This window comes from Rhinopithecus roxellana, chromosome 11 (assembly GCF_007565055.1).
Source record: "Rhinopithecus roxellana isolate Shanxi Qingling chromosome 11, ASM756505v1, whole genome shotgun sequence".
NCBI lineage: Eukaryota > Metazoa > Chordata > Mammalia > Primates > Cercopithecidae > Rhinopithecus > Rhinopithecus roxellana.
The window spans coordinates 1,592,729-1,847,945 of record NC_044559.1 but is presented as its reverse complement, the minus strand read 5'-3'; the positions used below and the strand labels follow the sequence as shown (position 1 = coordinate 1,847,945).

Here is a 255,217-nt window from a genome sequence, read left to right as displayed (position 1 = left end):
ACCCACTGGATCCTCTCTGCCCGCTTCCTCTTGGACTGTATCACCAGCATGCCTCGCTCTCTGGCCCTAGTGGAATTCAGACAAGGGGGGATGTCACAGGAGGTGGGAGAGAGAGAGGAGAGGTGGTTATTCGCTCAGATTCTTCCTTGCTGGTTTGGCAGTGGCCACATCTTTCTACTGATGACTGCAGCTCCTGATGATCCTCCTCTACACAGCTGTCTTTGGGGTCTGCGGACACTTTTCCTGTCCCTCTAGACCCAGGGAGAGAACAGCTCCCCCTCTTGCTGCTCCAGGGCATTCCTCATCTCTCACTGGTTCCCTTAACTCTGTCCACACTTCTCTGAACAGCCCCTTTCCTCAAGTACCCATTCGAATATGTCCTCTGGCTTCCCTCAGGAGCCTGACTGATACCCACAGGTGGGTGGATGCTGGCGTGCTGCCGGGCCCCTCTTCCTCTGGTGACTGGCCAGCCAAGTCTCCGGGAGTCCCATTGCGGGGGGCAGGCGGTGGGCACAGCACAAACCGTGAGCTCAAATCCACAGAACAAAAGTGGGAGAAGACACCGGCAGGATGGACTGAGTGACGTCTGTCCTTTAAATCACACAAGGCATCATCAGGCTTCAGACATGAGACAGCCTAAGTAAGTATTTCAAATAAATAGTTTCTCAGAATTGGTAATTGCTAAGTTGGCAAATTGCTATTTGAAACACTGGCTCTCCTTGACTCAGTGATTCAGCCAGCTAGTCCCTTTCCAAGCTAGTCTGTTGGGCAAATCCCACCTTAAGAATTTGTCTGCTCCTGTCAAAGCCAGATTCTCCCTGCCTGAGGCTGGACTTGACCTTCTGACTCAGGATATGCTGATGTGGGTCCCTGGGTCCAAGGGCAGCCCCCTTGGGCCCACTGTGGGCTGGACCTCTTTCACGATGGGGTAGGGGGACAGCCCCCACCTAATTCACCCTTGACCTCATCCAGGCAGGTGAAGTTCCCTGCAGGAGTCACCTGAGCCCAGCCCCTCAGACCAGGATCCATCATGGTTAGGAGGATTTGGGGCTATCTCAGGTTCTTTGGCTAGAAAGGGGTCCCGCTCTTAGAGGTCTGCCCCAGAAGTGGATCACAGAGGTCCTGCTGGGGCCCATGGGCTGGGCTGGGTGGACAGGGATCTGGTCACAGCAGCAGCAGCTGGAAGGCCAAGTGGGAGGGCACCAGGGCCTGGGGCCCATGTCTGGTCCTGGGCCTCCCCAGGCCTCTTGTCTTCTCCCCCGCAGGCATTCGGGATCTGTGTCTGGACCCAGCCTTGCCCAGGAGGTCTAGGGCCATGGTGTGTTGTCATTAGAATTGCAGTGCTCACACCAAAACAATGCATTAAATTAGCAGGGCAGAGTCTCATGGATAGGGGACCATGTGGAGGGGGTGGGGGGAAGGGCAGTTGTCCGCAGAGGCTGTGATGGGCCTGGCTCTGGGCTGGGCAGTGGGCCAGGGTCCTGCTGTGTGGCTGAGCTCTGACAACAGGCTGTCTGGGGCTGGTGAGCTCCTGAGAGAGGGTACTGCTGCAGAGTACCCTAGGGTGGGAGCTCGTGAGGAGGGGGTCTGTGGGGTGCGGAAGCCATTCTAGAGCAGGCAGATGACACTTGTCAAGGGAACAGGCATAGAAAGGACCCCTGTGGGGGTGGGGGACACACAGCCTCAGAAGGAACAGGGAAGGGGCTTTGACAGGTCCAGGGAGCATCCCTGAGTTTTCCTAGAACAATTCCCACCAGCCATGTCCCAGGGGTCCCCCTGCCCCCAACCCTCTGCAGTGCCAGCCCAATGCCCTGGGCAAAACATCCTGGACTCTGGCTGTTACAAAGGAGGACAGGGTCATCTGGACTTGCCTGAACTCCAGGCCCCCCACTTTCACAGCCCCATCTGGGTCCTAGAAGTTCATAAGTATATAAATGAAAAATGTGCAAGAATCATATGATTGAATTCCCTTTCATAAGGAGGGCCCCTCTAAATTGTTTAAGCCCCGATTCACCCCTGCCCAAAGGAGACAGCAATGGCATGTGTGGGGCCGTGGCCTTGAGACCCAGAGGTCCTGCTGCCCACGATACCCACTGCCCACCCTAGGGGGACTGGCCGTAGCCCTGGAGCCCCCAAACACCATGCGGGAATGCAAGAGGGTCTCAGCTTCCGAGTCCCAGGCTGGGAGGGCCCACAGTCCAGTAAACTAATCAGGCCCCAACACACCCAGGAGAGCAGCTCTGGGAGTCTGCACTTTGGAGAGAGCCTCAGACCCCTGCCCCAGGCCTGCACCCCAGAAGCAGGAGCATGGGAAGACCTCTCCTTGGCTCCTGGCAGGAGGAAGTCACATCCCCCAGCCCTCTGGCTCCAGGCAGCCTCATGTCCTAGTCACTCCTTGGCCCACCCCACCCGTTGGTCAGAGCTCACTACCGAAGGGCACCTCGTGACGAGTGGAGGGAAGAAGTGTTTACCAGGAGCTAGCATGTTTTGTCTCAGGGACAATTAGTGACACAGCCAGGAAGGCACGCTATCCCCATTTTACAGATGAGGAAACGGAGGCTCAGGTTGGGCTGGTGACTAAGGGAAGCAGCATGTGGCAGATGGCTTGAGGCATGTCTGTCCATCATGAGTAACAAGGGAGCAGCCCTGCCACTCCTCATGTGATGTGCCAGGAGCCAGGGAAGCTGCTTTCTAGGAGATTCTAGCTAGGGCCAGAAGCATCTCCCTGAGTGGTGGTGGAGGCCTCTGCCTACTCCTCCAGGACTGCCAGGGGATAGGAGGGCACCGCTGACGTCACAGAGCCTCTTGGGTGAGTGACCATCAGCTGAGTGGCGCCAGGTGACTACACTTCTGCTCAGTGCTGTGCCCCCCTCTGCCTTGGGCAAGGCACCACCCTGAACGCCCCACCTATCCCATGGAGGCTGCAAACTGCTTTTGCAGAGCCAGGGTCTCCAGGAATGGGGAGGGCAGTCACCCTCACTCCACTTGTGTTCATGACCCAAAGCACTGCCCAGGTCTCCAGGCCCATAGAACCCCCAAACCCTTTACTGGGCCACATTGGGGACCTTGAGCAGCAGGCTTGGAATCCTAGGCCTTGTCTCCATGTACATATTAGTGCCCAGGCTTGGGAAGCTTTGGTCTCAGTGGGGCTGGGACTCCGGCCCTCTGCCTAAAGAAAGAGGCATGTCCAGATCTCTCCTGTCCAGCCTCAGCCCTGCTCCCTGCCCCTATCCTTCACGGGGTCCCTAGGACAGGGTTACAGAAGTCTCATGCTGTCAGGGGATGCTGCTACCCCTGTGCCGGGGTGGCTCCGCCCAGCCCCTTCCTGCTGTCGCCCTCTCTGACTCACCTGTCCAGCCTCCTACTGGGCTGGGGCAAGGGCTTGTTGCCCCAGAGCCTAGAGAGGCACCAGAGGCAGCTATAAAAGCACGTTGGGCCAGTCCTCAGCATCCTAGTTGACCACCAGCTGCTGCCACATGATGCTGGGAGGCCTGGGGAAGCTGGCCGCCAAGGGCCTGGCCCACCGCACCGAGAAGGCCACCGAGGGAGTCAGTGAGGACCCGGGACTCCTTTCTACCCGGGCTAGGGGGATCTGGGGCAGACTGGGTCTGTTGGAGGCAGATCTTAGTGGGCAGGTGAGGACCTGGGGGGAGGCCTTGGCCCCTCAGGAACCCTGGTCTGCAGCCCAACCAGGACAGCACGGAGTTAAGGGGTGCAGATCCGGGGAGGTCTCCTGGGGGCAGGGCATGAGTCCGGGTGCTGGGTGAACACTGGCAGCTTGGAGCCTTCCCTCTGGAAATCTGGGGAACCTTTCTTGTCAAAACAGCCTATTCTGAATAACCTATGCAGGAAAAGGAAGATGGATTTTTATTTTTACCATAACTTTAAAGCTTCAAAGATTTCTTAAGTCACCGAGTCTGATCTATTCAAAGTCAAAAAGGACATTTTCAATTTCCTCCAAGTCCCCTAAAGCATGTTTATTTTTATTTGTATTTGTATTTGAAACAGAGTCTTGCTCTGTCACCCAGGCTGGAGTGTAGTGGTGGGATCTCGGCTCACTATAAACTCTGCCTCCTGGGTTCAAATGATTCTTGTGCCTCAGCCTCCTGAGTGGTTGGGATTACAGGTGCCCACAGCTGTGTGTGGGGAGACCCAGCCAGGCCCCACCCGTGGGTCATCGTGTGAGAAACAGTCTTGCCTGAGTTTGTGTCCTCTTTCTAAATGGCAGCAGACGCGTAATTTGTTTTTGACTCTGCAGCTGGTGTGGACCACCTGCTTTAACCTTTCACTAGCCTCTGAGTTTCTGTGATTCCTGCTGGGAGAAAAACTGAGTGTTGGGAGAGAAACTGAGGCAGGGCTTGCTAGATTTGCTGGCTACTTGCTTCTAGCACTCCCATTATCTCAAGTAGCCATATGTTTCTCATTCACTTGATACACTTTTTCCTTTCAACCCCCACATCCTCACCACCTGTTTCCTTGGTAGATCACCAATAAATAGCATGGGCTCCCACACTCGCGATGGCCCCCTGGTCCCATTTTCTCTCTCAAACTGTCTTTTTCTCATTCCTTTGACGCCCCCAGACTTTGTCGCCCCCGTGGCCTGGTGTTGGGTCTCATCACCCCAACAGATTCCCATTCTAAAGATGAGGGAACCCAGAGGTGGAAGGTAGAGTTAGAGTAAGAACCATGTCTTCTGACTCTGAAATCTTTCAGTTCTAGCACGCTACCACCCACACTTTAAAAAACTCTGAAGTAGGCAGAGAATTCCCTCTTGTTGGAGGAATTGCTTTGAGAGATGTGGTTTTACTGGATGAGGCTTTGGAAACTGACCTGAGGCAGGCATCAGCACATCCTGGGAGGGGTGTGACCTGGCACACAGGCCCAGCCTGGGCTTCATGTCTCAGATGGCCTGCTCATTGCCATTCCAGGCTGGGCAGGGCCAAGGGGCTTGGGGAACCTGTGCCCTCATGGGACTCACTGAGCTCGTCTCTAGGCAGCCAAGGCCCTGACATCTCCGAATGAAGCCAGCTGTGGGGGAAGTTCCTTCTCATGAGCCAGTCTGTCCTGGCTGGGGGTGGCATCCCAGAGCCCCACCTTGGATGTCCAGGGACGCATAGGTCCATTGTGAGGATAAGTGGGCCTTCTCTGAGCCCTCACCCTGGACTGGGAGGGCAGTGGGCCTGCTGTGAGCCCTCGCCCTGGACTTGTCTCCTCTGTTCAGTACATGCGGTAGAGGAAGTGGTGAAGGAGGTGGTGGGACATGCCAAGGAGACTGGCGAGAAAGGTACAGCCGGCTGAGGTCGGGCAGGGAAGGAGGGAGGGAGGGAGGGAAGTCAGGTGCTGGGCCAGTCTGTTCTTTGACTGACCAGGTCAAACTCTGCCCCTGATGTCTCAGCCTTTCAGAGCCTCTCGGCTGGGGCAGCCTCTATGCCTTTATGCTCATTGGAGGCCACAGAGCGTACTGCGTTAGGGCACTGTCTAGATGGTTCTCTCTGTGGAATGATAAGACAAAGTCACAAAAGACTATGTGACAGCACACTGGGACAAAATATTTAACATGTAAAATTCTATGTTAAATGTTAAATTGATGTGTGAGCTATGAGTAGAACTATGTACAAAGCAAGTGTATATCTCATTCCTTTTAAACAAAATAGATTCTGGGTAGATGAAGGACTTAAATTTACATAAATGAATGTATTAACTTACTAGGAGATAACCATCTTAGCTCAGGCTGCTATTATAAAATACCATAGGCCAAGCGCAATGACTCATGCCTGCAATCCCAGAATTTCAAGAGGCCGAGTCAGGTGGGCCAACTAAGGTCAGGAGTTCAAGACCAGCCTGATCAATATGGTGAAACCCTGTCTCTACTAAAAATACAAAAACCAGGGGGGCATGATGACACATGCCTGTAATCCCAGCTACTCAGGAGTCAGAGGCAGGCGACTCCCTTGAACCTGGGAGGGCAGAGGTTGCAGTGAGCTGAGATTGCGCCAGTGCACTCCAGCCTGGGTGACAGGGCAAGACTCTGTCTCAAAAACAAAAACAAAAACCATAAACTGGGTGACTTAGAAACAACAGAAATTCATTTCTCACACTCCTGGAGGACAGGAAGTGCAAGGTCAAGGCACTGGCAGATTCGGCATCTGGTGAGGGCATCTTCCTGGTTCATGGATGGGCCTAGCTGTGTCCTCACATGGTGGAAGGAGCAGCTCTCTGTGGTCTTTTTTATGTGGTTGCTAATTTCAACCTCCCAAAGACCCCACCTCTGAATACCATCACATTGGGGCTGAGGATTTCAACATATGCGTTTTGAGGGGGAAGACATCATAAACATTTAGACATTGTAATAACATAAGAGACTTTGACCTAATCTTGGAGAGGGGAGAATCTTTAGAAGTATGACCAAAAAAAAAAAAAAAAAAGCAGCCCTAAAGGAAATACTAAGTAAATTTGACAATCCAAAACTTCGAAATTTTCTGTAGCCAAAAACAAAAAAAAAAAAACAACAAAACAAAACTATAAACCAAGCCAAAAGAAAAATCACAAACTAATGAAAAATATGTGTAATAAAAATGATAATCCAATGTAACAACCCAATATAAAAATGGCCAAAAGACATGAGCAGGCATTTTCCAGAAAAAAGGACAAGCAGGCAATGTACCCATGAGATGCTCAGTCTCACTCACAGTTGAAGAAATACAAGTTGTTGGGGAAATTAAAACCAAATTCAAATTCATTCTGCCAGGAGTCCTGCTGCCCTTGGTCCCATTGGGCCACTCCAGGGACTAATCCATTAAGATGGCAACATCCCACAGGCCAATCAAGGGGACACAAGTTCAGCAGGGTGGATCACTAGGACATTCTTCCTCTTTCTTTCCAACAGCCATTGCCGAAGCTGTAAAGAAAGGCCAAGAGTCAGGGGACAAAAAGATGAAGGAAGTCACTGAGACAGTGACCAACACAGTCACAAATGCCATGACCCATGCAGCAGAGAGTCTGGGCAAACTTGGACAGTGAGTGCACCTGCTACCACGGCCCACCCTTCCAGAGTCTCAATAAAAAGCTGTGAAATGAGTACATCGAGCCCTGGATTTATTCCCATTTGAATGGAAACACTAGGCAAAGTATTTTCTTGTTGATATAAAATATTTTATATATGTATGGAGTACATTTTAGTATTTGTTACATGCACAGATTGTGTGCTGATCAATCAGTGTGCTTAGGGTGCCCATCACCTTGAATATTTGGTATTACTATGTGTTGGATACATTTCAAGTCCCCTCTTCTAGCTACTTTGTTTTTTGTGTTTGTTTTGAGACAGAGTCCTGCTCTGTCGCCCAGCCTGGAGGGCAATGGTGTGATCTTGGCTCACTGCAACCTTTGCCTGCCAGGTTCAAGCAATCTGCTGCCTCAGCCTCCTGAGTAGCTTGGAATACAAGCGCAGGCCACCATGCCTGGCTAATTTTTTATTTTTTGTATTTTTAGTAGAGATGGGGTTTCATCATGTTAGCCAGGCTCATCTCGAACTCCTGACCTCAAGTGATCTGCCTGCCTGGGCCTCCCAAAATGCTGGGACTATAGGCATGGGATACTGCACCTAGCCTTCTAGCTACTTTGAAACATACAATACATTCCTGCTAACTATAGTCACCCTAGGTGAAGTATTTTTCAACAGAAACCCTTTGCATGTCCCCCGTGTCTCCTCTGCTGAGGCGGACACTGGCACTGGGGCCCCTGCTGCTGGCTGGATAGGTCCCCATGATGAATCAGATGCTTCTCTGTCACGCTAAGACCTTTCATGTCAGGAAGGGGCTCTTCTGGAAGAATAGTTAGTGTCTGTGCTACTGTTTCCTAAAAAACTGTTTCCCCAGAAACTATACATAGCTTTCAGCCACCTCAGTGCTTCAAGAACACGCTAAAGGGGGACCCTCATTTGTCTCGCATGTTTTTGGATTTTTCTTGAGATGTTCTTGCAGGACTCAGGGCACATAACAGACCAGCTTGATGAAAAATTTAGCAAAGCAGGCCCCCACTGAGCTGCTTCCTGTTCTCCCAGAGCTCAGATAAGCATTTCTGCTGGACAGTTACAGAATCTGGTCAAGGAGAGACTGAGTCACTGCTCAGTCATCCTAGAAGCTGCTGTTGATTTTTTATTTTCTTTTTTTTTTTTTTAAGACTGAGTCTCACTCTGTTGCCCAGGCAGGAGTACAGTGGCATGGTCTCAACTCACTGCAACCTCCACCTCCTGGGTTCAATTATCCTGCCTCAGCCTCCTGAGTAGCTGGGACTACAGGCACCCGCCACCATGCCCAACTAAGTTTTTGTATTTTTGGTAGAGATTGGGTTTCACCATGTTAACCAGGATGGTCTCGGTCTCCTGACCTCATCATCCGCCTGCCTTGACCTCCCAAAGTGCTGGGATTACAGGCATGAGCCACCGCACCTGGCCCAGAATATTTATGCAGAGACTGATGTCAGGCCTAAGTGTTGATAGTGGGTAGTAGTGGGCAGATGCCTGGCCCTCTCTCTGTCTTCTCATGAGCAAGTCAGTATCATACAGGTTAAACATATCTTTAAGTAGCATTTAACCTAAAAAAAAAATTTAATATAAAAAGAGAAATAATTTATAAAAATATTGCATCCCCTATTTATCTTGCTGGAAGCTATTTGTTGTTAGCAGAAATAAGAAGAAAAGGTGTTTTGCTTAAAAAATAAAGGAGTTGCTCACCCTACTTCTGGATCTCGTCTAGAATTGACCTCACAGTTTGTGAACAGCCCAGGAATAGCCAGTGTTTTAGCTCTGGGACGTTTGCCACTTTCCAGCTACAGCTGGATCTTATATCTTGGTTTGGTTCCTGATGACTTTCAAATTCTCCTGATCCAAACGCAAGCGCAGAAGCACGAGCACATTGTTGGTGGCAGTATAGACTGAAACACCCTCTTTGAATAGAAGTTCCTCTCACAGGACTTTATTCTCCAAGTGTGCACAGGTACACACAGGTGCCCAAAGGATAAACACACAGATTTATTGTAGCATAATTGTTTTACCAAGCAATTAGAAACATCCTAGAATGTTAACCAAATCAAAAAGGTTTGCTCTGCTTATTAGGTTTGGTGTACAATATGGAGGTGACATCTATCACTTCCAGTGTATTATAGATACTTTAGCTCGAAAAATGACATCTGTACCTACATGGACACCAAAAGGGGCTGGTTAATGAATATTGCACATACAGGGGTTGTGGGGCGGCTCTGGGGCCAGGGATGACCGTGACCGCGGTTGTGGTAGCTCCAGGACAAGCACGTGGACCCCAGGAAGCGCTGTGAAATGGGCTGGCTCTGGAGCCAGCCAGGAGGACACTTGCAACAGATGCTCAGAAGCACCACTGGAAGCTCAGATGTGGGCGCCCCAGCCAGAAGCATAGATGGGTACAGAGAAGCTACAGAGAAGCCCTTCTAATGGGCCAGGGAGCAAGCTGACTCCTTCCAGGCTCCAGGAACACCAAGAAGCAATATGAAACCTGTTCATGAAAGGAGTCAGGAATCCCTTCGACCGAAGAAATGAGACCTCCCCGTGACTAGAGAGGATATGGGGAGAACTACCAGCTGCTCCACTAACGACACACCCTCCAGTGATGCCTCTGAATGCTCCCGAGGGGTTGTGGTGGCCGGGCCGAGCCAGGCAGGAGCCAGAGTCAGCCAGGGGGGTAATGGAGCTGAGGCCATCACTGGTCTGACAGTGAACCAGTATGGCATGGTGTATAAGTGACTGTGCCGCCTGCCACCTTCTCACCAACTGGCCTCCCATCTGTGTTGAATATGAGCCCCTTATCCCCCGGAAAAAATAAATTGCATATACAGTTGATTAAATGGAATGCTCCATGGCTATTAGGAATGATGAAAATGGGCTGGGTGCAGTGGCTCACGTCTGTAATCCCAGCATTTTGGTAAGCGGAGGTGGGCAGATCACCTGAGGTCGGGATTGTAAGAACAGCCTGACCAACATGGAGAAACCTCGTGTCCTCTAAAAATACAAAATTAGCTGGGCGTGGTGGCTCATGCCTGTAATCCCAGCACTTTGGCAACTGAGATGGGATGACTGCTTGAGTCCAGGAGTTCAAAACCAGCCTCTCTCCAAAAACAAGAAAAGAAATGTATTTATTTATTTTTGAGACAGGGTCTTGCTCTGTCACCTAGGCTGGAGTGCAGTGCCGTGATCTCCACTCAATGCACCCTCCACCTCCTGGGCTCAAGTGATTCTCCTGCCTCAGCCTCTCGAGTAACTGGGATTACAGGCACCTGCCACCACACTTAGCTAATTTTTGTATTTTTAGTAGAGACGGGGTTTCACCATGTTGGCCAGGATAGTCTTAAACTCCTGACCCCAAGGGATCTGCCTGCATTGGCCTTCCAAAGTGCTGAGATTACAGGCGTGAGTTGCCGCGTCAGGCCTCGTAACGGGTTTTTCTTTATGGCTGCTGCCTGCCTCTTTCCTGTCTCACTTCTTCATGTCCCACCCAGTGTTCCCTGTGCCTCCAGATGAAGAAACTCTCGCCAAATCCTTGTCTCAGGGCAGCTCCTAGGGGAACCCAAACTAGGACATTTCACGCCATTTTTATAAAGCACAAAAATAGGTGAAATTATTCTGTGTTATTAGAAGTCTGGGTGATGATTGCCCTCGGATGAGAGGAAGGTGGAGACTAGATGGAGACAGATGGGGGTTTCAGGGGTGCTGGTAATGTTCTATTTCCTGATCTGAGTACTGGTTAAATGATTGTGTTTTTTATTTGTGAAAATTCATTAAGACATACAGTTATAAAAGGTGCAATTTTTGGTTGGATTATTATAACTCTATAAAATACTTTAAAAATTATTCAGTTAGTTTTGGTGGAATGCAGGAGTTTCTTGTTTGGTGTTTTGTTGTTTGTTTTTAGAGTGAGGATCTTGCTCTGTCATGCAGGCTGGAGTGCAGTGGTGCAATCATAGCTCACTGCAGCCTCAACCCGTCCTGGGCTTAAGCAATTCTCCCGCTTTGGCTTCCAAAATAGCTGGGATTGCAGGCAGAAGCCACCACACCTGGCCTGAGTTTTATTTATTTATTATTTTTATTTTATTTTATTTTATTTTACATCTTTTGAGACGGAGTCTAGCTCTGTTGCCCAGTCTGGAGTGCAGTGGTGCGATCTCGGCTTACTGCAAGCTCCGCCTCCCAGGTTCAAGCCATTCTCCTGCCTCAGCCTCCCAAGTGGCTGGAACTACAGGCGCCCGCCACCATGCCCGGCTAATTTTTTTTTTGTATTTGTAGTAGAGACGGGGTTTCACCGTGTTAGCCAGGATGGTCTCAATCTCCTGACCTTGTGATCCGCCTGCCTCGGCCTCCCAAAGTACTGGGATTACAGGCATGAGCCACCGCCCCCGGCCCTCAGTTTTATTTTTTACGGTGAAGGAATGGTAAAAATTCTTACTCACTGGCTTTTGCAATGAAAACGGAGATCATACATTTGCGGTAAGTAAAACAACAGATCATTTTCATAATTATTTTTCTGATCCACATATGGCCAGAAAATAGGAAGAGACAAAGGCCAGAGGGATGAAAAGTTGGTTGCAGGTAGCAAAGGAGAGGACAAAAAAGAGAAGAGGTAGGCTGGGTGCGGTGACTTACGTCTGTAATCCCAGCACTTTGGGAGGCCGAGGCAGGCCGATCACGAGGTCAAGAGATCAAGACCATCCTGGCCAACGTGGTGAAACCCCATCTCTACAAAAAATACAGGAATTAGCCACGCGTACTGGTACACGCCTGTAGTCCCAACTACTTGGGAGGCTGAAGCAGGAGACTTGCTTGAACCCAGGAGGGGGAGGTTGCAATGAGCCAGGATCATGTCATTGTACTCCAGCCTGGTGACAGAGCAAGACTCCATCTCAAAAAAAAAAAAAAAAAAAAAAAACAAAAGGAAAGAGAAGACATAGAGAGGATATGGTAGACACAGACCAAGGAGAGAGAAAAGAAAGCAAGTGATAACAAAACATGAATACAGAAAGACAGACTTTTTATCTCCATGCTGTCAGAATGGATGTAAGGATTTCTCTCCAAAGTGGAAATGCATAGGCATTCATGTAATGCCCTCTTTATTCTGCATTCAACAAAGAAAAATTTCTAAAACCTTGTTTTACATTAAACAAAGACAATCTCTTTCGAGAAAGCAGTAGGGTCAATCCCCGTTTACAAAGGGTAATGCATCTCTTTCCACGGCATCACGTTTCCATCTTGTGGCCTTTTAGGATATCACGGACAAGGACTCAAGATTTACAGCTAAGGCAGGGCGGATATTTCCTGCTGGCATCTGTCTTGTCTGAGTGTTAAACCCAGGCCTCAGATGGGGGAGTCTGCACTCCTGTGGCAGACTGTGAAGAGAGGCGTGGAAGACGACATCTAAACCAACCCTGTGAATTTCATTTTAGGGTGGACTGAGCAACAACATTCACATCAAAAACAAGCATATTATCATGAGATTTATTAACCTTTGTCAGCCACTCCTACTAGGTCTTCCTATAGATATTAATGATTAAAAAAAAAAAGCACTAACACCCAAAGCAAATTTTTCTGGGAGATTACAGATTGGCCTATTATGAAGTTGAATTGTTCACTGTAGTGACACTGAAACATTTATTGCGATACATTACAGAACAGGTTTAAACTGCATAGGCATACGTGCACATACATCCGCCTACTCCAAACTCATGTTTGAGTTCTTTATTCTTCCTAAATAAAAAACAAAAGCTTTGCTGGTATTTTTTTAAGTGTAATTTAGGGATTTAAGATGGGGCAAGAAAAATATCTGAAAGGCCCTCCACTCCATGCTGTGCCCTTATAAATGATAGAACAGATAGAGAAATTAAATTACTGACTATACAAGTGGGCTTGAAGTCATAAAGGGGAGTGCTTGGGATCACAGAAATAAACAAGGAAGCTCTTAAGAAGCCATGGGAGAAGCCAAGGCCCAGGTAACCTGAGTCTGCACCCACCTGGGAGTGCTGATGAATCCTGAGACTCAGGTGGAGAATTGGAAACCAGAAAACTAGTGTGCATTGAAGAAATGCCAGATGTCTGAGGGAGCCCACTGCTATGAAAGAGACATGACAAATAGAGCAAATGAAAAATTTCTATACAATCAAAGGTCAATAAAGCAAGTACATTTAATACTTTCAGCAAAACAAGGAAAAATAAAACCAAGCAATGATGAAAAAGAACCAGTTAGAGATCTCAAAACTTAAAGCCCAAGTTATTGAAAGAAAAAACTCAAAAGATAGGCTGAGTAACAGCAGAGACACACTGAAGTGTCCATTAGCAAGATGGAACATTCAGTTGAGGGAGTCTTGCAGGTTAAAGCACAAAGAAAAAAAGGTGAAAAGGTTAACAGCCATAAAGCCTGGGTGATCGCATTCAAGCTTTCGTCCAGTAGGAATGCCAAAGACAGAGAGAGAATGGGAGAAAGTAGGATTTACTTAATAGCTAAAAATTCCCCAAAAGTGAAGAATGCTATGAAAATAGAGAGAAAAATGTTAAAAGCTACCAAAGCAAAAAAATAATTTAAATTCAAAGAAATAAGGATCAGATTTTCCTCATTAGTTTCATTAGCAACACTGGATACAGGCCAATGAGGCAATGTATTCAATGAGCTGTTGGAAAATAACTAATTTATGCTGAATTCTATAACCCAGCTACAGAATCACTTAAGGGCACACTGAAACAAAGCCATTATTTTCTTTTTTGAGACAGGGTATTGCTCTGTTGCCCAGGCTGGAGCGCAGCGGCATGATCATGGCTCACTACAGCCTTGACCTCCCTGGCTCAAGCGATCCTTCCACCTCAGCCCCCCAAGTAGCTGGGACTACAAGAACCTACCATCACGCCTGGCTAATGTATTTCATTTTTGTGTAGAGATGGGGCTTTCCCATGTTACCCAGGCTGGTCTCCAACTAATGGGCTCAAGTGATCTGACTACCTTGGCCTGCCAAACTGCTGGAATTATAGGCATGAGCCACCACACCCGGCCCAAAGGCATTTTTGAACATTCAAGATTTAAGAAAGTTTACCACCAACAGAATCTGTTGATAAGAACTACTTGAGAAGTCCTCCTGCAAGAAATGACATGAATCCAGAGGAAGAAGCAGTGTGACAAAAGTAACACTTCTCTAAGTAATCAGCCAATGCTATTATTTAACACTAAAGTATTGATTGCCAAGGATGCGTAAAATAACAATTTAGAATTCTCGATTATATCCACAGGAGAGTTGGGGAAAAGAAAAACACCGAGAGGAAGTGAACATTTCTTATCTTGTTCGGAAAGAATCTATATGTACTGTTTACCTTTAGGTTTTGTTAGGCAACATTATGTATGGATATAAAAAATTAAGAGTAACTATTAGACAAATAGCAATGAAGTGTGTAAATTTCAAACCAGTAGAGGAAATAAGATGGAACAAAGAAATTTCAATCAAACCAACAGAAAACAAGAATGGGAACAAAAAGAGAAACAGAGCATAATCAATAGAAAACAAAGATAGCCTGGACATGGTGGCTCACGCCTGTAATCCCAGCACTTTGGGAGGCCGAGGAGGGTGGATCACTTGAGGTCAGGCGTTCAAGACCAGCCTGGCCAATATGGTAAAGCCCCGTCTCTACTAAAAGTACAAAAATTAGCCAGGCTTGTTGGCGGGCACCTGTAATCCCAGCTACTTTGGAGGCTGAGGCAGGAGAATCACTTGAACTCGGAAGGTGGAGGTTGCCGTGAGCTGAGATCATGCCATTGTCCTCTAGCCTGGCTGACAGGTAAGACTCTGTCCCAAAAAAAAAAACCAAACAAAAAACAAAAAAAAACCCACAAAGATAATAAAGTCGAAACAAATGAGTGTTCATAATAAATGGGCAATAAGAAAAAAAATCAAATGAATAGCAAATAGGCAATTCATATGAAAACACTGTTCAAGGAAATTAAAATTGCTAAGAAAGAAAAAATGTTCGATCTCACCATTTATCAAGGAAATACAAATAAGAGGGCATTGAGATGCTATTTTTACTGATTAGATTGGCAAGTATTTTTAACTTTGATAACAAATGTTAGCCAGAGTTGGGCAAATGGGTAGCCTCATGTCCCACTGGAGGGAGTGCATATTAGTGCAGTCAATTTGGAGGGCATCTGACATATCTGTTAAAACTAAAACATTTGCATGTGTTTGCAAGAAAGTATAGTCAAGATTATCTTACCAGCATTGCTGGTAGCAGTGAGATATTGGCAATGATCTAAAGGTCCATCAATGGGAGAATAACTACATGAACTATAGTATGTTCCTACCACAGAATACTCTGCAGCAGTTCAAAACAGTAATTTAGAATATTTACTTCCCTTCCTTCCTCCCTCCCTCCCTCTCACTTTCTGTCTTCTCTCTTTTCTTTCTTTCTCTCTCTCTCCTCCCCCGCCCTTTTTTTTTTGATAGAGTCTTCCTCTGTCTCCCAGGCTGGAGTGCAGTGGTACAATCTCAGTTCACTGCGACCTCTGCCTGGTAGGTGCAAGCAATTCTCCTGCCTTAGCCTTCCAAGTAGCTGGGATTGCAGGTACCCACCAGCATGCCTGGCGACTTTTTGTATTTTCAGTAGAGACGGGATTTTACCATGTTGGCCAGGCTGATCTTGAACTTCTGACCTCAGGTGATCCACCTGCCTTGGCCTCCCAAAGTGCTGGGATTACAGGCGTGAGCCACCGCCCCCAGCCGAAAGAAATTTTAACCTAAGATAGTCAGAACTCAGGTATCGTCAGCACACTCTAATGGCCATCAGCCTATCCCATCTCCCCTGTAATATTATGCTGAAACAACATGCAGACAGTGTATGATTTCATCTGGAAATATTTTAATGTGTATCTCTACAAAAAGGGACTCTTTTCAAGAAACGTAACCAGAACATTGTTCTTGTGTTCTGTTTAATATGAAGCCTCAGCGTGGTTAACATCAGGCCTTGGAGTGATGAACAGTGTTCTCTAAGCTGGTCACTTCCTTTGCAGTGTTTACCCTCTGTGCCCAGTGCTGGTCAGTGGCTGGGACAGTTGGTCAAGGCTGAGTACAATAATTCAGCTCCAGTCAGGCTCTGCTGTTTATCTCAATCTCTCTCTGACTTTTGAGACAGGGTCTTGTCTGTCACCCAGACTGGGGTGCAGTGATGTGATTCCTGCCTCCCAGGCTCAAGCGATTCTCCCACCTCAGCCTCCCAAGGACCTGGGACCACAGGTGCACACCACCACACCCAGCTAATTTTTGTATGTTTTGTAGAGATAGAGTTTCACCATGTTACCTAGGCTGGTGTCTGTGTTTCTCTCTCTAACATTTTATTTTTATTTATTTTAAATTTTAATTTTTTATAGAGACAAGGTCTTGGCTTCTTGCCGAGGCTGGTCTTGTACTCCTGGCTTCCAGTGATCCTTCCACCTTGACCTCCTAGACTCCAGAGTTTCTAATCAGGAGACACTCATGGAAGAACAGGGTAGGCCTCCTAGGGATGCTCTGGGACTGGAGCCTTGCCTTAGCCTCTTTATTTTAAACCTTGATCTAAAGTCTTCTGTGACCTCCCAGCTGAGTTGAGATTACACAAGCCCCTAATCCCTTTGTAGCAATAGAAAACTAGTCACAGAATTCTGTGCCTAGCTGTGTACCTACCATCTTGTCCTTGAGAACTCAGTGCCTTGAAGGCAAGGGTCCTGTCTTGCTCAAATCTTATCCCCAGTATCTGTCACAGCTTGTAGCACATAGTAGGTGCTCAGATCAGCTTTGTGAAATGAAGTGAGAAGTCAGGGCACCTCGGTTCATTCACCAGATTTTTTGAGACTGAGTCTTGCTCTGTTGCCCAGGTTGGAGTGCAGTGATGCGATCTGGGTTCACTGCAAGCTCCGCCTCCTGGGTTCACGCCATTCTCCTGCCTCAGCCTCCTGAGTAGCTGGGACTACAGGCATCCGCCACCATGCCTGGTTAATTTTTTTTTTTTGGTATTTTTAGTAGAGATGGGTTTTCACGGTGTTAGCCAGGATGGTCTCGATCTCTTGACCTCATGATCGACCTGTCTTGGCCTCCCAAAGTGCTGGGATTACAGGCTTGATCCACCATGACTGGCCCATTTGCCAGATATTTACTGAGCACCCACCCTGTGCCAGCCACTGTGCTAGAATCAAGGAAGACAGCAGTTGTAGAAAAGGGGAGGAAAATCCTTATCTTCTCAGAGCTTACTTTCTGCTGGAAGATAAGGAATAGGCAAGGAGATGGATGAATATATGCTGTGGGACCAAGCCTTTGCTCCACCCTCACCTTACTGGATGACCTGGGGTATGTCACCCCATCTCAGTGAGCCACAGTTTTCCATTTCTGTCAAATAAGGAAGTAGGGCAAGACGGTCTCCTTAGAATTCAAGACATTCCCAGGGGGTCTGCAAGGCTTTGTCAAACATTGAATTGTCTTCCAATATCAATGCTTTAAGCATACTGAGGACCCTGTTTGCTGCTTGGACTTAATTAAGCCCAGGGTTGTGTGGGCAGGAAACTCAATGTGCATGTTTCAGGAAAAGCATTGGATCCAGTGATTGCCAAGCCCCACCTCAGCTCAGATCAGCTAATCGGGGACCCCATGCTTCTGCATTATCTTTTTTTGGTTTGTAAATGGTCACATCCTAGGTGCTTCAATATTGAGTTCCAGTTGAATCAGCCCTTCCAAGGTCACTGCCCAGGGTATGGGGCATCCCTAGCCCTGGGCTGTGAACCCCTGTCTATCCTTGTTACTCTCACCAGAACCTAAGGCTCAATGGAAGATAAATGGCAGGGGTCAGAAATGTGGGGGTTTGCGTGTGGGGAAACCCAGGGGCTCCAGCATCACTTGGAGGATGAGAAATCAATGGAGATACATGGGGGTCTTTGTCTGGGCTGGTGCAGGAGCACGTCTGTTTTTCACAGGCAGCCCTCATTCCTGCACAGCCGTGATCCTCATTCCTTAGCTGGGTATCCCAATGTTAGAAAGAAAAGATCACCAAAGAGCTGGGCATCAGGGTTCTGGGTCAGGCTGGACTTGCCTCCAATCTCAGCCCTACTGTGGGGAGCAGTGACACCCTCATATGCTGCTGGTGGGACAACCGATTTACAAAGACAAGTTTGGCAGTTTCTTGTGTAACTCACCCTTATCGTGTGACCCAGCAACTCCACTCCTAGGGATCTACCCAAGAGAAATGAAAACATATTCTCACACAAAAACTTACACACAAATTTTCATAACAATATTATTCATAATACTCAAGACTGGAAACAACCCAAATGTGCACCAACTGAAGAAAGGATATGTAGACGTTTGCGGTCCATCCAAGCAGCAGAACTTGATTTGTCAACAGACAGGGATGAAGCCACAATGGACATTACAACATGGATGAACCTCAGCATCATTACATTATGTGAAAGAAGCCAACCACAAAAGGCCGCACAGTATATGATTTCACTTAGAGGGAATGTGCAGAAAAAGGCACATCTGTAGAGTCAGAAAGCAGATTGGTGGTTGCCTAGTGCTGGGGATGGGAATGGAAGAGAAATGTTTTTAGAGTAATAGAAATGTTCTAAAACTGGCTTGTGATGATGGTTGCCCAAATCTGTAGATTTACTGATCTAACTGTACATTTATCGCAGTAAATTTTATGGTGTTTAAATTATACCTCAGTAAAGCTACTGAAATATGCAAAATAAAACCAAAACCTCACCCCTTGATTCTTCCTAGCTGTGCAGGCTGGGACAATCAACTCCAGTCCCCTGAGCCTCAGTTCATTCATGTGTAAGATGAGGATGTAGTAATCGAACCTCACAATGAGCATGCCAGGATTCATATAATAGAAAATACATGGAAAGACCTTTGCTGGGAACCCAGCACCTGCACCAGGCCCTCACTTATGTGGACTGCTGGTGTCATTTCCATGGAACTAAAGAGACTGTAGCCACAGATCTCCTCCTTGCTGAACGCTGGTGGGGGCTGGTGGGGGCTTTGTTCACTGAGCATTTCCAGTGCTCGGCATTCACTGTGCACTGTAAACATTCTCTGAGATCATGGATAAGTGAACAAAACAGAGCCCCTCTACAGGTGTCCAGCACCCTTTGGGGAATCAGAGGAGAAAACAGGTGTTTGCAACCCTGCATGATGGGCACATGGGGCTGTAGGAGCCCAGGGAGAAACAAACTGGCTAAAATGGGCATGTGAGGGGCTCCTCAGAGGTGGCTACACTTGTGTCCTTGCATGAACCCTGCTGAGCCCGATTCTAGAACAGATCAGGACAGGAAGGGCTTTCAAAGAGTTTCTGTTTCAATATTCTTTTCAGTGCTGAGGAAATAGGCTGAGAAAGGGGTAGGAACTGGCTCAAGTTCTGTGGTGGAAGTGGGATTGGAATGCTGTCTGGCCTTGAAACCTGTTAGTATGAATCCTCCCAGAAGCAGGCACCACGTTAGGATGACATCAGCAGAGATTTACTGGGGATGCACCTATGCAGGTTATGGGAGGAGGCAGGAGTGGTCAGGGAGAGCCTTCAGACTGCCATGTGAGAAGGGAGAGCGGTAAGGAAGGAAGGTAGGGCAGGAGGAGTCCGAGACACAGCGCAGCTCTAGGAAGATTTGACCAGATCAGTTGGGAGTCTCTGGTGGACTGTTGACTGTTAGAGGATTCCCTTGTCCTCCAGGAACAGGTGGCACTAGTACCCTGACATGCTCGATTCTGGCTGGGAGCAGCCTGTAGGAAGTGTGGCCTCGGTGCCCAGGCTGGAGTGCAGTGGTGCGATCACAGCTTACCGCAGCCTTGACCTCCTGGGCTCAATTGATCCTTCCACCTCAGCATCCCAGCTTTATTGAAATATAATTCTCATGCCATAAAAGTCACTCATTTAAAGCCTAAAATTCAACGATTTTTATTATGTACACAGAGTTGTGCAACCATCACTACATTAGATTTGGAAAATGTTCATCACCTCTAAAAAGGAACCCCATACCCTGTAACCATCACTCCCAAATTCCCCCAGTTCCCCACTCAACCCTACGCAACCACTAATCTACTTTCTATCTCCAAATTAGTCTATTCTGGACATTTCACATAAATAGAATCACACATGATTTTTTGTGACTGGCTTTTTTCACTTAGCATGTTTTCAAAGTTCATCATGTTCTAAGATATATCAGTACTTCACTCCTTTTTATTATTGAATAATAGTCCCCTGTAGCAATACGTCTCATGTTGTTTATCCATCCATCAGTTGATGAGCATTTGAGTTGTTTCCAATTTTGGGCTGTTACATATAATGCTAAGATGAACATTCAACTGCAAGTTTTTGTGTAAATGTTTTCCTTCCTCTTTGAAGCAGCTTTGCTGGGTGATGTGGTAACTCTTATGTTTAGCAATTTGTGGTACTACCAAACTGTTTTCTAAATGGTAAGGATCATTGTACAGTCCCATCAACAATGAATGAGCTTCCCTTCTATTCCTATGTTAGGTGGATTTTCTTTTTAATCATGAAGGGATGTGAATTTTGTCAAACGCTTTTTTCAGTGACTATTGAAATAATCATGTGGTTTTCTTTCCTCTTTTGTTCACGTATTACATTAATTTTTGTGCATCAAATCAATCTTGCATTACTGGGATAAATCCCACTTGTACATGGTATGTAATCCTTTACATATGTTGATGGATTTGGTCTGGAAGTATTTCCTCAGGATCTCTGTGTCTATAATCATAAGAGATGATCTGTAGTCTTCTTTATGTCTGTCTGGATTTGGTATCAGGGTAATACTGGACTTATAGGATGAGTTGGGAAGTGTTTCTGACAGGCGTAAATTTTTAAATGTATTTCAGGATAGGTAAAGCCTCAGAGTGGGGGAAGGGAATCAGAAAGTAAACCTAGGTGAACAGACAGTGAACACTATGAAAGCGCAAGAGTCAGAGAAATGCGCCATACATAAATTTTTTACATTTTTTTCTACCAAAGGATATGAGATATCACTGAACTCACTACAATATAAGCATGTTTAAAGAAGCAGTTATTTTTAAAGGTTGTGGTTTTGTTAGTAATCTCCATTCCATAAGCATGATACTCCAGATGCATCTGAAATCCAGCATACTCAAAACTTATCATTTTTCCCACAAACCTCCTGCTTTCCTGTAGTCCTCATCTTGGTGAAGAAATGCCTCATGCCATCACTCAAAATGATCTGTCAATCATTTTGGATTTTCCCCCAACCCCATGACACCTAGAAATGACCAATTCTAGACAATATGACTTTTTTTTTTGAGACAGAGTCTTGCTTTGTCGCCCAGACTGGAGTGCAGTGGCCAGATCTCAACTCACTGCAAGCTCCGCCTCCCGGGTTTACGCCATTCTCCTGCCTCAGCCTCCCGAGTAGCTGGGACTACAGGCGCCCGCCACCTCGCCCGGCTAGTTTTTTGTTGTATTTTTAGTAGAGACGGGGTTTCACCGTGTTAGCCAGGATGGTCTCGATCTCCTGACCTCGTGATCCGCCCGTCTTGGCCTACCAAAGTGCTGGGATTACAGGCTTGAGCCACCGCATTGTTTTTTGTTTGTTTTTGAGACGGAGTCTCGCTTTGTCACCCAGGCTGGAGTGCAGTAGCGCGATCTCGGCTCACTGCAACCTCTGTGTCCCAGGTTCAAGCGATTCTCCTGCCTCAGCCTCCTGAGTAGCTGGGACTACAGGCATGCACCACATGTCCAGCTAATTTTTGTATGTTTAGTACACACAGGGTTTCACCATATTGGCCAGACTGGTCTCTAACTCCTGACCTTGTGATCTGCCCGCCTTGGCCTCCCAAAGGGCTGGGATTACAGGCATGAGCCACTGTGCCACGCCTCTTAATATTGTTTAAATCTGTCACCCATGCCATCTACACTGATTAGGACTTAATTTATGGCTTCATTAGCTCTCAGCTGAGCAATTTTCATGGCCTAGTTTTGATCCTCTATTCTTGCCTTTCACTCAACCCATCTGTCCATGATGCCAATTTTTTTCTTTCAACTTTGAAAAAAGTTTATGAAAACTAGATTAGGGTATCATATTTTTACATTATTTAGCAATGATGTTTAAGCAACGGCAGAAGTCACACAAAGTTCTAGAATAATTTTATGTTTGATTTTAGAATGCATTGCCATGAAACCTCAACAATGAAGGAACTAAATGAGGGAAATGAACTAAGTTAGTCTAAACATGAAAATTTTCCTTTTTGGATAGATTTCATGTTTTAAGCAGTAGAACTGAGCAGAAATTAGAGAGTTCCTATATGCCCCCCACTCCCACAGCCGCCTTCTATCACAACCCGCACCAGAGTAGTACATTTGTTACACCTGATGAACCCCACAGTGACACATCATTTTCATACAAAAATTGAAGTTTGTAATTTACATTAGGGTTCACTCTTGATGGATTTGAACTAATGCGTAATGACGTGTATCCACCATTACAGTACCACACAGAATACATACGCTATGCTACGATCCCTCTGTGCTTTGCCTATTCATTCCTCTCTCCCCTCAGATCCTGGCAAACACTACACTTTTTACCATCTCCATAGTTTTACCTTTTCCAGAACATAATTCAGAATTTTATAGTATACAGCCTTTTCAGACTGGCTTCCTTCACATAGTAACACACATTTTTAAGGTTCCTCCATGTCTTTTCATGGGTTGATAGCTCTTTTCTTTTTGGTGCTGAATAACAGTCCATTGTCTGGGTATACTACAGAGTTTATTTACACATTCATCTACTGAAGGACATCTTAGCTGCTTCCAAGATTTGGAAATTATGAAAAAAGCTTCCATACACATCTGTATGCAGGTTTTTGTGTGAACATGTTTTCAACTCACTTGGGCAAATTCCAAGGAGCATAATTGCTGGATCATACAGTAAGAATATGTAAGAAGTTGCCAAACAATCTTCCAAAGTACCATGTTGTATTCCCACCAGCGGTGAATGAGAGTTCCTGTTGTTCCCCATCTTCACCAGCTTTGGTGTTGTCAGTGTTTTGGATTTCAGCCACTGTAACCGTCATGTAACAGTACGTCACTGTTGTTTTAATTTGCATTTCCCTAATGACACATAGTGTGGAGCACAGTTATCTTTTGAAAACGTAGAGCTGATCATGTTATTTCTTGCTTCAAGGTCGTATAATGACTTCTCCCTTTCTACAGAATAAAACTCAGACTCCTTAGAAATGCTCCCAAGATTATGCATCTCACATTCCTGCCCCATTTTACTTATCTACGTACCTCATCTCATCTTGCAACATCTCTGGTACTTCTATCCTCTAATCACCTGCACCTGCAGCTTCAGAACACATCAGCTTCTATGTTGTTGCTCCTGCTCTGCTCTACTTACCATCATGTGCACACGTGGTTACCTGACAAACACCTAATCATCTTTCAACATTCAGCTCCAATATCAACCATTCCACAAAGCTTTTATACCTATCCCCTTTACACTACTACCTACATCATATACTGCACCCATAACAATTTCTTTATTTTATTTATTTTATTATCATTTGTTTTGAGACGGAGTCTTCCTCTGTCTCCCAGGCTGGAGTGCAGTGGCACGATCTCGGCTCACTGCAAGCTCCGCCTCCCGGGTTCACGCCATTCTCCTGCCTCAGCCTCCCAAGTAGCTGGGACTACAGGCGCCTGCCACCACGCATGGCTAATTTTTTATATTTTTAGTAGAGACAGGGTTTCACCGTGTTAGCCAGGATAGTATCGATTTCCTGACCTCATGAGCCACCCTCCTCGGTCTCCCAAAGTGCTGGGATTATAGGCGTGAGCTACTGCGCCTGGCCCATAACAATTTCATTTTTTCCTAAACTGAAGGGAGCACATCTGATCTCTATCACCTAGCACAGTGTTTTGCACATGTTGGTACTCATTAAAGCTTTGTTCAAGGAAAGAACAGATATTTTACTCTTTCAATTGATCCTCAGAGCAAACCTGTGCTATAGGTAAGGTATTATCCAAGTTTTAGACATTAATAAATATTTGGTTATCCTCTGTGTTAGTCAGTTTGTGTTGCTATAAAGGAATACCTGAGACTGGGCAATTTATGAATAAAAGAGGTTTATTTTGGCTGATGGTTCTGTAGACTGTACAAGGAGTATAATGCTAGTATCTGCTTCCAGTGAGTGCCTCAGTAAGCTTACAATCATGGCAGGAGGAGAGGAGCCAGCATGTTACATGGTGAGAGAACAAGAGAGAGAGAGAAGGAGGTGCCAGGTTTTTTGTTTGTTTGTTTGTTTTTGAGACAGAGTCTTGCTCTGTTGCCCAGGCTGGAGTGCAATGGCGCAATCTCAGCTCACTGCAACCTCAGCCTCCTGGGTTCAAGTAATTCTCTTGCCTCCGCCTCCTGAGTAGTTGGGACTACAGATGCGTGCTACCACACCTGGCAAATTTTTGTATTTTCAGTAGAGACGGGGTTTCAAGATGTTGGCCAGGATGGTCTCCATCTCCTGACCTCGTAATCTGCCACTCTCGGGCTCTGAAAGTGCTGAGATTACAGGCATGAGCCACCATAGCCGGCCCCCAGGTTCTCAGAAACCAGATCTCACGTGAACTCAGAGTGAGAACTCATTCATTACCACAAGGACAGCACCAAGACATTCATAAGGATCCACACCCATGATCCAAACACTTCCCACTAGGCCCACCTCCAACACTGGGGGTCACATTTCAACATGAGATTTGGAGGGGAGAAAACACCCAAGCCATGTCATGCTCCAAAAGTTTGTTTAGAGGGGTGTTGGCTTCTCACAAGAATCCCATTCTGATTCACTCCAAATGAAGTCCACCAATGTTTATCCAACTCATAACATACAGGCACATACAGGAATCTGCTATGAGTTGTGATAACACTAATAGGAAAGACAATTAATTTGGGAATCTGAATTGCATTGTACAGACTCCTAGTGATCCTAAAAGGGAGGGCATTACAGAAAGGAAAGTTGTTTCTTGTAGCACAGCTCTTTTGAGTGTCGTTGCACCATATTTCAAAACGATGAGGAATAGAGTAATACAAGGTGCCAGGCTAGTAATACTGCCCGTGATAGTGGTAAAGGGTCATTGCTATTAAATAAAAGCTAAATTAAAAAACAGCATTGCTTATATATGACTTTGTATGGAACTAACCTTAACCCTCTTTCTTTCACTCAAAGAAATGCTTTTATAATTTTGGATAACATGAATTCTTAAAAACATACTTATGCTATATCAAATAAGTGTGTACTATAGAGTTGCCAGTGTGTGTATCCCCGAAGCCAAGAGTACTTCTGCCTACATAGTTGCAGCTCTAGCAACAGAAGTCAGGTGTCAGGACTGCAAAATGAACATGACAGAAATAAAGACATGAGTGACAATGCCTGCCCAAGGAATTCAGAGTGTTTCCTTCACCACAGTGTTCTTCCATAGTGTGACCCTGAAAATAACAGGCTGGGGGAGAGTAGAAGGTAACAAACAGATTTGGAAGTTCTTCATCTATAATGAGAATGAATAATGTAACTATAAGCCAGAAGAAAAAGGACAACTCTGAACAGCATTAATTGTGCTGGAACTTCCACTGTAAGTCTGGGTCATTCAATGGGGTAATTTCCAATATCCCAAAAGAACCAAGGTTGATAACCCAAAGCGAAAATGTTTCCCTCTAGAAGATAGTTATGCTTCTCCTCAGGAGTAGAAATCACTGTAGCAGAGGACAAAATGAGGCCATGAAATCTGGTTAAGCCAGACTGGATGCCTAGAGGGTAGCTGAGGAGCAAATGGAAGCTGCAGCAGGCCAAAGACCCAGCCAGTACTAAAAGCTGGGTCCATGAATGGCTTCTTGAAACGGTGTGTGGTCATGCTTAGCTGAGTATACTGTGGGACTCATGATGTTGGAAAATGAGGGGGCAATGAAGACTTCAAGATGGGATGGAAAATGATGCAACAACAGCTAAAAGAAAGAAAAAAAAGAAAGAAAATAGAAGGGGAAGATGAAATGAAAAAAACAGAAAGAAGCTGGCCAAGGTGGCTCATGCCCGTAATCCCAGCAATTCAGGAGGCCAAGGTGGGAGAATCACTTGAGGCAAGAAGGTTGAGACCAACCTGGGCAACACAGCGAGACCCTTGTCTCTACAAAAACCTCTTTAAAAAAATTAGCTGGGTATGATGGCACACACCTGTAGTCCCAGCTATTCAGAAGGCTAAGGTGGGAGGATCACTGGAGCCCTGGAGTTCGAAGGTGCAGCAAGCTATGATTGTGCCACCACACCCCAGCCTGGGCAGCACAACCAGACCCTGTCTCAAAAAAAAAAAAAGGGGGGGTGGGGAGCAGGTAGAGAAAAAAGTATTTCCAGAATTTTTTACAATTAAAAAATATATCTAGCTATTAAGAGTAATGACACCAAAAAGATTTCTGAATCAATTCCCAAAGCATTTCTCTCATCTCTTCTGAAAAAGTCCTAAAAACACAACTCCAAAGATGAAATGGAAGTTAACGGTAAACAAGGCAATAGTGCTGAATATGTAGTTTCAGTAACTCAGAATTTGCTCCATCCTCTGCTCTAAAAAAGCTTAGCTACAGAAGAGCAGTTACCTTTGAAACATTTTCCCAAACATGATGATATCTAGAATGTGAAGCTGCCATGAAAAATGTTGACATAGGCCGGGTGCAATGGCTCATGCCTGTAATCCCAGCACTTTGGGAGGCCGAGGTGGGCAGATCATGAGGTCAGGAGATCGAGACCATCCTGGCTAACACGGTGAAAACCCGTCTCTACTAAAAATACAAAAAATTAGCAGGGCGAGGTGGCAGGTGCCTGTAGTCCCAGCTACTTGGGAGGCTGAGGCAGGAGAATGGCGTGAACCCAGGAGGCGGAGGTTGTAGTGAGCCGAGATTACACCACTGCACTCTGGCCTGGGTGACAGAGCGAGACTCTATCTCCCAAAAAAAAAAAAAAAATGTTGACACAGATCTTAATTTACTGATATGTGAAAACATCCCTAAAGTTCTAAAGGCGAGCTACAGAATCACATCAACCATCTAATATGTCTGTAGCCTAAACGCTAGTCGGCAGTTGATCTGCAAGCAGGATTAGGAAGTATTTCATTCAGAGCCAGCATCTCCTCGCACCATGCAGGTACCTACACACTTGAGGCCACTGAGTTCACCTGCGCAGCCCTTGCTCCTCCAAGACCAACCAAGGCTCCCCACACCCACGGGCCTGAATCTGGAGGACAGCAGTCTGCCTGACAACAGTGACTCAAAGATCTCAACCTAAGGACAGAAGCAAGATTCATAAAATGAATAGGGGAAAGGAGTGGGTAACTAGCAAGTGCCCTCATCTGTCATCAAGTCACTCACAGCAGACTTGGTCAAATGGTTGACCTGTGGGAGCTGTAGAAAATCTTTGACTCTGGGTATGAGTAATTCCCCTTCCGATCTTATAGTGTCCAAGGAAGAAGTTAGTAGCTCCAGGATCACTGAGACCAACCTGAGTGGCCTACAAGATTGTGCTGTGGCGACAGGCTGCATACTCAGCAGCAAGAAGACAGAGCACCAAAAAACACAGACTAGAATGGGGTCAGCCATCCAGGTGGCTGGTGGCTACTGCCTTTGTTGATGCAGATAAAGAACATTTTCATTCCTGCAGAGTTCTATGGGGCAGTGCTGCTCTAGAGGCTGACCTTTCCATCCTCAGCACTTCCCCCTGCTATTACCTAGGTTCACTCTGCTGCTTCCACAAGGCAAGGATGGAAAAGGATGCCTTAGAGCAGCGGTCAGCAAACTGTTTACATAAAGGGACAGATAGAAAACATCTGAGGCTCTGTGAGCCATCCAGTCTGTTACAATTACTCAACTCTTACACTGGAGGTGGGGTGAGAGCAGCAATAGACAGTAAGTAAATAAATGAATGTGGTTGTGTTCCAATAAAATTTTATTAACAAAATATGACAGTGGGGGGCCACAGTTTGCCAAACCCTGCCTTGGAGGACATGCAGAGGCACCTTCAGAATTCAGTGAAAACCCGCTCCCATATTGCTAAGACTCATGAAGTATAATCTCTCACTTTCTTTCTCTTTCACCTGGCCAGGCCCTAAGTTAGGGTTCCCATCCACAAGACAAAGACTCCTGGTCACGTGGCATTTGCTATCTCTGAGATTCCCTGACTACCCATGAAAGCCACAAAGAGATTGCTTCTTTTACACATCCTTCTGAAGCATATTATGGCCCCAGCAAGGCTAACTAAATCAAACTATGCTTTAAAAACAAAACCAACCACTGTGAAATACTTATTTTTGTTCTGTAGTATTAAGCATGATTAAACCAGTGCAGAAAAATACTAAGTACATTGGGTAAAAGATGAGCTAGCTGTTCTAGTATCTGCTTTTTGTAACCCAGTTAAGACCATAAGCATATACATCATCAACACTAACTCAACAATGTAGCTGCAGGATAACATGTGGATACCCTGTATGCTCTACTGGCCTCCAAAGGCATTCAGGGGATCATCAAAGATGTTGGACACCTCGTGTTCCGATCTTGGTTCAGGTGTGGCCTGTGCAGATCGACTTTTTGGTTTGGTTGTCTTAGCCTGGATACCAGAGGAGAAGATGTCATCTTTAGAAAGAAAAAACAAAAACAGTTGCTGAAGAGGGGTGGGGAAAGGTACTTTTAAAACACATGCAAGCAAACCACCAAAGACCCAGCTGTGGTAACAGTATGGAGTACCCCAAAACACTGATCTAGAACTCAAGCCTCTTAGATTCTGGTCCTGTGTTTGTTACTCATTAAGTTTTATGATCACACACAGGTTTCTCTTGGAGCACAATTTCTTCAGCAACAAAAGTGTCTGTATGTGCATGTGCAGGACAGACAAAAGGGAAGGGTAACTTGATCTCCAAACCAGACCACGCCCCTACCATTGGGGACAATGGACTTATTTAGACATTCTTTTTACACAGGGTTTTAAAAGAGCAATAAAAATATGCAAAGGGAAATCCAACATAGGACCCACCTGTTTTCCTTCAGAATAAATGCACTGATTTGAGGCATCTCGATGTAAGACCGTAAGCCTCTGTCACTGCATTTGTTTAATGTTTCACTGACTCAAAAGCTTGTCTTACCTAATTATGGTACATACCCAGTAATGTTACTGCTAGGGTTTTATCCAACCATGATTTTAGCATGTATACATAAAGTTAGGTGTACACAAATGGTAAAGACCACAGCATTATTTGTAATAAAGAAAACAGAAACAATCAGGATCTCAGTCAACAGGCTAATGGCTAAATACAAAGAAATCGTGCACACCACTGAACACAAGGAAGGAGATCTCTATGTACTGACATGAAAAGACATTAAGTGGCTAAAAGAGCAGAAACACATTCTTACTTTTCAGAAATATATTCTTACTTTTAAAAATATATTCTTATATATATGTATAAATATATTCTTTTTTAAAAGGTGGTTATATATTGATGTGTACACAAACATGTATTAATATCACTGTGTCTGAACGGATACACACCAAACTGTTACTATTACCTCCAGGGGTTATTCACTTCGTACATTTTCTGAATTGCATGAATCTATTACAATAAACATGTATGACTTTTCTGTATTTAAAATAATGAATGAGTTATCTTCTGCCCTCCATGTGCTTGCTCGAGGCACAGAGCCAGTGTGACTCTCCAGCACCAGCTGTCTCCCAGTTAGCCTCAAGGCCTAGATTGATTGTGGGTGTAGGAAATGTGTATGTGGCCTCAGCCCACATGCTCTCTACCAACGCAGGATTGATCAGAAGTCCAATATTTAGGGTTCTCGCACATTTGCCTTGTCTACCAACAAAGCAGAAGTTGTGCCACATAAAGAAGACGATCTTGTTCCCAAACACCAAAGACCTCAGTGAGATGCAATGCCTGAGGTAGAGCCTACCCCTAGGTCTAGTCTTGCTCTCTTCTCGCACAGAACCATGGACACTCCCTCTCCATCTGGAGCTCTGACTCAACCAACCACATCACACCCAAGGCAGTCCCCTCAGCCTACTTTAGCACGTGAGGTCATTTCTGATCAAACCTCCTTTCATAACATCAGGTTGTGCCACAGACGATTGATGAGGTGCACTGAGATCAAAGTTAAATTATACTTAAATGTCAAACTCTGGGTGCCTTCAAATTCTTTGATGACTAACATAGGAAAGAGTTACTTCACTAAAATAATTAGTCCATCTCTTACCTATCTTCAGCCTAACTCAGGATTACACTGAAGTGAACCTGGTGGGGTGCATTTTCCAGAAAAGGGCCAAGAAAAGGTGGCAGGAAAAATACCAAGTGACGGAAAGTTAAGGATTCTCTAGGTCAGACATAGAAAACTAAACTTACCCATATCATCATCAAATATAGACTTGGTTTCCACTTTCTTTTTGGACTTTTCTTTTGGTTTTACAGTTAAGTCAGCAAAGATATCAATGTTATCATCAAATAAATTGGATTCCAATGTTTTCTCCTTCTCTCTGGTTTTCTGAGAGGGTTTAATTGCTTCCGTAGCAAATATATCATCCTTGTTAAGCCAAAAATACATACAATGTTAAATCAATTTTTCTTTTTAAACTCAAACATGTCAACAAGCTATGGAAATGCAAATGGCCAGGGTGTTGTGGAACAGCCTTGAGACTGCCCCCTCTGCCTGGGATGCACTAACCCAGATCTCTGCACAGCTTGGCCCACCCATCTCACCCCGGCTCAAACACCGGCATTGCAGTGACACCTTCTCTACCAGTCCTGCCTAAAGGAGCACCTCCTACCCCTACCAACCACTCTGCCCCAGGTTATTTTCTTCATGACACTTAGTACTATTTGAAAACATCTTAATTTTCCATTGCCCTGTTTGTATTTGATTATCTTCCCAGAGAGCTCTGAGGAGCCTAGCACTTCTCTGAGTTCACCTCATACCTGCAGGCCCCAGGTGCTCAATAAACATCTGCTGAGCAAATGCCACTGAAAGTCTTATTGCCTGCACTAAACTGTCAGTTCCAGCCAGGGCCAATGTCCCCAGAACCACAGGTTAAACTCTCAAGCTGGACCGGTGGAGCTATATGCATGTCACCAAGTGGCATGCCCAGGAAGCTGATTATAATATTCTATAAAAATTAAAAAACTGTAAAAACTAGAGAAACCAAGACCTGCATCAACGATTGTGGCCAGCCAAGAAATACATTCTACATGAAACAAAACAAAAAACCACTTCTGAAACAATGTTAGACTTATTAATAAGAGCTTAATTATAATTACTAAGCAGATGGCTATGGGGTATGCATGCAACAAGCTAAACATAATCTATGGCTCAAATAAGCCAATCAGATACCCTCCTTAACTTAGACACAAAAACGTTTTAAGTCCTATTACCTCAAAAATATCTTGTGTTGTTGATATGATATCCTGCTGACTACTGGATTTTGTCTCATTTTTCTTGACTTTCTGATCTGTAAAGAGGTCATCCTCATCTTCCAGCAGAGGAAAGGGATTTGTTTTCTTTGCTGGTTTTGGTTTCGCAGACTGAAAGAGATCATCATCACTGCTGGCCTCGCCTAGAGCAGGAAACATGGGGCTTTTTGCTTTACTACCCACTGGCAGGTTGGCAGAATTCTCAGCTATCTTTGCCTTGGGTTTTGTTCTCTCCATGGACTGAGATCCAGTGCCCGTGGAAAAGATGTCCCCAGAATCAAAAAGGTCAGTCTCCCCTCTGGAATGACCCAGAGACTTTGCAAAGGGGCTTCTGTCCACTCCAGGCACAGGAACACCTTCCCAAGGTGCAGCGGCAGCTGCCAGGGCCTCCTCAGTGCTGTTTTCTCCACTGGCTGCTCTGAGCTGTGGCCGATGGCCATTTGCGGAAATGGCACCATCAGCCCACTGTGCAATGGGTCCTCTGGGGACACTCATGTCCTCAGCCTCGCTGGACTCCTGGGCAGCCAGCCGCCTAGCTGCACGGGTCTGTGGTCTACGCTTCCCTCTCATCTTGACACGGCTCTGCAATGGCAAAAAAACACACATTGATCTAATGATAAAATAAAGTGTTCAAAGCTACCATGGCAAAGAATCAGTGACTCAAAATACTGTAAGGTTATCTGGTTTACTTCAATGAAGATATTATCGAAGAACACAGAAGAGGTTATTTCTTAATGATTTCCAAGGAAGGTGTTTAATAGCTCCTAGTACTCCAAGACTAAGTCATTCTTAATCCTTTAGAGTTCTCCATTTTTTAATATTTTCAGGGCAGTTTCAGTTCAGTTTCATACAAAAAGCTTCATCTGTTGCTGGAAACCTGGAAAGTAGGCATGTTGGCTCTCTGTGTCTCACAACCCCTCCCTTGGCCCCTACTCTGCCTTCAATAGAAACGTGGGTATCTTTCAAAACAAGAAAGAATTGGGGAATTCTGGTACTAACCTTTGTTAGGGGGCTAGTCTAAATTCTGGCTCCAGGAGCAGGGAGAAATACAAGACAATAAAGACAGGTAATCTAAGGTGCTGTTTTCTTCAAGTCAATAAACATTAAATTCAAATGTTAAGTATTCCACATAAGAAATACAGTTTAGAAATCAGAACTTTTAATATAATCTCAAAACACAAATCACTTAGTAGTAATGATGCAGTGTTTATGATATTTTCCAAAATATGCAATCAAGTAGAATTTTGAGAAGCTACAATCTACTTTGGGCAAAGTATGATTGTGTTGCCAACTTCAGGGGAATGTCACAATTTTAGTTGCCAATTTAAACCTAATAAAAAAAAAAGCCAATGAAAACTGTCATAAAAGGAAGGCTGCTTTGTTTTGCACAATGAAACAGGTTTGGAAACATTTGAAATAAATCTATTCGCCAGGGTTAGGTCATTCTGTGTCCTGTCGCTTACTTGGAGATCAATTAAGGCTTTCCAGAGAAGGGAGACTGGAGAGAAACAAGAAACCCAACTAAAATGAAAGGAAAACTTCAAAGGGTTCACAGTTCATTGAGGCGATCCCATGAAACAGTGTCGCTGCTGTGGGAACTTGTGCGGGGAGTGCAGGGCACAGTGACAGAAGTGGGGATGTGGAAGCACAGCTGTGGATGGAGAGGAGCATTCCTGGTGAGGAGGCAGCAGAAGCCTTGGGAAGCAGCAGAACAGACCATGTGTGTTCAGGGAGTGGCACCTGGTATGCCTGGAGTCAAGCTGGAAAGTGTGCAGTGATTGGTGAGGAAGCTGCACACATGGGCTGGCACTGATTGTAAAGGGGTTTCATACCAAACCTAGGAGCCTAAATGCTCTCCTCGGAGCAGTGAGGAAGTGCCAGCAGGAAGGGCATGATCTGCTCTGTGGTTAGAAGACTCCCAGGTGGCAGTGCTGGAAACCTGCAGGTGTCAGACACCAGCCAAAGTGGTGAGACACTACTGTGGCTACTGAGCAGAATGCAAATGTATCAAATACAGGCCATGGAAAAGCAGGTGTAGGATGAGAGGGGGAGGGGAGAATGGAGGGAGCAGCTGAAGGAAGGATGAGGCACCCCATTCAAAAGGAGAGTCAAAGACTGCTGTGTATGCAACTGATAAACTAGAAAGAAGTAGACGCAAATTCCGGTTAAAAGAAGAGAGCAAGGAAGCAAAGATGGTTTCATCACCTTGTTTGCACTGTGTAAGGTGTCTGCCTGAGCTGGAAGATCAAAACTCACACCGGCCTCCCCACTCCTGGGAAGAACAGGCACACTTTCCAGACCGTGGCTCCTTCTGTGTTCAGATGAAGGAAAAGCCAATTCTGGCAAAACAGGCTTTACTTCAGAGATCTGGGGAGCCGCTGTGGGCAGCAAGGCCGCTGGGTTGATCGCTAAATTTGCCTAAAGAAGAAAAATGAAACTCTGTATTTGTTCTTCAACACAGCAGTCTATTATCTTTACTCTGACACATGACGAGACTCCGTGCACATAATGTATAATACGAGAGGAGAAGAGAAACGTAGGAAAATCGCCTCATCTAGTCTCAGAATTAAAACAGAGGGTCTTACACCTATGCCCACCACTGGGCTCAAAGAATAGATGTTAAAGACGCAGCACACAAGAGACAACTAGGTGCGGGGGAGGGGAGGCGGGGGAAGAGATGAGAAGATGCTTGGCAGCAGCTGACAAAAGTAGGAAACCCAAAAAAGTTTATAGATGCCACAGGGCAGGCAATGAAGATTCCAGTGTTTTAATTACTTGTATTTTCCCGATCCGAGTGGATGGTTCTTTGGTTTTAAATGGAGCGAGACCTGATGATTCCTGTGTGAAATTACATCCAGTTAAAAATCCATTGGGGAAACAGAAAGACAAGTGTTTCTTATGCCTGTAGATAAATCTGTGATGGAGCAGAACTGTCACTTTCTGTAGCTCTTTAATGGGAAAGGCATTCAAATCTCTCCTGGGGTCTGTTGTTTCGCTAGTACTACTTCATGTATGCCTCCTCCTCTGTCACATAAGTGGAAAACTTTCAGATCAGATATGGAGTCAAGGAACACAAGATGAGTAAGATTCCCAAGAATCACAGCTTATCAGAGCACCTAAAACTGACCAGCAGGCAAAATTACCATGTTGGTTATCAAATAGAAATTTCAAGGAGCACACAGAAATTCACCCATAGCCTAATGCACTGGTTCTAAAAGCAAAAGAGCTGAGCCCCAGGAAGGGTCAATGGTGATGTGCTGGTCCGAGGGCCTCAGGTTTACAGCTCAGGACACTAAGGCTTCACTGAGACACCCTGGGACACCTGCACATGGAACTGGCACTTGCTCTCCAGTCCTGGTCTGTTCCCAGGAGGAGCTCCACAGCGTTCTGAGAAGACTGCTGCAGAGTAGGGCCCAACAGCAATGACCTCGGAAGAGGCAACACTGACAGCAGCCAAGAAATCAGATGTAATTTATATTTATTTCTATTTTAATTCCATTCCAAGGAAATCGGGGGGGTGGGGGGAATAAATGCTTTAGTGGGAAGAAGATTCTTCATCCTACCTGAACTCTACTTTAGAGTCAAATCTGGCATGGCATCAAAAAACACTAACTATTAAAATATAGATTTGTGACACTCTGAAGTGTGGAGCGAGGAGAGGGGAGATGACTCGTGGGGAGTGTAGTGAAGACAAAGCGGTAACCCTAGTTGCTATTTCCTCCTTAATGCAGACAAGTCTGAATAACTGTGGGTCTGCATGATGGAATTTCTCTGTACTGCGATGCAAACATTTTCTTTAAGAAAATCCTTAAAGAGCATTTCTAACCTGAGGTGTTTCCGGCTTCCATAGGCCTTTTTCTTTACTACCTTGAATGGATTCAGGATGTTTCTGGTTTTTGAAAGAGTCAACAGAGTGGTCTTTTTTCACTACTCTCTTTTTCTCTTGTACCTTCAAAAGAAAAAAAATACCAAAATCCATCAAATATCTTAGAAAATGTAAGGAAAAATCATAATGCAAAAAACAATCCTGGCTTCTGAGTCTTAAAAATACTTTCTCAAATGAGGGCTGAACCAACTCAAACGTAGCATTTCAGAAATAGCATTCTGAAGACTGCGGCTGTCACAGGAGTTCTCTCTATGATAAAAAGAAAACAGAGTACTTACAAAAACCTATTGGGGCTGGGGGAGAAAATTACATAGGAAGGCTAAAACTCAGACTGAAAGCTTTGCACCTGAAAGGCATGAATATTTAGTCACCCCAGTGTATGCAATGGTCTTTCAATCAACCATTTAAACATCACACAGATGTATAGTACAGTCAGAGAGCCTGGATTGTTAATGTTTTAATGTTAGTATAGGGAACCTAAGATGGGGAACAACAGAAACTGAGCATTGCATCCTCCACACACGTCCCCCTCCACATGTTATTTGCCATTCATTTAGTAGGAAGCACCACGACTATCCTAGGATTTTCCTTAATCACCTAACTGGACGTTAGTTTCCTTTCCTGGAATCTTTCCCATACAACCTGGTATTGAGAACAAAAGGCTGGTACCAAAGGCTGGGACTTGGCAGAGCTGAAAAGATCATCATCTTCATCATCCCCGAACAGGCTCCCAACACTTGGCTCTAACAGCTAGAAAAAACAAGACTCAAGTTCAATATCCAAAAGCAAAACAATTTACAAAGAGAACTAGGTGAGCTGCTGAGACGGTACCCGATACAATAACAAAGCCATAATGTGGGGAACCATTTGGAACTGACTTTGGGTTTTTTGGTGCCAGCGAAAAGGTCAACATCTGGGTCATTGTCCTTTTGGAGCTTGTGGCTGAAAAGGAGTTCTTCATCCTGGAAGACACCTGTGCTCTTGGGGCGAGTATCAGGATCGCGACCCTGGGAATAGGAAGGAAGGTCACATGTGATTAGAGCTGTAAGAACTTATCTCAAGGAAGTTACACATGTAAAGATGGACACAAGATGCAAAGATGTCCTCTGCAGCTGTATTATATTAGCAAAAGGCTGGCCACAGCCTAAAAGCCACTCAGTAGGGGCATGAAACATTAACAAAATGGAATACTATGGTGCTTCCAAAAATAGCAGAAAATATATTTATAAATACAAAATTATATATATATACACAAAGCAATCCGTTAGTTCCATAATGAGAAACATTTTGACGATAAGAAACACAACTGAATGAATTCTCTCCATCTCATTCCCAAAGGGAAGAAGAGACAGCAGCTGACTCATGCACAAACTACACAGAGTGGTCAAGTATGTATCCCTCACCTGTAAGCACTGCAGACCAAAGACCTGGTACAGGTGCAACCGCAAGCCTTCCCATGCCCATCCATCTCTTCTGCCCTACTTTCAGACTCCAAGTGAGTCCCTTTTTGTTTACTACATATCTAACATTTAAAAGTTACCATCAACATTATTAGTTTGATAATATAATGCTCTAGACCTGACATTCTTTATCCCTATTTCTTTAGTATCACAGCCACAGATTAAAACTTAACAAAAAGGCCAGGTGTGGTAGCTCATGCCTGTAATCCCAGTACTTTGGGAGGCCGAGGTGGGCGGATTACCAGAGGCCAGGAGTTCGAGACCAGCCTGGCCAGTGTGGTGAAACCCCACCTCTATTAAAAATACAAAGATTAGCCAGGCATGGTGGCGCGTGCCTGTAGTCCCAGCTACTCGGGAGGCTGAGACAGGAGAATCCTTGAACCTGGGAGGCGGAGGCTGCAGTGAGCCAAGATCACGCCATTGCACTACAGCCTGGGCAACACAGTAGGACTCCATCTCAAAAAAACAAACCAAAAAAACCCAACTAACCAAAAACTTACTTCTAACAAAATAAATCACATTAGCAATTATTATTGTCATATATAAAAATGAGTTTAACACAGCAAGTAAGGTTAAACGTTTCACAACCATGGACAAACATTACAAAACCATACACAGTAAGAGACTGAGAGAATATATATCGAATTAATCATATTCACTGTGTGCAGCTCTCATTTATAAATAGGCTTATAGTATTGGAATAACAAAAAAATTCACAAAACATTTTTTGTAGAAATAAACATAGACTATTTCTTCGGTTAGATCTATAAAAAGGATTGGCAATCTATGACCTGCCAACCTCGTTTGCATAACATCACCAATGAGATTAAATTCATCTAACATAAAATTTACCCATTTACAGTATACAATGTAATGATTTTTTGGTATATTCAGATTTGTGTAACCACTACCACAATCCAAGTTTAGAACATTCTCATCACCTCCAAAAGAAACCCCAAACCATTAGCAGTAATTATCCATTCCTGCTCACTGCCACTCCCAGCCCCCAGCACCTACTAATCTACTTTCTGTCTCCATCGATATGCCTATTCTGGACATTTCATATAAATGGAATCACATAATATGTGGTCCTTCATGACTGGTTTATTTTATTTAGAAAGTTTTCAAGGTTCATCCATGTGGCAGCATGTATCAGCACTTTGCCTTTTTTATTACCAAATAATATTCCATTGTATGGATATACTATATTATGTTTAGCCACTGTTTCCATCTTAAGGCTATTATGAATAACACTGCTGGGAACAATCACATTCAAGTTTTGTGTGAACATATGTTTTTATTTCTCTTGGGTATGTACCCAGGAATAAAATTCCTGGATTGTGTGGTAGCTCTATGTTAAAAGAATTTGAAGAACAGCAAACTGTTTTCCAAAGTGGTTGTACTGTTCCACATTTGCAGCAGTAAGGAGAATTTCCATTTCTCCATATTCTTACCAACACTCGTTACTTCCCTTTTTTGTTTATTACGGTCCTCTTCTCGGGTATGAAGTGGTATGTCATTGTGGTTTTGGCTTCCCTGACACTGAGCATCCTTCCATATGCTTTTTGGCCATTTGTCTATCTTCTTTAGTAAAATCTCTATTCAGGTGTCTGTCCTATCTATTTTTTTTCAGGCTAGAGTACAGTGGTGTGATCACAGCCCACTGCAGCCTTGAATTCCTGGGCTCCAAGGACTCTTCTGCCTCAACTTCCCAAGGAGATAGAACTATAGGAGCACACAAACAGGCCTGGCTAATTTTTAAAATTTTTTGTAGAGACAGGATCTCACTATGTTGCCCAGGCTGGTCTTGAACTCCCAGCCTAAAGCCATCCTCCCGCCCTGGTCTCCCAAAGTGCTGGGATTACAGACATGAGCCACAATGCCTGGCCTATCCCTTCTGCCCTATCCCTTCTTTCATCTGGGCTATTTGTCTTTTTATTTTTATTTTTTTTTTGAGACGGAGTCTCGCTCTTTCGCCCAGGCTGGAGTGCAGTGGCTGGATCTCAGCTCACTGCAAGCCCCGCCTCCCAGGTTTACGCCATTCTCCTGCCTCAGCCTCCCGTGTAGCTGGGACTATAGGCGCCTGCCACCTTGCCCAGCTAGTTTTTTTTTTTTTTGTATTTTTTAGTAGAGACAGGGTTTCACCATGTTAGCCAGGATGGTCTCGATCTCCTGACCTTGTGATCCACCCGTCTTGGCCTCCCAAAGTGCTGGGATTACAGGCTTGAGCCACCGTGCCCGGCCTATTTGTCTTTTTAATATTGACTTATAAGTCTTTTACATATTCTGGATCTAAGTCCTTTATCAAATACATGATTTGCAAATCTTTTCTCCCATTTTGTGGGTGGTCGTTTGACTTTCCGGATGGTGCCCTTTGAAGCACAATGTTTTTCATTTAAATAAAGTCCAAGGTAGCTATTTTTGTCACTTGTGCTTTTGGTGTCTTATCTAAGAAGGCTTTGCCTAATCCAAGGTCATGATAATTTGTTCCCATACTCTCTAGATTCTCAGAGTTGTACAGTTTTAGTTCTTACATTTGGATCTTACATTGGATCTGAGTTTATTTATTAATGGGTCCAACTTCATTCCTTTGCATGTAGATAATCAGCCTCCTGGCACATCTGCTGAAGACTATTCTCTCCCCACTGAAATATCTTGGCACCTTGAGCAACTGACTGCAAATGTGAGGGTTTATTTCTAGACTCTCAATTCTACTTCACGGATCTACACATTTTAACCTTATGCCAATACCACCCTGTCTTAAAGTAAGTTTCGAAATCAGGAAGTGTGAGTCTTCTAACTTTGTTCTCCCAAGACTGTTGGCTATTCTTGGTCTCTTACACTTCCATAAAAATTCTAGGATCAGCTTGTCCATTTCTGCAAAAAGCAAGCTGGAATTTTGATAGAGATTACAATAAATCAATCTGGGAAGGAAGTATTGCCATGTTACCAATATTAAGGTTTCTGGTCCATAAACATGAGATGTCTTTCCATCTATTTTAGGTTTTTAATTTCTTTCAATGTTTTGTAGATTTTAGTTTACAAGTCTTGTACTTCTTTTGTTAAATCTACTCCTAAGTATTTTACCCTTCTTGGTATTACTATAAAAGAAACTGATTTCTTAATTTCATTCATAAGCTAGTAATTGCTCATGAAAGTTACTACTAGTAAGCCAGGTGTGGTGGCTCATGCCTGTAATCCCAGCACTTCGGGAGGCTGAGGCAGGTGGATCACCTGAGGTCAGGAGTTCGAGATCGGCCTGGCCAACATGGTGAAACCTCATCTCTACTAAAAATACAAAAATTAGCTGGACATGGTGGTGGGTGCCTATAACCCCAGCTACTCGGGAGGCTGAGGCAGAAGAATCACTTGAACCCAGGAGGCAAAGGTTGCAGTGAGCCGAGATTGTGACATTGCAATCCAGCCTGGGGGACAAGAGTGAAACTCTGTCATAAAAAAAAAAAAAAAAAAAGAAAGTCACTAGTAGTAACTTTCATAAGCTAGTAACTGTTCATTACTAGTTTACAGAACAAATGATTTTCACATATTGATCTTACTACATCCTTCAATCTTTTTTTTTTTTTTTTTTTGAGGCAGGAGTCTCGCTCTGTTGCCCGGACTGGAGTGCAGTGGCCGGATCTCAGCTCACTGCAAGCTCCGCCTCCTGGGTTTACGCCATTCTCCTGCCTCAGCCTCCCTAGCAGCTGGGACTACAGGCGCCCGCCACCTCGCCCGGCTAGTTTTTGTATTTTTAGTAGAGACAGGGTTTCACCGTGTTAGCCAGGATGGTCTCGATCTCCTGACCTCATGATCCGCCCGTCTCGGCCTCCCAAAGTGCTGGGATTACAGGCTTGAGCCACCGCGCCCGGCCACATCCTTCAATCTTAATGAATATAATTATTTCCAATGGATGTTTTTGTAGATTCCTTAAGACTTTCTATATAAAAGATCATGCCATCTGCAAATAGTTTGCTTCACTTCACTTTTTCCTTTCCAATCTGAATGCCTTTTATTTCATTTTCTCACCTACATGCCCTGCTTAGAGTCCCCAGTACAAGGTTGATTAGAATTACCAAGGGTGGACATCACTGTGTTGTTCATGATCTTAGGGTTGAAACACATGCAGTCTTTCACCATTAAGTATGATGTCAGCTGTGGGATTTCGTAGATGTCCTTTATCAAGTCCATTAAGCTCCTTCCTATGCCTAACTAATTGAGTGCTTTATCATGAAAAGGTCTGGATTTTATTAAATGCTTTTTCTGCATCTGTTGAGATGATCATGTGCCTTTAATTCCGTATTTTATTGATACAGTGTATTATATCAATTGATTTTAGATGTTCAACCAACCTTGCATTCCAGGAATAAATCTCACTTCTCATATTGTGCAATCCTTTTTATATTTTGCTAAACTGGGTTTAGTAGTATTTTTTGTTGAAGATTTTGGCCTCTACATTCATAAAGGATATCTGTAGTTTTCTGGTGATGTCTCTGTCTAGTTTTAATATCACAGTCATACTTAACCTTACAGAATGACCATCACCTGTTTTTTTTTTTGAGATGGAGTCTCATTATGTCACTAGGCTGGAGTGCAGTGGCGCGATCTTGGCTCACTACAACCTCCAACTTCCTGGTTCAAGCAATTCTCCTGCCTCAGCTTCCCGAGTAGCTGGGATTACAGGCACGTGTCACCATGCCAAACTATTTTCTGTGTTTTTAGTAGAAACAGGATGGTCTCGATCTCTTGACCTTGTCATCCGCCCGCCTCAGCCTCCTAAAGTGCTGGGATTACAGATATGAGCCACCATGCCCGGCTGACCATCACCTATTTTTATTAATAAAACTTATTGGAACACAGGCATGCCCATCCATCTTCATGCTTCCTAGGGCCGTTTTCATGCTGCCAGTGGCAGAGCTAGGCAGTTATGAAAGAGCCTAAATAGCCTGCAAAAGCTAAAATAGTCATTATATGGTCCTTTATAGAAAAAGTTTGCTGATACCTAATCAGTATGAAAGGTTCATCTACAACACTTTTTCTTAAACTGAATGTTAGAAATACTTAACTGTACAGCTCCAGCCTAACTTCCCTTTCCTGTTGCTTACATCCCACAACTGGCCAAGGGGCAAAGCTTTGCTAGAAGGAACAAGGTCTGTAAATCCCAGAAGAGGTGGGTGAAATTCTAATCCCCTATCCTAACACTGCTACCTGAGGTAAGAGTTCCTGATTAAGATTCCCAAATATCTAAATTACTGCAGAGAATCATTAACACGCTACACTGAAGGTTAAGATTCCTTCAGAAACTCAAATGACAGAACGACAACCATGAGATGAGAGTCTTTTATCTCATCTAGAGACTTGAACTGCTATTGCTTTTTGCTTACCTTTCCTACTTCTTTCTGTGGAGCCTGGATAGTGTTTTGATCTTCCATTTTATCCTCTTCCTCATCAAACAAGCTAAGAACAGTTTTGGTTCTAGCCTTGGTTCCTTTGTCCAACGGGGATGATGAAGAAAATAAATCAGAATGCTTGACTACTTCCTGAGCAGATCTAGTCAAAAGTCCTTCCTGAAAAGGAAAATAATAGGGGGGAAAAATAAGTAACACCTGGAAATATAAATCCTATCATGGAGCATGACAAGCTCCTCATTAATTCAGTAATTGCCACATTTGTATGACTCAGGGCACAGTGAATCACATCTGCTCCCAACTCTTGATTGGCTGCTCCAAGAGACGGTCTTGTACAATCATCCATAGCCAAAGATAATTTTTCCAAGCAGTTTAAAACCATGGGTCCCTCCCTCCTACCCAGTGATAGGACAGCTATGATCCTGATGCACACTGGTTGATCATGAACTAGGAAGAACTTCTAAGTGACAAAGACAACACAGGTGCGAATCATTGGGAGTGGACCATGAATTCGCAGCATTTAACTAATACATAAGTCCCAAGGGGAAATCTAATTGGGAAAATCCGACCTTCAAATTGTAGAAGGCTTACACTGTACAGACAATTGAAGAAGAATCTCTCAAATAATTCTAAAATGCAGCATTTATTCATTCAACAAGTAGCACATTTCAGGTAAGATACCATTGATTATAAGGTATATCCTGATTTCAGAGTACTCAAACTATTAAAAAAATGCTTCTTTAAATAAATACATAATTTATAACATAGTGCCTACTGTGTGCAAGGTAATATGCCAAGTACTACAGATACAATGGTGAGCAAAACAAACCGGGCCTAGTCCGCAAGGGGCTTACACTCAGTGAGGGAGAGGGCAGTATAGCAACCAGTCAGAGTCAACTGTGGACTGGGACTGGAATAGGACAGGGGTCCACACACAGCCACTGGGAAGAGAATGTCACACAGGAATACAGGTACAAATGAAATGCTTGTATCACTGTAGCTCCAAGGAGCCTCAGCAGTAAATGCAAATGCAACGCTCTTCACACAGGCCCTGGGAGATTTTAGACCGAAGCAGCTGGACACAGCGTATAAGAAAAGTTAAGAGAAAGAAAAAAGGCATATAGAGGCTGAAGGCAACCACAAGGCTGAATGCCCAGGTGTGGTCAACAGCACTACCCACGGGCTTCCTGCAAGAGACGGCAGACAGTCCAGGACATGAAAGCTAGTGTTTTAGAAAGAGTAGACATTTCACTCTACTCTGTAATTCCTTGCCAATATCATCTAAAAGTAAAAGGATGCTAAACTAAGATCTCCTTAAAACTGACATTTAAATTCAAGTACAGCTGGGGACCAAAGGAGGACCAAGGGTAACAGGAACACTGCACAGAAGAGAACAAGTTAGAAAGCAAAGATGCCATGACATGACAGTAACCATAGAGACATGAGCAGGCACACTGCAGTGCGCACGTATCTTGGAGAATGGATGGGAGGAAAGGCCCTGCAGAGACTTCCTGCACTGTGGGGACAGACTGCTTGTCTGTGTTTTCAAATCTGTCTACAAATGGGCCATTTATTTTCTGTGGTCAAAAAACTTAAGGGGTTTTGTGTGTTTAAAACAACATAAGAGAGACAAATGCATTCAAGTATACAAGAGAAAAAAGTCCACCTTTTCTGACTCAGCCACATCAGTTCTCCCAAATTCTGACGACTCCTTGGCACTCTCAACCTTCTTATCCACAGGCTTTACTCCAAGTGGTGCCTCCTTCTCTTCTTCGTCGCTGAACAGCAAAGGTGGTGCCTCAGAGACAGTCTCTTTTTTCTACCAAAAGAAGAGTACATGACATCCACAACAATAAAAAAGTGTGTCTGACCAGCATGGCCATATACAGAACAAGCCCAAGCCATCCTCTTAGGGCTTCAGCTAAATGTGATGAAGGAAGAGAGGACAGCACAGGGAAGGTGGCACCAAAGTGGAGAAGCAACAAACATCATCACCTGGGACTTGGGGATAGGGCACTTCACACCATCGCATCACCTGTATCTGTCTACTCGTGTCTGTCAACCCCCATGCCTCCCTCACTCAGATCCTTACCTCTGCTACCAGACGATTATGAGTCTCTCTCTCTCTGCCTCACTCCTCTTATATTTCAACTAGAAGACATCACCCAGAGTTGTCTTGCTAAAACAAGACACCTGCTGGATCACGCCCTCTCCCAACCCAAACCTGCACTCCTTGCATGAAGCAAATGACACTCAGCAGACACCCCATTCTATCCCTCTACTCATGTGCATCTCCTCATTCTTTACTGTTCCTTAAAGTCACTGTAAACTTTCAAACTCCCATGTCACGCTGCCCTCGATGTCTGTACAAGCAAATCCTCCTCATCCTTCAAGCAAGGCCCCCACTCAGATGTCACCCATGGTCTCTGCTCTCTTCAGTTAAGTGTCAGTTGCTCTGTTGAATAAGCATAATATTTCTCTCTCTACGTGACTCTTCCTTGACTTTCTTCCTAATTATACAACAGCTAGCACACATCTGTTTGTCCGTTCATCTGAAAGGACTATACACTATAATTCCATGGCCTGTCCCAGCGTTTTATACCAACTCAGTGTTCAATACAAGCCTGCAAGCACTTTAGCCCATTTCTCATCTCTTCCTTATCAGAGAGGCAGGGATTTGGGGACTAGGAAACTGAGGTTTGTGACTTACCTGGAATTCATGGCATCTTTGGGGCAAGTGACTTATCAACAAGTTCTTGAGAAAAAACTAAAGCTCTATTATAGCATAGTACAGATACAAATCATACCATATGACACGAGGAAGTGTGCTTTGAGGCAATGCCTAAATCAAGTTAGGAAGGCAGATTTGGGAAACTAAGGAAGGACATTGCTAACCATGATTTTAAAATGTGATGAATGAAGAAAGAAGAGAGCAAGGGAATTTTTAGTTAGGAAGAGATAAGTAAAGTGCAAAACCATTGAACTTGACATAAAAGAACACTGGAAGCTCATGAAGAATTTCAGAAGAAATAAGGCAACAGTGAAGTGATTAAAGGAAAACGCTTTTGTGGAACATCCTGGACTCACTGAAAACTACATAAAAATTCAATGCAGGCCAGGCACAGTGGCTCACGCCTGTAATCCAAGCACTTTGGGAGGCCGAGGTGGGCAGATCATGAGGTCAGGAGATTGAGGCCATCTTGGCTAACATGGTGAAATCCCATCTCTACTAAAGAAATACAAAAAATTAGCCAGGCGTGGTGCTGGGCGTCTGCAGTCCCAGCTACTTGGGAGGCTGAGGCAGGAGAATGGCGTGAACCCGGGAGGCGGAGCTTGCAGTGAGCCGAGATCTCACCAGTGCACGCCAGCCTGGGTGACAGAGCAAGACTCCGTCTCAAAAAAAAAAAAAAAAAAAATTTCAATGCAACTAGTTGATAGGGGAGACAAAAAGAGACTTAAGTATGGCAAATCATATTCTTCCTTCATATACAACTAAGATCCTTAAACCACAGAAAATGCTACCCAAAGTACCAGTTTTCATCTTCTTGAAGACAAGCTAACTCCTCATCCTTGTCATGAAATTTACTTTCTGTTTTTCTTTTTTTTTTTTTTTTTGAGATGAAGTCTTGCTCTGTTGCCCAGGCTGGAGTGCACTGGCACAATCTCAGCTCACTGCAAAATCTGTCTCTCGGGTTCAAGTGATTCTCCTGCCTCAGCCTCCCTAGTAGCTGGGATTATAGGTATGCATCACCATGCCTGGCTAATTTTTGTATTTTTAGTAGAGATGGGGTTTCACCATGTTGGCCAGGCTGGTCCCAAACTCCTGACCTCAGGTGATCCACCCACCTCGGCCTCCCAAAGTGCTGGGATTACAGGCGTGAGCCACCACGCCTGGCCAAATTTACTTTCTTGATAGGTGTCAGAAAATAAGAAAAGTCTGATGGAAAAAAAAAAGCAATTGTCTAAAATGGCTGCATCTTGGCCATATGGGTAATAGAAACTGGGCCTATGAACGAAAGCTGAACCTCACCTGCAAGGCCAGAACCTGCCTATCAGATAAAGCACAAAGGCAGCACAAAATCAACCACCCCTCTCCTGACCCTGAGACCCCTATGTACTTATTAGGGCAAAAGGCTAATGAGTAAAACACGTTAACCACATATTTTATCTTATATACAATGTCACTGAGCACCAATCAGAACTGTTAAGAACATCACCTTTGCTTCACTGCCCCCTTCTCCCATTTTCTATGTAACAGAAACGTATAAAGGCTGTGACTCGTGTGGCATGCTCTGGGATGCGTTCTCAGTTTGTGCAGAGTCTCTTTACTGGGCTAGTAGTTCCCAAGCTTGGCTCAGAACAAAACTCACATTACATTTTTTAAGTTCTCCTGCCTGTTGTTTAACCTTTTGGTCAACATAGGCTTACAACCAAGTCACAATTAACTTACACGGAAATATCTTTTATTTACTATTGCCTAAGATGATTATCAAAAACGTGCAGGCTATTCAGCTACTTAAGCTGTGTGTCTTGACCTTTTGTTTTATTTAACAATCATAATTTCCATAGGTTGAAAGAAGTTTTATAGCTCCAGAGGCTGCAAAATTCATCAGTTTATTGCTCAGTTATCCTCCAGAGTAGGTTATTTATAATTTACAAGGAAAAACCAATCAGATCTCCTGACTCTTAACTGTACAGCCACTGGGTGTCCTCAAAGGGCGAGACCCAAGGAAAGGCTCAGGAGCCCCACAGAAGCAGCTGCAGGGAACCTGGGGCCCAGGGTGGGCAACATGCTGGTCCAGGGCTGAGAGTTTCTGGCATAAGCTGTGCAACTCCATTTAACAGGAAGGGTCTTCTTCCATATCACCTAGATATTTTTTGTTTGGAGTTTATTTCTAATTCCACAGTAATGCACAAATGCCTTCTTTAAAAAGGCTTTAAAAAGGCATTGAGAGTATAAAGTCCCCCATTCCATACCTTTCCCTGGGTATAATCACCGGTAACAATGTGCGGTCGATCCTTTCAAGCCAGTTTCCAGGCATTCACGTGTATTTCTTTTTTTTTTTTTTTAATTTAAATGACACCATGTTATACGTGTTTATGCATCTTCTTCTTTTTTTTTTTTTCTGGCCTGCAGTAGTTTTTCATCTCATAAGCTCTACCTTGGGCTTTTTCACCACTATATAGTATTCCACAGTCTAATTGTACTAAGACCTGTGTGACCATTTCTCCACTGACGGAGTACAATGGCCTCAAGGTTCATGCATTTTGTAGCACATGTGAGAATTTCCTTTCTTTTTACTGATTAGCTAATATAAACCTGTGTTAGTACTTGACACACACTCATAAAAGGAATGATTTTGCCTTAACTAGCCTAGTCTAATGTTAGCAGAATTCCATGCCACTGGGGACAAGACTCTTCTGAGATCCAGTTTCTTGTTCCTACACCTGACACTGAATGATGGCTTTGCACATGTGCTTCTTCTGTAGAATACTATTAATCAGAAGATCTCTTTCTGAAACTAGGCAAATAAGGTCTTCCATAAGACTCAGCCTCCAAGGTTAGGTATGAAGAGCTGATTCGGGCAAGTACCACTACTGATGCAGCATAAACTCAAGGACATTTCCTGGGACTAAGAGATGAAGAATACCATTGTCGCAGGAGGAACAGATGTGGGAGGAGAGCCAAACAGAGAGCCTCCGCTATCAGCATCGTCTTCAAAGAGGAGTGACACTCTCTGGGTCTTCTTTTGGCTACACAAACAAACAAAAGGTCAAATTAAGGAAAAGTATGATGAAAAAACCAAACATAACAATATTTCTTCTAGACTGCACCTACAGGAACCCACCTACCACCCAAACACCAAAGCCATTAGTTGACCTTACACAGTTGAAAGCAAACAAGAAAGACCTCTAAAATAGATGAAATCTGTCTCCAGAAAATCACCAGCCTCTGTCCCTCACGTCTCAGGTTGCCGCTCTCCTCTTACTATCCAGTGCAGGTGCACCAGCTGTTACCTCTGCAAGGCACATGATGCCTGAGCCTTCCCAAGCAGAGCATTCTCTGCCACTTCCTATAGCACAAAAAGAACCAGAGAGGACATGTCTATTTCCAGCACTGTCAGGAAGACGGTTGCCAAGAGAGATCACAGGGCCGGGATCAGCACTGGGAAATGACCCTGTGGCCTGGCTTCTATTTCTTTTTCTTAGTAGTGTTATTGAGACATAATTTACATACCATAAAATTCACCTTTTATTTATTTTTAATATTTATTTTACTTTTTAAGACAGGGTCTTACTCTATTGCTCAGGTTGGAGAGCAGTGGCATAATCATATCTCACTGCAGCCTCAAATTCCTGAACTCAAGTGATCCTCCTGCCTTAGCCTCTCAAGTAGCTACAACTACAGGCACACATCACCATACCTGGCTAATTGTTCTACTTTTTTGGAGAGGTGAGGTCGCTCTGTGTTGCCTAGGCTGGTATCAAACACCTGGCCTCAAGAGATCCTTCCATTTGGCCTCCCAATGAGTTAGGATTACAGGCATGAGCCATTGCACCTGGCTAAATTCACCCTTTAAAAGTGCATACTTCAGTGGTATTTTCAATATAGTCATTGAGTTGTGCAACTATCACTACAATCTAAGTGCACAACATTATCATGAGCCCAAAAAGAAACGCCATGCCTATGAGCAATCACTCTCCATTTCCCCAGCCCCACAGGCCTTGGCAACCACTGATCTACTTTCTGTCTCTATGGTTTATCTATTCTATACATTTCATATAAATGGAACAATACAATATGTGGTTTTCTGTGACCGGCTTCTTTCAAGTAACATAAAATTTTCTAGGTTCATTCATGTTCTAGGATGCATCACTACCTTATTCTTTTTTATTGCTGAAGAATAATCCATTGTACGGTTATACTTTTTTTTATCCAGTCATCAGCTGATGGACATTTGGGTTGTTTACACTTTTGGCTGTTATGACTAAGGTTGCAATAAACACTCATGTACAAGTTTTTACATGAACAACTGATTTCATTTCTCTTATGTATATACATAGGAATGAAACTATTGTGTCATATGGTGACCTATGTTTAACATTTTGAGGCAATGCTAAATCATTTTCCAAAGTGACTATACCATTTTACATTCCCACCAGCAGTGTATGAGGGTTCCAATTCCTCCACATCCTCAAGCAAATTTCTTCTTGTGTGTATAAAGCTTCTTTTGAGATCTGATGAAGGTATGAATTATTTTCCATACATAAAACTTGACAGAAAACTTCAGGAACAATAGGAGGTAGGATATATCTGGAGCAGAGAAAGCATTCTTGAAAGCCAGGTATGGTGTGTGGCTGGAACCAGGACCCACAAACAAGATGGGACTCAGACTGCCAGATTTATGACCTTGTGTGGGGTGGGGGTAGGGAGTGCTCACGGGAGCAAGCTAACCTAATACAGTGTAGAAAATGCTCAGCTGAGGGTGTGGGGGTATGAAGGTGGAGCCACGTCCGCCCTCGACTCCCTATTTCTTCTCTTTCTCATCTGTTTAAAGTTAGTGAAGGCAATCTTTTTTTTTTTTTTTTTTTTTTTTTTTTTTGAGATGGAGTCTCCCTCTGTTGCCCAGGCTGGAGTGCAATGGCGAGATCTTAGCTCGCTGCAACTTCTGCCTCCAGGTTCAAGCGATTCTCCTGCCTCAGTCTCCCAAGTAGCTGGGATTACAGGAGCGTGCCACCACACCCTGCAATCCTGTAAAAAATACACACATTTTTGTATTTTTAGTAGAGATGGGATTTCACCATGTTGGTCAGGCTGGTCTTCAACTCATGACCTTGTGATCCGCCCACCTCAGCCTCCTCAAGTGCTGGGATTACAGGCGTGAGCCACTGTGCCCGGCTGGGAAGACTTCTTAAGAAACAATACTTACACTAAGGTTTGGAGAAGGTGGCCAGGCAACATAGGAAGAAGAATGTCCCAGGAGACAGCAACAAAAATAAAGGAATGTACTATTTCCCTGCACTCATGGTGCTAACTGGTAACACCTGAATGCTCAGAATGTGCCAGCTATTGTGCTAACCATTTCACATTTAGATTCCATCTCATCATCCCAACAAACCCATGAGAGAAGTACTATTTTAATTTTTGCTTAACAAATGAGGAAACTGAGGCACAGGGAAGTTAGGTAACTTGCCCAAGGTTATTCAGACAGGAACCAGCAGAATCAGAATTTAATATCAAGTTTCCAGAGCCTATATTCTAAATCAGAAGCCAAAGATGCACCTGAGTGTCAAGTTACAGAGGCCTAATGCAGAAGTGGTAATGTTTGACAAGATCCTAGTATTTGGAGACAGAAACCTGAGGTACTTCTGAATCTATCAAATGACAACCACACCAAAGCACAGGATTTATATGTCCAATCAGTTACTTCTTTCTGCTAATAACATTCAGTTGACTTTCAAAGTAATCATGTAAGGCTCTCAAAAGGAAAAAAAGTATTTGCAGGAAGTAATTACTGTAAGCTAATCTGGCAGCATGTTACTCACAGCCCACACTCACTCTGAATGTTCTGCCAGCTTCAGTTCCAGCATTAACGTGGAGAGGCACCTAGGTGGCCAGCTATGGGTTATCAGCCCCTGGTGGGATACTGCACAGCTTTGCAGGGAACCTCCTCCTAACAGGGTGTGGTTAAATGCTGAGCAGATTTCTATTCAAATAACAAATTTTTTTTTTTTTTTTTGAGATGAAGTCTCGTTCTGTTGCCCAGGCTGGAGTGCAGTGGTGCAATCTTGGCTCACTGCAACCTCCGCCTCCCGAGTTCAAGCAATTCTTCTACCTCAGCCTCCTGAGCAGGTGGGACTACAAGCACGTGCCACCAAGCCCGGTTAATTTTTATATTTTTTCAGTAGAGACCAGGTTTCACCATATTGGCCAGGCTGGTCTTGAACTCCTGACCTCCTGATCTGCCTGCCTCGGCCTCCCAAAGTGCTGGGATTACAGGCGTGAGCCACCGCAATGGGCCTCAAATAACAAACTTTTAAGTAATCCTGACCAAACCTGACAGACTTTAGAGTAGCCCAGAGAAAAATCACAAACAAAAGATACCAAATTATACTCAAATCCCTGACAAACAAAGAAAAATAATACTTTAAGGTTAAAAAAAAAAAATGATGGGGGAAGAAATCAGATAAGGATCCACGAAGACAAACCTTTCTGGGTACTGAGGGAAAAGATGGGGCCAGTGAAAAGCAAAGACATTCTCATTGATGTAATGACTATGTGATCTGTGATTAGCAATTACCCAAGGAACTAGTTTGTGCATCAAATTCCTCTTCTTGTTACCACAGACACAGAATGAGGGATTCTTTACGATGACTATCTCACCTGTCCTTAGCAATGGCAAACAGATCATCTTCTTCGTCTTCCTCAAAGAGACTTGTCTTTTTCACAGCCTTGGCCTCCTGGCCCTGGAGGGTCCCAGAATCCCTGGGTTCTCCTTTAGACCTGCTGTCAGATGCTGAGTGGGTCTGTGAAGCAGGAATATTCCACTGGTCCTTAAAACATAAAATATATATTAAAACTCCAGGCCAGGTGTGGTGGCTCACGCTTGTAATCAATCCCAGCACTTTGGGAGACTGAGGTGGGCGGATCACGAGGTCAGGAGATCGAGACCATCCTGGCTAACATGGTGAAACCCTGTTTCTACTAAAAATACACAAAAATTAGCCGGGCGTGGTGGCAGGCGCCTGTAGTCGTAGCTACTCGGGAGGCTGAGGCAGGAGAATGGCATGAACCCGGGAGGCAGAGTTTGCAGTGAGCCAAGATCGTGCCACTGCACTCCAGCCTGAGCAACAGAGCAGGACTCCAACTCAAAAAAAACAAAAGTCCATTGGCAATTTAGATTATAAAACATGGGAAGTAAAATAAAACTTATATTTGTTAAACTAAGTTGTATTTAAACTAAGTATTAAACATAGTGCATCAATCTTGAAGAAAGCTCATGCCTAAAACTTTTCTTTGAACTCAAATCTAGACAGCTGGGTTCTCTGACCTCACAGAGCTTCTCATGATTTCCTCCTCCAACACCTGCCATGATGTCTCTTCTCACTGTAGTTCTGCACTGTGTTACGACAAATGACTTGTCTACTTCAGAGGATCAACATTAATTACAGAGGCTATAAGAAGGAAGCCGAATGTAAAAATACCAAGAACTCAAGAACTTCCAACTCCAGAGGAGAATGATATTTTAATTTTAAAAATCCTAAAGCTGATTACAAAAAAAAAAGTGTCATGCAACACACATGTGAAGACACAATGAAAAACTGCTAGTAATCCTTTTACCACAAGTCTGAATGTGGCCTTTAGAAAGCATTTAAGGAAATTCCACTAGGCTATGCTCACACCCCTTTAAATCAAAGAACTCCCAACCACTTGCATAAGTGCTCTGATCTCTGGAGTCTACAGTCTTGCAAATCCAAGTGGAGGCCACAAGGCAGCAGCAGATTATGCAGAATTTCAGGCCCCACCCCTACTTTCTGAATCAGAACTTGCATTTCACAGGGTGCCCAGATGATTTCTTAAACACTGAAGTTTGAGAAGTGCTCCTCAACGTTTAGCAGTGACTAAACACTGGAATCCACTGGAGAGCATCACAAAACTCCAATGACGAGGCTGTACCCCAGACTGATGAATTTAGAATCTCTGGAGCTGGGATCCGCTGTCAGCACTCCTTAGGTCTTTTTGTTTTGTTTTGTTTTGTTTTCCTTTTTTGAGATGGAGTCTCGCTCTGTGGCCCAGGCTGGCATGCAGTGGTGCAATCTTGGCTCACTGCAACCTCTGCCTCCTGGGTTCGAGTGATTCTCCTGCCTCAGCCTCCCGAGTTGCTAGGACTACAGGCATGTATCACCATGCCTGGATAATTTTTGTATTTTTTATAGAGACGGAGTTTTGCCACATTGGCCAGGCTGGTCTGAAACTCCTAATCTCAGGTGATTCGCCCACCTCAGCCTCCCAGAGTGCTGGGATTACAGGCGTGAGTCACTGTGCCCAGCCTGTCAAGTCAGCATTCTTTTAAGTTCCCCATGGATCACAGTGAGCAGCGAAAGTTGAGAGTCTTTGTTCTAGGAGAAACTTCTCCAACCCATGGCCCAAGGGCCACACACAGCCCAGTATGGCTTTGAATGCGGCCCACCACAAATCTGTAAACTTTCTTAAAATATTATGGGATTTATGCATGAACTTTTAATTTTTTTACTTCATCAGCTTTGTTAGTGCATTTTCTGTGTGACCCAAGACAGTTCTTCCAGTGTGGCCCAGGGAAGCCAAAAGACTGGACGCCCCTGTTCTAGAACCTTGGTTACCTTTCCTGTGCATGTCTTTTTGCTCCAAGCTTTAGCTAATGTTTTCATTTTCCCTGAACCACTTTAATACTCCAGCAGAGGCAACTACGCTGATGTTCGGCTGTTACTACAGAGGGAACAACCACTGACAATGTTTAAAAGAAAAAACTGGATAATCCATCATAAATTCATATATTTGAGTAGAAAACACAAATTATATATGCTTGGGAGTTCCTTGATGTGGAGGTGTGAGCATAGCTGGGTGGGATTTCCTTAAATGCTTTCTAAAGGCCAAACTCAGACTTTTGTGGTAAAAGGATTACTAGCAATTTTTCGTTGTGTCTTGTTCACATCTGTGTTGCATAAGCTTTTTTTTTTTTTTTTTTTTTGAGACAGTTTCGCTTGTTGCTCAGGCTGGAGTGCAATGGCGTGATCTCAGCTGACAACAACCTCCGTCTCCTGAGTTCAAGTGATTCTCCTGCCTCAGCCTCCCGAGTAGTTGGGATTACAGGCATACGCCACCATACCTCACTAATTTTTTTGTATTTTTAATAGAGACGGGGTTTTTCCATGTTGTTCAGGCTGGTCTTGAACTCCTGACCTCAGGGGATCTGCCCGCCTTGGACTCTCAAAGTGCTGAGATTATAGGCATATAAGCTTTCCATACATTTTTTTTTGCAATCTGCTTTGGAATTTTAAAATTGCTTTCAATAAGAACATGAACATATCTATGACTTATATATCTAATTCACCCCCTCCTAACTTGCCTAGAATGTTAAAATAAAGAGGAATTATCGTAACACAGGAAGATGTTTAATACTCAGGATTTTTAATATCATCATCTTTAAAGTCTTTTTCTGCACAGCTAAATCTGATTCCCTGGTACTACATCTGATTGAGTTAGTAACTAAACCATTTTCACTATTGTCTTTGGTAATATCTATCCAGATCACAAACAGAAATATTGGTAAGATTCCTTCAAAAAGGAGTTTAACTTCAGTAGGTAACTCCTACCATGTCTAGCTATAGTTCTAAATTAATGAAACACAGTAGTCATTTAATAAGATACTACTACATATGGCCATTGGGGTATACGGGACATGCTACCTCAAAATATGACACCTTGGCATCTGAGAAACAGAAAGGTCTCTTTGACCTTTCCCTGGCCCTTCTCCTCTGCAGCAGGACATAGAAGAATCCTCTAACCCTCTCTGGAGTAGGTCATAAGACCTTCATTCCATGGCGAAAACCCGGGAGGCGGAGTTTGCAGTGAGCTGAGATCTGGCCACTGCACTCCAGCCTGGGTGACAGAGTGAGACTCCTTCTCAAAAAAAAAAAAAAAAAAAAAAAAAAAAAAAAAAAAAAAAAAAAAAAAAAAAAGACCTTCATTCCAGTCCTCCCTATTCCCATAGGAAAGGAGCCTCCTTATTTGTAAAGATGCAGAGAATGATCTGACCACACAGGCCTTGCTGAGCTCCCCCAGCTTATTCCCATCAGGTCACACCCCTTTCATCTAACCGTGCTTCTCCAAAACTGTCCGCTTCTTCATCAGACAGCATACAATCGACACAGGATTTCCTGTTTCTCTGAGTCTTCCTTTCTGAAGGCTCCTGTGTCGGGTAAAACTTATCTTCAATAAACTTGCACACTTTTCTCTGGTTAATCTGTCATTTGTTATAGGGGACTCGACCATGAACCTAGCGATGGGTGAGAAATCATTTCTCCCGTAGCCGGCCTAACTCATTAGAAGGAGCATGTACTATCGTGCGGGAGTCATATTTATTCCGAACCATTCTGAAGAGATTCATCTTTAATTATATATTACATTAAATGTCTTCCTTCAGAAAAGACAATCTTGTGAACATCGCCTTTGGTGACTGAATGTCACTAGATATAAAACAGGTAGAAAAAGAAAATACTTGGGATGGTTTTAACTCTTAAATCCCATCAAATATTCCCCTCTTCTTTAGGAGAAACCTCAGCTCACCTCCTCATCACTGCTGAACAACAGGGCAGATGCTTTCTTTTTGGAGAGCTCAGAGGGTTTTGCTTTCTCTTCTCTCTGAGCTTGTAGAGACAATGTCTGCTTCTTAGCAGCTGTACCCCCAAAAAGATTATCCTAGAAAAGCAAATGGCAGAAAGGTAAGACAACTTTATAAACAGAAAACATAAGATGTCTTCCTACATCAAACTGTTAGGAAGTAAGTCTCCAGTCAGGTATACAAATAACACCTCTGGCGGGGAAAACCTACAAAATGCTAGTAAATCCCAAACTACAGCCTTTTCCCACTGCACCCATAGAAGGGAAAGAGATGACCATAGAACTCGAAGGCAGAACAGCTGGGAAGAAGCAAGAGGACAACATGCAAATGAGATCACGAAGTACAAGGAGAAACTGAGCCCCATCCAGTCGCCCTGTGGGCAAGTGCCTCTCTGCTCATTTCAGGGGGTTACAGCCTGCAATGGGCATGGGAGCCCCTGCAGCAGCCAGAAACTCACACTGTCCTCTCCACAAACGAGAAACCAGAACAATACCTCAAAGGAGAGAACTAGGGGTCTGTCTCCACTCCTTTATAGGTAAGAAAGACATACTCCTGGGATGGAGGGAAGGCATGACTTGTGTTTCTCATTAGTTTCAAAGAGCTTATACAAAGTGAAGAAATAGTTTACTAATAAAATTGCTGGTGTACTAGGTTTAATGGCATTTGTAAATTCTTCTGTGGTCAAGCACTCCCCAAAAGTTGTATTTATTAAGGTGTTTTTATTCAGGTAAGGGGAACAAAAGCATCAGAGGGCCTGAGACTGAGGATGGACAAACTCTTAACAGCAGGTGAACAGCCCTGGAATGTGAAGATGGATGAAGGGAGTGTCTTCCTGGATGAAGTCTCCTCTAAGGAGAGTACGGTAATATAGGACAGGCCAGGAAGTAATGAGCCGGTGTCCACTGGGGATACTAATGACAAAGCTCACATTCACTATGCACTTACTATGTGCCGGCACTCTGCAAGAGTGTCACACTAGTAGTTACAGCTGCCACAATGACCCTACTCACTGTTAAACCATGTGAGCTTAAGGAAGGTGAAGTTACTTGCTCCAGGTCCCTGGTTTGCCAGTAGTGGAGCTGGGATATGAACCCAGGGGTCTGATGGCAAAGCCTATGAGTTCATCACTGCCCAGTACTGCATCAGAGTTAAGGTTTGGGGTGTCTTCTCTCTTATTTCTCTTCCCCAATGTGCTCTCTCTATCCAGGATGGGAAAGAAAGGCCATGGTCAGGACATGGCTGCCTTCTCCTTTGTATCTCCACTTGATCCAAGGCATTCTTGTAGGTCACTGAGTATAACATTGATCCATCCTCGAGACTAAAGTACAGCTGACCCTGAATGACACAGGTTTGAGCTGCACACGTCCACTTCTACACAAATGTTTTTTTTTTTTTTTTTTTTTTTTATTATATTTTAAGTTCTAGGGTACATGTGCATACCGTGCAGGTTTGTTACATATGTAAACTTATGCCATGTTGGTGTGCTGCACCCATCAACTCGTCAGCACCCATCAATTCATCATTTATATCATGTATAACTCCCCAATGCACTCCCTCCCTCCTCCCCCCTCCCCATAATAGGCCCCAGTGCGTGATGTTCCCCTTCCCGAGTCCAAGTGATCTCATTGTTCAGTTCCCACCTATGAGTGAGAACATGCGGTGTTTGGTTTTCTCTTCTTGTGACAGTTTGCTAAGAATGATGGTTTCCAGCTGCATCCATGTCCCTACAAAGGACACAAACTCATCCTTTTTTATGGCTGCATAGTATTCCATGGTGTATATGTGCCACATTTTCTTAATCCAGTCTGTCACAGATGGACATTTGGGTTGATTCCAAGTCTTTGCTATTGTGAATAGTGCCGCAATAAACATACGTGTGCATGTGTCTTTGTAGTAGAATAATTTATAATCCTTTGGGTATATACCCAGTAGTGGGATGGCTGGGTCATATGGTACATCTAGTTCTAGATCCTTGAGGAATTGCCATACTGTTTTCCATAATGGTTGAACTAGTTTACAATCCCACCAACAGTGTAAAAGTGTTCCTATTTCTCCACAGCCTCTCCAACACCTGTTGCTTCCTGACTTCTTAATGATTGCCATTCTAACTGGTGTGAGATGGTATCTCATTGTGGTTTTGATTTGCATTTCTCTGATGGCGAGTGATGATGAGCATTTTTTCATGTGTCTGTTGGCTGTATGAATATCTTCTTTTGAGAAATGTCTGTTCATATCCTTTCCCCACTTTTTGATGGGGTTGTTTGTAGAAACTACCATCAGAGTGAACAGGCAACCTACAGAATGGGAGAAAATTTTTGCAACCTACTCATCTGACAAAGGGCTAATATCCAGAATCTACAAAGAACACTTCTACACAAATGTTTTATCAGTAATATGTTGAAATTTTTTTTGGACATTTGCAATAATTTGAAAAATCTTGCAGACAAACCACGTCCAGAAATATAAAAAAAAATAAAGAAATGCTAGATATGTCAGGAATACAAAAATATATAAATAGATACTATATTATTTATATGTTAATCAACTGTTTATGATACCCGTGAGGCTTCTGGTTAACAGTAAGTTATCAGTAGATAAGTTTTTGGGAAGTAAGAAGTTATATATGGATTTTTCACTGCAATATGGAAGTCAAAACAACGTCCACACTGTTAAAGGGTCAACTGTATTTCTCAAAGGCAGATTTAAAAAAACAAAACTTGTAGATTTCACTCCGTAAGAACTATGTCAAGAGGCCGGGCACGAGGGCTCATACCCATAATCCTAGCCCTGAGGGAGGCTGAGGCAGGGGGATCACCTGAGATCAGGAGTTCGACACTAGCCTGGCCAACATGGTGAAACCCTGTCTTACTAACAATACAAAAATTAGCTGGGTGTAGTGGTACGTGCCTGTAGTCCCAGTTACTCAGGAGGCTGAGGTAGGAGAATCACTTGAACCCAGCTGCAGTGAGCTGAGATTGCACCACTGCACTCATTCCAGCCTGGGTGGGTGACAGAGAAGGACTCCATCTCAAAAAAAAAAAAAAAAAAAAAAGAAAGAAAAAAAGAAAAAGAAAAAGACCTGCGTCAAGAATCTAATGTCTTCTCCATTGCACAGCTAGGAAAATATAAGGAAGAAGTCACTGAAATAAAAACAGAAATATTTTTATTATATAGACTTCAGGTAGCCTGACCACTTCCCTACCACCTTTTGCTAGTATATGAGCCTCTGGGTAGAAAGTTACATCAACAACCGTTTTCCCCTAATGTAAATTATCTAGTGTTGCAATAACAAAGTTTACCTCTTCGTCTTCATCATCGAACAGGGAAACCGACGTGGGGAGCTTGCGAGGGAGCTGAGACGCACCTTTTAACTTACTCGCACTTTGAGAAGAAAACAAATCCTGTTGGATTGAAATTAAAGTTGCTGTTAACAGGAATATCAGTTTTAAAAATATCAGGTGAGTATAAAACACAAGTGACTCAGACATGACGGCTGCCATGTATCTAGGCTTCTTTCCTTAGAGGGAAGGTGGCTCAGACAGGGTCCTTAAAGGGATAGGCCTCAGGGTCTGTGCCGGGTGTGTGCAATGGTGGTAAGGAGGAGGAAAGCCACAGGATCTGATGGCCTTGCACAGCCCAGAGGCTTCTGTATTCCCACCCGAGTGACAGAAGGCAGGAAGAAGTTTTCAAATCAATTTCCTACACCATGCTAAAAAAATAAATAAATAAGAATGGCTTCCTATTACTGTCTAAAGAATCAGAGATTAGACAGGGTCAATAAAGAAACAGGGGCTAGATTCCCAAATTAATGGAGCTACAACTATTTTATTTAGTAACACCCTTCTCTCCTCAGATTATGTCTTATTTCTTTTTCTTTTTTTTTTTTTTTGAGATGGAGACTCGCTCAGTCGCCCAGGCTGGAGTGCAATGGCGCGATCTCAGCTCACTGCAAGTTACACCTCCCAGGTTCACGTCATTCTCCTGCTTCAGCCTCCCCAGTAGCTGGGACTACAGGTGCCAACCACCAACACCCAGTTAATATTTTTGTATTTTTAGTAGAGACCAGGTTTCACCGTGTTAGCCAGGATGGTCTAGATCTCCTGACCTCGTGATCCACCCACCTCGGCCTCCCAAAGTGTTGGGATTACAGGCATGAGTGACCACACCCGGCCGACTTATTTCTTTTAAATAAATACAAATTAAATTTCTATTTTTAAATGTTTGGTAGTCTACTTAGCTTAACTACAGGTATATGATGTTGCAAACCAGGATAAGACCTGCTAGATTCTAAAGAAACTTTCAGACTGGCACTGTGGCTCATGCCTATAATCCCAGCATTTTGGGAGGCTGGGGCAGGTGGATCACTTCAGTTCAGGAGTTCAAGACCAGCCTGGGCAACATGACAAAATCCCGTCTATACTAAAAATACAAAATTAGCCAGGTGTGGTGGTGGCTGCCTGTAATCTCAGCTACTTGGGAGGCTAAGGCAGGAGAATTGTTTGAACCTGGAAGATGGAGGTTGCAGTGAGCCGAGATCGTACCACTGCACTCCAGACTGGGCAAAAAGATAAAATTTCATCTCAAAAAAAGTAAAAAATATAAAAATAAAGAAATTTTCAAAATGTTATAAAACATCAGCTTACCCTGCAAAGAAAGACCTGCAAATTGAGCTACATGAAGTAGAAACATAAAATGGGACATCTATTCCCTTGGGAAGAGACACTTCAATACACAAGAGCCGAACAATTAAATAGGCCAAGAACATATTTTCTAAGACTTCTTCAGACAGTTTTTTTTTTTTCTTTTTTAAATTACGGAGTCGATGTCTACTCCTCAAATATAGACCTAATGAGTTCACTAAGCGAGATCTCCTCCATACAGTGGTTTTCCCCTTCCCTGGAGTTCCATGGGTTTACTTAGATTGAAGAGCCCACAAGGGGAATTCCGGGCATCCCGTGCCCCTCCTGCATGTTACACAACGGCAAGAGAAAGGGTTCTGCTGATCTAAGAAAATGAAAGTAAACCAAAGCAAACAACAAAAACAAAGTCAACATCACAGTTTTGGACCCTTAACTAATACCTTTCTTGGTACTGCAAAAAACCACACTTCCATTACCTCAAATATGTTCTCCCCGAATGACTTCACAGGGAAAGTGTCAACCTCACACTTGAGATTTACAGAAAGGACTCAGGACACATTCCTTCGGGTCCAAAGCTTTAACTCTTAGACTGCCTTAGTTTTACTTCTCCTCGCCTCAGAATCCCAACAATAGCCAATAAAAACATTCACTCTATGATGACACACATGGGGCAAAGCCTTTGGGAGGGTTTTCACACAAGTCTGAGAGTTCATTTACACTCCCACCATCAAGAAGGGGAGCCTACGGCCCCTCCCCATGAACCTGGATGGGCCATTGTGACCATCTTGATCGACAAATGAAGCAAAAGGAACACCGTTGACTTCCAAGGCTGGAACACAGAAGGCGACACGGCCTCCATTTGGCTTTCTCTGAGAAATCTCTCCTACAGCCCTGAGCCAGCATGTATGAGGCCCGCTTTCCCTGACTACATGCTGGCAGCCGCAAAGAGCTAATGAGAGATGTCCCAGGGGCCCCAGTGCCCAGGTACCAGACATATGAGTGAGATGATCCTCAGTCCAGCCACCTTCAGACACAAGAGACCCTCAGTAACAATGGCCTAGCTAAGCCCAGTCAACCTCTGGAACTGTGAGACAAAAAAACTACTGGTGTTGTAAACCACTAAGTGTTGGAGTTAAGTTGTTTCACAGCAACAAATAACCAGAACACCTCGTAAGTCACTGCAATTGCTCACATTTGGTTTTCTTGTCTAGTCGACAATTACTGGATGGCTTACCACATGCCAAGCACTGGTATTAAGGACAGGCTGTTAAGGATACAAACAGGAAATAAAAAGTCCTGCCCTCATGGCACTTACTTTAGTGGAAAGCACAGACAATAAATAAGTAAATACACATTGTCCCTTGGAACACGTGCTGTGGTAAACTGTGAAACAGGAAAGGGGACCAGGAGTATAGGGTGGCATGTGCTAGCAGGCCTCCAGTTGTGTGTATTTCGTCAGGGAGGCCTCACACAGAAAGAGGGAAGAAGCAAGCTGGATTCTGGGAACAGCATTCCTCAGAGTGGCAGGGGCAGGTGCAAAGACCCCGAGGTGCAGGTGTGGGTGACACACGGGATCCATGAGCATAAGATGGTGGAGGCCCCATCATGCTGTTTCTCAGGGCTCAGGGTTGTAACTTAACTGGACTCTGGTTAATTCCCATGTTTTGTACACTAGCCTTCAGTGAAATAATAGCCTCAAAGGTATTCTTTACATCAAGGGCAATCACTCTACTTCCAAAGGGTTCCACGTTCATCCTTGCTGTGAGTGCAAAGTCCAACCGTGAGAGCCTAACCTAGAGCCCACAGTTTCTTGAAATACGTGTAAGTTTCTGCCATGTCCACATATTTTTCTGTAAAAGGGGCTTATCACTTCCCATTACATTCTCATACAGGTCTCTGATCTCCTAAAAGGCTAACTTAAAATTAGATCTAAGATGACCTAGGCCTGAGAGACTCAGAAAAAGCAGTGAAATTCTGAGAGGTGGTTCTAAGGTGCCTGGAGGGCCCGAAGCAACCTGTGAACCAGGGTCCCACAGCCTGTTAGCGGTCTCAGTCTCCACAAGACAGATGGCTATGCCAGAATCCTTCCGCTACAGCACTAAGCCATGGTCCAGTTAGTGAGAATGTGAATAAAGGAAGGAGCACGGTGACCTCTACTCTGGTGCAAGCTCCTCATCACATCATGAGCCCATTAACTGTCTAAAATCTGAGCATCCTAAAGAGAGAGTATTTTCATCCCAGGAAATGTAAATACAGTCCAACCCAAAAGTGAAAAGTATTGTAAACATATTGCTTTCCAAAGACCCTAAGCTCTCAAGAGATTATGTTTTATTCATTTATTTATTTTGAGACGAAGTCTCACTCTATCGCCCAGGCTAGAGTGCAATGGTGTGATGTTGGTTCATTGCAACTTCTGCCTCCCAGGTTCAAGTGAATCTCCTCTCTCAGCCTCCTGAGCAACTGGGATTACAGGCTCGCACCACCATATCCAGCAAATTTTTGTATTTTTAATAGAGACAGGGTTTCATCACGTTGGCCAGCCTGGTGTGAAATTCCTAACCTCAGGTGTCTTCCTGCCTTGGCCTCCCAAAGTGCTGGGATTACAGGCATGAACCACAGCTCCTAGCCTCTAGAGATAATTTTTAAAGAACTGGAGTACTTAACAAAAAGTCTTATAACTCCACTGAGAAAAACCTGATTCAGAAATAGTTTCTATGTCATATTCATAGACCAACACCAACAACTAAGGAAAAGAATACCATACCTCAGAGTCCTCCTCATCTGAAAATAAGCCTTTTGGAGTCTTTGTTTCTGACGAGGACTTGAGATTTTTGCTGGAAGGTAAGGTAACCTTTGTTGGGGGGGGGGAGAAAAAGAAAAATTAAGCATTAACAAATAAGATACCCAGAAAAGAGGGTTTACTCAATCAACCATTTAGAGAATGCATGGAGTCTCTGCTATGATAGGCACCAAGCCGAGGGGTCTGTTAAGAGAACAGTAAGACAAACAGAGGACACATCTGGTGTATTGGGGGGCAGGACACACTGCCTGGGTCAATGGGTGCACGGATGGGACATATGCAATGAGAGACAGCATGGAAAGGCAGGCTGCCTGACGGGCCTGCCAGATTCTGAATGCTGGGCCTTAGGTGGTGGGCAGGAGAAAGTCAGGGTTTCGCAGCCAGGACATGACATGATAAGACGAACTGTAGAAAGAGGAGGGATCAGCTGTGCGGGACAGCAGTGAAAGGTCAGTCAGAAGGGCTTAGAGATTGCCGGGGACACACACACTGCCCAAACGCAGGTCAATCTGAGCATCAAAAGAATGATGGTCTGGCCAACATGGTCAAACCCAGTATCTACAAAAAATACAAAAATTAGCTGGGCATGGTGTTGTGTGCATGCAGTCCCAGCTACTTGGTAGGCTGAGGCTGGAGAATCACTTGAACCCAAGAGGCTGAGGCTGCAGTGAGCTGTGATTGCACCACTACACTCCAGCCTGGACAACAGAGCAAGACCCTGTCTCAAAAAAGAAAAAAAAAAAAAAAAAAGAAGAAGAAGAATGATGGTAACGGATTATCATTTACACTGAAGAATGAATCCATGATCCCAAAGGGATAATAAAAATAGGGGAAGGAGAGGAAAAGAAAGATCTTCTTTCAGAAAAATGTCAACCAATAAGAAATACAGAATTAAAAAAGCAGTGGTTTATGCTCGCTAACATGTTAACTGATTCAGGAAAAGATCATCAATGGATTTTTAAAACACTGAGTAAGAGGCTGGGAGACAACAGATATTCACACTGTGTTCAACTATCACTTTAGAGATCAACTTATCAATGACAAAAGAAAACAGGGTCCTTTCCAGTTAAGCAGTGTGGTGGGCACCCTAACAACCAAGTGACAAACGTGTCTCAATGAGGCAGACAGTGGACCTGATGTGTCTTGGGAGATGATCCAATGGGAAGTGCACAACCCTGTCTGCTTGTATTTTTGCCAAAACTGCTGACCCTGAATCTACTCAGAGGAAAATGATCAAGCAAATTCACAATGTAACACATTCTACAAGACAAGTGGCTGGACATTAAAAAAAAAAAGATGTGGGAGGTGTTGCTCTAGATTAAGGAGACCAAAGAGACAGGACAACCAAATGCAATGCAGACACACTGCCTGAATCCTGGGTTTCTTTAAAAAAAATCAAAACACAAAAACAACTATAAACCAGGGGTCCCCAACCCTGGGCTGCAGACCAGTCCATGGCCTGTTAGGAGCCGGGTCACACAGCAGGAGGTGAGGTGAGCAGCAAGCATTACTGCCTGAGCTCCTCCTCCTGTCAGATCAGCGGCAGCAGCAGATTCTCACAGGAGGGCAAACCCTACTGTGAACTGTGCCTGCGAGGGATCTAGGTTGCAAGTTGCACTCTCCTTACGTCCCTAATGCCAAAAAGGTTGGGGACTGCTGCTATAAACGGCATTTTGGGAACAAGAGAGGAAATTACAATATAAACTATAGGCGAGATAATTGTAAATCTGTATTCTATTTGTTGGGGTGATTTTACAAAGACATTTTGGGGCAAACTGGAGCAATTCTAACACAGACTAGGTATTAGATTCTACTATAGAATTACTGTCAGTCTCACAGCTGTTGATCATGGCACTGTGGTTATATGGAAGTCTTTTCAAGAGAGGCTTAATGAAATATTTAGGGGTAGAATGTCACAATGACTACACACAAACAGTTCCATGCAGCAAACAGTTCAAACAACTTGCATGCAAATAGTTCAGGAAAAAAATAGATACGTAACAAGGTTTACATCCGTAAAATATTTGCCAAAACCCTAAGAAATGATCAGTTTGGGTGGTAGTTATTTGGGTGTTCACTGCAATATTCTTTCCACTTTCTGTTTGAAGTTCTTCAATATGAACGTGTAAGGGAACAATACTTCCCTTTAGGTTCCAGATGAATTATTAAAATGCCACGGATCAATGCTCCTGCGTTAACTCTTCCATCCCGCTCACCTTTTTTTCTGCTCTTGCTTTATTTTCATCTGTCTGACTCACAGTGGCTTCTGGCAATGCTTGGGCTTTTTCTTTGAACAGATCTCCTTCTTCGTCACCAAAGATATTGGCAGCGGATTGGACTTTGCCTTTAAAAATACCAAGGCATAAAATTACACTAAGGTCAAACATCCTATCACAAAATTCACAGATTAAAAAATTATTCTCTCCCGAAGAATAAATATAAAAAGTTATGTTGTTTCTTGATTAGTTATACAGAAATAGTAAGTGAAACTATACTCTTCCCTTGGAATTTTTCAAAGAGCATAGTAACAGCTCAGTTGAAAAACAGAACAGATAGTTTAACCACGTGGGTGACATGCTTATCCAAGCAGACATCACCTGTGCTTAGAGTAGCTTGGACTGGCCTACATGGTGAAGAGAGATCTAGAGGAAGAAAGATCATTTAAGAGGGCCACCAAGCTACTCATCTAAGGAATCTGAGAAATGAGGGCTTGGCTCCTGCTTTAAAAAAATCAAACAGTACAAAAGCAGATAAAAGCAAATACTGAAATCCCCTCATAATCCCACCGGTCTACTCAAACAAGACGGACATTGGCAACAGTTCAGCATACATGCTTCTAATTCCCCCAAAGAATGTACTGATGAATTACTTTAGTTATTTACAAATAAGACTACAAATAAGATACTTTGAACAATGTGTCTTACCATTTGTGTTTTCCATTTAATGTACCTATAAAATCTTCCCAAGTCAACAAGCATAGACCCTTTCAACAGTTGTACTATATTCCACTGAATAGAAGGGCCATAGCTTACCCTGCTGATGAATATTTTCACCACCATAAGCACTGCTGTACCGAATGGGGCATGTGTTGCTGAAATGAGGTCACTGACTCATGAATGTCCTGAAGAGAACAGCAGTTGTCAAAGAAAGCAGCATCAATTTACTAGTGATTCCAAATCAGTTCTCAAAGATATCCACTAAGTGAGAGTCCTGGGGAGCTACCAAAAGCACTACTACCTTCACTCACTGTCAACTTCACTGAGACCTGCGTGCATTCTGCATCCGTTTGCACTTTTTCTAGATTAACTAGGCTATCGTTTTCCCTCACACTTCGGCTTCCATCCTTACTTTCTACACCTAACGTTTGAAAAGGAGAGTCAGTCCAGACAGCCTACTTCTAAATATATTCAGTTCCATCTATTCCTATGCCATCCTTTTTTAGTTTTTCAACTTGCTGAAAATCTTGTGCACCTTAGGGAGCTACCTTTCTTTTCCAGAAAAGCAGTCAACGAATCTGTCCTGCTATTCCAAGTGTGATCTACAGACCATGAAGCTTGCCGGAAAATGTAAATTCTCAGGCCCCACCCTGGACCTACTGAATCCGAATCTTCATTTTGACAAAAGCCTCTGGGAGATTCATCTGCACATTTAAAAACAAATGATTTACAGGAATGACTTCAGGAACACAGGACTTACATTTAAGAGGAAAAGAAAGGAGAACGCCAAAGTGGCCAAGGGGATGAAAACCCCATCATCTGAGGAAAGACCAAGGCCGCCTGAGCTTTCTGGCAGAGAGAAGAGAAGCTGGGAACTAAACAGCCAGCATGCAACATGTGGCTCATGTAATTAACTAAGGTCGGCTGGAAGAAAGTATGATTAAAACTTTACAATACAAAAGGTCAGAACTAGAAATTGCAAGCGAAAGTTATAGGGAAAAGGATTTCTGCTCTCTATAAGGAAAATAATCATAGTAATCAGCTTACAGAGCAGAAAAGATTGGTTCACAAAAGAGACCTCCCAGGCATCACACCTATGTAAGTACAGACACAACAGCTCAATGACAGGAATGCTGGAGAAGGGATTCTGGTACTATAAGAGATATAAAACTAGGGGAGCTTAAGTTCTTTTTAGGCAACATTCTCTTTCTGGCTGAAGTCCCAGAAACAGAGGCAGGAACAGGTACCTGTTTTGGAAGGTTTGCTGCGGGGTGCCGAGAAAAAGTCGTCATCATCATCATCATCATCATCATCAAAGAGGCCAGTGGGAGGGGGAACGTAGGGGCTTTTCCTTGGAGTGGGCTGCTCAGGCTTCTCAGGCTCCTTCAGTGATGGAATGGAGGCAGCACCAAACACATCCGTGTCTCCTGTGGGCGGAGGGACAAGACAGCCATAGCTGTGAGCCAGTGTGCGCCTGTTGGATTTACAGAAAATAATTATCACCCACCAAGAACTTTGCATTTCAGTTAATCCACAAAGTGCATTAACAGGGCCAGATAGCCTCCATCCATTACTGCTATAGAAGATCTCACCATGGAGAATCACCAGGTCATTCACACACAAAAAAGTCCAAGGCCACTGAGCTCTAGGAGAATAAGAGCTAACATCAGTAAATGAGCTCTTTCTATAAGCTGCTCAAAGCCCTTTGAAGCTCCCAGGTGCTTTCTCGTCCCCAGCTAGGCTTTAGATGATAATTTTGAAAATGAGAAAACAGTATTTGTACAGTTTTTAGAAAACAAACCTTAAGCTATGTTACCTAAAAATACAGAAACAGCTCCTGCTGGGATTTTCTTTCCAGGTTTGGATGAGGAAGACTCTAGAATGAGAAAGCAAGTGATAACCATTTCACAAGGGAAACAACTTTCCTTGCTATTTTCTTCCTGAAATATGTGCAATGTAACACACAGCTACTATCAGACCTTTTGAAACGAATTTTTCCTGAACAAGCCACTTTAAAATTCTTTAGTATTTTCTTCTCTACTGATGTCAGGACTTTTTTCTTGGGATTAACAAAATCTGAGCTGTGACTTCAAAGGAAGAGCATGCTGACTGTGATCAAGTCACAGCAGTGGGTCAGCTGGGGGACACCAAGGGAGGTGGTGAGCACAGCTGGCAGAGGCAGGGACAGAACGACCAGGGGCTCCCCCAAACAGTTCCAGCTCTACCCATTCCAGTTGGATGAGAATGAACAAGTAAAAAAGAACCGCAAAAAGGTGAGTCGTCAGTAAAAAAATATAGACAGTAAGAGCAAAGGGGGAAATCAAGCAAGTCACTGATGCCAAAACGCAGACAGCAGAAAGCAGAGCAGAGCCAGGCTAGCAGCCCACACAGCAAGCACGAGGAGTGGCCTCCAAGGCCCAGCTCTGATGTGGGTGCCGGGAAGACTCGGCACTTAGAATCACTAATTCCCAAGTCCGGAGAACTACCACAAACCTATTGAGTAACATTTGTATGTTAAAAATATATTTGTATTTGTGTTTTTAAAAAACTGCACAAATGGGCCAGGTGCAGTGGCTCATGCCTGTATTCCCAGCATTTTGTGAGGCCAAGGTGGGTGATCACTTGAGGACAGGAGTTTAAGACCAGCCTGTCCAACTGTCCAACATGGTGAAACCCTGTCTCTACTAAAAATACAAAAACAAAAACAAAAAAAACTGCACAGAAGATTTTAATGCACACTGCGCTGGGGAATTACTGGTCTCCAACTTTTATAGAGAATGTTAAAAATGTTTCTTTAAATTAAACTTCATTCAATGAAAACCATCCTCAACACTGCTCTAGGGTACTTTTCTTGTCTGATTTTCATGAGTTCTCTCCTAACAAAGAGGCAAGACTGTGATACGGGGTTTACAGATGGTACTCTGTTTTTTCCAAGACATCAATTAGTGAAGATGAATTACTTTCAACTGGACCAAGGTAAAAACAACAGCTTCCTGCTTAACACAGAAACGAGGCTTGGGAACAACCCCGGGGTTCCATCTCCTAGTGAGAAGGAACTCTGCACACCGAGACACAGCTGACCAGCCCCAGCTTACCCTCCTTAACAGAGCCTCCAGCTGGCCGATCCTGGGGGGCTTCCATGAAGAGGTCACTCTGGTTGTAATAAGGTATATGACAAAGAATTAACAAAACCAGGAGAAAGCATAGCTGCATTTGAGGATTTCTAAGGAAAAGTAACCCATAAGATTTAAAGCTACATATTTACTACTCTGTTAGAAAATTAGTTGCAAAGTGATAATAACTACGGTAAAATCAGATCCTAAAATAATTTAGGCCTGTCCAGGAATTAAAAACAAACACGGAAGACAACAGATAAGGCAAGAAACAATCACCTAGTAAATTATTCACATTAACACGTGCACATCTTCTCCTCACCTAACAAAGGGTAGAAGGATATGGTATTTTTCACTCAGTGATTCTTAATTCAAAATGTCCCAAAATATGAAACTAGAAGCAACTTCCAACTGAGCTGTTTTTCCCGCAGTAAACAAATAAAGCCTATTTCTTCCCTGTGGACCCCCGACACAGCTAGCTGCAGGGAGTGTTGCTGGGTACCATGGACTCACCTCCTCGTCCTCATCATCAAAGAGCCCTTTTCCCCCACTGAACAGGCCGCCTCGAGAGCCAAATGGCGAGAAGTCCTCGTCGGTCAGCTTGGGGGGTGCGAATAAGTTATCCTCTTCATCTAGCAAACAGAAAGCAGTGTTTTGCAGGGAGCATTAAAGATGGGTCTGGAACTCAAATTCCCGTGTTGGCATCTGCAACATCTCCAAACTGGCATGGAGTTTATCTGACCCTATTTAACAAAGCGTGAGGCAGTCTGATGAATTTCACACTAAACCCCTGGCACAGTCCACTGACGCACTCAAAAGGTTCTCTGGGCCTCCACTCTCAAGTCTGTCAATGTCTGCAGCAGACAGCATTCATTCTCTAGGTCAGCACCCTGGATCTAGATTTACTCTGAAGCAAGCATTCAGGTCAGATGTCATATTCAAGACCCATTCCCCCACAAATCTGGGGGAAGGAAGGGCAGACTAAACAAAGGGATCTGCAGACTGACACAGTGACAAGTGAAATATAATGGACACGGCTGTTCAACAGGAAAAGGCCTGGTGTATCCTTTATTAAAAACAAAAGCTAAAGATCCCTAAGTTTCTACACTTCTAAAGAATTCCAGAAAGACAAGAAATGATTGCTGTAAAATCTAATAAATCAAATCTCTACAGGAATTTTTACTCCACACCCACATCTCCTCCCAGCACTCCAAAACATGACTTCCAAGGCTTTTGTTTGTTTTTGAGACCGAGTCTCGCACTGTCACCCGGGCTGGAGTGCAGTGGCGTGATCAGGGCTCACTGCAACCTCTGCCTCCCAGGTTCAAGCGATTCTCCTGCCTCAGACTCCCAAGTAGCTGGGACTACAGGTACCTGCCACCACGCCAAGCTAATTTTTTGTATTTTTAGTAGAAACAGGGTTTCACTATGTTGGCCACGCTGGTCTTAAACTCCTGACCTTATGATCCGGCCGCCTCGGCCTTCCAAAGCACTGGGATTACAGGCGTGAGCCACTGTGCCCAGCCCAGAGGCTTCAGCAAAGTAAATGGAGACAGACCCACTTGTCAGAGGGAAAACAGCATGTAAAGCAGTACTTTATGATTTATGTAAGCAACAATCTTGAGTCAAAGGGCTCCTAAAATAACAAAATTGAGGGAAAAGGCCCACCGTCTGAAGGAGTTCTCCTTTCCTTCTTCTCTTTGAGTGTCTTCCGAGGTTTTGCTTCTCCTGAGGATAAGGCTTGAAGAACAGTTCACAGTTTTAATAGTACTAAGTCCTCCCTCAGTATACATATCCTGGTTCTTTCCACATCTGTCATCCTCATAACTCACAGCTAAGAGCAAGATGTCTGCCATTCATCTCAGCTCCACCAGAGCACTGAACCCCCTGCCCTGCCCATAGTGGGCACTCAAGAGTCTCTTTGTATGGCAGAAGGCTTCTGCTCTCATACCAGGCTCATGTGCATAACAGGATTGTATTTGTTGAAAGAATTATTATGTTATCTTTCTACTCTGTTATATAACTAGAACATGCTATATAGCACATTCTTATTTGTTCAAAATATAGGAGTAAATATTCAGACAGGAATTCTTAAGCTGTTACCCATGGTTCTCTGGTTTCCATTAATCCCCTGAAATTATATGTAAAGTGTTATCTACATGTGTACATGTATGTTTTTCTTGTGGGTCCACAGTGTTTAGTTATCAAAAGGAGTCCATTAACCAAAAAAGGAATAAGCGTTACAATTTAAGCCTCTTCTGCCATAGTAATTACTAATCAAAAGGGAAATCCGCCTTTGATGAAGCCAGCAGAGGGCCCTGCACTACCCCTCCCCGACTCCCCGTCAGTGCATCTAGGGCTCACTTGTAGGCTCCTCGTCCACTCGGCCCATGGCATCCCCCTTGATGCGGGCAGCCAGCTCATCAGCAAACGATGTAGGTCTGCTTCTTTTCTACAGCAGGAGAAATCAAAAGAATTGCTTTTTTGTAACAAACTAGTACACTTCAAGTTTGGACACCTAACAACATTGTGTATACAAGAGCAAAGAAATTGAACTGAGGAGAAAACAGTTTAATTAAATTAATTTAAACATATGTACCCTACACAGCTCACCCAAGGAACAGGACTCATAAAATGCTCCTTCAAAGGGAGATGCTCTTTATTTCCTTACTTTTTTAATACTTCACTTTAATACTTAAAATCTAAACAAGAAAATAAGAAAAAGGTGCAGGGGCGGAGAGACAGGAGCACTACAGTCTTCAAACTCTGGAACCAGACATATTCTGAATGATCTGACTCATAAAATCATAACATCTGGACAAGAAAGTGGTACTTGTGAGGCAATTTGAGAAGGTTGCCATTATTTTCCAAAGTGGAAATGAAATGACAAATACGCAAAAATGAGAGAGGTACAAAGTAAGTGACAATAAAAGAAACAAGTCATTGGTTCTAAAACCCTGCCAAGGGATAGCAATTACAGTCTTCCTTACAGGTCTAGTATTTTCTTCAATGTCCTCAATATCTTCCTCCTCCTTCTCGGAGTCAACGAAAAGGTCACAGCCATCATCATCCTCTTCCTCATCACTCATTTGTGTGGTATGCTAAGAGTATGAAATACCAAATTAGAACTACTAGTTATTAAGCTAAAGAGATACTGTCAGCCTTTAGGCTCCTCCTTCAAAAAGGTAACAGCTTTTAAAAATAATAATCATAATCATGATGCAGCAAGTTATGAAGCAAAAGATGTGCTGGAACAAATAATACACAAGATTTACTTCGAATCTAAATTAAAAAAATTATATATATATATATACATTTTTGAGATGGAGTCTTGCTCTGTCACCCCGTCTGGAGTGCATCAGCGTGATCTCGACTCACTGCAACCTCCGCCTCCTAGGTTTAAGCCATTCTCCTGCCTCAACCCTCTGAGTAGCTGGGCTTCCAGGTGCCTGCCACCACGCCTGGCTAATTTTTGTATTTTTGTAGAGAGAGGGTTTCACCATGTTAGCCAGGCTGGTCTCAAACTCCTGACCTCAGGTGATCTGACCACCTTGGCTTCCCAAAACACTGGGATTACAGGCATGAGCCACTGCGCACAGCCTTTTACTAGAGAAATATAAACAAAATCAGCATAGTCTTACCTTAGTAAGAATACTGAGTAACAGTTAAAAGGTAAAAGCTGTAACAATTAGACAGCCATCCAAGGTAGGTCAAGCAAAAAAGCGCAGAATAACAAATCCAGGATGATACCACGCCCCCTCTGCAAACACTACAGCATGTCCATGAAACAGATGTATTTATGAAAGCAAAGAAACAGACGTGGAAAGACATGCTCCCAGAGCACGATCCCAGTTACCTCTGAAGAGTATGCAGCAAAGGAAAGGACTGGAAGGCTCAAACTTGGCCTTATCTGTTAAGTTCTAATTTTTCCAAAGGTACACACTACTATGCATAATTTAAAAAATTTTTTCTCAATGTCTGAATCAACAAACTGTGCCAGGCATGTTACTAAAAGCACTTTATTATCTAATTTAATCCTTACAACTTTGAGGTTAGCTGCAGCACACAAAACCAACCTGTTGCATAAGCTAGTGCTTTTACTCACTATACTGTACTGTTTTTGAAAAACTGTTTGTGGCTGGGCGTGGTGGCTCACGCCTGTAATCCCAACACTGTGGGAGGCTGAGGCAGGTGTATCACCTGAGGTCAGGAGTTCAACACCAGCCTGGCCAACATAGCAATACCCTGTCTCCACTAAAAATATAAAAACTAGCTGGGCATGGTGGCGCATGCCTGTAATCCCAGCTATGCGGGAGGCTGAGGCACAAGAATCACTTGAACCCAGGAGGTGGAGGTTGTAGTGAGCCAAGATCGTGCCACTACACTCCAGACTGGGTAACAGAGAGAGACTCCGTCTCAAAAAAAAAAAAAAAAGAAAGAAAGAAGGAAAAGAAAAACTCTTTGCATTTACAGATCTTAATAGGAAATTCCACAGAAACAAATATCCTGTGAAGACTGATCATTAAAATTATAAAGATCAACATTTATGAATACAACCAGGAAAATACAGTACCAACCAGAAAGTATAAAATCCATCATTTGATAGTTAAACATTTTTGTGAAAAAAATATTTCCCAGTTAAGAAATTCAAACGCAAATTTTTAACTAAAAAAAATTTAATCACCCCAGTGATGAGATTGTAGGAAAATCAACATGCATAATACTTAACGTAGAATGTCCACCAGACATTAAGTTATTAACGTAAGTTTATACCACCTTATTCTGAAGAAACAGTTCACAGAAGCAAAGGATTTCTATACATAAAAATATTGGCTGGGCATGGTAGCTCATACCTGTAATCCCAGTACTCTGGGAGGGTGAGGTGGGTAGACTGCCTGAGCTCAAGACTAGCCTGGAAAACATGGGAAGACCCCGACTCCACTAAAAATACAAAAAATTAGCTGGGCATGGTGTCACACACCTGTAGTCCCAGCTACTCAGGGAGGCTGAGGGATGAGAATTGCTTAACCCTTTAGGCAGAGACTGCACTGAACTGAGATCACACCACTGCACTCCAGCCTAGGCAACAGAGCGAGACTCTGTCTCAAAAAAAAAAAAAAGAAAGAAAGAAAAAGGAAAGAAAAGAAAATACTGAATACATTATTACATCAAAAGTACAACTCTAGAAATAATTCTTTCCCTTATACATTTAGAGACTATGACAGTATCATATTCAGTATGTTTAAAAGTATAGAAGTTTACAATGCAAACTGCAAAGGCTATTTTGCAGGTGTGGTGGTTCATGCCTGTAATCCCAGCACTTTGGGAGGCCAAGGTGGGTGGATCACCTGAGGTCAGAAGTTCAAGATCACTCTGGCCAACATGGTGAAACCCCATCTCTACTAAAAATACAAAAAAAATTGTCGAGCATGGTGGTGGGCACCTGTAATGCCAGCTACTTGGGAGGCTGAGGCAGAAGAATTGTTTGAACTCAGGAGGCGGAGGTTGCAGGGAGCTGAGATCATGCCACTGCACTCCAGCCTGGACAACAGGAGCAAACTCCATCTCAAAAAATAAATAAATAAATAAATAAGGAAACATTTATAAAATGCTAACATAAAACAGCAGAAAATAAACGATGCACACTGTGACAAGAATATGCCCTTAGACAAATATTCAAAAATTAAGATAACTGTGCTAAGACAGCAGGATCAAAGTTTTCATCTTGTGACTATTCATTAATGTTACTGCTAGATTGTCTCCAATTTTAAAACAGAAGAGGGACTCATGCAAAGTAGTTCAGTTTGGGTAACTGAGTCTTCTTTTAGAGGCTGTTTTCTAATTTTGTTTTTTACTTCTTTGTTTTCTAAGAAAAATAAACTATAAAGCAAAATTGAGAAAAATATATACAAAAGAGGTAGTTAGCCTAAATACATGAAATGCTTAAAGGAAAATAAATTGTATACATGAAAGAAATCCTCACTTTGTCATAAATCATTCCAAAGTAATTTTAGTATATATACTATGCTTCAATTAAAATGTAAAAACAAAGTCACTTCAGTACATGAGCCTTACCCGGTTTTGATCATTGTCACTATGATTGGCAAAATCTTCGTCTGACTCCTTTTGGGGGAAAAAAAGGCTTTGTTGTTAAACAGACTTTACTTAGAAGCACAGAAATGATTTCAGGTCTAAGTCTCTGGGGCGGGCTGATTTTACGTCAAGTGGAGAAAAAGCTCTGACACTCTGTCTCTTTGTACTGACTACTGGTCACCTTAAGTATCACAGTGCAGATAAGCTGGGTAGCTGGCAATATTGTGAAGGGTTGTTCCAGTTAACATGTAATTTTTGTGGTTCACTTAAATGCCTCTGACAATTTGTTCACATCACCTGCACTTTCAACTCTTGCCTTTGGATTTAAAGTAAGAGTTGCACATTTAACTAAATTACTGAAAGTCAGTTTGTGTTATTTTACATTTCGGACTATACTGTCTCTACTTCCTCTCATTAGGATAACTACTTCATTAGGTCCAAGGAGGGAACATCAATATTTGCTACCAGCAACTTGGTAAAGTGCTACATCGCTGGCTAAAAGCAAGGGATTCCGCTAATGAGCACTGCTTTTGTTATACGAAAGTTACTTAAGAAAAGCTTATTTCCAGCTGTCAGGTTTTTCTTTGGAGGACTGGAAGAAGGGCAGGGGAGGGAGAGTGCAGAAAGCGGGACCAACGGGAAGAGAAAAGCACACACACAACACAGTCTCCTTTCGGAAATCCCATACTTGAGGACTCTCCTGCAACATGGATGTGTCCCCTGCAATAACGAATATCCCATCTAAAGAACAACTACAGATTCAACTGTAATCAAGGTCCACAACCTCAAACTCTAGGCAAGGCAATGAAATTATACTCTGTGGACATGAAGGCACTAGAGGCAGCAGCAAAATAGAATGTAAGTGGTTGCTTTCAGTATATCCTGCTCTAGGTTTTATGGTTTACAAAAATTCTATTTTTTTTTTTTTGAGACGGAGTCTTGCTCTGTCGCCCAGGCTAGTCTGCAGTGGCCGGATCTCAGCTCACTGCAAGCTCCACCTCCCAGGTTTACGTCATTCTCCTGCCTCAGCCTCCCGAGTAGCTGGGACTACAGGCACCTGCCACCTCGCCTGGCTAGTTTTTTTTTGTATTTTTTAGTAGAGACGGGGTTTCACCATGTTAGCCAGGATGGTCTCGATCTCCTGACCTTGTGATCCGCCCGTCTCGGCCTCCCAAAGTGCTGGGATTACAGGCTTGAGCCACCGCGCCCGGCCCAAAAATTCTAAATGTAGATTTTTTTTCCTTAGAATTATTTAAAGACAGAATATACTCTAAGACTATATCCCAGGAAGAGATTCCACCAAAACATCTAAGTTGCCCTTCTCAAAAATATATTGGGTGAAAGACATATTTGGTGGTAAGGTAGGAGAGAGGATAATAGTGAAAGAGATTAAAGCAGCTTTCCTTATTATTGTACATAAGACAAGAAGGAAATCTAACCCTTGGGAAAAAATAATCAGAATGTGGCTTCTATCACTGTTACAAGTTTTACAGAAGCAGATTACGAATTCACAGTTATGCTATTTACTTAGCCTGCTAGGCCCATCTTAAGTTTGCTGCCCACTGTGACCTGGTCATACCAAACAGCCCTTACCTCCTCTTCTTTCTCTTCCTCAGTGTCCACAATGCTGCCACGATCACTGCCCACAGAGCCTTCTGTTGAAAAGAGAGATAAGGGTCACCACACCAATATTCACAAGAAAATGTCCTTAGCTCAAAATCACAAACCACCATACAACAGCATCTCAGAGATCTTGATAAAACCATCTATACCCATTTACTGGAATCGAAAGTGTTTTCATTATGGTGAGGAATTACATATTTATGTAGTCTTGAAGTATCTCCCTCCCAAAAAATTATTCATTACAAATAAAAAAAAAAAGACTTGCTTGTACTCTTTAAAGGTGTCAAGGTCATAAAAAGCAAAGAAAGGCTGAGAAATGGCATCAGACTAAAACATAACTGGAGATTTGACAACTAAATGTGGTGGCTGGTCCTGGATTGAGTCCTGGACCAGAGAACAAAAGAGAGAGACTGAAAAGGGTGTCACTGGGACAAACGGCAAAATGTGAACACAGCAGCAGACTGGATGATACCCTTATGTTCAGGAAAATATCCTAGCTTTGCAATTCTACTGTGGTTACACAAGAGATGTCCTTGTTCTTAGAAAACACACACAGAGGATCACCTGAGGTCAGGAGTTCAAGACCAACCTGCCCAACATGGTAAAACCTCATCTCCACTAAAAATACAAAAATTAGCCAGGCGTGGTGGCGGGTGTCTGTAATCCCAGCTACTCAGGAGGCTGATGTAGGAGAATTGCTTGAACCCAGGAGGCGGAGGTTGCAGTGAGCCGAGATCACGCCATTGCACTCCAGCCTGTGTGACCAGAAGAAACTCCAGCTAAAAAAAAGAAAAAGAAAAAGAAAAAGAGCCGGGCCTGGTGACTCATGCCTATAATCCCAGCACTTTGGGAGGCCGAGGCGGGTGGATCATGCGGTCAGGAGTTCAAGACCAGCCTGGCCAATATGGTGAAACCCCATCTCTACTAAAAATACAAAAATTGGCCAGGCATGGTGGTGCACACCTGTGGTCCCAGCTACTCAGGAGGCTGAGGCAGAAAAATCGCTTAAATCTGGGAGGCCGAGGTTGCAGTGAGCTAAGATCGCACCACTGCACTCCAGCCTGGGCGACAAAGCAAGACTCGTCTCAAAAAAAAAAAAAAAGAAAAGAAAAAAAGAACGCACAGAGAAACATTTAGAAGTAACAGGGCATGAGCATGACGTCTCCCTAATAGGTTCAAGACAAAATATTATGTATATGTAGAGAACAATAAAACAAATGTGGTAAAATATTAACTGGTAAACCCAGGTGAACAGTATATGAGAGTTCTTTGAACTATTCTTGAAACTTTAATGTAAAATTTGAAATTATTTTAAAATAAAAAATAAATATTAAGGAACAAAAGTACTTGGTGAAGAAAAGTACCTTCACTGGACAGCTCTCCAAGACCTACATCTTCTTGTTCCATGAACGGCTTTGACCCGATGAGATATGGCAAAGGACGATCAATGTATAGATCCTGTACATCATGAAAGGAATAAACCGTCAAATGTTTCACCTGAAAACAAACTTACATGTGCCACCTGATACCTTGTTCCATCTGATTATCCTAAACAAGCTACATAACGAAGGTGAATAAGAAACACAGCAGGACTAAAAGTTAAAAAAAAAAATTATGTTTTTCACTGATTTTTTAAAAAAGTCAAATCCTAGGTAAAGATGCCAAAGAGGTAAGGCCGGACACCATGGCTCACGCCTGTAATCCCAGCACTTTGGGAAGCTGAGGCAGGTGAATCGCCTGAGGTCAGGAGTTTGAAACCAGCCTGGCCAACATGGTGAAACCTCGTCTCTACTAAAAATACAAAAAAATTAGCCACGCAAATTGGCGGGCACCTGTCATCCCAGCTACTCGGGAGGCTGAGGCAGGAGAATCACTTGAACCCCGGAAACAGAGGTTGCAGTGAGCTGAGATAGTGCCACTGCACTCCAGCCTGGGCAACAAGAGCAAAACTCCATCTCAAAAAAAAAAAAAAAAAACATGCCAAAGTAAAGCTGAATCACACAGAATCTCCCTCCCCAAGGGCCTAATTAACAAAATTTAACAAAAATGGCAAAAGCCTACCAAAAGTTTATCAGCAGCAAGCAAACAGGGAAAAGGGTACAACCTCCTATTATAAGGTCCAAGAGGAGGACCAAGGAAAGAAACTGAACATTCTGGCGAGCTGTCCTCTAAAAGGCAGTACTAATGAGATTATATATATATATATATATATATATACACACACACACAAACATAAAGATAGATTAGGCCGGGCAATCTCATGCCTGCAATCCCAGCACTTTGGGAGGCTGAGGCAGGTGGATCACTTAAGGTCAGGAGTTTGAGACCAGCCCGGCCAACATGGTGAAACCCAGTATCTACCAAAAATACAAAAAACTAGCCGGGTGTGGTGGTGCACACTTGTAATCCCAGTTACTCAAGAGACTGAGACAGGAGAATCTCTTGAACCTAGGAGGCGGAGGTTGCAGTGAGCCAACATCACATCACTGCACTCCAGCCTGAGCAACAAGAGCAAAACTCTGTCTCAAAAAAAAAAAAAAAAAAAAAAAAAAAAAAAATTATAACCCAAGAAACAGAAGAACAATACCCCCAATGGTTCCACACTGTCGAATTTAGAAAAGTAAAGTTGGTAAAATAAGACCAGATGAGAAAACAGAGTGAGGTGCAGGAGACTATGGCCCCAACAGCACATGCTGGAGATCTGCCCATGTCAGCCATCTTCTCCTGTCAGTCCCACACCAAACACGTTAAAAATCTAGGGTTGGTCGGATGCAGTGGCTCCCACCTGTAATCCCAGTTCTTTGGGAGGCTGAGGTGGGTGGATCGCTTGAGGTCAGGAGTTCAAGACCAGCCTGGGTCACCATGGTGAAACCCCATCTCTACTAAAAAATACAAAAATAAGCCAGGTGTTGTGGCGCACGCCTGTAATCCCAGCTACTTGGAAGGCTGAGACAGGAGAATTGCTTGAACCCAGGAGACAAGCTGCAGTGAGCCGAGATTGCACCACCATACTCCAGCCTGGGCAACAAGAGTGAAACTGTCTCAAAAAAAAAAAAAAAAAAGGGTCAAGGGGTCCACTCTTGTATAGCCTCCTACTTCCACTGCTGAAGGAAATGCTGTCCCCTGTGAGGCACTGCCCTTCGGCAATGATCTCTCTTCCTTGTCAAACGACCCTGGGGCAGGGGAGAATAATTCTGATGCTTCACACAACAGAAAGATTGGGAAGGTTAATGTAAAGGTTCAACGATGTCACAGCAACCAATGGAGTATAAGGCAAAGACAGCGTGAATTTGGACTAATTCTCACTGACTCAGAAGACATCCCCAAATCCTCCTACAAAAGAAAAGTGTACTTCCACAACTTTCTCTGCCAGGGGAAAAAAGAGAAAGTGCTATCTGTCTTGGAAGTATCACATGTGGTCCAGGCAATACATTTCCCAGAGTCCACTGATGACTTTTAAAGACATACAGTGAAAATCCAAGCAGCAAGTGTACTGGTCAGTGCCAAATGATCTGCCTCAATTTGGTGTGACTCAGCAAAGCTCAAACTGGACGAGAAATGTTCAGCTAAAGAATGACTAGAAGAGTTTGGTTCAGGCCAGGTGTGGTGGCTTATGTTTGTAATCCCAGCACTTTGGAAGGCCAAGGCAGGCAGATCACCTGAGGTCAGGAGTTCAGGACCAGCCTGGCCAACATGGTGAAACTCTGTCTATACTAAAAATACAAAAATTAGCTGGGTGTGGTGGTGGGTGCCTGTAGTTCCAGTTACTAGGGAGGCTGGGGCAGGAGAATCGCTTGAATCCGGGAGGTGGAGGTTGCAGTGAGCTGAGATCACACCACACACTCTAGCCTAGAAGACAGAGTGAAACTACGTCTCAAAAAAAAAAAAAAAAAAAAAAAAAAAAGAGTTTGGTTCTGTGGCATGTTTTAATTCGGAAGGCCTTATGTGTCACAAGGCCTCTTCCTGTAAATCACTGTGGTAACTTCGTGTTCACCACTGAGAGACTCTGTGTTGCCCCAATTATCTCTCTGAACAATGTGGGAGAAAGTCTTAGTCAAGCAACCAACACTCACTAGGCTATGAAGGAGCCTGGACATGAATGTTCACAGCAGCTTCATTTGTATTTAATAATTGTCCAAACCGGAAACAACCCAAATGTCTTTCAGCTCTTCTGCAGTCTTCCTTAGTCCAAGCTACATAATTTCAGGTTCCCAACACTCTATCTCTCTTAAGCCTCCCCACCCTTCAAACCCCAATTCAAATATCATCTTTGCCCCAAAGTTCCAGCTGGAAGTCAGTTCTCTCTCAGGGCATTTACAATGGTTACTCGTATGAATGTCTCCTCTCTCCCACCAAACTGCAAAACATACCTTGAGAGTAGAGGCCATGCTCTGCATCTTTGCACCCCCAACTTGACATGTTGCCTTGCACCTCACAAGCACTCCATCAGTGCTCGGGAGAAAGCGAGTCTTTCTGGTGGAGTCAATGTGACACTACTAAGTGACATACATCCCAGAGGTTAAGTCCATCACTTACTAATTAATCGCGTGCCCAAGTAACATAGCCCAAACATAACAGGTGTGCAATAAATATTTAAGTTGAATGTCTTCACCTTTGGTTCAAGGATCAGTTCCACCCGCCCATTAGCATCATCTTCCTCAGAGTCTGAGTTTCCTGCTTTGATATCAAGTTGCTCAAAGGCACTGTCCAATACTTGTAAGCCATAGTTCACAGCCTCCTGGACTTTAGGAATGAGATCTACTTCTTTCTGCTCCCGAGTTTTCTCCTACAAAATAAATACCGTGCAATATGGATCTCCAACATACTGATACCACCCCAAGAGAATACTGTGAATGTTCTCTAAAGCCTAGCCTCAAGCTCCAAAAAAACTTATTTAAAAATGTTAACAAAGTCAAATTCTGCTGAATGCCTTGACACAGACTTTGGAGTAAGACTGCAAGTTTTAAATCCCAAGTTTGCGCCTTTCTGGACATGCATCAAACTACCTAAGGTTCCAGAGCTCCAGGGTCATTGTCTACAAAAGCAGAGGTGCAACTACTATGTGGAGAAGTATCCTAACAATGAATGCACGCCGTTTCCCCACTGCTGGAGGGCCTAGACTCTCAGACTCACCATGACTATCCTACAAGCCCTGGTTATCCCTTGGGTAATTTTAGATGTTAAGACTTAGAAGGAAGGTCACAGAGGTCTTATTTTTCAATTACCAGTTTAAAAAGACCAAAATATATATATATATATATATATATATATAGGAGAACTACAATTATTTTATAAAACTGTTCTACATCAAAAGGGGTCATTTTCATCTCTGGTCTATTCTGTGTATACCCTACAACAATGCCCCACTCAAGAAAAAAGGTTTGTTCATATCCCCAACAGGCTGAGAATCTCCCTCAGGTGTCTTCTTCCTGCAACAGCAGCTCTCAGTGGCAGTCCCCGCAGACACAAGTGTGCCGTTGTGAGAAATACCGAAAAATATTTAGCGTCATTTCCACCCCCTCACAAATATTCTAGAAGGAACCCAACCACACAGTGTTGTTCTGAGGGCCAAAGGCAAAAAAAAAACTCTATGAGTATTTTAGTCTTTTATCTCAAGTACTGAAGTCTTTCTAACTGAACTTTTTTTTATCTTGGTTGTGTATTTTTCTACTTGGATATGCTTGATTCTGAGTTGAATAGCTAATATTGTACTGAGTTTGTGAAAATGTGTGTGAAATATATAGCAGTTTTTAAAAATAGTTCACTAAATACCTATCACCTTCAAATTAAACCCTGAATTGGTATAACCAGATACTACTGCACTTAAATGGCTAGCAAATCCTTGAGTCCTATTAAAAATAAAATAATCTGCTGGGCACGGTAGCTCATGCCTGTAATCCTAGCACTTTGGGAGGCCAAGGCGAGCAGATCACTTGAGGTCAGGAGTCTGAGACGAGCCTGGCCAACATGGCGAAACCCCGTCTCTACATAAATACAAAAAAATTAGCCAGGCGAGGTGGTGGCACACGCCTGTAGTACCAGCTACTTGGGAGGCTGAGCCATTAGAATCACTTGCACCCAGGAGGCAGAGGTTGCAGTGAGCCAATTACGTGCCACTGCACTCCAGCATGGCCGACAGAGAGCCTCCATCTCAAAAAAAAAATTTTTTTTTAATATAAAATAAAATAACTGTTTTTTTTTTTTTTTTTTTTTTTTTTTTTTTTTTAATGCTGGCAACAGGCAGAACGATAGCTGGTTTCGAATACCCTTTTCCTAGTCTAACAGCTTCATCTGTTACAAGTAATAATTGCTGACAAAGCGCCAACCTTCACAGGTAATCCATATTTTCTGAATAAATGAGAACAAATTCAAAGCTACTCCAATAATAAACTTATTCACAGTCCATGTGCCTTCCTGAGTGGAAGAAAAAGGAATCTCTGCTGGAGTGCTAAGAAGTCAGTGTGACCCAGAACCTCTTAAGCTATGTTTTGGGCTCTGGTGTGAGAAGACCTCAGGAAGAAGGTTGGTCCATCTGTAATTCAGGAAGCCACAGGAAAAAAATGACCTCTGTGACCCTCCAAATCTGTAATATTTACTATCTGGCCCTTTACAGAAGAAGTTTGCTGACTTCTACTCTATTCTTATATCAGAATTCAAGGATTTGATCTCTGTATTAGTTAATACACTACATTTCAGAAACAAAAGAATCACCTCTTAGGCTGCTGTTAGCAGCAGTCCCTCCCTTTCCCACCCCCGCCCACCATCCCCCAGCTCCCACAAAACACATCGATCTCCATCACACTTTTCAAAGTCAGAAACTCAGCTGAAGAGTGATTTCATACAAGTACCTGCTCTGTTTTTTCTGCCTCAGCCTTGAGTACTGGCTCCTCCACTTCTTCATCGTATACACGCTAAATATGGAAGCAAACTCAATGTTAAAAGGTCAGCACCTCATTGGAAATAAATCACAATATAAGAATCAAACACGAAGTAACTAAGGACAAAGATGGGGAAGGAAATGGTTATTCAACAAAGGGCTGAGACTACTACTAGTGAGTGTCCGTAACAGTGGGTCATGGACAAACACCACCAAAAAAAAAAAAAAATTTAAATACAAATGACTAGGAAACATGATGAAACTTTAACCTCATTGTAAACCAAGAGCTGCAAAAACAGTATGATATCAGTTTTCACACCTTTTCATTTAACCTAATAATGTTGATGGGCAATGATACAGTATTCTCACCCCAGGTTACAGAGAATGTCAACTGGTATAATTTATCAACTAGGAAACAATAATTTTAGGATTTTGAACAAGTAAAATGGTAAAGGCAAAACTTATTTTCATTCATTTGCTTAAAATGGTTGATAAATGTTTATTATCCCATTTGTACGAAAGCAGAGAGAAAAATCTACCACTGACTTGCAAGAAAGGCTGGGCACTTGACTGACCCTGACAGCATGGGTAGGCAAGACTCTCTTTTCCAGAACAGACCCACTGCTCTGCCAGATCACTGTGATTCTTGGTTTTTAAAATTATTTTTATGTTTTAAAAACTACCAAAGTACAACACGCATGTTATAAAAAGTCAATATAGGCCAGGTGCGGTGGCTCATGCCTGTAAGCCCAGCACCCTTGGAGACTGAGGCGAGGGGATCACTTGAGCTTAGGAGTTCAAGACCAGCCTGGGCAACATAGTGAGACCTCATCTCTACAAAAAATAGAAAAATTAGCCAGGTGTGATGGTGCGCACCTGTAATTCCAGCTACTTGTGGGGCTGAGTCAGGAGGAACTCTTGAGCTTGGGAGGTAAAGGCTGCAGTAAGCCCTGATCGCACCACTGCACTCCAGCTTGGGTAACAAAGTGAGACCCTATCTCAAAACTAAAATGAAATGAAATTAAAATTTTTTAAAAAGAAAGAAATAAAAAGTCAATATAAATGAACTGATGAAAATCTTCTGGCATTAGTGGCTGTGATTATAAAACTTTATGAGTACACTAAAAACCACCAAACTATACTTTTTAAAGGAGTGAATTTTATGGTATGTGAATTCTATCTCAATTTTTTAAATTTTAAGTCAATATAAAAGCACATGTAAAAGAGATGTATTTTAAAACAGTTCCCTCCCTACCCACAACCTGATCCTTGGAATACCCAATTTAAGCCTGGTGCGTATGCTCGTTTCCTGAGCCTCTTAACACAAATATAAGCAAACACGTGCACATATTTACAGCTCTCCTACCCTTACTGCTTATTTATTTATTTATTTAGAGATAGAATCTAGCTCTGTCACCCAAGCTGGAGTGCAGTGGCACGATCTTGGCTCACTGCAACCTCCACCTCCCAGGCTCAAACGATTCTTTTGCCTCAGCCTCTTGAGTAGTTGGGATTACAGGCGCGTACCACCATGCCCAGCTAATTTGTTTTTTTTTTTTTTTTTTTTTTTGAGACGGAGTCTCGCTCTGTCGCCCAGGCTGGAGTGCAGTGGCCGGATCTCAGCTCACTGCAAGCTCCGCCTCCCGAGTTCACGCTATTCTCCTGCCTCAGCCTCCCGAGTAGCTGGGACTACAGGCGCCCGCCACCTCGCCCAGCTAGTTTTTTGTATTTTTTAGTAGAGACGGGGTTTCACTGTGTTAGCCAGGATGGTCTCGATCTCCTGACCTCGTGATCCGCCTGTCTCGGCCTCCCAAAGTGCTGGGATTACAGCTAATTTGTTTTTGCCTTTTTTTTTTTTGAGAGGGAGTCTTGCTCTGTCACCCAGACTGGAGTGCAGTGGTGCCATCTTGGCTCACTGCAAGGTCCGCCTCCTGTGTTGACGCCATTCTCCTGCCTCAGCCTCCCTGCCACCATGTCCAGCTAATTTTTTTTTGTATTTTTAGTAGAGATGGGGTTTCATCGTGTTAGCCAGGATGGTCTTGATCTCCTGACTTCGTGATCCACCCACCTCAGCCTCCCAAAGTGCTGGGATTACAGGTGTTAGCCACAGTGCCTGGCCTGCATTTTTTTTTTTTTTCAGTAGAGAGGGGGTTTATGTTGGCCAGCCTGGTATCAAACTCCTTGACCTCAAGTGATCTGTCGGGCTTGGCCTCCCAAAGTGCTGGGATTACAGGTGTGAGCCACTGTGCCTGGCTGAAACTGGTTATTTATTTATTCTTTTTACCTAGAGAGGGATTTTACCTAGAGAGGGAATAAATAAATCTTAATAGCCATTCCCAGATTCTATGCACAAATGTGTAGAATTCTCTGTCACCAGCAGCGTACCCAAGTGCCCATTACCCAAATCTTTGCCAGTAATGGCTCCTGTCCACTAATCTTTAAGTATCTGCCAATCTGATCAATGCTGTTTTTAAATGATCATTTTAAATGATCATATCCTCTAACCCAACATTCTACTTCTTGAAATTTAGCTCCAATGAAAATTATCATAAATGCAAACATCAGAATGTTCATGGTATCATGATTTCCAACAGAAAGTCACAAATACCAAATTTATAATTCTATGCAATTCCAATCAAATGCTAATAAAATATTCTGTGGCACAATATAGTAAGATAATCTTGCCGGGGGCAGTGGCTCACACCTGTAATCTCAGCACTTTGGGAGGCTCATGACTGTAATTCCAGCACTTTGGGAGACTCTCGCCTGTAATTCTAGCACTTTGGGATCACCTGCCATCAGCAGTTTGAGACTAGCCTGGCCAACATGGCAAAACCCCATCTTTACTAAAAATATAAAAATTAGCTGGGTATGGTGGCGGGTGCCTGTAATCCCAGCTACTCAGGAGGCTGAGGCAGGAGAATTGCTTAAACTTGGGAGGCGGAGGTTGCAGTGAGCCAAGATTGCACAATTGCACTCCAGTCTGGGCAATAAGACTGAAACTCCATCTCGAAAAAAATAAGTAAGTAAAAGATAATCCTCAAATTCACACAGAAAAGTAAAAAGCCAAAGATTGATAACCATGACAATTCTGAAAAAAGAGAATATGGGGACTTGCCCTAATAAGACATCAGAAATCTGCAGTATTTAAGATTATGATACTGGCAGACAGCAGACAAACAAAACAAACAGTAGAGGGCAGAAACAGACCCACAATTCCATGAAGGCCTGATTTTATTTTCACATAAACACACACAAACATTCATACATAATAGTCAAGAGGAAAAGAACTACACAATAAAGGTTATCTATAAGGGATAAAAATGAAATCTCTCTCTAGGGAAAAAGAATAAAAAGTTAGCCAGGCATGGTGGTGAACACCTGTGGTCCCAGCCAGCTATTCGGGAGGCTGAGGTAGGAGGATGGCTTGAGCCCAGGAGTTTGAGGCTGCAGTGAGCTGTTTGCACCACTGAACTCCAACCTGGGCAATAGAGGGAAATCCTGTCTCAAAAATAAAAAAAGAATAAAAAGGCAGAGATACCAAGGAATCCCCACCCAAATGATTAGAGTTAAGGACGAATATGCGGGGTTGGCACCTTTGAAGCAAATGTGGCAAAATATGAAACTACTGATGCTAGGTGCTACATTTTCTTAGCACTTGTGGTTTCTCTCTGAAGTTTACTATTTATTTATGAAACATTTATGTTATTTATGAAACATTTCATAAATAACACTTAATATTGGGAGATTAAATAAATTATGATATGGCTTACGAACAAAAAAAATAAGTTCACAAAAGTCTCAAAGATGGGTTAAATAAGCTCTCATTAAGAAAAAAAGTAGGCTGCAAATGTAAATACACACACACACATACAGTCATCTAGAAAAGGTTAAAGTTAAAAAACAAGAAGAGAAAGAAATACACTGAAAAGTTCAATGGTTGGTGAATTTGGAATAGCTGATTTTTTGTAGGTTCAATTATTTATTTATTTATTATTATTATTTTTTGAGGTGGGAGTCTCGCTCTGTCGCCCTGGCTGAAGTGCAGTGGCAGGATCTCGGCTCACTGCAAGCTCCGCCTCCCTGGTTCACGCCATTCTCCTGCCTCAGCCTCCCGAGTAGCTGGGACTACAGGCACCTGCCACCATGCCTGGCTAATTTTTCTGTATTTTTTAGTAGAGACGGGGTTTCACCATGTTAGCCAGGATGGTCTCGATCTCCTGACCTCGTGATCCACCCATCTCGGCCTCCCAAAGTGCTGGGATCACAGGCGTGAGCCACCACGCCCGGCCTACTGTAGGTTCAATTCTTTTAAGCCTAACATCTGCATGGGAAATGGAATTAGAATATATGTACTAAACACCGGGAGTCTCCCCATCAGCTGAGGAAATTTCACATGATTTTTCTTTTTCTTACTTTTCCTAATTGCTCTATAAAGATCAGAAATCACTTTGGTAATTTTCAAAGTCAGGACCCCAAAAAGGTAAGTAAATCTCAAAAGTGAGACTTTAAGACCTGGCAGCTACCAAGGTTACCTAGCAGCAGCCTGCAGCTAGAAAGCCAAACATGACATCTAAGAAACCTAAACCCATGGGACCTAAAGCCCATGGGGTCTTTTCAGGGTGAGCAGGACTATGCAGTCTCAAGGACTTCATATCCAGCAGATAACCAATGCTAACTTCTTTCATCCTCACCTGCTAAACTCACAGCTTCATGTGTTTTGTGATCAATTTACACTCAGATAGCTATATCCAGGACTGTTAAATATCTTTACTATTGATCCTCATCTGGGAAGACAAGGTAAAAGGGGAAGGTGGGGAAGTGGGGAAAAAGGAACCAGGGCTGGAGAGTAACAGATTATACACAGCCCCGGTGCCTTTCATTTATGCATACTCTCATTCATTCAAGTATTCACTGGGTCCCTAAGTAGCAGGCTTGTGCTGGACCCTTCAAATATATTTGTTGTTAAAAATATGGGGCTTGATTTAGCAGGAGGGTTCAACTCATCAAATCCCATCAATAATTGTAAAATTACAATTATAAGAAGTCTACTAAAGAACGTGATGCTTCAAGTGCTTTTATCCAGGGGGTCTGCCTAGTGCAGAGGGTCCAGGAGGAAGTAATATAATTGAGCAGAGACCTAGAAGACAGACAGATATCAATCAAAGGGTAGAGGCATAGGAAGCAATGTAAGCAAAGGCCTCATAGCAGCAGGGCATATGGCATTTCCAAGGAATGAGAAGGCTGGAGTGTCAAAAGCAAGAGGCATTATGTAAAACAAAGCAGGTCTAGGTGGTGAGGGAGAAGCCTGTGCAGGAAATTATATGCCAATAAGGCTTTTGGGCTTTACCTCCTTCTTTCTAATTGCTGAGTACTTGACAGTTTCAGCAACTCATGTCTGTTTCTTCAATAGAAAAGTAGAAAAGGAGGGAAAAATGACCAAAATTCAGTTTTCATAAATTAACAGGAAAATGATCTGGAAAATTAACTCATTTATGCCTAGTGTTCCATTATTGGAACGCTAAGCTTGTGGGAGTTACATATATCCTACTGCTCAAGGTCATTGCCAAGGTCTGGCTTCTCACAAAAAAAATTTTAACCTTGGGCATAAACGGGTTAATTTGTTTCATTCTGGAATTTTTTTTTTTTTTAATTTTACAAAGCTAAGATTTTGAAACAATTGACTTTAAAAAGAAAAAATCCTCCCTCACCAGTTCATTTAACAAACAAAAGTCATTAACTATGGCACTTGGTATTTCAGGATGCAATTCCTAAATTAACAGATTAATTAAGCCTTTAGAATTGTGTTGCCTTCTAATTAGACACTAGAACACTGGCCAATGTTAATTAGTATTTCTTTTCCCTCCAAGTCCCCTCTTGAGCCTTTACTAATGGTACTAATTTCTCTTGCCCTAGAAAGTCCTGACTGTTCTCGCCCTAGAAAGTCCAGATTGTTTCACAAACTTTATAATACAGTTTGCAACTTTGTGGCTGCCTCTGAGGCTAATTAATAAAACCCAGAAAGTTATCTGACTTTGAATATTTCTGATAAATTACCATGAAACCAAATGGCACCATAATTAAAGCTGGAATTGTAATACCTAAGTACTGATGTCAGGATTAAAAAAAAAAAAACATTAAAAAAGCCAGATTGCCGGGTACGGTGGCTCACGTCCATAATCCCAGCACTTTGGGAGGCCAAGGCGGGAGGATCACGAGGTCTGGAGATCGAGACCATCCTGTCTAACACGGTGAAACCCCATCTCTACTAAAAATGCCAAATTAGCCAGGTGTGGTGGCAGGCACCTGTAGTCCCAGCTACTCAGGAGGCTGAGGCAGGAGAATGGCATGAACCCAGGAGGCAGAGCTTGCAGTAAGCCGAGATCGCACCACTGCACTCTGGCCTGGGCGACAGAGTGAGACTCCATCTCAAAAAAAAAAAAAAAAAGCCAGATCACTTACAAATATATACCAGCAAGTAGATTTTTTCACAGTTTTATTAAGCATTAACTGTTTTCTCAGTATCATCATGCTCTGCCACAAATGAAAAAACCTATATAGCATGTGGCCTTATAGAAGGTCTGGGAAGTAATTAAGATTTGGCAGTGGCAACCAGCACATTCAGAGAAGAGTTCTGGCAGCAGACTGGAAGGCGAAGGGGCATCAAGACTTAACACTAAGGGCCAAGTGCAGTGGCTCACGCCTGTAATCCTAGCACTTTGGAAGGCTGAAGCACGATAATCGCTTGAACCAGGGAGGCAGAGCTTGCAGTGGGCAGATTGCTTGAGGTTAGGAGTTCGAAAGCAGCCTCACCAACATGGTGAAACCCTGTCTCTACTAAAAATACAAAAAAAAAAAATTGGCCAGGCTGGTGGTGGGAGCCTGTAATCCCAACTACTTGGGAGGCGTGGGCAGGAGAATTGCTTGAACACGGGAGGCAGAGGTTGCAGTGAGCCGAGATCGTGTCACTGCACTCCAGCCTGGGTGACAGAGCAAGACTCTGTCTTGGAAGAAAAAAAAAAAAAGCTAAGGCTAAAGGGATGGAGAGATGGATGGAAAACAGGAAATCCCCAGTAGTGGACAGAAATAAAGAACAATTACCAAAACACAATAAAACAAAACCACAAAAACTACATCATGGAAAATTCAGAATCTATGAAAACTTGCCCACAAAAGAAGAGCTGGAGAAAAGACAAGACCTAAGACTGTGATTCAGAAAAACTGTATGATGTTCCCCATTTCTCCCCACTGAAGTGTGGATCTGGTACCAATCTAGTACCAATCTGGTACAGGCACACTGGGGACAAAGAAAACTTCCCTTGCCAGGCGCGGTAGTTCAGGCCTGTAATCCCAGCACTTTGGGAGGCCGAGGCAGGCAGATCACGAGGTCAGGAGATAGAGATCATCCTGGCTAACTCGGTGAAACTCCATCTCTTCTAAAAATACAAAAAATTGGCCCGGCGTGCTGGCAGGTGCCTGTAGTCCCAGCTACTTGGAAGGCTGAGGCAGGAGAATAGCGTGAACCCGGGAGGCGGAGCTTGCATTGAGCCGAGATGGCGCCACTGCATTCCAGCCTGGGTGACAGAGTGAGACTCCGTCTCAAAAAAAAAAAAAAAAAAGAAAACTTCCCATATCCTTTGCGACTGGTGCTGCAGCACTGACTGTAGAGAAGTGCTGACTACCTGATCCAGCAAGAAAAGTACAGAATGAAAAGAACAGGAGTGCTTAAAAGGACACCAAATTAATCTTGATGAAAACACTACGGGGCTGTGCACACCAGAGAAGTTGAGTCTTGAGTCCCTGACTCTTCCAGTGAGATAAATGATCAGGACCAAGCATGGACATTCTGTGTAGACAATCAGAAAACTACTGATTTCACTTGAATACTTTTTTTTTTTGAGATGGAGTTTCGTTTGCTGCCCAGGCTGGAGTACAATGGCGGGATCGCAGCTCACCGCAACCTCCGCCTCCCAGGTTCAAGTGCTTCTCCTACCTCAGCCTTCTCGAGTAGCTGGGATTACAGGCACGCGCCACCATGCCTGGGTACTTTTGTATTTTTTTAGTAGAGATGGGGTTTTTCCATGTTGTTCAGGCTCGTCTCCAACTCCCCATCTCAGGTGATCTGCCCGCCTAGGCCTTCCAAAGTGCTGGGATTACAGGCTGAGCCACCGCGCCTGGCCGAATACTTGTTATTTTTCAAACTCATGAGTACTCCTTTGCTGTTAAAGGAAGTAACTGGCAAAGAGATCTCTAAGACCTTTATTAATATCTTTATTTTACATATAGCTCTCCAAAAAAAGACAGGAAGTGTCATTTAACTCGAGCTACTAAAAAATGCACAAACATGCTGCACAAGTTGACGACATGGCAATATCTGGTATTCTCTTAACTATTCTAAATCTTGGGCTTTTTAAATAATTTTGTGATTCTGAAAATTTTATTACTTTATATCTAACAATCTCAGGAGATAGCTTACTTTAATAATCCTTTTCCCACAAATGAACGCTGATATTCAGAAAGCTGGGACACCCTATGAGAAACACAGGTCTGTTACCTAAGCTTCCTCTCCAGCTTCATCTCTTAAGTCTCCACTCTGCTCCAGCCACACTTACTTCCTTTGTATGCTGGAATTACACTATTTGCCAAGGGAGAGGCTCTATCTAATTTACCTGTGTATTCCTACCATCTAGAAGAAACTCAGTAAATAGACAAAAATCACATATAGATTTAAGCTTAGTAATCTGTTTACAGCTGATTCCATAAGTTCAACCATCATAAACTTTAGCTGAGAATATTGCAAGTAAACATATATATCCCCTGAATATAATTTATCAGAACATAATGAACCCAATCAACAACTGAAACCACATGCTGGTGTCCAGAGGGTCTAACCAGGTATACAGCTGTCCTTACAGATCACGCCACAACAAAGGTAGTGTGAGTGCTACAAAATTCAGCACAATTGCTGACTACTCTCAAAACTGACAAAAGATGGAAGCACTAAAGTATAAGAAAATTTTATCATTAGACTTTTTTAGAGGCTTGGAAAAAAGGACTTAAAACTTTACAAATAAAAAAGAGGCATTAATCCCAGAGAAAAAAACTGTAATTACCAAGAACCACACTTCCACCAAAATTTAGGAGGGAACCTAACAGTAAGTTATTTAAAATTACAGTATCTCCTACTCCCAAAAAAGGAATTATGATATTACTAAATAACTCACATTTTCAATGAACTGGGTATTAGAGAGCATAAGGAAGTCATTGAAGACATTATGCAGGCGACAATCTGTGGCTTTGGTTTCCCGTATTAGTCCGTCCACTTGTTTCTTGATTTCATGGGTCCTAGAGATAGTTTGCTGTGAGAATTCCTGTAGAAACTGTAGTAGCTATTTTTAAAAATAAACATACAGTAGTATCAGTGTTATATGTATCTATTTTGCATGTCACATCAAAAAAGAACCCATTTCCTTTCACCTTTGAGTGTTAGAATGCTAAAGAAATGCTTTTTTTTTCTTTTCTTTTTTTTCTTTTTGAGACGGAGTCTCGGTCTGTCCTCCGGGCTGAAGGGCAGTGGCGCCATCTCCGCTCACTGCACCTCCCGCGTTCAAGCAATTCTCCTGCCTCAGCCTCCCGAGTAGCTGGAATTACAGGCGCCCACCACTACTCCCAGCTAATTTTGTGTATTTTTAGTAGAGACTGGGTTTCACCATGTTGGCCAGGCTGGTCTCGAACTCCTGACCTCGTGATTCGCCCGCCTCGACCTCCCAAAGTGCAGGGATTACAGGTGTGAGCCACCGCGCCCGGCGGGAATGCTGCTTTTGACAAGTACTAAGACCAAGTGACATTGAAAAACTCTAAGAAAGCTCATCAAAAGAGTGGCAGTGAGCTAACGGGACACCGATCTTGTTTCTGGAAAAATTTAAAATCCTTGTCTGGCACTAGGTGTGGTGGCTCACGCTTGCAATCCCAGCACTTTGGGAGGCTGAGGCGGGGTTATCGCTAGAGTCCAGGAGTTGGAGACCAGTCTGGGAAACATAGCAAGACCCCCATCTCTACTAAAATTAAATAAACACATCAGCCAGGTGCGGTGGACACCTATAGTCCCAGCTACTCAGGAGGCTGAGGTGGGTGGATCACTTGAGCCCCGGAGGATTCAGTGAAACAAGACAGAGCCACTTGCATTCCAGCCTGGGTGACAGGGCAAAACCCTGTCTCTTTTTAAAAGTCCTCTTTGGTTGTCAACCTACAGAGGTCACAGACCAAGGGTGAGCCAATCAACCACCACTCTTATTCAAAAATGCTATTCATCTGGGACTCTGGAAGAGTTCTGAGCTTTTTGGGCCCCCGATTTGAAGAATCCCACTAAAGGATATCCACATACTGGCTTGCCTCCCACCCCAGTTAGTCCAGGTCCCAACAGGAATCGCCTCCCTAGTGCCGGAGCAATCCCTCAGCGTGGGGGAAACGGATCTCCCCTCTGAATGGAGCTGAGCGCATTGCCAGAAACCCCGTGAAGAGAACGCCGCGTCTGGGCAGCGGTCAGGGTCTGCCCCTATCCCTGGTGGCCGGGGACTGCCAGGGTGGCATTCTCGGGGGCTAAGCGGGGCGTGCGTTCCTAAGAGGGCAGGCAACGGGACGGGCCAGGTGCAGGGGCAGTCGCCGCCCGGTCCTACCGCGCGCAGGCCAAGCGTCACCCCTGCCGCCCTCGCGTCCCCGGGGCCCGCCTCTCACGCCCGCGTCGGCCGCCAGCGACCAGCTCTGGCTGCTCCTACGGATCTCCTCCACCGACCACGGCCGTTCCCACACGGGCTCCGACGCGGGCGCCTGCTCCTGGTCGGGGGTCGTCCGGTTCATCTGCAGCGAAAAAAACGAGAAGACAGGCTAAGCCTGAGGGCAGCAGGAACGGCGACCCCAGCCCAGGCCGGCCCCTCTCCTGCCCGGCCGCAGCCCGGCCCGTAGCCCTCACCATCCCAGCCGCCCGGCTAGGTGGGCTCCTAGGCCACCCGCACGCGCAGAGGACCGCAGAGCCCCGGAAGCCCAGCCCCAGCCAAGCTGCCCCGGGCGTGACCGGCCTCACGTGACCTGATGTCACGTGACAGAGCCCGCACGTGATCCGACCTGCGCTGCTGAGGAGATGAAGCTGCGGAAGTGGATTGGGACTAGAGTTTGGGGTTCTACGCTAGGTTGGGGCGGAGGAAGCTGGAGGAGAGGGGAAGACGCCAGGGAAAGCTGCAGAGGAGGGTTGGCTGGATGGCGCTGCGGCCTAAGGCCGGAGGCAGCGGCGGGGGATCGGCCACAGCACGGGCCGCCAGTCTGGCGGATCTGGACAGAGGGGACCTCAAGCAGCCAGTGGAGCAAACCAGTCTGCGAGCCTTGGACGCCGACGCTGTGGGCGAAGGAAAAGGCCTGGCCTGCTGCCTCTTCTCTTGCCGCAAAATCCGCTGCTGTGAAGGAGCTGGCAGGCGGGCGCTCTGTAGATAGAGAATCCTCATCTGCCTGGGCATCATCTTGCTCTTTATGACCTGCTTGGCTGCTACTGTGTAGGGCCTGCTTTGCCCTCTCAGCCTTGCCCTCAAGTTCAAGGACAAGCTTTTCATTATGACAAGCATAAAGCTCTTTATAATTCGTCCGCCACTCTCCCAGCTCAGGGCTCCAGCTGTTCTGTCTCACACTTCCTTGAAGTTCCCTCTGCTGAGTCGCCCTTGTGCCAGACAAACTTACTTATTGAAATAAAAATCCCATTTTCTTTCCAGTCATGTGTGCCCAAGGGCGAGTTATTTAACTTTTCTGAGCTTTCCTCAGTAAAACGAAGCTACATATCTTGCAAGGATGTGATAGTAAAGTGATAATATTGTAAAACAGCTGCCACGGTGCTTGGCCTAGGGTGAGCCTTCAACCTAGAACATGCTACTACTGCCCCCATGCAGCTTGCTCACACCCAATACCCGACTTTTCTTTTGTAGTCACCTCCGTTATCACCTCATTAAATAACAACCTGATTATCCCAAGTGCAGCTTAAGTGACTTAAGTTATTTTCGATGGCTAGCGGAAGGGACTCCGCTACATTGGAGAGCTGGAGTGGTCTGGAGTTCCACGGTGTGGTGGGCAAGAGGCCACCTCTCCTGCGGCCTCTCAGTGTCTCGCCGGCGGCGTTCGGCCCAAGCTAGACAGACACAGCCCTTGACCGATTTAAACAACCTAAACATTAAACAATACAGCTGCCTCAAATCTTTGGGAGTTTCAGAATGACTGACACTGCTGAAGCTGTTCCAAATTTTGAAGAGATGTTTGCTAGTAGATTCACAGAAGATGACAAGGAGTATCAGGAATACCTGAAACACCCTCCTGAGTCCCCTCCAATTGTTGAGTAATGGAATAGCAGAGCCAAATAAACAGGCAATCGGTTGCAAGATAACAGTTCAGAGGCAGGGACGGTAGATGAGAGTGGCAAAGTGACAATCGATCCAAGCAGCAGCCAGGACAATTCTGGGATAACAATTACCCGCAACACAGTCAAGAACCTTACTATCCCCACTAATATGGGCATTATGGTTACAACCAGCGGCCTCCTTACAGTTGCTACTGATAGAAATGTTGGCAGCTTTTAGTAAAAGCATTTACTCTGTTACTATGACAAAAGTTTGGGTGTCTTCTGTCGGTCATAGTTTTCCACGTGATTTTACAGAATGGATTATTGATTTTTTGGAATTTGAGACTTAAAAAAAATAGATCTTACTTGCAAGATGCGATGGTTGCTGGGAATACCTGAAATTGTGGATCATATTGCCTGACTTCTACCTCGGAGTATTCTTTGTTTCATGACTTAATAGTGGTTTGAGTTTGGTATATTTTTCTTATTTGACCTCTAGGAATTCTTCGTTTTACACAGAAATAAAAATTTTAAAATAGAAAATGCTTGCTTTTACTTTGTAAGGTAAGAGACTATCCATATGCTTAGATGTGCTTGTTTCTAAAATTCTAGAGGTTAATACAATCAGCTCATGAATGCACAGCTATGCTTCTTGTGATAAATCGTACATAACATCAGCAGTTGAAAGGTAAAAGAGTTGCTTATCTTTTTTTTTTTTTTTTTTTTTTTGCTTTTGTTATGCCACTATGGTACTTTGTAATTCCTTACCCTATAGATAATGAGTCAACTCCACATTTATTTGGGTCTCTTTTTAGAGGGAAATCAGTAATAAAGCTGTAAAATAATGAAGGAAAAAAAGTCATTTTTGATATATTTATCCTAAGATATTACATTGTATTGTAATCATTTAAATATTGGTCTCTCCTTTAGTAATAGCTAACATTTATCAAGTGTTCAGTATTTACCACTTTATACATTTTTCATTTAATTCACACAATGACTATGAGGGAGGGAATATTATTTCCAGATTATAGTTGAAGAAACTGAGGTACAGAAAGGAGTAACTTACTCATGATTAAGTAACCAGGAAAGAGACAGACCCAAGAACTCACACTGTGAACCAATATGTTACAGTAACATATAACTGTTAACACTAAGGCTGGGCTGGCGTGGTGGCTCACACCTGTAATCCCAGCACTGTGGGAGACCAAGGCAGCTTCGACACCAGCCTGGGAAACATGGTGAAACCCCACCTCTCAAAAAAAAAAAAAAAAAATTAGCTGGATGTGGTGGCATAGGTCTGTAGTTCCAGCTACTCAGGAGACGGAGGTGGAATGATTGCTTGAGCCCTGAGACCATGGTTGCAGTCAGCCGAGATTGCACCACCGCACTCCGGCCTGGACGAAGAGTAAGACTGCTATCTGCAAGAAAAGTCTTAGTGTCTTTAGGGGACTTCATTTTTAAGTCACCATCTATCAACCTCTTCCACTTCCCTCACATTCATTAAAATACACACTCACACACACACACACACACACACACACTCTTTAGAACTTGGAACTTGGTTGGTAAAGTTGAGGCGAGTCAATTACCAAACTTGCATTTCATCTAACACCATCATGGGCAACTTCAGTGGCCATGTACTTAACACCCTTAATCTACGTCCCACACCCTGGACTTTATCACTGAAACATTGTGACTTCAAAATCTGAACTTCTCCTGAATAGAGTAGCCTATTTATTTATTTATTCAGAGACAGGGTCTCACTCTGACACCCAGGCTGGAGTGCGGTAGCATGATCTTGGCTCACTGCAACCTCTACCTCCTGGCTTCAAGTGATTCTCATGCCTCAGCCTCCCAAGTAGCTAGGATTACAGGCGTATGCCACCATGCCCAGCTAGTTTTTGTATCTTTAGTGAAGACGGGGTTTTGCCATATTGGCCAGGCTTGTCTTAAACTCTGGACCTCAGGTGATCCACCTGCCTCAGCCTCCCAAAGTTCTCCGATTACAGGCGTGAGCCACCACGCCCAGCCACAAACGGTTTTTCAAAACAGTACAGTACAGTAATTAAAAGCACTAGCTTATGCAACAGGTTGGTTTTGTGTGCTGCAGCTAACCTCAAAGTTGTAAGGATTAAATCAGATAATAAAGTGCTTTCAGTAACATGCCTGGCACAGTTCATTGATTCAAACATTGAAAACAAATTTTTTTAATTATACATACTACTGTGTACCTTTGGGAAAATTATAATTTAACAGATATGGCTAAGTTTGAGCCTTCCAGTCCTTTCCTTCTCTGCATACTCTTCAGAGGTAACTGGAATCATGCTCTGGGAGCATGTCTTTCCATGTCTTTTTCTTTGCTTTTATAAACATATGTTTCCATAGAAATGCTTGTATATAGAGGGGGCACGGTATCATGCTGGATTTGTTATTCGGCACTTTTTTGCTTGATCTACCTTGGATGGCTGTCTAATTGTTACAGCTTTTACCTTTTAACTATTACTCAGTATTCTTACTAAGGTAAGACTATGCTGATGTTGTTTATATTTCTCTAGTAATAGGCCGGGCACGGTGGCTTATGCCTGTAATCCCAGCACTTTGGGAAGCCAAGGCAGGTTGATCACCTGAGGTAAAGAGTTTGAGACCAGCCTGGCCAACATCATGAAATCCAATCTCTACCAAATACAAAAATTAGCCAGGCATGATGGTGGGTGCCTGTAATCCCAGCTACTCGGGAGGCTGAGGCAGGAGAATTGCTAGAACCCAGGAGGTGGAGGTTACCGTGAGGTGAGATCACCCCATTGCGCTGCAGCCTGGGCAACAAGAATGAAACTGCTCAAAAATAAAAAAGTAAATAAATAAATCAAAACATTTCTCTAGTAACAGACAATCTTGATATCTTAATATTTTGCTTTTTATATTCTCGTTACATTCTTATTAAAGAATGCATTTTTATTTAGATTTGAAGTAAATCTTGTGTATTATTTGTTACAGCACATCTTTTGCTTCATAACTTGCTGCATCATGATTATGATTATTATTTTTAAAAGCTGTTACCTTTTTGAAGGAGGAGCCTAAAGGCTAAGTGACAGTATCTCTTCTTTAGCTTAATAACTAGTAGTTCTAATTTGGTATTTTATACTCTTAGCACACCACACAAATGAGTGATGAGAAAGAGGATGATGATGGCTGTGACCTTTTTGCTGACTCTGAGAAAGAGGAGGAAGATATTAAGGAAAGCTGTGCTCACCACCTCCCTTGGTGTCCCCCAGCTGACCCACTGCTGTGACTTGATCACAGTCAGCATGCTCTTCCTTTGGAGTCACAGTTCAAATTTTGTTAATCCCAAGAAAAATGTCCTGACATCGGTAGAGAAGAAAATACTAAAGTATTTTAAAATGGCTTGTTCAGGAAAAATTAGTTTCAAAAGGTCTGGTAGTAGCTGTGTGTTACATTGCACATATTTCAGGAAGAAAATAGCAAGAAAAGTTATTTCCCTTGTGAAATGGTTATCACTCGCTTTCTCATTCTAGCGTGTTCGTCATCCAAACCTGGAAAGAAAATCCCAGCAGGAGCTGTTTCTGTATTTTTAGGTAACATAACCTAAGGTTTGCTTTCTAAAAACTACACAAATACTGTTTTTTTATTTTCAAAATTATCTTCTAAAGCCTGGCTGGGGACGAGAAAGCACCTGGGAGCTTCAAAGGGCTTTGAGCAGCTTATAGAAAGAGCTCATTTACTGATGTTAGCTCTTACTCTCCTAGAGCTCAGTGGCCTTGGACTTTTTTGTGTGTGAATGACCTGGTGATTCTCCATGGTGAGATCTTCTATAGCAGTAATGGATGGAGGCTATCTGGCCCTGTTAATGCACTTTGTGGATTAACTGAAATGCAAAGTTCTTGGTGGGTAATAATTATTTTCTGTAAATCCAACAGGCGCACACTGGCTCACAGCTGTGGCTGTCTTGTCCCTCCGCCCACAGGAGACACGAATGTGTTTGGTGCTGCCTCCATTCCATCACTGAAGGAGCCTGAGAAGCCTGAGCAGCCCACTCCAAGGAAAAGCCCCTACGTTCCCCCTCCCACTGGCCTCTTTGATGATGATGATGATGATGATGACGACTTTTTCTCGGCACCCCGCAGCAAACCTTCCAAAACAGGTACCTGTTCCTGCCTCTGTTTCTGGGACTTCAGCCAGAAAGAGAATGTTGCCTAAAAAGAACTTAAGCTCCCCTAGTTCTGTATCTCTTATAGTACCAGAATCCCTTCTCCAGCATTCCTGTCATTGAGCTGTTGTGTCTGTACTTACATAGGTGTGATGCCTGGGAGGTCTCTTTTGTGAACCAATCTTTTCTGCTCTGTAAGCTGATTACTATGATTATTTTCCTTATAGAAAGCGGAAATCTTTTTCCCTATAATTTTTGCTTAATTTCTAGTTCTGACCTTGGGAATTATAAAGTTTTAATCATACTTTCTTCCAGCTGACTTTAGTCAAATACATGAGCAGCGTGTTGTGTGCTGGCCGTTTAGTTCCCAGCTTCTCTTCTCTCTGCCAAAACGCTCGGGTGGCCTTGGTCTTTCCTCAGATGATGGGGTTTTCATCCCCTTGGCCACTTTGGCGTTCTCCTTTCTTTTCCTCTTAAATGTAAGTCCTGTGTTCCTGAAGTCATTCCTGTAAATCATTTGTTTTTAAATGTGCAGATGAATCTCCCAGAGGCTTTTGTCAAAATGAAGATTCGGATTCAGTAGGTCCAGGGTGGGGCCTGAGAATTTACATTTTCCGGCAAGCTTCATGGTCTGTAGATCACACTTGGAATAGAAAGACTTAGATTTATTGACTGCTTTTCCAGAAAAGAAAGGTAGATCCCTGCGGTGCACATGAATTTCAGCAAGTTGAAAAAATAAAAAAGGATGGCATAGGAATAGATGGAACCAGAATGCATTTAGAAGCAGGCTGTCCGGACTTACCAATCTTTTCCAGTGTTAGATGTAGAAAGTAAGAATGGAAGCCGAAGTGTGAGGGAAAACGATAGCCTAGTTAATCTAGAAAAAGTGCAAACGGATGCAGAATGCACCCAGGTCTCAGTGAAGTTGACAGTGAGTGAAGGTAGTAGTGCTTTTGTAGCTCCCCAGGACTCTCACTTAGTGGATATCTTTGAGAACTGATTTGGAATCACTAGTAAATTGATGCTGCTTTCTTTGACAACTGCTGTTCTCTTCGGACATTCATGAGTCAGTGACCTCATTTCAGCAACACATGCCCCATTCGGTACAGCAGTGCTTATGGTGGTGAAAATATTCATCAGCAGGGTAAGCTATGGCCCTTCTATTCAGTGGAATATTGTGTGACTGTTAAAAAGAATGGGGTCTACGCTTGTTGACTTGGGAAGGTTTTATAGGTACATTAAGTGGAAAACGCAAATGGTAAGACACATTGTTCAGAGTATCTTCTTATTTATAGTCGTATTTGTAAATAACTAAAATTAATTCATTAGTACATCCTTTGGGGGAATTGGAAGCATGTGTGCTGAACTGTTCCCAATGTCCGTCTTGTTTGAGTAGACTGATGTAATTATGAGGGGATTTCATTATTTGCTTTTATCTGCTTTTGTACAGTTTGATTTTTTTTTTTTTTTTTTGAGATGGAGTCTTGCTCTGTCTCCCAGGGTAGAGAGCTGTGGCGGATCTCGGTTCACTGCAACCTCCATCTCCTGGGTTCAACCAGTTCTTCTACCTTAGCCTCCTGAGTAGCTGGGATTACAGGTGTCCGCCACCATGCCCAACTAACTTATGCATTTTTAGTAGAGATGGGATTTCACCACCTTGGTCAGTCTGGTCTCAAACTCCTGACCTCAGGTGATCCGCCCGCCTCGGCCTCCCAAAGTGCTGGGATTACAGGCGTGAGCCACTGCACCCAGCCCAGTTTGATTTTTTTTAAAGCAGGAGCTGAGCCTTCATTTCTCAGATTACTTAGGTGATTGACTTTGTGGTCCTCTTAAGTTTCTTTCTTCCTCTAGATTTCTCTTCACCTTTTAAGTTATTCCAAGCTTCTCTAACCACAGGAGACTGCTGCTTGGACAAGCATATCAGCCTCATGGTTAAACTGTTTGTTCTGTCTTTCAACTGAGCTGCTAATATGCTCTTTGAAAAATTCCAAGGGAAGAGTATAGTTTCACTTACTATTTCTTTATAAGTAACCAAGAAACAACATAACTTTTATGTTAATCTTCGGGAGAGAAGAATTTCTTAATCTATGAATTTTGTGGTAGAATTTTTTGTGGTAGGATTTTTGGGCTTATTGTAATTTTACACCTTGGTATTTTTAAAGGCAAAGTCCAATCCGCTGCCAATATCTTTGGTGACGAAGAAGGAGATCTGTTCAAAGAAAAAGCCCAAGCATTGCCAGAAGCCACTGTGAGTCAGACAGATGAAAATAAAGCAAGAGCAGAAAAAAAGGTGAGCAGGATGGAAGAGTTAACGCAGGAGCATTGATCTGTGGCGTTTTAATAATTCACGCGGAACCCAAAGGGAAGTATTGTTCCCTTACACGTTCATATTGAAGAACTTCAAACAGAAAGTGGAAAGAATATTGCAGTGAACACCCAAATAACTACCACCCAAACTGATCAGTTCTTAGGGTTTTGGCAAATATTTTACAGATGTAAACCTTGTTACGTATCTATTTTTTTCCTGAACTATTTGCATGCAAGTTGTTTGAACTGTTTGCTGCATGGAACTGTTTGTGTGTAGTCATTGTGACATTCTACCCCTAAATATTTCATTAAGCCTCTCTTGAAAAGACTTCCATATAACAACAGTGTCATGATCAACAGCTGTGAGACTAACAGTAATTCTATAGTAGAATCTAATATCTAGTCTGTATTAGAATTGCTCCTGTTTGCCCCAAAATATCTTTGTAAAATCACCCCAACAAATAGAATACAGATTTACAATTATCTCGCCTATAGTTTATATTGTAATTTCCTCTCTTGTTCCCAAAATGCCATTTATAGCAGCGGTCCCCAACCTTTTTGGCATTAGGGACGTAAGGAGAGTGCAACTTGCAACCTAGATCCCTCGCAGGCACAGTTCACAATAGGGTTTGTCCTCCTGTGAGAATCTGATGCTGCCGCTGATCTGACAGGAGGAGGAGCTCAGGCAGTAATGCTTGCTGCTCACCTCACCTCCTACTGTGCGGCCTGGCTCCTAACAGGCCATGGACTGGTCTTCAGCCCAGAGTTGGGGACCCCTGCTTTATAGTTTTTTTGTGTGTTTTGATTTTTTTTTAAGAAACCCAGGATTCAGGCAGTGTGTCTGCATTGCATTTGGTTGTCCTGTCTCTTTGGTCTCCTGAATGTAGAGCAACACCTCCCACATCTTTTTTTTTTTTTTTTTTTTTAATGTCCAGCCACTTGTCTTGTAGAATGTGTCTCATGAATTTGCTTGGTTATTTTCCTCTGAGTAGATTCAGAGTCAGAGCAGTTTTGGCAAGAGTACAAGCAGACAGGGTTGTGCACTTCCCATTGGATCATCTCCCAAGACAAATCAGGTCCACTGTCTGCCTCATTCAGACACGTTTGTCACTTGGTTGTTAGAGTGCCCACCACACTGCTTCACTGGAAAGGATCCTGTTCTCTTTTGCCATTGATAAGTTGATCTCTAAAGTGATAGGTGAACACAGTGTGAATATCTGTTGTCTCCCAGCCTTTTACTCAGTGTTTTAAAAATCCATTGATGATCTTTTCCTGAATTGGTTAACCTGTTAGCGAGCATAAACCACCGCTTTTTTAATTCTATATTTCTTATGGGTTGACATTCTTCTGAATAAAGAGTTTCTTCTTCCTCTCCTTCCCTGACTTTTAGTATTTCTTTGGGATCATGGATTCATTCTTCAATGTAAGTGATAATCCATTACTATCATTCTTCTTCTTCTTCCTTTTTTTTTTCTTTTTTGAGACAGGATCTTGCTCTGTTGTCCAGGCTAGAGTGTAGTGGTGCAATCACAGCTCACTGCAACCTCAGCCTCCTGGGTTCAAGTGATTCTCTCCAGCCTCAGCCTACCAAGTAGCTGGGACTGCATGCACACAACACCATGCCCAGCTAATTTTTGTATTTTTTGTAGAGACTGGGTTTGACCATGTTGGCCAGACCATCATTCTTTTGATGCTCAGATTGACCTGAGTTTGGCCAGTGCTTGTGTCCCCAGCAGTCTTGAAGCCCTTCTGACTGTTTGATATTTCACTGCTGTCCCGCACAGCTGATCCCTCCTCTTTCTACAGTTCGTCTTATCATGTCATGTCCTGGCTGCGAAACCCTGACTTTCTCCTGCCCACCACCTAAGGCCCAGGATTCAGAACCTGATAGGCCTGTCAGGCAGCCTGCCTTTCCATGCTGTCTCTCATTGCATATGTCCCATCTATGTACCCATTACCCAGGCAGTGTGTCCTGCCCCCCGATACACCAGATGTGTCCTCTGTTTGTCTTACTGTTCTCTTAACAGACCTCTCGGCTTGGTGCCTATCATAGCAGAGACTCCGTGCACTCTCTAAATGGTTGATTGAGTAAACCCTCTTTTCTGGGTATCTTATTTGTTAATGCTTAATTTTTCTTTTTCTCCCCCCCCCCCCCCCCAACAAAGGTTACCTTACCTTCCAGCAAAAATCTCAAGTCCTCGTCAGAAACAAAGACTCCAAAAGGCTTATTTTCAGATGAGGAGGACTCTGAGGTATGGTATTCTTTTCCTTAGTTGTTGGTGTTGGTCTATGAATATGACATAGAAACTATTTCTGAATCAGGTTTTTCTCAGTGGAGATATAAGACTTTTTGTTAAGTACTCCAGTTCTTTAAAAATTATCTCTAGAGGCCAGGAACTGTGGTTCATGCCTGTAATCCCAGTACTTTGGGAGGCCAAGGCAGGAAGACACCTGAGGTTAGGAATTTCACACCAGGCTGGCCAACGTGATGAAACCCTGTCTCTATTAAAAATACAAAAATTTGCTGGATATGGTGGTGCGAGCCTGTAATCCCAGTTGCTCAGGAGGCTGAGAGAGGAGATTCACTTGAACCCGGGAGGCAGAAGTTGCAATGAACCAACATCATACCATTGCACTCTAGCCTGGGCGACAGAGCGAGACTTCTTCTCAAAATAAATAAATGAATAAAACATAATCTCTTGAGAGCTTAGGGTCTTTGGAAAGCAATATGTTTACAATACTTTTCACTTTTGGGTTGGACTGTATTTACATTTCCTGGGATGAAAATACTCTCTCTTTAGGATGCTCAGATTTTAGACAGTTAATGGGCTCATGATGTGATGAGGAGCTTGCACCAGAGTAGAGGTCACCGTGCTCCTTCCTTTATTCACATTCTCACTAACTGGACCATGGCTTAGTGCTGTAGCGGAAGGATTCTGGCATAGCCATCTGTCTTGTGGAGACTGAGACCGCTAACAGGCTGTGGGACCCTGGTTCACAGGTTGCTTCGGGCCCTCCAGGCACCTTAGAACCACCTCTCAGAATTTCACTGCTTTTCCTGAGTCTCTCAGGCCTAGGTCATCTTAGATCTAATTTTAAGTTAGCCTTTTAGGAGATCAGAGACCTGTATGAGAATGTAATGGGAAGTGATAAGCCCCTTTTACAGAAAAATATGTGGACATGGCAGAAACTTACATGTATTTCAAGAAACTGTGGGCTCTAGGTTAGGCTCGCACGGTTGGACTTTGCACTCACAGCAAGGATGAACGTGGAACCCTTTGGAAGTAGAGTGATTGCCCTTGATGTAAAGAATACCTTTGAGGCTATTATTTCACTGAAGGCTAGTGTACAAAACATGGGAATTAACCAGAGTCCAGTTAAGTCACAACCCTGAGCCCTGAGAAACAGCATGATGGGGCCTCCACCATCTTATGCTCATGGATTCCGTGTGTCACCCACACCTGCACCTCGGGGTCTTTGCACCTGCCCCTGCCACTCTGAGGAATGCTATTCCCAGAATCCAGCTTGCTTCCTCCCTCTTTCTGTGTGAGGCCTCCCTGACGAAATACACACAACTGGAGGCCTGCTAGCACATGCCACCCTATACTCCTGGTCCCCTTTCCTGTTTCACAGTTTACCACAGCACGTGTTCCAAGGGACAATGTATATTTACTTGTTTATTGTCTGCGCTTTCCACTAAAGTAAGTGCCATGAGGGCAGGACTTTTTATTTCCTGTTTGTATCCTTAACAGCCTGTCCTTAATACCAGTGCTTGGCATGTGGTAAGCCATCCAGTAATTGTCGACTAGACAAGAAAACCAAATGTGAGCAATTGCAGTGACTTACGAGGTGTTCTGGTTATTTGTTGCTGTGAAACAACTTAACTCCAACACTTAGTGGTTTACAACACCAGTAGTTTTTTTGTCTCACAGTTCCAGAGGTTGACTGGGCTTAGCTAGGCCATTGTTACTGAGGGTCTCTTGTGTCTGAAGGTGGCTGGACTGAGGATCATCTCACTCATATGTCTGGTACCTGGGCACTGGGGCCCCTGGGACATCTCTCATTAGCTCTTTGCGGCTACCAGCATGTAGTCAGGGAAAGCGGGCCTCATACATGCTAGCTCAGGGCTGTAGGAGAGATTTCTCAGAGAAAGCCAAATGGAGGCCGTGTCACCTTCTGTGTTCCAGCCTTGGAAGTCAACGGTGTTCCTTTTGCTTCATTTGTTGATCAAGATGGTCACAATGGCCCATCCAGGTTCATGGGGAGGGGCCGTAGGCTCCCCTTCTTGATGGTGGGAGTGTAAATGAACTCTCAGACTTGTGTGAAAACCCTCCCAAAGGCTTTGCCCCATGTGTGTCATCATAGAGTGAATGTTTTTATTGGCTATTGTTGGGATTCTGAGGCGAGGAGAAGTAAAACTAAGGCAGTCTAAGAGTTAAAGCTTTGGACCCGAAGGAATGTGTCCTGAGTCCTTTCTGTAAATCTCAAGTGTGAGGCTGACACTTTCCCTGTGAAGTCATTCGGGGAGAACATATTTGAGGTAATGGAAGTGTGTTTTTTGCAGTACCAAGAAAGGTATTAGTTAAGGGTCCAAAACTGTGATGTTGACTTTGTTTTTGTTGTTTGCTTTGGTTTACTTTCATTTTCTTAGATCAGCAGAACCCTTTCTCTTGCCGTTGTGTAACATGCAGGAGGGGCACGGGATGCCCGGAATTCCCCTTGTGGGCTCTTCAATCTAAGTAAACCCATGGAACTCCAGGGAAGGGGAAAACCACTGTATGGAGGAGATCTCGCTTAGTGAACTCATTAGGTCTATATTTGAGGAGTAGACATCGACTCCGTAATTTAAAAAAGAAAAAAAAAAAACTGTCTGAAGAAGTCTTAGAAAATATGTTCTTGGCCTATTTAATTGTTCGGCTCTTGTGTATTGAAGTGTCTCTTCCCAAGGGAATAGATGTCCCATTTTATGTTTCTACTTCATGTAGCTCAATTTGCAGGTCTTTCTTTGCAGGGTAAGCTGATGTTTTATAACATTTTGAAAATTTCTTTATTTTTATATTTTTTACTTTTTTTGAGATGAAATTTTATCTTTTTGCCCAGTCTGGAGTGCAGTGGTACGATCTCGGCTCACTGCAACCTCCATCTTCCAGGTTCAAGCAATTCTCCTGCCTCAGCCTCCTGAGTAGCTGGGATTACAGGCACCCACTACCACACCTGGCTAATTTTGTGTTTTTAGTAGAGATGGGGTTTTGACATGTTGCACAAGCTGATCTCGAACTCCTGACCTGAGGTGATCCACCTGCCCCAGCCTCCCAAAATGCTGGGACTATAGGCATGAGCCACAGCGCCAGGCTGAAAGTTTCTTTAGAATCTAGCAGGTCTTATCCTGGTTTGCAACATCATATACCTGTAGTTAAGCTAAGTAGACTACCAAACATTTAAAAATAGAAATTTAATTTTTATTTATTTAAAAGGAGTAAGTCAGTTGGGTGTGGTGGCTCATGCCTATAATTCCAGCACTTTGGGAGGCTGAGGCAGGTGAATCACGAGGTCAGGAGATCGAGACCACCCTGGCTAACATGGTGAAACCGGGTCTCTACTAAAAATACAAAAAAATTAGGTGGGCGTGGTGGCAGGCACCTGTAGTCCCAGCTACTCTGGAGGCTGAGGCAGGAGAATGGCTTGAACCCGGGAGGCGGAGCTTGCAGTGAGCCGATATCGTGCCATTGCACCCCAGCCTGGGTGACTGAGCGAGACTCCATCTCAAAAAAAAAAAAAAGAAAAAGAAATAAATCATAATCTTAGGAGAGAAGGGTGTTACTAAATAAAATAGTTGTAGCTCCATTAATTTGGGAATCTAGCCCCTGTTTCTTTATTGACCCTGTCTAATCTCTGATTCTTTAGACAGTAATAGGAAGCCATTCTTATTTATTTACTTTTTTAGCATGGTGTAGGAAATTGATTTGAAAACTTCTTCCTGCCTCCTGTCACTGGGGTGGGAATTCAGAAGCCTCTTTGCTCTGCAAGGCCACCAGATCCTGCAGCTCTCCTCCTCCTTATCACCATTGCACACACCCGGCACAGACCCTGAGGCCCATCCCTTTAAGGCCACCTTCCCTCTAAGGAAAGAAGCCTAGATACATGGCAGCCGTCATGTCTGAGTCACTTGTGTTTCATACTCACCTGATATTTTTAAACTGATATTCCTGTTAACAGCAACTTTAATTTCAATCCAACAGGATTTGTTTTCTTCTCAAAGTGCGAGTAAGTTAAAAGGTGCGTCTCAGCTCCCTCGCAAGCTCCCCACGTCGGTTTCCCTGTTCGATGATGAAGACGAAGAGGTAAACTTTGTTATTGCAACACTAGATAATTTAGATTAGGAGAAAACGGTTATTGATGTAACTTTCTACCCAGAGGCTCATACACAGCAAAAGGTGGTAGGGAAGCAGTCAGGCTGCCTGAAGTTTATATAATAAAAATATTTCCGTTTTTATTTCAGTGACTTCTTCCTTATATTTTCCTAGCTGTGCAATGGAGAAGACATTAGATTCTTTTTTTTTTTTGAGACGGAGTCTCGCTCTGTCACCCAGGCTGGAGTGCAGTGGCCAGATCTCAGCTCACTGCAAGCTCCGCCTCCCGGGTTTATGCCATTCTCCTGCCTCAGCCTCCCGAGTAGCTGGGACTACAGGCGCCGCCACCTCGCCTGGCTAGATTTTTGTATTTTTAGTAGAGACGGGGTTTCACCGTGTTAGCCAGGATGGTCTCGATCTCCTGACCTCGTGATCTGCCCGTCTCGGCCTCCCAAAGTGCTGGGATTACAGGCTTGAGCCACCGCGCCCGGCCTCCGACATTAGATTCTTGACGCAGTTCTTTTATTTTGTTGTTTTTGAGATGGAGTCTTTCTCTGTCACCCAGGCTGGGGTGCAGTGGTGCGATCTCAGCTCACTGCAACCAGGTTCAAGTGAGTCTCCTACCTCAGCCTCCCGAGTAGCTGTGACTACAGGCACGCACCACCACACCCGGCTAATTTTTGTATTGTTAGTAGAGACAGGGTTTCACCATGTTGGCCAGGCTAGTCTCAAACTCCTGATCTCAGGTGATCCACCTGCGTTGGCCTCCCTAAGTGCGAGGATTACAGGTATGAGCCACCATGCCTGGCCTCATAGGTCTTATTTTTAAAAATCCACCTTTGAGAAATACAGTGTGGAGGTTGTTTTGACTTCCATATTGCAGTGAAAAATCCATACATAACTTTTTACTTCCCAAAAACTTACCTACTAATAGCTTACTGTTAACCAGAAGCCTCATGGATAACATAAACAGTTGATTAACATAAAAATAGTATAGTATCCATTTATATATTTTTGTATTCCTGACATATCTAGCATTTCCTTAATTTTTTTTGTATTTCTAGGCTACTTGGTTTGTTTGCAAGATTTTTCAAATTGTTGCAAATGTCCAAAAAATTTTTCAACATATTACTGATAAAACATTTGTGTAGAAGTGGGCGTGTGCAACTCAAACCTGTATCATTCAGGGTCAGCTGTATTTTAGAGAGTGGATCAATGTTATACCCAATGACCTACAAGAATGTCTTGGATCAAGTGGAGATACAAAGGAGAAGGCAGCCATGTCCTGACCATGGCCTTTCTTTCCCATCCTGGATAGAGAGAGCACACTGGGGAAGAGAAATAAGAGAGAAGACACCCCAAACCTTAACTCTGATGCAGTACTGGGCAGTGATGAACTCATAGGCTTTGCCATCAGACCCCTGGGTTCATATCCCAGCTCCACTACTGGCAATCCAGGGACCTGGAGCAAGTAACTTACCCTTCCTTAAGCTCACATGGTTTAACAGTGAGTAGGATCATTGTGGCAGCTGTAACTACTAGTGTGACACTCTTGCAGAGTTCCGGCACACAGTAAGTGCACAGTGAATGTGAGCTTTATCATTAGTATCCCCAGTGGACACCGGCTCATTACTCTCCTGGCCTGTCCTATATTACCGTACTCTCCTTAAAGGAGACTTCATCCAGGAAGACACTCCCTTCATCCATCTTCACATTCCAGGGCTGTTCACCTGCTGTTAAGAGTTTGTCCATCCTCAGACTCACGCCCTCTGATGCTTTTGTTCCCCTTACCTGAATAAAAGCACCTTAATAAATACAACTTTTGGGGAATGCTTGACCACAGAAGAATTTACAAATGCCATTAAACCTAGTACACCAGCAATTTTATTTAGTAAACTATTTCTTCACTTTGTATAAGCTCTTTGAAACTAATGAGGAATACAAGTCATGCCTTCCCTCCATCCCAGGAGTATGTCTTTCTTACCTATAAAGGAGTGGAGACAGACCCCTAGTTCTCTCCTTTGAGGTATTGTTCTGGTTTCTCATTTGTGGAGAGGACAGTGTGAGTTTCTGGCTGCTGCAGGGGCTCCCATGCCCATTGCAGGCTGTAACCCCCTGAAATGAGCAGAGAGGCACTTGCCCACAGGGCGACTGGATGGGGCTCAGTTTCTCCTTATACTTCGTGATCTCATTTGCATGTTGTCCTCTTGCTTCTTCCCAGCTGTTCTGCCTTCGAGTTCTATGGTCATCTCTTTCCCTTCTATGGGTGCAGTGGGAAAAGGCTGTAGTTTGGGATTTACTAGCATTTTGTAGGTTTTCCCCGCCAGAGGTGTTATTTGTATACCTGACTGGAGACTTACTTCCTAACAGTTTGATGTAGGAAGACATCTTATGTTTTCTGTTTATAAAGTTGTCTTACCTTTCTGCCATTTGCTTTTCTAGGATAATCTTTTTGGGGGTACAGCTGCTAAGAAGCAGACATTGTCTCTACAAGCTCAGAGAGAAGAGAAAGCAAAACCCTCTGAGCTCTCCAAAAAGAAAGCATCTGCCCTGTTGTTCAGCAGTGAGGAAGTGAGCTGAGGTTTCTCCTAAAGAAGAGGGGAGTATTTGATGAGATTTAAGAGTCAAAGCCATCCCAAGTATTTTCTTTTTCTACCTGTTTTATATCTAGTGACATTCAGTCACCAAAGGCGATGTTCACAAGATTGTCTTTTCTGAAGGAAGACATTTAATGTAATAAATAATTTAAAGATGAATCTCTTCAGAATGGTTCGGAATAAATATGACTCCCGCACGATAGTACATGCTCCTTCTAATGAGTTAGGCCGGCTACGGGAGAAATGATTTCTCACCCATCACTAGGTTCATGGTCGAGTCCCCTATAACAAATGACAGATTAACCAGAGAAAAGTGTGCAAGTTTATTGAAGATAAGTTTTACCTGACACAGGAGCCTTCAGAAAGGAAGACTCAGAGAAACAGGAAATCCTGTGTCGATTGTATGCTGTCTGATGAAGAAGCGGACAGTTTTGGAGAAGCACCGTTAGATGAAAGGGGTGTGACCTGATGGGAATAAGCTGGGAGAGCTCAGCAAGGCCTGTGTGGTCAGATCATTCTCTGCATCTTTACAAATAAGGAGGCTCCTTTCCTCTGGGAATAGGGAGGACTGGAATGAAAGTCTTATGACCTACTCCAGAGAGGGTTAGAGGATTCTTCTATGGCCTGCTGCAGAGGAGAAGGGCCAGGGAAAGATCAGAAAGATCTTTCTGCTTCTCAAATGCCAAGGTGTCATATTTTGAGGTAGCATGTCCCATATACCCCAATGGCCATATATAGTAGTATCTTGTTAAATGACTACTGTGTTTCATTAATTTAGAACTATAGCTAGACATGGTAGGCGTTACCTATTGAGGTTAAATTCCTTTTTGAAGAGTCTTACCAATATTTCTGTTTGTGATCAGGATAGATATTACCAAAGTCAGTAGTGAATATCAGTTAGTTTATTTGCTAACTCAATCAGATTTGGTAGCAGGAAATCAGATTTGGCTGTGCAGAAAAAGACTTTAAATATGATATTGGCCGGGCGCAGTGGCTCACGCCTGTAATCCCAGTACTTTGGGAGGCCGAGGCAGGTGGATCACAAGGTCAGGAGATTGAGATCACCTTGGCTAACATGGTGAAACCCCGTCTCTACTAAAAAATACAAGTAGTTAGCCATATGTGGTGGCAGGCACCTGTAGTCCCAGCTACTCGGGAGGTTGAGGCAGGAGAATGGCGTGAACCCAGGAGGCAGAGCTTGCAGTGAGCTGAGATGGCGCCATTGCACTCCAGCCTGGGTGACAGAGCGAGACTCCATCTCAAAAAAAAAAAAAAAAAAAAAAAAAAATATATATATATATATATATATATGATGATATTAAAAATCCTGAGTATTAAACATCATCCTGTGTTATTGCAGGCAAGTTAGGAGGGGGTGAACTGGATATATAATTCACAGATATGTTCATGTTCTTATTGAAAGCAATTTTAAAATTCCAAAGCAGATTGCAAAAAAAAATGTATTAAAAGCTTATGTGGCCGGGTGTGGTGGCTCACGCCTGTAATCCCAGCACTTTGAGAGTCCGAGGCAGGCAGATCACCTGAGGTCGGGATTTCGAGACCAGCCTGACCAACATGGAGAAACCCCGTCTTTATTAAGAGTACAAAAAAATTAGCCGGGTGTAGTGGCGCATGCCTGTAATCGCAACTACTCAGGAGGCTGAGGCAGCAGAATCACTTGAACCCAGGAGGCAGAGGTTGCAGTGAGCCAAGATCATGCCACTGCTCTCCAGCCTGAGCCACAGAGCGAGACTCTGTCTCAAAAAAGGGGGGAAAAAAAAAGACCTAAGGAGTGCTGACAGCGGATCCCAGCTCCAGAGATTCTGAATTCATCCGTCTGGGGTATAGCCTCGTCGTTGGAGTTTTGTGATGCTCTCCAGTGGATTCCAGGGTTTAGTCACTGCTAAACGTTGAGGAGCACTTCTCAAACTTCAATGTTTAAGAAATCATCTGGGCACCCTGTGAAATGCAGGTTCTGATTCAGAAAGTAGGGGTGGGGCCTGAAATTCTGCATAATCTGCTGCTGCCTTGTGGCCTCCACCTGGATTTGCAAGACTGTAGACTCCAGAGATCAGAGCACTTATGCAAGTGGTTGGGAGTTCTTTGATTTAAAGGGGTGTGAGCATAGCCTAGTGGAATTTCTTTAAATGCTTTCTAAAGGCCACATTCAGTCTTGTGGTAAAAAGATTACTAGCAGTTTTTCATTGTGTCTTCTTCACATGTGTGTTGCATGAGTTTTGACACTTTTTTTTTTCAATCTGCTTTAGGACTTTTAAAATTAAAATATCATTCTTGTCTGGAGTTGGAAGTTTTTGAGTTCTTGGTATTTTTACATTCGGCTTCCTTCTTATAGCCTCTGTAATTAATGTTGATCCTCTGAAGTAGACAAGTCATTTGTCGTAACACAGTGCAGAACTACAGTGAGAAGAGACATCATGGCAGGTGTTGGAGGAGGAAATCATGAGAAGCTCTGTGAGGTCAGAGAACCCAGCTGTCTAGATTTGAGTTCAAAGAAAAGTCTTAAGCATGAGCTTTCTTCAAGATTGATGCACTAAGTTTAATACTTAGTTTAAATACAACTTAGTTTAACAAATATAAGTTTTATTTTACTCCCCATGTTTTATAATCTAAATTGCCATTGGATTTTTTTTTTTTTTTTTTTTTTTTTTTGAGACAGAGTCTCATTCTGTCCCCTAGGCTGGAGTGCAGTGGTATGATCTCTGTTCACTGCAAGCTCCACCTCCCAAGTTCATGCCATTCTCCTGCCTCAGCCTCCCAAGTAGCTGAGACTACAGGCTCCCACCACCACGCCCGGCTAATTTTTTTGTATTTTTAGTAGAGATGGTGTTTCACCGTGTGAACCAGGTTGCTCTCAATCTCCTGACCCATGGTCGGCCCACCTCAGCCTCCCAAAGTGCTGGGATTACAGGCGTGAGACACTGCACCCGGCCTATGTCAACATAATGGCAGCTTCACATTCTGGATATCTTTATGTTGGGGCAAAAGTTTCAAAGGTAACTGCTCTTCTGTAGCTAAGCTTTTTTAGAGCAGAGGATGGAGCAAATTCTGAGTTACTGAAATTACATATTCAGCACTATTGCCTTGTTTACCTTCAATTTCATCTTTGGAGTTGTGTTTTTAGAACTTTTTCAGAAGAGATGAGAGGAATGCTTTGGGAATTGATTTAGAAATCTTTTTGGTGTCATTACTTCTAATAGCTAGATATATTTTTTAATTGTAAAAAATCTGGAAATACTTTTTTCTCTACCTGCCCCCATTTTTTTTTTTTTTTTTTTTTTTTTTGAGACTAGGTCTGGTTGTGTAGCCCAGCCTGGGGTGTGGTTGCAAAATCACAGCTTGCTGCACCTTTGAACTCCAGGCCTCCAGTGATCCTCCCACCTTAGCCTCCTGAATAGCTGGGACTACAGGTGTGTGCCATCATGCCCAGCTAATTTTTTTTTTTAAATTTTTTTGTACAGACAAGGGTCTCACTATATTGCCCAGGCTGGTCTCAACCTTTTTGCCTCAAGTGATTCTCCCAACTTGGCTTCCTGAATTGCTGGGATTACAGGCATGAGCCACCGTGGCCAGTTTTTTTTCTGTTTTGTTTCCTGTTCCCCTTCTGTTTTGTTTTTTTTTAGCTGTTTTTCTATCCCATCTTGAAGTCTTCATTGCCCCCTCATTTTCCAATATCATGAGTCCCACAGTATACTCAGCTAAGCATGACCACGTACCGTTTCAAGAAGCCATTCATGGACCCAGCTTTTAGTACTGGCTGGGTCTTTGACCTGCTGCAGCTTCCATTTGCTCCTCAGCTACCCTCTAGGCATCCAGTCTGGCTTAACCAGATTTCATGGCCTCATTTTGTCCTCTGCTACAGTGATTTCTACTCCTGAGGAGAAGCATAACTATCTTCTAGAGGGAAACATTTTCGCTTTGGGTTATCAACCTTGGTTCTTTTGGGATATTGGAAATTACCCCATTGAATGACCCAGACTTACAGTGGAAGTTCCAGCACAATTAATGCTGTTCAGAGTTGTCCTTTTTCTTCTGGCTTGTAGTTACATTATCCATTCTCATTATAGATGAAGAACTTCCAAATCTGTTTGTTACCTTCTACTCTCCCCCAGCCTGTTATTTTCAGGGTCTCACTATGGAAGAACACTGTGGTGAAGGAAACACTCTGAATTCCTTGGGCAGGCATAGTCACTCATGTCTTTATTTCTGTCATGTTCATTTTGCAGTCCTGACACCTGACTTTTGTTGCTAGAGCTGCAACTATGTAGGTAGAAGTACTGTTGGCTTCGGGGATACACACACTGGCAACTCTATAGTACACGCTTATTTGGTATAGCATAAGTATGTTTTTAAGAATTCATGTTATCCAAAATTATAAAAGCAATTCTTTGAATGAGTGAAAGAAAGAGGGTTAAGGTTAGCTCCATACAAAGTCATATATAAGCAATGCAGCTTTTTAATTTAGCTTTTATTTAAGAGCAATGACCCTTTACCTATCACCAGCAGTATTATTAGCCTGGCACCTTGTATTACTCTATTCCTCATCGTTTTGAAATATGGTGCAACGACACTCAAAAGAGCTGTGCTACAAGAAACAACTTTCCTTTCTGTAATGTCCTCCCTTTTAGGATCACTAGGAGTCTGTACAATGCAATTCAGATTCCTGAATTAATTATCTTTCCTATTAGTGTTATCAAAACTCATAGCAGATTCCTGTATGTGCATGTATGTTATGAGTTGGATAAACGTTGGTGGACTTCATTTGGAGTGAATCAGAATGGGATTCCTGTGAGAAGCCAACACCCCTCTAAACAAGCTTTTGGAGCATGACATGGCTTGGGTGTTTTCTCCCCTCCAAATCTCATGTTGAAATGTGATCCCCAGTGTTGGAGGTGGGCCTAGTGGGAGGTGTTTGGATCATGTGTGTGGATCCTTGTGCATGTCTTGGTGCTGTCCTTGTGGTAATGAATGAGTTCTCACTCTGAGTTCACATGAGATCTGGTTTAAAAAAAACCTGGGTGCCTGGCACAGTGGCTCACGCCTGTAATCTCAGCACTTTGGGAGGCCGAGGGTGGCGGATCACAAGGTTAGGAGATGGAGATCATCCTGGCCAACATCTTGAAACCCCGTCTCTACTGAAAATACAAAAATTCATCAGGTGTAGTGGCACGCATCTGTAGTCCCAGCTAGTTGGGAGGCTGAGGCAAGAGAATAGCTTGAACCCAGGAGGCTGAGGTTGCAGTGAGCTGAGATCACACCACTGCACTCCAGCCTGGGCAACAGAGCAAGACTCTGTCTCAAAAAAACCAAAAAAACAAAAAACAAACAAACAAAAAAACAACCTGGCACCTCCTCCTTCTCTCTCTCTCTTGTTCTCTCACCATGTAATATGCTGGCTCCTCTCCTCCTGCCATGATTGTAAGCTTCCTGAGGCACTCACTGGAAGCAGATACCAGCATTATACTTCTTGTACAGTCTACAGAACCATCAGCAAAAATAAACCTCTTTTATTTATAAATTGCCCAGTCTCAGGTATTCCTTCATAGCAACACAAACCGGCTAATGCAGAGGATAACCAAATGTTTATTAATGTCTAAAACTTGGATAATACCTTACCTATAGCACAGGTTTGCTCTGAGGATCAATTGAAAGAGTAAAATATCTGTTCTTTCCTTGAACAAAACTCTTGGCTTCGGGGATACACACACTGGCAACTTAATGAGTACCAACATGTGCAAAACACTGTGGTAGGGGATAGAGATCAGACGTGCCCCCTTCAGTTTAGGAAAAAATGAAATTGTTATGGGCCAGGGGCAGTGGCTCACACCTGTAATCCCAGCACTTTGGGAGGCCGAGGAGGGTGGCTCATGAGGTCAGGAAATCGATATTATCGTGGCTAACACGGTGAAACCCCGTCTCTACTAAAAATATAAAAAATTAGCCGGGTGTGGTGGCAGGCACCTGTAGTCCCAGCTACTTAGGAGGCTGAGGCAGAAGAATGGCGTGAACCTGGGAGGCGGTGCTTGCAGTGAGTCCAGATCGTGCCACTGCGCTCCAGCCTGGGCAACAGAGCGAGACTCCATCTCAAAAAACAAAAATAAATAAAATAAAATAAAGAAATTGTTATGGGTGCAATATATGATGTAGGTAGTAGTGTAAAAGGGGTAGGTATAAAAACTCTGTGGAATAGTTGATATTGGAGCTGAATGTTGAAAGGTGATTAGGTGTTTGTCAGGTAATCACGTGTGCACATGAAGTAAGTAGAGCAGAGCAGGAGCAACAACATAGAAGCTGATGTGTTCTGAAGCTGCAGATGCAGGTGATTAGAGGATAGAAGTACCAGAGATGTTGCAAGATGAGGTGAGGTGCACCCGCAAGTTTATTATGGTGATGAGCAGCGGCGACAGTGGTGGCGGCGTCCCGGAGCAGGAGGATTCCGTGCTGTTCCGGCGGGGCACAGGCCAGAGGGATGATTCTGATATTTGGGATGATACAGCATTGATAAAAGCATATGATAAAGCTGTGGCTTCATTTAAGCATGCTCTAAAGAGTGGTGACATTTGTGAAACTTCAGGTAAACCCAAAGCCACACCTAAAAGAAAACCTGCTAAGAAGAATAAACGCCAAAAGAAGAATACTGCAGCTCCCTTAAAACAGTGGAAAGTTGGGGACAAATGTTCTGTCATTTGGTCAGAAGATGGTTGCATTTACCCAGCTACCATTGCTTCAATTGATTTTAAGAGAGAAACCTGTGTTGTGGTTTACTCTGGATATGGCAATAGAGAGGAGCAAAATCTGTCCGATCTACTTTCCCCAATCTCTGGCGTAGCTAATGATATAGAACAGAATGCTCAAGAGAATGAAAATGAAAGCCAAGCTTCAACAGATGAAGTGAGAACTCCAGGTCTCCTGGAGATAGATCAGATAACATCACGTCCAAATGTGCTCCGTGGAACTCTTTTCTCCCTCCGCACCCCCACCCCATGCCAGGGCCAAGACTTGGACCAGGAGAGCCAGGTCTAAAATGCAATGGCCCACGACCACCACCGCCAGCACCACCACCCCACTTACTATCATGCTGGCTGCCTCCATTTCCTTCTGGACCACCAAAAATTCCCCACCACCTCCCATATGTCCAGATTCTCTTGATGATGCTGATGCTTTGGGAAGTATGTTAATTTTGTGGTACATGAGTGGCTATCATACTGGCTATTACATGGGTTTCAGACAAAATCAAAAAGAAGGAAGGTGCTCACATTCCTTAAATTAAGGAGAAATGCTGGCATAGAGCAGCACTAAATGACACCACTAGAGAAACGGTCAGACAGATCTGGAATGTGAAGCGTTATAGAAGATAACTGGCCTCATTTCTTCAAAATACCGGTGTTGGGAAAGAAAAAAGGAAGTGGAGTGGGTAACTCTTCTAGATTAAAAGTTATGTAATAACCAAATGCAATGTGAAATATTTTATTGGGCCCTATTTTGAAAAACCATCTGTAAAAGACTGGGGTGGGGGTGGGAGGCCAGCACCGTGGTGAGGCAGTTGAGAAAATTGGAATATGGATTAGATTTTGAATGATACTGGATAATTATTGATAATTTTATGAGCTGTGAGAAGGGTGTTATCGTTTATAAAAGACTGTCTTAATTTGCATACTTAAGCATTTAGGAATGAAGTGTTAGAGCGTCTTAAAGTGTTTAAAATGGTTTAACAAAATTTGATGTGATGCATATGTGGCAAAATGTTACAGAATCTAACTGGTGGACATGGCTGTTCATTGTACTTTTTTTTCTATCTTCTGTATGTTTAAAAGGATATAATAAAAATATTTAATTTTTTTAAATTAAAAAAAGATGAGGTGAGGTATGTAGATAAGTAAAATGGGGCAGGAATGTGAGATGCATAATCTTGGGAGCATTTCTAAGGAGTCTGAGTTTTATTCTATAGACAGGGAGAAGTCATTATACGACCTTGAAGCAAGAAATAACATGATCAGCTCTACGTTTTCAAAAGATAACTGTGCTCCACATTATGTGTCATTAGGGGAATGCAAATTAAAACAACAGTGACGTACTGTTACATGACGGTTACAATGGCTGAAATCCAAAACACTGACAACACCAAAGCTGGTGAAGATGGGGAACAACAGGAACTCTCATTCACCGCTGGTGGGAATACAACATGGTACTTTGGAAGATTGTTTGGCAACTTCTTACATATTCTTACTGTATGATCCAGCAATTATGCTCCTTGGAATTTGCCCAAGTGAGTTGAAAACATGTTCACACAAAAACCTGCATACAGATGTGTATGGAAGCTTTTTTCATAATTTCCAAATCTTGGAAGCAGCTAAGATGTCCTTCAGTAGATGAATGTGTAAATAAACTCTGTAGTATACCCAGACAATGGACTGTTATTCAGCACCAAAAAGAAAAGAGCTATCAACCCATGAAAAGACATGGAGGAACCTTAAAAATGTGTGTTACTATGTGAAGGAAGCCAGTCTGAAAAGGCTGTATACTATAAAATTCTGAATTATGTTCTGGAAAAGGTAAAACTATGGAGATGGTAAAAAGTGTAGTGTTTGCCAGGATCTGAGGGGAGAGAGGAAGGAATAGGCAAAGCACAGAGGGATCGTAGCATAGCGTATGTATTCTGTGTGGTACTGTAATGGTGGATACACGTCATTACGCATTAGTTCAAATCTATCAAGAGTGAACCCTAATGTAAATTACAAACTTCAATTTTTGTGTGAAAATGATGTGTCACTGTGGGGTTCATCAGGTGTAACAAATGTACTACTCTGGTGCGGGTTGTGATAGAAGGCGGCTGTGGGAGTGGGGGGCATATAGGAACTCTCTAATTTCTGCTCAGTTCTACTGCTTAAAACATGAAATCTATCCAAAAAGGAAAATTTTCATGTTTAGACTAACTTAGTTCATTTCCCTCATTTAGTTCCTTCATTGTTGAGGTTTCATGGCAATGCATTCTAAATCAAACATAAAATTATTCTATAACTTTCTGTGACTTCTCCCCTTGCTTAAACATCATTGTGGAATAGTGTAAAAATATGATACCCTAATCTAGTTTTCATAAACTTTTTTCAAAGTTGAAAGAAAAAAAACTGGCATCATGGACAGATGGGTTGAAAGAGTGAAAGGCAAGAATCGAGGATCAAAACTAGGCCATGAAAATTGCTCAGTTGAGAGCTAATGAAGCCATAAATTAAGTCCTAATCAGTGTAGATGGCATGGGTGACAAATTTAAACAATATTAAGAGGCCGGGCACAGTGGCTCATGCCTGTAATCCCAGCCCTTTGGGAGGCCAAGGCGGGCAGATCACAAGGTCAGGAGTTCAAGACCAGTCTGGTTAATATGGTGAAACCCTGTCTGTACTAAAAATACAAAAATTAGCTGGGCATGGTGGTGCGTGCCTGTAGTCCCAGCTACTCAGGAGGCTGAGGCAGGAGAATCGCTTGAACCCAGGAGGTGGAGGTTGCAGTGAGCCGAGATCACGCCACTGCACTCCAGCCTGGGTGACAGAGAGAGACTCTGTCTCAAAAAGAAAAAAAAAAAAAATTAAGAAGTCATATTGTCTAGAATTGGTCATTTCTAGGTGTCATGGGGTTGGGGGAAAATCCAAAATGATTGACAGATCATTATGAGTGATGGTACGAGGCATCTCTTTATCAAGATGAGGACTACAGGAAAGCAGGAGGTTTGTGGGAAAAATGATAAGTTTTGAGCATGTTGGATTTCAGATGCCTCTGGAGTATCATGCATATGAAGTGGAGATTACTAACAAAACCACAACCTTTAAAAATAACTGCTTCTTTAAACATGCTTATATTGTAGTGAGTTCAGTGATATCTCATATCCTTTGGTAGAAAAAATTGTAGAAGATTTGTGTATGGCTCATTTCTCTGACTCTTGCACTTTCATAGTGTTCACTGTCTGTTCACCTAGGTTTACTTTCTGATACCCTTCTCCCACTCTGAGGCTTTACCTATCCTGAAATACATTTAAAAATTTACCCCTGTCAGAAACACTTCCCAACTCATCCTATAAGTCCGGTATTACCCTGATACCAAATCCAGACAGACATAAAGAAAACTGTAGATCGTCTCTTATGATTATAGACACAGAGATCCTGAGGAAATACTTCCAGACCAAATCCATCAACATATGTAAAGGATTACATACCACGTACAAGTGGGATTTATCCCAGTAATGCAAGATTGATTTGACGCACAAAAATTAATGTAATACGTGAATAAAAGGGGAAAGAAAATCACATGATTATTTCAATAGTCACTGAAGAAAGCATTTGACAAAATTCACACCCCTTCATGATTAAAAAGAAAACCCACCTAGAGTAGGAATAGAAGGGAAGCTCCTCAACCTGATAGTGGATATCTATAAAACCCCACAGTTAACATTATACGTAAAGGTTTCCTTCTATAGTCAGGAATAAGACAAGGATGTCCAGTCTCACCACTTTTATTCAATCTTGTACTGAAGGTTCTAGAGCAGGGCAATTAGGCAAGAAAGGGAAATAAGAAGGGCATGGTGGCTCATGCCTGTAATCCCGGCACTTGGGAGGCTGAGGTGGTTGGATCACCTGAGGTCAGGAGTTCAAGACCAGCCTGGCCAACTTGGTGAAACCTGGTCACTAATAAAAATACAAAAATTTGCCTGGTGTGGTGGTGGGTACCTGTAATCCCAGCCACTTGGGAGGTGGAGGCAGGAGAATCACTAGAACCCAGTAGGCAGAGGTTGCAGTGAGCCAAGATTGAGCCACTGTACTCCACCCTGGGCAATCGCGCGAGACTCTCTCTCAAAAAAATGGCGGGGCAGGGGGGAAATAAAAGAGCATATAGATTACAAAGGGAGAAGTAAAGCTCTATTTGTAAATGACATGATCTTGTATATAAAGCTTTTATATAGAAGATATTTAGGAAGATCTAAATAACTGAATGAACTAAATAAACAGTTCAGCACAGTTGCAGTGTACAAGATCAATATATTAAAATCAGTTGTGTTTCTATACACTAGTATTGAACAATCTGAAATTAATTAAGATGGTGATTCCATTTATGATACCATTTAAAGGAATAAAATACTTAGGAATAAATTTAACAAAAGAGAACAAAACTTGTGCTCTAAAAATTGTAAAACATTGTTGAAATAAATTAGGTATAAACTGAAAAATAGTACATATTTATGGATTAGAAGTCTTAGTATTAACATTGCAATACTCTCCAAATTGACAGACTTAATATAATCCCTGTCAAAATCCCAGCTAACATTTTTGCAAAATGGGCATACTTAAAATTCATATGGCAATTCAAGGAGCTCAGAATAGCCAACAATCTAAAAACAGAAGAACAAATTGGAGGCCTCACACTGCCTAATTTCAGAACTTACTACAAAGCTGTAGTAATTAAGATAGTGTGGCACTGGCATAGGTAGATCACTAGCATAAAGAGTCTGGAAATAAACCTTCACATTTACAATAAATTGATTTTTAACGAGGATCCAAGACAATTCAATTTTGAAAGAATGGTTTTCCTGACAAATGATACTAGAACAACTGGTTATCCACATGCAGAAGAATAAAGTTAGACCCTACCTCACACCATACACAAAATTAAATTGAAATTGGACAATACACCTAAATATAAGAGCTAAAACTATACAACTCTTAGAAAAATATGTAAGTCAATCTTTACTACTGTGCGTTAGGCCAAGTTTTTGAAGTACGACAAAAGAAAAATAGACAAATGAGACTTTACCGAAATTAAAAACTTTTGTGTCTCAAAAGATACCATCAAGAAAATTAAAAGACAACCCACAAAATGAGAGAAAATATTTGCCATTTATATATCCATTAGTATTTTTATCTAGAATATGTAATATAAAAACTCATACAACTCAATAAAAAATTCAACTAAAAATAGACAAAATATGTGAATAGGCATTTCTCCAAAGAATGTATGCAAATGGCCAAGAATCACATTAAAAAGATGCTCAATATTATTAGTTGTTAGAGAAATGGAAATCAGACCACAGTGAGATACTACTTCACACCCACTAGGATAGCTTTAATCAAAAAGACAGAAGTATTGGCAAGGGTGTGGAGAAATTGGCACCCTCATTCATTGTTGGTGGGACTCTAAAATGATCCATACCATTTAGAAAACAGTTCGGTAGTTCCACAAAGTGCTAAACATAAGAGTTACCACATAACCCAGCAAAGCTACTTCAAAGAGAAAGGAAAACATATGTTTACACAAAAACTTGCAGTTGAATGTTCATCTTAGCATTATGTGTAACAGCCCCAAATTGGAAACAACTCAAATGCTCATCAACTGATGGATGGATAAACAACATGAGATATATTGCTACAAGGGACTATTTTTCAATAATAAAAAGGAGCGAAGTACTGATATATCTTAGAACATGATGAACTTTGAAAACATTATGCTAAGTGAAAGAAACCAGTCACAAAAAATCATATGTGATTCTATTCATGTGAATGTCCAGAATAGACTAATTTGGAGACAGAAAGTAGATTAGTGGTTGCCTAGGGTTGAGTGGGGAACTGGGGGAATTTGGGAGTGATGGTTACAGGGTATGGCGTTCCTTTTAGAGGTGATGAAAATTTTCTAAAGCAAATGTAGTGATGGTTGCACAACTCTGTGTACATAATAAAAACCGTTGAATTTTAGGCTTTAAATGAGTGACTTTTATGGCATGGGAATTATATTTCAATAAAGTTTTTTTTTCTTTCTTTTTTTGAGATGGAGTCTTGCTCTGTCACCCAGGTTGGAGTGTAGTGGCGTGATGTTGGCTCATTGCAACCTCTGCCTTCTAGACTCAAGTGATTCTCTTGCCTCAGCCTCCCGTGTAGCTGGGACTACAGGCACGCATCACCATGCCCGGCTAATTTTTGTAGTTTTTGGTAGAGACAGTGTTTTGCCATGTTGGCCAGGCTAGTTTCTAACTCCTGACCTCAGGCGATTTGACTACCTCAGCTTCCCAAAGTGTTGGGTTTACAGGTGTGAGCCACTGTGCCTCGCCCTCAATAAAGCTGTTTTTAAAAAGGTTTACTCACCTCACCAGAAAGATGTATATCATTTTTCCTAGTTTAAGTTCAAGGCCCCCCTTTACAAATTTTTCGCTGATTAATAGTCTTTTCATGTCACTACATGGAGATCTCCTTCCTTGTTTACAGTGCGCCTCTGGGTTTTGCACTGGCCCCTGCCGCTTTTTCGAACACTGGTCTCAGAATCCAGCTTGTTTCCTCACTCTTCGACTTCTCTGTGAGGCCTCCCTGACGAAATACACACAACAGGAAGCCTGCTAGCACATACCACCCTGTGCTCCTGGTCCCCTTTCCTGTTTCACTGTTTACCACAGCACATGTTGCCAGGGGCAATGTATATTTACTTATTCATTGTCTCTACTTCCCACTAAAGTAAGCACCACGAGGGCAGGACTTTTCATTCCCTGTTTGCATCCCTAACACCCTGTCCTTAATATCAGTGCTGGACATGTGGTAAGCCATAGGCTCTTGTGGCTACACAACATGTGCTCTGTTCTCAAGTGGGGTGATTCTGTCGATGTCTGGAGAAACTTTGGGTTGCCATGCCTTGAGGATTAACTAGGTGCTACTGACATCTGGTAGCTGGCGGCCAGGGAGGCTTCTGAACATGGTACAATACACAAGACCACCCACAACACAAAGAATGATTCAGCCCCAAATGTCAACAGTGCAGAGGCTGAGAAAACCTGTGTTAGACCAACACTATCCAATAGAAATACAACCAAGAGGTCGGCCCGGTGGCTCACATCTGTAATCCGAGAACTTTGGGATGCCGAGGCAGGTGGATTGCTTGAACCCAGGAGTTTGAGTCCAGCCTGGGTAACACAACACGACCTTCTACAAGAAATCAAAAAATTGGCTGGGCATGGTTACATATGCTTGTGGTCCCAGCTACCCGGGATGCTGAGGTGGAAGGATCAATTGAGCCCAGGAGGTCAAGGCTGCGGTAAGCTGTGATCGCACCACTGCACTCCAGCCTGGGCACCGAGGCCACACTTCCTACAGGCTGCTCCCAGCCAGAATCGAGCATGTCAGGGTACTAGTGCCACCTGTTCCTGGAGGACAAGGGAATCCTCTAACAGTCAACAGTCCACCAGAGACTCCCAACTGATCTGGTCAAATCTTCCTAGAGCTGCGCTGTGTCTCGGACTCCTCCTGCCCTACCTTCCTTCCTTACCGCTCTCCCTTCTCACATGGCAGTCTGAAGGCTCTCCCTGATCACTCCTGGCCCCTCCCATAACCTGCATAGGTGCATCCCCAGTAAATCTCTGCTGATGTCATCCTAACGTGGTGCCTGCTTCTGGGAGGATTCATACTAACAGGTTTCAAGGCCAGACAGCATTCCAATCCCACTTCCACCACAGAGCTTGAGCAAGTTCCTACCCCTTTCTCAGCCTATTTCCTCAGCACTGAAAAGAATATTGAAACAGAAACTCTTTGAAAGCCCTTCCTGTCCTGATCTGTTCTAGAATCGGGCTCAGCAGGGTTCATGCAAGGACACAAGTGTAGCCACCTCTGAGGAGCCCCTCACATGCCCATTTTAGCCAGTTTGTTTCTCCCTGGGCTCCTACAGCCCCATGTGCGCATCGTGCAGGGTTGCAAACACCTGTTTTCTCCTCTGATTCCCCAAAGGGTGCTGGACACCTGTAGAGGGGCTCTGTTTTGTTCACTTATCCATGATCTCAGAGAATGTTTACAGTGCACAGTGAATACCGAGCACTGGAAATGCTCAGTGAACAAAGCCACCACCAGCCCCCATCAGCGTTCAGCAAGGAGGAGATCTGTGGCTACAGTCTCTTTAGTTCCATGGAAATGACACCAGCAGTCCACATAAGTGAGGGCCTGGTGCAGGTGCTGGGTTCCCAGCAAAGGTCTTTCCATGTATTTTCTATTATATGAATCCTGGCATGCTCATTGTGAGGTTCGATTACTACATCCTCATCTTACACATGAATGAACTGAGTGAGGCTCAGGGAACTGGAGTTGATTGTCCCAGCCTGCACAGCTAGGAAGAATCAAGGGGTGAGGTTTTGGTTTATTTTGCATATTTCAGTAGCTTTACTGAGGTATAATTTACACACCATAAAATTTACTGCGATAAATGTACAGTTAGATCAGTAAATCTATAGATTTGGGCAACCATCATCACAAGCCAGTTTTAGAACATTTCTATTACTCTAAAAACATTTCTCTTCCATTCCCATCCCCAGCACTAGGCAACCACCAATCTGCTTTCTGACTCTACAGATGTGCCTTTTTCTGCACATTCCCTCTAAGTGAAATCATATACTGTGCGGCCTTTTGTGGTTGGCTTCTTTCACATAATGTAATGATGCTGAGGTTCATCCATGTTGTAATGTCCATTGTGGCTTCATCCCTGTCTATTGACAAATCAAGTTCTGCTGCTTGGATGGACCACAAACATCTATATATCCTTTCTTCAGTTGGTGCACATTTGGGTTGTTTCCAGTCTTGAGTATTATGAATAATATCGTTATGAAAATTTGTGTGTAAGTTTTTGTGTGAGAATATGTTTTCATTTCTCTTGGGTAGATCCCTAGGAGTGGAGTTGCTGGGTCACACGATAAGGGTGAGTTACACAAGAAACTGCCAAACTTGTCTTTGTAAATCGGTTGTCCCACCAGCAGCATATGAGGGTGTCACTGCTCCCCACAGTAGGGCTGAGATTGGAGGCAAGTCCAGCCTGACCCAGAACCCTGATGCCCAGCTCTTTGGTGATCTTTTCTTTCTAACATTAGGATACCCAGCTAAGGATTGAGGATGACGGCTGTGCAGGAATGAGGGCTGCCTGTGAAAAACAGACGTGCTCCTGCACCAGCCCAGACAAAGACCCCCATGTATCTCCATTGATTTCTCATCCTCCAAGTGATGCTGGAGCCCCTGGGTTTCCCCACACGCAAACCCCCACATTTCTGACCCCTGCCATTTATCTTCCATTGAGCCTTAGGTTCTGGTGAGAGTAACAAGGATAGACGGGTTCACAGCCCAGGGCTAGGGATGCCCCATACCCCGGGCAGTGACCTTGGAAGGGCTGATTCAACTGGAACTCAATATTGAAGCACCTAGGATGTGACCATTTACAAACTGAAAAAAGATAATGTAGAAGCATGGGGTCCCCGATTAGCTGATCTGAGCTGAGGCGGGGCTTGGCAATCACTGGATCCAATGCTTTTCCTGAAACATGCACATTGAGTTTCCTGCCCACACAACCCTGGGCTTAATTAAGTCCAAGCAGCACACAGGGTCCTCAGTATGCTTAAAGCATTGATATTGGAAGACAATTAAATGTTTGACAAAGCCTTGCAGACCCCCTGGGAATGTCTTGAATTCTAAGGAGACCATCTTGCCCTACTTCCTTATTTGACAGAAATGGAAAACTGTGGCACACTGAGGTGGAGTGACATACCCCAGGTCATCCAGTAAGGTGAGGGTGGAGCAAAGGCTTGGTCCCACAGCATATATTCATCCATCTCCTTGCCTCTTCCTTGTCTTCCAGCAGAAAGTAAGCTCTGAGAAGATAAGGATTTTCCTCTCCTTTTCTACAACTGCTGTCTTCCTTGATTCTAGCACAGTGGCTGGCACAGGGTGGGTGCTCAGTAAATATCTGGCGAATGGGCCAGTCATGGTGGATCATGCCTGTAATCCCAGCACTTTGGGAGGCCAAGACAGGTGGATCACGAGGTCAAGAGATCGAGACCATCCTGGCTAACACGGTGAAAACCTGTCTCTAGTAAAACTATTAAAAAAAAAAAATTAGTCAGGCATGGTGGCGGATACCTGTAGTCCCAGCTACTCAGGAGGCTAAGGCAGGAGAATGGCGTGAACCCAGGAGGCGGAGCTTGAGTGAGCCAAGATCGCGTCACCACACTCCAACATGGGCGACAGAGCAAGACTAGTCTAAAAAAAAAAAAAATCTGGTGAATGAACCCAGGTGCCCTGACTTCTCTGCTTCATTTCACAAAACTGATCTGAGCACCTACTATGTGCGACAAGCTGTGACAGATATTGGGGATAAGATTTGAGCAAGACAGGACCCTTGCCTTCAAGGCACTGAGTTCTCAAGGGCGAGATGGTAGGTACACAGCTAGGCACAGAATTCTGTGACTACAGTTTTCTATTGCTACAACGGGATTTGGAGCTTGTGTAATCTGAACTCAGCCAGGAGGTACAGAAGACTTTAGACCAAGGTTTAAAATAAAGAGGCTGAGGCAAGGCTCCAGTCCCAGAGCATCCCCAGGAGGCCTACCCTGTTCTTCCATGAGTGTCTTCTGATTAGAAACTCTGGAGTCTAGGAGGTCAAGGTGGGAGGATCACTGGAAGCCAGGAGTACAAGACCAGTCTCGGCAAGAAGGCAAGACCTTGTCTCTATGAAAAATAAAAATTAAAAATAAATAAAAATAAAATGTTAGAGAGAGAGACACAGACACCAGCCTAGGTAACATGGTGAAACCCTATCTCTACAAAACATACAAAAATTAGCTGGGTGTGGTGGTGTGCACCTGTGGTCCCAGGTCCTTGGGAGGCTGAGGTAGGAGAATCTCTTGAGCCTGAGAGGCAGGAATCACATCACTGCACCCCAGTCTGGGTGACAGAGCAGGACCCTGTCTCAAAAGTCAGAGAGAGATTGAGATAAACAGCAGAGCCTGACTGGAGCTGAATTATTGTACTCAGCCTTGACCAACTGTCCCAGCCACTGACCAGCACTGGGCACAGAGGGTAAACACTGCAAAGGAAGTGACCAGCTTAGAGAACACTATTCATCACTCCAAGGCCTGATGTTAACCACGCTGAGGCTTCATATTAAACAGAACACGAGAACAATGTTCTGGTCACGTTTCTTGAAAAGAGTCCCTTTTTGTAGAGATACACATTAAATATTTCCAGATGAAATCATACACTGTCTGCATGTTGTTTCAGCATAATATTACAGGGGAGATGGGATAGGCTGATGGCCATTAGAGTGTGCTGACGATACCTGAGTTCTGTCTATCTTTAGGTTAAAATTTCTTTCGGCTGGTCGCGGTGGCTCATGCCTGTAATCCCAGCACTTTGGATGCTGAGGCAGGTGGATCACGAGGTCAGGAGATTGAGGCCATCCTGGCTAACACGGTGAAACCTGTCTCTACTAAAAATACAAAAAATTAGCCAGGTGTGGCGGGTGCCTGTAGTCCCAGCTACTCAGGAGGCTGAGGCAGGAGAATGGTGTGAACCTGAGGCAGAGCTTGCAGTGAGCCAAGATCACACCACTGCACTCCAGCCTGGGCGACAGAAATTCTGTCTCCAAAAAAAAAAAAAAAAAAAAAAAAAAAAAAAAAAAATCCTAGAAGATTTCTTTAAAAAAGCAAAAAACGTAAATATATATATAGATAGATAGATCGATTACATGTGGACTTGGAGAAGCCAACACCATTGCTTCTGGTTCCCACCGGCAGCCAAGACTCCGCAAGGTATTTGGGTCGGCCACACCTTTGCATGGCTTCCTTGTTCTTCCTGAAGTCTTTCCTAATTGTGCTGGAATACACGCATTGCCGCAGGGAATCCCCTGTTCCACAGTTTCTTTCTAGTGTGACTAAAGCCTTTGCTGGATCTTATAAATCACAAGATTTCACAGGAGATGCAGCCCTGGATCAGATACTAACATCTCTTGTCTTCCCTTGAGTGCTGGGAAAGGGATGCCGGAGACTGGGAAACATTTTGCCATATGCAGTCTTAGGAGATCTTTGTAAAGATTTCTCCCTCTGGGTGGTTTTGACCAGGGCATTGCCAAATTGCATGTCCCAAGAGTCTTGGTTTCTGGATCCTCCTGAGCCTTTGAGTTTCCCATGAGGCCACAGCTGCAAGGGAGGCTGAGCCAAGTGGCCATAATAACCAGGCAGAGAATCAGGCAGAAGCAGGGACAGGGTGCAAACCTCTCCTCCCCAGGAGAGGAACTTCCCTGTGCCAAGGGAAATGAAGGGACCCAGGAGATGCATGGCAGACCCAGTGCTCTACCTCTTTTATAGTCCAGGTCCCCCACAGACCCCTTCATCAGCTGGCTCACTGTTCACTTCAAGGTCATGACATTGGCTGTGTGATGCGGGGACAGAAATCCCTGGCATGGCCTCTATGTCATCCGTCTGCAGACAGAGGAGGACTCAGGCTTGGCTATGATGCTGGAGTCACCATGGATATAGACCCTGGCCCATTTGACTCAAGAACACATACATAACTGGAACCAAGAGGCTGGGTTAATCCCCTCAAAGCCATGGCCACATGGAAGACCCTAAGCCTCCTTCCAGGTGGCCAAGCTAAGCAAAGCCACTTGCAGCCACGCTTCCATGATGTGTTCTACATCATCCAGCTATGAAAACCACCCACCCCCATCACTTTCACACTCACGCCTTCCCCTGAGCTCAGGGGGCCCTGGCCCAAGCTTCCTTTAGAACCAGGAAGGAAGTTCTGTATCTCTGAAAATCATCCTTTTCAAACAGAAGGCATTTATCTTGGCCAGGCTTAAAAGACAAAAAGCCTGTAATCCCAGCACTTTGGGAGACTGAGGCGGGCAGATCAGCTGAGGTCAGGAGTTCGAGACCAGCCTGGCCAACATGGTGAAACCCTGTCTGTACTAAAAATACAAAAGTTAGGTGGGCATGGTGTCAGGCACCTGTAATCCCTGCTACTCAGAAGGCTGAGACAGGAGAATCGCTTTAACCTGGGAGGCGGAGGTTGCAGTGAGCTGAGATTACACCACTGTACTCCAGCCAGGGCAACGAAGAGTGAAACTCCGTCAAAAATAAATAAATAAATAAATAAATAAATAAATAAATAAATAAGACAAAGAGATGACAGCTGAACTCCAGGGCCCATCCCACAGACAATACCCAGAAACCTCCTCCCCACAACTCCCACATACCTGCCTCCCAGCAGCTGGAACTTTTCTCCATGGGATTTGCCTACAAGACTTCTCTCCTGCTTTATCTCAGGTGGGTTTGCCAGGAGGGCAATGTCACCATCCCTCCATCAAATTCATCTCAACAACATTTACTGAGTGCCAAGTGTGTCCCCAACATGGCTCAGCCTTCACATGCACTGTCTTGATTTAACCACACATGCTTATAACCCAAGGGAGGAGCATTGCAGTATTTCATCAATGTAGAGACACACATCTTGATTTTTCACATTTTCATGTACCTGAAATTTAGGTGGGTCTTATAATCACAACTGTGACATGGCTGTCCCGCCTGGTCTCATACAGACTCAGCCACAGAGATTCATAGCATTGTCACTTCAATTAAGATTTGGGCGTGGTTATTTCACATGTGGAGTATAGCTGCTATTTTAAATGTCTTCAGAAAGATTAGACTGTGATTCAGCTTGGAATTGAAAAGCTATTGTGCACACAGGAAGGCTGGGATCAAAGCAGCCGAATGCCTGTGTGATGCTGGCGAGGCAGACACATATTCATCCCTGCAGGCAGGTCTGCAACTCCAGGTTTTCTTGCAAAGCAACAACCAAGTACTTACAAACTTAAAACAGGACCTAAAAATGGGACTTAAAAACCATCCCAGGCCGGGCACAGTGGCTCACAACTGTAATCCCACAGCTTTTGAAGGCCAAGGCAGGAGGATTACTGAAGCCCAGGAGTTTGAGACCAGCCTGGAAAACATGGTGAGACCCCCGCCCTCATCTCTACAAAAAAATAAAGTAACTTAAAAATTACCTGGATGTGCTTACATGAGTCTGTAGTCCCAGCTCCTCAGGAGGCTGAGGTGGGAGGATCGTTTGAGTCTAGGAGTTCCAGGCTGAAGAAAACTAGGATTGTGCCATTGCATTCTAGCCTGAGCAACAATGAGACCCCATCTCAGAAACCAAACCAAAACAAAACATCCCCGGGATGAGTGGACACCCTTGCAAGAAACGCTTCACTTCCTGTGCTCCTCAATCAGGGGCCACCAAATGTTTTGTGCAATGGGCCAGATAGGGAATATTTTTGGTTTGTAAGCTATACAGGCTCAGCTGCAACCACTCAACTCTGTCAGGGTCTGAAAGCAGTCATAGGGTTGTAACTGCATTCCAACAAAACTTTATTTGCAAAAGCAAGGGAAGGACCACATTTGGCTCATGGGTGATAGTTTGTTGTCCCGTTTCTCTTGATGGAACAGAAAGCAATGCGTGAGAAAATGAGGGCACTGATGATTTTAAGTCAAAAGTGATACAGAAGATGCACTTGGAAATAAAAAAAGTTCTAAGAATATCTTATTTCAATGATATTTCATGTGTGTGTACTTATAAAAGTGATCTGTGATTGAAAACAAAACAAGGGGACTGCCATCAGCAACAGCCCCAAAGCCCGCGGGGCTCCTTGCTGGGTTGTGCGTTCAGCAGCCCCACCGCGGTGCATCAGTGGCGCACAGTTGGGACTCTCCACGACATGCCTGTCCCAGGCTGGCACGGAGAGGCAGCACTGATGTTGCTTGCTGGGGCTGCTGATGGCACTGGCGCTGGTGCTGGGGTGGCTGCGATGGGTGGGAGGGTGTCGAGGAGGAGCACAGTAGTGTGCATGATGTGAGCCAAGGCTGCCCAGTGGCCGCCTTTGAATGGGCCAATGTCCAGGACCAGCACACTCAGAAGCCGAGAAACAGCAGCATCCCCAATAGGAAGCTGCCCAGGGAGAGCCCCGCGCACAATTTCACCATTCCGGAGAAAGATATGCAAACTTCAGACACGGAGGAGGCCCCCAACTATGATGCTGAGGAGACAAGGGAAGGGGGTGGTGTCCGGGCGAGGACTGGGACCCTAGCCTCATCGCCAGAGTGCCACCCTGGCTGTCTCCTGGGGAGACGGTGGTGCCCTCACAGAGGGCCTCCGTGCAGATACCCCACTCTCCTGACACTTTGCACTGCCTGACGCCCTTGCACCTCAGCAACAAGTCAGTGGACTCATTCCTGCAGGCAGATGGCCCCAAGGAGCGACCCCAGGCTGCCTTCCCCTAGTGCACGCACATTTGACACCGGCTCTGCCGCTGACTGGACGTTTGTCCCCATGGGCCGCCCGCTGCGGCCTCCGAGAGGCTCCTGGGAGCCCCCGCCCGACCCGCCCCTGGGGAGAACTCCCAACGCTCTCCGCCCACTCCAGCAGAGCCGCACTAACGCGAACCCGCGAACCCGCGAACCCGGGCCGGGGCCTGGGCCTGAGCGGCCATGCTACGCTGCTGAAGCTGGCATCGCTGCCGCCCTTGTGCCAAGCACTGTGCACGTCCTGGGGCAGGAGAGACGCAGCTGTGACACCTGCCTGGCCGGGAAATGCCGGTGTTGCAAGGCTTAAAGCTAGCTTCCATTGGAATCGGTGCCAGGGAGACTGAGGCCCGCACAAAATGAATTTGCAAAAGTGATGCCCCAGGCAAGACTCCAGGCCCCTCCCAGCCCTGCGCCTCTCCCTGCTGACGGTGGGGTGAGTCCAGACTGCCACGACTCAGGGCCTGACCCTGGAGGGTGGCAGGTGGGAGGAGTAAAGAGAGAGTGGTAAAGGGGGCGAGCAAGAGGGAGAGAAGGTTTTGTGAAAAGACAGTGGGGAGAAAAGAGAGTGGGCAGAAAAGTTTTTGGGTAGATGGAGCGGGAAAAGACCGTGACGAGCAGGAGGTGTAAAAGACGGTGGGGAAAGAGTGGGGAGAAAGTTTTTGGGCAGATGGAGGGGGAAAAGGGTGATAAGCAGGAGGTGGGAAGGAGGTTTGGAAAAATGACGATGGAAAAATAGTTTTGGGGTAGATGGAGGATGAAAAAAGGGTGGCATGTGGGAGAGGGGTGGGAGTGGGGAAAAGAGGGTGGTGAGCAGGAGCGGGGAGAAGGCTTTGTGAAAAGATGGTGAGGGGGGAAAGACAGTGAGGAAAATGTTTTGAGGTGGATGTAGAGGGAAGAGAGGGTGGTGAGCACCAGGGGTCAAAAGAGAGTGGTGAGTAAGGGAGACAAGGTTTTCTGAAAAGACCGTGGGGGAAAATGTTTTTGGGTAGTTGGAGGGGGAAAAGAGGGTGACAAGTCAGAGAAGGAAAAAGAGGGTGGCGAGCGGGAAGGAGAGAAGGTTGCGAGAAAAGAGAGTGCAGAAAGAAAAACAGTGGGTAAAAAGCTTTTGGGTAGACAGAGGGGGAAGAGAGGGTGGCAAGTGGGAGGAGAAAAGAGAGTGGCAAGAGGAGGTAGGAAAGAGGATTGGTAAAAAGATGATGGGGAAAATAGTTCTGGGGTAGATGGAGGGCAAAAAGAGGGTGGCAAACCGCATAGGAGAAAGAAGAGGGCAAGCGGGAAGGGCAAAGGGCTTTGTGAAAAGATGGTGGTATTGTTTTACGTGGTTTCACACATATAAAATATATTTCTGTTCCTTTCCTTCTGAAAATTTTAAAATAGTCACAGTAAGTCTACTCGTACTATAAGAAATGAATCTGGCGGGGCACAATGGCTCACACTTGTAATCCCAGCATTTTGGGAGGCCAAGGCGGGTGGATCACCTGAAGTCGGGAGTTCAAGACCAGCCTGGCCAACATAGTAAAATCCCGTCTCTACTAAAAATACAAAAAGTCGCCAGGCATGGTGGTGGGTACCTGCAATCCCAGCTACTTGGAAGGCTAAGGCAGGAGAATTGCTTGAACCTAACAGGCAGAGGTTGCAGTGAACTGAGATTGTACCACTGCACTCCAGCCTGGGAGACAGAGGAAGACTCTATCAAAAAAAAAGTGGGGGGGGAGAGAGAGAGAGAAAGAAAGAGAAAGAAAGAAAAAAAAAGAGAAGAAGGAAGGAAGGAAGGAAGGAAAGAAAGAGGGAGGGAGGAAGGAAGGGAAGTAAATATTCTAAATTACTATTTTGAACTGCTGCAGAGTATTCTGTGGTAGGAACATACTATAGTTCATGTAGTTATTCTCCCATTGATGGACATTTAGATCATTGCTAATATCTCACTGCTACCAGCAATACTGCTAAGATAATCTTGACTATACTTTCTTGCACACACATGCAAATGTTTTGGTTTTAACAGGTATGTCAGATGCCCTCCAAATTGACTGCACTAATATGCACTCCCTCTGGTGGGACATGAGGTTATCTGTTTGCCCAACTCTGGCTAACATTTGTTATCAACATTGAAAATACTTGCCAATCTAATCAGTTAAAATAGCATCTCAATGCTCTCTTATTTGTATTTCCTTGATAAATGGTGAGATCGAGCATTTTTTCTTTCTTAGTAATTTTAATTTGCTTGAACAGTGTTTTCATATGAATTGCCTATTTGCTATTCATTTGATTTTTTTTCTTATTGCCCATTTATTATGAACACTCATTTGTTTCGACTTTATTATCTTGGTGGGTTTTGTGTGTGTGTGTGTGTGCGTGTGTGTGTTTTGAGACAGAGTCTCACCTGTCACCCAGGCTAGAGTACAATGGCATGATCTCGGCTCACTGCAACCTGCACCTCCCGCGTTCAAGTGATTTTCCTGCCTCAGCCTCCAAAGTGCTGGGATTACAAGTGCCGGCCACCAAGCCTGGCTAATTTTTGTACTTTTAGTAGAGACGGGGCTTTACCATATTGGCCAGGCTGGTCTTGAACACCTGACCTCAAGTGATCCACCCTCCTCGGCCTCCCAAAGTGCTGGGATTACAGGCGTGAGCCACCATGTCCAGGCTATCTTTGTTTTCTATTGATTATGCTCTGTTTCTCTTTTTGTTCCCATTCTTGTTTTCTGTTGGTTTGATTGAAATTTCTTTGTTCCATCTTATTTCCTCTACTGGTTTGAAATTTACACACTTCATTGCTATTTGTCTAATAGTTACTCTTAATTTTTTATATCCATACATAATGTTGCCTAACAAAACCTAAAGGTAAACAGTACATATAGATTCTTTCCGAACAAGATAAGAAATGTTCACTTCCTCTCGGTGTTTTTCTTTTCCCCAACTCTCCTGTGGATATAATCGAGAATTCCAAATTGTTATTTTATGCATCCTTGGCAATCAATACTTTAGTGTTAAATAATAGCATTGGCTGATTACTTAGAGAAGTGTTACTTTTGTCACACTGCTTCTTCCTCTGGATTCATGTCATTTCTTGCAGGAGGACTTCTCAAGTAGTTCTTATCAACAGATTCTGTTGGTGGTAAACTTTCTTAAATTTTGAATGTTCAAAAATGCCTTTGGGCCGGGTGTGGTGGCTCATACCTATAATTCCAGCAGTTTGGCAGGCCAAGGTAGTCAGATCACTTGAGCCCATTAGTTGGAGACCAGCCTGGGTAACATGGGAAAGCCCCTTCTTTACACAAAAATGAAATACATTAGCCAGGCATGATGGTAGGTTCTTGTAGTCCCAGCTACTTGGGGGACTGAGGTGGAAGGATCGCTTGAGCCAGGGAGGTCAAGGCTGCAGTGAGCCATGATCATGCCGCTGTGCTCCAGCCTGGGCAACAGAGCAATACCCTGTCTCAAAAAAGAAAATAATGGCTTTGTTTCAGTGTGCCCTTAAGTGATTCTGTAGCTGGGTTATAGAATTCAGCATAAATTAGTTATTTTCCAACAGCTCATTGAAGACATTGCCTCATTGGCCTGTATCCAGTGTTGCTAATGAAACTAATGAGGAAAATCTGATCCTTATTTCTTTGAATTTAAATTATTTTTTTGCTTTGGTAGCTTTTAACATTTTTCTCTCTATTTTCATAGCATTCTTCACTTCTGGGGAATGTTTAGCTATTAAGTAAATCCTACTTTCTCCCATTCTCTCTCTGTCTTTGGCATTCCTACTGGACGAAAGCTTGAATGCGATCACCCAGGCTTTATGGCTGTTAACCTTTTCACCTTTTTTTCTTTGTGCTTTAACCTGCAAGATTCCCTCAACTGAATGCTCCATCTTGCTAATGGACACTTCAGTGTGTCTCTGCTGTAACTCAGCCTATCTTTTGAGTTTTTTCTTTCAATAACTTGGGCTTTAAGTTTTGAGATCCCTAACTGGTTCTTTTTCATCATTGCTTGGTTTTATTTTTCCTTGTTTTGCTGAAAGTATTAAATGTACTTGCTTTAATTGACCTTTGAATGTATAGAAAATTTTTCATTTGCTCTATTTGTCATGTCTCTTTCATAGCAGTGGGTTCCCTCAGACATCTGGCATTTCTTCAATGCACACTAGTTTTTTGGTTTCCAATTCTCCACCTGAGTCTCAGGATTCAGCAGCACTCCCAGGTGGGTGCAGACTCAGGTTACCTGGGCCTTGGCTTCTCCCATGGCTTCTTAAGAGCTTCCTTGTTTATTTCTGTGATCCCAAGCACTCCCCTTTATGACTTCAAGCCCACTTGTATAGTCAGTAATTTAATTTCTCTATCTGTTCTATCATTTATAAGGGCACAGCATGGAGTGGAGGGCCTTTCAGATATTTTTCTTGCCCCATCTTAAATCCCTAAATTACATTTAAAAAATTACCACCAAAGCTTTTGCTTTTAATTGAGGAAGAATAGAGAACTCAGACATGAGTTTGGAGTAGGCGGATGTATGTGCACGTATGCCTATGCAGTTTAAACCTGTTCTGTAATGTATTGCAATAAATGTCTCAGTGTCAGTACAGTGAACAACTCAACTTCATAATAGGCCAATCTGGAACCTCCCAGAAAAATTTACTTTGGATGTTGGTGCTTTTTTTTTTTTAAACATTAATATCCATAGGAAGACCTAGTAGGAGTGGCTGACAAAAGTTAATAAATCTCATGATAATATGCTTGTTTTTGATGTGAATGTTGTTGCTCAGTCCGCCCTAAAATGAAATTCACAGGGTTGGTTTAGATGTCGTCTTCCACGCCTCTCTTCACAATCTGCCACAGGAGTGCAGACTCCCCCATCTGAGGCCTGGGTTTAACACTCAGACAAGACAGATGCCAGCAGGAAATATCCGCCCTGCCTTAGCTGTAAATCTTGAGTCCTTGTCCGTGATATCCTAAAAGGCCACCAGATAGAAACGTGATGCCATGGAAAGAGATGCACTACCCTTTGTAAACGGGGATTGACCCTGCTGCTTTCTCAAAAGAGATTGTCTTTGTTTAATGTAAAACAAAGTTTTAGAAATTTTTCTTTGTTGAATGCAGAATAAAGAGGGCATTACATGAATGCCTATGCATTTCCACTTTGGAGAGGAATCCTTACATCCATTCTGACAGCATGGAGATAAAAAGTCTGTCTTTCTGTATTCATGTTTTGTTATCACTTGCTTTCTTTTCTCTCTCCTTGGTCTTTGTCTACCATATCCTCTCTATGTCTTCTCTTTCCTTTTTTTTTTTTTTTTTTTTTTGAGATGGAGTCTTGCTCTGTCACCAGGCTGGAGTGCAATGGCATGATCTTGGCTCACTGCAACCTCTGCCTCCTGGGTTCAAGCAATTCTCCTGCCTCAGCCTCCCAAGTAGTTGGGACTACAGGCATGTACCACTACATGTAGCTAATTTCTGTATTTTTAGTAGAGACAGGGTTTCACCATGTTGGCCAGGATGGTCTTGATCTCTTGACCTCGTGATCGACCTGCCTCAGCCTCCCAAAGTGCTGGGATTACAGACGTGAGCCACTGCACCCAGCCTACCTCTTCTCTTTTTTGTCCTCTCCTTTCCTACCTGAAACCATCTTTTCATCCCTCCGGCCTTTGTCTCTTCCTATTTTCTGGCCATATGTGGATCAGAAAAATAATTATAAAAATCATTTGTTGTTTTACTTATTACAAATGTATGATCTCTATTTTCATTGCAAAAGCCAATGAATAAGAATTTTTACCATTCCTTCATTGTAAAAAATAAAACTGAGGGCCGGGGGCGGTGGCTCACGCCTGTAATTCTAGCACTTTGGGAGGCCGAGGCGGGCGGATCACAAGGTCAGGAGATTGAGACCATCCTGGCTAACACGGTGAAACCCCATCTTTACTAAAAATACAAAAAAAGTAGCCGGGCATGGTGCGGGCGCCTGTAGTTTCAGCCACTCGGGAGGCTGAGGCAGGAGAATGGCTTGAACCTGGGAGGTGGAACTTGCAGTAAGCCGAGATCGCGCCGCTACACTCCAGCCTGGGCAACAGAGCTAGACTCCGTCTCAAAAAAAGTAAAATAAAATAAAATAAAAATAATAAATAAATAAAACTCAGGCCAGGTGTGGTGGTTCCTGCCTGCAATCCCAGCTACTTTGTAAGCCAAAGCAGGAGGATTGCTTAAGCACAGGAGGGGTTGAGGCTGGAGTGAGCTATGACTGCACCACTGCACTCCAGCCTGCATGACAGAGCAAGATCCTTACTCTAAAAACAAACAACAAAACACCAAACAAAAAACTCCTGCATTCCACCAAAACTAACTGAATAATTTTAAAAGTATTTTATAGAGTTATAACAATCCAACCAAAAATTGCACCTTCTATAACTGTATGTCTCAATGAATTTTCACAAATAAAAAACAATCATTTCACCGGTACTCAGATCAGGAAATAGAACATTACCAGCACCCCTGAAACCCCCATCTGTCTCCATCTAGTCTCTACCTTCCTCTCATCCGAGGGCAATCATCACCCAGACTTCTAATAGCACAGAATAATTTCACCTATTTTTGTGCTTTATAAAAATGGCATGAAATGTCCTAGTTTGGGTTCCCCTAGGAGCTGCCCTGAGACAAGGATTTGGCGAGAGTTCCTTTATCTGGAGGCACAGGGAACACTGGGTGGGACATGAAGAAGTGAGACAGGAAAGAGGCAGGCAGCAGCCATAAAGAAAAACCCGTTACGAGGCCTGACACGGCAGCTCACGCCTGTGATCTCAGCACTTTGGAAGGCCAAGGCGGGCAGATCCCTTGGGGTCAGGAGTTCAAGACCATCCTGGCCAACATGGTGAAACCCCGTCTCTACTAAAAATACAAAAATTAGCTAAGTGTGGTGGCAGGTGCTTGTAATCCCAGTTACTCGAGAGGCTGAGGCAGGAGAATCGTTTGAGCCCAGGAGGTGGAGGGTGCATTGAGTGGAGATCACGGCACTGTACTCCAGCCTAGGTGACAGAGCAAGACCTTGTCTCAAAAATAAATAAATACATTTTTTTCTTTTTTTCTTTTCTTTTTTTTTTTTTTTGGTGAGACAGGCTGGTTTTGAACTCCTGGACTCAAGCAGTCATCCCATCTTGGTTCCCAAAGTGCTGGGATTACAGGTGTGAGCCACTATGCCCAGACAGTTTTCATCATTTCTTTTTTTTTTTTTTTTTTTGAGAAGGATTTTGCTGTTGTTACCCAGGCTGAAGTTCAATGTCATGATACCTGCTCACTGCAACATTCACCTCCCAGATTCAAGTGACTCTCCTGTCTCAGCCTCCTGAGTAGCTGGGATTACAGGCATGAGCCACCACACCCAGCTAATTTTGTATTTTTAGAGGACATGAGGTTTCTCCATGTTGGTCAGGCTGGTCTTCCAATCCCGACCTCAGGTGATCTGCCCACCTCGGCTTACCAAAATGCTGGGATTACAGACGTGAGCCACTGCACCCAGCCCATTTCATCATTCCTAATAGCCATGGAGCATTCCATTTAATCAACTGTATATGCAACTTTTTTTTTTTTTCCGGGGGTAAGGGGCTCATATTCAACACAGATGGGAGGCCAGTTGGTGAGAAGGTGGCAGGCGGCACAGTCACTTATACACCATGCCATACTGGTTCACTGTCAGACCAGGTGATGGCCTCAGCTCCATTACCCCCCTGGCTGACTCTGGCTCCTGCCTGGCTCGGCCCGGCCACCACAACCCCTCGGGAGCATTCAGAGGCATCACTGGAGGGTGTGTCGTTAGTGGAGCAGCTGGTAGTTCTCCCCATATCCTCTCTAGTCACGGGGAGGTCTCATTTCTTCGGTCGAAGGGATTCCTGACTCCTTTCATGAACAGGTTTCATATTGCTTCTTGGTGTTCCTGGAGCCTGGAAGGAGTCAGCTTGCTCCCTGGCCCATTAGAAGGGCTTCTCTGTAGCTTCTCTGTACCCATCTATGCTTCTGGCTGGGGCGCCCACATCTGAGCTTCCAGTGGTGCTTCTGAGCATCTGTTGCAAGTGTCCTCCTGGCTGGCTCCAGAGCCAGCCCATTTCACAGCGCTTCCTGGGGTCCACGTGCTTGTCCTGGAGCTACCACAACCGCGGTCACGGTCATCCCTGGCCCCAGAGCTGCCCCACAACCCCTGTATGTGCAATATTCATTAACCAGCCCCTTTTGGTGTCCATGTAGGTACAGATGTCATTTTTCAAGCTAAAGTATGTATAATACACTGGAAGTGATAGATGTCACCTCCATATTGTACACCAAACCTAATAAGCAGAGCAAACCTTTTTGATTTGGTTAACATTCTAGGATGTTTCTAATTGCTTGGTAAAACAATTATGCTACAATAAATCTGTGTGTTTATCCTTTGGGCACCTGTGTGTACCTGTGCACACCTGGAGAATAAAGTCCTGTGAGAGGAACTGCCATTCAAAGAGGGTGTTTCAGTCTATACTGCCACCAACAATGTGCTCGTGCTTCTGCGCTTGCGTTTGGATCAGGAGAATTTGAAAGTCATCAGGAACCAAACCAAGATATAAGATCCAGCTGTAGCTGGAAAGTGGCAAACGTTCCAGAGCTAAAACACTGGCTATTCCTGGGCTGTTCACAAACTGTGAGGTCAATTCTAGATGAGATCCAGAAGTAGGGTGAGCAACTCCTTTATTTTTTAAGCAAAACACCTTTTCTTCTTATTTCTGCTAACAACAAATAGCTTCCAGCAAGATAAATAGGGGATGCAATATTTTTATAAATTATTTCTCTTTTTATATTAAAAAATTTTTTTAGGTTAAATGCTACTTAAAGATATGTTTAACTTGTATGATACTGACTTGCTCATGGGAAGGAGAGAGGGTCAGGCATCTGCCCACTACTACCCACTATCAACACTTAGGCCTGACATCAGTCTCTGCATAAATATTCTGGGCCAGGTGCGGTGGCTCACGCCTGTAATCCCAGCACTTTGGGAGGCCAAGGCAGGCGGATGATGAGGTCAGGAGACCGAGACCATCCTGGTTAACATGGTGAAATCCCATCTCTACCAAAAATACAAAAACTTAGCTGGGTATGGTGGCGGGTGCCTGTAGTCCCAGCTACTCAGGAGGCTGAGGCAGGATAATTGTTTGAACCCAGGAGGTGGAGGTTGCAGTGAGTCGAGACCATGCCACTGCACTCCTGCCTGGGCAGCAGAGCGAGACTCAGTCTTAAAAAAAAAAAAGAAAGTAAAAAATCAACAGTGGCTTCCAGGATGACTGAGCAGTGACTCAGTCTCTCCTTGACCAGATTCTGTAACTGTCCAGCAGAAATGCTTATCTGAGCTCTCGGAGAACAGGAAGCAGCTCAGTGGGGGCCTGCCTTGCCAAATTCTTAATCAAGCTGTTCTGTTATCTGCCCTGAGTCCTGCAAGAACATCTCAAGAAAAATCCCAAAAACATGCGAGACAAATGAGGGTCCTCCCTTAGCGTGTTCTTGAAGCACTGAGGTGGCTGAAAGCTATGTATAGTTTCTGGGGAAACAGTCTTTTAGGAAACATAGCACAGACACTAACTATTCTTCCAGAAGAGCCCCTTCCTGACATGAAAGGTCTTAGCGTGACAGAAAAGCATCTGATTCATCATGGGGACCTATCCAGCCAGCAGCAGGGGCCCCAGTGCCAGTGTCCACCTCAGCAGAGGAGACACGGGGGACATGCAAAGGGTTTCTGTTGAAAAATACTTCACCTAGGGTGACTATAGTTAGCAGGAATGTATTGTATGTTTCAAAGTAGCTAGAAGGCTAGGCATGGTATCCCATGCCTATAATCCCAGCATTTTGGGAGGCCCAGGCAGGCAGATCACTTGAGGTCAGGAGTTCGAAACCAGCCTGGCTAACATGGTGAAACCCCGTCTCTACTAAAAATACAAAAAATAAAAAATAAAAAATTAGCCAGGCATGGTGGCCTGCGCTTGTATTCCAAGCTACTCAGGAGGCTGAGGCAGCAGATTGCTTGAACCTGGCAGGCAGAGGTTGCAGTGAGCCAAGATCACACCATTGCCCTCCAGGCTGGGCGACAGAGCAGGACTCTGTCTCAAAACAAACACAAAAAAACAAAGTAGCTAGAAGAGGGGACTTGAAATGTATCCAACACATAGTAATACCAAATATTCAAGGTGATGGGCACCCTAAGCACCCTGATTGATCAGCACACAATCTGTGCATGTAATAAATACTCAAATATACTCCATACATATGTAAAATATTTTATACCAACAAGAAAATACTTTGCCTAGTGTTTCCATCCAAATGGGAATAAATCCAGGGCTCGATGTACTCATTTCACAGCTTTTTATTGAGACTCGGGAAGGGTGGGCTGTGGTAGCAGATGCACTCACTGTCCAAGTTTGCCCAGACTCTCTGCTGCATGGGTGATGGCATTTGTGACTGTGTTGGTCACTGTCTCAGTGACTTCCTTCATCTTTTTGTCCCCTGACTCTTGGGCTTTCTTTACAGCTTCGGCAATGGCTGTTGGAAAGAAAGAGGAAGAATGTCCTAGTGATCCACCCGCTGAACTTGCGTCCCCTTGATTGGCCTGTGGGATGTGGCCATCTTAATGGATTAGTCCCTGGAGTGGCCCAATGGGACCAAGGGCAGCAGGACTCCTGGCAGAATGAATTTGAATTTGGTTTTAATTTCCCCAACAACTTGTATTTCTTCAACTGTGAGTGAGACTGAGCGTCTCATGGGTACATTGCCTGCTTGTCCTTTTTTCTGGAAAATGCCTGCTCATGTCTTTTGGCCATTTTTATATTGGGTTGTTATATTGGATTATCATTTTTATTACACACATTTTTCATCAGTTTGTGATTTTTCTTTTGGCTTGGTTTATAGCTTTTTTTTTTTTGGCAATAGAAAATTTCGAAGTTTGAGATTGTCAAATTTACTTAGTATTTCCTTTATGGCTGCTGGTTTTTTTTCTCATGGTTCTAAAGATTCTCCCCTCTCCAAGATTAGGCCAAAGTCTCTTATGTTATTACAATGTCTAAATGTTTATGATGTCTTCCCCCTCAAAACGCATATGTTGAAATCCTCAGCCCCAATGTGATGGTATTCAGAGGTGGGGTCTTTGGGAGGTTGAAATTAGCAACCACATAAAAACCACAGAGAGCTGCTCCTTCCACCACGTGAGGACACAGCTAGGCCCATCCACGAACCAGGAAGATGCCCTCACCAGATGCCAAATCTGCCAGTGCCTTGACCTTGCACTTCCCGTCCTCCAGGAGTGTGAGAAATGAATTTCTATTGTTTCTAAGTCACCCAGTTTATGGTTTTTGTTTTTGTTTTTGTTTTTGAGACAGGGTCTTGCTCTGTCACCCAGGCTGGAGTGCACTGGCGCCATCTCAGCTCACTGCAACCTCTGCCTCCCAGGTTCAAGGGAGTCTCCTGCCTCTGACCTGAGTAGCTGGGATTACAGGCATGTGTCACCATGCTACCCTGATTTTTGTATTTTTAGTAGAGACAGGGTTTCACCATATTGATCAGGCTGGTCTTGAACTCCTGACCTTAGTTGGCCCATCCGCCTTGACCGCTCGATGTTCTGGGATTGCAGGCATGAGTCATTGCGCTTGGCCTATGGTATTTTATAATAGCAGCCTGAGCTAAGATGGTTATCTCCTAGTAAGTTAATACATTCATTTATGTAAATTTAAGTCCTTCATCTACCCAGAATCTATTTTGTTTAAAAGGAATGAGATATACCCTTGCTTTGTACATAGTTCTACTCATAGCTCACACACATCAATTTAACATTTAACATAGAATTTTACATGTTAAATATTTTGTCCTAGTGTGCTGTCACATAGTCTTTTGTGACTTTGTCTTCTTATCATTCCACAGGGAGAACCATCTAGACAGTGCCCTAACGCAGTATGCTCTGTGGCCTCTGATGAGCATAGATAACTGCCCAGCCGAGAGGCTCTGAAAGGCTGAGACATCAGCGGCAGAGTTTGACCTGGTTAGTCAAAGAACAGGTTGGCCCAGCACCTGGCTTCCCTTCTTCCCTCCCTGCTTCCCTGCCCAACCTTAGCCGGCTGTACCTTTCTCGCCAGTCTCCTTGGCATGTCCCACCATCTCCTTCACAGCATGAACTGAACAGAGGAGACAAGTCCAGGGATGAGGTCTCAGAGCAGGCCCACTGCCCTCCCAGTCCAGGGTGAGGTCTCAGAGCAGGCCCACTGCCCCCCAAGTCCAGGGTGAGGGCTCAGAGCAGGCCCACTGCCCCCCAAGTCCAGGGTGAGGGCTCAGAGCAGGCCCACTTATCCTCACAACGGACCTATGCGTCCCTGGACATCCAAGGTAGGGGTCTGGGATGCCACCCCCAGCCAGGACAGACTGGCTCATGAGAAGGAACTTCCCCCACAGCTGGTTTCATTTGGAGATGCCAGGGCCCTGGCTGCCTCAGTGAGTCCCATGAGGGCACGGGTCCCCCAAGCCCCTTGGCCCCGCCCGGCCTGGAATGGCAATGAGCAGGCCATCTTGCCAGCTGAGACATGAAGGCCAGGCTGGGCCTGTGTGCCAGGTCACACCCCTCTGAGGATGTGCTGGTGCCTGCCTCAGGTCGGTTTCCAAAGCCTCATCCAGTAAAACCACATCTCTCAAAGCAATTCCTCCGACAAGAGGGAATTCTCTGCCTACTTCAGAGTTTTTTAAAGTGTGAGTGGTAGCGTGCTAGAACTGAAAGATTTCGGAGTCAGAAGAAATGGTTCTTACTCTAACTCTACCTTCCACCTCTGGGTTCCCTCATCTTTAGAATGGGAATCTGTTGGGGTGATGAGACCCAACACCAGGCCGTGGGGGCGACAAAGTCTGGGGGCGTCAAAGGAATGAGAAAAAGACAGTTTGAGAGAGAAAATGGGACCGGGGGCCATCGCGAGTGTGGGAGCCCATGCTATTTATTGGTGATCTACCAAGGAGACAGGTGGTGAGAATGTGAGGGTTGAAAAGAAAGTGTATCAAGTGAACAAGAAACATATGGCTACTTGAGATAATGGGAGTGCTAGAAGCAAGGAGCCAGCAAACCTAGCAAGCCCTGCCTCAGCTTCTCTCCCAACACTCAGCTTTTCTCCCAATAGGAATCACAGAAAACTCAGAGGCTAGTGAAAGGTTAAAGCAGGTGGTCCACACCAGCTGCAGAGTCAAAAACAAATTACGCGTCTGCTGCCATTTAGAAAGAGGACACAAACTCAGGCAAGACAGTTTCTCACACGATGACCCACAGGTGGGGCCTGGCTGGGCCTCCCCATGCACAGCTGCTGACCTCTGCATATAAAATACACTTCGGGACCGGGCACGGTGGCTCACGCCTGTAATCCCAGCACTTTGGGAGGCCAAGAGGAACGGATCACTTGACGTCAGGAGTTTGAGACCAGCCTGGCCAACATGATGAAACCCCATCTCTGCTAAAAATACAAAAATTAGCCAGGCATGGTGGTGGGTGCCTGTAATCCCAGTCACTCAGGAAGCTGAGGCACAAGAATCATTTGAACCCAGAAGGCAGAGTTTACAGTGAGCCAGCATCACACCACTACACTCCAGCCTGGGTGACAGAGCAAGACTCCGTTTCAAATACAAATGCAAATAAAAATAAACATGCTTTATGGGACTTGGAGGAAATTGAAAATGTCCTTTTTGACTTTGAACAGATCAGACTTGGTGACTTGTTCAGAAATCTCTGAAGCTTTAAAGTTATGGTAAAAATAAAAATCCATCTTCCTTTTCCTGCATAGGTTATTCAGAATAGGCTGTTTTGACAAGAAAGGTTCCCCAGATTTCCAGAGGGAAGGCTCCAAGCTGCCAGTGTTCACCCAGCACCCGGACTCATGCCCTGCCCCCAGGAGACCTCCCCGGATCTGCACCCCTTAACTCCGTGCTGTCCTGGTTGGGCTGCAGACCAGGGTTCCTGAGGGGCCAAGGCCTCCCCCCAGGTCCTCACCTGCCCACTAAGATCTGCCTCCAACAGACCCAGTCTGCCCCAGATCCCCCTAGCCCGGGTAGAAAGGAGTCCCGGGTCCTCACTGACTCCCTCGGTGGCCTTCTCGGTGCGGTGGGCCAGGCCCTTGGCGGCCAGCTTCCCCAGGCCTCCCAGCATCATGTGGCAGCAGCTGGTGGTCAACTAGGATGCTGAGGACTGGCCCAACGTGCTTTTATAGCTGCCTCTGGTGCCTCTCTAGGCTCTGGGGCAACAAGCCCTTGCCCCAGCCCAGTAGGAGGCTAGGACAGGTGAGTCAGAGAGGGCGACAGCAGGAAGGGGCTGGGCAGAGCCGCCCCGGCACTGGGGTGGCAGCATCCCCTGACAGCATGAGACTTCTGTAACCCTGTCCTAGGGACCCCGTGAAGGATAGGGGCAGGGAGCAGGGCTGAGGCTGGACAGGAGAGATCTGGACATGCCTCTTTCTTTAGGCAGAGGGCCGGAGTCCCAGCCCCACTGAGACCAAAGCTTCCCAAGCCTGGGCACTAATATGTACATGGAGACAAGGCCTAGGATTCCAAGCCTGCTGCTCAAGGTCCCCAATGTGGCCCAGTAAAGGGTTTGGGGGTTCTATGGGCCTGGAGACCTGGGCAGTGCTTTGGGTCATGAACACAAGTGGAGTGAGGGTGACTGCCCTCCCCATTCCTGGAGACCCTGGCTCTGCAAAAGCAGTTTGCAGCCTCCATGGGATAGGTGGGGCGTTCAGGGTGGTGCCTTGCCCAAGGCAGAGGGGGGCACAGCACTGAGCAGAAGCGTAGTCACCTGGCGCCACTCAGCTGATGGTCACTCACCCAAGAGGCTCTGTGACGTCAGCGGTGCCCTCCTATCCCCTGGCAGTCCTGGAGGAGTAGGCAGAGGCCTCCACCACCACTCAGGGAGATGCTTCTGGCCCTAGCTAGAATCTCCTAGAAAGCAGCTTCCCTGGCTCCTGGCACATCACATGAGGAGTGGCAGGGCTGCTCCCTTGTTACTCATGATGGACAGACATGCCTCAAGCCATCTGCCACATGCTGCTTCCCTTAGTCACCAGCCCAACCTGAGCCTCCGTTTCCTCATCTGTAAAATGGGGATAGCGTGCCTTCCTGGCTGTGTCACTAATTGTCCCTGAGACAAAACATGCTAGCTCCTGGTAAACACTTCTTCCCTCCACTCGTCACGAGGTGCCCTTCGGTAGTGAGCTCTGACCAACGGGTGGGGTGGGCCAAGGAGTGACTAGGACATGAGGCTGCCTGGAGCCAGAGGGCTGGGGGATGTGACTTCCTCCTGCCAGGAGCCAAGGAGAGGTCTTCCCATGCTCCTGCTTCTGGGGTACAGGCCTGGGGCAGGGGTCTGAGGCTCTCTCCAAAGTGCAGACTCCCAGAGCTGTTCTCCTGGGTGTGTTGGGGCCTGATTAGTTTACTGGACTGTGGGCCCTCCCAGCCTGGGACTCAGAAGCTGAGACCCTCTTGCATTCCCGCATGGTGTTTGGGGGCTCCAGGGCTACGGCCAGTCCCCCTAGGGTGGGCAGTGGGTATCGTGGGCAGCAGGACCTCTGGGTCTCAAGGCCACGGCCCCACACATGCCATTGCTGTCTCCTTTGGGCAGGGGTGAATCGGGGCTTAAACAATTTAGAGGGGCCCTCTTTATGAAAGGGAATTCAATCATATGATTCTTGCACATTTTTCATTTATATACATATGAACTTCTGGACCCAGACAGGGCTATGAAAGTGGGGGTCCTGGAGCTCAGGCAGGCCCAGATGACCCTGTCCTCCTTTTGTAACAGCCAGAGTCCAGGATGTTTTGCCCAGGGCATTGGGCTGGCACTGCAGAGGGTTGGGGGCAGGGGGACTCCTGAGACAAGGCTGGTGGGAATTGTTCTAGGAAAACTCAGGGATGCTCCCTGGACCTGTCAAAGCCCCTTCCCTGTTCCTTCTGAGGCTGTGTGTCCCCCACCCCTACATGGGTCCTCTCCATGCCTGTTCCCCTGACAAGTGTCATCTGCCTGCTCTAGAATGGTTTCCACACCCCACAGACCCCCTCCTCATGAGCTCCCACCCTAGGGTACTCTGCACCAGTCCCCTCTCTCAGGAGCTCACCAGCCCCAGACAGCCTGTTGTCAGAGTTCAGCTGCACAGCAGAACACTGGCCCACTGGCCAGCCCAGAGCCAGGCCCACCATAGCCTCTGGGGACAACTGCCTTTCCCCCCACCCCCTCCACATGGTCCCCTGCCCGTGAGACCCTGTCCTGATAATTTAATGCACTGCCTTGGTGTGAGCACTGCGATTCTAATGACAACACACCATGGCCCTAGACCTCCTGGGCAAGGTTGGGTCCAGATACAGATGCCGAATGCCTGCGGAGGAGAAGACAAGAGGCCTGGGGAGGCCCAGGACCAGACATGGGCCCCAGGTCCTGGTGCCCTCCCACTTGGCCTTCCAGCTGCTGCTGCTGTGACCAGATCCCTGTCCACCCAGCCCAGCCCATGGGCCCCAGCAGGCCATCTGTGCCCCACCTCTGGGGCAGACCCATAAGAGTGGGACCCCTTTCTAGCCAAAGAACCTGAGATAGGCCCAAATCCTCCTAACCATGATGGATCCTGGTCTGAGGGGCTGGGCTCAGGTGACTCCTGCAGGGAACTTCACCTGCCTAGATGAGGTCAAGGGTGAATTACGTGGGGCCTGCCCCCCTACCCCATCATGAAAGATGTTCAGTCCACAGTGGCCCAAGGGGGCTGCCCTTGAACCTAGGGACCCACATCAGCATATCCTGAGTCAGAAGGTCAAGTCCAGCCTCCCCTCAGGCAGGAGAATCTGGCTTTGACAGGAGCAGATAAATTCTCAAGGTGGGATTTGCCCAACAGACTAGCTTGGAAAGGGACTAGCTGGCTGAATCACTGAGTCAAGGAGAGCCAGTGTTTCAAATAGCAATTTGCCAACTTAGCAATTACCAATTCTGAAAAATGATTTATTTGAAATACTTAAATACTTAAGCTGTCTCATGTCTGAAGCCTGATGATGCCTTGTGTGATTTAAAGGACAGACGTCACTCAGTCCATCCTGCTGGTGTCTTCTCCCACTTTTTTTCTGTGGATTTGATCTCACAGCTTGTGCTGTGCCCACCACCTGCCCCCCGCAATGGGATTCCCGGAGACTTGGCTGGCCAGTCACCAGAGGAAGAGGGGCCCGGCAGCACGCCAGCATCCACCCACCTGTGGGTATCAGTCAGGCTCCTGGTGGAAGCCAGAGGACATATTCAAATGGGTACTTGAGGAAAGTAGCTGTTCACAGAAGTGTGGACAGAGTTAAGGGAACCAGTGAGAGATGAGGAATGCCCTGGAGCAGCAAGAGGGGGAGCTGTTCTCTCCCTGGGTCTAGAGGGACAGGAAAAGTGTCCGCAGACCCCAAAGACAGCTGTGGGTGTAGAGGAGGATCATCAGGAGCTGCAGTCATCAGTAGAAAGATGTGGCCATTGCCAAACCAGCAAGGAAGAATCTGAGCGAATAACCACCTCTCCTCTCTCTCCCACCTCCTGTGACATCCCCCACTGTCTGAATTCCACTAGGGCCAGAGAGCGAGGCACGCTGGTGATACAGTCCAAGAGGGAGCGGGCAGAGAGGATCCAGTGGGTATGGAGGCGAAACAGAGAAACAGAGAATTCCAGCTCACTCTGCGGGATGTCTGGGTCTGAGAGAAACATGGCAGCAGCTTTATTATTATTATTACTATTATTTTGAGAGATGCTCTTGTTGCCCAGGCTGAAGTGCAGTAGCACGATCTCGGCTCACTGCCAACTTCTGCCTCCTGGGTTCAAGAGATCCTCCTGTTTCAGCCTCCCAAGTGGCTGGGATTACAGGCACATGGCACCATGCCTTGCTAATTTTTGTATTTTTGGTAGAGAACGGGTTTCACCATGTTGGCCAGGCTGGTCTTGAACTCCTGACCTCAGGTGATGCGCCCGCCTCGGCCTCCCAAAGGGCTGGGATTACAGGCGTGAGCCACTGTGCCTGGCCTGCAGCAGCTTAATTTTACAGTGTCCCTTTTTTCCTTCTGGAAACTATATGGAGCAACAACAAGACTGAGGAGGAGGAAGAGGAAGAAAAAGCCTATCATCAACACACACAGCAAACAACTTCAGAGAAATTAGGAAGCTGGGAAGCCATGTAAACCCAAAAGCAGGTGACACCAGCAGAACCAACCCAGGAAGCCAGGGAAGTGCAGAAGAACAGGACATGGGGGGTGGCCCTGGGGAGGATCTTCATTGCTGCCAGCAACACACACTCCCAGGAGGAGAGGACCCTCAGAGTGAGAACGGAGAGCTGCGGAAGTGAAGAATGAAGGAGCAGGTGCTGCCCGGGGAAGTCCAGGGGTGTGGAATCTGATAGCATCCCTTCCCAAGAGAGGCGGGAACACTTGGGAAGGCAGGGCTGAGTCCCTGGAGGCTGTATCCAGGAAAGGAGGCTGGCAGTAGAAACTTCCTGAAGCCGAGTGGGTTCTGAGAGGCAGAGGGGCAGTGCTACAGAGGTGAGGCTGACGCTTCTGTGCAGGAAGGGCAGGCTCCTGAGGAAGGGAGCCCCGAATGCTCTCCACTAGATTCCCAGGGAGCCCCACTCCCTCTACAGGGACCTTGCGCTGACAATGAAATGCCATTCATATTGGAACCTCCGACACACTGCTGTGAATGTGAGGGTTTTGTGACTGATGGGGTAGGTTTCTCTCTTCCAACTCAATAGTATAATTTCCATTTATTCCTCCCCCAGCCTCCCTGAACGTTCACCTCTTAGATAATCACAGTACGGTGATCAGAACAAGGAAATCCACATTCTCATATTTAACTATATTAAAATATTTCATAAAATAATCAATTTTATTAATTTAATTAAATACATTTAAATAATGTTTAAATATATTTAAATTATTTAACTAATTTAAAATGAACATACTAGCTAAACTAAAGTCCTTATTGGAGTTTCACCACTTTTTCCACTAATGTCCTTTTTCTTTTCCCAAATGCCACCCAGGATCACGGGGCATTTAGTTATTTCTTAGTCTCTTGCCATTTTGTAGGACTGCAGTGACAGTCCCTCAGTCTTTCCTTATCTTTCCTAACCGTGACACTTTGAACCAGTACTGATCAGTATTTGTCAAATGTTCCTCGATTTGGGTTTGTCTGATGTATTTCCATGACTGGACTGAAGTTATGCACTTTTGGCCATTACAGTACAAAAATGATGTGGAATCCTTCCCCGTGCATTCCATCAGAGTTATGGCACTGATAGTTCTTCTTACTGATGATGTTGAACTTGTTCATTTGGTTCAGGTTTCTGCTTGAACAGGGACCTGGGAGGCAGAGCCTGCAGGGAGCCGAGATCACATGACTGCACTCCAGCCTGGGCTACAGAGAGAGACTCCACCTCAAAAAAAAAAAAAAAAAAAGATATATTTTCTGTTATTTGGGTAGTATATTTACTCATACTAGCTCACTAACTAAACAGAGCTGCAGATCCGTTCTTATTCCAGCACATTCTTTTTACAACACTTAAGATGACTAAATGTAACATGAAATGGGGAAGATTTAAAAAAAGATGCCTTTGACTTCAGCATGAAATACTGTGTATGATACAAGTGTATGATGAAAACACAACCTCAATAAAAGTGCCACTTACCGTAAATGAGTATAACTGTTCACCAAATATGCTCAAAGATCCATCTGCATCTCTATAAAATAAGAGTGTGCATTACTTCAAAAACTGTTAATATCTTAGTATAATACCTGTTCAGTAAAATAATGCCTCCTGTGTGCTTTGGTGTTTACCAAAGCAGTTTTTACAAAATCTTCTCCTGGATCCTGACTTGTAGAGGGTTTCCTGACTTCCTCTTTCTCAGCATTTCATGTCCTGTGCTGTGAAGTCTTTTATATGATGACCAGTCAGAAATGCCCATAAGTATTGACTCTCCCTAACAGGCGATGGTAATAAACCAAATATATTTTCACTCTTCTAACCACACACTGGAACACAAGAATGTTTTACAAAGCAGTAGTGGTGAACTGTAATAAACGTAAACGTGATTCAGATTTTCTAGCTTCCTTTCTCTTTAGTTCTCTGTAGTATAGTCTCATGATGTATTTATGTATTTTCTGTTGTTTGAATTAAAAACTCAAACCTTTTTAAGAGGCCAGTCTTTGATGAACTTTAAACTTTGTAAAAACTAATGCATTGTGCCTGTGTGATAAACCAGTAGTTTTCCAAATGTGCTCTGTGGACCTCTCAGGATCCCCAAGACCCTTTCCAGAAGGCCTAAGAGCCAACTGTTCTTGTTTTTTTTTTTTTTTTTTGAGACCGAGTTTCACTCTTGTTGCCCAGGCCGGAGTGCAATGGCGCATCTTGGCTCACGGCAACATTTGCCTCCCGGGTTCAAGTGATTCTCCTACCTTAGCCTCCTGAGTAGCTGGGATTACAGGCGCCCACCAACACACCTGGCTAATTTTTATAGTTTTAGTAGAGATGTGGTTTCACCATGTTGGCCAGGCTGGTATTGAACTCCTGACCTCAGGTGATCCACTCACCTCGGCCTCCCAAAGTGCTGGGATTACAGGCCTGAGCCACTGTGCCTGGCCAACACTGTTCTGAATCATATGAATTAAACCTGAGAAAGCTGATTAAAAAATTTAAAAATTTGTAAAAGTAATACAACGTCATTGCCTGCTTTTTCGTTGACACTTGCCATGATCGTATAAAAGTAAAAATGGGTAAAACTGCTGGTTTCTCAGCATAAATCAAGGCAGTGGTACCAATTACATTAGTAGTCACTCTATTCTTTACTATCCCCTGCAGTTAAAAAAGGTAGTCTGAATTACTTAAGAATGTCTTTGATGAAGCAGTAAAAATTAATGTTACTAAATCTTGACATGTCTCTTTAATATTCTGAATAAGTGAAAAGTTAACAAGAAGCGCTTCTGCTGACTGCAGTATGGTTGTTGTTGTTGTTGTTTTTTTAAAAAAAGAATTTGTGATTTAATTGTGAACTGAACAACCAATTTTTTCACAGAACATCGTTTTTATTTAAAAGTACACTGGGCCAGCGCAGTGGCTCATGCCTGTAAATCTCAGCACTTTGGGAGGCCAAAGCTGGCAGATGGCTTGAGCTCCTTCAGGAGTTCAAGACCAGCCTAGGCAACGTAACGAAACCCTGTCTCTACCAAAAATAGAAGAAAATTAGCCTGGCGTGGTGCCACACATCTGTGGTCCCAGCTACACAGGAGCCTGAGGTGAGAGGATTGCTTGAGCTGAGATCATGCCAAAGCACTCCAGCCAAGTGACACAGTGAGACTCAGTCTAAAAAAAGAAGTACAACTTTCATTCCCAAAAACAAATGAAGTGAGAGGTTGTCCCTTCAAGGAAAATAAGTATTTCTTCCCAACGATAAAATGTAAGCTTTCCTGAGGACTTTGAAAAACTTCTTCCTGCTACTGTAGGCTTGACAGCTTTTCAATACTTAAAGGTGTTTTAAAGTAAGATTGGTGGTTAAACTAAAAGTGATTTTTGACATAATAAAACATAAACCAATATATTCCAAGTAACTAATGCATAACATTATAAATGCAAGTATGGGAGGAAAGATCCATTTACTGTGCAACAAAGATCAATGAGTACTGATGGAATACATTTATTAATATGGAAAATGCCACTGTAACTAATTTAAGAAACTAGCACTTGTGAAGTTTTGATTTAGTATTAAAGAATACCCACAACTGTCTGAAAACTTTAAAAATACACCTTTTACCAACTACATATTTGTATGAGGTTAGGTCATCTTACTGATTCTTTTTTTCTTTTTTTGAGACGGAGTCCCTCTGTCACTCAGCCTGGAGTGCAATGGGGAGATCTCGGCTCATTGCAACCTCTGCCTCCCAGGTTCGAGTGATTCTCCGGTCTCAGCCTCAGTCCCTCAGCTGGGACTACAGGCATGCACCACCATGCACAGCCATTTTTTGTACTTTCAGTAGAGGCGGGTTTCACCATGTTAGTGGGGCTGCTGTCAAACTCCTGACCTCAAGTGATCCACCCACCTCGGCCTCCCAAAGTGCTGATATTACAGGTGTGAACCACTGCGCCCGGCCATCTTATTGCTTTTTGTTTTTTGTTTTTTTTTTGAGACGGCGGAGTCTTGATGTCACCCAGGCTGGAGTGCAGTGACGCGATCTCAGCTCACTGCAACCTCCACCTCCCAGATTCAAGCTGTTCTCCTGCCTCTGCCTCCAGAATAGCTGGGACTACAGTGCGTGCCACCACACCTGGCTATGTTTTTGTATTTTTAGTAGAGACGGGGTTTCACCATGTTACCCAGGATGGCCTCGATCTCCTGACCTTGTGATCTGCCCGCTTCGGCCTCCTAAAGTGCTGGGATTACAGGAGTGAGCCACTATGCCCAGCCTCTTATTGCTTTTTAAAAGCAAATTACAAAGAAAGATCTAGAGAATCCAGTTGTCTCCTATTAAGCTCAACATGAGAGACTTTAAATAATATAAATACATGACACACTTTTTACTCAACTTTTTATTGTAGAAAAGTTATTTTTCAGTGAAAAATTTCTGTTAAAAATATTGTTCTCAAGGAATATTTTCTGGTATTACAACCTGGGTCATGGATTACTATTGACATCTAGTTGGTAGCGGCCATGAAAGCTGCTAAACTCTCTGCAATGCACAGGACAGTCCTCACAACAAAGCGTTATCTAGCTCATAATATCAACAGTGGTAAGGCTGTGAAATCTAAACTAAAAATAGAGTTTGAAAAAAAATCTCAATTTTCTATTTCTACCACAGTCAATATCAATATAATCAACATCAACACATACTCCTTGAGATGCTCAATCATTTAAGAATTAAGAGTCTTAAGGAACAAAGAAAACACAAATAATTTGCTTCGATATTTTAGCAGGCACAATACAGCTTATGATGTCTACAGCTGTGACCTAATACTGAGCTTGACATCTTGCAAAGTAATTAGCTAGAATAACAAGACAGGTTTCTAAAAAGCTCACCTTTGCATGATATCATGATGTATCTCCAAGGTCACCTTGTGGAAGGAAAAACAATTCATAACAATAGATGTTATCATTTGTGAGGCCTGAAGACATTTTTTAAAAGGGGGCAGAGGAAACTCTCCTAGCGGCCCTGAAATCCAAATCTTCTAGTTCGGAACAGTACCATAAGGGCACTTTGTTTTCATTTCTTGGTTTTTCACAAAAATATGAGAACCAAAATGCGAGGCAATATGCTGTTAAGAAGATGTGTTTCTGTTGATGATTATAATATATAAATAATAACAGATTTCCCTGTTATATGCTCTTCTACCCACAAAACCTTTCGTCCTATGTGATTTATTTTATGTGTATATTTATTTTTTGACCCAGCATCTCGCTCTGTTGCTCAGACTGGAGTGCAGTGGTGCGATCTTGGCTCTCCACAACTTCCATCTCTGAGGTTCAAGTGATTCTCATGCCTCAGCCTCTCAAGTAGCTGGGACTACAGCTTTGCACCACTATGCCCGGGTAACTTTTTTGTTTTGTTTTGTTTTTGGGATGGAGTTTCACTCTTCTTGCCCAAGCTTGAGTGCAATGGTGCGATCTTGGCTCACCACAACCTCTGCCTCCCAGATTCCAGCCATTCTCCTGCCTCAGCCTCCTGAGTTGCTGGGATTACAGGCATGAGCCACCACACCCAGCTAATTTTGTAGAATGAGGCTCAAAACAACTGAGAGAAGGCAAATCTCAATTTTAGTTACTAGGTCTATACAATATTAACACTTTTTAAAAAGCCTGTAACATTAGCATGTAAGATGGATATGTCTATAGTGCTTCAAGTAGTTTTCATCTCTGAAACAATTTTAAAATCATGGAATTTAAAGTTACACGCTGGAAAGGACTAATGACCTTACATGACATTTAATTCAACACTCATTTTACAGATCAGGGAAACAAACCTTAAAACTGACTTGCGCAAGGTCCCACCAAATAGGAGCAGTTTCTCGTCCTAAACTCTAAACCGTGGCTCTCAAACTTTGCTGCACATTAAAATCATGAGAAGCTTTAATAACGGCCTCATCTTCAACATGAGACATTTTAATGTAATGAGTGCTGGGTATGACTCTGGGCATCAAGGTCGTTGGTAAAAGTTTCCCAGGTGATTTCCATGTGCAGCAAAATTTGGAATGATTGAGCTGGGCTGAAAATCGGAATCTTCTGGGATGCCTTTCTTCACATAAAGATGCCTCACATCCATCCCAATTTTCCTAAAAGGCTTCTCAGTGCCTAGAGATAGAGGGAAAGTGGAGATGGGAAGATACATGTATTTGCAGACCTGTATTTTGAAAAAAAGCCTTGCATAAGTGATCTCAGTGAGTTCCACCTATCCCACTGACAACACTGCACTACTGACTCGTGATAAACATTTTTCAGAATCTTTTCTTGAAGCCAATTTGTCCTATTAATTTGCTCAATAAACCTTTATTTCACCAATAGTTAATATACCAAGTAATTATTTCTCAAATTTGCTGATGGCAAATTAAAACTTATTTTACTTTCAAAAGTAGACTTCCAAAAAGTAGAATAAGGAGGAAAAAAGCATGAAATTTGTTTGAGCAAGATTAATCTTCAAAGCTACTTTTGAATTGTATGCTAACACGTCAAAGTCTTGTGAACTCAAAAGAAGCCAGGGACTCTAGTCGAAGTAGTTTTGGTGTATGTGTGCTCGAAGATTTAAGAGACTCGGCTGACTACAGACATTTAGTGATTACTCAATAGGTCCCAAAGCTCAGGACTTGAGACAGAGTTTGAGTCCAGTTTTTGCTGAAACACAATTTCATCACAACTATTATTAAAAGGGAGGGAGGAAACTGACATTATTATGAGTGTAAACTTGCCATTTTTAATTGAAGTAAAAGTTACTGACAATTGAATTAGCTAAAAAGGCTAGTGCATTTGAAACGAAATTGTTTATAAGCTAGTTATGCTATGTTTACAGAATGAAAAGTAAAATCAAAGAGAAAGATATTAATATTCTAAATTAGTACTTTCCAAACTGTGTTCTAAAAATCAACACTCATAACCCAAGGAGATGATAATAATGTACACTGAACAGCTGCTAGGAGCTGGTGGTGGTGTTGGCTGTTGTTCCTTTTAAAATAAACTTCATCTCAGGGTGCTCTCAAAGCGCATCTTTGTGGCCCAAGAGGTGCTCATGCACAATGGGAGAAATTCAAATGCAGATACACTGTGGTGTCAGAAGAGGAAAAGCTGTTCCTTCTTCCAAGGCTACTGTCCAAAGTAGTACACACTGATTTAGGCCTATAATGCACTGAACAACTAAGTTTTCATGAAAAACATTCAATAAAGGGAACCTATCCTTCTCATGACCCAAATGAGAATCTGAGAGAATACTTTCCATTCCTTTCAAAACTTGATCAATTCAATGCGTTCAACATTGTCGTAAGGCATAAAGGCATCAAAAAATATAATTTTTCTGGGACTGTTTCTTTGCTGTCAGATTTTTCCTTCTATCATGACATCTAAGATTAAAAGAGAAATTGATACTTAATATATAGAATCTGGATATCAATATATAGTTGCCTCCAATTTCTTAAACTGATTGCTGAAGAGACAACCAAATGGCTGAAATAATTTTAGAATAAAGGGATCTATCCCTTGGCAGTATAGTTGTACTCACGATATTATTGTCATTGTAAGATAAGGCTGGCTGGCTGTGTTGTCATCAAGGAGTATTGTTGAACATGAGCTGTATTGTTGACTGAAACGCACAGTAGATACCTGAAGGGGAAGGGAAGTGTAAGTTAAACTTATCAAAGTGTATTTTTTCTTGTTTAAAATGTCAAATGACAAAGCACTAAGATATTTCTTACACTCCATGAACTGCCTGAGTGCGGTATCGTGCACTCTACAGAAAACACATTGGAGGCTCTTAACTTCCAGAGACGATGTTTAAGATACGGGTCATAAAATGCTGCCCTTAGTATGGTACCTGTCATCAAACCTAACAAGGATTTTATGAATTCCCTTTAAAAATCATGAGAAAAGTTTAAAATAAGATTTCATTGCTTTTTTCTACAGCAATATAAAGCACCCAAGAATTTCTATTTCTATGATTAATTTACTATGATAAAATGTAATGTATTAAATAATACTGGTACAAGAGCATTTTACTGCAGTGACTACAAGACTAATGCATTTACTAAATTACTCATCCTAAATGCATTATTTCAGGCGATATTGTGACAAAACAAGTGTTTCAGATTCAGAGGCTCTGTGTGCCAGGGCTGCTAGGCCACCAACAAGCGAGGAAGCCATAGGTTTCTCTAGTCCTATTTTCTTACGTGGAGGATAAAAACAGTATCACTTCAATATTCTCTCACACCCTGAAAACAGATGACAACTTAAAACATCTTTTGCTTCATGTTTAAATAAGATTGCCATGACATGACTCAAATGAGACTCTCAGAGAATACTTTCCATTCATTTCAAAACTTGATCAATTTCATTCTATAAATCATCTGACCTGCACCTAGCCATTTTCCTGCTCTACTCCTGCTCTCTGCCTAGAATACTCCTTTTCTCTTTCCTTGCTTCAGCAAGCTTGACTCCACCTACCCTCTTGGATCTCTTTGTCGGCAGCCACACCAAAAAATGTTTTTTCTACCCTAATTAGTTGAAATCACAAGACACTAATTGTTGCAGAGTATTTCCCTCATGAGAAAGTATGCCTCTCCATAAGAGTAAGGGAGGGCCCTTACTCTTCCTACCTCCAGCTGCTGAGCATAGAATTTTGAATAAATCCAAAACTTTGACAAGTGTTTGACAATTCAGTTATAATTTGGAAGATAAGTCTTACTACATTTAATTACAGCAAAAACACTACTAACAGTTTACTATTTATAGGTATTATTTAAGGTAGTCACAAAATGAAAACAAATAATCTAACATCAGTCAGCATAAATCAGAGTATGAAATTTTATGATCTTTAACAAGAAATGGAAGGGGTTACTTAGTAGTTTTAAGGTTTAATAACAAAAACTAGAAAATAATCGTACCTAGTAATTTAGTAAGTCAAAACCAAAGCCTTAACATCAAAGGTCCAGGACCCATTGGATGCCAATGCCCACCCACTGACTTCTTCTTCCCCTGTACCTGCTGCCTCTCATTTTAACCCATTAAAAATATTAAAGTTGTTTTCCTTGTAGAGGTCTTAATCTCCTTGGTTAGGTCTATTCCTAATTATTTTATTTTATTTTATTTTATTTTATTTATTTTATTTTATTTTTGCAGCTATCATAAAAGGGGTTGAGTTCTTGGTTTGATTCTAAGGTTGGTCGCTGTTGGGGTATAACAGAGCTACTGATTTGTGTACATTCATTTTGTCTCCTGAAACTTTCCTGAATTCATTTATCAGTTCTAGGAGCTTTTTGGAGGAGTCTTTAGGGTTTCCTAGGCATACAATCATGTCATCAGCAAACACAACAGCTTGACTTCCTCTTTACCGATCCAGATGTCTTTTATTGCTTTCTCTCGTGTGATTGCTCTGGCTAGGCCTTCCAGTACTATGCTGAATAGAAGTGGTGAGAGTGGGCATCCTTGTCTTGTTCCAGTTCTCAGGGGGAATGCTTTCAACTTTTCCCCATTCAGTATTATGTTGGCTGTGGGTTATTACATTGAGGTATGATCCGTGTACACCGATTTTGCTGAGGGTTTTAATTATAAAAGGATGCTGCATTCTGTCAGATGCTTTTTCTGTGTTTACTGAGATGATCATGTGACTTTTTTGTTTTTAATTCTGTTTATGTGGTGTATCACATTTATTGACTTGTGTATGTTAATCCATCCCTGCATCCCTGGTATGAAACCCATGTGATCATGGTGGACTATCTTTTCTTTGAGATGGAGTCTTGCTCTGTCACCCAGGCTGGAGTGCAGTGGGGTGATCTTGGCTCACTGCAACCTCTGCCTCACAGGTTCAACCCGCCTTCCAGGTTCAAGTGATTCTCCTACCTCAGCGTCCTAAGTAGCTGGGATTACAGGCATGCGTCACCATGCCCGGCTAATTTTTGTATTTTTAGTAGAGACAGGGTTTCATCATGTTGGCCAGGCTGGTCTCGAACTTCTGACCTGGGGATCTGCCCGCTTCGGCCTCCCAAAGTGCTGGGATTACTGGCATGAGCCACCGTGCCTGGATGGATTATCTTTTTGATATGCCGTTGGGAACTACAAAACATCGCTGAATGAAATCACGGACACAAACAAATGGAAAGACATCCCATGCTCATGAATGGGTAGAATGAATATTATGAAAATGACCACACTGCCAAAAGCAATCTACAAATTCAATGTAATTTCCATCAAAATACTACCATTCTTCTTTACAGAACTAGAGAAAACAATCCTAAAATTCATATGGGACCAAAGAAGAACCCGCATAGCCAAAACAAAACTAAGCATAAACAAATCTGGAGGCATCACATTACTTATTTCACACTATACTAGAAGGCCATAGTCACCAAAATAGCATGGTAGTGGTACAAAAATAGGCACATACACCAATGGAACAGAATAGAGATCCCAGAAATAAACTCAAATACCTATAGCCAACTGCTTTTCAACAAAGCCAACTAAAACACAAGGTGAAGAAAGTAAACCCTATTCAACAAGTGGTGCTGGGATAATTGGCAAGCCACATGCAGGAGAATGAAACTGGATCCTCAATTCTCACCTTACACAAAAATTAACTCAAGATGGTTCAAGCACATACATCTATGACCTAAAACCGTAAAAATTCTAGAAGATAACATTGGAAAAACTCATCTAGACACTGGCTTAGCCAAAGACTTCATGACCAAGAACACAAAAGCAAATGCAACAAAAACAAACAGGTGAGACTTAACTAAATAGCTTCTGCACAGGGAAAGGAGTAAACAGACAACCCACAGAGTGGGAGTAATTTTCCCAGTCTATATATCTGACAAAGGGCTATTATCCAGAATCTATGAGGAACTCAAACAAATTACAACTACAAAAATATGGAACCAGCTCACATGCCCATCAATCAAGGAGTGGATAAAGAAAATGTGATCTACATACACATATATATGAGGAATACCACTCAGCCATAATAAGGAATAAATTAACGGCATTCCCAGCAACGTGGATGGAAGTAAAGACTATTATTCCAAGTGAAGTAACTCAGCATGGAAAACCAAACATCATATATTCTCATCCATATGTGGGAGCTAAGCTATGAGGATGCAAAGCCATAAGAATGATACGATGGACTTTGAGGACTCAGGGGAAAGGCTGGGAGGAGGGTGAGGTAAAAAAGACTACAAATTGGGTTCAGTGGATACTGCTCAGGTGATGGGTGCACCAAAATCTCACAAATCATCACTAAAGAACTTAGTTATGTAACCAAATACCACCTGTTCCCCCAAAACCCTATGGAATAAACAAACAAACAAACAAATAAAGTACAGCATTTTTCTCAGCAAACATAAATAAAATAAAACAAAGACTAAAGTTCACATTTTTCGCTCTCCTTTTGGGCAGGACAAATTTTAGATATGTTTTTAAAGAATTAATAACTTTTTTCCTTTTTCTGAGACAGGGTCTCCCTTTGTTGCCCAGGCTGGAGTGCAGTGGTGCAATTATAGTTAACTGCAGCCTCAAACTCCTGAGCTCAAGTGATCCTCTGCCTCAGCCTCCTGAGTAGGTAAAACGAAAGGCACATGCCACCAGGCCTGGCTAATCTGTTATTTAACGTTTTTGTAGACATGAGGTCTTGCTATGTTGACCAGGCTAAAAATGAACAAATCTTAATTAACTTAAAATATTTCTAACACTTTGGGCATTCATGAAACCAGCTCCATCTCTGTTGTGAAGTAATGGGAAGTATATGGCAGTGGATAAAGTTTGAAAATATTAAACAAGGCCTTATGAGAAAAGTGTAATATGCTTATTACAGATACATTAATTTAAAAAATTATCTGGATTAATATCATTATACTGAAATTAGACTTTGATTTAAGCACAGGTCCTAAATTTGGATTAAATATAATAGATTGACCACAAATTTATTTCCTCTCCCTCCAGAAGTCTCATTAGTCATAAAACAAAGGTTACACACATGACCAGGAGAGAAGGTTGACAGAGATAATTTTTAATAAATGCTGAGACATAAAAAGTAGATAAAGGAATGGTAAATAACATGGAAGCACAACTTTGGTGCCTACAGAAAGTGACTGGAACAGAAGTGAGCCAGTTTGTCTCGTAAAACTAAAGGCAGGTTGTGAACTTACAGGCAAATGGCACTTTGGAAAGTAGGGTAAAATGTAAAACAAAAGCCAGCAAGGTCAGTTGAAAATCTCTAACCAGAGGCCCGAGTCCACCTGTCCTTGCATCTGACAAGAAACTTAGATGTGTGTTTTCTGGATGTATCAAACCTGAGTATTTCTGGCTCATGAAATTATACCATGACTTAAACCTGAGATATAAAGAAAACTGTATACTAAAAATGGAACTCCAACTTCCTTCGCTAACTCTTGCTTTTGGAAAGCAAGTGGTCATGCTTTTACTTCCCAGGCAGAAAACTGGGAGATCCTTCTCAGAAGAAACTGAAATGTCTCCAATAAAGATCCCCAGATCTTTAGAGGTCCCCCAAATGAAAAGCTACTTTGGCTTCCAAAACCTCACAGTGAATGCTATCAGCTAACAGAAGTCCTGCTTCCAAATAAAGCAGCCCAGGGACCACCATACATTGGATGGAAGCCTCCAACAAAAGAGATCAAAACAACAGAAAAAAGGAATTCATGGGAGCAGTCAAAATCAGGAGCAAAATTAAAAAAAAAAAAATCTTAAAACACTCTCAAAAATATAAAATTCAATAGAAATAGTAGAGGATAAAGTCACAGAATATCCCAGAACTAGAATAAAAAGACAAAATAAAAAAATAAAAAGGGAAAAATTAAAAACCCATGCAGGTGTACTGGTCTAAGCAGCCTGGCGTCTGAATAACGAGACTATCAGTAAAAAAGTAACAGAGAAAATAAAAAAAATTCTGAAGAAGAGATAGTCTCAGGTTTAGTAGCCTCATAAAATGAAAAGATCCCCACCAAGCTGTTATTATAAAATTTCAGAACCTCAGAGAGACAGAAGATCCTAAAAAGCTTTCAAGATACCTAAAACCTGGGTGTAAATAGCGTATCACACACTGGCAATAGATTCAAGAACAACACTGTAATGACAGCACAACTGCAAAATGTCTTCAGAACCATAAAATCTAGATTCAACCTAGAGGTGTCCTCTCTATCAAAGAGGAATGATTTTAAGACTGGCCAGCTCTCTAAATATCTCCACCCAGGAAAGTGTGTTAAAGTACAACTAGAGTGGATAACAGGACAGAAGGAAACACAGAATCCAGGACTCAGGTGATCCCACACAAGACAGCAGTTATGTGAGATCCCAAAAGACTTTAAGGAGATAGCACAGAAAAGCAGACATCGAGCATATCTAGGGAAAGCCACTGCATACTGAACTAGGATGACAAAAGGCCAAAGAAAGTTGCCCCCCCAACACACACACAAAAGGAACAGATGTGTTTTCACAGATGGAAAGCATCTTTGAAAGGCATGTGATAAATGCTACAACACTTGGGGAAAAACAGCTATTAGAAAATAAGCAAACGGCCGGGGGCGGTGGCTCAAGCCTGTAATCCCAGCACTTTGGGAGGCCAAGAAGGGCGGATCACGAGGTCAGGAGATCGAGACCATCCTGGCGAACAAAATGAAACCCCGTCTCTACTAAAAAAATACAAAAAACTAGCCAGGCGAGGTGGTGGGCACCTGTAGTCCCAGCTACTCGGGAGGCTGAGGCAGAAGAATGGTGTAAACCCGGGAGGCGGAGCTTGCAGTGAGCTGAGATCTGGCCTCTGCACTCCAGCCTGGGCGACACAGCAAGACTCCGTCTCAAAAAAAAAAAGAAAAAAAAAGAAAATAAGCAAATGAATATTGTCAGAAAATTAGCGTCACGCTAAAAAATAATGGATGTGAAAGCAAACAGACCACCAGAGGCTACTTACTATATCTGGATACAGGAGAATTGCAGATACAAGAGAAGATACAGGAGAATTGCAGAATTGCTCAGATTTCAGAACTGTTTCAGAGACAGGATGAAGGATATGTAATGCAGAGTCACAATCATGTAAATATTACTGATTTAATGAAAAAGTGTGCTACTATTGGAAGGAACAGAGGGAGGAACATAAGATCATGGTGTAGTGAGGAACGTATGCTTTCACCTGACGTGATAGAAAGTCAGTAGACAGTGCTGGCAATTAACTTAGCTCTTCTATTTTTGTTATTTCATTAAAAATAAGATTAAATGTTTAAGGCAGATCTGTTTTTTTTGAAACAGAGTTTCACTCTCTCACCCAGGCTGGAATGCAATGGTGTGATCTCAGCTCACTGCAACCTCCACCTCCCGGGTTCAAGTCATTCTCCTGCCTCAGCCTCCTGAGTAGCTGAGATTCCAGGCATGCACCACCACACCTGGCTAATCTTGTATTTTTAGTAGAGACAGAATTTCACCACGGTGGTCAGGGCTGTTTCGAACTCCTGACCTCAGATGATCCACTCGCCTCGGCCTCCTAAAGTGCTGGGATTATAGGCATGAGCCACGACGCCCAGCCTTAAGGCAGATATTTTTACCACAGCCAGACTGTTGAAATTCAACTTAAATATCAGAAATCCTTAAAAGGACACACTAAGCTAAAGACTTTTCTGGATACATTTAATACTTAGGAAAATAGAAGAGATTTAGAAAATCCACAAAAAAGGGTCCATGCTATGGCCACTGGGTCCACATTGTAATTTAAAGAAATCAAGAGAGACATACTTTTATGTCAAACTATCAATTTATTAACTATTTGACTATTTACTTACGTGGTTTGTACAGTTGCTTCTTATTTCTATAACTAAGAATTAAAAAAAAAAAAAAACTGGTCACTTCTGATACAAATGCCATAAAATAAAAGTAGTTGTTAACATCTTACTGATTACTCCTAAGTAAAATGAGACAAAATTCCATTTAAAAATTATTTTCAATAATTTATAATTTAAATTATCTGGCACAATTAATTTCATAAAGTTTCTATTACATACAAATGAAAGTTTCTATTTCATAAAGTTTGTATTACATAAAATGAAAGAATCCTCATGTACAAAAGAGAAGGGCAAAAAAAATTAGGCCAGATGAAAAATTTAGCTAATAAAAAAGTTTAACTGTTGTATATATGAGCCATGATCCATTAGTATTCTCTCATTCTGCATTTACACATAGGTTACTTTAATTATCAGAAGCTAAGCGCTAACAGCTCTAAGAACTACTTCCTGACCAGGCACCTATATCTGGATGCAACAGAATCCCTGTAAGCATCTTGAACCACACTTACTGGTTACCTACTAATACGTCACTAAAAATAAAACAAAACAAAAAAGGGTCTTTGCACAACTGGAAAGTAATCTATCTTAAATTTTATTTATTTATCTTTTTTTGAGATGGAGTCTCACTCTGTCACCTAGGCTGCAGTGCAGTGGCGGGATCTCAGCTCACTGCAACCTCAGCCTCCCGGGCTCAAGCGATTCTCCAGCCTTAGCCTCCTGACTAGCTGGCACTACAGGCACATGCCACCATGCCTAGCTAATTTTTTTTGTATTTTTAGTAGAGAAGAGGTTACACTGCATTAGCCATGATGGTCTTGATCTCCTAACCTTGTGATCCAACCACCTCGGCCTCCCAAAGAGCTGGGATTACAGGTGTAAGCCAGAGAGCCTGGCCTAAATTTTAATTTTAAAATGAATATACAAACATAATTGGACATGGTGTCTGCAGCACAAAAAAATCATTTTTTTCTCTCTAAAAAAAGGCCAGAATAATAAAAGCCCCAAGAAGGATTTGGGCCATGTTTTGTTTCCTACACTGCCTCTGCCTTTGATGCTAGAAGGGCCTTGTAGGCAAAAGTTCCTACCACTGAAGAGTGAGGGACATGGAATAGCTTTTCTTTTACTGCTTCCATGCTCTCTAGGTGTGAGAAGCCCATGGAACTGGAAGGAGCTGGGAAATACAATTCTGATATGTGTTGGATATGTTCCCCCTCCAAATCTCATGTTAACATGTGACCCTTAATGCTGGAGAGAGGGCCTAGTGGGAGGTGTTTGGGTAATGGTGGGGGATTCCCTATGAATGGCTTGATCCCATCCCCATGGTAATAAGCAAATTTTCATTATGGTAGTTTAAAAGAGTGTGGTACCGGCCAGGTGCAGTGGCACAAGCCTAATTCCAGCACTTTGGGAGGCTGAAGCGGGTGGACCACCTGAGGTCAGGAGTTCGAGACCAGCCTGGTCAACGTGGTGAAACTCCGTCTCTACCAAAAATACAAAAATTATCCAGGTGTTGTGGCACCTGCCTATAGTCCCAGCTACTCAGGAGGCTAAGGCAGGAGAATTGCTTGAACCTGGGAGGTGGAGGTTGTAGTGAGCCGAGATCACACCATTGCACTCCAGCCTGGGCAATGGAGAGAGACTCCATTTCAAAAAAAATAAATAAAAAGAGTGTGGTACCTTCCCCCTTCCCCTCTCTCCTCCCACTTTCACCGTGTGGAACCACCTGCTTCCCCTTTGCCTTCTATCATGATTGTAAGCTTGCTGCAGCCCTCACTAGAAACAGATGTTGAAGTCATGTTTGTACAGCCTGAAGATCTATGAGCCGATTCAACCTCTTTTTGTTATAAATTACCCAGCCTTAGGTATCTCTTTAGTGTAATGTAAAAAATGAACACAAATTCTAACCAGAAATAACTGATTCAAAATGGACAAAGTCTACTCAAACTATAAAAACAAAGATTAGAAACTCCCATATTTTACTGTGCTGCATTACTTCACATATTATTATAGAACCCTCACTTGTATTCTTGCTGTTTAAGTCAACTGGAAAACTTGGTTGTGTATGGCTTTTTAGCAAACAAATGAGGATTTAACCTAACATTAAGGAAAATAAGCAGGAGTAGGGCATGTTTAAATCTACATTACATCAAATGAAAAGGTTAAAAACTTAAAAGTTTTGAGTAGCATGAACTTGGATGTGGTAAATGAATGTGGTCAGAGGACTGTGTGAGAGGAGGCCCAAATCACAGATTCAATCCCCGATGATAAACAGCTATGTTTTTTAATTTGTTTAAATGAAAACCAAGCTGAAGCCTAAGTTCTATCATTCATCTTTAAAATGTACTCTTTGGAGCAAGGGAAAAGGGACCAAGAATTATGAATAAAGAGAAATCCATGACTCCTCCATCAAGTGACAAATTAATTGTGTTGATAAAAAGATGGCAAAATGTATAAACAAATAGTTTACATATTTTCACTAAAATGATAACTAAAGGAAAGTGTATCACACATTAAAATAATACAAGTGAATATGTGAAAAGTTGAAAAATTTAAACCAATATGAGTTTTTCTAAATACTTCCTATAATACACCTGATCAAACAAGAGTTTGTACTGTTTCTCTTGGTGGAAAAAACAATGTTGTCTCACCATCTGTTTGAGAGTTCCTCTGGAATATTGTGGTTGCCTCTGGATTGGCAGGAGGGTTAAACTCCAAAGCTATATGTATAGAGGGAGAAAAGAAAAAAAAGAGGTAATCATCTATAAAAATTTATCAATTCGTTTATTCAACTACTGCATTTAGGCTATTTCACTACATCTACGTCTATTCTTATCCATTGAAATGAATGTATAGACATAAGATAGAGCCAGGCAAGACGGCACATGCTTGTAGTCCCAGCTACTCAGGAGGCTGAGATGGGAAAATCACTTGAACCCAGGTCAGGAATTTGAGGCCAGCATGAGTAACATAGCGACACCCTCCTTTATTTAAAAAAAAATGAAGAGGTAAATGTCGGCTTTGAGTTGTGTAAAATCAGCTTTGCATAAAATAAATCAAGATGTCAGTAAGTCTTAAAAGACAGGTCTATTTTATAGGCAAAATATAAGATATATTCTAGTGGTTTTCTTTTTTCTTTTTTTTTTTTTTTTTGAGACGGAGTCTCGCTCTGTCGCCCAGGCTGGAGTGCAGTGGCCGGATCTCAGCTCACTGCAAGCTCCGCCTCCCAGGTTCACGCCATTCTCCTGCCTCAGCCTCCCGAGTAGCTGGGACTACAGGCGCCCGCCACCTCGCCCGGCTAGTTCTTTGTATTTTTTATTAGAGACGGGGTTTCACCGTGTTAGCCAGGATGGTCTCCATCTCCTGACCTTGTGATCCACCCCTCTCGGCCTCCCAAAGTGCTGGGATCACAGGCTTGAGCCACTGCGCCTGGCCTAGAGGTTTTCTTTTAATTTTTAAAAGTAAATTCAGCATATCTGTCACTTTCATGTCATTCTGAGGACATAGAACCTCAATTTTGTTGAGCAGCTGTCTTCCACAGTCATGTGATATCTATAAGTCTTCATTTTGTCATTAGCAATACATAGGGAGAACATAAATAGGCCTTATTTGTATTGGAAAGGGCCAAGTGACACATACATAAACTGTGTTGTAATCCTAAAGAATGACAATAAAGAGCCATTTTGGGGGCTCTCATCCAACACTACCCATCTACTAATTGGTGCGTAACATCACTCAGAGGCTTTCCTTACATCACCAAACAGCGTATAAGTTTACACAAGTACTTACATGCTTTGTGCATAAAGGTATAATCAATTAATTCACATATTGGTTTATTCTAAAGCAATCCTTAAATATCTTGAAAAGAGAGGACTGTACTTACAAGTTACAAAGTCACACTCATCAGGTGTCATAATTATCCTACCTCTTAAAAAATTAAGAGCCCAACTGAAGTTTAAATAGAAGAGCTATAAGACATTTCTTTTACAGCAATGAAATCTCTGGCATTTAAATGAAAAAAATAAGCCAACTGGATTTCACATCTTTATGATGCAATGTTTTCCATTTTGAAAATTTTAGTTTTTATTCAGGAATCATATTATTACCCAGAATTACTTTTACTTACTCTTTTACTTACTTTTACTTACTCTTTACTTACTTACTATCTCTTTGCAAGATTTTAGAGGCAAGCCAACTAATTGTTTTCTCTTTTCTACCGCTTCCATCCCCCGCCTCTCCCAGCAATGTAGAGACTTAAAAATCTCCAACTTTCTTCCTTTTTTTTTTTTTCTGTGAGACGATGTCTCGCTCTGTCACCAAGGCCGGAGTGCATTGGCACGATCTCTGCTCACTGCAACCTCTGCCTCCCGGGTTCAAGCAATTCTCCTGCCTCAGCCTCATTAGTAGGAGGAACTACAGGCATGCACCACCACACCCAGCTAATTTTTGTATTTTTTTAGTAGAGACGGGGTTTCACCATGTTGGCCAGGCTGGTCTCGAACTCCTGACCTCAGGTGATCCGCCCGCCTCGGCCTCCCAAAGTGCTGGGATTGCAGGAGTGAGCCACCATACCCGGCCAAAACTCTGACTTTCCTTATCTTTGAACAAGATGCTATTGTCAGGAGGGGAAAGGACAAAGGGGGAGCCACAGCAACAAACACTCTTACAGGGAAGGTCTGAGATTTTAACCTGCAATCTTTACATTACATATTAAAAGTCTACACTGACGTTCCATGTTTTGATAGTTTTGACCATGAACCAATCCCCATCTCTCTTGTAGAATAAGGAGGTAAATAAAGTCTGTTAAGTCACCAGAATAAATCTGGAGACACATTTTGTGTTAAAGTAAGAATTTTAAAGTAATCAGAGCCTCATGGGTAAACTCCTTTGACAAACCACTCTACCACCACACAACCATTTTTCTGCAGTCCTGGCCGTGACGTTTCACACTTTTCACAATTATTTTAAGCACCCTCCTTTTATTTCCTCCTCCTGTGTTCAAATTACAGTTAGAAGAAACTAAGCAGCTTCTATCAAGGTGATTTAAAGCAGCCCATTAAGAATACCATATAGCCTCTCCCATGGCAACCTCCATTCTGATTTTAAATAAGAAATCCCCAAATATCTGAATATGAATTGTCCTGAGATTTAGCTACTTTAACAAAGGAAACAATTAGGCACTTACCTGGTTCCTTCACTTAGGTACCATCTGGACAGGTACAAAGAAAAAATAAGATGGCTGCTGGAAAGTTGGGATATTTGAGTTTTTATTGAGAAAAAGAAGAGAATAGTCCAAAGAAGCCTCAACAAAGTCCCACAGGATAATACACAGAGCTACAATGTTGTCTCACCATCTGTTTGACAGTTCCCATGGAATATTGTGCTTGCCTCTGGATTGGCAGAAGGGTTAAACTCCAAAGCTAAATGTATAGAGGGAGAAAAGAAAAAAGATGTAATCATTTATAAAAATTTATCAACTCATTTATTTGACTGCTGCTTATTCAACAGGAAGAGCCATAAATAAATGGTCCCATGGCAGCCTGGGAGAATGAGACGAGAGAGCAAGAACTGGGCGATTGGGAGGGGAGGCGAAAAGAAACTGACTGGACTCGGTGGGGAAAGACTAAGGGGTGGGAATGCAAGGCAGAGCCAGCTTTTGTTCCTGGCCAGCCCTGGGAAAGCTGGCTACAGGCAGAAAGGAGCTCGAAGTGGGCAATGCCTCCCAGGGGACCTTGAGGACAGCAGCAGCCAGAGGCAAGCCGAGGGCAGATGGCACCCGTCACCTCCTTACCTTCAGGCATCTCCCGGTCATGGACGTGGTGCATGTGGAGGTCCTCACCAACCTCAACAGTCACCTCAGCAGGCTGCACAGCAGCAGCCATAGGCGCTCCTGCCATCCCGTCCCTAGCTGCTGCCTCATAGATGTCAGACTCAGAGGGACACACTGACCCCTGCGGCTGGTCAAACTCGGGGCTGTCCTTGGGGCACACACAACAGGTCAGTATGTTCCCCATGGGGCACCTCTACTCCTGTCTGCCATGACCTGTGCCTCTGCTCACAACTTTAGCCACGCACTCCTGCTGCCCTAGGCTGAGGCTATGCTGCACTTGCAGAGATGGTCTTGCCCGCTGCTCACCTGACTACCTCACAGCCTGGTCCTGGCCCCGGCTGGGGCTGCGGGCCAAGGCCTGTGCCCTGCTGAATCCCCTAAGCTGACTTGTCTGGGAGGGTGAAGACCTGCCGGCTTATTCAATAGGTTGTGAACCCAATAAGCGCTGAGAGACACAACTGCCTGAAGAGAGAACAGACAGAGCTCCTCCTCCTTCTGTAGTCACCTACAGACTGAAGCCCACTGGCCCAGGTGGGAGCACAGGCATGTGGCACACAATGCCCCACCCCACACTTCACAATGCCCTCCCCGACAGCTCACAGTGCCCCACCCTGGTTGCCGCCCCTCCCCAACAGCTCAGAATGCCCCTGCCTGGGCTGCCCCGCCCTGTGGCTTATGATGCTGCTGCTCTCCTGGCCCCTCCTGCAGTGCCAGGGGGACTAAGGTTTTCATTCATCACCAGCTTCCTGAGCTTTTTAGTCCTAAGAAAAGCACGGGGTAGTTCGTTACTTGAAGCCATCTTCCTCTATGAGTTCTACACAAAGCCTCAGTAGAGTGGGTCCCATTAGCAACCAAGTTGAACGACTTTTATTTGCTGAATATAGATACACCTGAATTGCTGACTGTTTTTGTAACAAAACACTCCTCCCCGTCTTCCAATGAGTGGTCATTTTTGTCTACAACTTGACCACAGCAATCCCTGGGGCCCTAGCTTACTCTCAATAAAGAGTTATGGCTGTGTGTCTTGAATGACACCTTAGGACCCATCCTGCCTCCACCTCCTTCTCCATAAAATAGAAACCTAACTTGTCCCTCCATGCTCTGAAATGCTGAAACTTACCAACTCCCTTTTCTCCCCACTATTTCTTCCTTCCATGGCAAGGACTTTCAGATTTTCTTTCTTTTACTAACAAAGCACTAAGCATGATTTTGTCATACAAAATCGAGATTCATAAAGTGGTTTACCACCGTCCTAATTCAATAAAGATGAATACTCGACATGTGGCAAGCAGTGTGTGCCTGACAGTGTCCCCACTGTGCTATGCTCATTTAATCCTCAGAAACAATCTCATTTACAGATTTTACAGGAGTGGAGATGGAGAAGGTAAGTAACCTCCCCAAGGTCACATCACTGCTAAGGGTGGGGCACAATTTGATCCCAGATAGTCTGAATTCCCCAATTCCTCAAGCATGGTTATCAGAAAGTATATTAGTTTGTTTTCACACTGATATAAAGAAATAACTGACGTTGGGTAATTTATAAAGGAAAGAGGTTTAAATGACTCACAGTTTCACATGGCGGGGGAGGCCTCAGGAAACTTACAATCATGGCAGAAGGGGAACCACGGTCTGACTTACATGGTGGCCACACAGAGAGTGTGAGCATGTGAAGGAGCAACTGTCAAACATGTATGAAACCATCAGATCTCAGCTGGGCATGTGGCTCACACCCGTAACCCTAGCACTTTGCGAGGCCAAGGCAGGTGGATCAATTAAGGTCAGAAGTTCGAGACCAGCCTGGCTAACGTAGTGACATCTCGTCTCTACTAACAATACAAAAATTAGCTAGGTGTGGTGGCATTTGCCTGTAATCCCAGTTACTTGATAGGCTGAGGCAGGAGAATAGCTTGAACCCATGAGGATTATGGGGATTACAATTCATGATGAGATTTGGGTGGGGACATGACCAAACCATATCAGAAAGTAAAGGTAGAAGTCAAGCTTGGACGGGAAGTGATATTGTATATTACTATTTTTTTCTTTTTTTTTTTTTCCGAGACGAAGTTTTGCTCTTGTTGCCCAATGAAATTGTTTTTCTGATTTCATTTTCAGATTGTGTATTGCAGATTTATAGAAATACAATTGATAAATGATTCTGGCTATTAACCTTTTATGCTTCAACCTTGCTGAACACATTTTTTTTTGAGACGGAGTTTTGCCCTTGTTGCTCAGGCTGGAGTGATCTTTGCTCACCATAACCTCCACCTCCTGGGCTCAAGAGATTCTTCTGCCTCCGGCTCCCGAGTAGCTGGATTACAGGCATGCGTCGCCATGCCCGGCTAATTTTGTATTTTTAGTAGAGATGGGGTTTCTCCATGTTGGTCAGGCTGGTCTTGAACTCCCAACCTCAGGTGATCCATCTGCCTCGGTCTCCCAAAGTGCTGGGATTACAGGCTTGAGCCACTGCGCCCGGCCAAATTAGCTTATTTTTAAGCTTTTTGATGCTTTTCTGTTTTGTTTTGGTTTATTTCCTATTTATTAATACAAGTTCTTTAGGTATTTTGGATATTTGTTAAAAAGCTTTTCAATTTCTTCATTGCTTTCTTTGCTGTGAAGGTTTTCAGTCTGACATAGTCCCATGTTTAGTTTTGCTTTTCATGTCTCCACTTTTGTGATTCAGTAAATTACTGTCAAGATCCATACCTAGAAACTTCTAGACAAAAACCTAAAAGAAAAGTTTTCTCATCTCAGGTTATTTTATTTTATTTATTTTATTTTATTTTCTGAGACAAGAGTCTTGCTCTGTTGCCCAGGCTGGAGTGCAGTGGTACGATCTCGGCTCACTGCAACCTTCGCCTCCGGAGTTCAAGCGATTCTCCTGCCTCAGCCTCCTTAGTAGCTGGGACTACAGGCATGCACTACCACGCCTGGCTAATTTTTGTATTTTTAGTAGTGACAGGGTTTCACCATGTTGGCCAGGATGGTCTCGACCTCCTGACCTTGTGATCCACCCGCCTCTGCTTCCCAAAGTACTGGGATTACAGTCGTGAGCCACCATGCTTGGCCACATTTAAATCTTTAATAAATTTTTATTTTAGTTTGGCAAACTATGCCCTACCCCCAACCCACGGTCGGATTTTGCTAATAAAGTATTATTGGAACACAACCATACTCATTCATTTACTTACTTTCTATTGCTGCTTTCACCCTACCTCCAATGTAACAGTTGAGTCATTAAGACAGAGACCAGATGGCTCACAGAGCCTCAGATGTTTTCTATCTGACTCTTTTATTTTATTTATTTTTTTGAGACAGAGTCTTGCTCTGTCACCTAGGCTGGAGTGCAGTCATGTGATCTCAGCTCACTGCAACCTCTGTTTCTCGGCTTCAAGCGATGCTCCTGCCTTAGCCTCCCAAGTAGCTGGGATTACAGGCGCCTGCCACCACACCCAGCTAATTTTTGTATTTGTAGTAGAGACGAGGTTTCACCATGTTAGCCAGGTTGGTCTCGAACTCCTGACCTCGTGATCCACCCACCTTGGCCTCCCAAAGTGCTGGGATTACAGGCGTAAGCCACCATGCCTGGCCCTGCCCCTTTACATAAACAGTTTGCTGACCATTGCTCTAAGGCATCCTGTTCCATTCTTGCCTTGTGGAAGTAGCAGAATGAATGTAGGTAATAGCAGGGGGAAGTGCTGAGGATGGAAATGTCAGCCTCTAGAGCAGCACTGCCCCATTGAACTCTGTGGGAATGAAAACGTTCTTTATCTGCATCGACAAAGGCAGTAGCCACCAGCCACCTGGATTGCTGATTCCATTCTAGTCTGTGCTTTTTGGTGTTCTGTCATCTTGCTGCTGACTATTCAGCCTGTCACCACGGCACAATTTTGTATGCAGCCCAGGTTGGTCTCAGCGATCCTGGAGCTACTGACTACTTCCTTGGGTACTGTAAGATCAGATGAGGAATTACTCATATCCAGAGTCAAGATTTTTTACAGCTCCCACAGGTCAACCATTTGCCCAAGTCTGCTATGAGAATGACATGATGACAGACGAGGGCACTTGCTAGTTGCCCACTCCTTTCCCCTATTCATTTTATGCATCTTCCTTCTGTCCTTAGGTTATTTGCGCACATAGTTTCTTGCTCTAGGACCCAGTGTGGGTCAGAGTCAGCCTTTGTTAAATATGATGATTTTCTTTTGGAACAACTAAATCTACTTATCAATCAGTAGGATTGATTTCAGGGGATTCAGGAGACAATAAGTTTAGAAAATACGCAAACTACTATTTTGAGAGGCTTGAAAGGGAGAGAGAACTTACCTAAAAAAAAAGTTCCTATGGTAACAACTTTTAATGCCGTTTTATTCAGTCTCCATGGTCTATCAGATAGGTTATGTAGTAACACTAATTTTACAGATGAAGCTAAAATCTGGAAGCAATGTGGAATAATGGAACGAGTTTGGATTTTTGTATTGTGCCCTAGATTTAAATCTGGCTTTCCGACATAGCGCTGTTTGATTATAGGCAAATTGTTCTACTTTAATTAGCTTTTATTTACTTCTTTGTACACAAGGGGTTTCAATACCAACCTTGCAGGATTGTGATTGGGAGAGAATATGTAAAGACCTTTGTCAACTATCTGGCACTCGAAAAATGGTAGATGATAATGATGAAGATGTTGTAAAGAATGAATGACTTAGCCAGGTAATGGAGCTTCCAGTATTGAGAGCCAAGGCTTTAAACACACCTGCCTGACTCCACAGTCCATGCTGTCAATTCTCCAGTGTGAACGGTTTTTACTCAGTAAGTCTCCTTCACAGGCCCTATTCTAGGCTCAGGAAGGCAAAGATTATTACCAACATAACTCTGTCCTCAAAGGGCTCCAATCTATTTAGCATTAAGCATATGTAGAGTTTCAGAAGGAACCAGCAGCGAGACTGGTGAATCAAAGCTTAGTGCCTCACCATATTCCCCCAGTGTATGCTCAATAGTTCGTTGAACTGTGGAGATAAGTTGGTGGGTAGGGTCTCAGAAGAATGAGAGGACAGGAAACACAGCTTAGGTGTTTAGTTTCATATTAGACCGGCTCCTCTGAGCCAGACGTCGAGGATGAGTGAGCCTGCACGGGGAGCGAGATGACATCTGTGTCAGCTGAGTAACCCACTTAGTGAAGGAGGTTCACGGAGTTGGAAAATCGGTAGGCGGAACGAGGCAGTGGGCTCCCATGTTAGGTTGAAAACGCAGGTGTTGGCTTGAAGCCAGTTACTGTTTACGCCGCAGCTCACTAGCTTGGAAACTGGAGCAGGAGGCGTGGCTGGGCTTACCCAAAGCTGGGATTTGAGCCCAGGGTGCCTACTCCATTGCCTGGCCTACAGTCCTCAGTAAATTGTACGAGGACTACAGAAAGTTATCTGTTTTCACCCTTGTCTTCAACCAAGCACGGTAATGCCCCCATTTTCCAGATGAGGCAATTGAGGCCAGAAACATTAGGGGATGGTGAAGCTCGAAGCGGATTTGTTCAGGGCAGGCCGGCCCAAACGCACCAGGAGTGCCCCTGGCTCTGGAGAGGCCACCGACTGGACAGCATCTGCCTGTATCACCTATCCCCAGCAAATCAGGCGCCTGGAAGAGGATCCCCGGTGGGTCTGACGGAGAGCACTCCGGCAACCCCGCCGTTCCCAGCAGGCCGTGCGGCCGCCCTCAAGACGCCCGCGTGGGCAAGAGTCAGGGGTGCGGTGTTGCTAGGAATAAAAGATCAACATCCGGGCTTTGTAACCCACAACCTCCAGGGAATGCCAAGAAGGCCCCAGCGCCCTGGCGCCCCTGCAACTGCCCACGTCCGGGTCCAGGCCCGCCCCGCCAGCTCTGATTGGAGGGTAGCGAGAGCGCCGTCCAGCGATTGGTAGGTAGTGTCACAAAGGGGCGGGGCGCGGCGGTCGCGGAGCGTTGTCGGTCAGTGCCTTACGTGGAGTTAGTTGCTCGTGGGGTGGCTGAGCCCTGTCGACCTGTGGGCGGGCGAGCGAGCCAGCGGACAAGACTGCGGGTGAGGCTGAGCTAGCGAGCGGCCGGCAGGGGGGGCGCCCGGGCTGCGAGCCGCTGAGCCCAGCCGCGCCGCCGCCGCCGGCCGTAGTAGGGCCGGAATGGCGCAAGGCCGGAGTGGTGTTGCCGCTAGGCGCCTGACTGCCGGGTAGCGTCCGGTCCCCGCCCCTCGCCTTCGGCCTGACGCCGGCCGCTGCTGCCCGGGGACCGGAGCGGCGGGTCGCCTTTGCCCAGGACACACGCTCTGGCTTTTGTTCCTTTGGGCGTGACGCCAGCTTCAGCGGGTACCCAGCTTTCCCGACGGGTGCTGATCTCCGAGTCGCTGTTGTCACGCGGTCTGCTGTGCTCCATATTCAGGACGGTGGGTCTGGGGAGCCCGGATTGGTCTTGGAGGAGCAACGGCTGCGCAGGTGACTCGGTGGCCTCGGCCTCAAGTGTATAGGTATCAGGATGGCGCGAGGAGATGCTGGCTCTGAAATATTTCCCAATTCCGCTTGCAGATCCACTCCGTACTTGAGCTTAGGCTACAGACAAATTAGGCGGTTGATGTGATTCTGTACCTCGTATTTAGAACTTTAGGGATGTTTTCACATATCAGTAAATGAAGATCTGTGTCACAGTTTTAATGGCAGCTTCACATTCTGGATATCTTTATGTTTGGGAAAATGTTTCAAAGGTGACTGCTCTTCTGTAGCTAAGCTTTAGAGCAGAGGATGGAGCAAATTCTGAGTTACTGAAAAACAGCGCTATTGCCTGTTTACCTTTAACTTCCATTTCATCTTTGGAGTTGTATTTTTGGAACTTTTTCAGAAGAGATGAGAGAAATGCTTTGGGAATTGATTTTTTATTTTTTTCTTTTTTGTTTTTTAAGTTCTAGGGTACATGTGCACAGCGTGCAGATTTGTTACATAGGTATACATGTGCCATGTTGGTTTTCTGCATCGATTACCTCATCGTTTACATTGGGTATTTCTCCTAATGCTGTCCCTCCCACAGTCCACCTCCCCAGACAGGCCCGTGTGTGATGTTCCCCTCCCTGTGTCCGAGTGTTCTCATTGTTCAGTTCCCACCACTGAGTGAGAACATGCAGTGTTTGGTTTTCTGTCCTTGTGATAGTTTGCTGAGAATGATTGTTTCCAGCTTCATTCATGTCCCTGCAAAGGACATGAATTCATCCTTTTTTTAGTATTCCATGGTGTATATGTGCCACATTTTCTTAATCCAGTCTATCACTGATGGACATTTGGGTTGGTTCCAAATCTTTGCTATTGTGAATAGTGCCGCAATAAACATACGTGTGCATGTGTCTTTATAGTGGCTTGATTTATAATCCTTTGGGTATATACCCAGTAATGGGATGGCTGGGTCAAATGGTATTTCTAGTTCTGGATCCTTGAGGAATCGCCACAATGTCTTCCACAATGGTCGAACTAATCTACAGTCCCACCAACAGTGTAAAAGTGTTCCTATTTCTCCACATCCTCTCCCACATCTGTTGTTTCCTGACTTTTTAGTGATTGCCATTCTGACTGGTGTGAGATGGTATCTCATTGTGGCTTTAATTTGCATTTCTCTGATTGCCAGTGATGATGAGCATTTTTTCATGTGTCTATTGGCTGCATAAATGTCTTCTTTTGAGAAGTGTCTGTTCCTGTCCTTTGCCCGCTTTTTGATGTGGTTGTTTGTTTTTTTCTTGAAAATTTAAGTTCTTTGTAGATTATGGATATTAGCCCTTTGTCAGATGAGTAGATTGCAAAAATCTTCTCCCATTCTGTAGGTTGCCTGTTCACTCTGATGGTAGTTCCTTTTGCTGTGCAGAAGCTCTTTAGTTTAATTAGATCCCATTTGTCTCTTTTGGCTTTTGTTGCCATTGTTTTTGGTGTTTTAGTCATGAAGTCCTGGCCCATGCCCATGTCCTGAATGGTATTGCCTAGGCTTTATTCTAGGGGTTTTAGAGTTTCAGGTCTAACATTTAAGTCTTTAATCAATCTTGAATTAATTTTTGTATAAGGTGTAAGAAAGGGATCCAGTTTCAGCTTTCTACATATGGCTAGCCAGTTTTGCCAGCACCGTTTATTAAATAGGGAATCCTTTCCCCATTTCTTGTTTTCATCAGGTTTGTCAAAGATGGTTGTAGGCTGGGTGCGGTGGCTCATGCCTGTAATCCCAGCACTTTGGGAGGCCAAGGCAGGCGGATCATCTGAATTTGGGAGTTCGAGACCAGCCTGACCAACATGGAGAAACCCCATCTCTACTAAAAATACAAAAAAATTGGCCGGGCATGGTGGCACATGCCTATAATCCCAGCTACTAGGGAGGCTGAGGCTGGAGAATCGCTTGAACCTGGGAGGCCGAGGTTATGGTGAGCCAAGATCACAACATTGCACTTCAGCCTGGGCAACAAAAGCGAAACTCGATCTCAAAAAAAAAAAAAAAAAAAAAAAAAAATCAGTTGGTTGTGATTTTTGCACATTGATTTTGTATCCTGAGACTTTGCTGAAGTTGCTTATCAGCTTAAGGAGATTTTGGGCTGAGATGATGGGGTTTTCTAAATATACAACCATGTCATCTGCAAACAGGGACAATTTGACTTCCTCTTTTCCTAATCGAATACCCTTTATTTCTTTCTCTTGCCTGATTGCCCTGGTGAGAACTTCGAACACTGTATGTTGAATAGGAGTGGTGAGAGAGGGCATCCCTGTCTTGTGCCAGTTTTCAAAGGGAATGCTTCCAGTTTTTGCCCATTCAGTATGATATTGGCTGTGGGTTTGTCATAAATAGCTCTTACTATTTTGAGATACATTCCATCAATGCCTAGTTTATTAAGAGTTTTTAGCATGAATGGTTGTTGGATTTTGTAGAAGGTCTTTTCTGCATCTATTAAGATAATCGTGGTTTTTGTCGTTGGTTCTGTTTATGTGATGGATTATGTTTATTGATTTGCGTATGTTGAACCAGCCTTGCATCCCAGGGATGAAGCCGACTTGATCATAGTGGATAAGCTTTTTGATGTGCTGCTGGATTCGGTTTGCCAGTATTTTATTGAGGATTTTCGCATCGATGTTCATAAGGGATATTGGTCTAAAATTCTCTTTTTTTGTTGTGTCTCTGCCAGGCTTTGGTATCAGGATGATGCTGGCCTCATAAAATGAGTTAGGGAGGATTCCCTCTTTTTCTGTTGATTGAAATAGTTTCAGAAGGAATGGTACCAGCTCCTCCTTGTACCTCTGGTAGAATTTGGCTGTGAATCCATCTGGTCCTGGACTTTTTTTGTTGGTAGGCTATTAGTTACTGCCCTCAATTTCAGAGCCTGTTACTGGTCTTTTCAAAGATTCCACTTCTCCTGGTTTAGTCTTGGGAGGGTGTATGTGTCCAGGAATTTATCCATTTCTTCTAGATTTTCTAGTTTTTTTGCGTGGAGGTATTTATAGTAGTCTCTGATGGTAGTTTGTATTTCTGTGGGATTGGTGGTGATACCCCCTTTATCTTTTTTTATTGAGTCTATTTGATTCTTCTCTCTTTTCTTATTAGTCTTGCTAGTAGTCTATCAATTTTGTTGATCTTTTCAAAAAACCAGCTCCTGGATTCACTGATTTTTTGAAGGGTTTTTTGTGTTTCTGTATCCTTCAGTTCTGCTCTGATCTTAGTTATTTCTTGCCTCCTGCTAGCTTTTGAATGTATTTGCTCTTGCTTCTGTAGTTCTTTTAATTCTGATGTTAGGGTGTCGATTTTAGATCTTTCCTGCTTTCTCTTGTGGGCATTTAGTGCTATAAATTTCCCTGTATACATTGCTTTAAATGTGTCCCACATATTCTGGTATGTTGTGTCTTTGTTCTCATGGGTTTCAAAGAACATCTTTATTTCTGCCTTTATTTCATTATTTACACAGTAGTCATTCAGGAGCAGGTTGTTCAGTTTCCATGTAGTTGTGCAGTTTTGAGTGAGTTTCTTAATCCTGAGTTCTAATTTGATTGCACTGTGGTCTGAGAGACAGTTTGTTATAATTTCTGTTCTTGTACATTTGCTGAGGAGTGCTTTACTTCCAACTATGTGGTCAGCTTTGGAATAAGTGCCATGTGGTGCTGAGAAGAATGTATATTCTGTTGATTTGGGGTGGAGAGTTCTATAGATGTCTATTAGGTCTGCTTGGTGCAGAGCTGAGTTCAAGTCCTGGATATCCTTGTTAACCTTCTGTCTTATTGATCTGTCTAATGCCAACAGTGGAGTGTTAAAGTCTCCCATTATTATTTTGTGGGAGTCTAAGTCTCTTTGTAGGTCTCTAAGGACTTGCTTTATGAATCTGGGTGCTCCTGTATTGGGTGCATATATAGGTAGGATAGTTAGCTCTTCTTGTTGAATTGATCCCTTTACCATTATGTAATGGCCTTGTCTCTTTTGATCTTTGTTGGTTTAAAGTCTGTTTTTATCAGAGACTAGGATTGCAACCCCTGCCTTTTTTGCTTTCTATTTGCTTGGTAGATCTTCTTCCATCCCTTTATTTTGAGCCTTTGTGTGTCTTTGCACGTGAGATAGGTCTCCCAAATACAGCACACTGATGAGTCTTGACTCTTTATCCAATTTGCCAGTCTGTGTCTTTTAATTGGGGCATTTAGCCCATTTATATGTAAGGTTAATATTGTTATGTGTGAATTTGATCTTGTCATTATGATGTTAGCTGGTTATTTTGCCTGTTAATTGTTGCAGTTTCTTCATAGCATCAATGGTCGTTACCATTTGGCATGTTTTTTCAGTGTCTGGTACCAGTTGTTCCTTTCCATCTGCTTCCCTTCAGGAGCTCTTACAAGGCAGGTCTGGTGGTGAGAAAATCTCAGCATTTGCTTGTCTGTAAATGATTTTATTTCTCCTTCACTTATGAAGCTTAGTTTGGCTGGATATGAAATTCTGAGTTGAAAAATCTTTTCTTTAAGAATGTTGAATATTGGCCCCCACTCTCTTCTGACTTGAAGTTTCTGCTGAGAGATCTACTGTTAGTCTGATGGGCTTCCCTTTGTGGGTAACCCGACCTTTCTCTCTGACTGCCCTTAACATTTTTTCCTTCATTTCAGCCTTGGTGAATCTGACAATTATGTGTCTGGGGGTTGCTCTTCTTGAGGAGTATCTTTGTGGTGTTCTCTGTATTTCCTGAATTTGAATTATGGCCTGCCTTGCTAGTTTGGGGAAGTTCTCCTGGATAATATACTGAAGAGTGTTTTCCAACTTATTTTCATTCTCCCCATCACTTTTAGGTATACCAATCAAATGTAGATTTGGTCTTTTCACATAGTCCCATATTTGTTGGAGGCTTTGTTCATTTCTTTTTACTCTTTTTTTCCCTAAACTTCTCTTCTTGCTTTATTTCATTCATTTGATCTTCAATCACTGATACCCTTTCTTCCACTTGATCAAATTGGCTATTGAAGCTTGTGCATATGTCACATAGTTCTCGTGCCATGGTTTTCAGCTCCATCAGGTCATTTAAGGTCTTCTCTACACTAGTTTATTCTAGTTAGCCATTTGTCTAATCTTTTTTTCAAGGTTTTTAGCTTTCTTGTGATGGGTTCGAACATCCTCCTTTAGCTCGGAGAAGTTTGTTATTACCGGCCTTCTGAAGCCTACTTCTGTCATCTCATCAAAGTTAGTCTCCATCCACCTTTGTGCCGTTACTGGCGAGGAGCTGCGATCCTTTGGAGGAGAAGAGGTGCTCTGGTTTTTAGAATTTTCGGGTTTTCTGCTCTGGTTTCTCCTCATCTTTGTGGTTTTATCTACCTTTGGTTTTTGATGTTGGTGACCTACAAAAGGGGTTTTGGTGTGGATGTACCTTTTTGTTGATGTTGATGCTATTCCTTTCTGTTTGTTAGTTTTCCTTCTAACAGTTAGGTCCCTTACCTGCAGGTCTATTGGAGTTTGCTGGAGGTCCACTCCAGACCTTGTTTTCCTGGGTATTACCAGTGGAGGCTGCAGAACTGCAAATACTGCAGAACAGCAAATATTGCTGCCTGATCCTTCCTCTGGAAGCTTTGTCCCAGAGGGGCACCTGCCTGTATGAGGTGTCAGTCGGCCCCTACTGGGAGGTGTCTTCCAGTTAGTCTACATGGCAGTCAGGGACCCACTTGAGGCGGCAGTCTGTCCATTCTCAGAGCTCAGGCACTGTGCTGGGAGAACCACTGCTTTCTTCGAGCTGTCAGACAGGGTTGTTTAAGTCTACAGAAGTTTCTGCTGCCTTTTGTTCAGCTATGCCCTACTCCCAGAGGTGGAGTCTATAGAGGCAGCAAGCACTGTAGCCCTGCAGTGGGCTCTGCCCAGTTCGAGCTTCCCAGCTGCTTTGTTTACCTACTCAAGCCTCAGCAATGGCAGACACCCCCTCCGTGCCAGGCTGCTGCCTTGCAGGTCAATCGCAGACTGCTGTGCTAGCAGTGAGCAAGGCTCCATGGGCATGGGACCCACTGAGCCAGGTGCGGGATATAATCTCCTGGTCTGCTGGTTGCTAAGACTTTGGAAAAACCACAGTGTTTGAGCGGGTGTGTTGCGTTTTTCCAGGTACTGTCTGTCACAGCTTCCCTTGGCTAGGAAAGGGAAATCCCCTGACCCCTTGCTCTTCCCAGGTGAGGTGACGCCCCACCCTGTTTTGGCTCGCCCTCTGTGGGCTGCACCCACTGTCCAACCAGTCCTAATAAGATGAACCAGGTACCTCAGTTGGAAATGCAGAAACCACCTGTTTTCTGCATTGATCACGCTGGGAGCTGCAGACCGGAGCTGTTCTATTCGGCCATCTTGGAACAAACCAGGAATTGATTTAGAAATCTTTTTGGTGTCATTACTCTTAATAGCTAGATATATAATTGTAAAAATTCTGGAAGTACTTTTTTCTCTACCTGCCCCCAATTTTTTTTTTTTTTTTTGAGACAGTGTCTGTCTGTGTTGCCCAGGCTGGAGTGCAGTGGCATAATCATAGCTTGCTGCAGCTTGGAACTCCAGGGCTCCAGTGATCCTCCCACCATACCCTCCTGAATAGCTGGGACTACAGGTGTGTGCCATCATACCCAGCTAATTTTTTTTTTTTAATGTTGTAGAAACAAGGGTCTCGCTATGTTGCCCAGGCTGGTCTCAACCTTCTTGCCTCAAGTGATTCTCCCACCTTGGCCTCCTGAATTGCTGGGATTACAGGCATGAGCCACCAGTGGCCAGCTTTTTTTCTGTTTTCTTTGTTTCCTGTTCCCCTTCTTTTTTGTTTTTTTTTTTTTTTTAGCTGTTTTTCCATCCCATCTTGAAGTCTTCATTGCCCCCTCATTTTCCAAGATCACGAGTCCCACAGTATACTCAGCTAAGCATGACCACACACCATTTCAAGAAGCCATTCATGGACCCAGCTTTTAGTACTGGCTGGGTCTTTGACCTGCTGCAGCTTCCATTTGCGCCTCAGCTACCCTCTAGGCATCCAGTCTGGCTTAACCAGATTTCATGGCCTCATTTTGTCCTCTGCTACAGTGATTTCTACTCCTGAGGAGAAGCATAACTATTTAGAGGGAAGCATTTTTGCTTTTGGTTGTCAGCCTTGGTTCTTTTGGGATATTGGAAATTACCCCATTGACTGGACCCAGACTTACAGTGGAAGTTCCAGCACAATTAATGCTGTTCAGAGTTGTCCTTTTTCTTCTGGCTTGTAGTTACATTATCCATTCTCATTATAGATGAAGAACTTCCAAATATGTTTGTTACCTTCTACCCTCCCTCAGCCTATTATTTTCAGGGTCTCACTATGGAAGAACACTGTGGTGAAGGAAACACTCTGAATTCCTTGGGCAGGCATAGTCACTCATGTCTTTATTTCTGTCATGTTCATTTTGCAGTCCTGACACCTGACTTTTGTTGCTAGAGCTGCAACTATGTAGGTAGGAGTACTGTTGGCTTCGGGGATACACACACTGGCAATTCTATAGTACACTCTTATTTGGTATAGCATAAGTATGTTTTTAAGAATTCATGTTATCCAAAATTATAAAAGCAGTTGCTTAAATGAGTGAAAGAAAGAGGGTTAAGGTTAGAGAGCTCCATACAAAGTCATATATAAGCAATGCAGCTTTTTAATTTAGCTTTTATTTAAGAGCAATGACCCTTTACCACTATCACCAGCAATATTATTGGCCTGGTACTTTGTATTACTCTATTTATTACCCATCATTTTGAAACATGGTGTAACAACACTCAAAAGAGCTGTGCAGGCGAGGCATGGTGGCTCACGCCTGTAATCCCAGCACTTTGGGAGGCCAGTGCAGGCGAATCACGAGGTTAAGAGATCAAGACCATCCTGGCCAACGTGGAGAAACCCCGTCTCTACTAAAAATACAAAAATTAGCTGGGCGTGGTGATGTGTGCCTGTAGTCCCAGCTACTCAGGAGACTGAGGCAGGAGAATCACTTGAACCTGGGATGCGGAGGTTGAAGTGAGCCGAGATGGTGCCACTGCACTCCAGCCTGGCAACAGAGCCAGACTCCCACCTCGAAAAAAAAAAGAAAAAAAAAAAAAAGCTGTGCTACAAGCAACAACTTTCTTTTCTGTAACTCCATCTCTTTTAGGATCATTAACAGTCTATAAAATGCAATTCAAAAATCCCAAATTAATTAATTGTATTTCCTAGTTAGTGTTATAAAAACTCATAGTAGATTCCTGTATGTGCATGTATGTTATGAGTTGGATAAACGTTGGTGGACTTCATTTGGAGTGGATCAAAATGGGATTCCTGTAAAAGCCAACATCCCTCTAAACAAACTTTTGGAGCATGACATGGCTTGGGTGTTTTGTCCCCTCCAAATCTCATGTTGAAATGTGACCCCCAGTGTTGGAGGTGGGCCTAGTGGGAGGTGTTTGGATCATGGGGGGTGGATCTTCATGAATGTCTTGGTGCTGTCCCTGTGGTAATGAATGAGTTCTCACTCTGATTTCACAAAGATCTGGTTTAAAAGAACTTGGGGGCTGGGCGCGGCGGCTCACGCCTGGGCGACAGAGCAAGACTGTGTCTCAAAAAAAAAAAAGTTGGCTGGATGCGGTGGCCCACACCTGTAATCCCAGCACTTTGGGAGGCAGCGGATCACGAGGTCAGGAGTTCGAGACCAGCCTGACCAATATGGTGAAATCCTGTCTCTACTAAAAATACAAAAATTAACTTGGTGTGGTGGCGTGCACCTGTAGTCCTAGCTTACTTGGGAGACTGAGGCAGGAGAATCACTTGAACCCGGGAGACGGAGGTTGCAGTGAGTTGAGATCATGCCACTGCACTTTACCCTGGGTGACAGAGGGAGACTCTGTCTCAAAAAAAAAAAAAAAAAAAAAGAACAATATGAAGAAGTCATATTATCTAGAATTGGTCCTCTCTAGGTCTCGTGGGGTTGGAGGAAAATCCAAAATGATTGACAGATCATTTTGAGTGACAGCATGAAACGTGGTACTCTTTACCAAGATGGGGACTACAGTAAAGCAGGAGGTTTGTGGGAAAAATGATAAGTTTTGAGTACGTTGGATTTCAGATGTTTGTGGCATATACAGATTTCAGATGCCTCCGGAATATCATGCTTATGAAGTGGAGATTACTAACCAAACCACAATCTTTAAAAATATCTACTTCTTTAAACATGCTTATATGAAAATTGTAGTGAGTTCAGTGATATCTCATATCCTTTGGTAGAAAAAAATGCAAAAAATGTGTGTATGACACATTTCCATGACTCTTGCACTTTCACAGTGTTCACTTTTTGTTTACCTAGATTTACTTACTGATATTCTTCTCCTACTCTCAGGCTTTACCTGTCCTGAAATACATTTAAAAATTTACCCGTTTTGGGCGGGCGCAGTGGCTCACGCCTGTAATCCCAGTACTTTGGGAGGCCGAGACGGGCGGATCACGAGGTCAGGAGATCGAGACCATCCTGGCTAACACGGTGAAACCATGTCTCTACTAAAAATACAAAAAAAAAAAAAATTAGCCGGGCGTGGTGGTGGGCACCTGTAGTCCCAGCTACATGGGAGGCTGAGGCGAATGGCAGTGAACCCAGGGGGCGGAGCTTGCAGTGAACCGAGATCGTGCCACTGCACTCCAGCCTGGGTGACAGAGCAAGACTCCATCTCAAAAAAAAAAAAAATTTTACCCGTTTTGGAAACACTCCCCAACTCTTATGGCTGGTATTACCCTGATACCAAGTCCAGACAGACATAACGAAAACTACAGATCATCATCTCTTATGATATAGACACAAAAATCCTGAGAAAATGCTTTCAGACCAAATCCATTAACATATGTAAAGGATTACATACCATGTACAAATGGGATTTATCCCAGTAATGCAAGATTGATTTGACACATAAAAATTAGTGTAATACGTGAATAGAAAGGAAAGAAAACCAAATGATTATTTCAATAAACAATGAAAAAAGTGTTTGACACAGTTCACACCCCTTCATGATTAAAAAGAAAACCCACCTAAAGCAGGAATAAAGGGAAACTTACCTAAAGCAGGAATAGAAGGGAAACTTACCAACCTTATAATGGTAATCTATGAAAACCTCACAGTTAACATTATACCTAAAGACTCAATGCTTTCCTTCTACAATCAAGAATAAGACAAGGATATTCAGTCTCACCACTTTTATTCAATCTTGTACTGAAGGGTCTAGAGCAGGACAATTAGGCAAGAAAGGGAAATAAGCCCAGTGCGGTGGCTCAGGCCTGTAATCCCAGCACTTTGGGAGGCTGAGGCAGGTGAGTCACCTGAGGTCAGGAGTTCGAGACCAACCTGTCCAACTTGGTGAAACCCCGTCTCTACTAAAAATACAAAAATTTGCCCGGTGTGATGGCAGGTGCCTGTAATCCCACCTATTTGGGAGACTGAGACAGGCAAATCTCTTGAACCTGGGAGGCAGAGGTTGTAGTGAGCCAAGATCATGCCATTTCACTTCAGCCTGGCCAATGGAGTGAGACTGTCCCCCACCAAAAAAAAAAAAAAGAAAAGAACATAAAGTTTAGAAAGGGAGAAGTAAAACTCTATATGTAAATGACGTGATCTTGTATATAGAGCTTTTATAGAGAGCATTTGTTTAGTAACTAAATGAACTAAATAAATAGTTCAGCATAGTTGCAGTGTACAAGATCAATATATTAAAATCAGTTGTGTTTCTATATACCAGCAATGAGCAATCTGTAAATAAGACAGTGATTCCATTTATAGTAACATTTAAAGGAATAAAATACTTAGGAATAAATTTAATAAAAGAGAACAAAACTTGTGCTTTAAAAATTATAAAACATTGTTGAAATAAATTAGATATAAACTGAAAAATAGTACGTATTTATGGATTAGAAGACTTAGTATTAAGATTGCAATACTCTCCAAATCTATAGACTTGATACAATCGCTGTCAATATCCCAGCTGACATTTTTGCAAAATGGGCATACTTAAAATTCATATGGCAATTCAAGGAGCCCAGAATAGCCAACAATCTAAAAAGAGAAGCAAATTGGAGGCCTCACACTTCCTGATTTCAGAACTTACTACAAAGTTACAGTAATTAAGATATGGTGGTACTGGCATAGGTAGATCAACAGAATAAAGAGTCTGGAAATAAACCTTCACATTGACAATAAATTGGTTTTTAACAAGGATCCAAGACAATTCAATTGGGAACAAATGGTTGTTCTGACAAGTAATACTGGAACAACTGGTTATCCACATGCAAAAGAATAAAGTTAGACCCTACCTCACACCATACACAAAACTAAATTGAAATTAGACAATAGACCTAAATATAAGAGCTAAAACTATACAATTCTTAGAAAAATACATAAGTCAATCCTTATTACCTTGGGTTAGGCCAAGCTTTTTAAGTATGATAAAAGAAAAATAGCCAAATTAGACTTTAACAAAATTAAAAACTTTGGTGTTTCGAAAGATACTATCAAAAGACAACCCACAAAATGAGAGAAAATATTTGCCATTCATATATCTGTTAAGTGTTTTTGTCTAGAATATGTAACATACATACATATCAATACAATATCATACAACCCAATAAAAAATCCAATTAAAAATAGACAAAATATATGAATAGGCATTTCTCCAAAGAATGTATGCAAATGGCCAATAATCACATAAAAAAGATGTACAATGTAATTAGTTTTTAAAGAAATGGAAATCACAGCCACAGTGAGATACTACTTCATACCCACTAGGATAGCTTTAATCAGAAAGACAGAAAGAAGTATTGACAAGCATGTGGAGAAATTGGCACCCTCATTCATTGTTGGTGGGACTCTAAAATGATCCATACCATTTAGAAAACAGTTTGGTAGTTCCACAAAGTGCTAAACATAAGAGTTACCACAGTTTTCAAAGGGAATTTTTCCAGTTTTTGCCCATTCAGTATGATATTAGCTGTGGGTTTCTCATAAATAGCTCTTATTATTTTGAGACAAATGGGATCTAATTAAACTAAAGAGCTTCTGCACAGCAAAAGAAACTACCATCAGAGTGAACAGGCAACCTACAGAATGGGAGAAAATTTTTGCAATCTACTCATCTGACAAAGGGCTAATATCCAGAATCTACAAAGAACTCAAACAAATATACAAGAAAAAAACAAACAACCCCATCAAAAAGTGGGCAAAGGATATGAACAGACATTTCTCAAAAGAAGACATTCATACAGCCAACAGGCACATGAAAAAATGCTCATCATCACTCGCCATCAGAGAAATGCAAATCAAAACCACAATGAGATACCATCTCACACCAGTTAGAATGGCAATCATTAAAAAATCAGGAAACAACAGGTGTTGGAGAGGATGTGGAGAAATAGGAACACTTTTACACTGTTGGTGGGATTGTAAACTAGTTCAACCATTATGGAAAACAGTATGGCAATTCCTCAAGGATCTAGAACTAGATGTACCATATGACCCAGCCATCCCACTACTGGGTATATACCCAAAGGATTATAAATTATTCTACTACAAAGACACATGCACACGTATGTTTATTGCGGCACTATTCACAATAGCAAAGACTTGGAATCGACCCAAATGTCCATCTGTGACAGACTGGATTAAGAAAATGTGGCACATATACACCACGGAATACTATGCAGCCATAAAAAAGGATGAGTTTGTGCATCCTTTGTAGGGACATGAATGCAGCTGGAAACCATCATTCTTAGCAAACTATCACAAGAAGAGAAAACCAAACACCGCATGTTCTCACTCATAGGTGGGAACTGAACAATGAGATCACTTGGACTCGGGAAGGGGAACATCACACACTGGGGCCTATCATGGGGAGGGGGAGGGGGGAGGGATTGCATTGGGGAGTTATACATGATATAAATGATGAATTGATGGGTGCTGACGAGTTGATGGGTGCAGCACACCAACATGGCATAAGTATACATATGTAACAAACCTGCATGTTATGCACATGTACCCTAGAACTTGAAGTATAATAAAAATAAAAATAAAAATAAAAAAAACAAAATAAAAAAAAGAAAAAAAAAGAGTTACCACATAACCCAGCAAAGCTACTTCAAAGAGGAAGGAAAACCTATGTTTACACAGAAACTTGCAGTTGAATGTTCATCTTAGCATAATGTGTAACAGCCCCAAATTGGAAACAACTCAAATGCTTATCAACTGATGGATGGATAAACAACATGAGATATATTGCTACAAGGGACTATTATTCAATAATAAAAAGGAGCGAAGTACTGATATATTTTAGAACATGATGAACTTTGAAAACATTATGCTAAGTGAAAGAAACCAGTCACAGAAAGTCATATGTGATTCTATTTATGTGAAATGTCCAGAATAGACCATTTTGGAGATAGAAAGTAGATTAGTGGTTGCGCAGGGTTGAGTGGGGGACTGGGGGAATTTGGGAGTGATGGTTACAGGGTATGGGGTTCCTTTTAGAGGTGATGAACATTTTTTAAAGCAAATGTGGTGATGGTTGCACAACTCTGTGTATATAATAAAAACCATTGAATTTTAGACTTTAAATGAGTGACTTTTATGGCATGTGAATTACATTTCAATAAAGCTTCTTTTTTTTTTTTTTAAGATGGAGTCTTGCTCCATTGCTCAGGTTGGAGCGCGGTGGCGCAATCTCAGCTCACTGCAACCTCTGCCTTCTGGGCTCAAGCGATTCTCCTGCCTCAGCCTCCCGAATAGCTGGGACTACAGGCATGCACCACCATGCCTGGCTAATTTTTGTATTTTTTTAGTAGAGACGGGATTTTGCCATTTTGGCCAGGCTGGTCTCAAACTCCTGACCTCAGGTGATCCGCCCACCTCAGCCTTCCAAAGTGCTGGGATTACAGGTGTGAGCCACTGCGCCCGGCTCTCAATAGAGCTATTTTTAAAAAGGCTTACTCTCCTCACCAGAAAGATGTGTATCATTTGTCCTAGTTTAAGTTCAAGGCCCTCCTGTATAGAATTTTCACAATTAATAGCAATAGCAATTTGATAATTCTTGTGCTCCTAGTTCTATACTTGTCATTTAGTTTACTACTACTATTTGTTGAGCTTACCACTCATACTCATTAGCCATTGTATGTATGTGAGCAGAGATTATCTAATATTTATTACCAATTTTAATGTCATCTTAATGCTATGATATCCTCTGGAAACCGTTGATGATTTAGTGAGTACTACTTTATTTTTTTGAGACGGAGTCTTGCTCGTTCGCCCAGGCTGGGGTGCTGTGGCATGATTTCGGCTCACTGCAAGCTCTGCCTCCCAGGTTCATGGCATTCTCCTGCCTCTCCCGAGTAGCTGGGACTACAGGTGCGTGCCGCCACACCCGGCTAATTTTTTTTGTATTTTTAGTAGAGATGGGGTCTCACCGTGTTAGCCAGGATGGTCTCAATCTCCTGACCTCGTGATCCTCCCTCTTGGCTTCCCAAAGTGCTGGGATTACAAGCGTGAGCCACAGCACCCAGCCTAGTGAGTACTATTTTTAAGTAACCTATTATGATGGTTGGCATTCCTGTTATCTAGTATGATTCAAATATACAACAGGAGTAGGCATGGTGGCTCATGCCTGTAATCCCAGCACTTTGGGAGGCCTAAGCAGGAGGATTGCTTGAGCCTAGCAGTTTGAGACCAGCCTGTGCAACATAGAGATACCGTGTCTCTACAACAAATACAAAAAAATTAGCCGGGTATGATGGTGCATGCCTATAGTCCCAGCTGCTTTGAAGGCTGGGTGGGAGGATCGCTTGAGCCCAGGAGGTTGAGGTTGCAGTGAGCTTAATCATTGCCACTGCATTCCAGCTCAGGGCAACAGAGCAAGACCCTGCCTCAAAAAAAAAAAAAAAAAAAAAAAAAATATATATATATATATATATATATAAATATATGTATATGCGCACACACACACACACACACACACACACATATATATGTTAAATGACTGGGCACGGTGGCTCATGCCTGTAATCCCAGCACTTTGGGAGGCTGAGGTGGGTGGATCATGAGGTCAAGAGATCGAGATCATCCTGGCCAACATGGTGAAACCTTGTTTGTACTAAAAATACAAAAATCTTCTGGGCATGGTGGTAGGTGCCTGTAATTCCAGCTACTTGGGAGGCCGAGGCAGGAGAATTGCTTGAACCCGGGAGGCGGAGGTTGCAGTGAGCCAAGATTGTGCCACTGCACTCCAACCTGGTGACAGAGCGAGACTCTGTCAAAAAAAAAAAAAAAAGTCAAATGTACAATGGTTGTGAGGTTATGCTTTGTATGGTATAGAAGACATAATTTGTATGTTTTAGAAAAGGATATGAATAAATTTTTCAAAGCCTTGCAAAAATGTACTGATGTGTTTGTTGAGTTTGGTTTATGTATCATTTAACAACGAAAGTATTTGTTGAGCATGTACTATATATATAAGTAACTGTGCTGAGCTCTCGTATGGTACATTATAATATAAAAAATATACCTATTCTTAATAATCTTATGGTCTCGATAGGAGAGTGATTTCAGAGACAAATGTGAAAAGTTCAGGATTAGACATAGTTAAAAGCACTAAAGTGAATTCTGGGGCTGTCTGGAAGATTGATATGGACCACAGGTATATGAAAAATCTTTATGGACAAATACGACTTTCAGATAGGCTTGTTAAAAAAATTCTTGTTTTTTTAGGTACAAAACTCAAAACATGAACAACAATATATATTACCAGTCTTCAAACCTGATTCGGCTAGAACTGGAATACAGTTGCCTACGACATATTTTAGAAGAAGTAGAAAAGTCAAAGTAATGGATAACAGAAAAGAGCCTCCATTCTTCAATGATGATGACATGGGACCATATTACTACAGACTTCATTTCTATGATACCATGGAGCTCTTCATTGAAACATTAACTGGAACATGTTTTGAGCTGAGAGTTTCACCTTTTGAAACTATTATTTCTGTGAAAGCAAAAATTCGAAGATTGGAAGGTACTCATCTTTCTTTGTTTTTAGGATATGAAAATTAAATTGGTTCATCAATAATGTCTAGTAATTTTTGAAGTATTTTAATGGAGACAATTTCAAACATATATGATGTTAGAAAGAATAAGATACTGAACCCCCTTCTACTCCCTCTCTCCAACATTTATCAGCTTATGAACTATTTTGTACCCGTTGCTGTGTTCACCAGAGTCTTTAGAAGCAAATCCCTGGCATCATGCTGTGGTGTGAAATAATATTTTAGAGTCACTTTCAGCAGGTTATGGTGACATGCAAATTCTGTCTTAATTATTTTATAGTTACTTTTAATGTTACTTTATATTTTACTTTTAATGGGAAATAGTAATTATATTCCCTTCTAGGGATCTTATTTCCCTTTTTACACTGCTTTGCAACCATGCTTTTTTTTTTTTTTTTTTTTAATGCGGAGGTTTTCCGGAAAGAGTTTTTGGCTTACATTTACATACATTCAAAGTTCCCTTAGTATAGCAGGGGTGCTGAATAATGTGTAACGTCTCTTTTGTGGTTTGTATATTTGCAAAAAGTGCCTAAAAGTGCACTTTTTAAACATTAAAAATTAAAATTAGTCTTTTTCTTTTCATTTTGCAGATTTCTGCAATAAGTAATGTTTGCCATTTGTAGTTGTTAAAAATCCAGTTTTGAGTAGAAAATTAAATTGTTCCATATAACAGTAAATGGATCTTTGTTGATGAAACCAGCTGGAACTTGCTTGTAATATAAAGGTAGTGACTAGGGTTACCCTCCAGCTGGTTTAAGTTCAGAATTGTAGAAGGATGAGGAGGGTTAGAATGTTTCATTTTTGTGAGGTCAAGGATTCTGATACGTGAGCTCCTGAATATTTGCTATTTCTCTAGCCCCAGGAGACATCCTACTGAAGTAAGTGGCTGGCCGAGTCCAGTGACCACATCAGTACATTCAGTAATGGCTCTTGAAGCTTTTGTCTGCCCTAAATGATTTGGTGAGGTCTAGAGTCATAATAGTCTATTTTGGCTTTGTTCTGCTTTGCAATTTATATCATAGTTTAGAGGATACCGAGCATGAAGATGAAATCCTCTTGTGTTGTAAATTATCTCTGTATTTTTTATCTCGTTCATGAATTTTAAATAACCTCTATGCAGCAAAAGCACTTTAGAGAGAATTCTGTTTCAATCTTTTTATGTCAGAAGAGTCAACTTGGGTTTAGAGGAGATTAATAACTCATCCAAGGGGAAATATTTAGTTTCCACGAGTCAGAACCAGAGCCAAGTTATAGATTCCTTGTCCTCTGTAGGAGGAGACATTGTGGGGACAAAAGCAGTGGCTTTGTGGTTATTAGACAATTGAATCTAAGTTTAGATGTTTATGAACAAATACAGATATTAGGAAATTAAATAAGGTAATATGTAAAATACCCTACTGTCTTAGTCTCCTGGAGCTGTCATAACAAAATACCACAGACTGGTGGCTTAAACAACAGAAATTTATTTCTGTCTGAAGGCTGAATATCAGGGTACCAGCATGGGCAGGTTCTGGTGGGGGCTCTCCTCTAGGCTTGCCCACTGCATTTTCACTGCATCTTCACATGGCAGAGAGAGAACATAGTCTTCTTCTTTTTTTTTTTTTTTTCTCTGACACAGAGTTTTGCTCTTGTTGCCCAGACTGGAGTGCAATGGCACAGTCTCTACTCACCACAACCTCTGCCTCCTGGGTTCAAATGATTCTCCTGCCTCAGCCTCCCGAGTAGCTGGGATTACAGGCATGTGCCACCATGCCTGACTAATGTTGTACTTTTAGTAGAGATGGGGTTTCACCATGTTTACCAGGCTGGTCTTGAACTCTTGACCTCAGGTGATCCACCTGCCTTGGCCTCCCAAAGTGTTGGGATTACAGGCATGAGCCACCGCACCCAGCCGAAAAATACATTTTAAGCCCTTTCTGGGTGATCTTTATACCCTGGAAGACATTGGGGGTCACACAGTGTGAGTCAGACTCTCCAAGTTAGAGGGATATGGAATACGGAGGGCAGAGGTGAGGCTGCTTGGGTTTGTCCTGCCGGGAAAATGATTATTCTGCCAGACTGCTTTTCCTTTAGGGGAAGTTTTTGGTGAGTTGAGAACTAGAGCCTGGTGGGGAGAGTGGGGAGGATGGAGGGGCTAGTGGAGAAAGGGCTGAAGGAGTGTGCTGCATTAGGAACAAGGAGGCTGCAGCAAGGCAGGAGCAGGGCCTGCTCAGGGACTTGCAGTGGGCCTCGAAAAAGGGAACTGGAGTGCCGAAGCCTTGCTGCCCGGCTTCAGATGACTGGCTGCCCAAATTACTTAACCTCTCTTTATCTTAGGTGTCTCAGTCTAAAATGGAAGAAGAATAGTGTTTATCTCAAAGGGTTGTTCTCAGGATTAAATGAGTTAAAGGTGAAGTGATTAGCAGAGCGATCCTCCTGCCTCAGCCTTCCAAAAAGCTGGGATTACAGACGTGAGCCACCATGCCCAGCCCTCTTCCTTTGTTTATGTAGATCTGAGTTTCTGACCTACATCCTGTTTTCTGTGAATAATGTCTTTTAACATTTCTTGCAATATGGATGCACTGGCAACAAATTCTACCATGCTCAGCCCTCTTGCTTTCCTTATGTAGATCTTAGTTTCTAACCTACATCATTTTTTCTGTGAATAATGTCTTTTAAGGTTTCTTGCAAAAAAAACCTAGATTTTAACGCTTCTTGTTTGTCTGAAAAAGTATTTCTCCTTCATTTCTGAAGGATAATATTTCAGGGTATAGAATTCTAAGTTGGTGTTTTTTTTCTTTCAATACTAAATATTTCACTCCACTCTTTTCTTATTTGCATGATTTCTGATGATAACTCCCCTGTAGTAATTATCTTTGCTTCTCTTTAGGTAAGGTGTTTTTTTTCCCTTTTCTGCCTGATTTAAGGATTTTGTCTTTGTCTTTGCTTTTCTACAGTTTGATATAATATGTTGAAGGTGTAGATTTTTTGGTAGTTACTGTGTTTGGTATTCTCTGAGCTTCTTGGATCTGCGGTTTGGTATGTTTCATTAATTTTGGAAAATCGGGCCATTATTTAACTATTTCTTCTGTCTCATTTTTTCTTCTGATATTCTAGTAGCACCTTTTGAAATTGCTACAACTTTTGAAATTGTCCCACAGTTAATAGATGTTGTTTTTGTGTGTTCTTTTTTCTCTTAACAGTCCGTTTTGCCAAGTTTATTTTCTTTTCTTTGTTTCTTTTATTTATTTATTTTGAGATGGGATTTCCCTATGTTGGCCAGGCTGGACTCAAACTCCTAGACTCAAATAATCCTTGTCCCTCAGCCTTTCAAGTAGTTGGGACTACAAGTGCATACCACTGTGCCTCTCCTAGGAAGTTTCTGTTGCCATTTTTCAAACTTCCCGATTCTTTTCTCACCACATCCAGTCTGCAGATGACCAATCAAAGGCATTCTTTATTACTGTTAGTGTTTTCATTTTTAACATCTACTTTTTATTCTTAAAGTTTCCATCTCTGCTTGTATTATCAATCCGTTATTTCATGTTGTATACTTTTCCATTAGATTTCCTAGCATATTAATATTAGCTATTTTAATTTCCCTGTCCGATAATTTCAAGATCTCTGCCATATCTATTTCTGATGCTAGTTTTCTCTTTTCAGACTGTGTGTTTTCATGTCTTTTAGCATGCTTTGTAATTTTTAGTTGAAAACCAGATATAATATATCAGGTAATAGGAATTGAGGTAAATAGGACATTAGAGTGAGGTTTTATCTTCAACTGGCTAGAAATTGGGCTGTGTTTAATGTTTGCTGTAGTTGCAAGTGCTAGAGGCTTCAAATTCCTCTCATTTTCTTGTTTTGTCTCCCCTGATGCCTTTGAGTTTCCCTGAAGACTCCTCCTTAGAGTTTGTGTCTTACAATTCTTTCAGTTGTAATCCACTGTTGTTATACTGGAGCCTTGTTAGTGTGGTGGTGAGATATTGGGAAAAGGGGAAACATTCTGTAATCTTACGATTAAATCTTTCAGTGGGTCTGTGCCTCTGGGCTGGGACCTTCAAAGTGTGTCTTGGCTTCTCTTCTCCCTCAGCTTCTAGTAGTTCAAGTGAGGTAGGGAGGCTAGAGGGGCCTGGTATACTGGCCCTCAGTAATTTCCCAGTGTCATGCTAGTCCACACTCAGCCTCTATGAATTCATCAAAATTACCACGGAAGTGTTCCTTCCAATTCATGACTTTAGAGGCTTCTGCTTCACGTAAACGGATCTTGACTCTGGCTCTCTGGGTTTGCCTATCTCAACAGATTTTTTTATGGTAGTTTACCTTACTACCTAATTTCTCTGATGGCACCAGGAAAAGTTGTTGGTTTTCAGTTTGTTCAGCTTTTTTTCTTGTAAGAAGTGGTGAATTAAAAGTTCTCCACATGTCAGAGCTGAAACTAGGAGTCTCAACTTCTTAAAAACATAACCATTTATTTTAAAATTCCAATAACTGTGTTAGCTATATCCTATAAGTTTTTGGTAAGTTGAATGTCAGTGTTACTAAATTCCAAGTATTTGTTTTGCTAAAAATATTTTTTTGTTTAAAAAATTGTAATAGTTACTTAAGGGCTTTGTAATCACAGCAATGTATACGATTAGATAGCTTTGATCATTTTTTGTAGTTTATACACATTGTTAATTTGCTAACTAATAATACTGAGCATGTTTTCATTTGTCTCCAAATTCTAACAAACCATTTTTTAGGAAGATATAATTTACATATCATACAATTTACATATTGTATTAGTTTGCTAGGGCTGTCATAGCAAAGTATCACAAACTGGGTGACTTAAACAACAGAAAGTTACACAGTTTTGGAGGCTGAAAATACGAAATTTAGCTGGTGAGTGTCAGGTCCTTCTGAGGGCTGTAGAATCTGTCACATGCCTCTCACCCAGCTCCTAGAGATTTGCTTTCAATCTTTCTAGTTCATTGACTTATTCAAGGCATCACCCTGGTCTTCTTACGTGATAATCTCCTTGTGTCTATGTGTATCTGCCTCCAAATTTCTCCTTTTTATGTGGATACCAGTCATATTGGATTAGGGCCCTCCCTAGTTACCTCACTTTAACTTGAATACATATGTCAAGATTCTATCTTCAAATTAAGGTCACATTCTGAGGTATAAGGGGCTTAGACTTCAACATAAGAATTTTGAAGGGACACAGTTCAACCCATAACAAGTATATCGTTCTGTTGGTGTTGGCAGACATTTACTATCATACAGTCACCACCACAATCAAGATATAGAACAGTTCCATTACCCATCAGAATTCTCCTGTACCTTTTGTGGTCAATCCCTTCCTCTATTCCAATCCCCTGTCGTACTCACTGATCTGTTTCTGTTCCTGTAATTTTGCCTTTTTTATAATTTTATATAAATGAAATCATATACTTTATAGTCTCTTAAGTCAGGTTGTTTTTCACTTACACATAATACATTTGAGACTTATCATATTGTTACATGTATCAGTAGTTCATTCTGTTTATGGCTGAGTAATGTTCCGTTATAAGGAAGTACCATAGTTATTCATTCCCAAGTTGAGGGACATCTGGGTGGTTTTTAGTTTTTGGTGATTACAAATAAAGTCATAAATTTTCACATACACATTTTTATGGAAGCATAGGTTTTTGTTTCACTTGGGTGAATACTTAAGAGTGGAATTGCTGAATTGCATAGGAAGTATATATTAACTTTATAAAACTGCTAAATTATTTTCCAGAGTGGCTGTTACCATTTTGTGTTTATATGAGTAATACATAAAAGTTCTGGTTGCTCTGTATCCTTATCAGCACTTAATAATATTGTCTGGGTTCTTTTAGTTTCAGTTTTTGTTTCATTTTTGCTATTATAATATGAATTGGCAATATTTCATTGTGGTTTTAATTTACATTTTCCTAGTGACTGATGATGTTATGCATCTTTTAATCTGCTTGTCATCTGTCTTAATAAGTTCAGGCTGAGAGGCTGAGCCAGGTGGATCACTCATGTCCTGGAGTTCAAGACCAGTCTGAGCAACGTTGTGAAACCCTGTGTCTACTAAAAATACAAAAATTATCTGGGCATGGTGGCATGCCCCTGGAGTCCCAGCTGCTCAGGAGGCTGAGGTGGGAGGATCGCTTGAGCTCAGGAGGTGGAGGTTGCAGTGAACTAAAATTGCATCTTTACAGTCCAGCCTGGGCAACAGATGAGACCCTGTCTCAAAAAAAAAAAAAAAAAAGTTCAGGTTTCTGTCACAGAATACCATAGATTGGATGGCTTAAACAACAGAGTTTTATTTCTCACAGTTCTGGAGCTGGGAAGTCCAAGATTACCCACAGGTCTAGGGTCTGGTGAGGGCACTCTTTCTGGTTTGCAGACAGCTATTCTCTTTCTATATCCTCTCATGGTAAAGAGAGAGAGAGAGGGAGATCATCTCTCTTCTAAGGACACTAATCCCATTCTTGAGGACCCTACCCTCATGACCTAATTACCTCCAAAGACCTCCAACCTTACCTCTGATGCCATTATATTGGGTATTTAGCCTTCAGCATATGAATTTGAGTGGGGGAATACAAACATTCAGTCTGTTGCATCATCTGTATCTTTTCTGGTGAAGTATCTATTCGAATTTTTGTTGTTTTCTTGTTACTGTGTTTTGAGTTCTAGTGCTTTTAACTTTTCCATTACAGGTTTTTTGTTTTTATTTTTGTTTTTGAGACAGGTTCTCACTTTGTTACCCAGCCTGGAGTGCAGTGGCAAAATTACAGCTCACTGCAGCTTTGAGCTCTCAGAGACAGGGTTTCACCATATTGGCCAGGCCGGTCTCAAACTCCTGACCTTGTGATCTGCCCACCTCAGCCTCCCAAAGTACTGGGATTACAGGCGTGAGGTGTGAGCCACCTCGCCTGGCCAATTCCCTCTTTTTCAGTCTTTTGGAATAGTTTGAATAGGATTGGTACCAATTCTTTTCTTTTATTTTTTTTTGAAACGGAGCCTTGCTCTGTCACCCAGCCTGGAGTGCAGTGGTACGATCTCGGCTCACTGCAACCTCTGCCTCCCAGATTCAAGCAATTCTCCTGCCTCAGCCTCCCGAGTAGCTGGGACTACAGGTGCGTGAACCACACCCGGCTAATTTTTTATATTTTTAGTAGAGATGGGTTTCACTGTGTTAGCCAGGATGGTCTTGATCTTCTGACCTCGTGATCCACCCATCTTGGCCTCCCAAAGTGCTGGGATTACAGGCATGAGCCACTGAGCCTGGCCAGTACCAGTTCTTTGAATGTCTGGTAGAATTAGTCTGTGAATCCATCCAGCCCTGGGCTTTTTTTTTGTTGGCAATTTAAAAATTACTGATTCATTGTCACTGCTTGTTATTGGTTCAGGATTTCTATTTCTTCCTTACTTAAGGTAGGAGGATTGTATGTTTCTAGGAATTTATCCATTTCATCTAGATTGTCTAGGTTGTGTGCATAAAGGTATTTGTAGTAGTCTTGAATGATCTTCTGTATTTCTGTGGTGTAAGTTGTAATGTCTCCATTTTTATTTCTCAGTGAGTTTATTTGCATCTTCTGTTTTCTTTTCTTGATTGATATAGCTAATGGCCTGTGGATTTTGTTTATATTTTCAAAGAACCAACCTTTTGTTTATTGATCTTTAGTATTTTTTTGTTTCAATTCAATTTAGTTCTGCTCTGATCTTTATTTCTTTTCTTCTGCTAGCTGTGGGTTTGGTTCATTCTTGTTTCTTTAGTTCCTTGAGGTGTGATGTTACACATCAAACTGTGATGTCAGTTTGTGACCTTTCAGACTTTTTGATGTAGGCATTTAGCACTATATAAACTTTCCTCTTAGCACTGCATTTGCTGTATCTCAGAGGTTTAGATAACTTGTATCACTATTATCATTCCTTTGGAAGAATTTCTAAATCTCCATTTTGATTTCAAAATGTTAACCCAAAAATCGTTCAGCAGCAGATTGTTTAATTTCTGTGTATTTGGAGTTGATTTCTAATTTTATTCTACTGTGGTCTGGGGGGATACTTGATAGAATTTTGATTTTTAAAAATATTTTGAGACTTTTTTGTGCCCTCTCATATGATCTTGGAGTTTCATGATGAGAAGAATGTATGTTTTTCAGTTCTTTGGTCGAATGTTCTGTAAATATCTGTTAGGTCCATTTGTTCTAGAGTGCAGTTTAAGTCCATTGTTTCTTTGTTGACTTTCTGTCTTCATGACCTGTCTAGTGCTGTCAGTGGAGGGTTAAAGTCCCCCAGTATTGTGTTGTTGTCTATCTCTTTTCTTAGTAGTAATTGTTTTATGAATCTGGGAGCTCAGGAGTTAGGTGCATATATATTTAGGATTGTAATATCTTCTTGTTGGACTGATCCTTTTATCATTATGTAACGACCTTCTTTGTCTTTTTTTTTTTTTTAATGTTGTTGCTGTAAAGTCTGTTTTATGTGATATAAGAATAGCTATTCCTGTTCGCTTTTGATTTCCATTTTAGGCCTTAAATATTAAACTCTTCAGGCCTGATTCATGATGTCTTTTTTTTTTTTTTTTTTTTTTTAAGAGATGGAGTCTCACTCTGTTGCCAGGCTGGAGTGCAGTGGCGCAATCTCGGCTCACTGCAACCTCTGCCTCACAGGTTCAAGTGATTCTCCTGCCTCAGCCTTCCGAGTAGCTGCGACTACAGGCGCCTGCCACCATGCCTGGCTAGTTTTTGTATTTTTAGTAGAGATGGGGTTTCACCATGTTGGCCAAGATGGTCTCGATCTCTTGACCTCGTGATCGACCTGCCTCGGCCTCCCAAAGTGCTGGGATTACAGGCATGAGCCACTGCACCCAGCCCAAAACCTTTTTTTTTTTTTTTTTCAACTTTTATTTTCGGTTCAGTGGATATATGGGCAGGTTTGTTACATGGGTAAATTGTGTGTTGCTGAAGTTTGGTGTATGAATTATCCTGTCACCCAGGATGTGAGCATAGTACTCGATAGGTAGTTTTTCAACCCACATCCCCTTCCCTCCCCATGTGGTCCATAGTGTCTATTGTTCCCATATTTGTGTCCATAAATACTCAGTGTTTAGCTCTTGCTTATAAGTGAGAACACATGGTATTTGGGTTTTCTGTTCCTGCGTTTGTTCTCTTAGGATGATGGCCTCCAGCTGCATTCATGTTGCTGCAAAGGACATAATTTTATTATTTTTATGGCTGCATGGTGTTCTGTGGTGTATATGCACCACATTTTATTTGTCCAGTCCACTGTTGCAGGGGCGTCTTGATTGATTTCATCTCTTTGGTATTGTGAATAGTGCTGTGATGGACATACCAGTGCATGTGTCTTGCTGATAGAACGGTTTATTTTTCTTTGGGTATATGCCCAGTAGTGGGATTGCTGGGTTGAATGGTAGTTCTATTTTAACCTCTTTGAGAAATCTCCACATTGCTTTCCACAATGGCTGAACTAATTTGCATTCCCACCAGCAGTGTATGCGTTCCCTGTTCTCCTCAACCTTGCCAACATCTGCTATTTTTTGACTTTTTAATAATGGCCATTCTGACAGGTGTGAGCTTGTATCTCATTGTGGTTTTGATTTACATTTCTCTAATGATTAGTGATGTTGAGCTTTTAAAATATATTTGTTGGCAACATATATGTCTTTTTTTTTGAGAAGTGTCTGTTCATGTCCTTTGCCCATTTTTTAATGGGGTTGTTTTTTGTTTGTTGAATTAAGTTCTTTGTAGAATATAGATATTAGACTTTTATCAGATGCATAGTTTGTGAATGTGTTCTCCCATTCTGTAGATCATCTCTTTACTCTGTTGATAGCTTCTTTTGCTGTGCAGGAGCATACTATCTTGCCTTTTTAAAGGGCTTTCTATCTTATACCTTGTTTTAGGACCAGAGAGTTGTTGCAACACCTGTTCTTTTCTACAGTGAATGGATTGGACTATATCTCCTTTTAGACATGCCTTCTGTAAATTTTAGCACCTAGCATTCAATTTAGAACAATGTTTAATTTATTAGTACTCTTAGTTCCTTAATGAAATAGATTTGTATCATACTCTTTTGGAGATGCTATTGAATTCTTTTAACACTTTTTTTTAAATAACTTTCCCTTAAGGTATTCCCATCTGTCGACAGCACTTAATTTGGAATAACATGGAACTTGAAAATGATTATTGCTTGAATGATTACAAGTGAGTGTAATTGCATATTGGCTGTTTTGTAGGCACTTAGTATTATGACTCCATATGCTAATATTTGTCTTTTGAACTCTTAGATCATGTCTCTTTTTCTTCTGAATAGTTCAGATTCCTAGATTTCATCATACATCCTGAACTTTAGATGCATTAGTTTGGTACTCTATACTACTTAACCTTTATCCTCTGATACGTTTATGTTCCCTTTTCATTTTTCATGTCAAGCTGTTTATCTCTTGCCTTTTGAAATCCTCCCATTATCTTCTTGCCTGCTTTGCTCCTTTCTTTGAATATTGAACCATTCCTTCCTGGCCATGTTCCTTTTCTTTCTGTTTTTACAAGAGTTTTGGATAAGAGAGAATTGTTCTTCCCAAAGTCTTTCCTTTCTCATTAAGCCCTGCTTTTGTTACTAAGCAATGCTGTGTGCACCAGTGACTACCAACATACTTTCTGACACTTTGTCTCTCTTATTTCTCCCCTCTTTCACATAATTCATCACTCCTTTCTTAAGAAAAGGGCAAAAGGATAAGAGGCAATGTGGAATAGCTGTAAGAGTACTGAGAGTTAGGAGACCTTGTTCTTGTTCTATTTTCTATTTTATTAAATAGATTTGCTATTTTCTACACTTTGGGTCTTGGGCAAGCCACTTTTGTTCTCTGGGCCTCCTTTTCCTTAATGTGAAATGAACAAGCTAAAACACATAATCACAGAGGTCTTTTCCAGTATGTTTATTCTTGGATTTCTTTATGGCTTATGAGAATTTGTTTCACTTCTTTTATTATTTGTACCAGTAAATACGTTAACATTTTATATGTATTTATATTGCTATATTTTTATATTTTAGAGAGTAGGCACTCTGCCTGATAAGCCAGCATGTAATTATGTGTACATTTAGCACTGAATGCATTTTGATGATTATGATTTATTTTTGTGTTAACTCTCCACAGCATTTCAGAAGGGTGTACCTTGAAGCTAGTTTTGGCTATGCGTGGCGGACCTATAAATACTAGAAGAGGTAGGCATATATATATATATAAAAGCAATTTGACAGTAACATTCTTTATGTCAGTTAATATTTTTATAGCCTCAGGTTTCATTTAGGTTTCCTTTCTGCTATTAGGTCTTAGAAAAATCACATTTGGTTCTCTAGGCCTTGTTCTTTAAAACCTAATGCCTAGAGGCTGGAACTCTAAAATACAATTCAGAAAAATCACCTGATTCCTGATCCAATTCAGGGAGATTTAAAAATAAACCTTTTGCCAATATAGGGAAAAGAAATGGAATGACTTACTGTAAGTATTATGTTACCATTGAGTTTAGTTTCATAGGAATCTTGTTTATTTTTAAATCTACCAGATCTTCAATTCCTGAGATTATGATTGTTTTGCAAAATTCCAACGTTGCCTGTTTACTTGGTTTGTGATGCATCTGGGTTTCATGGATATTATCATGGCCCTGTTGCATCCTTTCTCAGAATATAAGTAGTTCTGAAATCCAGTCATTCATTCAACAACTACATATTGAGCATCTACTAAATGGTCAGTGCAATGTTCCAAGTATGGTAGACATGGGAGAGAAAGTCTCTGCTTCATGACAGTGCCTACAATAAATGTGTAAAGAGTCGACGTAACTCCTAATGGTTGTAAGTGCTATGCAGAAAACAGGGTAGGAAGGGCCCTCAAAAAAGGTGACATTAGGCCGGGCGCGGTGGCTCAAGCCTGTAATCCCAGCACTTTGGGAGGCCGAGACGGGCGGATCACGAGGTCAGGAGATCGAGACCATCCTGGCTAACACGGTGAAACCCTGTCTCTACTAAAAACTACAAAAAACTAGCCGGGCGATGTGGCGGCGCCTGTAGTCCCAGCTACTCGGGAGGCTGAGGCAGGAGAATGGCGTGAACCCGGGAGGCGGAGCTTGCAGTGAGCTGAGATCTGGCCACAGCACTCCAGCCTGGGTGACAGAGCGAGACTCCGTCTCAAAAAAAAAAAAAAAAAAAAAAAAAGATGACATTAGTGGAGACTTGATTGATGAGAGGGTTTTATTAAGCACAAGAAGAGCAGGCAGTATTCACATTGGTCCCTGAGTCAGGTGTGTCACATGAATTCCCATCAAGTGGAGGAGACTAGTCAGAGTGTCCTCTTCTGTGGACCTCATTTTGAGGAAGGCCTTCAGATTTATTTGATCCTTCACTAACCAGAAAACTGAAGGATAAGTATTGATTCTACTCCTGGCTTGCTTCCACATGTCAAATTATATCCCTATTTTCATAATTTTGGTTAGAAGATAGGATTATTGCCATCTTTTTCTTAGCTACTTCAAGAGGATTTAATGAGATATGCTACTTTGGCTGTTGAACTGCTTTTTATAGGTTAGAGAAAAACAAAGTGAGTAATGTTAGGGCGTGTTAGCGCTCCTGATATCAGAGACTTTTAAATAATTTGATTTAAGTAATTGTCCTATGTGACATTTACGGTAATAACTATGTGATGTTTATAGGAATAACTCTTGAGAGTAGCACAAGAACCCTATGTTTACTGAGCCATTATATTAAGAGAGAATTATATACTGTTTAATGCCATGTGAATTCTATTGTATTACATTTTTGAAAGTTGGTTATTTGTGTGTAATACTACTTTAAACCAGAGTGTCTAATCAAAACACCTTCTTTTCTTATTAGAACTAAAATTGTTTTATATGTTTATGAGGAGTGTGATACAGACTCTGAGGTAAACTTTTTTTTTGAGATGGAGTCTTGTTCTGTTGCCCAGGCTGGAGTGCAGTGGCTTGATCTCAGCTCACTTCAACCTCTGCCACCTGGGTTCAAGTGATTCTCCTGCCTCAGCCTCCTGAGTAGCTGGGATTATAGGCACTGGGATTGAGGTTAGGAGTTTGAGACCAGACTGGCCAACATGGTGAAACCCCATCTCTACTAAAAATTCAAAAATTAGCTGGGCATGGTGGCGGGCTACTCAGGAGGCTGAGACACAAGAATTGCTTGAACCTGAGAGACACAGGTTACAGTTGAGTGGAGATTGCGCCACTGCGCTCCAGTCTGGGCGACAGAGCAAGACTCCGTCTCAAAAAAAAAAAAAGAAAAAATATGTTTGCCTCAGAATCTGTATAACACTCTTCATAAACATATGAGTGAGTGAGACTCTGTCTCAAATAAAGAATACAAATAAAAAGATAAAAATTGTTTTTGAAATAACCATTATCAAAGCAGCATAGAAAGATTAAAATTAGTTTCTTTCTAAAACTAAATTGTGCCCAATGCATATCAAACTTCATATATACTGTTTTATAGCTGGTAAAATCTGAAAGACTTTTCTGTTGTGAGAAGATACACACATACACCTGCCTGAGTAAGGCGCCCTGTGCTGGTTTAGGAAAGGCTTTCATGTGACTGTGGTAATGGCTATAGTAATATCTAAAAAAATAGGCATAATTTTTATTTCTTTTTTGTTGTATTTTGTTGTTTTTTTTTCCCCCAAAGGTCTGCCCTCTGATCCAAATTTTTATCTCTGGATGTAATATGGAAAGTGGAGCATTAACTTACAAAGGGCAAGAAGTTGTTTGAAAAGTGTCTTTTAATATTTATACATTTTGGGCCTATGAAAGTAAATAAAAACATCCAAATAACTATTTTCATAAAGCAAGCTAAATCATAAGATTTTTGTGTTAGTAATAGTGTTATTGAATTTAGGCTATGGAAACATCTTTGATGTTTTTACCTTACTGCTTTCCAAGTTTAATACTTTCCTATTGCTGCAACTTCTTTTTAAAGGATTGTAGAGCACCACGATTCTGTTAATAAATAAATAAAAGTTATGCAGCTTGGGAAATCTTTGCCTCTTTTAGGAGAAAGCAAATGTTTCTGCAGTGTGATGAGAATGTCTTTGGGAGAGAACTTTTATTTTTTCCTGGAACTGTTGCAGTTTTAGTACATTAAGTGACCCCCTCCCGTTCTAAGTTATTATGTACTTTTAATTACTTAATTTCACGTCAAGAAACAGCTCTCAGAATCAGCCTTTATATAAAACCAGAAAGAAAAAAATAAGTCTGCTTACTTCTAATTTCTTAGATATGTCTCCTAATTATGTATTTGTGTGTGTGTGTGTGTCCCCCCTTTTTTTTTTGGGATACAGTCTCCCTCTGTCGCCAGGCTGGAGTGTAGTGGCGCAATCTCAGCTCACTGCAACTGCCGGCCCCTGGGTTCAAGCAATTCTCCTGCCTTACCCTCCCGAATAGCTGGGACTACAGGTGCACGCCACCATGCCCAGCTAATTTTTGTATTTTTTCTAGTAAAGACGGGGTTTCACCATGTTGGCCAGGATGGTCTCGATCTCTTGACCTCATGATCTGCCTGCCTCGGCCTCCCAAAGTGCTGGGATTACAGGCATGAGCCACCACATACGACTGTGTCTGTGTACTTTTAATCTAAAGTAAGTGGGATTTATGTTGATTTTAATTATTGTTGGAACCAATATTTGAAAATATAGGGAGCAAAAAGTATATGGTAAAAGAATTGTTGATAGTAATGTCATAGAATCAGGAAATATACAGACTCTAGTGGCATAGGGAGAAAAATATAGACTATAATGGCATAGGACAAAAAACCCTCATGTTTTGGTTTAGCTCTGTCTTTTAACATAGTAACATAATCATGCATTTCGTTTGTTTGTTTCTTATTAATACAACATAAGGAATGCTATATTAACTCTAGAAAGATCAGAAACTTATTTGAAGAATATCATGTTTATATTATATGCACAGGGCTGTTGTTCAAATTCAGTACATTATATCCTGTTACTACTGTGCCCAGATGCATAAAACTTGATCCAAATCGAAGACTTATCAATTTTCCATTTGTAGTTCCTACAGAAGATCCAGTTAGGAAGATGGCAGAGTACTTGGATTCCAGTCGAGTTGAGGTCTGGGAGAAGACCTCCTGCAACAAACAAGTTACATTTTTGGTGTACCGAGAAGGAGATCAATTGAATTTCTTTCCTGCAGTAGATAGGGGAGATGGCACTTTAACACCATTATCTGACTCTTCAAAGAAAATAGGTTTTCATTTGCATGTCTTACGGAGAAAAGGAGAACATTGTATGAGGTACTCCATAAACTTTTGTTTACCTTGTGTTGTCAAAATAATCTATATATATTAACAAATGTCATGCATCTTATTCCTACTCCAGCCCCCAATATATAAGTCTGAAATTGTCCTTCATATGATTGATATGATAAAACTGAGGTTTTTTTACAGAGTGGGATGTTTTCATAAAAAGATTTGTTTCTGTTACTCTGTGAAACTCTAAGATGCCTAATAGATTATAGAATCCTGTCATAGTAGTGTGTTATTATACAACCTTAGCATAATAGAAAGGGTTAAACCTGAAGTTGATACCTTTTTTTCTAAATTTAAGTCTGCTGCTTAAAGGCGCATAAATCTCTTCTCTGATCTTGTTTTCCTATTCTATAAAAGGGAGAGAAATTGTAATATTCTAAAATCAGGACGAAAAACCCTACAGATATTTAGCTAAGCAATAGAAAAATCAGAGAATTGGACAAGGCAACCTCTCAGTTAGTTGCTATGCATTCTGAGTTACTATGATTATCTTCTTTCACTTCAAGTTATTAAGCATTCACTCAGTGAACTTCTATGGCCATTCATTGAGCAAGGCACTGATGTTGTAAAGATGATGGTTCCTACCTTTATGGAGCATGCAGTCTGCTATAAAGAGTATCGGTGATACAATGTTGGTGATGTTATAAAAAGATATCAGGATCTCTGGGAGAATAGGTGAGAGGGCCTTTATTATGCATGAAAGGCAGAGAGTTAGACACAACCTCTGAGAAGCTGTGACCCTAAAAGGGGAGTGGAGTTTGCCAAGCAGACAGAGAAAGGGAAGGTGTTACAGGTCCTGCAAAATAAAAAGGTAGTGGTGAAATCATTTAAAGAAAAAACAGCTTGTAGTTTGGAGAACAGTTTCTGTGGGTCAGGAGTCCAGGCACAGCATCACTGTGCTCCAAGTCTCACAATCTGGAGTCAAGGTGTCAGCAAGTCTCTTATCAGGAGGCTTGATTGGGGAGGAGAATCTACTTACAAGGTCACTCTTATTGCTGGCATAATTCATTTCCTTTCAGTTATATGATGGAGGGCCCAGTTTTTTGCTGGCTGTTGACTAGAGGCTGCCCTCAGCTCCCTCTTGATGAATTCAAAACCGACTGATTTAGGGCCTAAATTACATCTGCAGCGTCCTTTGCCATATTCAGTTGGCTAGAATCAAGACGTCCATCATGCCCAGGCTCACGGGTAGGAAACCATATGTGATGTGAACACCAGGGGTCAAGAGTCAGAGAGATTCTCCTCGGATTCTGCCCACCACAGAGTGTTATGTGAAAGAAAGATTGGACTCAGTTTTTTGTGGCCTCAGAGAGCAGACTGTGACACATGGGTGTTACCTGTTGACTTTAATATGTCAGCATCTGGTTAGCACTACAAACTTGGCATAAACCATGGGCAAGAAATGGAGGAGGTAGCAGTGAGGGTTACAGCCTTAGGCCATTAATAGAATGTCTTCATACCACTTTTGCCATGTGCTGGCTCACTGTTTAGTTTTCTTCCCTAGTACACACTCTTTTGGCTCCCTTTTCCTAAAGGAAACCCAAGCTCCTCAGCTTAGTGTATGAGTCCTTTGACAACCTGTCACCATAGTTTTCCAGGTCTTTTCATTATGCTGTGTTTTTATACACCTTTTTCCTTTTTCTTAAAATGTCGTTTTCTCCTCTTACTCCGGCTTCTCCTCAGCCAACTTCTATTTGTTTTTATGACTCAGCTCAAATGTCATCATGGAATTTAATTAGAACTGTCTTATTGTTCATCACAAGATAATTTATTTATTTTTTCTTCCTTTGTATTCATTTACAATAATTGGACAAGGAAAGGGATGGATGAATGAGAAAGAGGAGTAGAAAACGATCTGGTCATACCATGAAGGACATTTATCTTTCCTGTTCTAGAAGAGGCTTTCCTAGTCTACAACCAAGGTAGCAAACTTCTTCTGTAAAGGTGTGCAGATAGTAACTATTTTAGGATTTTTAGGCCAAGATACAGCATTAAGGATATTAAATAGGTACTTATGTAACAAGAGAGAAAACAAATCTCCACAAAACTTTTACTAACAAAGTTCAAAATATAAGACTAACAATTGGGTACTTTTCTTCTGTTTGTACCACAGAATTCCAGAGAAGAATGGAATTCTTTTTCATGGGAATAATGTTTTACCTAATTGAGGTTGAAAGTTAGTGTTGCCCATCAAATTTGCAAGGTCAATTGCAAAAGTTCACTTGTTAATACTGATCTGTAATGAGATTTTGTGTATTTTATCTTAGAAAAAATTTTTTTCACACACATAGGTACTGTCAGATACTGCTATCAGTCCATGAGCACATTATTTTATTGAGCATATTGATCATTTGTAAGACATTTATAAAATTCTATCAGATCTTCTCTTGCTGTTTGCCCTGGAAGCTCCTCAGTTGCACATTTAAATTAATTTTGAAATAGGACATTTTTTTGGAAATTGCCCTGAGGTATAAAATCACTGCTAGACCTATAGCTTGAGCTCAGAAATATATCTGCTGCAAATTTCTATGGGAATAGAGATATTACCTAATTTCAACTTTTGAAAGCATAGGAATGATTGCAGCTTGCTATTACATGCAATTCAAACATTAGTTGTTGTTAACATGACATTATTGCAGTATATGTTTCACATATAAACATCGTTTTAGTTTGTAATTTTAGGTTAAATTCATTACGAAACATTATGAAGTCCACAGTAAAAATTAATTTCCAAAGACAATTAAAAAATTTAAAAAGTGTTTGATAATAGTAGTTAAGGCCAGTTCTTCTCATTCAGAGTTCCTGAGCTAAAAAAAGTCATAATAAAACTTTTATTACCAGTAAGCCACCAAACTGATGATGGATAAGTCCATGAAACAATTGAAGTTTACCATTAACACTGCTGGTTTAATAACACAGGATAGATTCAGATATTTACCATGAAATACCTGCTGATGAATAACTGTATACTTTAAAGACCTTACATGTTTAAGGGGCATGGTGGCTCACACCTGTAATCCCAGCACTTTTGGAAGGTGGGTGGAATCTCTTGAGTCCAGGAATTTGAGAAGCCCGGGCAACACAGTGAAACTCCATCTCGAAAAAAATTAGCTGGGCTTGGTGGCACACACCTGTAGTCCTAGCTACTCCAGAGGCTGTGGTGGGAGCATTGCTTGAGCCCAGGAGGTAGAGGTTGCAGTGAGCCGAGATCGCACCACTGCACTCCAGCCTGGGTGACAGAGTGAGACCCTGTCTCAAAAAGACAAAAAAAAAAAAAAAAAAAAAAAGGCCTTACATGTTCACTAACTCTATAAATTTGTCCAGCTAAGTTTTTTTTTTTTTTCTGTTCCACACATCACCCCATCAGTCATAGCAGAGTTCACTTAAAGTTATACTAAATTAATGTTTTAGCAATTTATTTGAAAGTATTCTCACCTGTAGTAGCTTCATGCAGACTATTCATAGGGGCCAACTCTTCAGTCACTTCAAACTTGGTAATGATGCCCTCAATAAACAGTAACACAGAGCAATATGGGTGATATATGTCAGTTCATCAAAAAACAAGGAAAATGACTCAATCATTTACCTTATTTTTAAATCAGCTGTTGACGTTGCTTCCAATGCTGTCAACTTTTTGAGAAATTGTTCCTGCTGAAAAAGTAACCTTTAAACAAGTTTATTTTTTCAGGACATACTTCCTCAACTGCTATGATCAATAGTGAATTAATTCACTATTGATAAGTAGCTTTCCTTGCTTGGCTAGCAGATATAAACAATCGGAAACTTCTTTGGTTATAGCTTCATTTTCATTTTTTTATTTTTGTAAAGAAATTCTGCTGTGATGTAAATTGTAAATGTGATGTAAATTGTTCTATGATGTAAATTGTAAATTTTCTGATTTTTCTGACTGTTGCTTTCCTGCAAGTTGGGAATATTGTGATGAACGCCTAACCTGGTAATGCTTATTTTGCTGTTTTCCTTTAGCATAGCTATAGTGTCACTCAATAATAAGCATTCATGCTTTGCTATCTAATTGCTAACAAATAATCCACTCTATGGAACCTTAAAATGGCAACATTTGAAGTCTACTTTTCTTGTTTGACAAGGTTGGGTATACACTACTAATAAAAAAAGTCACAGAATAGCAATATACGTGGCAGTCAAAATGCTGTTGAATTATGACTATGTCACAATGATTTGTAGTTTCCCATATCACAATGTAGAGCAACAAGAGAACCACATAAAATCTGTCATAGCTACTCAATTCTGCCATTGTAGGCAAAAGCGGCCATTTGTAGTACATCATTGGGTGAATGCGGCTGTGTTCCAATAAAACTTTATTTATGAACACAAATTTGAATTTTATTTACTTTTCCTGTGTTATAAAATACCCTTATTTTGAGTTTTTTCGACTAATTAAAGTTCATAAGCCATTCTTAGCTCATGGGCCACACAGAAATGGAAATAGGTGGTGGGGCAGATTTGACCCATGACCATGGTTTGCTGGCTCCTACTCTAGAAAGGAAGAGGTAGAATTGAGTGTTAATTTGTTTCATTCTGACACAAAATTCAGCATCAGTCTTTTCTTAGTCTCAAATATTTTTTTTTTTTTTTTTTTTTTGAGACGGAGTCTTGCTCTGCCGCCCAGGCTGGAGTGCAGTGGCCGGCTCTCAGCTCACTGCAAGCTCCGCCTCCTGGGTTCACGCCATTCTCCTGTCTCAGCCTCCCGAGTAGCTGGGACTACAGGCGCCCGCCTCGTCGCCCGGCTAGTTTTTTGTATTTTTTAGTAGAGACGGGGTTTCACCGTATTAGCCAGGATGGTCTCGATCTCCTGACCTCGTGATCCTGCCCGTCTCGGCCTCCCAAAGTGCTGGGATTACAGGCTTGAGCCACCGCGCCCGGCCTAGTCTCAAATCTTTTTAGTGGATCATGCCACCTTACTGGGATTTTTTTTTTTTTTTTGAGACGGAGTCTTGCTCTGTTGCCCAGGCTAGAGTACAGTGGGGCTATCTTGGCTCACTGCAACCTCCACTTCCCAAATTGAAGCGATTCTCCTGCCTCAGCCTCCCGAGTAGCTGGAACTACAGGCACATGCCACCACACCCGGCTAATTTTTTTGTAGTTTTAGTAGAGACGGGGTTTCACCGTGTTAGCTGGGATGATCTCGATCTCCTGTCCTGGTGATCCGCCCGTCTCGGTCCCCCAAAGTGCTGGGATTATAGGCATGAGCCACTGCGCCTGGCCTGGGATTTTTTAAAGCAGAAAGATAAGGAGACATTGTAAGACTTAATGGTAAATTGTGAAAGTTAAAAGAGGTCTTGGCTTTGGGATGTACAGATTTCATGTTTGAATAATATTACATTTGCCCATCTTGTATCCTTTAATCCTATCATTAAATCAAAAGATTTAAATATGATAATTAAATATAATGAAAGCCATTTCAGATTAAATTTATAAATTACTATGTTAACCTAATCTAGTTACATTTTTCATCTGAAAAAAATTTGTGATTGGCTTCTAACTCATCTCATGAATCTATACTTCATGAGAGAAAACACAATAATGTGGTTCTTTGAAAAAAAAGGTGAACTTAAAAGTGCTTTTATACTCTAAAATGAGTCCAGTGATTTATCATTATTGTTCTTTTATATATGTATATAATACATATTATATATATAAAAGATATATATGTATATATGTGTGTGTGTATATGTATATATTCCATGAGAGAATAGGTCTTTTCATGACAGTAATGTTGAATCAGAAACTTTTTTCAGTATTCAATAAAGATACTTAAAATGCCACAGGGTAACTCAGAAGTATTTAAGATTAAAATATTGCAAAGTAACTGAGAATAGTGTATACTTGAGTTATTCCTTCTAACTCCACAGGGTGAAATGACAAAAATCTTCATGCACCCTTCCTCTTCAGGTATTGTGTAGTTGGCCTTGAGACAAAAGCCTTCACACAGTAGAAGTTCTGGCACTCATTTGGGTGCACAAGCATGATGCAGTAAGGCCTGTCATTTGGTGCCTGGGGAAGCAATGAGTGGTAGTAGGAAGAATCAGCTTGGGAACCAGACACATGGGGGATTTGAATCTTAGGTGTGCTGTCGATAGCTTTCTGATCTTGTGCCAAATCACTTAACCTCTCTCACCTGGAGTTTCTTCATTAATAAAATCAGCTATAATATCTACCTGGGGCGGAGCAAGATGGCCGAATAGGAACAGCTCCAGTCTCCAACTCCCAGCGCAAGCGACACAGAAGACCGGTGATTTCTGCATTTTCAACTGAGGTACTGGGGTCGTCTCACTAGGGAGTGCCGGACAATCGGTGCTGGTCAGCTGCTGCAGCCTGACCAGCGAGAGCTGAAGCAGGGCGAGGCATCGCCTCGCCTGGAAGCGCAAGGGGGAAGGGGATCCGTTTTCCTAGCCAGGGGAACTGAGACACACAACACCTGGAAAATCGGGTAACTCCCACCCCAATACTGCGCTGTAAGCATACAGGCACACCAGGAGAATATATCCCAATCCTGGCCGGGAGGGTCCCACGCCCACGAAGCCTCCCTCACTGCTAACACAGCAGTCTGCCGCGATCTATCCGCAAGGCAGCAGCGAGGCTGGGGGAGGGGCGCCCGCCATTGCTGAGGCTTAAGTAGGTAAACAAAGCCTCTGGGAAGCTCGAACTGGGTGGAGCTCACAGCAGCTCAAGGAAGCCTGCCTGTCTCTGTAGTCTCCACCTCTGGGGACAGCGCACAGCTGAAGACCAACAGGGGAAGTAGCGGGAGCCGGTGCACACGCGAACGACTCTGTCTGACAGCTTTGGGGAGAGCCATGGATCTCCCAACGCGGAGGTTGAGATCTGAGAACGGACAGACTGCCTGCTCAGGTGTGTCTCTGACCCCTGAGTAGCCTAGCTGGGAGAAATCCCCCACTAGGGGCAGTCTGACACCCCACACCTCACAGGGTGGAGTACACCCCTGAGAGGAAACTTCCAAAGGAAGAATCAGACAGGTACACTCGCTGTTCAGCAATATTCTATCTTCGGCAACCTCTGCTGCTGTTACCCAGGCAAACAGGGTCTGGAGTGGACCTCAAGCAATCTCCAACAGACCAACAGACAGTCCTTCTGACTGTCAGAAGGAAAACTATCAAACAGGAAGGACACCTATACCAAAACCCCATCAGTACGTCACCACCATCAAAGACCAGAGACAGATAAAACCACAAAGATGGGGAAGAAGCAGGGCAGAAAAGCTGGAAATTCAAAAAATAAGAGCGCATCTCCCCCTGCGAAGGAGCGCAGCCCATCGCCAGCAACGGATCAAAGCTGGTCAGAGAATGACTTGGACGAGAGGAGAGAAGAAGGCTTCAGTCCATCAAACTTATCAGAGCTAAAGGAGGAATTACGTACCCAGTGCAAAGAAACTAAAAATCTTGAAAAAAGAGTGGAAGAATTGACAGCTAGACTAATTAATGCAGAGAAGATCATAAACGAAATGACAGAGATGAAAACCATGACACGAGAAATACGTGACAAATGCACAAGCTTCAGTAACCGACTCGATCAACTGGAAGAAAGAGTATCAGCGATTGAAGATCAAATGAATGAAATGAAGCGAGAAGAGAAACCAAAAGAAAAAAGAAGAAAAAGAAATGAGCAAAGCCTGCAAGAAGTATGGGATTACGTAAAAAGACCAAATCTACGTCTGATTGGGGTGCCTGAAAGTGAGGGGGAAAATGGAACCAAGTTGGAAAACACTCTTCAGGATATCATCCAGGAGAACTTCCCCAACCTAGTAGGGCAGGACAACATTCAAATTCAGGAAATACAGAGAACGCCACAAAGATACTCCTCCAGAAGAGCAACTCCAAGACACATCATTGCCAGATTCACCAAAGTTGAAATGAAGGAAAAAATCTTAAGGGCAGCCAGAGAGAAAGGTCGGGTAACCCACAAAGGGAAGCCCATCAGAATAACAGCAGATCTCTCGGCAGAAACTCTACAAGCCAGAAGAGAGTGGGGGCCAATATTCAACGTTCTTAAAGAAAAGAATTTTAAACCCAGAATTTCATATCCAGCCAAACTAAGTTTCATAAGTGAAGGAGAAATAAAATCCTTTACAGATAAGCAAATGCTTAGAGATTTTGTCACCACCAGGCCTGCCTTACAAGAGACCCTGAAGGAAGCCCTAAACATGGAAACGAACAACCGGTACCAGCCATCACAAAAACATGCCAAAATGTAAAGACCATCGAGGCTAGGAAGAAACTGCATCGACTAACGAGCAAAATAACCAGTTAATATCATAATGGCAGGATCAAGTTCACACATAACAATATTAACCTTAAATGTTAATGGACTAAATGCTCCAATTAAAAGACACAGACTGGCAAACTGGATAAAGAGTCAAGACCCATCAGTCTGCTGTATTCAGGAGACCCATCTCACATGCAGAGACATACATAGGCTCAAAATAAAGGGATGGAGGAAGATCTACCAAGCAAATGGAGAACAAAAAAAAGCAGGGGTTGCAATCCTTGTCTCTGATAAAACAGACTTTAAACCATCAAAGATCAAAAGAGACAAAGAAGGCCATTACATAATGGTAAAGGGATCAATTCAACAGGAAGAGCTAACTCTCCTAAATATATATGCACCCAATACAGGAGCACCCAGATTCATAAAGCAAGTCCTTAGAGACTTACAAAGAGACTTAGACTCCCATACAATAATAATGGCAGACTTCAACACTCCACTGTCAACATTAGACAGATCAACGAGACAGAAAGTTAACAAGGATATCCAGGAATTGAACTCATCTCTGCACCAAGCGGACCTAATAGACATCTATAGAACTCTCCACCCCAAATCAACAGAATATACATTCTTCTCAGCACCACATCGCACTTACTCCAAAATTGACCACATAATTGGAAGTAAAGCACTCCTCAGCAAATGTAAAAGAACAGAAATTATAACAAACTGTCTCTCAGACCACAGTGCAATCAAACTAGAACTCAGGACTAAGAAACTCAATCAAAACCGCTCAACTACATGGAAACTGAACAACCTGCTCCTGAATGACTACTGGGTACATAACGAAATGAAAGCGGAAATAAAGATGTTCTTTGAAACCAATGAGAACAAAGATACAACATACCAGAATCTCTGGGACACATTTAAAGCAGTGTGTAGAGGGAAATTTATAGCACTAAATGCCCACAAGAGAAAGCAGTAAAGATCTAAAATTGACACTCTAACATCACAATTAAAAGAACTAGAGAGGCAAGAGCAAACACATTCAAAAGCTAGCAGAAGGCAAGAAATAACTAAGATCAGAGCCGAACTGAAGGAGATAGAGACACAAAAAACCCTCCAAAAAATCAATGAATCCAGGAGTTGGTTTTTTGAAAAGATCAACAAAATTGACAGACCGCTAGCAAGGCTAATAAAGAAGAAAAGAGAGAGGAATCAAATAGATGCAATAAAAAATGATAAAGGGGATATCACCACTGACCCCACAGAAATACAAACTACCATCAGAGAATACTATAAACGCCTCTACGCAAATCAACTAGAAAATCTAGAAGAAATGGATAAATTCCTGGACACTTACACTCTCCCAAGGCTAAACCAGGAAGAAGTTGAATCCCTGAATAGACCAATAGTAGGCTCTGAAATTGAGGCAACAATTAATAGCCTACCCACCAAAAAAAGTCCAGGACCAGATGGATTCACAGCTGAATTCTACCAGAGGTACAAGGAGGAGCTGGTACCATTCCTTCTGAAACTATTCCAATCAATAGAAAAAGAGGGAATCCTCCCTAACTCATTTTATGAGGCCAACATCATCCTGATACCAAAGCCTGGCAGAGACACATCAAAAAAAGAGAATTTTAGACCAATATCCCTGATGAACATTGATGCAAAAATTCTCAATAAAATACTGGCAAACCGGATTCAGCAGCACATCAAAAAGCTTATCCACCATGATCAAGTGGGCTTCATCCCTGGGATGCAAGGCTGGTTCAAGCATTCGCAAATCAATAAATGTAATCCAGCATATAAACAGAACCAAAGACAAGAACCACATGATTGTCTCAATAGATGCAGAAAAGGACTTTTGACAAAATTCAACAGCCCTTCATGCTAAAAACGCTCAATAAATTCGGTATTGATGGAACGTACCTCAAAATAATAAGAGCTATTTATGACAAACCCACAGCTAATATCATACTGAATGGGCAAAAACTGGAAAAATTCCCTTTGAAAACTGGCACAAGACAGGGATGCCCTCTCTCACCACTCCTGTTCAACATAGTGTTGGAAGTTCTGGCTAGGGCAATCAGGCAAGAGAAAGAAATCAAGGGTATCCAGTTAGGAAAAGAAGAAGTCAAATTGTCCCTGTTTGCAGATGACATGATTGTATATTTAGAAAACCCCATCGTCTCAGCCCAAAATCTCCTTAAGCTGATAAGCAACTTCAGCAAAGTCTCAGGATACAAAATTAATGTGCAAAAATCACAAGCATTCTTATACACCAGTAACAGACAAGCAGAGAGCCAAATCAGGAATGAACTTCCATTCACAATTGCTTCAAAGAGAATAAAATACCTAGGAATCCAGCTTACAAGGGATGTAAAGGACCTCTTCAAGGAGAACTACAAACCACTGCTCAGTGAAATCAAAGAGGACACAAACAAATGGAAGAACATACCATGCTCATGGATAGGAAGAATCAATATCGTGAAAATGGCCATACTCCCCAAGGTTATTTATAGATTCAATGCCATCCCCATCAAGCTACCAATGAGTTTCTTCACAGAATTGGAAAAAACTGCTTTAAAGTTCATATGGAACCAAAAAAGAGCCCGCATTGCCAAGACAATCCTAAGTCAAAAGGACAAAGCTGGAGGCGTCACGCTACCTGACTTCAAACTATACTACAAGGCTACAGTCACCAAAACAGCATGGTACTGGTACCAAAACAGAGATATAGATCAATGGAACAGAACAGAGTCCTCAGAAATAATACCACACATCTACAGCCATCTGATCTTTGACAAACCTGAGAGAAACAAGAAATGGGGAAAGGATTCCCTATTTAATAAATGGAGCTGGGAAAATTGGCTAGCCATAAGTAGAAAGCTGAAACTGGATCCTTTCCTTACCCCTTATACGAAGATTAATTCAAGATGGATTAGAGACTTAAATGTTAGACCTAATACCATAAAAACCCTAGAAGAAAATCTAGGTAGTACCATTCAGGACATAGGCATGGGTAAGGACTTCATGTCTAAAACACCAAAAGCAACGGCCGCAAAAGCAAAAATCGACAAATGGGATCTAATTAAACTAAAGAGCTTTTGCACAGCAAAAGAAACTACCATCAGAGTGAACAGGCAACCTACAGAATGGGAGAAAATTTTTGCAACCTACTCATCTGACAAAGGGCTAATATCCAGAATCTACAAAGAACTCAAACAAATATACGAGAAAAAAACAAACAACCCCATCAAAAAGTGGGCAAAGGATATGAACAGACATTTCTCAAAAGAAGATATTCATACAGCCAACAGACACATGAAAAAATGCTCATCGTCACTCGCCATCAGAGAAATGCAAATCAAAACCACAATGAGATACCATCTCACACCAGTTAGAATGGCAATCATTAAGAAGTCAGGAAACAACAGGTGTTGGAGAGGATGTGGAGAAATAGGAACACTTTTACACTGTTGGTGGGATTGTAAACTAGTTCAACCATTATGGAAAACAGTATGGCAGTTCCTCAAGGATCTAGAACTAGATGTACCATATGACCCAGCCATCCCACTACTGGGTATATACCCAAAGGATTATAAATTATTCTACTACAAAGACACATGTACACGTATGTTTATTGCGGCACTATTCACAATAGCAAAGACTTGGAATGAACCCAAATGTCCATCTGTGACAGACTGGATTAAGAAAATGTGGCACATATACACCATGGAATACTATGCAGCCATAAAAAAGGATGAGTTTGCGTCCTTTGTAGGGACATGGATGCAGCTGGAAACCATCATTCTTAGCAAACTATCACAAGAACAGAAAACCAAACACCGCATGTTCTCACTCATAGGTGGGAACTGAACAATGAGATCACTTGGACTCGGGAAGGGGAACATCACGCACAGGGGCCTATCATGGGGAGGGGGGAGGGGGGAGGCGGGAGGGCTTGCATTGGGGAGTTATACAAGATATAAATGATGAATTGATGGGTGCTGACGAGTTGATGGGTGCAGCACACCAACATGGCATAAGTATACATATGTAACAAACCTGCACGTTAAGCACATGTACCCTAGAACTTAAAGTATAATAAAAATAATAATAATAATAATAATATCTACCTTATGTAGTTTTGTGAGAATTAGGAATAATGTGTGGGAAATGCCTGGCAGAGCAGGCATTCAGTAAATGGCAGGCAATGTTATTACTTCAGTGTTGTACTTGTGTTGGTTATCATACTGTGGTAGCCACGCTGTAGTAGGTAACTGTGACTTTCACAAGTCAAGCATCACAGACTGAATTGGTTGTGGAGACCAGTCCTACATTCTTCCTTCTGATGCTACCCATGAATGTAGTGCGTGTAATTAACTCACAGTTTCAGAGCATTTCATGTTGCGCCATATAAAATGTAGGAATGGGGCTGTCTACTCTCTTTTTTGCCCTTGTGTGGCAATAATATGTGCTTCAGAAACATTAAGGAATATACCCTATTAAGGCTATCCTAAATTGTTTCCATTTCTTACAACCATATAAAATGGGAAATTTTATTAACTCTCATACTTCCATAGTGTGGATAACCTAGTTTTCCTATAAGTAAATCTGCATAAAAACTAATATGTATTCTTATTCTGCTTTCTTTAAAGTTTTAATCATTCTCCAAATGTGCTGAGCTTGTATTTTATCAAATCCTTGCCATTCTAATTTTCCCATTATAGAAAAGATAAATTAAATTTCAAATCTTTGTGTTCAGTTCATCAAACATTTATTGGCTATGTGCCAAGCGCTGTGCCTGGTGCATACTAAGAAGACAGACTGGATTAAGAAAATGTGGCACATATACACCATGGAATACTATGCAGCCATAAAAAAGGATGAGTTTGCGTCCTTTGTAGGGACATGGATGCAGCTGGAAACCATCATTCTTAGCAAACTATCACAAGAAGAGAAAACCAAACACCGCATGTTCTCACTCATAGGTGGGAACTGAACAATGAGATCACTTGGACTCGGGAAGGGGAACATCACACACTGGGGTCTATCATGGGGGGGGGGAGGGGGGAGGAGGGAGGGATTGCATTGGGGAGTTATACATGATATAAATGATGAATTGATGGGTGCTGACGAGTTGATGGGTGCAGCACACCAACATGGCATAAGTAGACATTTAACAAACCGGCACGTTTGCACATGTACCCTAGAAATTAAAGGATAATAAAAAAAAAAAAAAAAAAAAAAAAAAAAAAGGATACAGAAAAAAACAAAAATCTAGAGCTGCTTCAACTTGCTTACATATGGGGGAATAAGGGGCAAAACAAACATGTAAATATAAATATGAGAATAGTGTGATACATCATTATGCAATCAAAGAGGAAGGGTTCCAAATATTAATTACATTGAAATATGAATAACATCACTGTGGTTGATCAGTAATTAAAATGTTTAACCTGTTTAATAGCTTGTATCATGACTTGACTGGATGTCTTTTTTCTTGTTAAAATCTATGCTATTCTAGGTTTTTACATTTTCAAACATACTTAGACAAATTTTAAGTTATTTCTACTTAAGAAAATTTATTAGCTGGGTGCAGTGGCTCACACCTGTAATCCCAGCACTTTGGGAGGCCGAGGTAGGTGGATCAGGAGGTCAGGAGATCAAGACTGTCCTGGCGGCCGGGCGCGGCGACAGAGCGAGACTCCGCCTCAAAAAAAAAAAAAAGAAAAAAGAAAAAAGAAAAAAAGACTGTCCTGGCTAACACGGTGAAACCCTGTCTCTACTAAAAATACAAAAAATTAGCCAGGTGTGGTGGCACACACCTGTAGTCCCAGCTACTCGGGAGGCTGAGGCAGGAGAATCGCTTGAACCTGGGAGGCAGAGGTTGCAGTGAGCCGAAATTGCGCACTGCACTCCAGCCTGGTGACAGAGTAAGACTCCATCTCAAAAAAAAAAAAAAAGGATCTCTCTCTCTCTCTCTCTATGTATATATATACACACACACATACATACACACATATATATATATTTGCTCTTTAAGAATAGTCTTAAGAATAGAAAGTGATGACACCTGTGCATGAATTCTTTTTTTTTTTTTTTTTTTTTTAAGTGAGAATCCCCTCAGGATGACTAAAAATCTGTACTTCTCTCCCGTGCCAATTTTTAAAAAATTCTGATTCATGGAAATCTCACCAACCTGTTGTCTGGGTTGTACAATTATCAGCCTTGCCTGATAAAATGAAATCAGACATTCTCAAGGAAATGGATTTTGCCTCTTTGGGAATGATATAACAGGTGCCAAAACAGCTTCATTTATGATGTGGTGAATTCGGAGAAGCTCAGCTATACTAGATTTTCAGTAATGCTAGATCATAATATTTATTCCAATTTCATTTTTTCTTTTAAGAAGTACATTCTTTGAAATATATTTTCCTTGCATTGACATTGACATTGACAAAATGGAAGTAGTGTTTTATCATTAGTAACTTCTATAGATTGCTGTTTCCTATAGAGCATTTTTAGTCACTGAGCAGGTATCAGAAAAATTTCAAGTAGTTATTGTTTTCTTTTCAGTGGTGGTTCTATGCATAGTTCGGATACAGATGAAGATGAAGAAACTGAGCCTTATTCTACTGGGCAACAGATAATTGAAAATTCAATAACTATGAATAAGATGAAGCTGCTGAAGGCTAAGATGAAGAATATGAATCTCAGCAAAAAGGTGAAGCTGTTGGCATTTGGCCAGGCTTATCTCTCGCTTACCCCTGCAGGGCACTCAGCGATGAGGTCTGTTGGTCATTGTGAAAATATTATAAACTATTATTCCTTTCAGGTTTCTGGCCTCAGTTATTTATTAAACTTCTAAAAGGGATAAATTGTTTTTTTTAGATTAGAAGCACACCTGAAGGGATTATACTGCACTTAATATAATTCATCATTTTAAAGATCATTCTGGGTCTAAGAAGGACAAAAAAAGAGAGCTTAATCTTAATCTTGCAATAATTACTTTTTAAAAATATGTTAATAGTTATTTATTATGGATAAAGATATCTACTATTTAGTAGATAGTGTCAGTTTTCTAAAGTGATTGAACCAGTTTGCATTCTTTACAACAGTGAATGAGAGTTGCCGTTTTCCCATATTCTTCCCAGTATTTGGCATGGTCCTTTGTAATTTTTGTAATTCTGCTTTGTAGTGGCATCACATTGTGGTTTTAATTGCATTTCTCTGATGAGACCTGGAAGGTTGAGCACCTTTCATATGTTTATTGGGCATTTGGATACGCTTTTTAATAAAACACCTATATTTTTCCATTTTTCTATTGGGTTGTATGTTTTTTGTTACAGAATTTTTTTGGAGTTTTATATATATTCTAGATAAAAGTCCTTTGTTTCATATTACCACTTTATTGCTTTCCTTTTTACTCTATTAATGGTTCCCTTCCTTTTCATATATAATAAAATTCAAAAATCTTTAATATACCACATGATGAATTTTTACATTTGTATACACTCATATAGACACAACCCAAATTAAAATAGGACCTTTCACTCCAGAATGTTACCTCATAATATTTCCCAGTTAATATCTACCTTTTCGCACTCTCAGAAATAACTACTATTCTTACATCTATTACCATAAATACGTTTTTCCTATTCCTGAAATTTATATAAATGGAATCATAGAGAATATGGTCTGGTTTCTTTTGTTCAACATATTTGTTTGATTTATCCATGTGGTTGCATGTATCAGTTAATTCTTTTTTATTGTTGTATACTTTTGTACTATGTGATTGATTTACCTCAATTTGCTTCTCTCTTTTCCTTTTGATGGACATCTGAGTTGTCTCTAGCTTTTGGCTTTTATCAATAAACCTGCTTTGAATATTCTCATACATTCTTTGGTGGACATATGCACTTGTTTCTTTGGAGCATATACCTAGCAATGGACTTTCAGAGTCAGAGGAAAGATATGTGTTTAACTTTAGTATTATGCCAAATAATTTTGCCAAGCATTTGAACCAATTTACACTCTTACCAGCAATGTGAGAGTTCTAGTTTATGCCACATTCTTGCCAACACTTGATATTGTCAGTCCTTTTAATTGTAACCATTCTGGTGACTGTGTAAATGGTTTTCATTTATATTTCTCTAATGAGGAATAATGCTGACTTTTCATGTGATTATTGATCGTTAAGATATTTTTTTGTGTGAAGTGCCTGTTCAAGTCTTTTGTTTACTTTTAAATTGAGTTCTCTGCCTTTTGCTTATTGATTTCTAGGCATTTTTGTATACTGTGGATACAAGTCCTTTGTCAGATATATGGGTTGCAGGTATTTCTAACACTCTTTGGTGACTTGTTCTTTTAGTTTCTTACTCTTTTGGTGAATGTTTTTAATTCTATTCTAATTTATCAGTTTTGCTTTTGTTTTTTTTTTTTGAGACGGAGTCTCACCCTCTCGCCCAGGCTGGAGTGCAGTGGTGCGATCCCTGCTCACTGCAACCTCCACCTCCCAGGTTCAAGCAATACTCCTGCCCCAACCTCCTGAGTAGCTGGGATTATAGGCGCGTGCCTCCGCGCCTGACTGATTTTTGTATTTTTAGTAGAGACGGGGTTTCACCTTGTTGGTCAGGCTGGTCGCGAACTTTTGACCTCGTGATCCACCCGCCTCAGCCTCCCAAAATGCTGGGATTACAGGCGTGAACCACTGTGCCCAGTTTGCTTTTGTGATTATCATTTTTGATAACCTTTTCATGAAATACTTTCCTACCACAGGTCTTAAAGCTTTATGATTGTTTTTCTCTCACTTAGGTTTAGTCCAGCTGAATTTTTTTTTTTTTTTTTTTTGAGATGGAGTCTTGCTCTGTCACCAGGCTGGACTGCAGTGGCACAATCTTGGCCCACTGCAACCTCCACCTCCTTGGTTCAAGCAGTTCTTCTGCCTCAACCTCCTGAGTAGCTGGGACTACAGGCATGTGCCACCATGCCTGGCTACTTTTGTATTTTTAGTAGAGATGGGGTTTTGCCATGTTGGCCAGGCTGGTCTTGAACTCCTGACCTCAGGTAGTCCTCCCGCCTTGGCTTCCCAAAGTGTTGGGATTATAGGCGTGAGCCACGCGCCCACCTGAAATTTTTTTGATATAATGTAAAGTGGGGTAAAGATCTTTTTTTGTTTGTTTCAGTTGGAGAACAATTGACCTAGCTCTATTAAGAAAAAAAATCCTTTTTTTACAGTCCTAAATGTTTATGCACCTAATAATAGAACTTCAAAATACATGAAGCAAAATCTACAAAGAAATAAACAAATACTTTTGTTCAAAGATTCCTACATCCCACTCTCAAGAATCGATGGAACAGATAGAAAATCAGTGGATTTAGGAGACTTGAAAAACACTATCAACCTACTTGACCCAACTGCCATTTACAGTATACTCTACCCAAAACAGCAGAGTACACATTTCTTTTTTATTTTATTTTATTTTATTTTATTTTATTTTATTATACTTGAAGTTCTAGGGTACATGTGCATAACGTGCAGGTTTGTTACATATGTATACTTATGCCATGTTGGTGTGCTGCACCCATCAACTCGTCAGCACCCATCAATTCATCATTTATATCATGTATAACTCCCCAATGCAATCCCTCCCTCCTCCCCCCTCCCCCCTCCCCATGATAGGCCCCAGTGCGTGATGTTCCCCTTCCCGAGTCCAAGTGATCTCATTGTTCAGTTCTCACCTATGAGTGAGAACATGCGGTGTTTGGTTTTCTGTTCTTGTGATAGTTTGCTAAGAATGATGGTTTCCAGCTGCATCCATGTCCCTACAAAGGACGCAAACTCATCCTTTTTTATGGCTGCATAGTATTCCATGGTGTATATGTGCCACATTTTCTTAATCCAGTCTGTCACAGATGGACATTTGGGTTGATTCCAAGTCTTTGCTATTGTGAATAGTGCCGCAATAAACATACGTGTACATGTGTCTTTGTAGTAGAATAATTTATAATCCTTTGGGTATATACCCAGTAGTGGGATGGCTGGGTCATATGGTACATCTAGTTCTAGATCCTTGAGGAATTGCCATACTGTTTTCCATAATGGTTGAACTAGTTTACAATCCCACCAACAGTGTAAAAGCGTTCCTATTTCTCCACATCCTCTCCAACACCTGTTGTTTCCTGACTTCTTAATGATTGCCATTCTAACTGGTGTGAGATGGTATCTCATTGTGGTTTTGATTTGCATTTCTCTGATGGCGAGTGACGATGAGCATTTTTTCATGTGTCTGTTGGCTGTGTGAATGTCTTCTTTTGAGAAATGTCTGTTCATATCCTTTGCCCACTTTTTGATGGGGTTGTTTGTTTTTTTCTCGTATATTTGTTTGAGTTCTTTGTAGATTCTGGATATTAGCCCTTTGTCAGATGAGTAGGTTGCAAAAATTTTCTCCCATTCTGTAGGTTGCCTGTTCACTCTGATGGTAGTTTCTTTTGCTGTGCAAAAGCTCTTTAGTTTAATTAGATCCCATTTGTCAATTTTTGCTTTTGCTGCCATTGCTTTTGGTGTTTTAGACATGAAGTCCTTGCCCATGCCTATGTCCTGAATGGTACTACCTAGATTTTCTTCTAGGGTTTTTATGGTATTAGGTCTAACATTTAAGTCTCTAATCCATCTTGAATTAATCTTCGTATAAGGGGTAAGGAAAGGATCCAGTTTCAGCTTTCTACTTATGGCTAGCCAATTTTCCCAGCACCATTTATTAAATAGGGAATCCTTTCCCTATTTCTTGTTTCTCTCAGGTTTGTCAAAGATCAGATGGCTGTAGATGTGCGGTATTATTTCTGAGGACTCTGTTCTGTTCCATTGGTCTATAGCTCTGTTTTGGTACCAGTACCATGCTGTTTTGGTTACTGTAGCCTTGTAGTATAGTTTGAAGTCAGGTAGCGTGACGCCTCCAGCTTTGTCCTTTTGACTTAGGATTGTCTTGGCAATGCGGGCTCTTTTTTGGTTCCATACGAACTTTAAAGCAGTTTTTTCCAATTCTGTGAAGAAACTCATTGGTAGCTTGATGGGGATGGCATTGAATCTATAAATAACCTTGGGGAGTATGGCCATTTTCACGATACTGATTCTTCCTATCCATGAGCATGGTATGTTCTTCCATTTGTTTGTGTCCTCTTTTATTTCACTGAGCAGTGGTTTGTAGTTCTCCTTGAAGAGGTCCTTTACATCCCTTGTAAGCTGGATTCCTAGGTATTTTATTCTCTTTGAAGCAATTGTGAATGGAAGTTCATTCCTGATTTGGCTCTCTGCTTGTCTGTTACTGGTGTATAAGAATGCTTGTGATTTTTGCACATTAATTTTGTATCCTGAGACTTTGCTGAAGTTGCTTATCAGCTTAAGGAGATTTTGGGCTGAGACGATGGGGTTTTCTAAATATACAATCATGTCATCTGCAAACAGGGACAATTTGACTTCTTCTTTTCCTAACTGGATACCCTTGATTTCTTTCTCTTGCCTGATTGCCCTAGCCAGAACTTCCAACACTATGTTGAATAGGAGTGGTGAGAGAGGGCATCCCTGTCTTGTGCCAGTTTTCAAAGGGAATTTTTCCAGTTTTTGCCCATTCAGTATGATATTAGCTGTGGGTTTGTCATAAATAGCTCTTATTATTTTGAGGTACGTTCCATCAATACTGAATTTATTGAGCGTTTTTAGCATGAAGGGCTGTTGAATTTTGTCAAAAGCCTTTTCTGCATCTATTGAGACAATCATGTGGTTCTTGTCTTTGGTTCTGTTTATATGCTGGATTACGTTTATTGATTTGCGAATGTTGAACCAGCCTTGCATCCCAGGGATGAAGCCCACTTGATCATGGTGGATAAGCTTTTTGATGTGCTGCTGAATCCGGTTTGCCAGTATTTTATTGAGAATTTTTGCATCAATGTTCATCAGGGATATTGGTCTAAAATTCTCTTTTTTTTGTTGTGTCTCTGCCAGGCTTTGGTATCAGGATGATGTTGGCCTCATAAAATGAGTTAGGAAGGATTCCCTCTTTTTCTGTTGATTGGAATAGTTTCAGAAGGAATGGTACCAGCTCCTCCTTGTACCTCTGGTAGAATTCAGCTGTGAATCCATCTGGTCCTGGACTTTTTTTGGTGGGTAGGCTATTAATTGTTGCCTCAATTTCAGAGCCTGCTATTGGTCTATTCAGGGATTCAACTTCTTCCTGGTTTAGCCTTGGGAGAGTGTAAGTGTCCAGGAAATTATCCATTTCTTCTAGATTTTCTAGTTGATTTGCGTAGAGGCGTTTATAGTATTCTCTGATGGTAGTTTGTATTTCTGTGGGGTCAGTGGTGATATCCCCTTTATCATTTTTTATTGCATCTATTTGATTCCTCTCTCTTTTCTTCTTTATTAGCCTTGCTAGCGGTCTGTCAATTTTGTTGATCTTTTCAAAAAACCAACTCCTGGATTCATTGATTTTTTGGAGGGTTTTTTGTGTCTCTATCTCCTTCAGTTCGGCTCTGATCTTAGTTATTTCTTGCCTTCTGCTAGCTTTTGAATGTGTTTGCTCTTGCCTCTCTAGTTCTTTTAATTGTGATGTTAGAGTGTCAATTTTAGATCTTTCCTGCTTTCTCTTGTGGGCATTTAGTGCTATAAATTTCCCTCTACACACTGCTTTAAATGTGTCCCAGAGATTCTGGTATGTTGTATCTTTGTTCTCATTGGTTTCAAAGAACATCTTTATTTCTGCTTTCATTTCGTTATGTACCCAGTAGTCATTCAGGAGCAGGTTGTTCAGTTTCCATGTAGTCGAGCGGTTTTGATTGAGTTTCTTAGTCCTGAGTTCTAGTTTGATTGCACTGTGGTCTGAGAGACAGTTTGTTATAATTTCTGTTCTTTTACATTTGCTGAGGAGTGCTTTACTTCCAATTATGTGGTCAATTTTGGAATAAGTGCGATGTGGTGCTGAGAAGAATGTATATTCTGTTGATTTGGGGTGGAGAGTTCTATAGATGTCTATTAGGTCCGCTTGGTGCAGAGATGAGTTCAATTCCTGGATATCCTTGTTAACTTTCTGTCTCGTTGATCTGTCTAATGTTGACAGTGGAGTGTTGAAGTCTGCCATTATTATTGTATGGGAGTCTAAGTCTCTTTGTAAGTCTCTAAGGACTTGCTTTATGAATCTGGGTGCTCCTGTATTGGGTGCATATATATTTAGGAGAGTTAGCTCTTCCTGTTGAATTGATCCCTTTACCATTATGTAATGGCCTTCTTTGTCTCTTTTGATCTTTGATGGTTTAAAGTCTGTTTTATCAGAGACAAGGATTGCAACCCCTGCTTTTTTTTGTTCTCCATTTGCTTGGTAGATCTTCCTCCATCCCTTTATTTTGAGCCTATGTATGTCTCTGCATGTGAGATGGGTCTCCTGAATACAGCAGACTGATGGGTCTTGACTCTTTATCCAGTTTGCCAGTCTGTGTCTTTTAATTGGAGCATTTAGTCCATTAACATTTAAGGTTAATATTGTTATGTGTGAACTTGATCCTGCCATTATGATATTAACTGGTTATTTTGCTCGTTAGTTGATGCAGTTTCTTCCTAGCCTCGATGGTCTTACATTTTGGCATGTTTTTGCGATGGCTGGTACCAGGTTGTTCCTTTCCATGTTTAGGGCTTCCTTCAGGGTCTCTTGTAAGGCAGGCCTGGTGGTGACAAAATCTCTAAGCATTTGCTTATCTGTAAAGGATTTTATTTCTCCTTCACTTATGAAACTTAGTTTGGCTGGATATGAAATTCTGGGTTTAAAATTCTTTTCTTTAAGAACGTTGAATATTGGCCCCCACTCTCTTCTGGCTTGTAGAGTTTCTGCCGAGAGATCTGCTGTTAGTCTGATGGGCTTCCCTTTGTGGGTAACCCGACCTTTCTCTCTGGCTGCCCTTAAGATTTTTTCCTTCATTTCAACTTTGGTGAATCTGGCAATTATGTGTCTTGGAGTTGCTCTTCTCGAGGAGTATCTTTGTGGTGTTCTCTGTATTTCCTGAATTTGAATGTTGGCCTGCCCTACTAGGTTGGGGAAGTTCTCCTGGATGATTTCCTGAAGAGTGTTTTCCAACTTGGTTCCATTTTCCCCCTCACTTTCAGGCACCCCAATCAGACGTAGATTTGGTCTTTTTATGTAATCCCATACTTCTTGCAGGCTTTGCTCATTTCTTTTTCTTCTTTTTTCTTTTGGTTTCTCTTCTCGCTTCATTTCATTCATTTGATCTTCAATCGCTGATACTCTTTCTTCCAGTTGATCGAGTCGGTTACTGAAGCTTGTGCATTTGTCACGTATTTCTCGTGTCATGGTTTTCATCTCTGTCATTTCGTTTATGATCTTCTCTGCATTAATTATTCTAGCTGTCAATTCTTCCACTCTTTTTTCAAGATTTTTAGTTTCTTTGCGCTGGGTACGTAATTCCTCCTTTAGCTCTGATAAGTTTGATGGACTGAAGCCTTCTTCTCTCCTCTCGTCCAAGTCATTCTCTGACCAGCTTTGATCCGTTGCTGGCGATGGGCTGCGCTCCTTCGCAGGGGGAGATGCGCTCTTATTTTTTGAATTTCCAGCTTTTCTGCCCTGCTTCTTCCCCATCTTTGTGGTTTTATCTGTCTCTGGTCTTTGATGGTGGTGACGTACTGATGGGGTTTTGGTATAGGTGTCCTTCCTGTTTGATAGTTTTCCTTCTGACAGTCAGAAGGACTGTCTGTTGGTCTGTTGGAGATTGCTTGAGGTCCACTCCAGACCCTGTTTGCCTGGGTATCAGCAGCAGAGGTTGCCGAAGATAGAATATTGCTGAACAGCGAGTGTACCTGTCTGATTCTTCCTTTGGAAGTTTCCTCTCAGGGGTGTACTCCACCCTGTGAGGTGTGGGGTGTCAGACTGCCCCTAGTTGGGGATTTCTCCCAGCTAGGCTACTCAGGGGTCAGGGACACACCTGAGCAGGCAGTCTGTCCGTTCTCAGATCTCAACCTCCACGTTGGGAGATCCATGGCTCTCCCCAAAGCTGTCAGACAGAGTCGTTCGCGTGTGCACCGGCTCCCGCTACTTCCCCTGTTGGTCTTCAGCTGTGCGCTGTCCCCAGAGGTGGAGACTACAGAGACAGGCAGGCTTCCTTGAGCTGCTGTGAGCTCCACCCAGTTTGAGCTTCCCAGAGGCTTTGTTTACCTACTTAAGCCTCAGCAATGGCGGGCGCCCCTCCCCCAGCCTCGCTGCTGCCTTGCGGATAGATCGCGGCAGACTGCTGTGTTAGCAGTGAGGGAGGCTTCGTGGGCGTGGGACCCTCCCGGCCAGGTGTGGGATATATTCTCCTGGAATGCCTGTATGCTTACAGCGCAGTATTGGGGTGGGAGTTACCCGATTTTCCAGGTGTTGTGTGTCTCAGTTCCCCTGGCTAGGAAAACGGATCCCCTTCCCCCTTGCGCTTCCAGGTGAGGCGATGCCTCTCCCTGCTTCAGCTCTCGCTGGTCAGGCTGCAGCAGCTGACCAGCACCGATTGTCCGGCACTCCCTAGTGAGATGACCCCAGTACCTCAGTTGAAAATGCAGAAATCACCGGTCTTCTGTGTCGCTTGCGCTGGGAGTTGGAGACTGGAGCTGTTCCTATTCGGCCATCTTGCTCCGCCCCCCGTACACATTTCTTTTTAAGTGCATGTAGAACATTTACCAGGGTAAACCATATTGTGTGCCATAAAACAGGTTCAATTTTCTTTTCTTTTCTTTTCTTTTTTTTTTTTGAGACAGAATCTTGCTCTGTCCTCCAGACTGAAGGTCAGTGGCACAATCTTGGCTCACTACAATCTCCACCTCCTAGGTTGAAGCGATTGTCTTGCTTCAGCCTCCCGAGTAGCTGGGACTACAGGCTCATACCACCATGCCTGGCTAATTTTTTGTATTTTTAGTAGAGACGGGGTTTCATCATGTTGGTCAGATTGGTCTTGAACTCCTGACCTCAAGCAATCCGCCTGTCTCGGCCTCCCAAAGTGCTGGGATTACAGGTATGAGTCACTGCGCCCAGACCAGTTTCAAATAAATTATAAAAGATTCCAAATAATACAAAAATGCACTCTGATTACAATGGAATAAAATTGGAAATCAGTAATAGATATGTGGAAAACTGTCTGATATTTGAAAATAATACACTTCTAAGTAACTGATAGTCAAAAAGTCCAAAGAGAAATAAGAATTATTTTACACTGAATAAAAATATTCTGATATTGTGATGAACTGATTTTTTAAAAATATGAAATATTCTTGCATTGTTAGAATAAACCATTCTTGGTTGTGATGTATTTTCCTTTTCATTTCTTTAGATTTAAATTATTAATATTTTCTTTAGGATTTTTGCATTAAGATTTTGTTCATGAGAGAAATTTTGATCTATATTTTTATTTCTTTTCCAATATACAGTAAGGTTGAAAGAATTTTACCATGAGCAGTTATTTATCTAATACCTAGATTCTACTATTAAAATTTTTAAAATTTTGTTTGATTGTGGTAAAATACGTATGACATAAAATTATCTTGACCATCTTAAGTGTACACACAGTTCAGTAATGTTAAGTGTATAACACGTTGTTGTGCAACCAATCTCCAGAAGTTTTTTATCTTGTAAAATTGTCATAATGTGTCAGAATTTCCTTCTTTTCTAAGGCTGGATAATATTTCATTGTATGGCTGTATACCACATTTTTTTAATCCATTTATTCCTCAGTGGACACTTGGTTTGCCCCCATCTTTTAGGGCTATTGTGAATAATGGTGCTGTGAACATAAGTATACAGATATCTCTGTGAGACCCTACTTTCAGTGTTTTCTTTTAGTAGTTTCATAGTTTCAGATCTTAGAGTTAAGTCTTTAGTTCATTTAGATTTGATTTTTGTATATGGTGAAAAATAAGGGGTCTAATTTCATTCTTCTGCATGTGGATCCAGTTTTCCCAACATCATTTATTGAAGAGACTATCCTTTCCTCAGTGTATGTTCTTGGTACCTTTATCAAAAATAAGTTCACTATGGGTCTGTGGACTTGTTTCTGGGTTCTCTATTCTGTTCCATTGGTTGTGCATCTATGGTCATGTCAGTACCATGCTGTTTTGGTTCCTGTAGCTCTGTAGTATAATTTAAAGTCAGATAATTGTGATTCCTCCAGTTTTGTTCTTTTTGCTTAGATGGCTTTGACTATTCTGTGTCTTTTGTGGTTCCACGTAAATTTTAGGATTATTTTTTCTGTTTCTGTGAAAAATGTCATTGATATTTTGATAGAGATTATGTTGAATTTGTAGATTGCTTTGGGCAGTATGGACATTTTAACAATATTAATTCTTCCAACTCATGAACACGGAATATTTTTTCATTTTTTTGTGTCCTCCAATGTTTAATAGCTTTCATTATAGAGATCTTTCACTTCTTTAGATAAGTTTATTCCTAGGTATTTTATTTTACTTTATTTGTAGCTATTGCAAATGAGATTACTTTCTTGCTTTTTCTAGATTATTCACTGTGGGCATATAGAAATGCTACTGCGTTTTATACGTTGATTTTGTATCCTGCAACTTTACTGAATGTGTTTATCAGTTCTAATCGTTTTTTGGTGGAGTCTTTTGGTTTTTCCAAATACAAGATCATATTATCTGCAATCAAGGATAATTTGACTTCCTTTTTTCAAATTTGTATGCCCTTTATTTCTTTCTCTTGTCTGATTTCTCCAGCTAGGACTTCTAGTACTAGTGCTTCCATTTAGGGTTCCTGATGATATTTTCTCTCAGCATTTGTCCGAAAACTTATTTTTACCTTTTCAATTTTGAGAAATGTTTACTTCTTTTTTTTTTTTTTTTTTTTTTGAGATGGAGTCTTGCTCTGTTGTCCAGGCTGGAGTGCAGTGGCGTGGTCTCGGCTCACTGCAACCTCTTCCTCCCAGGTTCAAGCGATTCTCCTGCCTCAGCTTCCCGAGTACCTGGGACTACAGGCATGCACCACCATGCCCAACTAATTTTTGTTTTTTTAATAGAGATAGGGTTTCATCATGTTGGCCAGGATGGTTTTGATCTCTTGATCCCGTGATCTGCCTGTCTCAGCCTCCCAAAGTGCTGGGATTACAGGCGTGAGCCACTACACCTGGCTGAGAAATGTTTAATTATTTAGAAATGTTATAAGACTAGATTCATCAATTAATATTTTCCCACATTTGCTTTCTGTTTGGATTTTTTTTTAGCTGATCTATTTGCGAGTTAAGATATCATGACACTTCCCCCAAATACTTTATTTAGCATGTGTCTCCTAAGAATAAGTGCCACCTTTTACATGATTATGATACAGTTACCATACTCATTTATGATTGATACATATTATGTCATCTATATTCATATTTCTCAGGTCTTAATAATGTGCGTAATAGCATTTTATATTGTTTTTGATCTGGGATCCAATCAAGAACGATGCATTGCATTTCATTGTAATGTTTTCATCGTTTCTAAGCCTTATTTGGACATTCATGTAAAATATTTTTGAAGAATGTAAATCAGTTGTTTTGTAAAATATTCTTCAATTTGGAGATTTGGCTGTTTCATTATGATTAGATGGAAGTTGAACATTTTTGTTAGGATACTACACAGATGATTTATTCTCAGTGCAACACATCAGAAGGCACATAATGTTAATTTGTAGTAGTTTCTTTTTCTTTTTCTTTTTTAAAGAAAATTTGCAATTTTAGTTGGTGTTTCCTCATTAGTCCACGAGTAGTTTAACTATAGTTTGAAAATGTTCTGGTGGTAGAGGCTTTTTGGTTTTTCTTTTTCCTTTCTTTTCTTTTTTTTTTAAGAGGTGGGAGTCTTACTATGTTACTGAACTCCTGGGATCAAGGGATCCTCCAATTTCAGCCTCCCACATGGCTGGGACTATGTGTGCAGAACCATGCCGTGCTTGATTTTTCATTGTTTTTAATTTCTAGTTTTATTGCTTGGAACTCAGAGAATATTGTTTGTATTTCTACTTTATAGCATTTTATTCTTTGGGATCTAATAGCACTTTTCATGAATATATACCTCAGAAGACAGTTTATTCTCTATCGTAAAGGTAAAAGTTTGCTAGATATTTATAAGATAGACCTTATTGATTAAGGTTTTTTTTTTTTTTTTTTTTGTCAACTTGATCTGTCTTAGAATGAGAACAGTAATAGATGAAGGTCTATTATTCATAGGTTTCTGTGTATTTCTCTTTTCATTTCCCATACTTTTTGCTGTAAGAAGGTGGTAGTTGTGTAATTTGGTACATAAATACTAATAACTTATATTTTCACTGTGTTGCTAGTTACAAAAGCAGTGAAATGTTTGATCTCTATCACACTGACTGACTTTCCCCTTGAATTTTCCTTGCCTGATATCAGGCCCATATCTACTGGTATCTTCTTGGTTTCATTTGCTTGGTATACCTTTTCCCATGCCTCTATTTATTAACTTTTAAGTTATTTTGTTTTATATATTTCCTTTATATACAGTATAGAGTTGGTTTTTGCTTTGTGAGCCAGTTTGAAATTTTAAAAAATGGGTAACTTAATCACATTTATATTTATTGATATGACTTCATATTTGGTCTTAAATGTCTTATTTTGTTATATTTACAGTTTCCTTCTCTATGCTTTCTTTTGTGTGTATCTGTATATATGAATGTGTAAGTGTGTATTTTTTGGTATTTCAGAAGGCTTTTGCATTTTGTTTTATTGATTCACTTTACGTTAATACTGTTTATCGTGTTCTTGATCTGCCTTTTCTTTATTTAACCTCCTCCTCTTTCATTTGCCAGCTTTAAGTATCCTTTAACTCCCAATTACTAAGTGAAAATCAGTGAACTTTTTTCTTTTCTCTCTTCATCCTCTCATTAAAAATTTTTTCTGCTTTTTTAAAGAAAACATAGCATTTACAAATCATTTATCTTTGTACTCACCCTTATTTTAGTTTTAATTATATTCCACCTTTTTTTTTTTGAAATGGAGTCTCGCCTTGTCCACCAGGCTGGAGTGCAATGGTGCGATCTTGGCTCACTGTAACCTCTGCCTCCTGGGTTCAAGTGATTCTTCTGCCTAAGCCTCCTGAGTAGCTGGGATTACAGGTGTGCGCCCCCACGCCTGGCTAATTTTTTTTTTGTATCTTTATTAGAAACAGGGTTTCACCATGTTGGCCAGGCTGGTCTCGAACTCCTGACCTTGTGATCCACCCACTTTGGCCTCCCAAAGTGCTGGGATTACAGGCATAAGCCACTGTGCCCAGCCAATTATATTCCATTCTTATGATCAGTCTTTTTGCTGTAGGTTTCTCCATACATTTTGGTTAGAAGAAGCTCATCTAAAGTCCTCAAGAAAGGCTTGTAGGTGCAGTAATTCTTGAATTTTTTGATGTTCAAACCCTTTTCTTTAGACTTAACATTTTTATTTGTTTTTACCATTATGTATGATATTAATTGTAGGTTTTTCTTCTATGTTGGTATTTTCCTCTTTACATTGATACATAATAGATATGTTTTCAGGGTACATGTGATAATTTAATACATGAATATAATTTGTAAACATCAAATCAGTATAATTGGGATATCCATAGCCTTAAATATTCATCTTTTTTTTAACGCTGGAAACATTAGCCTTAATCCTTAAATACGGCTTGCCTGGATATAAAATGCTTGGTTCACATCTTTTCCCTTGAGTTTGTCTAAAATGTTGCTCTGCTGTTGTTTTGCTTTTTATATTGCCATTGGGAAATCTAATTACCAATCTTTCTTTTCTCTGTAAATGATTTGGTTTTCTTATCTAGAGAAAATGAGGATTTTTTTTTCCTTTTAAATGTAATGGTTTTACTAGGATGTATCTTGGAATTAACTCTTCAAGGTCAATTTTCACTATACACTTGAGCATTTTTAACATAAAGATTCAAGTCTTTTATTTCAGGATGATTTCTTAGAATTTATGTTTTTTCTTTTTTAGTACTTTGTTTTTTTGGTTTATTTTCGTTTTTGGAACTTTTTTTTTTTTTTGAGATGGAGTCTCGCTCTGTCGCCCAGGCTGGAGTGCAGTGGCGCGATCTCGGCTCACTGCAAGCTCGGCCTCACAGGTTCACGCCATTCTCCTGCCTCAGCCTCTGGAGTAGTTGGACTACAGGCGCCCGCCACCGTGCCCAGCTGATTTTTTTGTATTTTTAGTAGAGACAGGGTTTCACCGTGTTAGCCAGGATGGTCTCGATCTCCTGAACTGGTGATCTGCCCACCTCGGCCTCCCAGAGTGCTGGGATTATAGACGTGAGCCACCGCACCCGGCATTTGGAGCTTATTTTTTACGTAAGTTAGAACGTCGTTGTCGTCGTCGTTTTTTTTTGTTTGTTTGTTTTTTGTTTTAGAAACAGGGTCTTGCGGTGTCACCCAGGCTGGGGTGCCATAGCCTGAGCTCACTGCAGCCTCGAACTCCTGGGCTCAAGTGACCTTCCTGCCTCAGCGGCATGAGATACCCTGCCTGCCCTGTTAGAACTTCTATGTCTAATATACAACCACCTTCTCTCTTATCCTTTTACATTCTTTATTTTTATTCTTTTGGCTGTTTTCATACCTGTCTTCAGTATTTTTTATTAAATGTTCAGTAGAATTCTAGTCCTCTGTGGGCACCTTGTAATTTAGTCTTCATTTCTGAGATGATTCTGTTTTCTGCAGAGTATTTCTGGGTTTGCTCACCTCTCATTTCATATCTTCCTATTACTTTTATCCATTCTGCCTTGAGGTTTTGCATTTGTGATTTGATGAGATTTTAAAAAATATCTGCAAATACTAACTTAAAGATACTTAATTTAAGTTGGGATATTGTGATGTAGTTTTCTTTTGTTTCATTGTTTTAAGGAGAATTTTCATTAGCTCAAATGTCTGATTCTCATTTTCTGTTTTATTTTTATAGCAACTTTACATGGATTTGGTCTGCCTTTTTCTGTTTATTTTCTAACTGTATTTTCCATAATTTTATTTACTTAGATGAGTATTAACAGTTATATATTAATACACAGAAGCGAGGATTTTGTATAGGGAAGTTTCTTATTTCAAGAGCACTGTCTTCCTTTGGTGTAGTGAAATGCAGGTTTTTAAAATCAATGACACACTTTTGAGATGGGGTCTTGCTCTGTCACCCAGGCTGGGGTGTAATACGTGGCATGATCTTGACTCACTGCAACCTCTGCCTCCTGAGCTCAAGCTATCCTCCCACCTCAACCTCCCACGTAGCTGGGACCACAGGCTCCTGCCACTGTGTCCAGCTAATTTTTTTGTATTATTGGTAGAGATGGGTTTTTGTCATGTTTTCCAGGCTGGTCTTGAACTCCTGAGCTCAAGTGATCTTTCCAGCTTGGCCTCCCAAAGTGCTGGGGATTATGGGTGTGAGCCACCATGCCTGGCCCAAATCAATGACACTCTTATTGGAGGGCAGTGTCAGTATGTTTTCTAAGTTATGATTCACTATTGTTTTTGTAGGATCCTTACTTTCCCTTTCCTGCTTCTTTCTTTACTTTTACTATCAAAGTCTCAATGGGTGCCTTTTCCTTTCAATTTACCCTTTCTGCCTCCAAAAGTGATGCCTTCTTGAAGGTACCTCCTTTATCCTGAACAACTTTAAGGCGGGGTGTGTTGGCTCACGCCTATAATCCCAGAACTTTGGGAGGCCGAGGCGGGAGGATCACTTGAATCCAGGAGTTTGAGACCAGCCTATCAACATAGGGAGACCCCGTCTCTACAAAAAATACAAAAATTAGCTGGGCGTGGTGATGTGTGTCTGTAGTCCCAGCTACTCAGAGGATCAATTGACCCTGGGAGGGCAAGGCTGCAGTGAGCAATTATTGTCCACTGCACTCTAGCCTGTGTAACAGAGCCAGACCCTGTCTCAAAAAATACACATAAAAATAAAGTCAATTCCTTTTAATTTCTCAGTAACATGTGTTTGATATCCCATATCTTAGTCCTATTTTTAGTATCTTCATAATCAAGTGGGATTTTTGTCTTTTGTGGATTTTTCTTTGTTCCATCAGCTGTAGGTTATGCAAACCTCTCCTTTTCTTTCTTTTTTACTCCCCCCCTTTTTTAAAATTTATTTTGGTGAAGCTCTTACTCTTGCCTGTCTCTCACCACAGGCATAGGCTTTGCAGATGAGTTTCTTGGATTGGGAAATACTTTGAAGTTCATATTATATGTCTCCCAGTTTTTCTGAGGCGTGGGTTATGAGTGATTTTATTTGTGTATGCTGTTGATATGTGTAGTTTTTCTGGAGCATGGAGAAATTCAGTTTTAGGCAGCTGTCATTAATTTTGACAGCTCAGATGTCATATCCTTCATTTTTGAAGAATTTTTTGCTAGATAAAGAATTGCAGATTGGGCCAGGCGTGGTGGCTCACACCGTAATCCCAGCACTTTGGGAGGCCAAGATGGGTGAATCACCTGAGGTCAGGAGTTCGAGACCAGCCTGGTCAACCTAGAGAAACCCCATCTCTACTAAAAATACAAAAATTAGCTGGACATGGTGGCGGGTGCCTGTAATCCCAGCTACTCAGGAGGCTGAGGCAGGAGAATTGCTTGAACCCGGGAGACGGAGGTTGCAGTGAGCTGAGATTGTGCCATTGCACTCCAGCCTGGGCGACAAGAGTGAAACTCTATCTCCAGGATAAAAGCATCTACAGGAGCCAGCTCATCTTTCTAAGGTTCTTCTTTCTTAGCTCCTCTAATTTTTCTTGCCTCAGTTGGTATCCACTGAAGTCTCCAGCTTTTCTTATATTTTCATATATTTTATATTTTCGATAAGTGGGAGCATTGGTATGTCATAAGATATTCCATCCCATCCTCATGCCTGCTTGCTACCATTTTTGCTTACTTTTTTTTTTTTTTTTTTTTGAGACGGAGTCTCGCTGTGTCACCCAGGCTGGAGTGCAGTGGCCGGATCTCAGCTCACTGCAAGCTCCGCCTCCCGGGTTCCCGCCATTCTCCCGCCTCAGCCTCCGAGTAGCTGGGACTACAGGCGCCGCCACCACGCCCGGCTAGTTGTTTTTTGTATTTTTAGTAGAGACGGGGTTTCACCGTGTTAGCCAGGAGGGTCTCGATCTCCTGACCTCGTGATCTGCCCGCCTCGGCCTCCCAAAGTGCTGGGATTACAGGCTTGAGCCACCGCGCCCGGCCCATTTTTGCTTACTTTTAAGAGCTGAGATTTCTTATGTTTAGTTCTCAACTTTATTCATAAGATCTTGAAGCTTGATGGTACTTTTATTAAAATCTACTGTGCCAGAGGGCCCCAGGACCCACCCCAGGTGTGATGGTTTGATAGGAAGATTCACAGGACTGTAGTATGTTGTTGAATATAGTTGTACCTATTGCTAAGATTTATTACAGCAAAAAGATACAAGGCAAAACCAGCAAATGTAAAAGGTGCATAGAGCCACGTCTGGAGGAAACCAGGTACAAGCTTCCTAGAGTCCTCTTTCAGTGGAGTCTCATGAGATGTGCTTAGTCCTCTATCAATGAGTCGTGACAACATATGTGAAATGTTGTTTACCAGGGAGGCTCATTAGAGACTCTGTGCCCAGGGATTTTACTGGGCCTCTTCATGTAGGCACCCTCTGCCTAGCGTTTGCAGTTCAGACTCCCAGAAGGAAAGCAAGTGTTCAGCATGAACTGTATTATTGCATAAATAGTTTGGCACAATGAGCCACTCCTATCAGTTAGGTTCATGGGAACCCTCCTGAAATAGATGTTCCCAGAAGCCAGCCAGAGGCCAGTGTTGCCAGCAAGTCTTTTCAAGGATAGCAGTTTAGGCCTTTTAACTCTTTCTTTCTTTCTTTCTTTTTTTTTTTTTTAGGGTTGATAACTTTTTTTCTGTATACCAATCCAATGAAACATAGTAGGAAAAATTGTTGGAGATCTAAAATAGGTCAGCAATGTCATATCTAATATAATCAGTTCATTTTCTTTATAGTAAAACTCTGAGAAACAGTAGTAAGCAAAATAGAACAAAATTATTTTTCTTTAATATTACTGGAAAAGTATACTCAATGAAGGAAAATAGCATCTTCCCTACCATAATCTTAAGATTTTATTCTTCTTAAACATTTTAAATTGAGATAGTAAAAGTGCCAGTATGTTATGGTAAGTAACGTTTTCTTCCTTCACTAATTTTTGTTAATGGGCAGAGAAAACGACTGTGTAAAGAAACTGTATATTCATTCCTTTTAGCCTAAGAAAGCTGTCAAGATAAAACCTCACCCACCTATAGCTCCTCGACCTTCTAGTGGTTCCACTGCACCATCTTGCCACGGATTGTTAAGGGTCCTCCCCAACATTGGTCAATCTTGTTTACCTGCTTTTGGGAATGCATATCTGCCCGAAATCTCTAGGAATGGAATTTCAAGTTTGGCAGCTCAACTCCCTGCTGAGAGATCCATATCTTCTATCACTGGTGAATTTCTTAAGGAAAATAATAGCTGGGAGAATAACACACTGTCCCACTCCAGTAGCAATGTCAAACTACCTCCTCAGATACCCCATTTGGAGTTGGGAAATGACCAGGAGCTTGCTGACTCTGTTCTCCATCTTGGATCATCCCTGCCTACGCAGACAAAACACTTTTTAGGAAACTTGCCATCTAGTAATGAGGACACTGTCTTACCTTCAGAAGAATGTGTAATCGAAGAATCACTTCTACCTGAAGTGGGCTCACTGGCTTCATTTGCAGATGGAAATGCTGATGAGCAGAGCAGCGGCTTAGAAGATGCATGCAAAGTGAATCCGGAGTTGTCACTCACTAATGCTGATAAAGGATTGAAAGCTCCAGAGCAGCATCTTAAGCATGTTGCGGGAGTGCTGAGTGGGGAATCAGTAGAGACTTCAGTTCTTAACTACCGGGAATTAAGTCCTCACAAGAATAGACTCTTGTCACCTCTTCGCTGTTCTGCACCAACGTCGCTACGTAATTCTCTGGTGAAACCACAGAGACAGTCCAAAAGTTTTGAATTTGGGAAACTACAACCTTCTTCTCGGTCACTGGATGTTCAAAACATAACTGATTGTTCTTCCTCTAGGACTCTTCGCTTTCAGGGTGTTAAAGTTGATTCACCTGGGAAAAGATCTGATGTTATTTCCAAAGTTGAGGCTCGGGATATCACAGAAATGGCTAACAAGGCTTCCAAAGAGCCTGTTGATTGTGTAAATAATATCAGTTTTCTTCCTTCACTGGCCCGGAGCACAAGCAGAGATAGATTACAGAGCACACGTGGGGCAGGCAGGCTTCAGACCTCTGGAATTGGGCTGTCTACAAACCTCCAGCATTTTCAGGAAGAAAACCTTAGGAAAAGTTCTCCCCAGTTAGAACATCCAGAAGTTTTTTTGGTCAGTATTTTCCTTTCAACATGGTCTAGTAGTTATCCTTGTAGTGATCCAACTTACTTAAAGTTTGGTTTTTGTTTACATAAATAAGGAAGGCTAAAATTAGATTTTTTTCATAAGTTTATCTGAGAATGTTTCTTTAATTTGTATAAAATCTTCTTGATGGTTGAATTTTGAATGCTGTTTTAGTCCTGAAATGAGAATAGTAATTTGAAGATAAATTAATGTAAACAGTTTATCAGATATGTATGTATATGTTGAACTCCTCGAACTCCTGGGCTCAAGCAATCCTCCTGCCTTAGCCTCCTGAATAGCTGGGAATATAGGGACATGCCAATACACCGGTATTTTTAAATACTAAATCTTTTTAATGTTTTTTTCCATCCCAAGTAAGAACTTTTTATTTGAGTCATCAAATTTTACTCTCTCTCTCCCTTTTTTTTTTTTTTTTTTTTTGAGACAGGGTCTCATTCTGTCACCCAGGCTGGAGCACATTGGCATAATCATGGTTCACTGCAGCCTTGACCTCCCGGGCTCAAGCAGTCCTCCCACCTCAGTCTCTCGAGTCACTGAGACTACAGGCGCATGCCACCATGCCTGATTAACTTTTATATTCTTTGTAGAGATGGGGTTTCACCATGTTGCCCAGGCTGCTCTCAAACTCCTGGAACACAGTGGTGCAATCATAGCTCACTGCAGCTGCGATGTCCTAGGCTCAAGTGATCCTCTTACCTCAGCCTCCCAAAGTGCTGGGAATACAGGCATGAGTCACCACACCCAGCAAATTTTACCCTCTTAAAGATAAATAATAAGCATGATATTGCTAGATGTGGAATCAGGTTCCGAGTTAATTTAATTAAACAAAAATTGGATTAAATAATTTAAAATGAAAGCCCAACAGCATGTTAGTGATAAAATACAAGTATTTCATGTTTGTTGATCATTTCTGTTCTTCATTGACCTCTATAGATGTTTTGTGTTTTAATTGTAGTCTACCCATGGTGTTGGAATGAATGGAAATAATGCAGCAACAGGGAAAAGCGTAGGTAAGCTACAGATAATTTTGAAAACAATATAAGGCTGATATACATAATTATGCATCCGGTTGAATTTTCAAAGAGAAATGGGAAGAACCTTCTCTGTGGCATGTAAAGAGTAAATTCTCTCCCTAAATGTTTTTTCCAATTAAGAAAATAATTACGAGAACAGGACTGTAGGACACATATAAAGAACAAAACAAAAATTAAAATGGAAATATCTTGTCTTGGAAGAGGTGTCATCTATGTCAAAAAACCCACAAGATTATTGAAGAATGAACATGTAGTTCCCAGCCACCTTAGTTACTAGCCACTCTACAGCCATGTGGGTTTTGAAGAATTACCCTAGAAAGATGTCTTTCAACATCATGGCCAAACATCAGAGGTGGTGGTAAGAATCTCTTTTTGATGATCTGGTCATTTCTGGATAAAAGAAAGGGACCGTCTCTAGGGCCAGCTCTTTCCACGGCATACTAGTAGAAGTGACTATAACATTAGCACTTCTTTCTACCAATATAGAAAAACATTAAAGATGCACCAGCTGGTCCTTATTTTCAAGGAGGAAGGAAGCCATCTTTTTAAATGTTTTAATACCCAGACCGGGGATGGGAAACTCGTTACCAAAGATGTGCCACCTTTGTAGCCCCAAGGTTTTAAAAGATATTTGTTATGGTTGTCATGTGAGTTTTATGTTTTTATTGAAGACATTTAGGGTTTGTTTTTCATTCCTATGTAAGGCCCAAGATTATAAAGTCATAGTCTATTTGCATATTTTTTCAATTCTTTTGTACTGTGGTAAAATACACATAACATAAATTTCACTGTCATAACCATTTTTAAATATAAAGTTCAGTGACTTTCACATTGTTGGATCCATCACCACCATCTTTCTCCAGAACACTTTTCAAACTGAAACACTTTTCCCCCTCCCACCACCTTGGCAACTACCATTTCATTTCGTAATTCAATAATTTTTTAGGTACTCTAAGTACCTCATGTAAGTGGAATCATACAGTATTTGTCTTTTTATGACTGGCTTATTTCACTTATCAGAATGTTCTCAAGATTTACCCGTGTAGTAGTACATATCAGAAATTTTTTTCTTTTGGGGTCTGATACTCTATTGTGCGTGTGTGTGTACACACACACACAATATACACATACACACAGAGCACATTTTGCTTATCCATTCATCCGTTAATAAACAGTTGTATTGCTTCCATGTTTTAGCTATTGTGAATAATGGTGCTGTGAACACTACTTTCAATTATTTAGAATATATACCCAGAATGAAATTGCGGGATCAGAAGGTATTTCTATTTTTATTTTTTGAGGAACCATCATATTGTTTTCCACAGTTGCTGTACCATGTTTCATTCCATCAACAGTGCAAAAGGATTCTAATTTCTCCACATCCTTGGCAACACTTGTTATTTTCCTATTTTTTTGCTAGTAGCCATCCTAATGGGTGTGAGGTGATGTCACTGTGGTTTTGATTTGCATATCTGTGATGATTAGTCTTACTGATTATTGATTCCCTAATTAGTGAAGTTGATTTCCTAATGAGTAGTTTCATGTGCTTATTGGTCGTTTGTAGATCTTCTTTGGAGAAATGTCTTTTCATGTTCCCCCCCCCAACCCAAACTGTATCCAGCTTTATTAAAGATACTTTCCATAAACAATCATGGTATTTCAGGCAGGATGTGGACAGACAGTCGTTAACAGTATACAACAACTTTCAAACTCCCTTCTTCAGTGGAATACCAAAAATCAGAAAGCCACTATAAAACCCAATGAAATATCTGATGTTCTGAACAGGGGAAGTTTAGAGTGAGGGTTGACATTTCACATTTAGCATGTTGCTTAACAACTTTTCACAAGCCGACCCTGACTTTCAGGAAGTACAGTAAAAATGGTGGAATTTATCTGAAGATCCACAATCTAGAAATGGAACCACTGCTTTTTTGACAGGTGCCATCTCAGTGGCATCACTGGAAAGTCCAGAATGCCTGACACATTAGGAAATCCAGTTTGTTTATTTTCTCCTTTTGTTACCTGTGCCTTTGGTGTCATATCCAAGAAATCACCACCAAATCCAGTATCATGAAGCTTTTCCCCTAACTTTTCTTCTAGAAGTTTTATAGTTTTAGGTCTTATGTTTAGGACTTTGATCCATTTTGAGTTAATTGTTATATAGAGTGTAAGGTAAGGGTTCCACTTCATTCTTTTGCATGTGAACATCCCATTTTCTTACTAACGTTTGTTGAAACACTGTCCTTCTTCATTGAATGGTCTTGGCACCCGTATTGAAAGTCATTTGATCATGTATATGAGGATTTGTTTCTGAACTCTCTACTCATTAGTCTATGTGTCTGTTTTATGCCAGTATCACATTGTTTTCATTACTGTAATTTATTGACTTTTAATGTTATAGTTGTTGTGTTTCCTTGACACATAACTCTGTCCTGCCCTAACACACAGCTAATCTTCTTGGAAATTTGCATTACACCCATCCCTACTCACTCAGCTCTAGTTCAGTCTTCAGTGCTGGTTCACGTCTCGCTTGCTACTCTTCTGAAACTGCTATTGCTGTGGCCACTGACGATCTCCATAATTTCAAATCCATTGGATGCCTCCGTATCTTTATCTTACTTGATTTTTCTGTCCTTCATTCTTGAAATAGTTTTCTTTTTTTTTTTTTTTGTTATTCTAGGCTATCACATTGTTATAAATTCTTTCTTTTGTTTTAATCTTTTTTTAACCTCAGTTTTCTTCTGTCCTTTTTTTTTTAACCAGCCCTCTGCTTGTCACCAGATACATGCTCTTTTTGTTTGATTTCATTTAGGTTTGAAGTATCAGCTGCTAGCTGCAGTAGAGCTGTGTAACTTGCTTCCATTTTCTCTCACCATAATAACTATCATTCTGAATTACCTAGAAGAGTCTGTATACATTTTGATGCAAATTTCATTTAATTGACCTCCTAGATTCCTCCTTTGGTCCTCTGTTCTTTTCACTATAAGGTTTCCCTTGGAAACTGTATCAATTATTGTAGTTTTAGCCATTGATTTTAGGCAGATGACTACCAACCTTGCGTCTGAAACACTAATTTATTACTTTTTGCTGCCTTTCTGTTGGGTCAGTTTTTGTAGATTCTGTTAGATGTTAGATCAAATATGAGACTAGGAAATGGCAAACAAGTGCATTACCTCAAGTACCTTTCATCTTGTTCTGAAAAGCAACTCTTCCCATCAATATGATTTTATGGATTTTTGTCTTTATTCATCTGTTCAGTACACGTTTGAGAGAAGGCGTCAGAGAGGAGTTGATAATTGATGATGTCTTACAGGACAAGTCAAATGCTACTGGGTTGACAGGTAGAGTTTATTTTAGAAGAGATTGCAGATGTAGAAGGACTTGGTACATCCTTCAGGGTGGGTTTGGCATGGTAAATTACGGTGTCTCTGGATAGTTAGAAAGGCATTGTATTGGACATAATAATACCTTAAATGCCAGTCCAAGGGATTTATATTTTTCCTGTTTATAGTGGGGAATCAATATGTTTAGTGATGGTTCCTAGCACACAGTAGTTGACTAATAGTTTTCTCTGAATGGTAGAAGGATGTATGGAAGCTGCTCTCATAGAGTACTGTACTTATATTTTTGTGCTGCCTCATTACTGTCACTAATGTATTCTCTGTCTCTACACATTCACAAGGGTTGTTTTTTTTTTTTTTTTTTTTTTTTTGGCAGAGTCTCGCTCTGTTGCCTGGTTAGGCTAAAGTGCAGTGGCATGATCTCGGCTCACTGCAACCTCTTCCTCACGGGTTGAAACAATTCTTCTGCCTCAGCCTCCTGAGTAGCTGGGACTACAGACACATGCTACCATGCCCAGCTAACTTTTGTATTTTTAGTAGAGACGGGGTTTTACCACGTTGGCCTGACTGGTCTCGAACTCCTGACCTCAGGTGATTTGCCAACCTTGGCCTCCCATAGTGCTAGGATTACAGGTGTGAGCCACTGTGCCCGGCCTCACAAGAGTTCTTGAATGAAAAAAAGTGTGGAGAATACTGAGTTAAGCATCCCCTAAGAAAAGAAAAAAAATGAAAATGTGACTACAGTGAATTAAATTATCAGAGATTCTTCACCATTGTTTAAGGAAGAATATCCTAAGCCTGAATTTTAAAGATAGTTTCGAGTAGATAAACTTCCACTGGGCATCATGTAATATATGCCTTTCTTTGGTGTCCTGTGCAAGTGCAAGTAAATATCTTTTTACAAATATTTTAAATAATGGAATTACACCATCACCTTTGTGAGATGTTCTTGGTATCTCTAAGTGCACTTGAGAAAGAAAATGTTTATTAACTGAGTTGGTACCCAGGCACTATTAGGAGTCATTTCAGTTGTTTCAAATTTTGTTTCTAGTTTTGGCAAGATCTGGGAATGTATTTTAGACTGGTAATAAAGAAGATTTAATTTTCCCGGGCTTGTGTACAAATTACCTAATCTCTGTTGTGACAAAAGACATAGAACCAATTAATTGTAAATCCGATTTTTTGAACCCTTTAAGAAATTTCAGACTTTTAGCTTGCTATTATTTAATACCAAGCTTAGGCCCCCCAAACCTTTTTCAGTAGTGGAGAAAAGGTCCCAGCACTATTGACACTACCAGTTTTTCCTCACTCCTTCCACTTGTTCTTGCATTTTTTCTTTGCCTCTTGCTTCTTAGCCTTTGAGTGACACCAAGCACATGTGTACTTATGCTGTTACTTTATCAACTATGGGCAGGAACTTTGAGTCTCTCTGCTTATGACTGGGGTTTGTTGGCATTTTGATCAGTTCTAAAAGACATTTCACTTAGTAATTAAAGAAATTGATTTGACCTGGCACAGTGGCTCACACCTGTAATCCCAGCACTTTGGGAGGCCGAGATGGTCAGATCATGAGGTCAGGAGTTCAAGAGCAGAACAGACTGACCAAGATGGTGAAACCCCATCTCTACTAAAAATACAAAAAAATTAGCTGGGTATGGCAGCGCACACCTGTAAGTCCCAGCTACTCGGGAGGCTGAGGCAGAAGAATCACTTGAACCTGGGAGGTGGAGCTTGCAGTGAGCCGAGATCTTGCTACTGCACTCCAGCCTGGGCAACAGAGCGAAACTGTCCCCCCCCCCCAAAAAAAAACAAAAAACAGATTTAATTCTTTCTTATGTAATAACAGATGTGCTCTTATTTTTAAGGTAAAAACTCAAGTTGATACAGTAGTACAGAATTCAGTAAATATTTTTGGAAAACTAGTAGTACTGTGAAATTGATCTGTGTACTGTGTTAGTTACTATTATTAATATGACATTTCATGTAATTATAACATGCCTAAAACTTTCAGAGTGCTTTTTACATATGTGGACTGAACTGACCTTAAAGTGCTTATTAATCTAGAGAGAAAAATACATGTTCTATTATGTTAAAAATAAACATATTGAAGTTTTGAAAGAATAAATGACTTGCTCGTGGTTTGATGAACTTACTGTCTGTGGTGTAATAGGACTAAAAGGCTTGTTTCATGATACTCTGGTACTCCTTTTTGGTGTGAACAAACAGAATATTTGTATTGCAATCATGTTCTCAGAGGTTTCATCAAATATGATTTTGAAGCAGACATTTTTCTTTATTCTCCGTCAAAATTTGGTATACTTTATATAAACTGATTACCATTAGAAATAATCAGAAAAGTGGTGTGTATAAAAAGTTCTAAAAATATAAGTGCTAATCAGTGGAAACCTACCACATCTTAAAAAAAAATAGTTCCACTGCAACTTGACCTGTAGATTTTATAAATAATTTTAGATATAAAAATAGCACAAATTAATTTTTATGGCATAGATATTTACTTTGATAGGACTATGTTTTGTGTTTTGCTTAATAGTTTCATGTTTAGGATTTTATGCCTGTGTTAATCAAGATGTCCTTTCTCTAAACAGGAGAATGTACTACTCATCACTTCCCACCTGTGAAAGCCCCTCTTCAGACAAAGAAGAAAAAAACAAATCATTGTTTTCTTTGTGGAAAGAAAACAGGACTGGCTAGTAGCTACGAATGCAGGCAGGTTGGCCAGCTGGAGAAGCTGAGATGCTTTCTCTGTGATAACCCAGCTTGGGGATTATGCAAAATAAAATATTTAAATTGCCTATTTATAACATCATTAAGATGATGTTCAAATAGCTGTGTTCAGTTGAACTTCTAATTGGCTGAAGTAAAGAACAAGTAGATAGCTCATGGGTTTCCAAAAGATAAAAACAGATCCTTCCTTGTCCTTTAAGTTAGGAGGTTTAAACTAATCTGAGAGTGTACCTTTTTTGTCTTATGGTGAACCTGCTTGGATTTTGTTTGAATAGCACCTTGGAAGAACCCCTCCCTGAATATTCTATTAAAAATTTAACAAAAAAATTAAAAGTTAATATAAAATAGATGAATAATATATTTCCAAAAATTATGAAATTTTTCTTTCCGTAATTATTTATTTCATTAGTATTGATGGATATCCTCCAAGGATGATATGTCATATTATCTTGGATGTCAGCCCTTAGATTGAGGCTAGGCTTGAAAATAACTGCTGCTGCGGCCTTTTTTTTTTTTTTCAGTACTGCGATCATAGCTCACTGGAGCCTTGATGTCTTGGGCTCAAGCGATCCCCCTGCCTCAGCCTCCCTAATAGCTAGGACTATAGGCATGTGCTATTATGCCTGGTTAATTTTTTAAATGTTTTGTAGAGACAGATCTCACTGTATTGCCTAGGCTGGTCTCAAACTCCTGGCCTCAACTGATCTTCTCACCTTGGCCTCCCAAAGTGCTGGAATTTCAGGTGTGAGCCGCCACCACACTCAGCCCAATCCCTGCCTTTTAGAGTGTATTCTGTTCAAATGAAAACAACTTATCTTGCTACTAGAGATATTCTTAAAAATTCTTTCATGGCATAGTTAGAGTTTACTATTTTAATTTTATCATGAGACTGAATTTCTCAGAAATTCAGAATTCTTTGAGGTTTACTAGGTATAAGAGAAATGATGGGCATATTTATCGGCTTTTTGCAGTTTTACTGCTGATAGAGTTCTACACCCTGTTTCATTCTTTTTTTTTTTCTTCTTTTTGAGACTGAGTCTTGCTCTGTCACCAGGCTGGAGTGCAGTGGCATGATCTTGGCTTACTACAACCTCCACCTCCTGGGTTCAAGTGATTCTCTTGCCTCAGCCTTCCAAGTAGCTGGACTACAGGTGCATGCCAGCACGCCCAGCTAATTTTTGTATTTTTAGTAGAGATGGGTTTTCACCATGTTGGTCAGGATGGCCTCAAGATCCACCCGCCTCGGCCTTCCAAAGTGCTGGGATTACAGGCATGAGCCACCGCACCTGGCCTACCCTGTTTCATTCTATAATGACTTCTTTATCATAAATTGTCATATTCATAGACAATTAACTTGTTCTTTTTTGGGGGGTATTTATGTTTGTTTACGAATGAAAGGGACATGTCAGCAGTGAAATTGCTAAAAAGAACCAAAGGGCCCCTGTTGGACTACCTGAAGTCAAGCTCCTCTCTCCCAGAGAGATGAGCCTTTCATAGAAATACAACTATTCACGTAAACTTTTTTTGTGCTTTAGATGTGGAAACAACTTCTGTGCATCTCATCGTTATGCAGAAACTCATGGCTGTACCTATGATTACAAGAGTGCAGGGAGGAGATACTTGGACGAGGCAAATCCTGTGGTTAATGCACCAAAACTTCCAAAAATCTAACTCTTCCTCTACATCTTACTGTTCTGCCTGGGAATCGTATTATAATGACAGAAGAAATATTGTTTAGACTATTATTTTTGTTTGACTCTAAAAGATTTGCCAAATAACAAAAGCATACAATGCATACTGTTGGAGAACAAGAATGCTACTGTATTTTACATCTTTATTTCTTGGTGAAACAAAAGTTTTAAAAGTAGTTTTAAAAACTTTACAGTGGAATGATTTAGCTTTGTTATTGCATGTCTGGTGTTAAGTGTTTTATATATGATATTGCAGTTTTACTAGATAAATCTTCAAAAGATGCACTTGAGGAAACAAAATATTTCCTAAATAACCAGCCTTCTACATTGTACAGAATGAGCAGTCATGTAATGAATGGCTCTACTCAAATTGACCATATGGTTTTTTTTTCTTTTTCTTTCTTTTCTTCTTCTTCTTCTTTTTTTTTTTTTCAGAGGTGGGATGGGTGGAGATTTTTAAAAATTCCCATACATGAAAGTTTACTGGGTTTTTAGCAAGTTCCTTTTTACTTCAAGCTACTTTTTTTAAAAAGAACATTTTTCCAGTGTGGTTTTTAACAGATATATATTTCTTCCACATTCAGATTAGTATTCAGACATGTATCCATTCTAGAAAACACATAATGTTCATGATAGTGTATATTTTACTACTTTTTGAATGTTAGTTTTAAAATAGAAGATGTCCCACTTGCCATTAAATATAGAAGCCAACTTTTTACCTTTTGAAAAATGGCTACATTTAAAACAAAATCTCACAGCTTGATTTTTCTTACTTGTTGAGAGCTATTACCAGGAGAAATTCAAATAAATATTCAATTTCATTATGAGTTTTATTATTTATTTGTAATAGTTTTTCTTTTATAAATAATTTTTCTTTTATAAAATCATTTAATTAAATGAGTGATTTATTTTACGTGGATAAAATAACTATCAGTATAAAAGTATTCTTTTAGGGGATTAAGGATCCTGTTCCCCAGGTGTAACCAGAAACCATTAAGGCATTTGGGAGGCCACTTGCTGTATAGAAGCTCAGTTCAGACTGATGCTGAACCCTGGTGAACAACTAGCACCCAACCCAGGTAGATTCTGCAGCCCTGGGGTAGCAACTCTGCTAAGAGTATCAGAAGGCTAACTTAGGAACTGTGAGGGGCCTCTTCCTCCACTTAAGGTTGAATGAACTGGAGAGCTCACTGCCCCTGCTCCTGTAAGAAATGAAATGTTGATGGAAACAGATGCCTTCAGACAAAGAGGGCAGTAAATTTATAAGAGGGAATGGCTAAAAGTTAGCAGAGGAGCTAT

The 255,217-nt window shown here is 42.3% G+C and overlaps 5 protein-coding genes, 1 long non-coding RNA gene and 2 pseudogenes across 12 annotated transcripts; 5 read left to right on the top strand and 3 right to left on the bottom strand.

The window, feature by feature from the left end:
• The first annotated feature begins 3,479 nt into the window (after positions 1-3,479).
• On the top strand, positions 3,480-7,020 carry LOC104662565 (protein FAM25A-like). The gene is made up of 3 exons (XM_010363595.2): positions 3,480-3,552; positions 5,222-5,284; positions 6,887-7,020. The coding sequence occupies exons 1-3, from the start codon at positions 3,480-3,482 to the stop codon at positions 7,018-7,020; spliced, it is 270 nt and encodes an 89-aa protein (XP_010361897.2).
• A 20,968-nt stretch (positions 7,021-27,988) lies between these two features.
• LOC104662618 (WASH complex subunit 2A) lies at positions 27,989-94,884 on the bottom strand. Of its 3 annotated transcripts, XM_030940437.1 has the most exons (31): positions 94,704-94,884; positions 94,469-94,591; positions 92,959-93,123; positions 83,706-83,768; positions 81,470-81,643; positions 78,222-78,315; positions 76,828-76,889; positions 75,217-75,264; positions 72,132-72,242; positions 71,506-71,593; positions 70,810-70,881; positions 69,655-69,773; positions 69,124-69,181; positions 67,845-67,904; positions 67,276-67,455; positions 65,309-65,436; positions 63,057-63,143; positions 58,952-59,053; positions 55,598-55,729; positions 51,656-51,825; positions 47,922-48,024; positions 43,937-44,089; positions 42,247-42,429; positions 36,284-36,412; positions 36,075-36,155; positions 35,346-35,468; positions 34,295-34,357; positions 33,725-33,937; positions 31,481-32,101; positions 30,458-30,635; positions 27,989-28,694 (listed from the first exon to the last, which is right to left on the bottom strand). In XM_030940437.1, exons 1-31 carry the CDS (start codon positions 94,704-94,706, stop codon positions 28,555-28,557), a joined length of 4,026 nt encoding a protein of 1,341 aa, XP_030796297.1. In that variant the 5' UTR covers positions 94,707-94,884; the 3' UTR covers positions 27,989-28,554. The 3 variants fall into 3 exon arrangements, with proteins under 3 accessions (XP_030796297.1, XP_030796298.1, XP_030796299.1); XM_030940438.1 differs by lacking the exon at positions 75,217-75,264; XM_030940439.1 differs by lacking the exons at positions 51,656-51,825; positions 63,057-63,143; positions 65,309-65,436; ... (13 more) ...; positions 94,469-94,591; positions 94,704-94,884 and having other exon boundaries at positions 58,952-58,968.
• Positions 94,885-95,968: 1,084 nt separating this feature from the next.
• Positions 95,969-96,323, top strand: LOC104662627 (annotated as a pseudogene).
• A 3,784-nt stretch (positions 96,324-100,107) lies between these two features.
• Positions 100,108-111,499, top strand: LOC115900436. Its single transcript, XR_004060110.1, has 5 exons — positions 100,108-100,269; positions 102,438-102,565; positions 104,748-104,834; positions 108,822-108,923; positions 111,375-111,499. It is a non-coding gene; the product is annotated as an uncharacterized LOC115900436 (long non-coding RNA).
• A 6,432-nt stretch (positions 111,500-117,931) lies between these two features.
• On the top strand, positions 117,932-145,121 carry LOC104662574 (annotated as a pseudogene). Its single transcript, XR_004060174.1, has 2 exons — positions 117,932-118,961; positions 145,030-145,121. The product of XR_004060174.1 is annotated as a survival motor neuron protein-like (transcript).
• Positions 144,063-147,818, bottom strand: LOC104662581 (protein FAM25A-like). The gene is made up of 3 exons (XM_010363617.2): positions 147,746-147,818; positions 145,768-145,818; positions 144,063-144,196 (listed from the first exon to the last, which is right to left on the bottom strand). Exons 1-3 carry the CDS (start codon positions 147,816-147,818, stop codon positions 144,063-144,065), a joined length of 258 nt encoding a protein of 85 aa, XP_010361919.1.
• A 4,897-nt stretch (positions 147,819-152,715) lies between these two features.
• On the bottom strand, positions 152,716-169,385 carry LOC115900447 (cyclin-Y-like protein 2). Its single transcript, XM_030941277.1, has 4 exons — positions 169,323-169,385; positions 159,405-159,505; positions 153,343-153,394; positions 152,716-153,090 (listed from the first exon to the last, which is right to left on the bottom strand). Exons 1-4 carry the CDS (start codon positions 169,323-169,325, stop codon positions 152,962-152,964), a joined length of 285 nt encoding a protein of 94 aa, XP_030797137.1. The 5' UTR covers positions 169,326-169,385; the 3' UTR covers positions 152,716-152,961.
• A 9,026-nt stretch (positions 169,386-178,411) lies between these two features.
• ZFAND4 (zinc finger AN1-type containing 4) lies at positions 178,412-254,745 on the top strand. Of its 4 annotated transcripts, none has more exons than XM_030941323.1 (10): positions 178,412-178,544; positions 194,722-195,022; positions 205,177-205,252; positions 206,203-206,270; positions 210,128-210,368; positions 225,228-225,375; positions 243,923-245,074; positions 246,063-246,117; positions 252,089-252,209; positions 253,763-254,745. In XM_030941323.1, exons 2-10 carry the CDS (start codon positions 194,839-194,841, stop codon positions 253,896-253,898), a joined length of 2,181 nt encoding a protein of 726 aa, XP_030797183.1. In that variant the 5' UTR covers positions 178,412-178,544; positions 194,722-194,838; the 3' UTR covers positions 253,899-254,745. The 4 variants fall into 4 exon arrangements, with proteins under 4 accessions (XP_030797183.1, XP_030797184.1, XP_030797182.1 ...); XM_030941324.1 differs by having other exon boundaries at positions 178,422-178,901; XM_030941322.1 differs by having other exon boundaries at positions 178,422-178,950.
• Positions 254,746-255,217: the final 472 nt, after the last annotated feature.

Coding starts and splice junctions, on each gene's coding strand:
- LOC104662565 (XM_010363595.2), top strand. CDS start 3,480: ATGCTGGGAGGCCTGGGGAAGCTGGCCGCCAAGGGCCTGGCCCACCGC. Junction 3,553..5,221: donor GAAGGCCACCGAGGGAGTCA/GTGAGGACCCGG, acceptor TCCTCTGTTCAG/TACATGCGGTAGAGGAAGTG. Junction 5,285..6,886: donor CAAGGAGACTGGCGAGAAAG/GTACAGCCGGCT, acceptor TCTTTCCAACAG/CCATTGCCGAAGCTGTAAAG.
- LOC104662618 (XM_030940437.1), bottom strand. Junction 63,144..65,308: donor AAGCAAGAGCAGAAAAAAAG/GTGAGCGGGATG, acceptor CCCCCAACAAAG/GTTACCTTACCTTCCAGCAA. Junction 36,413..42,246: donor CACAGAAAGAAGTAGGAAAG/GTAAGCAAAAAG, acceptor TCCTATTCCCAG/GGTCGCGATCCTGATACTCG.
- LOC104662581 (XM_010363617.2), bottom strand. CDS start 147,818: ATGCTGGGAGGCCTGGGGAAGCTGGCCGCCAAGGGCCTGGCCCACCGC. Junction 145,819..147,745: donor GAAGGCCACCGAGGGAGTCA/GTGAGGACCCGG, acceptor TCCTCTGTTCAG/TTCATGCTGTGAAGGAGATG. Junction 144,197..145,767: donor CAAGGAGACTGGCGAGAAAG/GTACAGCCGGCT, acceptor TCTTTCCAACAG/CCATTGCCGAAGCTGTAAAG.
- LOC115900447 (XM_030941277.1), bottom strand. Junction 153,395..159,404: donor CTTACAATGACAATAATATC/GTGAGTACAACT, acceptor CTTATTTTATAG/AGATGCAGATGGATCTTTGA. Junction 153,091..153,342: donor AACAGTTATACTCATTTACG/GTAAGTGGCACT, acceptor TTTTTTTTTGAG/GTGGAGTCTCTCTCTGTAGC.
- ZFAND4 (XM_030941323.1), top strand. CDS start 194,839: ATGGATAACAGAAAAGAGCCTCCATTCTTCAATGATGATGACATGGGA. Junction 205,253..206,202: donor TATTGCTTGAATGATTACAA/GTGAGTGTAATT, acceptor AACTCTCCACAG/CATTTCAGAAGGGTGTACCT. Junction 246,118..252,088: donor AGCAACAGGGAAAAGCGTAG/GTAAGCTACAGA, acceptor TTCTCTAAACAG/GAGAATGTACTACTCATCAC.